This window comes from Ranitomeya imitator, chromosome 7 (genome assembly GCF_032444005.1).
Source record: "Ranitomeya imitator isolate aRanImi1 chromosome 7, aRanImi1.pri, whole genome shotgun sequence".
In the NCBI taxonomy this organism is placed as follows: domain Eukaryota; kingdom Metazoa; phylum Chordata; class Amphibia; order Anura; family Dendrobatidae; genus Ranitomeya; species Ranitomeya imitator.
The window spans coordinates 155,922,377-156,210,734 of record NC_091288.1 but is presented as its reverse complement, the minus strand read 5'-3'; the positions used below and the strand labels follow the sequence as shown (position 1 = coordinate 156,210,734).

The window sequence follows — 288,358 nt, the reverse complement described above, 5'->3', positions numbered from 1 at the left end:
CGAAGCCAAGAGCGTCTCACAGGTATGGTGATGCACCACACACTAGACATGGCTATAACATACCGGCTCGTACCAACACTGATCAAGCCACCATAGACTTGGCAAAGTTCTTTGCCCGCCGAGAACTGGTAACAAAAGGACTTGTAAAGTTCACTGACAAAGCCGAAAACTACAGGTCATGGCGAGCTTCGTTCCAGAACGCCATTCAGGGACTGGACCTTTCTAGTAGTGAGGAGTTAGATCTCCTGGTAAAGTGGCTTGGAACTGAATCGGTCGAGCATGCTAAAAGACTAAGAGACATTAACATAGAATACCCACACATAGGTTTACGTAAAGTGTGGGAAAGACTTGACGAATGCTATGGGTCCGTAGAAGTAATAGAGAATGCTTTATTCAAAAGAATTGATGATTTCCCTAAGATAGGGCCCAAGGGTTATCAAAGACTTAGAGAATTGAGTGATTTATTGATAGAGTTACAGGTCGCCCAGAAGGAAGGTCACTTGGCTGGATTGGCATTCTTAGACACTGCTAGGGGTGTCAATCCAATAGTACAAAAACTTCCTTACAATCTTCAAGAAAGGTGGATTATACATGGTTCACGGTATAAACAAATTCATAACGTACCATTCCCTCCTTTTACTGTATTTGTTGAGTTTGTCACCCAGCAAGCCAAGATCAGAAATGACCCTAGTTTTGATTTCACTCTGTCATGTTCCACTACCCCTGGTGTCAAACCCAGTAAGACACCCGTGGCAGTCCATAAAACTGATATTGATTCCACAGGTCCTCCACACAAGACAACTAAGCCCCCTACGGAAGAGAGCAAACCTCAGGATGTCAGTAAGCAGTGTCCTCTACACAGGAAACCACATCCTCTACTAAAGTGCAGAGCCTTCAGGGAGAAGACTTTAGAGGATCGCAAAGGTTTCCTCAAGGAAAACAACATCTGCTTCAAATGCTGTGCTACGACCTCTCACTTCGCCAGGAACTGTGGAGCTAGCGTGAAATGTGCAGAATGCAGCAGCACGGATCACAATACAGCCTTGCATCCTGGACCACCTCCAGGAGTGTTGTCACAAGCAGAGGAGCACGATGAGAAACAGAAGAACACCGTCGAAGACACCCCTGCGGTCACCTCTCAATGTACGGAGATCTGTAAGGGACTCAAGAGAGGAAGATCCTGCTCAAAAATCTGCCTTGTCCGAGTCTACCCAACAGGCCACAGAGACAAAGCGCTCAAGATATATGCAATCCTAGATGACCAAAGTAATAGGTCTTTAGCCGGGTCCATCTTCTTTGACAACTTCAGCATTGTAGGCCCCAGTTCTCCCTACTCCCTTAGGACATGTTCAGGTACCGTCGAGACGGCGGGGAGGAAAGCAACCGGATACAAAGTGGAGTCCATGGATGGCCAGACCTGTCTGTCACTACCGACCATCCTGGAGTGCAACCAGATTCCTGACAACAGGTCTGAGATACCTTCACCAGAGGTGGCAACGTATCACCCCCACCTGAAGCGTATAGCCCACCTGATACCTAAGTTGGAACCAGAAGCGCCAATAGCTTTACTTCTGGGAAGAGATATACTACGAGTCCACAAGACTAGAGAATATATCAACGGCTCACTGAATGCTCCATACGCGCAGAGGCAAGACCTTGGATGGGTCATTGTAGGAGATGTCTGTCTAGGAGGAGCACACAAGCCGGTCTCAGTCAACAGTATGCTTACCAGCACACTAGAAAATGGACGTCCATCTCTCTTCCAGCCGTGTCACAATAGTCTGCTGGTAAAGGAACTACCGAGCAGCACTCCCCTACCTTGCCCTTTCTCAGTTCCTATCAACGAAGACCACGCCTGTGAAGGTGAACAAGACCACATAGGATGTACAGTCTTCCACAGGACGAAGGAAGACAACAAGGTAGCGATGTCTATAGAAGACAAGATATTCCTGGACATCATGGACGAACAAATAGTCAAGGATACGGCGAATAGTTGGGTCGCACCTCTACCATTTCGACCTCAGAGGAGACGCCTACCCAACAACAAGGAATTGGTCTACAGCAGATTCATCTCCCTAAGACACAAGCTTCAGAAGTCACCTGAGACGAAGGAACATTTCTTTACCTTCATGGGAAAGATATTCCAGAACAACCATGCAGAGATTGCACCTGCACTTCGACACGGAGAGGAGTGTTGGTACCTGCCCATCTTCGGAGTGTACCATCCTAAGAAGCCAGGTCAAATTAGAGTGATATTCGACTCAAGTGCCAAATGCGAAGACGTGTCATTGAATGATGTCTTACTGTCGGGCCCAGACCTCAACAACAGACTTCTGGAAGTATTACTCTGTTTCCGTAGAGATTCAGTGGCATTTATGGCCGACATACAACAGATGTTCCACTGTTTCTCGTCAAAGAGGAACACAGAAACTACCTGAGGTTCTTCTGGTACCGTGACAACGACCCGGACGAAGACATCGCAGAGTACCGGATGCGGGTACACATCTTTGGGAACAGTCCTTCCCCAGCGGTCGCAATCTACGGCCTCCGACATTCTGCCAAAAAGGGTGAAGAAGAGTATGGCTCGGACGTCAGGTCCTTTGTGGAAAAGGATTTTTACGTGGATGACTGTTTGAAGTCCACACCGACAAGTGACGCCGCAATCAGTCTACTAAAGAGGACTCGTGACATGCTCGCTCAGTCTAACCTAAGGTTACACAAGATTTCTTCCAACAGCCGAGAGTTGATGGAAGCCTTTCCCTCTGAAGACTATTCCAGCGATCTAAAGGATTTAGACCTCAGCATCGACCCCCTTCCTATGCAGCGGAGCCTTGGATTGCTGTGGGACCTGAAGACAGATACCTTCACCTTTCAGATCAGCAAGGATGAGAAACCCTTCACGCGCAGAGGAGTTCTTTCCTTCGTGAATAGTTTATACGACCCCTTGGGGTTCGTAGCTCCAGTAACCATCCAAGGATAGCTGATGCTCAGGGACTTCACCCAAGACACTACTGATTGGGATGATCCACTTCCAGCGGGAAAGGCTGACTTGTGGGCAGAGTGGAGGAAGTCTCTTGAAGCCCTGACCAACCTTCGTGTGAAACGACCGTATGCTCCTGTGCCATCCACAGAGGTCAAAATGCAAACACTTTGTATTTTCTGTGATGCATCAGTCAAAGCGATTGCAGCAGTAGCGTACCTCAAATCCAAAGACGTAAGCGGACAATGCCATATCGGGTTCGTTATGAGCCGGACGAAATTGGCGCCACTTCGTGAACACACGATACCCAGACTGGAACTCTGTGCTGCTGTCCTCGCAGTTGAGTTGGCCGAGCTGGTCTCAGATGCGATGGGCCTGAAGATCGAGGATGCAGAGTTCTACACCGATAGCAAGGTGGTACTGGGGTACATCTGTAACGAGACACGACGCTTCTACGTCTACGTCAGCAACCGGGTACTTCGGATAAGAAGATCCACCGACCCTAATCAGTGGCACTACGTACCTACTAACCACAATCCTGCGGACCACGCGACTAGATCCGTTGCACCCAGTCATCTGAAGGACACTTCATGGTTCACAGGTCCTACCTCTTTGTACCGTTCGATGTCCCACATCAGCAGGCCTGAAACTTTCGAACTAGTGGGTCCAGACGCAGACGAAGAGATCCGACCTCAAGTGTCTGCTCTACATACAGAGATTTCAAGCTGCCACCTCGAATCTCACCGGTTCAGCAGGTTCTCCACCTGGAAGTCACTTGTTCGAGCTATAGCTTGTCTATTTCTTGTAACCCAGTCCTACAAGACAGCACTTTCTAGTGATTCTGGAGATCCATCCATCCTTACTCCTGCAATGTTACTCACACAGAAAACCTGTCTCCCGAAAGCTCCACTCGGAGAATTCAATGACAAAGACCTCTACAGACGACAATGGAGGCAGGTACAAAGCGTGTCCAACATCTTCTGGAATAGATGGAGGAAACAGTATCTTTCCACTCTGCAAAGCAGGACAAAGTGGCAGAAAGACCGCCCAAACATTCAATCTGGCGATGTTGTACTCGTCAAAGACAGTCAGTCACATCGGAATGAGTGGCCACTCGGCCTAGTCATTAAGACCCTGCCCAGTAAAGATGGGAAAGTGCGGAAAGTAGAGGTCAGAGTGTGCAAGCTTGGAGAAAACAAACTGTTCCTCAGACCCGTTACCGAGCTTGTATTATTATTTTCCCCAAAAGAACCTAATTGTGGCATCTGTTGACGCCAAGCGGGGAGTGTTCTACCCATCTTAATGTGCAGAGAGTTAATTATCATGTTATTCAAGTTGTGGCCACTGGAGGTCATCAGTTGCCTACTTTTCATGTTGTTTACCAACCTTTCCCTCCTAAGAGCAATGTCTTATGGATTAGTTCCGCCCACATTCTTCTTGTGAAGACAAGCTTCAGTAGCCATTTTTCCTGAGATCTGCAGAGAGGCACACGTGCTCCTGTCTCGCTTACTTTCTTACCCCTGTCCTAACGGATCTCGGTACATTTATAAAAGTTTAATGCATCTTATGTTTGTGTTAGTATTTAAGCCTTATGCAGCTCCTATAGTCAGATATAGTTAGTTAAAAAAACACAGTGAACACCACTAAAAACCATAAATCAAACCCAATTTAAGAAAAAATCGTAATGTATCTCATAAGGTTAAGGTGCACTGTGAGGGTTACAGTGAATAAACACTGAGAAAAGGGAGCCAAACCACCTAACCACCACAGGATAGGAAATCGCCAGAGAGTACCACAGTGTTATGATCAATAATATGCCTTTATTAAATATATTGGCAATTCATATATTAAAAGAGTTTTTCATACATACATATATATAGTATATGAATAGAAAATATATAATACAAAAAACGCAGGTACTATTGTATGGTACCCAGAGGTCCCTAAATACTGACGATAGCAACCCACCAAGGAAAAAATTACCTTTACTTGCTGTACTAACAAAAAACAAAAAGAATTATATTTGGAAAAATAATTGCTAAACAAAGAATTATATATGACACAAAAATAAAAAGAGGTCAATAATAGACCAAGAAAAATATTGTATTTAGAGTGAAACCAGACAAAATAAGGCTATATATCCACTAGATAAGGTAATTATACAAAAATCTAAAAGACAGTGCAAAAACCTCATAAAAATAACATATATAATTTATCTAGACAAAAAATAGTGCTGAAAAAAGTAATAATACACCGAAAAAATGTCTATATAGCAGCGATATGAATATCAAACAAAGTGACAAAAGTGCATAAGAAGATGATGATACCACGAGGTAGAAGAAAATATTATCAATGAGGTAATTGACGCCCGACGCGCGTTTCGAATGTGTTTCTTCGTCAGGGGGGCGCGCGCAGGACTCAGTCTCCCTCTGAAGGCAGCTCACCTGCGGTAATTATTAACCAAGCAGTGTTTATGTAAGCTTATCTGCGGCGATGGTTTGACCGCTGAAATCATTAAGGAGCTATCATACATTGCATGTGGGTACCTGCTCATATAGCAAGTCAAGTAAATGCAAGGTTTTTAACCCACGGTTTTCCACTGCAACGGGACACATATTTTATGCGGTGAGCTGGTATCATTTCCATCTACCCTGCTGTACTACAATCACTTGTCTGCACTTTGTCACTTTATGTACATTGAGTGAATATAATCTTTAATTACCTCATTGATAATATTTTCTTCTACCTCGTGGTGTCATCATCTTCTTATGCACTTTTGTCACTTTGTTTGATATTCATATCGCTGCTATATAGACATTTTTTCGGTGTATTATTACTTTTTTCAGCACTATTTTTTGTCTAGATAAATTATATATGTTATTTTTATGAGGTTTTTGCACTGTCTTTTAGATTTTTGTATAATTACCTTATCTAGTGGATATATAGCCTTATTTTGTCTGGTTTCACTCTAAATACAATATTTTTCTTGGTCTATTATTGACCTCTTTTTATTTTTGTGTCATATATAATTCTTTGTTTAGCAATTATTTTTCCAAATATAATTCTTTTTGTTTTTTGTTAGTACAGCAAGTAAAGGTAATTTTTTCCTTGGTGGGTTGCTATCGTCAGTATTTAGGGACCTCTGGGTACCATACAATAGTACCTGCGTTTTTTGTATTATATATTTTCTATTCATATACTATATATATGTATGTATGAAAAACTCTTTTAATATATGAATTGCCAATATATTTAATAAAGGCATATTATTGATCATAACACTGTGGTACTCTCTGGCGATTTCCTATCCTGTGGTGGTTAGGTGGTTTGGCTCAGATATAGTTAGGCAGATGTGCTTTGCAGCTTGCAGTTAGGTTCAGGTGTACTCTGCATGTAGATAGATGCATTCTTGTATAGAATAGGGCAGTGCTGTTAGAATTACTGTGTAATGCACTCTGTATAATTCTTGCTGTAATGTCCCAGTTATTTATGTGATTGCACCCTGTATGTGCATATACTGAAATGCTGTTATTCTTTACAGTTTTTCACCAGTCATCCACTATGATCAGTCATCCACTATGATCAGTCATCCACTATGATCAGTCATCCACTATGATTATTCACTGAACATCCACTTTGTACATCAACATCATTCACTATTCGATCATCTACTATGAATACTGTCCACCATTGTTGTTCAACGTTATAGTTTTGGTTATCATCACCCTAATAAATAAGACTTAAGCATCAACACAGTCTGTTTACTGGGATGTGGATGAAGGTTTAGCCGTATGTTGGAATCCACACAGCATCCTACGTGGAGGAAGACAGAACATGACTCACAAACATTACGGATTGTCATGAATGTGACTGCAGAGGTTCCTTCTCCTGGACTTCGAAATGTTAATGTTTTCCCACTGCAATCCAGGAGCTGAGATTTTAGACGTAAGGACCGTTTACACTAAGTTAATCGTGACCTCATATGCAGTCTCGCTGACTGCACCTGTGCGGCCGCCCTGCTTGTGAATCCCAGCCCCGCAGTGTCTTATGATTTATTCACACTGCGGGGCTGAGATTCCTGGGCATGCGCACTGCGTGTCTAAGCCACTCACCCAGGTCCAGCTGACGATACACACGCTGTAGAAGGCGGGGGGACCTGGGTGAGTGGTGCCGCACAGGCGCAGTCAGCGAGACTGCATATGAGGTCAGACGGGCAGCGCTCACTGCACCTGCCCAAGCATGACAAAAGAGCTCAGGCAGCGGACGATTTGAAAACAGCACCGAGGAGGCGGCGCCCGGTGCCGAGAAGACTTGAGTGACAGCTGTGTGGCGTGTGCAGCAGGGGGGGAAAGACCTGCCTCCAGGACTGAACGACAGGTATTTTGGACAAATTACAAAACGCTTTATTTCTGCATTTACAGCACCAATAACTAAAAGAGCCACCTTGTCAGAATGCAGCATTACTGCTGCACAAAGTGGCTCTTTTAGTTTCAAACGCCTGGAGGCAATGATTTTGTTTTTAAAGATCGAGATCTCATTTAACGATCAATCACTTTACAGGATTAGTAGAATATGGCTACTTTATTCCAGAAGAAGAAAAAAAAATCACTCCGGTCGACAGACTATGGCACTGGATCTCACTCTAAAATGTCAGTCGGCAGTAATGTGTGTGAATTCTAGCATCAGTATTGAAACTGCAAGTCCCGATCTGTCGGTGGGTTTCATAGCCCCCAATTAACAGTACCATAGGGATCTATGATGAGGTTAGTTGGGATCAGTAGATCCATAGTGTCGGGCCGAGATTTGAGGCCATAATACGGGTGATAAAATGCATCTGCAGGACAGCTGTCTGAATGAGTCCCTATTCACATCAAAAGGAGCTGAACTGAAATACTAGACAGCTCTTCACCTGGGCATGAGTTGTGGTTTTGGAAAAAAGCAGGCATCATTTTCTAATCCTGTACAACCCCTTTAACGGGCATATCCATAGGATAGGCCATCAATAGGAAGGCGTCCAACATTTGCAACTCCACCGATGCCTTTTTTTCATGGTTTTACACGGCTCCAAAATGCACAACAGCAATTTTAGAACCGTCTGAGCTCGGTATCGCAGCTTTGTCAAATATAAGGCCTCACCAAAAATTGGATAAACCCTTTAAATAACAAAATCAGTCCATAAAATGGCTGACTCTGCAGTGTGTAGGTGTCAGGTGCACTTTAATGAAGAAACCCCTTTTCTGAGAAAGAAAAAAAAAGATAACAGAGCTGCTTATAGCAGAAAAAGGATTAATAGATCAGTAGGAAATTTACTGCAAAATGGAGGCACGGGCTCTAAGTTAGAAGCGTCACCTATACTCTAAGGGTTTTGTCTTCCAGCTTTGGCAGGAAATGGAGCCAAGCCAAATGGGTCTGCACCTGCGATCTCTGAAGTTCTATAAGTCACAGGGGTGATGGGAACAGACCCAGCTCCTGAGACTTTTGCAGAATGAGACACTACTTTGTGAGCAGCAATGGGCTGTGCATCCACAGCCGGCCCTTCCCGAGGGCTATAGTGCCGGGAATACTTAGACAAAGACTGAGGGCGGAATGGCTTGGTTACCACAGTCGCAAACACAGTCTCTTGGGATGTCTCGTGGCCAGGGGTCCTATGGTTTTCAGCATTGTGTGGCTCCTTGGATGCGTTTAGATACAGAGAAGCTTCATCCATTTCATTGCTTCTGCTGGAAGGTTTCCAGTAGTGTACGACGTCTTCATGGAACTGCCTCCCACCTTCAAGTCACTATTTCGGAATGTAGAATTTCCCACGGCCGCAGCTTTTTTTTACAGAATGATGAGCTTGAGGCGAAGTGGGGTCTTCAACACTAATCTGTCTTGTAAAAGGCGCCCAGAGGAACACATCAGGTTCCTCAAGCTGGTTTAAAGAAGAAGAAGACTTAGCCAAAAATGGTGCATTGGTAAATATATCGGAATCATCCTTTGAAATTATAGAACTCTTGAACGGCGCTGTAAAAAAGACGTCGACATCTGTACTGAAGCCTCCTGCAGGCATCTGGGCCCTTTTCTCAGATGGAGTGTAGATAGGGGTGTTCTGCATGGAAACTGGCTCCTCAGAATTGGGAAATTTCACATTCTTGACTTTCTTACAACCTTCCTCTATATCTGACTCCATTAAGCGAGGTCTAGAATCGCTGCAATCCAAAAGGTCTGGCTCATGGTCAGTGCCTTCTCCTTCACTGCTATGAAAGGAACTACAACTAGATGAACCTTTGGATGGACTCTCCAGCTTTAATTCTAATTCAGATGATAAGGGGCATGTTTCAGAACTAGGACCTTTAAAAATCCCATCATCACCGCTAATCTACTCCAGACCCCAATTTAGATGACATTTTCTAATTCCCTGAATCCCTTGAATATTGGCTTCTTCCATTAGAAGACCACCCCTACAGAAGACCATTTTCTACTGCTTTTTTCTGGATGGCTTCACTGTATATAGTAAACAGTGTGGAATTTCCAGAAACTTTTAAAGACAAAATCATAATACCCATTTCGTATGTTTGCAGAACTTCATGTACATTACACTGGAACCAACATATATGACACCTACATAACGGAGCTTACCTGGACGACATGGAAGAAATGATTAGAAATGACTATGAAAAGTTGATGTCAGAGAGAAGTGGTCTGAAGTCTCCAGGGAAGTGCACACAAGGTGGAAGCTCATCGTAAATGAAGTCTCAGCTTTGTCTAATGATATTTATGCCATTGGTGTAAATTCACCTTTATCCAAATGTGTCTCAATATCACTCTGGTGAATTGTAGAAGCTGTCAGCAGATTTTTGCTATGCAACCTGAGAGCAACATAATGTAAGGACAGAGATCCTGATTCCAGCGATGTGTCACTTACTGGGTTATGGGTTCCAATAAAAATAGAATTAATCTTACCGGTAATTCGGTTTCTAGGAACCTTCCATGACAGCAGGATCAAATTAGTGCTGTCGTGGAAGGTAACTGGAGAAATCAGTGTTTTATCAGCAGCAGATTATCACTGCAGGACTCTCATGCCTCCTAGTCAACTATGTGTTACCCCATTCCCACCATTGATTGTCAGCTGTGTACACTGCACATTGACAGAAAGTTGTCAGTCAGTAGTGTGTGTGGGGGGGCGACGTTATACAGGGCTCAGCATCTGCCGAGGTTGTCCACGACTTTTGCATTAATGACCTATCCTTAGGATAGGTCATCATCGGGGTCCCACACCCGACACCCTCTCCAATCAGCTATTATCAGTGTTGGCGTCAGTTGCCTCCGGCTAGAAATACTCATCAGCGGAGCTGCTCGGCCTTCTGATTGTGCAGTACCCTGCGGCAGCCATTATCACCTCCTATTGATTTGATTAGGAGGCAGATATGTGGCTGAGGCTCGGTACTTCTAGAGGGAGACTGCCAAATCCGCAAGTGAGGACTTCTGACCGGACACCCATAGCAGCTGATCAGTGGTGGTGCCAATCAGACATTGATGACCAATCCTCAGGATAGGTCATCAATGCTAAAATACTTTACAACTTCTTTAAGCCCTGATAGATCGGGAGCAGAGAACACGGGGATTGTAACAATTCTTCCGCCAAGCAAGCGGCATCGCTGAAATCAGGGTCTTCGCCCCTCCATTATGCTGCTCTCAGATTACATAGCTGACCCGTTCCTTAATTATCTAAATGATCCTAAATCCTCTGTAGGTTCACCCTGGTGGGACAGTCCATCTGCATTTCCATGCTCCCTGCCTGTTTTGTGTTCAATGGTGAAGTCAAACTGCTGAAGGGTAAGGCTCTGGCGTAGCAACCTGCCGTTGGTTCCACACATGGCGTTTAGGCAGTGCAGAGGGTGGTGGTCGGTCACCACAGTGAAGGTGCGACCGTACAAGTAGGGCTGTGTTGAGTCCTCTTCCGTCCCTGGCTTCCTGGATTGAGGAATCCAAGTAAATGACACGCAGCACAAAGGTTGTGTGTTCATAAACAGGGGTAGCCCCGGAGCACGCCTGCCTCACTGGGCGCTGCCCCTTCTTTATATAGTAAGAAGTTAGGCATTTACAGACATGCGCACAAGCGCTCATATTTCATAATCACTTACAAAGCAAATCTATACTAGTGAAAAGTTACAATATCTGGTATGTGGGTGAAAGGCTACAATATCAAGGAGAAATGCGCGCGTGATTACTTCTATAAAAGGAAATGTCAAGTTTGCTGTGCAGAAGCAGATTTCATCTGGGAGACAAAATGGATCCTTTGGTTCAGTCTGGTCTCCACAATTCCCCCCTTTGACATATTCTTTTATAATTTGTCATAAATTTTTGCATGAAGCTTGTGCATTTTCTTCTTTATGCGGCAGTATACTAAAATATAAAAGAAAATTAGTACGGCAATAATAAACTTTATACTCTTGCATCTATTACACAAAATTTATTTGTGCATACTGAGATACCCTTGAGTACAATCTTGAATAACACATATATGATTACAATAATCATAACTATATGTATTATGCTTTGCATAATTCCGGTAACCCACCCACCGATCCCTCTGAACCAATTGGCCGGGTTAAGAAAAGAAAAGGTATCTGACCACCAGCTATCCTTATTTTGGTCATTGTCTTTGTCATACTGATCCCTGAGTCGTTGTACGTCCTTTAATTTAAATATCATACTCATAGTACTATTAGGGTCTATATAATGACAGCAGGTGGGTCCGATGATTTGACACATACCCCCTTGTGAGGCAGTTAGGTAATCCAATACCAGGGTATGTTGGTTAGTGACTATTATAAGCTGATTCTGTACAGCTATACTGGTATTTAACCCCTTAGTGACGGAGCCAAACTTTTGAAATCTGACCAGTGTCACTTTATGTGGTAATAACTCTGCAACGCTTCAACAAATCCCAGTGATTTTGAGACTGTTTTTTCATGACATATTATACTTTATGAAAATGGTAAATTTAGGTCAATATGTTTTGTGTTTATTTATAAAAAATATCAAAAATTTGAGAAAAATGTTAAAAAATTAGCAATTTTTAAAATTTGAATGATTATCCCTTTAATCCAGATAGTCATACCACAGCAAAACATTAATAAATAACATTTCCCACATGTCAGCTTTACATCGGCATCATTTGTAAAATGTTATTTTATTTTTTTAGCCTTTTAGGAGGTTTAAAATTGTAGCAGCAATTTTTCATTTTTTCAAGGAAATTTACTAAATTTATTTTTTTAGGGACTTATCCATGTTTGAAGTGACTTTAGGGGTCTCATATATTGGGAAACCCCCAAACGTGATACCATTTTAAAAACAGCACCCCCTGACATATCAAAAACTGCTGTCAGGTAGTTTATTAACCCTTCAGGTGCTTTACAGGAATTAATGCAAAGTGGTATGACAGAAATGAAAATGTGTATTTTTACCACCTAAATGCCTCTAACTTCTGAACAGATTACTACAGCCGTCAGACTCTAAGGCCGCTATTTGGTCATGAATTGCCATGGCAAACATCAGGACCACACAATCATGATCTGAGGGCACCAATTTGGATAAAGAGGAAGCCCCCACACTCTGTTAACCATATATAATGATGTAGTCACTATTTACAGCAGCATCTATTGGGTTAAACAGATTTGGACGGTGCAAACACTGATCGTGGCTGATGCAGAAAGTTGTCAGCTATAGTGCACAACCGACAGATGCTGGATTGTTACCTGTATGGGGAGGCTATTCTCTTATATGTAAGGTCAGTTAAAAGGCGTATTGGCTGTCATTAAGGGGTTAATATGTCCAATATGTCCCAAATCTGATCATCTAGATAATCCGTGGCTCTAACTAATTTATCCCACATTTGTGTTAACATAGGATAAATAAAAATGGTACTAGCAATTTTGTTGGGAATTCCCATTTGTACTATATGTGGCCTCCCCGAGGGACGTGGTGAGTTATCTGCAGCTCTTTTATATAGTGTGTGCTTGGGTACGGCTTGCATATTCACTTGTTTATTTGAAATTATGAAAGTAGCCGGGGTTAGGCGTCCTAATGTACAAGTACCCTTTATACCTACGGGAAGCCATTTATATGCTCCTTCTCCGCATATCCAAAATGTACCCTCAGGCAGATCCCACAAAGCTGAGTGCTGCAATACCAATCTGTGAGCCAAATCCACAAAACTAGATACATTCTGAAGCATACACCAAGAGGGTTTTTGTCCCAAGGGGCTACAGTACCCGGCTGCGGGATTCCCACATACATGCATTCCGTTGACATACTCATTGGATTCATTACAAACCAGGTTCCCTGGCTTACTTGTACAACTGTCTGCATCACCTTGGGGGAACAACTCAGAATGTTCCCATTTTCTATTATGTATGTATCTTTCCAATACTACAGGTTTGAAAGCATCAGAGGGAGGGGCGGTTGTACTGAAACTGAGCTGTAGATTTTCTGTGGGGACCTGTCCTAAATTAGTTAATCCAGTCTTATTCCTAGGGACCCAGGCTCCACCCTTATAGGCCAAATATTGTAGATGTGTACTACTCCCTGAGAGATTACCCTGCCACCAAGGAAATTCTACCCATCCCACAATTGGTATGGCGATTGTAGTATTCCATAGCCTAGTATTACCAGTTTGGTTGTTGGCCAGGTTGTCTGAACAATTAGGCCAAGCGAATATTTCTTCTGCTGATACGGGAACTGCTAGAAAAGGTATACTTGTGGCTGATACCGGCGAATGGGTACAGATCCAACAATCTGTCAGGGTTTGTGTATTGTTTAACAAGTCGTGCACTAATTTTCTATGATGTTGTACGAATCTATTGTTCAAAGGGGCTAAAGAATTTAGTCTTTCCCATGCCGTCGTTGTGGTTAACATTATTAACATCAATATCATGAGTTTTATACTGCTTTTTTGCAATGGCTTGCATGTATCCATGATGCCTTTCCTTCAAGCTTGACTGATGTAGGTGTTGTCAACAGGACTTGGAAGGGTCCGTCAAATCTTGGTTCAAGAGCCTTTCTGGTGTGTCTTTTTATATAGACTTGATCACCTGGTTCCAACTTGTGACTTCCTTCAGTGTTGTCAGGATCTGGAAGGGAAGCAAAAACTTGTGCATGCACCTTAGTTAATTATTTCTGAAGATTTTGCACATAGGAAGTCAGTGATTCAATATTTAACACAAGTTGCTGTGGAAAATAACATCCTAAATTGGCAGTCCTGCCAAACAAAATTTCATATGGAGACAGTTTAGTCTTACCCCTTGGGGTATTGCGTATTGAGTAAAGGGCCAGTGGAAGGCATTCTGTCCAAGGCTTTCCTGTTTCAGCCATGGCTTTCTGTATTTTTAATTTTAAAGTTCCATTCATGCGTTCTACCTTACCAGAACTTTGAGGATGATACGGAGTGTGTAACTGACTTTCAACACCCAACATTTTCAGTACATTTTGAAATATTTCTCCAGTGAAATGAGTACCCCTATCTGACTCGATCACTTCAGGGAGACCATAACGGGGCACCAGTTCGGCAACTAGCTTTACAGCAGTGTTTTTAGCTGAAGCCTTCCGAACTGGATAGGCCTCTGGCCACCCCGAGAACATGTCCACACACACCAACACATACTCATACCCATTACTCTTTGGCAGCTGGATAAAGTCTATCTGCAACCGTTGAAACGGGTAGAGAGGTCGGACGTGGTGCTTCATAGGGGTCTTTGCTGTCTGTCCGGGATTATGTGTCAGGCATATAGCGCATGCAGCACAATAGTCTCTTGCGTAGTTGCCAAAACCTGGAGCCAACCAGACTTGCTTTGCCAGTAGTGTCATTGCATTTGCAGACACATGCGTAGGGTGGTGCAATCCACCAACTACAATCGGGTACCAAGCTCTAGGTAGACATATTAGTCCATCTTTCTTCCAAATTCCCGCTTGTTCTTCTGCCCCTTCCTTTTTCCACCTGTCCCTCTCCTCTTCTCCTGCATCTTCCTGTGCTTGTCTCAGTCTATCTTCAGTATTTTCCGTGGGATTTACAGTATGGACCTGTTGTAAGGGTTTGACTGCTGCTGCTTTGGCTGCTTTATCAGCCCTATCATTTCCCCTAGATTCCCTAGTGTCGAGTCTCACATGTGCAGCTACCTTGATTACTGCTACTTCTTTTGTTTCTTGTGCAGCCTCTAAGATCTGTTTGATCAGAGAAGCATGTTTTACAGGTTGTCCTGACGCTGTCATGTAACCTCTAGCTCTCCAGATTACTCCAAAATCAAACACAATACCATGTGCATACCTAGAATCAGTGTATATATTAGCTGTCTGATTCTCAGCTATTTTTAGAGCTTCAATCAATGCTGTTAGTTCTGCTTCTTGTGCAGATTGTTTCGGTGGAAGCGGTTCTGCTTTGAGAGTTTCAGATTCTGACACAACTGCATACCCTGTATGGAAGTTACCTGTGTCATCTGCAAACCTACTACCATCTATAAACAGCTCTAAATCTGGATTTTGAAGTGGTGTTTCGGATACATTGGGTAAGCCTACCGTTTCTTGTAAAATGAGCTCTGTACAATCATGTGTATCTGTAGGGAAAAAATTTGCGTGTGGATCAGTGTCCTTATTCCCCCCTTTAGACTCGAGAGGTAGCAGTGTAGCTAAATTGAGAGTCTGAAGCCTAGCAAATGTGATAGTAGAGGGGAGCAGCAAAGAACACTGCAGCCGCAAATGTCTGGCCATGGAAATGTGTTTTGGTTGAACCTGGTTTAATATCCCATAAACATCATGTGTAGTTTGAACTGTGAGTGGATGCTCTAGGACAATTTCTGATGCTTTGTCCAACAATAATGAGACAGCAACAACTACACGTACACAGGTTGGCGCTGCTCTAGCTACGGGATCTAACCTTGCTGAAAGATATGCAATTGGTCCTTGTTTCCCTGCATGCTTCTGGGTAAGAACTCCTGTAGCATGGGAATCAACTTCTGCAGCCATAAGCTGAAATGGTTTGGTGTAGTCTGGTAGCCCTAACGCTGGAGCTGAAACAAGGGCATCTTTTAATTGTTGGAACGAAATCTGACCTTCTTTTGTCAACATGTAAGGTTCACTTTTTACACAGTCATACAGTGGTTGCATTATTTGACTGGCATGTATAATCCATTGTCTACAATGAGACACTATTCCTAAAAATGCTCGTAGCTGTTTATGATTTCTAGGCTCATTCATCTGTCTTATTGCTTCAGTTCTTTGAGGTGTAAGATGCTTTTTACCTTGAGAAATGCAATGACCTAGAAAGACCACTTTGGTCTGACAAACTTGTAGCTTTTGTCTATTCACTTTACACCCTTCTTTTTCTAGAAAACATAGTAAACTCACAGTGGACCTTTCTGCAGTTTCTAGATCTGGGCAGCAAAGTAGTAGGTCATCCACATACTGCAAAATTACTACCTGTGGTTCGGGTTCAAACCTCTGGAGGACTGTTTGTAGGGCATTTGAATAAAGAGTAGGGGAGTGTATCATTCCCTGTGGAAGGCGTGTCCACGCCAACTGTTTGCCCTTAAATGTAAATGCAAACAAATGCCAACTGTCTTGGTGTAAAGGAACCGAGAAAAATGCATTTGAAAGATCTATTACAGTAAACACTTGAGAACTGGCTGGTATCTGTGATAGTAACGTATGAGGATTGGGTACAACTGGGGTGATTGGATCTAGAACTTTGTTTATTTCTCTTAGATCATGTACCATACGATATTTGGGCATAGAACCTTTATCAAGAGTTCTCTTCTTGACTGGATACAGAGGAGTGTTAGCAGGTGATTGTATCTCTACCAAAACCCCTTTCTCTCTATATCCCTCTATCTGTTTTGTAATCGCTAGTTCCTGCTGGGCACTCACAGGGTATTGTCTGAGCTGTGGGAGAACAGTTCCTGGTTGCACAGATAGTTTTACAGGAGAGATATGCAATAGTCCCACATCGGTGTCACCCTGTGCCCACAGTGTTTCTGGGACCGTTGAGAGGTCTAGATCTGTGGTGTACTCTTTTTCTTCAGTATAATCCTCAAAAGCCTGAATTCTGACATATTGTTCTAATATTTCTGCATCATCAGGGATAGTCAGCATGACTGTGCCATCTTCCCAAAAATTGATGTTAGCTTCTAATTTCTTCAAGACATCAGTTCCCAACAAACATGTTGGGGCACCTCTGGCATACAAAAATCTGGATGCAAAACATTTAGGTCCTAATGAGACCTCTAGGGGCACAGTGTATGGTAGTGTTTGAATTACCCCATCATAACCCTCAGCAAAAGTTGTTTGTTGTGAAATATCTTCCTTGTTTGGAAGAAAATCTTGATTCAAAATTGAGGAAGTTGCACCTGTATCTATCAAAAATGGAATCTCTCTTCCCCCCACATTCACCTGTATTATAGGTCTTCTAGCTGGTAGGGAAGTTTGTAACACATTGAGTCAATCTGAGTCTGGTATGGGACCATCCACTATGGATGTCTGTTGGATGTCTGGGGGCTTATTCTTTGGTACAAATTTTCCTGATTTTATGTCTGCCTGCTTCTTTCTACATTCTCTCTGGAAATGTCCTGGTTTCTTGCAGTAATGACAGGGAAAATTATGTCTTGCCCTTCCACCTGTTGTGTTTGCTTGCGCTATTCTGACAGGCTTATGATTTTCTCTTAAATCCAACTCTATCCCTACGGCTTTTTGCCTGGCCAAGTGTGGGTCTTCCAAGGTTCTCCAATCAGGAGTTGCAGCCTTAAGTTTTTCCTTTACTTTTGGAGACAATCCATCTATAAAGGTTTTTGTAATTAACCTCATCATTCCTGGAGCGGTTAGATCTATTCCTTCATCTCTAAAATTATTCTCTACCCCTAGATAATATTCATCTACCGATTGTCCAGGTCTCTGAGCCACCACTCCCGTTGTTCCTCTCTGCCTCTGTTTCTGCCTCATGAAAACTATTAAATGGTCTACAAATTGTGTACCTGATTCTATCGTTTGTAAGGCACCTTGTCCCGCTTGTCCCTCTTGTAGCTCCTGTCCCACCTGTGGCCTGTGTCCCTGTAGATGTGTTAGCAGTTCCTGGAAGAGACCAGGAGTCATTTTCATTCTACATAATTCCTCTCCATCTGCCCAGACTCCTGCATGAGTCTGCATAATTTGCTGTATATACTGTGCGAATCTAACTGGGTACTGGGTAGGATCTGGTGCATTATGTAGAAGAGACATTCCTTCAGCGGGGGACCAAGGGAAGTATTGTCGGGTTTGGTGATATCTAGTTGCCATTGCTCCATCTACACCAGTTTCTCTGAAGGGTTTCGGTACTATCCTAACAGGAGCTAACAATTGATGACCTCTGGGGGCCCCACAGGCAGAACATTCAGTTCTCCAGTCTGGATTCTGCTGGCCACAATTTTTGCACACCCATCCTTCCACCCCATTTAACCCAGGATATAAATTTGGTTTGGTTTGTCCTCCTTCAGAAGGTACAAATGGTTGAACATTCGGATCTAGGTAAGGAGGAGGAACTGAATGAGTCGTGGCACAACATTTTCCCGTACCCATACTCCATTTGGAAGTGTCTGGATCATACTTCCAATTCTCCTCTTTAGCTGTTTTTGAGACCTTTATCATACAGTGTATGATTTCTTCCCACCCATTGTCTTTGATAATTCCACCTCGTTCTTTACTCAGTCTTTCCCATTCAGTGCTAAACATAAGTGCTTCTGAAATTCCCAATTTTTCTCTTACCCTTCTGATCTGCCTTCTGACTGTCTTTCCACATCTTTCCTGTATGATATCTTTTGCTTCTACTTGTCCTAAGACGGATTTTGTCTGTTTATTTCCCATTTTTCTTTTCAATAATAGCTGTATCTACCCTAGGTGACGTTTGGACAACCACCTCTCTGGAGTGATGTCTCGTTGCCTTCTCTCCTAGGGAGCTAAGATATTGAAGGGCTGATTTGCTCCGTTCTTTCTAATGTGCAGAATAAACTTGATTCCTACAATGCACGCAAACAGGATCAGCAACACCAAACAGATCACCAAACTCTCCGTCTCTGTTATCATACTTGTCCCAGGCTCATGGACTCGTGTCCTGGGCTCATTCTATCAAACTCTTATCCAAAAAATGAAGGAACAAGTTTCTCAAAGAGAGTCAAGCATGGGCGGAGGTCTCCCCGAAAGGACGCAACCACATGACCCAGTTAGGCTGACTTCACTAATAAGACTTGTCCTAACAATTTCGGCTTATTGTTTTACGTACTTTTATCCTTCTTTCATAACATGCCACAACCTTCACACTTGTTCACACACTGCCAGGGACAGGACTCATAAATCTATACAATATGGTAACCCGAGTTTTATAGGTATCTACTCACTACTTAGACTAACCCAGCGTGACACGGCTCGTAGAGATCTTTCGGATAATACAGGGCAGATAAAAGAGAACTAATAATGTCTCTTACCTGGCCAGGTTTTTCAATTCATTTGCCGTCCATTATCCCAGATCTCCGTTGTCCGTATCCGTAGGTGAATCTCGAGTAGACACTCTCGCCTCGGGTCCCTGTTTCGGGCGGCAAGAAATGTTGAGTCCTCTTCCGTCCCTGGCTTCCTGGATTGAGGAATCCAAGTAAATGACACGCAGCACAAAGGTTGTGTGTTCATAAACAGGGGTAGCCCCGGAGCACGCCTGCCTCACTGGGCGCTGCCCCTTCTTTATATAGTAAGAAGTTAGGCATTTACAGACATGCGCACAAGCGCTCATATTTCATAATCACTTACAAAGCAAATCTATACTAGTGAAAAGTTACAATATCTGGTATGTGGGTGAAAGGCTACAATATCAAGGAGAAATGCGCGCGTGATTACTTCTATAAAAGGAAATGTCAAGTTTGCTGTGCAGAAGCAGATTTCATCTGGGAGACAAAATGGATCCTTTGGTTCAGTCTGGTCTCCACAGCTGCAAGCGCTGCAGGGCCCAGACTATGGCCAGGCACTCCTTCTCGATGGTGGAGTAGGCCACTTCCCTCGGCAAAAGTTTCCAGCTCAGGTATAACACGGGGTGCTCTTGGTCCTCCGAGTTTACCTGGCTGAGCACAGCACCAAGGCCAAACTCGCTGGCTTCGGTCTGCACCAAGAACAGTCGACTGCTGTCGACTGCTTTCAACACAGGGGCATTGCACAGTGCTGTTTTCAACGCCTGGAAGGCCCCCTCACAGCCATCGGTCCAGTTGATGATGTGGGGTTACTTCTTCCTGGTGTGGTCCGTCAAAGGTTTTGCCATGCTACTATAGTGCTGTACGAAGCGCCTATAGTACCCTGCAGTGCCCAGGAAGGACATCACCTGTTTCTTGGTCGTGGGGGTGGGCCAGTTCACGATCACTCCCACTTTCTCAGGCTCTGGCTTTAGGGTGCCCCCGCCTACCCGGTGCCCCAGGTAGTGGACCTCACTCATGCCCATCTGGCACTTTCCCGGCTTGATAGTCAGTCCAGCTCGGTGAATTCGCCTGAGCACCTCCTCGAGATGCTGCAGGTGTTCATCCCAGGAGGAACTGAAGATGGCAATGTCATCCAAGTACGCCACAACGTACTTCTCCAGTCCCTGAAGCAGGAGGTTGATCATCCGCTGGAAAGTGGCAGGGGCATTCTTCATGCCGAAGGGCATGACCGTGGACCAGAGGTGTAGCTAGGGGTTCAGCTCAGGGGGGTCAAAACATGTGAGTGTGCCCCTAATAGGCGGACATATCATTAATGCAAACTATGCGGCAGCACATGGGCCCAAGAGTTAAGGGGGCCCATTTCTACCTCTAAATAAGATGCAATTTTGCATTTTTAGAAGTTCTTGGGCTGCAAAGGGCCCATATATTGTTCTTGCACATGGGCCCTTTTCTGTCTGTGTCCCCCTGTGGGTTAGTGAGTGGTTATTTTACTATTATTTTGAACCTGTTATGCAGTTGTGTCTGGATAAGGTATTGCAAGTATGTGTATATTTTTTTCTATGATGTCTTTTATTAATTATTGCCCTTTTTTCAATGAATCGTTGAGTAAGGTCATAATATGGAAGCTTTTTCATACAATGAAAAACATCCAAGCACGGCTATATTTTCCCAAATCATGATTCAAATCTACCATGCCAAAAGCATGTAGGAAAACTTGTTATAGTCTTATGAAACCAAGGTTAAACTTTTTAGTCATAATTCCAAATGGCATATTTGGTGCAAAGCCAACAGTGCATCACCAAAGGAACACCATACCCACAGTGAAACATGGTGGAGACAGCATTTTGCTTTGGGGCTGTTTTTTGGCAGCTGAAAATGGGGCTTTAGTCAAGGTGGAGGGAATTATAAACAGTCCCAAACATCAGTCAATCTTGCAACAAAACCCTCAGACCACTGCTATAAAGTTGAAGAGGAATTTCACCTTTCAGCACAAAAGTGACCATAGGCATACCTTCAAATCAACCAAAAAATGACTTCAACAGAAGAAGAGTAAAGTTTTTGAATGGCCCACCAAAACGCAGAACTGAATTCAATAGAAAATGCGTGAGTAACCTAAAGAGGGCACTGTACATAGACGATGACCTAGAAATCGGAAAGATTTCGAGAGCTACTTCAAGGAATAGTGGGCAAATATCGACAAATCTAGATGTACCATGCTGATAGACTCCTACTCAAAAAAGAGCAAATGTCTTCATAAATTCAAAGGGTACTTCAACAAAGCATTAGGTTTTAAGGGTGTGCTTATTTATGCCACCACATTATTTTTTTTCTTCACTCACCTGAAAAGGTAGCCATTTATTTTTCAATTTATTTTTTTAGAATATGGATGACATTACAGTTGGAAAACATTCTGAAATGATTCTTATGTTACAGTTTTTTACATGACAAAAACCTTTTACTTTAACAGGGGTGTGTATATTTTTACATTCCCAGTGTATATTCTATACACAGAGGGTGAAATAATTATTGAACATGTCACCAATTTTTTAAGTAAATATATTTCTAAGGCATGGTGGGGGTAGGGGAGGGGGAGGTTTGGAGCTAATAGGATTTAGGCTATGTGCCCAAGTTGCAGAAATGCTGCGGAAATGTCCGCAGCATTTCCGCAACTCCTTGCCATGGGATGCCATTTCAAGCATCGCTTGTAAAAGTGATTGACAGGTTGGTCACACTTGTCAAGCATAGTGCTTGACAAGTGTGACCAACTTTTTACTATTGATGCTGCCTATGCATCATCAGTAGTAAAAGATAGAGTGTTAAAAATAATCAAAAAAATAAAAAAATATGGTTATTCTCACCTTCCGACAGCCCCCGATCTCCTCAGCGGCGCTCCCGATACGTTCCATTCCCAGGGATGCTTTGCACGAATGACCTTTGTGACGTTACGGTCAAGTGACCGCGACATCATCCCAGGTGATTCTCGCAATGCATCCCTGGGAACAGAAGCCGCAGCGTGCACCGCTGAGAGGCAGAAGGACTCCGGGGGCTATCAGAAGGCAAGTATATCCCTATTTTTTATTTTAATTCTTTTTTTACAGGGATATTGTACCTAGGGCCTAGTCTCCTCTGCTCCAGACCCGGGTACGATCCACACATGAAACGCTCACTTTACGCATGATGGGCATAGCCACATACGTAAATTGAGCGTTTCAATGCAATCCTATGGCTGTGGAATCGCCGCAATTCCGCAGTAATAATGAACATGCTGCGAATTTTACCGCTATGCAATTCCGCAGTGGGAAAATCTGCAGCATGGGCACAGCAACTCCAGAATCCCATAGGATTGCAAGGGAATGCGTTTTTTAAGAGTTTTTTAGTCTTTCCGCTGCTGTAAAAAACGCTGCAGAAAATCATTAAAAAATGCAACGTGGGCACACAGCCTAAGGCCGGCGTCACACACAGCGTAAAACAATACGGTCCGTATATTATGGCTGTAATACGCTGAAAAGTCCCGAAAATAGTGGTCCGTAGCTCCTCCGTAGGCAGGGTGTGTCAGCGTTTTTTGCGCATGGCATCCTCCGTATGTAATCCGTATGGCATCCGTACTGCGTAGTTTTCTCGCAGGCTTGCAAAACCAACATACCGCTATAGAAGTGATCCATATGTCCCAAAAAAAAATATATATATATATACTGTCTATATATATATATATATATATATATATATATGTCAGTAGACACATATATGTATATATATTAATATTTATTCCAGCGCTAGACAGCTTGGAAGCCGGTAATTCAATTACCGGCTTTTTCTTTCTCCTTCCTAAACCCGACATGATTTGAGACATGGTTTACATACAGTAAACCATGTCTTCTCTCCATTTTTTTGCAGATTCCACACTACTAATGTTAGTAGTGTGTATCTGCAAAATTTGGCCATTCTATCTACTAAATTAAAGGGTTAAATTGCGGAAAAAATTGGCGTGGGCTCCCGCGCAATTTTCTCCGCCAGAGTAGTAAAGCCAGTGACTGAGGGCAGATATTAATAGCCTGGAGAGGGTCCATGGTTATTGGCCCCCCCCTGGCTAAAAACATCTGCCCCCAGCCACCCCAGAAAAGGCACATCTGGAAGATGCGCCTATTCTGGCACTTGGCCACTCTCTTCCCATTCCCGTGTAGCGGTGGGATATGGGGTAATGAAGGGTTAATGCCACCTTGCTATTGTAAGGTGACATTAAGCCTAATAAATAATGGAGAGGCGTCAATTATGACACCTATCCATTATTAATCCAATTGTAGTAAAGGGTTAAATAAAACACAAACACATTATTTAAAATTATTTTAATGAAATAAAAACAATGGTTGTTGGAGTATTTTATTCTACGCCCAATCCAGTCACTGAAGACCCTCGTTCTGTACCAAAAAAAACATAATAAACCAACAATATCCTTACCCTCCGCAGATCTGTAACGTCCAACGATGTAAATCCATCTGAAGGGGTTAAAATAATTTGCATCCACGAGCTTTGCTAATGCAATGATGCTCATGGCTGCAAAAACCCCGGAAGATGAAGGTAAAGTAGGTCAATGACCTATATTTACCTTCATTTGCGGTGAGTCGCCCTCTGCTGGTTGTTCCTAGATCGTGGGAACTTTCCTAGAAAGCTCCCAGGCTCGAGTTCATATGAAGACAACCAGCAGGGGGCGCCTCTTATGAACTCGAGCCTGGGAGCTTTCTAGGAAAGTTCCCACGATCTAGAAACATCCAGCAGAGGGCGCCTCACCGCAAATGAAGGTAAATATAGGTCATTGACCTACTTTACCTTCATTTTCCGGGGTTTTTGCAGCCATGAGCATCATTGCATTAGCAAAGCTCGTGGATGCAAATTATTCTAACCCCTTCAGATGGATTTACATCGTTGGACGTTACAGATCTGCGGAGGGTAAGGATATTGTTGGTTTATTATGTTTTTTTTGGTACAGAACGAGGGTCTTCAGTGACTGGATTGGGCGTAGAATTAAATACTCCAACAACCATTGTTTTTATTTCATTAAAATATTTTTAAATAATGTGTTTGTGTTTTATTTAACCCTTTACTACAATTGGATTAATAATGGATAGGTGTCATAATTGACGCCTCTCCATTATTAATTTGGCTTAATGTCACCTTACAATAGCAAGGTGGCATTAACCCTTCATTACCCCATATCCCACCGCTACACGGGAATGGGAAGAGAGTGGCCAAGTGCCAGAATAGGCGCATCTTCCAGATGTGCCTTTTCTGGGGTGGCTGGGGGCAGATGTTTTTAGCCGGGGGGGCAATAACCGTGGACCCTCTCCAGGCTATTAATATCTGCCCTCAGTCACTGGCTTTACTACTCTGGCAGAGAAAATTGCGCGGGAGCCCACGCCAATTTTTTCCGCAATTTAACCCTTTAATTTAGTAGATAGAACGGCCAAATTTTGCAGATACACACTACTGACAATAGTAGTGTGGAATCTGCAAAAAAAATGGAGAGAAGACATGGTTTACTGTATGTAAACCATGTCTCAAATCATGTCGGGTTTAGGAAGGAGAAAGAAAAAGCCGGTAATTGAATTACCGGCTTTCAAGCTGTCTAGCGCTGGAATAAATATTAATATATATACATATATGTGTCTCACTGACATATATACAGTGGGGCAAAAAAGTATTTAGTCAGTCAGCAATAGTGCAAGTTCCACCACTTAAAAAGATGAGAGGCGTCTGTAATTTACATCATAGGTAGACCTCAACTATGGGAGACAAACTGAGAAAAAAAAATCCAGAAAATCACATTGTCTGATTTTTTAACATTTTATTTGCATATTATGGTGGAAAATAAGTATTTGGTCAGAAACAAACAATCCAGATTTCTGGCTCTCACAGACCTGTAACTTCTTCTTTAAGAGTCTCCTCTTTCCTCCACTCATTACCTGTAGTAATGGCACCTGTTTAAACTTGTTATCAGTATAAAAAGACACCTGTGCACACCCTCAAACAGTCTGACTCCAAACTCCACTATGGTGAAGACCAAAGAGCTGTCAAAGGACACCAGAAACAAAATTGTAGCCCTGCACCAGGCTGGGAAGACTGAATCTGCCATAGCCAACCAGCTTGGAGTGAAGAAATCAACAGTGGGAGCAATAATTAGAAAATGGAAGACATACAAGACCACTGATAATCTCCCTCGATCTGGGGCTCCACGCAAAATCCCACCCCGTGGGGTCAGAATGATCACAAGAACGGTGAGCAAAAATCCCAGAACCACGCGGGGGGACCTAGTGAATGAACTGCAGAGAGCTGGGACCAATGTAACAAGGCCTACCATAAGTAACACACTACGCCACCATGGACTCAGATCCTGCAGTGCCAGACGTGTCCCACTGCTTAAGCCAGTACATGTCCGGGCCCGTCTGAAGTTTGCTAGAGAGCATTTGGATGATCCAGAGGAGTTTTGGGAGAATGTCCTATGGTCTGATGAAACCAAACTGGAACTGTTTGGTAGAAACACAACTTGTCGTGTTTGGAGGAAAAAGAATACTGAGTTGCATCCATCAAACACCATACCTACTGTAAAGCATGGTGGTGGAAACATCATGCTTTTGGGGCTGTTTCTCTGCAAAGGGGCCAGGACGACTGATCCGGGTACATGAAAGAATGAATGGGGCCATGTATCGTGAGATTTTGAGTGCAAACCTCCTTCCATCAGCAAGGGCATTGAAGATGAAACGTGGCTGGGTCTTTCAACATGACAATGATCCAAAGCACACCGCCAGGGCAACGAAGGAGTGGCTTCGTAAGAAGCATTTCAAGGTCCTGGAGTGGCCTAGCCAGTCTCCAGATCTCAACCCTATAGAAAATCTTTGGAGGGAGTTTAAAGTCCATGTTGCCAAGCGAAAAGCCAAAAACATCACTGCTCTAGAGGAGATCTGCATGGAGGAATGGGCCAACATACCAACAACAGTGTGTGGCAACCTTGTGAAGACTTAAAGAAAATGTTTGACCTCTGTCATTGCCAACAAAGGATATATTACAAAGTATTGAGATGAAATTTTGTTTCTGACCAAATACTTATTTTCCACCATAATATGCAAATAAAATGTTAAAAAAACAGACAATGTGATTTTCTGGATTTTTTTTCTCAGTTTGTCTCCCATAGTTGAGGTCTACCTATGATGTAAATTACAGACGCCTCTCATCTTTTTAAGTGGTGGAACTTGCACTATTGCTGACTGACTAAATACTTTTTTGCCCCACTGTATATATATATACCTATTCTATGTGTAGACATTAATTCTACCTATTGGACTGTAAGCTGTCAGTGTGATTTTACTGTACACCGCACTGAATTGCCGGCTTTTCTCTCTAACACCGTATTTCTCGCAAGTCACACTGCTTGTCCGTGTGTAATCCGTATTTTTCACGCTTCCATAGACTTTCATTGGCGTATTTCTTGCGCAGTACGGTGACAAACGCAGCATGCTGCGATTTTGTACGGCCGTAGAAAGCCGTATAATACTGATCAGTTTAATACGGCAGATAGGAGCAGGGGCATAGAGAATAATTGTGCCGTATGTTTTGCGAGTTTTACGGACGTAGTTTCTGCGCTCTTACGTCCGTAAAACTCGCAAGTGTGATGCCGGCCTAAAGAGGTAAATGTGAATGCTACTATGTACAACAGCCTTCATATACCAATTAAATCAATTAGGGTAATTAGAGATAGTCATCTGTGCCTGTCTGGTGAAAAAAAAAGTCAAGTGAAATCCAACCAAACGTGCTAAACAAAAACTAAACAGATATACAGTATCTAAAATAGAAAAAAACAAACATATACAGACAAAAACCTATGAAGATAAATAAACAATTAGATTCAATAGATATACAGGTCCTTCTCAAAAAATTAGCATATAGTGTTAAATTTCATTATTTACCATAATGTAATGATTACAATTAAACTTTCATATATTATAGATTCATTATCCACCAACTGAAATTTGTCAGGTCTTTTATTGTTTTAATACTGATGATTTTGGCATACAACTCCTGATAACCCAAAAAACCTGTCTCAATAAATTAGCATATCAAGAAAAGGTTCTCTAAACGACCTATTACCCTAATCTTCTGAATCAACTAATTAACTCTAAACACATGCAAAAGATACCTGAGGCTTTTATAAACTCCCTGCCTGGTTCATTACTCAAAACCCCCATCATGGGTAAGACTAGCGACCTGACAGATGTCAAGAAGGCCATCATTGACACCCTCAAGCAAGAGGGTAAGACCCAGAAAGAAATTTCTCAACAAATAGGCTGTTCCCAGAGTGCTGTATCAAGGCACCTCAATGGTAAGTCTGTTGGAAGGAAACAATGTGGCAGAAAACGCTGTACAACGAGAAGAGGAGACCGGACCCTGAGGAAGATTGTGGAGAAGGACCGATTCCAGACCTTGGGGAACCTGAGGAAGCAGTGGACTGAGTCTGGTGTGGAAACATCCAGAGCCACCGTGCACAGGCGTGTGCAGGAAATGGGCTACAGGTGCCGCATTCCCCAGGTAAAGCCACTTTTGAACCATAAACAGCGGCAGAGGCGCCTGACCTGGGCTACAGAGAAGCAGCACTGGACTGTTGCTAAGTGGTCCCAAGTACTTTTTTCTGATGAAAGCAAATTTTGCATGTCATTCGGAAATCAAGGTGCCAGAGTCTGGAGGAAGACTGGGGAGAAGGAAATGCCAAAATGCCTGAAGTCCAGTGTCAAGTACCCACAGTCAGTGATGGTGTGGGGTGCCATGTCAGCTGCTGGTGTTGGTCCACTGTGTTTCATCAAGGGCAGGGTCAATGCAGCTAGCTATCAGGAGATTTTGGAGCACTTCATGCTTCCATCGGCTGAAATGCTTTATGGAGATGAAGATTTCATTTTTCAGCACGACCTGGCACCTGCTCACAGTGCCAAAACCACTGGTAAATGGTTTACTGACCATGGTATTACTGTGCTCAATTGGCCTGCCAACTCTCCTGACCTGAACCCCATAGAGAATCTGTGGGATATTGTGAAGAGAAAGTTGAGAGACGCAAGACCCAACACTCTGGATGAGCTTAAGGCCGCTATTGAAGCATCCTGGGCCTCCATAACATCTCAGCAGTGTCACAGGCTGATTGCCTCCATGCCACGCCGCATTGAAGCAGTCATTTCTGCCAAAGGATTCCCGACCAAGTATTGAGTGCATAACTGAACATTATTATTTGATGGTTTTTTTGTTTGTTATTAAAAAACCCTTTTATTTGATTGGATGGGTGAAATATGCTAATTTATTGAGACAGGTTTTTTGGGTTATCAGGAGTTGTATGCCAAAATCATCAGTATTAATACAATAAAAGACCTGACAAATTTCAGTTGGTGGATAATGAATCTATAATATATGAAAGTTTAATTGTAATCATTACATTATGGTAAATAATGAAATTTAACACTATATGCTAATTTTTTGAGAAGGACCTGTAAAATACCGGTAAGTTATTTCTAGAGTTCAGACTTTGAGGAAACTTGGTATCTAGTTGTAATATCCAACAAGCCTCACATAGTGCCAACTTTATGATAGACACCTCTCCATTACTAACCCCAGAGCTTTATGCCAGCTGTGATTTTTGATACATCACAGCTGTCATCAACCACAACTACCATTACCCCAATTGCCTCCGCATTAGGGTAATCGTGAATAGAAGGGCAAAGGCTCAGAATTGGCACCTCTCACATGATGCGTAAATTCTGGGGTGGCTGCTGGCTTGCATTTTTAGGCTACAAAGGGCACAATGACCAGGGACCTTCCCAGTCTGATAATATAAGCCCGCAGCTGTTTGCTTTACCATGGCTGGTGATTATCAAAGAATGGGTGGGGGACCCCACATCATTATTTTAAGTTATTTCTTTATTTATTAGGTTAAACCAGGCTAAAAACATCTGTGTAAAAGCACTTGCAACCCATGTGCGGCAGCGAGCCCACATCAAAGCCGGGGCAAGTCAGCTGTTTTAAACAGCTAACATGTGCCCACAATAGCGGTGGGTGGATGTTGTGAATTCTGTGGCAGAGCTTCCTCCTGTGGTCACAAGTGGTACTTCGGCTGATTCTCTCTGTGAGCTTCCGTTGGTGGAGGAAAGTGGTACTGCGGCTTCTGAGTTTCCTTCCTCAGGTGATGTGGTGAAGTCGTTAGGTGCTGCTCTATTTAACTCCACCTAGTGCTTTGATCCTGGCCTCCAGTCAATGTTCTAGTATTGGACCTGTTTCCTCCTGGATCGTTCCTGTGGCCTGCTGCTCTGCATAGCTAAGTTCCGCTTTGCTATTTTGTTTGGTGTTTTTTTCTGTCCAGCTTGTCTATTTGTTTTTTCCTGCTTGCTGGTAGCTCTGGGACGCAGAGGGTGTACCTCTGTGCCGTTAGTTCGGTACGGAGGGTCTTTTTGCCCCCTTTGCGTGGTTTTTGTAGGGTTTTGTGTTGACCGCAAAGTTACCTTTCCGATCCTCGCTCTGTTCAGAAAGTCGGGCCTCACTTTGCTAAATCTATTTCATCTCTACGTTTGTCATTTCATCTTAACTCACAGTCATTATATGTGGGGGCTGCCTTTTCCTTTGGGGTATTTCTCTGAGGCAAGGTAGGCTTATTTTCTATCTTCAGGCTAGCTAGTTTCTCAGGCTGTGCCGAGTTGCATAGGGAGCGTTAGGCGCAATACACGGCTGCCTCTAGTGTGGTTGGAGAGGATTAGGGCTTGCGGTCAGCAGAGTTCCCACGTCTCAGAGCTCGTTCTATGTTTTGGGGTTATTGTCAGGTCACTGTATGTGCTCTGACCTCTATGTCCATTGTGGTACTGAATTACCTTATCATAACAGTACTGGAGGCCCAAAGTACTAATGATTTTCAATAGAGGGAAAAAAGAAGTTCTGAGACCATTTTTTTTTCTCTGCACTGTGTTTTGCCTTTTTTTCCCCTAGACATTTGGGTGGTTCAGGACACAGGTGTAGCAATGTACATTAAAGGTCTGTCTTCATGTGTGGATCAGCTCACGGCAAGAGTACAAAATATTCAAGACTTTGTGGTTCAGAATTCTATGTTAGAACCGAGAATTCCTATTCCTGATTTGTTTTTTGGAGATAGAACTAAATTTCTGAGTTTCAAAAATAATTGTAAACTATTTCTGGCGTTGAAACCTCGCTCCTCTGGTGACCCAGTTCAACAAGTTAGGATCATTATTTCTTTTTTACGTGGCGACCCTCAGGACTGGGCATTTTCTCTTGCGTCAGGAGATCCTGCATTAAGTAATATCGATGCGTTTTTCCTGGCGCTCGGATTGCTGTACGATGAACCTAATTCAGTGGATCAGGCAGAGAAAAATTTGCTGGCTCTGTATCAGGGTCAGGATGAGATAGAGGTATATTGTCAGAAATTTAGAAAGTGGTCCGTACTCACTCAATGGAATGAAGGTGCGCTCGCAGCTATTTTCAGAAAAGGTCTCTCTGAAGCCCTTAAGGATGTCATGGTGGGATTTCCTATGCCTGCTGGTCTGAATGAGTCTATGTCTTTGGCCATTCAGATCGGTCGACGCTTGCGTGAGCGTAAATCTGTGCACCATTTGGCGGTATTACCTGAGCTTAAACCTGAGCCTATGCAGTGCGATAGGACTTTGACCAGAGTTGAACGGCAAGAACACAGACGTCTGAATGGGCTGTGTTTCTACTGTGGTGATTCCACTCATGCTATCTCTGATTGTCCTAAGCGCACTAAGCGGTTCGCTAGGTCTGCCACCATTGGTACAGTACAGTCAAAATTTCTTCTGTCCGTTACCTTGATCTGCTCTTTGTCATCGTATTCTGTCATGGCATTCGTGGATTCAGGCGCTGCCCTGAATTTGATGGACTTGGAGTATGCTAGGCGTTGTGGGTTTTTCTTGGAGCCCTTGCAGTGTCCTATTCCATTGAGAGGAATTGATGCTACGCCTTTGGCCAAGAATAAGCCTCAGTACTGGACCCAGCTGACCATGTGCATGGCTCCTGCACATCAGGAGGTTATTCGCTTTCTGGTGTTGCATAATCTGCATGATGTGGTCGTGTTGGAGTTGCCATGGCTACAAGTCCATAATCCAGTATTAGATTGGAAATCCATGTCTGTGTCCAGCTGGGGTTGTCAAGGGGTACATGGTGATGTCCCATTTCTGACTATTTCGTCATCCACCCCTTCTGAGGTTCCAGAGTTCTTGTCTGATTACCGGGATGTATTTGATGAGCCCAAGTCCAATACCCTACCTCCGCATAGGGATTGTGATTGTGCTATCGATTTGATTCCTGGTAGTAAATTCCCAAAAGGTCGACTGTTTAATTTATCTGTGCCTGAGCACGCCGCTATGCGGAGTTATGTGAAGGAGTCCTTGGAGAAGGGGCATATTCGCCCGTCATCGTCGCCATTAGGAGCAGGGTTCTTTTTTGTAGCCAAGAAGGATGGTTCACTGAGACCTTGTATAGATTACCGCCTTCTAAATAAGATCACGGTTAAATTTCAGTACCCCTTGCCGTTGTTATCTGATTTGTTTGCTCGGATTAAGGGGGCTAGTTGGTTCACCAAGATAGATCTTCGTGGTGCGTATAATCTTGAGCGTATTAAGCGAGGCGATGAATGGAAAACTGCATTTAATACGCCCGAGGGCCATTTTGAGTATCTAGTAATGCCATTCGGACTTGCCAATCCTCCATCAGTGTTTCAGTCCTTTATGCATGACATCTTCCGAGAGTACCTGGATAAATTCCTGATTGTGTACTTGGATGACATTTTGATCTTCTCGGATGATTGGGAATCTCATGTGAAACAGGTCAGAACGGTGTTTCAGGTCCTGCGTGCTAATTCTTTGTTTGTGAAGGGATCAAAGTGTCTCTTTGGTGTTCAGAAGGTTTCATTTTTGGGTTTCATCTTTTCCCCTTCTACTATCGAGATGGACCCTGTTAAGGTCCAAGCCATCCATGATTGGACTCAGCCGACATCTCTGAAAAGTCTGCAAAAGTTCCTGGGCTTTGCTAATTTTTATCGTCGCTTCATCTGCAATTTTTCTAGTATTGCTAAACCATTGACCGATTTGACCAAGAAGGGTGCTGATGTGGTCAATTGGTCTTCTGCTGCTGTGGAAGCTTTTCAAGAGTTGAAGCGTCGTTTTTCTTCTGCCCCTGTGTTGTGTCAACCAGATGTTTCGCTTCCGTTCCAGGTCGAGGTTGATGCTTCTGAGATTGGAGCAGGGGCTGTTTTGTCGCAGAGAAGTTCTGATTGCTCGGTTATGAAACCATGCGCCTTCTTTTCCAGGAAGTTTTCGCCTGCTGAGCGAAATTATGATGTGGGCAATCGAGAGTTGCTGGCCATGAAGTGGGCATTCGAGGAGTGGCGTCATTGGCTTTAAGGAGCTGAGCATCGCGTGGTGGTCTTGACTGATCATAAGAACTTGACTTATCTCGAGTCTGCCAAGCGGTTGAATCCTAGACAGGCTCGTTGGTCGCTGTTTTTTGCCCATTTTGACTTTGTGATTTCGTACCTTCCGGGCTCTAAAAATGTGAAGGCGGATGCTCTGTCTAGGAGTTTTGTGCCCGACTCTCCGGGTTTATCTGAGCCGGCGGGTATCCTCAAAGAGGGAGTAATTGTGTCTGCCATCTCCCCTGATTTGCGGCGGGTGCTGCAAAAATTTCAGGCTAATAAACCTGATCGTTGCCCAGCGGAGAAACTGTTTGTCCCTGATAGGTGGACGAATAAAGTTATCTCTGAGGTTCATTGTTCGGTGTTGGCTGGTCATCCTGGAATCTTTGGTACCAGAGAGTTAGTGGCTATCTCTGTCGCGGGATGTGCGTACTTTTGTGCAGTCCTGTGGGATTTGTGCTCGGGCTAAGCCCTGCTGTTCTCGTGCCAGTGGGTTGCTTTTGCCCTTGCCGGTCGCGAAGAGGCCTTGGACACATATCTCTATGGATTTTATTTCAGATCTTCCCGTCTCTCAAAAGATGTCAGTCATTTGGGTGGTCTGTGATCGCTTCTCTAAGATGGTTCATTTGGTTCCCTTGTTTAAATTACCTTCCTCCTCTGATTTGGTGCCATTGTTCTTCCAGCATGTGGTTCGTTTACATGGCATTCCAGAGAATATCGTTTCTGACAGAGGTTCCCAGTTTGTTTCGAGGTTTTGGCGAGCCTTTTGTGGTAGGATGGGCATTGACTTGTCTTTTTCCTCGGCTTTCCATCCACAGACTAATGGCCAGACCGAACGAACCAATCAGACCTTGGAAACATATCTGAGATGCTTTGTTTCTGCTGATCAGGATGACTGGGTGTCCTTTTTGCCTTTGGCTGAGATCGCCCTTAATAATCGGGCCAGCTCGGCTACCTTGGTTTCGCCGTTCTTCTGCAACTCTGGGTTCCATCCTCGTTTCTCTTCAGGGCAGGTTGAGTCTTCGGACTGTCCTGGTGTGGATACTGTGGTGGACAGGTTGCAGCAGATTTGGACTCATGTAGTGGACAATTTGACCTTGTCCCAGGAGAAGGCTCAACGTTTCGCTAATCGCAGACGCTGTGTAGGTCCCCGACTTCGTGTTGGGGATTTGGTTTAGTTATCTTCTCGTCATATTCCTATGAAGGTTTCCTCTCCTAAGTTTAAACCTCGTTTCATTGGTCCGTATAGGATTTCTGAGGTTCTTAATCCTGTGTCTTTTCGTCTGACCCTTCCAGATTCTTTTTCCATACATAACGTATTCCATAGGTCATTGTTGCGGAGATACGTGGCACCTATGGTTCCATCTGTTGATCCTCCTGCCCCGGTTTTGGTGGAGGGGGAGTTGGAGTATATTGTGGAGAAGATTTTGGATTCTCGTGTTTCAAGACGGAAATTCCAGTATCTGGTTAAGTGGAAGAGTTATGCTCAGGAAGATAATTCCTGGGTCTTTGCCTCTGATGTCCATGCTCCCGATCTTGTTCGTGCCTTTCATGTGGCTCATCCTGGTCGTCCTGGGGGCTCTGGTGAGGGTTCGGTGACCCCTCCTCAAGGGGGGGTACTGTTGTGAATTCTGTGGCAGAGCTCCCTCCTGTGGTCACAAGTGGTACTTCGGCTGATTCTCTCTGTGAGCTTCCGTTGGTGGAGGAAAGTGGTACTGCGGCTTCTGAGTTTCCTTCCTCAGGTGATGTGGTGAAGTCGTTAGGTGCTGCTCTATTTAACTCCACCTAGTGCTTTGATCCTGGCCTCCAGTCAATGTTCTAGTATTGGACCTGTTTCCTCCTGGATCGTTCCTGTGGCCTGCTGCTCTGCATAGCTAAGTTCCGCTTTGCTATTTTGTTTGGTGTTTTTTTCTGTCCAGCTTGTCTATTTGTTTTTTCCTGCTTGCTGGTAGCTCTGGGACGCAGAGGGTGTACCTCCGTGCCGTTAGTTCGGTACGGAGGGTCTTTTTGCCCCCTTTGCGTGGTTTTTGTAGGGTTTTGTGTTGACCGCAAAGTTACCTTTCCTATCCTCGCTCTGTTCAGAAAGTCGGGCCTCACTTTGCTAAATCTATTTCATCTCTACGTTTGTCTTTTCATCTTAACTCACAGTCATTATATGTGGGGGCTGTCTTTTCCTTTGGGGTATTTCTCTGAGGCAAGGTAGGCTTATTTTCTATCTTCAGGCTAGCTAGTTTCTCAGGCTGTGCCGAGTTGCATAGCGAGCGTTAGGCGCAATCCACGGCTGCCTCTAGTGTGGTTGGAGAGGATTAGGGATTGCGGTCAGCAGAGTTCCCACGTCTCAGAGCTCGTTCTATGTTTTTGGGTTATTGTCAGGTCACTGTATGTGCTCTGACCTCTATGTCCATTGTGGTACTGAATTACCTTATCATAACAGGTGGAATCGCGATCCACCCGCCGCTATTAACTAGTTAAATGCTGCTGTCAAACGCTGACAGCGGCATTTAACAAGCGCTTCCACTCATTGGGCCGGAAATGCGTGCACTGGTGACCCCTGTCACGTGATTGGGGGTCATCGGTGCGTTGGCATACCAACCAGAGGTCTTCTGAAAACCTCTATGGTTGTTGATGCCAGATTGCTGTGGTTGGCGCTCATAGCAATGCAGTAAATCTGCTACATAGGAGCAATCTAAGCATCGCTCCTATATAGCAGAGCCGACAAGGCTATGCCAGCTTCTAGCCTCCCATGAAGGCTATTGGTGCATGGCAAAAGTAAAAAAATATGTTTTAAAAATATGAAATTTTTTTTTGTATGGATACATTTAAATAAAATGGGAATGGTTGGTGATATCAACTTACTGTTTGTGGCACATTGGTATATGGGAGGGGGAAAACTTTTCAAGATGGATGGTGACCATGGCTGCCATTTTGAAGTTGGCCATTTTGGATCCAGCTTTATTTTTTTCAATGGGAAGAAGGTCATGTGACACATCAAACTTATTGAGAATTTCACAAGAAAAATAATGGTGTACTTAGTTTTAATGTAACTTTATTCTTTTTTACAAGTTTGTGAACACTTATAAAATGTGTTCAAAGTGCTGCCCATTGTGTTGGATTGTCAATGCAACCCTCTTCTCCCACTCTTGACACACTGATAGCAACACCACAGAAGAAATGCTAGCACAGGTTTCCAGTATCCATTGTTTCAGATGCTGCACATCTCGTATCTTCACAGCATAGACAATTGCCTTCAGATGACCCCAAAGTAAAATGTTTAAGGGGGTCAGATCAGGAGACCTTGGTGGCCATTTAACTGGCCCACGACGACCAATCCACTTTCCAGGGATCTGTTCATGTAGGAATGCTCGGACCTGACACCCATATTGTGGTGGTGCACCATCTTGCTGGAAAAACTCAGGGAACGTGCCATCTTCAGTGCATAAAAAGGCAACACATCATCATGTAGCAATTTCAGATATCCAGTGGCATTGAGGTTTCCACTGATGAAGAATCAGCGCCGGGCAGCCGGAAAGCAGAGCGGTGACGTCACCGCTCTGCTTTCCGGCCGCTGTGCTCACAGCCAGAGCAGAGAAGCAGAGCGCCGGAGACAGACAGCGGAAGGTAAGTATGAAGTGTTTGTTTTTTTTACTTTAACGATGGTAACCAGGGTAAACATCGGGTTACTAAGCGCGGCCCTGCGCTTAGTAACCCGATGTTTACCCTGGTTACCAGTGAAGACATCGCTGAATCGGCGTCACACACGCCGATTCAGCGATGTCAGCGGGACGTCCAGCGACGAAACAAAGTTCTGGACTTTCTGCCCCGACCAGCGATATCACAGCAGGAGCCTGATCGCTGCTGCCTGTCACACTGGACGATATCGCTAACCAGGACGCTGCAACGTCACGGATCGCTAGCGATATCGTCCAGTGTGACGGTACCTTAAGGTAAAAGCGCTTTTCTTAATGGACAACAGACTAATCTTAGATGTAATGACTGTTGTTTGTTACCAGTAACATTTACAAGGGCTCATGAAATAAAGGGGAATCTTGTAGCCTGGAGGCGTATGGTTTGGCCTAGGCTATTTTACACCCCCCCCCCCCCTCCTGGGTATAGTTTGGCTTAGGACAGTTTATCCCCCTGATTATACTATGGCTTGGGCCAAACTATACCTGGGTTTAATCTGGACAGAGGTTAATTTGGCACGCTGCTGACGTCATCATACTGCTGCTGGCGCTGGGACCGCACAGGCAGAGGACGCATGGGCACTGATAAGCTCTCCATGGAGGAACTCAAGAGTAAATGTCATGTTATTTTAGATGAGGGGCCAGGAGAGGGAAGGGTAGTGTTACTACAAGGACACATAATGTGACAATTTGGTACATTATGGGCAATTTGGGACATTATAGGGGAATTTTAGACATTATGGGGCAATTTGGGACATTATTGCTCCGTAGAGGGAACCTATCATGTTGCATAACGCTATTGATCTGGCCACATGATGGCTGTTGCTTTGCAGAACTGGGGTCCTGGCTTTGTATCCCACCATGGACAACATCTACAAGGAGTTTGTATGTTCTCCCCGTTCTTGTGTGGGTTTCCTACGGGTGCTCCGGTTTCCTCTCACATTCCAAAGACATACTGATAGGGAATTTAGATGGTGAGCCCCAATGGGGACAACAATGATGATGTCTGTTAAGTTTATGTATATGATGGTGCTATATAAGCAAAGCATAATAAGCAAATCTGTTCATAAGGGGGAAATCCGCAGGCCAATATAGTTAGGAAGGTGCCTGGCTGCTGTAAAAGAATTTGTTCCTCCTGGTAAACACAGGCGGTCAGTCCTACAGCTGTGCGTGCCCAGCTACAGTCACTGTAAGCGTGCCCTGGCACTTTGACAGCCGCCTCAGCACTGCGCCGTGACCTATCAGTCAGTGCTGGGGCGTGCTTACAGTGCTGTTAGCAATGACTGTAGCCATGACAGCACACCTGTATAACTGAAAGTCAGCGGCTCCCAGGAGAAATAAAGTTAATTTTCTCCAAGGTGCCACACTTTCACATATGACGGCTGGACACCTTCCGAACACTACTATCCTGCAGATTAACCCTATATCTGAAGGTTAATAACTACTGATGAGTGGATGTGCTGGGATAAGGTGTTATCCAAGCATGCTCGGGTGCTAACTGAGTGACTTCAGCGTGCTCGGATAATATGTTCACGTCCTCCCACCTGCATATCTCGTTTTCCCTCTATCTCCCCCTTTCTCTTGCTCTATGAGCCAGAGATGTCAATCAAATAAGATAGATGGAAACAAGCAGGTGGGAAGGTGTATATACAGGTCCTTCTCAAAAAATTAGCATATAGTGTTAAATTTCATTATTTACCATAATGTAATGATTACAATTAAACTTTCATATATTATAGATTCATTATCCACCAACTGAAATTTGTCAGGTCTTTTATTGTTTTAATACTGATGATTTTGGCATACAACTCCTGATAACCCAAAAAACCTGTCTCAATAAAGTAGCATATTTCACCCATCCAATCAAATAAAAGGGTTTTTTAATAACAAACAAAAAAACCATCAAATAATAATGTTCAGTTATGCACTCAATACTTGGTCGGGAATCCTTTGGCAGAAATGACTGCTTCAATGCGGCGTGACATGGAGGCAATCAGCCTGTGACACTGCTGAGATGTTATGGAGGCCCAGGATGCTTCAATAGCGGCCTTAAGCTCATCCAGAGTGTTGGGTCTTGCGTCTCTCAACTTTCTCTTCACAATATCCCACAGATTCTCTATGGGGTTCAGGTCAGGAGAGTTGGCAGGCCAATTGAGCACAGTAATACCATGGTCAGTAAACCATTTACCAGTGGTTTTGGCACTGTGAGCAGGTGCCAGGTCAAGCTGAAAAATGAAATCTTCATCTCCATAAAGCATTTCAGCCGATGGAAGCATGAAGTGCTACAAAATCTCCTGATAGCTAGCTGCATTGACCCTGCCCTTGATGAAACACAGTGGACCAACACCAGCAGCTGACATGGCACCCCACACCATCACTGACTGTGGGTACTTGACACTGGACTTCAGGCATTTTGGCATTTCCTTCTCCCCAGTCTTCCTCCAGACTCTGGCACCTTGATTTCCGAATGACATGCAAAATTTGCTTTCATCAGAAAAAAGTACTTGGGACCACTTAGCAACAGTCCAGTGCTGCTTCTCTGTAGCCCAGGTCAGGCGCCTCTGCCGCTGTTTATGGTTCAAAAGTGGCTTTACCTGGGGAATGCGGCACCTGTAGCCCATTTCCTGCACACCAGACTCAGTCCACTGCTTCCTCAGGTTCCCCCAATGTCTGGAATCGGTCCTTCTCCACAATCTTCCTCAGGGTCCGGTCTCCTCTTCTCGTTGTACAGCGTTTTCTGCCACATTGTTTCCTTCCAACAGACTTACCATTGAGGTGCCTTGATACAGCACTCTGGGAACAGCCTATTTGTTGAGAAATTTCTTTCTGGGTCTTACCCTCTTGCTTGAGGGTGTCAATGATGGCCTTCTTGACATCTGTCAGGTCGCTAGTCTTACCCATGATGGGGGTTTTGAGTAATGAACCAGGCAGGGAGTTTATAAAAGCCTCAGGTATCTTTTGCATGTGTTTAGAGTTAATTAGTTGATTCAGAAGATTAGGGTAATAGGTCGTTTAGAGAACCTTTTCTTGATATGCTAATTTATTGAGACAGGTTTTTTGGGTTATCAGGAGTTGTATGCCAAAATCATCAGTATTAAAACAATAAAAGACCTGACAAATTTCAGTTGGTGGATAATGAATCTATAATATATGAAAGTTTAATTGTAATCATTACATTATGGTAAATAATGAAATTTAACACTATATGCTAATTTTTTGAGAAGGACCTGTAAATGATTGGTCCCGCCATGACGCATCAAGCAGCGAGACTTAGTTTGAACAGTTATCCTGTGCTGACAGAGTCCCTTTAACTAATACAGATCTAAACTCAACCCCCTAAAATGATACAGACAATAGATACCATCCAAACGAATACAATCTCTTGAACTCCTTAAAGGGAATTTGTCAGTAGGATCAACCCTCGTAAGCTGTCTATATGGGCATGTGGGTAGGAAGGCAGATTCTCATGCAGATCAGTGTCCGGCCCATAGCCCTGAACGGCTCATTTACATGTAAGAAAAAAGTGGATTTCTCTGAAATAAAACATAGGATGACAGATATCAATGTTTCATGTTATTCTGCTTCCTATGACGTACATGCCCATATAGACGGCTTAGGAGGATTCATCCTACTGACAGATTTCCTTTAAAATACACTCTATAGAGGGCCTTAATAAATACAGATCCCACACCAATTTCTTTACATAAGTACAGACCCCAGACCTGACCCAGCTCCCACTCCAAACACATACAGACCTCAAAAAAACTAAAACATGACCATGACTACCCAAATACCGTTATGCCAAGACCAGACCTCATAAACAAGTGCAGATTCAAATCAGACTCCATAAATAAATACAGACACTAGACCCTTAAAATAATAATAGACCCCAGATGTCCTAAACACACCCCTCAATTAAATACAGACCCAAAACCAAAGTTGTAACAAGCTAGTTGGTATGACCCATGGAGTCCAAGCATAGAAGATAAGGATGGTGCATACTAATGGAGAATGGTCTAAAAATACAAATATGTGTCAAAAAGGGAACAATGTCACCGGATTATGGAGGCCCATTTGTGGTGGATCCATAAAGGAACCTTCATATGCAGGTACAGGAGGGAGTCTTCAAGCCCACAATCTACAGGTAGCCAAGAATTCAAACGAATCGTCGGGCGCATTTCTTCTTTAAAAGATTCCTCAGGGGAGTGCAGGATACTGTCTGGTCCTACACAGCATGAATGTTGCAAATAGACTCCATAACAAGGTGAGATCGTTCCTTATTTGACACATATTTGTATTTTTAAACCATTCTCCATTATTATACACCATCCTAATCTTCTATGCTTGGACACCATGGGTCATACCAACTATCTTGTTACAACTTTGGGGTGTTGCATAGCAGGAGGTATGTCTATGCTGTAGTTGCAGAAGTTAGAAATGGATGGCTAAGGATACTGGCGTGCTGGTTTTATATCACTTCTACATGCTAGTTTTGTCACTTGTGTATCAGTTATTGGTGGGTTTCCCATTTATCTTGCTACAATTTAATAATATCTCTTAAATGAATGCATAGCCAGACTCTCTATGAAGAGGAGGAATGCAGGAGTGAGGAGAAGTGAGCAGATCGGAGGCAGCACCCAGGGCCCTCGGCAGTTCCACTAGCGTGGGCACGTGTGAAATAGGAATAGTGATATAGTTATTTCTAATTCTTACAAATGCAATCAGAACAGAAACCATGAATGATTCAATCAATCATCTTTATTGAACTGGTCAAGACATGTTAAAAACCAGTTATCCCACTGAGGTCCAGTTTATCTGTACTTGGACACCAGGACAGAGGACACAGCAGACAGGAACTTGTCCCAAGCAGCCTGAGCGACAGCATTGAATTCTCCGGGGAAGTGGGCAGCTAGGGCCACCTGAATGGAGTGGGACAGCAGCTACAAGAGAAAGAAATTGGCATTAGGAATCAAAGTAGCATCAAATGAATATTAGTTGCATATTTTAACTGCTTTAATTTAGGTCTAGTTATTACAATTTATAACCATTAAAATAAAGTGCTACTTTTTTATAATATGCTATGTGACATTATTAGTCATTTACACAAAAATGATAAAAAAACTTAACTTTTTTAAATTACCGTATGTATCTCAAACCTTACACCTATTATTTATGGTCATGGAATTAAGTAAATTTTTATTTTTTATTACTTAGATTTTATTTTAATTTATGAAAATACATTAGTGTTTACCCATAAATTAGTTTTTACTAATCTTCCCCATAGTATTTTGAATGAATGACTTACTCTGAAGTTGCCAGGATCCACCCTGAGCTTCTGGGCATGCAGGTCACTGAGGGAGGACAGAGCATGGTCAAGGTCGTCCACGTGCTGGGCAGCATTGCCAATGGCCTTCACAATTTTTCCTCCATGGCTGCGCAGATCCTTGGAGCCGGCGCTCAGGTCGAAGTGGCTAAAGTAGGTTTTGGTCTGAGGGTAGCTCAAGAACATCCTGCGGGGAAAGCAACATATACAACTGATTGACTGCACAGGTAGATGGATGGCGATCGCAATGCAACGGTGATGGTGACAAAAGTATTCTAGGAGTGATACCTTTACTGGCTAACCAGAAAAATTATATATGTATATAGAAAACATCATAATGCAAAATAGATAACATAAAGAATAGCAATTGCCATATACATCGGAAGTCTAGAGATGCTCTTCATTATGTAAGCTATGTTACCTATCCAAGGCTTCTGCTCCAAAGTCATCAGCATGGGGAGAGATCTTGGCTGCCAGGGAGGAGATGGCAGCTTTTTCAGCCTCGGAGAAAGTCATGGTTGCTTCTGGTAAGTACAGATGAGCTGGACAGTCCCTGACACAGAGCTTCCGTCAAGCACTTTTTAAAGGGAACGGGACATGGTCAACAATAAGCAAAGGCATTGTCATTGGCTTCCCGCGAGTTACACCCTCACACTTATCTGTGAAAGAAAAAAACAACAAAAAAACAAGTTATGGATCTATACTGCCTGATATAATGTATATCTCTTTATCTCCCCATACAGTGACCATACGATGCACCATACAGCACGTAGCTTGTTGTGACAAGGTCTGATAACAGCTTACTCGATGTGTACTTGTTTGGACCCTTTTTTCTTTCCTTTCATATGAAATATTCAATTTTGGCACCATATATGCAACAGACATACAGTATATACAGAAGGAAATAACGACAGCTTTAATCACAGATTCTATTTGTATAAATACATAGCTATCTAACAAACACATCACCAGATTAATAGTGTAAAGACACTGAGTTCTGTAGTGTTTCTCTGTTAGCGCTGTAAATATCATGGCCGCAGCACGCGGGGCCCACAACATTGTGCATGAAAGTAAGCAGCGGCACATGCCTGCATATAGGACAAAATCTATTTCTACATTTTCAAAGCATTAAAACCAGTTTAATGAAATATGCCTCTCAAGTTATGGACAGACCTTTCGGTAATTTAAAGGGGTTGTTCACTATGTTTTCTGTTCATGAAAACACCTCAATATTATTCACAAGTAACAAACAGTTCCCAGACAAAGACATCAGTGTGAGAAGAGTAGCCGGGGGTCAGTAGAGGAGTAGACACTATTTGCTACTTTAAGACAATGCTGGAGGGATTCTTTTAAAATGAAAAAGTAGTGACCAACCCCTTTAAGGAGAATGAATAAGTATAGCACACTGCACTATTCTGGTATGTAGATTATGTGTCTTTCTCCAAATTCTTTTCACCCAGAAAATCCCTTTAAGGCCATGTTCACACGTTCCTGATTTCCCAGCTGTTTTTTCTGCACTAAAAACCGCAGCTCTTGGCAGAAAACGCAGGTCCTTTTTTTGGTGCTTTTTTGATGCGTTTTTTAGTGCGTTTTTTTATGCAGTTTTCTATGCAGAGTCTGTGTGTTTTCTAGGAAGTTTTTTAGGGTTAAAATGGCTGAAAATACCCTAACCCTACCCCTAACCCTACCCCTAACCCTAACCCTAACCCTACCCCTACCCCTAACCCTACCCCTAGCCCTACCCCTACCCCTAACCCTAACCCTATTCTAACCTTAGTGGGAAAAAAAAAAATTCTTTATTTTTTTTTATTGTCCCTACCTATGGGGGTGACAAAGGGGGGGGGGGGTCATTTACTATTTTTTTTATTTTGATCACTGAGATAGATTATATCTCAGTGATCAAAATGCACTTTGGAACGAATCTGCCGGCCGGCAGATTCGGCGGGCGCACTGCGCATGCGCCCGCCATTTTGCAAGATGGCGGCGCCCAGGGAGAAGACGGACGGACGGACACCGGGAGGCCGGGTAAGTATAAGGGGGGGAGATGAGGGCACGGGGGGGCGTCGGAGCACGGGGTGGTGGCATCGGAGCATGGGGGGGTGGGATTGGGGCACGGGGGGGGGGGGCAGCCACACTGCAGCGGTTCTGCACCACAAACCGCAGAAAACCCGCAGATATTTTTTTCATCTGCGGGTTTTCCTGCGGGTTTGACCTCACAATGGAGGACTATGGGTGCAGAACCGCTGCAGTTCCGCAAAAAGAAGTGACATGGTACTTCTTTTTTACCGCGGCTATTCAGCGCGGCTTTTTTCGCGATTTTCCGCAATGTGGGCACAGCAGTTCCTGTTTTCCATAGGGTACATTGTAATGTACCCTGCATGGAAAACAGCTGCGGACCCGCAGCGGGAAAATCGCAGCGGTTCCGCATTAAAAAAAGGATGGTGTGAACATGGCCTAAATGTCAATTTTATGTACAATCTATAATAGTAGCAGAAATCAGTTATGTTATGTTCTGGGGCTGCTTTGCTGCATCTGGCACAGGGTGTCTAGAATCTGTACAGGTACAATGAAATCTCAAGACTATCAAGGGATTCTACAGAGAAATGTGCTGTCCAGTGTCAGAAAGCTCGGTCTCAGTCTCAGGTCATGGGTTTTGCAACAGGATAATGACCCAAAACACACAGCTAAAAACACCCAAGAATGGCTAAGAGGAAAACATTGGATTATTCTCAAGTGGCCTTCTATGAGCCTGGACCTAAATCCTATTGAGCATCTTTGGAAAGAGCTGAAACATGGCGTCTGGAAAAGGCAACCTTCAAACACGAGACAACAGTGTGCTCTTGAGGAGTGGGACAAAATATCTGTTGAGAGGTGCAGAAGTCTCATTTACAGTTACAGGAATCTTTTGATTGTAGTGATTGCCTCAAAAGGTTGTGCAACAAAATATTAAGTTGAGGGTACCATCATTTCTGTCCACGCCTATTTTATGAGTTTCATTTTTAAAAAATTCTGTGGAAACATAGTTGAAAAGCAATGTCTGACTTTCATTTGTTCATTACCATATTTTTTTTTATTTGTTATTACTTTTGTCAGACTCAAGTTATTTCTGTGACCATTGTGGGTTTTTCTGTCATTAAAGGAGGGGTACCAACAATTTTGACCACGTGTGTATATCCATACTGGCCCCTCCATAAATCCATCCTGGCACCCCATATATTCATCCTGGTCCCTTTCCCTGGCCCCCCATATATTCATCCTGGCCCCCATAAATCCATCCTGCCCCCCATATATACATCCTGCCCCCTCATATATCCATCCTGGTCCTTTGTCCTCGCCCCCATATATCCATCCTTCCCCACCCCCATATATATGACCTTCCCCCATAAATCCATCCTGGGCCCCCCCCATATATCCATCCTGGCCGCCTACATATATCCATCCCGCACCCCCATATATCCATCCTGGCCGCCTACATATATCCATCCCGCACCCCCATATATCCATCCTGACCCCCCACATATCCATCCTGGGCCCCTCATATATCTATCCAGGCCCCTCCATATATCCATCCTGGCTCCCCATATATTCATCCTGGCTCCCCATATATCCATCCTGCCCCCTCAATATCCATCCTGGCTCCCCCATAAATCCATTCTGGCCCCTCCATATATCCATCTTGGCTCCCCCATATATCCATCCTGGCCTCTCCATATATCCATTCTGGCTCCCCAATATATCCATCCTGACCCCCATATATCCATCCTAGCCCCCCATATATCCATTCTGACCCCTCAATATATCTATTCTGCCCCCCACACCGCATATATCCATCCTGGTGCCTTGTCCTGGCCTCTCCATACATACCTCCCGGCCCCTCCATATATCCATCCTGGCCCCTCTATATATCAATCCTGCCTCCCCCCCATAAATCCATCCTGGCCTATCCATATATCCTTACTGGCCCCCCATAAATCCATCCTGGCCTATCCATATATCCTTACTGGCCCCCCATAAATCCATCCTGGCCCTTCCACATGTTCATTCTGGCCCCTCCATATATACATCCTGCCCCCATATATCTATCCTAGCCCCTCTATATGTCAATCCTGGCTCCCTCATATATCCAGCCTGTCCCCTCCATATATCCATCTTGGCTCACCCATAAATCCATCCTGGCCTCTCCAGATATCCATACTTCCCCCTTATATATCCATCCTGGCCCTTCCACATGTTCATACTGGCCCCTCCATATATCCATCCTGCCCTGCTATATATCTATCCTAGCCCCTCTATATATCCTTCCTGGCCCCTCTATATATCATTCCTGGCTCCTCCATATATCCATCCTGGCTCAACCATAAATCCATCCTGGCCTGTCCATATATCCATTCTGGCTCTTCAAAATGTCCATTCTGACCCCTCAATATATCTATTCTGCCCCCCACACCGCAAATATCCATCCTGGTGCCTTGTCCTGGCCTCTCCATACATCCATCCCGGCCCTTCCATATTTCCATCCTGGCCCCCAATATATCAATCCTGGCCGCCCTATATATGCATCCTGGCCCCTTCATATTTCCATTCTAGCTCCCCCATACATCCATCCTGGCCCCTCCATATATCCACCCTGGCCCCCCATATATCCATCCTGGCTCTCCCTCATATATCCATCCTGGCCCCTCTATATATCCATCCTGGCTCTCCCTCATATATCCATCCTGGCCTCTCCATATATCCACCCTGGCCCCCCATATATCCATCCTGGCTCTCCCTCATATATCCATCCTGGCCCCTCTATATATCCATCCTGGCTCCCCTCATATATTCAACTTGGTCTCTACATATATCCATCCTGGCCCCCAATATATCCATCCTGGCCTATCCATCCTACTTCCCCCATATACAGTATCTTGCGAAAGTATTCGGCTCCCTGGAACTTTTCAACCTTTTCCCACATATCATACTTCAAACATAAAGATACCAAATGTACATTTTTGGTGACAAATCAACAATAAGTGGAACACAATTGTGAAGTTGAACGAAATTTATTGCTTATTTTAAATTTTTGTGGAAATTCAAAAACTGAAAAGTGGGGTGTGCAATATTATAGGGCCCCTTTACTTTCAGTGCAGCAAACTCACTCCAGAAGTTCATTGTGGATCTCTGAATGATCCAATGTTTGCCAAGGAAGAATGGGCAAAAATTTCAGTCTCTCGATGTACAAAACTGATAGAGACATACCCCAAGCAACTCGCAGCTGTAATCGCAGCAAAAGGTGGCGCAACAAAGTCTCAGGCTGCCGTCACACTATCAGTATTTGGTCAGTATTTTACATCAGTATTTGTAGCCAAAACCAGGAGTGGGTGATAAATGCAGAAGTTGTGCATGTGTTTCTATTATACTTTTCCTCTAATTGTTCCACTCCTGGTTTTGACTGCAAATACTGATGTAAATTACTGACCAAATACTGCTAGTGTGACGGCAGCCTTAAGTTAAAAGGGGCCGAATAATATTGCACGCCCCACTTTTCAGTTTTTGAATTTCCACAAAAATTTAAAATAACCAATAAATTTCGTTCAACTTCACAATTGTGTTCCACTTGTTGTTGATTCTGCACCAAAAATTTACATTTGGTATCTTTATGTTTGAAGCAGATATGTGGGAAAAGGTCAAAAAGTTCCAGGGAGCCGAATACTTTCACAAGGCACTGCATCCATCCTGGCTCCCCCCCATATATCCATCCTGGCCCCCCATATATCCATCCTGGCCCCTTCATATATCCATAAGACACCATATTGTTGTATTGCATTTGCCTTTGGCACATAACTGGGTTGCTGTGTGATTGGTTGTTTTCTGGTTTTTACTACACATTAGGTTAGTGGTGTACTAGGGGAATCAGGGCTAGCCGTTGACGAGTGGGGGCGCCATTCTCCACTGTTAGGTAGGACATCTGCCAGGGAATTCTAGGGCATAATAGCCCATACATTTCATTAGTTTCAATCGCTCCTCTCGTGGTGTGCCCCTCCATCTACTCCTCCCACTTCTCCCCTTTATATTAATCTTCACATTCATATTGTATTGTTTTTAAGACATGCAAGTTTTTTTTAAACTTTCTATTAAAAGTTATGTTTTAGGGTCTTTTTCCCTTGTTCTTTGCTTTAATTGTGGACGTTATTCTATAGTTTTTCGGTTTAAATCGGACTAGGTTCCCTCAGCGCATGCAATAGGTCAAGGCGACATTTAATTTCCATTTGGATCCATTATACAGTATATTTGATCTGGCCCCACCTAAATGTCATTTTTCTGTTACTAGAATAAACATTGAAACTGAATTACCCGGCAGAGATGAGAGGAGAGCTTGGGGGGTAGAGATAAAAGATGAAATGATCGCATGAAGAATTAATAAAGGGAACTGAAACAATTTTTGGAGGAAGGAAGAAGTATCGGAACTTTGAGAAAGGAAAAAACAGTGTGTGTATGGGAAGAATATTTCTCCCTAAGAGATTATTCACACATCAGCATATGGTCAGTATTTTGCATCAGCATTTGTATGCCAAAACAAGGAGTGGAAATTACAGGGAAAATCTATAATTGAAAGATTGACTCCTGTTCTGTATTTTGGAGACACTCCTGGTTTTGTCATAAAAATACTGATGAAATAATTCTGATGTATGAATAAAAATAAGGTCACCCACCTCCATCCTTATCTGCACTATTGCATTTTTCACCAACTATTTAAGAAGCATATCTGGACCAATTTAACCCATATGTAAGGGATTCCACTGCGATGATGTGAAAGCCGAGAAGTATTAATTGGACAAATTACATGTTTTCGTGTGCATTAAATTCATTGTGGATTCTGACTTTTTTGGCGGGGTGAACACTACTTTTTCGATTTAATTGAAATTGCAAAAGGGTGAAATTTGCTGATGCGAAACCTGAACTTTTTCTACTAGAAAATTGTACATGATCGGCAAGAAAGCCAAGACCATACAGATTAGATAAAAATGTGCTGCCTATGACATGATGGAACTGTATGTGAGCAATGAAAATAAAATCCTGCCTAACGGCATTAGCAATCACATTAAACAGCAAATGGAAAGTTAAAGAACGTGAGCTACAGTCATGATCTCATGATTAATAGGCTCTACCTGTTAGATGCTGGCTATACAGAAAGAACATTAGAGACGAGAATATGAGCATATCAAAAGTATCAAGATTGGTCTCTATACATTTTATTTGATATCATCAATAGGGCCCATAAGCTTTAAAAGTTATAGGGGCTGAACAAAAGTAATGAATCCAAGCTCATGGTACAGTCTACGGACTTCTAAAGGACTCAAAGGGGTCTTCTGGTAGAGGTTGTCCCCCATCCACAAAGTAAGTAATAACATCTAGATAATTGGCGGGTCTGACCTTTAATACATCATCAAAATGGGAAACTTCTGTGCATGCTTGACTACTGTTCACATTCGATGGGATGACTGCTACATAGAAGCTTCCAGTCCTGCTGATTGGTGGGGTGATCAGTGGTCAGACCCGAACCGACAAGTAAATATTAAATACTCATCTGCTCCCGGCGTCCCTGGCTCCTTCTCCCGGACTGTGGACAGATGGTCTCCGCAGACTTCGGGCACGGCAGCTTCTTCACCAGCGGTTACTGGTACCGCTCATTACAGGATCCATACAGTGTATCACAACAATGCCGTGTATGTCCGTCGGGGGCCCCCTCCCGCTCTGGGCCCCGATGCAGTTGCACCGGTTGAACCGGCGGTATGTCCGCCTATGGATCTAGAAGTTAGTAACTATCATGTGGATTGATTATAACTTTTTCTTACCACTTTAACTGAGAAATATGAGGACTCTACTTAGTCACCCAAAGTGAAATACCGTAAGCAGCACACAGATTACCCACATGGTAAGAAGGTGGCTGACACCACAAGTGCTGCCCAGACTAGCTTAGTATCCTATTATTATATACAGCGTCCTTCTCATCATTAGAGACCTCACTCTTTATTTACTGAGTTGTCTTATACTATTATGTACAGTGGCCTCTCTTAATACTACACAGGAAGAGTCTCAAACATGCACCCCTGAGGCTGCATTCTGCGGAACGCTGTACAACGGCGCTCCCGAGACCCAGACCAGGGAGGAAGTGGGTCCATCAACACCAGCACTCTTTTCTAGTCCTCAGATGCACGTTCAATAGAAATATATCACCATCGCCCTGCACCACATTTCCTACACCAATCACCGACCTATCAGAGGCTGGCAGTTGACGTTGTTGTGAACGCTATGAATGGCACATGACGTCACTGCCATGCGTCACCCCTCTGTCCCGGCCGTAGAAGGGTATGCTGTTCACCATGGGAGAGAGGAAAAGTTCAAAGAATCGTTAATGACAATCCAAAACCAGCTGACCAGTAGAATAATGGATCCTACATGTATTTGGTGAAAAACTTAAAAATCTTTAGTAAACTTGATAAATGTGACCCAGTACCAAGAAATGAGTTGATTTTAGGGAAGCTACTAATAAGTAGAAATTAACCAGGTTTGGACGTTTTGCTCCAAATGTATGTGGTACCAATTGTTCTACTGGTCACCTGAATTTGGTTGCCAATGTGAACCCCATTATTTATCAGCATCCAAGGTGGCACCACCAGCCCTGGGGATCGGAGTGCCCTACAGCATCTTTCCTCTGAGCATTACATATATAGCACGACCTGGTAAGGTGAGCTCTTATTCCCAACCCCCTTCAACATTGTCTCCCAGGAACCAAACATACTAACCCGATGTACCTCCTATATTTTGCTCTTTTTCTTGCCTTTTCCATTCCAAAAAGTCCCAATTCAGGAAAGACCTGTTAGGCTACTTTCACACTTCCGTCGGCCCGATGTACCGACGGACGTTGTGCTAAATTTAGCACAACGGGGGCAGTGGATGCAGTCTTACAACGCATCCACTGCCCATTGTGATGAGCCGGGAGGAGGGGGCGGAGTTTATGCCGCGCATGCGCGGTTGAAAATGGCGGACATGACGCACAAAAAAACGTTACATTGAACTTTTTTGTGCCGACGGTCCCCCAAAACACGACGCATCCGTCTCACGACGGATGCGACGTGTGGCCATACGTTGCAATGCGCCGCAAATGCAAGTCTATGGAGAAAATACGCATCCTGCGGGCAACTTTGCAGGATGAGTTTTTTCTCCAAATTGACGCATTGCGACGTAGCCCAAATGACGGAAGTGTGAAAGTAGCCCAAGTCTAGGGCCTGGAGACCCCACAGGAATCTGCCTCCAACTTGTTACTTGAGGCGAATAATCTACAGTCGTTCTTTCAGATTATGTTGTTTTCTCTGCAACGTTTCAGAGTAACACATACCCGGCTGCAGAAACGCAGCCAGACTCTGATTCATGCCCGTGGGTCAGGCAACATGAATCACAATGAGAAAATGCAATGCTACACACTTCACTAACATCTAAACAAGGAAACAATATGCAACAAAAATTATATTTCTAGTCCCAGGATATGAAAAGATTCCAGAAAAATATATTAAAAATATATTTTTATGAAACAAATCCATAAAATAACATAGTGGGTAAAATGACAGGGAAAAGGAACCTCCAAATATAGACACAGAATATCCTTCGAAATATACCATATAGATCCATCAGGGAACAAAGGGCATTAAGGACTAAAGTGTAAGTGCTATACTATTAGAAGGGTATACTTCATTTAAGCATGAATGAAATGACAGGATCCCGTTAACGAGAAATGTCTGCAGTTGTATTTGGTGTTACTTCTTCAGGATTCAGTAGAACATCTTGGTGTGGATAAGGCTTATAAGGTTGATCTTCTCTGCCAAGTTAGAAGTGTGATGTTCCTCGACAACAAAATAGTATTACGGTAATTATACAGGCTCGTGCAGACGACCGTATTATCGGTCCGAGTGCAATCCGACAAAACATCAGATTGAATTCGGACCAATGTTAGTCTGTCCAAGAAAAAAAAATTGCAGCATCGCAAAGTTTGATCCAATATTTGGATTGCACTCAGCCATGCAAGCGCAAGGAAAACATCGGGCTGCACACGGATGACATTTGAGTGCAGTCCTATTTCTGCAGCCTCACAGAATGGAGAAGACGGAGATTTTTTTTTCTCCGTCTTCTCCTCATCGGAAACAATTGTATGTAGCACTCTGTGGTCATTCTCTGATTAGCGTTTGATCAGTGTAATTTACATAATTAGGCTGATTCTCTAGGATGAGTGAATCTATGGCCGCCTGCACATGTCCTACCAGTGACAGCAGTAGGAAGCATGGCTTCCCTGTGTATAGGATTGCAACCAGCAGTAGCTGCAATTGTAAAATTGTCCCATGTGACATCCATGATGGGTAGTAAAAGAGTAAAAGATATATTATTAGACGTAAATATTAGCAAACATAATAAACTAAATAAAGAAGAACAAATATGTCACGTTTACCCATAATAAATGTGCACATAGATGCATCCTTCCACTGATGCTGACATCCCATAAAGAGGCCTAAACCGCCCATCTCCACCCAAACCACACAGGCTCGGGGTCATCACTTTCCCAGGGCCGCAGGGCAGTATTTGTTATCAGTGCGTTACCAATGTCTAGGAAATGTCGGCAGATTACTGCTGAGCTGCTCTGTGAACTGCAAGCAATCTTTTTGTCAATGAAGATAATGCATTTTTTTACTTAATACTGCTCACTGCTAATGTTATGTGTAAAAAAAAATAAAAAACTGTCTAACTGCACGAGGAGGTAAATAAACTGATTTACACATAATAACGGCTTTAACTAGTGATCTAGAAGTTATCCTATAAGAGATACCTAGAAGGCTTTACTTTGTGAATAGTGGGAAATGAAACCCAATAACGGCCTATGTTGTGTGTCTGTGTCATGTCTACTTGCCTTCCACCCCAATTGGCTATAGTGGAAGGACAAATCCACAGAATCCATGTAGAACTGGAATCAGTATATCAGTTTCCCATTGAGTGGAGATAAATGGTTCCAGCATCATAGGAGACTATACGGCCCCTTACCAGGGAGTCATCGGCCACAGCGCAGTGCCATACAGGCTTTCCTGCACACAGCCCATATGGATTAGTAAAGATCTTAGCTGCTGACAGTTGCCTCCACTTGGGTGACGTATATAGCTCATAGTGAAAGGAATAGAAGTGAGACGTTGCCATCATAGCGGCATTCACAGGCCACTAAGACGTGATCATGATTGTGTGTATGTAGGAGAACAGGTAGAGTAGCGTACAATGGCTCCGAGGACGGCACTCTTTGCACACTCGACCTCAGGATCTCCACCTTCTTCTCACGCTCTTAGATCATACACATTGGTTGATGTACTCCCGATAAAATGGTCCCTAGCGTGAGATTATATGGCGTCCCCATCTGGGGCAGGGGCTGATGGGAATAATGTCCATTGCTGGATATGTAATATGTATGAATAAATGAACAATACTAAAAAAAAAAAAAAAGAGATCGGTCCATTCAAATGCCGGAGTCCGCGATTGATAGCCGCATCTGAATGTTTACACAGCAGTGATCGAAGCAAGATCCAGCATCTGCATGGTACGGAGAGCTCCATAGACCCCCGCATATGTAATGTGGGACGTTGGTGGTCGCTTAGACTAGAGGTTAAATGGGTTGTCCATTGATGGACAATTCCTTATTTATGGGCCCATGAAAGAAAAAAAAAGCACCATGCTAACCTCCAAGAATGGCGCCACTCCTTTGTCTAACTGTATTGCATGTTTAATGTTTAACCCCTTGTCGCTATTTGTCCATTTGTGAATTTTTCACCGAATTTTTTTCATCTTGCTCTTCCAAAAGCCATAATGTATATATTTTGGCATTGTTTTGTATAACACCATTGCTTCTTCATATAATGTACTATTAAGTAAAAATTAAAGTTAGACTTGTGCATACAACGGGTTATATTGGACGAGCGCTATCCATGGTTTTCACGGTTAGCTCTCGCACCCATCACATTATATGGGGCTGTGCACGTGTCTGATTTGTTTCCTCAGACCAAGTGGTCCAAGGAAAAAATCAGGAGCATATCCGATTTTGATCTGAGCGTTGTATTAAAATTGGCAGTATAAGCCTATGTGTGTGAAAAACATCAGACTGCACTAGGATGACATTCGAGTGCAGTCAGATTGTCAGGCACTAACAGAATGGAGAGGGTGTACAAACTTTTTTTTTGTCCGCTTTTGAGAAATACTGATGCCATAATCAGAGTCGGATCAGAATAATTGGACCTTCTTTGGTTGAGAGAAAATGGCCGTGTGCACTTACTCTAATTGTGTGGTTCACTAAGGTTACACAGGTCCATATTTAAATATTTTTTATGTTTTACTACTTTTTTTATAAATTTTTCTTCATTGTTCGCAGGGGCATACACTTCAGTACTCATGTAATGAAGGTATATTGTAAGTCTAGGGATCTCCTACAATGCCCAGCCTGTGGCACAGCTACTGGGGCGTACAGTATGCCCATCATGTATCTTAGACAGCGACATATCTGTCGAGTTTCCCAATTGGTGTTGTTCCTGAAACATCTTTTTTTGGCATCTTATTGGTCATTTTTTTTCTCAATTGTATTAATAACATACCCTAAAGAAGGGTCAGGTCACATATTTTAACGCTTCTCGACTTTGGAAACCTGAAGTGGTTAATAGAACCTCAAAAGTCCAAATATATGTGCAGCAAGATGTTTTTAGACAGAAATGTACGGTATACTGTATGTTTGTTTTTTTTCCTTGTTTATTTAGCGCTATTTCACGAGGGTTGTGGTGCGAATCCACCTGAAAAAGTCGTGCACATACTCTAAGGGTATGTTCACACGTTCCTGATTTCCATCCTTTTTTTTTCAGGACTGAAACCGCAGCTCTTTGCAGAAAACGCAGGTCCTTTTTTTGGTGCTTTTTTGGTGCGTTTTTTGATGCGTTTTTTTATGCGTTTTTTCATGCGTTTTTTATGCAGTTTTCTATGCAGAGTCTGTGTGTTTTCTAGGAAGTTTTTTAGGGTTAAAATGGCTGAAAATACCCTACCCCTACCCCTAACCCTACCCCTACCCCTACCCCTAACCCTAACCCTACCCTTACCCCTAACCCTAACCCTACCCCTAACCCTACCCCTAACCCTACCCCTAACCCTAACCCTATTCTAACCTTAGTGGAAAAAAAAAAATTCTTAATTTTTTTATTGTCCCTACCTATGGGGGTGACAAAGGGGGGGGGGGTCATTTACTATTTTTTTTATTTTGATCACTGAGATAGGTTTTATCTCAGTGATCAAAATGCACTTTGGAACGAATCTGCCGGCCGGCAGATTCGGCGGGCGCACTGCGCATGCGCCCGCCATTTTGCAAGATGGCGGCGCCCAGGGAGAAGACGGCCGGACGGACACCGGGAGTCCGGGTAAGTATAAGGGGGGGAGATTAGGGCACGGGGGGGGGGCATCGGAGCACGGGGGGCCATCGGAGCACGGGGGGGCATCGGAGCATGGGGGGGTGGGATCGGGGCAGCCACACTTCGCCCACGCACTTCCGCCCGCTTCCCCGCACTTCCTGCTGCAGCGGTTCGGCACCACAAACCGCAATAAAACCCGCAGATATATTTTTGATCTGCGGGTTTTACTGCGGGTTTGACCTCACAATGGAGGTCTATGGGGGCAGAACCGCTGCGGCTCCAAAAAAAGAAGTGACATGGTACTTCTTTTTTACCGCGGCTATTCAGCGCGGCTTTTTTTCCCGATTCCCGCATCATGTGCACAGTGGTTCCTGTTTTCCATAGGGTACAGTGTACTGTACCCTGCATGGAAAACAGCTGCGGAACCGCAGCGGCAAAAACGCTGCGGTTCCGCAGAAAAAAACGCACTGTGTGAACATGGCCTAAGGAGTAGCAAGAGGGCAACCCCAGGGTTTCCACTAGGTCCCTGGCTGGCATAGCAATTTAGTAGATCCCTGCACTTGAACTGGTGCCCGCCTTTCTCTTTAACTACTTATATACTGTTGTCATTATTGACGGGCATTTAATGGATATGCTGCAAATTCTCTATTTCGAGTGGGCATTAAAAGCTATAAAAAAGACAAACTACAGCTTCCCATATATTTTGCTGTCATCTCAATAAATCTTTTAGAACATAAGAAAGCAGTAATTCAGCAACCTATAAGCGTTGCCATCCTGTATATTTGCCTGGCTGGGAGTAACTTACTATAGGGCTGTGATGTCTATAAGGGGACGTATACACACACACACGCACACACTCACACATATTATTAGCCCATGTAAGAACCTGACCTCACTTGAAGAGCACTTGGACCACTGTTTTTAAATTGGGCTGTTCAAATTAAAATGTATTCAAATATCAAAAGACTGACCATGACTTCCAAACTGAAATCAGGTGCGTACAGGTGCTTACTAAGAGTAGTCATCTCCATATATAAGCAACAAATAAAGTAGCACTCTGTAGTGCTATAGCATGCAAACATTAAATATATGAAATTTAAACTGCATTCCTGCTCTAGAATTCACATTAGGTAGGTTCCCAGCCACAAGAATCGCCTTATCGTGGCTGCTGGGACCTATAAATTGGCCAATTTTGCGCTAAATATTAACAATGTTTCCTATTTCTAGAGCAGTAAGGCAATTCAAATTTCATCTATTTCATGTTTTCATGCTATAACACTACAGAATGCTACTTTATTTGTTTGGTCAAATTACCGCTTTTTCACACAGACAAATATGTCGATGTGAAAAAAAAATTGCACCATGCACTATTCTCGTCTATTCAAGTCTATAGGTGCGCCAAAAAATCATATCCCATAACAATCAATAGCATCAGATATTTATGGGGATATTGCAACTATTAACCTATGAAACTGTAGTCGGTCCTGTAAGTTTTATTAACAGCTCATATAACAATGGATGATAAGTTACACAGTTATAGAAAGGTTGTAAAAGTCCAAGATCCATCAAGTTCAACCCTTCTCCATATGTGGATACCATACTGGTGTAAAAACAGCCACATGAGTAGCATACGGATGACAATACCTAAGATAGGAATTGCAATGTTTCTGTAAAAATCCGATGCTAGACGGTTGGTCTGCATAGTATCCGATATTTGTATTTGGCGCGCCAATAGACTTAAAGGTAAGTCTCATCCGAATTACAGAAGAGACTAGAGCATGCTGCAATTTTTTTTTTTCGCACAGACATTTGTTCCGTGTGAAGAATTTCTCATCTGAATAGTTCATTTGAATAACACTGAAGTCTATGGGTGCGAGAAGAAAAAAATCGGATCACACAGTGGGGACGAGTGGCATCCGGTTTTATGGATACATTTCTATTTGAAACCTAGAAAACTGCATGTGACCATTTTTTATATAGTTGTATGAAAACTAATCGTACATGGACGTAAAAAACGGACACACGGATGGCACATGGATGAAAATCTGATGAAAATTAGAAAAAAAAAATCATACAATTTTTCTGGCTGAATCTCGGGCAATTTGTCCTAGGCTCGTCTGCAGCCCTATGGGTGAGCGTAAACAGGTCTCATACAGGTTACTTCTCTATTTCATGCATTTTTAATGTTTCCATTACAATTATTAAGACAGGAGACTGTATTTGGCCTTTTATTATTTATTCGATTGTTCACGTAAAAAAGGATGGCATACGTACAAAATGGACACATGGATTTCATACAGATAAAGCATTGTCAATTTTTTTCTCTGGATCAAAACCAAATGATTTTGCGTATGCTCATCTTAACCCGACCCTATGTCAGGAGGAAAAAGTTATTCTTTTATTTTAGAATGAAATGCACTTTAGCTGTAGAACAAACACAGCGACATAGATACACATATACTTGTTCATCAAAAATGAAAAGTAAAAGCCTTGCACATATTTATTCATAGGCAGCATTTTTCTGGCTGAAACATGTAAAAAAAACCATGGGTTTGGGTGTAACTCCTCAATGGCCAGTGATAGTGGATGAGTGACCACTTCTATAGTCCCTTCCCCTATAAATTCACAGCGTCCTGACACAGAGCACAAACCTTCTGTGTCTTACCCTACAGCTCAGAACGACCACACACAAGAAACATGACTTTCTCTGAGGCTGAGAAGGCTGCCATCGTGTCCATCCTGGGCAAAGCCTCCGGAAACGTGAGCGCTCTCGGTGCTGAAGCTTTGGAAAGGTAACAATTACCGTATATTGTATTTTTATTCTTATAAATAAGCATTAGCATTGAAAATATACATTGTTTTTATTTCTACATTTAAAAGTTATGTTTATATTTCATTTTAGACATAAAACCGTCTGGCGGAGTGTGATATGTGATGGACTCTAGGGTAGATACGAGTACACAGCCCCATCACGGCGATCAGTAATCTGACCGCCGTCCACTTCTGACCTAGCTATAAAAGCCAGGAGAACCTGTCTGCACGTCGGATGTCTGCTTTACCGAATATTTGTACTCACAATGAAATAGAAAAGAGAAATGAATGAATGAATAAATTGGCAAGTGGGCGTTACCATTCTCCTTGATGTGTTTCTATACGGGCTAACACTGTCAGCCCTTATTGGATAATGTCAGGTTGTGTATAGGACGCCCTCTGATTGTGACATTCAATTATCAATTTATTCATACATTTCTAGAGGAATGGGACAACTTAGACCACCAAGAAGAGATGCTCCAGAATTGTGGGAAATACAGTCACTTATTAACACCGAAACGTCAAGACAATTGTTTGGGTCTCTATAACGCTGCCAGCAATAAATGACAGTATTTCACACAATTTACTAATTCTGGTGCATCTTTTCTTAGTGGTATAAGTTGCCCCATTCCCGCAATGCTCTGCTCTCTGATAACAGGAATCAAGAAAGATGAACTTAAACCATGTAGGCAATACATATTTAATAAAAAATATGTGTATTTATATTACACTATGCTGAAATTACAGTAATAGCAGTTCCTCTATTAGGAAACTTGTGCAGTGGGATCTGATTCGATTTCTCTTTAATCCTAGGATGTTCCTGGGCTTCCCCCAGACCAAGACTTACTTCGCCCACTTTGACCTCAGCCACGGATCCACTGATCTCCAGACACATGGAGGAAAGGTCTTGGGGGCTCTTGCAGAGGCGGCCAAACACCTGGACAACTTGGAGGGATCCCTGTCCCAACTGAGTGACCTGCATGCCTACAACCTGAGAGTGGACCCAGGAAACTTCAATGTAAGACATATAACAGGCTGTAAATATGATTAAACCCTATCATGATAATTACATCCTTATCTATTACTCCATTGTATTCCATAACTGTCCTGCTATTCTAATATTACAGATATATGGCTGTGCGTGTGTGAGCAGAGTCACACAATCCAAGTTCCAATATTTCTTTCTAATTGATTGATACATATCTACATATATCTAATATTATATATATAATATTACATATCAATCAATTATAAGGAAATATTATTTCTATATATTTAACAGCAGAGCTTTAAAGAGGGCCTGTCACCAGTGGCCAGTTTCTGCTCTTGGTAATGCCTGCTGCTCCTTTCAGTAAGCCTTTTTTAATTCCACTATATGGTTTTAGAGATATAGGCATTTTTATTTAGAGCTAATTTTGAAGGCTGTCAGTATGGGGGTGTGGCTTGTAGGATGCTCTGGGGTGTGGCTTGTAGATGTTCTAGGGGTGTGGCTCATAGGATGCTCTGGGGTGTGGCTTGTAGATGTTCTGGGGGCGTGGCTCGTAGGATGCTCTGGGGTGTGGCTTGTAGATGTTCTGGGGGCGTAGCTCGTAGGATGCTCTGGGGTGTGGCTTGTAGATGTTCTGGGGGCGTGGCTCATAGGATGCTCTGGGGTGTGGCTTGTAGATGTTCTGGGGGCGTGGCTCGTAGGATGCACTGGGATGTGGCTTGTAGATGTTCTGGGGGCGTGGCTCATAGGATGCTCTGGGGTGTGGCTTGTAGATGTTCTGGGGGCATGGCTCGTAGGATGCTCTGGGGTGTGGCTTGTAGATGTTCTGGGGGCGTGGCTCATAGGATACTCTGGGGTGTGGCTTGTAGATATTCTGGGGGCGTGGCTAGTAGGATGCTCTGGAGTGTGGCTTGTAGATATTCTGGGGGTGTGGCTCGTAGGATGCTCTGGAGTGTGGCTTGTAGATATTCTGGGGGCGTGGCTCGTAGGATGCTCTGGGGTGTGGCTTGTAGATGTTCTGGGGGCGTGGCTCATAGGATGCTCTGGGGTGTGGCTTGTAGATATTCTGGGGGCGTGGCTTGTAGGATGCTCTGGAGTGTGGCTTGTAGATATTCTGGGGGCGTGGCTCAAAGAATGCTCTGGGGTGTGGCTTGTAGATGTTCTGGGGGCGTGGCTTGTAGGATGCTCTGGGGTGTGGCTTATAGATATTATGGGGGCGTGGCTCATAGAATGCTCTGGGGTGTGGCTTTTAGATGTTCTGGGGGCATGGCTCGTAGGATGCTCTGGGTTGTGGCTTGTAGATGTTCTGGGGGCATGGCTCATAGGATGCTCTGGGGTGTGGCTTGTAGATGTTCTGGGGGCATGGCTTGTAGGATGCTCTGGGGTGTGGCTTGTAGATGTTCTGGGGGCATGGCTCGTAGGATGCTCTGCATTGTTACCCTGTGAGCTTTACCCCCTTGGTGAAAACCATAAAAATAAAACAAGCAAAAAAAACAGAAAGCACAGTACGCAAGGGAGCAAAAACTGGTAACTTTTGACAAGGTGAAAAAAAAACAAAGAAAAGTATTGCAATTCTGTGATTTCACTCATACAGCACAGCCAAGAATATAATATACGTCATCTGCAATATTGACCACCATAAAATATTGCTGCAAATCTAAGCCCCCTGCCCCCAGTCTTATACGACTATATGTCATATACTCGTAATCACTCTCCAACGTCTTTACCGTTTTTCGGTGCCACTCTGGTCCCGCAGCTCCATTTTGTGACAGTAGCTTCTGGGTGGCTGGAAGAGAGAAACTATGTCACGGGCCCTCAATGCAAGTCTATGAGAGCCAGAACGAGGCCAGAACTAGGCTCTCATAGACTTGTATTGTAAAGGGACCTTCGCGCAGCCCCATGAAACACTGGAGCTGCCAGCAGGTCACTTTTCACCAGAGATCGATAGGAGCAGCAGCAAAAACAGGTGAAAACTCTGGAAGGTGAGTATGAGACAGGGGACTTACATTTAAAGCACCACTCCCGAGGTGCAATACCAGAAAATGCTGGAGTGGTGCTTTAAATTAGTATAGAAAATGGCTGTTTTTTAAGTTTGTCAAATAATAGTGACCTAATAGTGATTGTCCTGTCTTTGTGTTCCAGCTGCTGTCTCACTGCATCCTGGTCACCCTGGCTGCTCACTACTCCGCTCACTTTGATGCCGTCACCCATGCTGCTTTTGATAAGTTCATTTCAGTGGTGTCTCAAATCCTCACCTCCAAATACAGATAAAGGCATCAATCGCTCACTCTATTATGTTTAAATAAAATATTTAAGTAAACATAAGTTCTGGACTTGTATTTTGTATTAGTACTTTAGATATTTTATAGATTCTATAAAGCACAAAGTTCAAGATCTTCACCCATGAGTTGTCGGGAATCTATCAGTAGGATTAGCCCTCCTAAGCCATCTATATGGGCATGTAGGTCATAGGAAGCAGAATAACATGAGACCTTAATATCTGTGATCCGATGTCTTTATTCCAAAGAAATCCACATTTTCTTAAATGTAAATGAGCTTTAAAGATCTATGGGCCGGATACTGATCTGCATGAGAATCTGCCTCCAGAGATTATTTTAAATAAAAGGGCCATTACCAGTGTGAGACAAGTAATGACTGACAGTCTGCTGTCCGGATCTACATCGTTCACACTGGTAACTCCACTTTTATTTAAAATAAGCTTTGGAGGCAGATTCTCAGAGATATCTATGTCCGGCCCATAGATTTTGATATTCTCATGGTGCACAAATTTGCAATTGTGTCCATGCTGGGCAAATGCCTTTGGAAGTGTGAGAGATCTTGGCAGGAACTACCGCCAGTGGCCCAAGACTCCAGGTGGACCCATGGCGAGACTGCCATCATTATAATCTTATAATAACTTTTATTGCAACCATTAAAAGTGTGCATTGCCAGGCAGGTGTATATAGATGTATACTGATTGGGTTAATACACTTAATATTTTGATAGAGTATGCTTTGCAAAAAAGAAAAAAAAAAAAAAAAAAAGAAAAAAAAGAGCATGAACCGCACATCCCAAAATCATACGTTGATCTAAAGCCGCTAGGCAAAAATTAATATAACTGAATATGAGGTTTTCAGTTTAACATTCTGATCAGACTGTATGAAGCCCACTGCCCCTTCACGGCAAACCTCGTAGTGGGTCCTATCGCCCTAACGGAGCGGAGCCATGCGGCGCCCACCGCCACAGCGGCCATGCACCAGCAGGGCGGACGGCCTGTTGCCCCACAGCACCCATGCTGCAAGACTGAGTCCCCAAGACTCCAGACCGGCGCCGCTCCACCAGCACAAAGCCACAGCAACAATGGCCGCCACACAGCACCAACACCAAAATGAAAGGAGCACTTAAACTCACCTTCCTCCAGCTCTTCAGTGAGAGCCAAAATGGGCTAGACCCCTTACTTTGCAGTCTCCTGCTAATTAAAATCACCTGAGCCAAATGGGAGGAGTGCTGGTCCAAGAAGAAGACTAGAACATGCTTTGCAAAAAAGAAAAAAAAGAGCATGAACCGCACATCCCAAAATCATACGTTGATCTAAAGCCGCTAGGCAAAAATTAATATAACTGAATATGAGGTTTTCAGTTTAACATTCTGATCAGACTGTATGAAGCCCACTGCCCCTTCACGGCAAACCTCGTAATGACTGACAGTCTGCTGTCCGGATCTACATCTCTCACACTGGTAACTCCACTTTTATTTAAAATAAGCTTTGGAGGCAGATTCTCAGAGATATCTATGTCCGGCCCATAGATTTTGATATTCTCATGGTGCACAAATTTGCAATTGTGTCCATGCTGGGCAAATGCCTTTGGAAGTGTGAGAGATCTTGGCAGGAACTACCGCCAGTGGCCCAAGACTCCAGGTGGACCCATGGCGAGACTGCCATCATTATAATCTTATAATAACTTTTATTGCAACCATTAAAAGTGTGCATTGCCAGGCAGGTGTATATAGATGTATACTGATTGGGTTAATACATTTAATATTTTGATAGAGTAGACTTTTATGAAAACGGCAATACCATATATGTTTAATTGTCTACTTTTATTTTTTTGTTTTTAATGAGGTGCCAGAGTGATTAAAATTTTTAGATATTTTTTTATTTTCTTATTTTTTTAAACTTTTTCTTACCTTATTGTTTGTCCTCTTAGTGGACTTAAACCTGCATCATTTTATCACATGCTGTATGGTAGTAAAAATCAGTCTCCAATGAAGTCCACCCACAGGCTGGGTTTCAATAGCGCACCATAATGATAAGCACGAAGATCTTCAGGAGACCCCCACCTGCCATGGCAACCCATCAACAACCCACGATCTGCAGAGACAAGTTGTGAATGGAAGTTGTCAAGCTAAAGTTCTGATCAGATGGAGAAGAAATAAAAGAAAATTACCGTAATCAAATAGGTCTCCAGATCTTGACTACAATTATTGAGTACCTATTATGCTTAGCGCCATCGCTTATTATATAGTGTCCTCTCTTGTTGTCATGATCCAGACCGGGTTTTGAGTCCTGTCTTCCCTTTTCCCGGTCTGATCATATCAGGGGTTATCTTTTCTCAGCCTCAGTCTGGTCTCAGGTTTGCTATTTAGCCCTGCTGTGTGCTGCAGATCATGTCAGTTATAGTTTCTGCACATGGAAAGAAAAATGCAGCTCCAGGAATAAAAAGTATCAAAAATTTATTTAAACATATTAAAATATGGAAAACTGCTGACAAGCGAAAAATTACATCATTTGAATGGAAGCTACCATGTAGTCGCTGGACGCGTTTCGAGCACAAACGGCGCTCTTAGACTTCAGCATAAGACTAAACAGACGAATCCAATATATAACCACTGAAAACAGGTGAAAATAATTCAGCTAAGTACTTTGGGTCACTACCATGCCGACTTTGCGTCAGGGAGAGAACCAAAGCAAAAACTGCAATAACAACAAGGCATACAAAATATTCATGAAAGAAAAAACACATAACAGGCAAAATGGAAAAAAATATATATTAGTGGTTACATATTGGGTTCGTCTGTTTAGTCTTATGCTGAAGTCTAAGAGCGCTGTTTGTGCTCGAAACGCGTCCAGCGACTACATGGTAGCTTCCATTCAAATGATGTAATTTTTCACTTGTCAGCAGTTTTCCATTTTTTAAAATGTTTAAATAAATTTTTGATACTTTTTATTCTTGGAGCTGGATTTTTCTTTCCATGTGCATAAGTTTCAACGTCAGACAGAGATGTTTTTTCCTTGCTCGGACATTATGTGGACTACAGACGAATGTTTCTACTGGGTGAGCAGAAAAGTTTTTCAGTTTTAGTTTCTGACTAGTGCTGCTGTAGCTGACTCTGATTGCTCCGATTTGTCCTGCTGCGTTTGCTGTCTGAACCCGTGTCTCTGTTTTCCCCTGTTCCCGTCTTGACTCAGTGTTTCCCTTTAGTGTGCAGACTCCCTGGTGTGACTTGGCGTGTATCCTGACCTGTTTCTGTCCTTTGTCTTTTGGCTTATCCGATCCTGACCATTACTGACCCCCTAGCTTGTCCCTGACCGTGAGTTTGCTTATTCCTTTGGCACTGCGCTACAGTCTAGGATTTGACCCGGCTTGTTTTGACTATTCAGCTGTCACCTGTGGTAGCCTCACTGTTGCACTGAGGTTAGCTCTGTTTAGATGCAGACCTGCTTCCTCTCTACTGCCATCTAGTGAAGCCTACACCTACCTGCACTGCAGCAGCATGACACTTGTTATGTATAGCACTGACACATTATTAGTCCTCTCTTTATGTACGGTACTATCCGCTATTACATAACATTCTCTTTTGTTATGTATAATACCTTCCCTTATAGCATAGCGCACTGCACCTTATAACATAGCATCCTACCAAATTATATATATATATATAGTGACTACTCGTAATACTTAGCGTTATCTCTTATATAGAACTCTTATTCTTATTTAAGCTTGCGAGCAGGGCCCTCACTCCTCCTGGTATCTGTTTTGAACTGTGATTTCTGTTATGCTGTAATGTCTATTGTCTGTACAAGTCCCCTCTATAATTTGTAAAGCGCTGCGGAATATGTTGGCGCTATATAAATAAAATTATTATTATTATTATTATTATTATTTAATAATGCCCTCTTTAATTTTGTATAGGACCTATCTTAATACATAGTGACCTCTCTTATATTATCTAGCACTTTTCCTTATTACAAGGTGTTGTCTCTTATTATGTATAGTGCCATCCCTTTTTACAGTGTCCTTCCTTAATATGTATTGCGGCCTCCCATGTAGCATAGTGTCCTCTCTTATCATGTTCAGCGCTGTCAAGATATTACAGTGTCCTCTCTTGTTATATATAGTGCCTTCCCTCATTGTATAGTGCTGGGGCTGTCATGATCCCAATGGCAGGGGATCACCAAAGGACAAGCACAGATACAAACAAGCTCTAGGGCGATGGAACCTGAGCTGACCACGACCCTGAACCTAACACACAAATAAAAGTAGCCGGGGAACGTGCCTACGATGATCCTAGACGTCTCGCTCCAGCCGAAGATCTAACTTCCCCTATTAGTAGAAACACAGACCTCTCTTGCCTCCAGAGAAATCCCCCACAGAAATAGCAGCCCCCCACATATAATGACGGTGAAATGAGAGGAAAGCACATACGCAGTATGAAAACAGTTTCAGCAAAATGAGGCCCGCTAAAGCTAGATAGCAGAGGATACAAAAGTGAACTGCGCGGTCAGCGAAAAACCCTTCAAAAAACCATCCTGAAATTACTTGAACTCATGTGCCAACTCATGGTACATGAGGAGCAATTTCAGCCCACTAGAGCAACCAGCAGCAAGAATCACATATCTGCAGGCTGGACTAAAAACCAAATAAAGCAAAACACCAAAACAGGAAAATCCAAACTTAGCTTGACCAGAAGGTTCTAGGAGCAGGGAGCAGAGGTAACAAGACACACTGGATACATTGATAACCGGCGAGGAAATGCCAGCAAAGCCAGGTTAAATAGGAAACTCCCATATGCTGATGGATCAGGTGGAACCCAGAAACCCAGGAAAGACAAGTCACCCAGTACCATCAGTAACCACCAGAGGGAGCCCAAAAACAGAACTCACAACAGTACCCCCCCCTTGAGGAGGGGTCACCGAACCCTCACGAGAACCACCAGGGCGACCAGGATGAGCCCTATGAAAAGCGCGAACCAAATCATCAGCATGAACATCCGAGGCAACCACCCAAGAATTATCCTCCTGACCATAACCCTTCCACTTGACCAAATACTGGAGTTTCCGTCTGGAAACACGAGAATCCAAGATCTTCTCCACAACATACTCCAATTCTCCCTCCACCAGCACTGGAGCAGGAGGCTCAAGCGAAGGAACAACAGGTACCTCATACTTCCGCAACAACGACCGATGGAACACATTATGAATAGCAAACGATGCCGGGAGATCCAAACGAAACGACACAGGGTTAAGAATTTCCAAGATCCTATAGGGACCGATGAACCGAGGCTTGAACTTAGGAGAAGAGACCTTCATAGGAACAAAACGAGAAGACAACCACACCAAGTCACCAACAAGAAGTCGAGGACCCACGCGGCGACGGCGATTAGCAAACTGCTGAGCCTTCTCCTGGGACAACTTCAAATTGTCCACCACATGACTCCAAATCCGGTGCAACCTATCCACCACCATGTCCACTCCAGGACAATCAGAAGGTTCCACCTGACCAGAGGAAAAACGAGGATGAAACCCCGAATTACAAAAGAAAGGAGAAACCAAGGTAGCAGAACTAGCCCGATTATTAAGGGCAAACTCGGCCAGCGGCAAAAAGGTAACCCAGTCATCCTGATCAGCAGAAACAAAACACCTTAAATAAGTTTCCAAGGTCTGATTAGTTCGTTCAGTCTGGCCATTCGTCTGAGGATGGAATGCAGACGAAAAGGACAAATCAATGCCCATCTTAGCACAGAACGTCCGCCAAAATCTAGACACAAACTGGGATCCCCTGTCAGAAACGATGTTCTCAGGAATCCCATGCAAACGAACCACATTCTGAAAAAACAGAGGGACCAACTCGGAGGAAGGAGGCAACTTAGGCAAGGGTACCAGATGAACCATTTTAGAAAAGCGATCACACACAACCCAGATGACGGACATTTTTTGAGAGACAGGGAGATCCGAAATAAAGTCCATGGAAATGTGCGTCCAAGGCCTCTTCGGGATAGGCAAAGGTGACAACAATCCACTGGCCCGAGAACAGCAAGGCTTAGCCCGAGCACAAACCTCACAAGACTGCACAAAAGAACGCACATCCCTCGACAAGGAAGGCCACCAAAAAGACCTGGCCACCAAGTCTCTAGTACCAAATATTCCAGGATGACCTGCCAACGCAGAAGAATGGACCTCGGAGATGACTCTACTGGTCCAATTATCCGGAACAAACAGTCTCTCAGGCGGACAACGATCAGGTTTACCCGCCTGAAACTCCTGCAAAGCACGTCGCAAGTCTGGGGAGACAGCAGACACAATCACCCCATCCCTAAGGATACCAGAGGGCTCAGAATTTCCAAGGGAGTCAGGCACAAAACTCCTAGAAAGAGCATCCGCCTTCACATTCTTTGAACCTGGCAGGTATGAAACCACAAAATTGAAACGAGAGAAAAACAGTGACCAACGAGCCTGTCTAGGATTCAGACGCCTGGCAGACTCAAGGTAAATCAAATTTTTGTGATCAGTCAAGACCACCACACGATGTCTAGCACCCTCTAGCCAATGACGCCACTCCTCAAATGCCCACTTCATGGCCAAAAGTTCCCGATTACCAACATCATAATTCCGCTCAGCCGGCGAAAACTTTCTAGAAAAAAACGCGCATGGCTTCATCACTGAGCCATCGGAGCTTCTCTGTGACAAAACCGCCCCCGCTCCAATCTCGGAAGCATCAACCTCAACCTGAAAAGGGAGCGAAACATCCGGCTGACGCAACACAGGAGCAGAAGAAAACCGGCGCTTAAGTTCCTGAAAGGCCTCCACAGCCGCAGGAGACCAATTAGCAACATCAGCACCCTTCTTAGTCAAATCCGTCAAAGGCTTAACAACACTAGAAAAATTAGTTATAAAACGACGATAGAAATTAGCAAAGCCCAAGAACTTCTGTAGACTCTTAAGAGATGTAGGCTGCGTCCAGTCACAAATAGCCTGAACCTTGACGGGATCCATCTCAATAGTAGAAGGGGAAAAAATATACCCCAAGAAAGAAATCTTCTGGACTCCAAAGAGACACTTTGAGCCTTTTACAAACAAGGAATTGGCCCGCAGGACCTGAAACACCTTCCTGACCTGCTGAACATGAGACTCCCAGTCATCAGAAAAAACCAAAATATCATCCAAATACACAATCATAAATTTATCCAGATATTCACGGAAAATATCGTGCATAAAGGACTGGAAGACTGAAGGAGCATTAGAAAGTCCAAAAGGCATTACCAAATACTCAAAATGGCCCTCAGGCGTATTAAATGCGGTTTTCCACTCATCACCTTGCTTTATTCGTATAAGATTATACGCACCCCGAAGATCAATCTTAGTGAACCATTTAGCCCCCTTAATGCGAGCAAACAAATCAGTCAACAATGGCAAAGGATACTGATATTTTACGGTAATCTTATTCAAAAGACGATAATCTATTGAAGGCCTCAAGGAACCATCTTTTTTGGCCACGAAAAAAAAACCTGCTCCCAAAGGGGACAAAGATGGACGAATATGTCCCTTTTCCAAGGACTCCTTAACATAATCCCGCATAGCAGTATGCTCTGGCACTGACAGATTGAACAAACGACCTTTAGGAAATTTACTGCCTGGAATTAAATTTATAGCACAATCGCAATCCCTGTGAGGAGGAAGCGAACTGAGCTTAGGCTCCTCAAAAACATCCCGATAGTCAGACAAAAACACAGGAATCTCAGAAGGAGTAGATGAAGCGATAGAAATCGGAGGTGCATCATCATGAACCCCCTGACAACCCCAGCTTAACACAGACATTTTTTTCCAGTCAAGGACTGGATTATGAGTTTGTAACCATGGCAGACCAAGTACTAGAACATCATGCAAATTATACAGTACCAGGAAGCGAATCACCTCCTACGCATACGCATGGTCACTTGTGTCCAGTACTGAGGTTTATTCATAGCCAAAGGTGTAGAGTCAATTCCCTTCAAAGGAATAGGGACTTCCAGAGGCTCCAGACTAAACCCACAGCGATTGGCAAATGACCAATCCATAAGACTCAGGGCAGCGCCTGAATCCACATAGGCATCGACGGAAATGGATGATAATGAACAAATCAGAGTCACAGACAGAATGAACTTAGACTGTAAAGTACTAATGGCAACAGACTTATCAACCTTTTTTGTGCGTTTAGAGCATGCTGATATAACATGAGCTGAATCACCACAATAAAAGCACAACCCTTTTTTCCGCCTATACTTTTGCCGTTCACTTCTGGACTGAATTCTATCACATTGCATTATCTCAGGTGACGGTTCAGACGACACCGCCAAATGATGCACAGATTTGCGCTCCCGTAAACGCCGATCAATCTGAACAGCCATAGTCATAGACTCATTCAGACCAGCAGGCGCAGGGAACCCCACCATAACATCTTTAATGGCCTCAGAAAGGCCATCTCTGAACTTTGCAGCCAGAGCGCACTCATTCCACTGAGTAAGCACCGACCACTTCCGAAATTTTTGACAATAAATTTCTGCTTCATCTTGCCCCTGAGAGAGGGCCAACAAAGCTTTTTCAGCCTGAATCTCTTGGTTAGGTTCCTCATAGAGCAAACCCAATGCCAGAAAAAACGCATCCGCATTAAGCAACGCAGGGTCCCCTGGTGCCAATGCAAATGCCCAATCCTGAGGGTCACCCCGCAGGAAAGATATAATTATCTTGACTTGCTGAGCAGGGTCTCCAGAGGAGCGAGATTTCAGAGAAAGAAACAACTTGCAATTGTTCCTAAAATTCAGAAAACGAGATCTATCTCCAGAAAAAAACTCTGGGACAGGAATTCTAGGTTCAGACATAGGAGCATGTACAACAAAATCCTGTATATTTTGAACCTTAGTGGCAAGATTATTCAGGCTGGAAGCCAAACTCTGGACGTCCATGATAAACAGCTGGGATCAGAGCCATTCAAAGATTAAGAGGAGGAGGAAGTAGCCAGGCTGCAATAAGGCTAGGCAGCAAACTCTGAGGGAAAGAGAAGGAGAAAAAAAAAAAAAAAAAAAAAAACTTCCTCAGACTACTTATCCTCCTACTTCAGCCAATACAATTAACACTTTGTGGGCCGGTTATACTGTCATGATCCCAATGGCAGGGGATCACCAAAGGACAAGCACAGATACAAACAAGCTCTAGGGCGATGGAACCTGAGCTGACCGCGACCCTGAACCTAACACACAAATAAAAGTAGCCGGGGAATGTGCCTACGATGATCCTAGACGTCTCGCTCCAGCCGAAGATCTAACTTCCCCTATTAGTAGAAACACAGACCTCTCTTGCCTCCAGAGAAATCCCCCACAGAAATAGCAGCCCCCCACATATAATGACGGTGAAATGAGAGGAAAGCACATACGCAGTATGAAAACAGTTTCAGCAAAATGAGGCCCGCTAAAGCTAGATAGCAGAGGATACAAAAGTGAACTGCGCGGTCAGCGAAAAACCCTTCAAAAAACCATCCTGAAATTACTTGAACTCATGTGCCAACTCATGGTACATGAGGAGCAATTTCAGCCCACTAGAGCAACCAGCAGCAAGAATCACATATCTGCAGGCTGGACTAAAAACCAAATAAAGCAAAACACCAAAACAGGAAAATCCAAACTTAGCTTGACCAGAAGGTTCTAGGAGCAGGGAGCAGAGGTAACAAGACACACTGGATACATTGATAACCGGCGAGGAAATGCCAGCAAAGCCAGGTTAAATAGGAAACTCCCATATGCTGATGGATCAGGTGGAACCCAGAAACCCAGGAAAGACAAGTCACCCAGTACCATCAGTAACCACCAGAGGGAGCCCAAAAACAGAACTCACAACATGGGGCATGTTCAGACAACCATAGATTCTCCCATCTAGGGAATTGGTCACATATGCAATTCTCTCAGATGAGGAGAAGATGGAGAAAAAAATGTTTCCATCTTCTCCATTCTGTCAGTCCATGGAAATCGGATCAAACTTGGGCATGCTGACATATTTTCTGTGAACAGACTCTTTTGAAGAAGAAATCAGACATGTGCATCGTCCCATAAAATAGCATTGGTCCGGATGTGATACGATAGTTTGCTGTCTCACACTCGGACCAAAATACTCTAGTCTGCACCTGCCCATATATGAGTTGACAGAAACTTGTCCTAGAATGTTATTAAGTAAGGAGCACTGTTGTACCACCAATGGCGGCAGGCCATGCCACTACTATGAGGCTGTGAGCTGGGGGGCTCAGTGTCAGCGGCTGGACAGGCCCGCCCTCTGCCCGTCAGCTCAGAATGATAGGGGTTGTTGAAGCATCTGCCGATGCTCCCTCCTCCATCATCATTGCTCCTGTTGACGGCTGGAGGGAGGGCCCGTACGTAAGCGCGACCAATGAAGATGGAGGATGGAGCATCAGAAGCATCCAGCCCCATCATTCTTCTTCGGCATCTGACGTGTCAGAGCAGAGGGCGCGATAACGTCATTACAGCGCACCCATGGTTCTGACATGTCCACACCACAGACTCAGCAGACCCAAACATTGGGTGGAATGAGGAGAGGTGAGTATTGTATTTATTTTTTAAAATCAGTGACTGGTGGCCATAATAGCGTATTGAGGACCTTGGGGGGGGGGGGGGGGGTGAATTATATTACATGGAGGACCACGGTGGGGGGGCTGCATTTTATTGTATGAGGGACCATGGGGGAGTGCATTTTATTCTATGGAGAACGATGGGGGTGCATTATATTCTATGGAGCAAAATGGGGAGTGAATTATATTCTACGGAAGACCATGGTGGGGAATGGGTTGCATTTTATTCTATGGTGGAACATGGGTGGTGCATTACATTGTATGGAGGACCATGGTGGGGGTTGCATTTTATTGTATGGGGGTGCACTCTATTGTATAGAGGACTATGGGGAGTGCATTATATTGTGTGGAGTACCATGGGGGGTGCATTATATTGTATGGAGAACCATGGGGTGCATTATTTTGTATGGAGGACCATGGGGAGTGCCTTAAATTGTATGGTGGACTATGGGGGTGCATTATATTCCATGGAGGACCATGGGGGTGCATTATATTCTATGGGGGACCATGGGAGGTGCATTATATTCTATGGGGGGCCATGGTGAATGCATTATATTATATGGAGGATCATGGGGTGTGCATTATATTCTAAGGAGGACCAGGGGGTGTTTTATGGAGGACCATTGGGGTGCATTCTACTGTATGAAGGACTATGGGGAGTTTATTATACTGTATAGAGGACAATGGGGGGTGCATTATTTTCTATGAAGGTCCATGGGGAGTGCATTATATTCTATGGACTATGGAAAGAGATTTATATTCTATGAAGGACCATGAGGTGCATTATATTTTATGGAGTACCATGGGAGTGCATTATATTCTATGGAGGACAACGGGGGTGCATTATATTCTATGAATGACTATGTGGGGTGCATTATATTGTATGGAGGACCACAGAGGTGCATTATATTCTATGGAGGACCATGGGGGTGCATTGTATTTTATGGAAGACCATGAGGGGTGCATTATTTTCCATGAAGGACCATGGAGGTGCATTATATTGTATGGAGGACCATGGGGAGTGCATTATAATTTATGAAGGACCATGTGGGGTGCACTATATTCTCTGGAGGACCATGGAGGGTACATTATATTCTATGGAACACCATGGGGGATGCATTATATTCTATGCATGACCATGGAGGGTGCATTATATTCTATAGAGGACCATGGGGGGTGGATTATATTTTATGGAGGACCATGAGGGGTGCGTTATATTCTATGGAGGACAATGGGGGTGCATTATTTTCCATGAAGGACCATGGAGGTGCATTATATTGTATGGAGGACCATGGGAAATGCATTATAATTTATAAAGGACCATGTGGGGTGCACTATATTCTTTGGAGGACCATGGAGGGTACATTATATTCTATGGAGCACCATGGGGGATGCATTATATTCTATGCATGACTATGGAGGGTGCATTATATTTTATGGAGGACCATGAGGGGTGCATTATATTCTATGGAGGACAATGGGGGTGCATTATATTGTATGGAGGACCATGAAGGGTGCATTATTTTCCATGAAAGACCATGGAGGGCAGCACGGTGGGCAGCACGGTGGCTTAGTGGTTAGCACTGCAGCCTTGCAGCGCTGGAGTCCTGGGTTCGAATCCCACCAAGGACAACATCTGCAAAGAGTTTGTATGTTCTCTCCGTGTTTGCGTGGGTTTCCTCCGGGCACTCCGGTTTCCTCCCACATTCCAAAGACATACTGATAGGGAATTTAGATTGTGAGCCCTAACGGGGACAGCGATGATAATGTGTGCAAAACTGTAAAGCGCTGCGTAATATGTTAGCGCTATATAAAAATAAAGATTATTATTATTATTTATTATATTGTATGGAGGACCATGGGGAGTGCATTATAATTTATGAAGGACCATGTGGGGTGCACTATATTCTGTGGAGAACCATGGAGGGTACATTATATTCTATGGAGCACCATGGGGGATGCATTATATTCTATGCATGACCATGGAGGGTGCATTATATTCTATAGAGGACCATGGGGGGTGCATTATATTCTATGCAGGACCATGGAGGGTGCATTAGATTATATGGAGGACCATGGGGTGTGCATTATATTCTATGGAGGACCATGGGGGGGGGGTTCATTATATTCTATGAAGGACCATGGGTGGTGCATTATATTCTACAGAGGACCAATGAGGTGTGTATTATATTCTAGTGTGTATTATATTCTATGAAAGACCATGGGGGTGCATTATATTCTATGGAGGACCATGGGGGTGCATTATATTGTGTAGAGAACCATGGGGGTGCATTATATTCTATGGAGGACCATGGGGGTGTATTACATTGTACAGAAGACCATGGGGTGGTGCATTATACTGTATGAAAGGGCATTGTGGTGCATTATATTGTATAGACGACCATGTTAGGGTGCATTATGCTGTATGGAGGATAATGGGGAGTGTATTATATTGTACAGAGGTCCATGAGGGCTGCATTATACAGTATGGAGGATGATGGGGAGTGCACTATATTATATAGAGTGCAGTGCCCCAGGGTCCTGGTCATTGTAGTAATATCATTCTCCTCTAAGGGGAAGTGGTGTTACGTTTGGAGGCAAAGAAGGACAACTGAATCCAGGTATCACAAACATGCAACACATTTTATACTCCAGGCCGCCAGGGGGAGCTCTGCTCCTATTTATTAGGGCACTCCTCACACTTAGGTAAAACTGGTTGCTTGGGGAAGAAGTTAGTTAGTTGCTGGCTGAGCTTCGTTAGGTAGTTGGTCCCTAACAGGGGTGGGATCCTATATAATATCAGAAAACACAGCATTCTGTAGAACTGGGTGTTGGTGGTGCTCAAGTAGGGTGTCCAACCCGTAGATCGAAGATGAATAAACTTGGCACTCAATGTAAATCAAAAGCTTCTTGCTTATTAATGCATCCAGACAAAAAACTGCTAAACGTTTTCAGTCCAGCACAGGACCTTCGTCAGAGCTTCTTTAACATAAACTGGATGTAGAAGCAAGTAAAATGCGTAAATGAATGAGCGTCCAAATGAAAGGAAACTGCTGTGGTAGGTATAGGCTGAAGGATTGGAGGACATTGCACATGGAGAACAAGCGCCATGATAAGGAGCAAATACTTGCAAGGAGTACTGCGCTGACGGTCCGGATCCTGAGGAGCAACGCAGGAGGGGTGGGATCCTGTCAGAGATCGAGACAGGAGGACACGGAGCTGTGCATGCCCTGAGAGCTGCAGCTTCTAGAAAGAGACACTGAAGGAGAACTGTATTGTAGAGAGGGTGAAGAAGTCATAGCAATGAAGGGCGTGGCCTATCTGCTGATGGAGTAGGTCGCACAGAGTGGGAGCTCCTCAGCCAGGAACCTCAAAGCGGCACACTTCTACCTCTCAGGTGTCCTCTTCTGCCTTCACGACATTGGTGCTGGCTCCCGGAGCGTCGGTGAGTGCATGGGGAAATCCAGAGCGTCCAACCGCGATCCCCCTAGGAGAATTCCCGACTTCTTTGCAGCCACCCCGCAGCCACCGCCGGAATCCAAGATGGTGCCGTCCTCCCCCAGGGCTTCCCGCTCTTCACAACGCAACGCTCAGGCGTCGCGGTCCGGCGCTGCGGCGTCGCATCCAGATGGAACAGCGCTACATTCGGACGCAGCAGCGTCGCATTTTGGCGGAGCAGCGTTAAATTCAGGCGGCTCGGCGTCTGACGCAGCTGATGGCCCGGTGACCGCATCTCTCCTTAGAGGACTGCTTGGGGACCTTAGATCCTCCATCCAAGAGGACTTGCGTTCTATGCTGGCTGAGCTAAGAGGAGAGGTGGCAGAGCTGGGCAACCGCACGGACCGCCTGGAGCGCAAGATGGCGGAACTGGTCTCCTCTCATAATGAGCTCTGGGACGCACATGAATCCCTGCAAACCCTAGCTGCTAAAACCCACGCTAAAGCCCTGGACCTGGAAGATAGGTCCAGGAGAAATAACGTTAAACTGAGAGGCATCGAGGAATCTGTCCTGGCAGGGGATTTGAAGTCATTCCTGCAGGACTTTATGGCGGCAGCCTTACCGCAGTTCGCGCCAAAGGACTTCATAATAGACCGCGTGCATAGGATCCCTAAACCCTCTGGCCTGGGGCCCTCCATCCCCAGAGATGTGCTGGCGCGCATACATTTTTTTGAGATAAAGGAGGACTTCCTACAGGCCCTAAGGAGAACCCCAGCGCTTCCTGAACGATTTGCAAACATCTCAGTCTTTCCGGATCTCTCTCCGGGCACTTTGGCTCTGCGGAGGACCTTCGCCCCCTACACTGCCATCCTCAGAGAGAAAGGCATCCTGTATCGCTGTGGATTTCCGATGAAGCTGCTCATTCGCAAAGATGGATCAATCACTACCTGCCTAACTCCGTCCCACGCGGCTTCGGCTCTCGCTAAATGGGGACTCCCGACTCCGGACTCCTCGAGTGCCGTGAACATTCCTAAGCATGGGTCTGACGGAGGTCCCAGGGCCCGTATCACACCGGACTGGGAGGAGGCCTGAGTCTACTGTATCTTTGGTTCCTGGCTATTTTCCCGCACGGATTTACTTGGTTTTTCTTTTTTTTTCCTTTTTTAAGCTGCGTTGGTTTCTCGCTTGAGAGCTCCAGCAGCATTTGTTTGCCCCATAGGTGAACTGTTTTTTTGATTCTCACCTTCTGGACTCAGGATATTCCTGAATGGACCTTGGTCCGCTGGTTTTTTTGTTGTATGTCCTGTTTGTTTCCCTATGTTCTTTCTCTCCTGTTTCTGTTTTGCCCTTTCTTATGTCCTGCTATATTGACCACATGTTTTCTTTGCCTTTGCTCAGGTTATCAGTGTTTGAGGACTGTAAAACTGTTCTTATGCCTTTTCAATGAGTATCTCACTGCATTCAGTTAACGTTAATGGCCTCAACTCGCCGGGTAAGAGGTCTGTGGTTTGGCGTCAGTTGAGCAAATCCCGTCATGATATTTTATGTCTCCAGGAAACGCACTTGCTGGAATGTGATAACTCCAGAATGCAATCAGGTCTGTACCCGCATCAGTTTTTTGCCAATGGCCCATCAAAAAAGGTGGGTGTAGCCATTTTCTTCAGCAGGTCCAACTCCTTCCAACTGGTTCGCTCTATAGCGGATCCATTGGGTAGATTCATTGTGGTGTTGTGTCTCATTAATAATGCTCCATATACTATTGCCTCGATATATGCCCCTAATGTAGGCCAACTTAAGTTTTTAGAGGGTGTATTCAAAACTCTTAATGATATTCAACATGGGCACAAGCTGATAGCTGGTGACTTCAATGCCCCAATGTCCAAAGTCCTTGACTGCTCTGCCTCCTCACTGTCTAGATGTGAAGTCGGGCCTCTAGCTGACTCTTTCCACTTGCATGATGTCTGGCGGTACCTGCACTGCGGTGAGAGAGACTACACATTTTTGTCTCCCAGACACGGTTCTTATAGCAGGATCGATTTTGTGCTGGTGAATGACGTGGCTCTCCCTCACTGCATCGCAGCAGATATTGGCAGTATCACCTGGTCGGATCATGCCCCGGTGTCCCTTACCCTGAAGGACCCATTGGCCATCAGACCCCCTGCGCGTTGGCGCCTTAATGCCCACCTCCTGGCTGACCAATCCAATTCCCAATGTATAGAGGAGGCCTTGGGAGAATTTTTTGCCTCCAACGACACTCCTGACATTGGTGACGATACCCTCTGGTTCGCCCACAAGGCGGTGATTAGGGGTCACTTCATCAAGCTAGCGGCAAAGGCTAAGAGGAAATACAATGCGGCACTTCAGGTAGCCTTAGACGAATTATCTCGCCTGGAATCTGCTCATAAACTTTCTCCTACTCCAGCGCTTCTCTCTGACCTTTCTAAAGCCCGCATACATGTTCGCAATCTCCTCCTCCATAAGGCTGAGAAGGCCCTGAGGAAAACCAGAGCCAAATTCTACACAATGGGGGATCGAGCGGGTGCTGTTCTGGCTAGACGTGTTAGGAAGAGAGAGGCCCAATCCAAGATCCCATTCTTGCTCCGGTCTGACGGCTCCCAGGTTCGCAACCCGATTCAGATTGCGGAGGAGTTTGCTTCTTATTATTCCTCGCTCTATGACCTCGGGTCTGACCTGGGGATTCCTCAACCTACGCGGGAGTCAATTTTGGCGTTCTTGGAGAGGGCTAATCTCCCCTCGGTCACTCAGGAGCAGCTCTCCTTCCTAAATTCCCCCATTGTCGAGTCTGAACTCTCGCAGATTATCAGAGAGGCCAATAAGGGTTCTTCCCCGGGGCCTGATGGCTTTCCCTTCTCCTACTATGCTCAGTTTCTTCCTGTCCTTGCCCCCTTTCTGTTGCGTCTTTTTAATAATTGGCTGGCGGTTGGTAGTATTAGGGCTGAGGGGTTGGAGGCAGCCATTGCGACTCTCCCCAAACAAGGGAAACCCACAACATCTCCGGGGAACTTCCGCCCGATAGCACTCTTAAACTGCGACGTTAAGATTTACGCAAAAATCTGGGCCAATAGATTGTTCTCAGTCCTTCCTGATCTCATTCACCCCGACCAAGTTGGGTTTGTTCCTGGCAGACAGACGAGGGATGGTACCAGACGATTGATAGATCTCTTGGATGTGGTGGAGAGGGGGAGTCTCCCCAGTGTATTCCTGTCGCTCGATGCCGAGAAGGCGTTCGACAGAGTGCACTGGGGCTATATCGAGCTCACATTGGAGAAATTTGGGCTTACCGGGCAGATTAGCAAAGCGGTTATGGCATTGTATTCCAACCCATGCGCGTCGGTTCGATCGGCGGGATTCGGGTCTCGAACGTTTCCTATTAAGAACGGTACTCGTCAAGGCTGCCCCCTCTCCCCTATCATCTTTGCTCTGATCATGGAGCCCTTGGCCGCCATGGTCAGGCAGTGCGCGGACATAAGGGGAATTGCGGTGGGGGGAACTGAACATAAAATTGGTCTTTATGCAGACGACGTGGTCCTGACCTGCACCTCTCCCTTAACTTCATTGACTGCAATCACCACCATCCTATCTGAGTTCTCGGCGGTTTCATATTATAAACTTAATCTCACCAAATCCACAATTTTCCCCCTCTTCCTCCCCCTCCCCCCCCCTTCAGATTCAAATTCAATCTCAATATGCTTTTATTTGGGCTCCCTTGGGCTTTACATATCTGGGCATCAAGATTACTAGGCTAGATAACATAGTCCGAGTAAATTGCGAAGAAACTCTTTCGGAGGTCAGGAGGGGCATGGAGCAAATATCAAGCGCGTCTCTCTCGTGGATGGCCCGCATACAAACGGCGAAAATGCTATTCCTCCCCAAAATAATGTACCTCTTTCGGTGCCTTCCCCTTTTTATCTCCTCGAAGTTTATTTCGGCTTTTCAATCTTTGATAGACCGATTTATCTGGAATAAGAAGCCCCATAGGGTCAGGCGTCGGATTATGTCCCTTCCGTACTCTGCGGGGGGGTTGGGAGCTCCTGCGGTCCAGGCGTATTACAGGGCGGCGATCCTTGAGCCCCTTAAAATATGGTGTGAGGGGAACTCATGTTTGCCCTGGTTTCTGATTGAATCCCATTTTGCTCCCCAAAACTCGCTTAGATTGCTTTTGGAGCTCCAACTACTTCAAGTTCCTCCTGTGGGCCCCTGTCTCCGTTCTATTAGGAACGCATCTAAACTGTGGGCGCTCCTTAGCACTTCTCTCCTAACATTCATGTTTGACTATGTCTCTTTGCAGGCTGTGGAGTGTGCCATTGTCCACATTTCTCTTGCCTCCTGGACGAGGCGTGGGGTGCACCGGGTGGCGGACCTTTTCGGCTCGGACGGTCTCTTGTCGTTTGAGGACCTTGCAGGGAGATTTTCCCTCACTGGGTCTGACTTCTTTCAATACCTGCAGATTCGCAGCTTCCTCAGACCGTGGCGGTCATTCGGTGCACCCCCGCCTCTGACAGAGGACCCGGCCCATAGATTTTTCAGACCATCCACCATTGTGCCACATGGCATCTCCATAATTTATAAAGCCCTCATTTCATTTGGTTCTACTGACAAACTGCCTTTTATGTCTTCCTGGGAGTCAGCGTTGGGCTTTGAGGCTTCCTTGGAGGATTGGCAATTTGCTATGGTACACCCTTCTAGGTTCTCGTCTTGTTTGGGCCACTTGGAGCAGGTGAAAAAAATTCAGCTCCACTGGTACCTCACCCCCGCCCGATTGGCGAGGGTTTTCCCGGCTACCTCTCCGCGCTGCTGGAAGGGATGTGGCGCCCTTGGGTCCTCCTCTCATGTCTGGTGGTCGTGTCCGCAGGTCCGGGTCTTCTGGCGTGAGGTGGAGACTTTGATTGAGGATCTGATCCGTATGCCCCTTGTTCTGAGTGGCCAACTCGCTGTCCTGGGCATCTCCCTCATCGATCTCCCTGCCCCCCTGCGCCCCATAGTTTCTAATATCCTAGTGGCCGCTAGGCAATGTATCGCGAAGCATTGGAAGACCTCCGTTTCCCCCTCCAGAGCAGAGCTGATCTCCAGGATTGATTTACATTTTTGTTATGAGGTCATAATGGCAGGGGGTCTTTCGAAAAGAGCTAGGGTCCTATCGTGGTGGGACCCTTGGACGTCCTCGCCATTTGTATCTCAGTCTGCCCTTTCCCTTATTTAAACTGTTTGCTCCTACAATTCTGCTCTTGTTTTTTGGTTTTCTGTTTATTTCTTCTATCCTCTATGTGACACTGTATTTATGTATTTTGTATTGATTACATTGTGGTCCTTAATACGGTATACATTGGATTTTTCCCCTGATCCCCCCTTCCTTCCCCCCCACCTTCCCTTTTCATTCTGATATGTTGTTTATTGTGAAAAATGTTCAATAAATACTGATTGGTTAAAAAGAAGTCATAGCAAAGGAGTGGATATCAGAGGAGAACAGCCCTACACAGGCTTCCTTCTTCTGAGGCGCAGGATCCCAGTAGCCGGAACACCGAGGGAGCAACGATTCTTTATGCCTTGCTCCAGAGACCGGCAGGACAACTAATTTCATGTTACCTGTCCGCCCCTACACCCAGGAGGCACGGTGGCACCCCTTAGAGGCTGGGGCATGATAGAGTCCCTGTAAAACGCCTCAAGCCACCGGTCATACGGGTTTGTCCTATCCATCTGGGGGACAGAGAGAGAGACATAACATCTACAACATCTGTGAGGACCTTATGAGAAGCTTAGCAGTAAGGGACTACAACACCACGGCGCTAGAGGAAGGCTACTGATTTCTACATGGACAAGGGGACTCTGGATTTGCCTCCAAACCGGCCGGACTCTGCCTGCCCTGTGGTCTAGTGCTCTGGACTGTGGATGCTGAAACCTTCAGTAAAAGGTAAAGAGACGGCAACCTTGTGTCCTCGTTCAAATGATTTAAAGCAAGAAAAACCGAGATGGTCTCATAGAAGGGGATCACCACACATAAGGATAAGGCACTAGTAAAGACACAACTTTATTAAGACACCACATATAAGTAGCAAAACACAGACAGTTTAAAAACATTTAAAAACATATACTTTACACAAAAGGCCCATAATAAGGCTACAACCCACACACAGGACTAAACAATTACTACTAAATACTCTCATAGACAAAGATGGCTAATACCACCATGCCTACATAGACAGCTCTGCCCCACTCCCAAGAGTATAATAATGATGTCAAAATGTGCTATAACAAACTTGAGGTGACAGAGCCCTATTAGTACTTAACCCCTTAGCGACCGCCGATACGCCTTTTAACGGCGGCCGCTAAGGGTACTTAAACCACAGCGCCGTTAATTAACGGCGCTGTGGAAAAAGTCCATAGCGCCCCCCAGAGGCCGATTTTCTCCGGGGTCTCGGCTGCCGAGGGTAGCCGAGACCCCAGAGAACATGATTCGGGGGGGTTTTAACCCACCCCGCATTTGCGATCGCCGGTAATTAACCGTTTACCGGCGATCGCAAAAAAAAAAAAAAAAAAGCGATCTCTTTTTAATTTCTCTGTCCTCCGATGTGATCGCACATCGGAGGACAGAGAAAAGGGGTCCCAGGTGGCCCCCCAATACTCACCTAGCTCCCCCGATGCTCCTCGTGTCTCCCGGTGGGCGCCGCCATCTTCAAAATGGCGGGCGCATGCGCAGTGCACCCGCCGGCCGGCACCGGGAGAATCTTTGGGGTCTCGGCTGCCGGGGGTAGCCGAGACCCCAAAGAGCACGATCGGGGTCGGTATTACCGACCCCTGTTTTGCGATCGCCGGTAATTAACTGTTTACCGGCGACCGCAAAAAAAAAAAAAAAAAAAAGTAAAGTGTAATTCTCTGTCCTCTGATGTGATCGCACATCAGAGGACAGAGAAATAGGGGGATTCGGGGACCCTAGCATACTCACCTAGGTCCCTAGATCCTCTTGCTGCTCCTCCTGGCCGCCGGCAGCAGAACATGGCGGACGCATGCCCAGTGCGCCCGCCATCTGTCTCCATCTGCCGGCCGGCAGGAGAACAGCAGTTGGGGCTAAAATTAGGGTTAGGGGTAGGGTTAGGGGTAGGGTTAGGGTTAGGGGTAGGGTTAGGGTTAGGGGTAGGGTTAGGTTAGGGGTAGGGTTAGGGTTAGGGGTAGGGGTAGGGTTAGGGGTAGGGTTAGGGGTAGGGTTAGGGGTAGGGTTAGGGGTAGGGTTAGGGGTAGGGTTAGGTTAGGGTTAGGGTTAGGTTAGGGGTAGGGGTAGGGTTAGGGGTAGGGTTAGGGGTAGGGTTAGGGGTAGGGTTAGGGGTAGGGTTAGGTTAGGGGTAGGGTTAGGGGTAGGGTTAGGTTAGGGTTAGGGGTAGGGTTAGGTTAGGGTTGGGTTAGGGGTAGGGGTAGGGTTAGGTTAGGGTTAGGGGTAGGGTTAGGGGTAGGGTTAGGTTAGGGGTAGGGCTAGGGTTAGGGCTAGGGTTGGGGCTAAATTTAGGGTTAGGGTTGGGGCTAAATTTAGGGTTAGGGTTGGGGCTAAATTTAGGGTTAGGGTTGGGGCTAAACTTAGGGTTAGGCTTCTTTCACACTTACGTCGGTACGGGGCCGTCGCAATGCGTCGGCCCGACATACCGACGCACGTTGTGAAAATTGTGCACAACGTGGGCAGCAGCTGTAGTTTTTCAACACATCCGCTGCCCAATCTATGTCCTGGGGAGGAGGGGGCGGAGTTACGGCCACGCATGCGCGGTCAGAAATGGCGGATGCGACGTACAAAAAAACGTTTCATTGAACTTTTTTTGTGCCGACGCTCCGCCAAAACACAACTGATCCAGTGCACGACGGACGCGACGTGTGGCCATCCGTCACGATCCGTCGGCAATACAAGTCTATGGGCAAAAAACGCATCCTGCGGGCACATTTGCAGGATCCGTTTCTTGTCCAAAACGACGGATTGCGACGGAATGCCAAACGACGCAAGTGTGAAAGTAGCCCTAGGGCTAGGGTTAGGGTTGGGGCTAAAGTTAGGGCTAGGGTTGGGGCTAAAGTTAGGGTTAGAGCTGGGATTAGGGTTAGGGTTTGGATTAGGGTTCGTATTAGGGTTAGGGTTTGGATTAGGGTTGGCATTAGGGTTACGCTTGGGATTAGGGTTAGGTTTGGGATTAGGGTTAAGGTTAGGGTTGTGATTAGGGGTGTATTGGGATTAGGGTTAGGTTTGAGGTTAGGGTTGAGATTAGGATTAGGGGTGTGTTGGATTTAGGGTTTTGATTAGGGTTATGGTTAGGGTTGACATTAGGGTTGTTTTGGGGTAAGGGTTGTGATTATGGTTAGGGTTAGTGATTAGGATTATGGATGAGGTTGGGATTAGGGTTAGGGGTGTGTTGGGGTTAGGGTTGGAGCTAGAATTGGGGGGTTTCCACTGTTTAGGTACATCAGGGGGTCTCCAAATACGACAGCCAATTTTGCGCTTAAAAAGTCAAATGGTGCTCCCTCCCTTCTGAGCTCTGCCGTGCGCCCAAACAGTGGGTTACCCCCACATATGGGGCATCAGCGTACTCGGGATAAATTGGACAACAACTTCTGGGGTCCAATTTCTCTTGTTCCCCTTGTGAAAATAAAAACTTGGGGGCTACAAAATCTTTTTTGTGAAAAAAATAATATTTTTTATTTTCACGACTCTGCATTCTAAACTTCTGTGAAGCACTTGGGCATTCAAAGTTCTCACCACACATCTAGATAAGTTCCTTGGGGGGTCTAGTTTCCAAAATGGGGTCACTTGTGGGGGGTTACTACAGTTTAGGTACATCAGGGGCTCTGCAATCGCAACATAATGCCCACAGACCATTCTATCAAAGTCTGCATTCCAAAAAGGCGCTCCTTCCCTTCCGAGCTCTGCCGTGCGCCCAAACAGTGGTTTACCCCCACATATGGCGCATCAGCGTACTCGGGATAAATTGGACAACAACTATTGCAGTCCAATTTCTCCTGTTACCCTTGTGAAAATAAAAACTTGGGGGCTACAATATCTTTTTTGTGGAAAAAAATAATATTTTTTATTTTCACGACTCTGCATTCTAAACTTCTGTGAAGCACTTGGGCATTCAAAGTTCTCACCACACATCTAGATAAGTTCCTTGGGGGGTCTAGTTTCCAAAATGGGGTCACTTGTGGGGGGTTACTACAGTTTAGGTACATCAGGGGCTCTGCAATCGCAACATAATGCCCACAGACCATTCTATCAAAGTCTGCATTCCAAAAAGGCGCTCCTTCCCTTCCGAGCTCTGCCGTGCGCCCAAACAGTGGTTTACCCCCACATATGGCGCATCAGCGTACTCGGGATAAATTGGACAACAACTATTGCAGTCCAATTTCTCCTGTTACCCTTGTGAAAATAAAAACTTGGGGGCTACAATATCTTTTTTGTGGAAAAAAATAATATTTTTTATTTTCACGACTCTGCATTCTAAACTTCTGTGAAGCACTTGGGCATTCAAAGTTCTCACCACACATCTAGATAAGTTCCTTGGGGGGTCTAGTTTCCAAAATGGGGTCACTTGTGGGGGGTTACTACAGTTTAGGTACATCAGGGGCTCTGCAATCGCAACATAATGCCCACAGACCATTCTATCAAAGTCTGCATTCCAAAAAGGCGCTCCTTCCCTTCCGAGCTCTGCCGTGCGCCCAAACAGTGGTTTACCCCCACATATGGGGTACCAGCATACTCAGGACAAATTGGACAACAACTTTTGGGGTCCAATTTCTCTTGTTACCCTTGTGAAAATAAAAATTTGGTGGCTAAAAAATCTTTTTTGTGAAAAAAAAAAATATTTTTTATTTTCACGGCTCTGCATTATAAACTTCTGTGAAGCACTTGGGCATTCAAGGTTCTCACCACACATCTAGATAAGTTCCATGGGGGGTCTAGTTTCCAAAATGGGGTCACTTGTGGGGGATTTCTACTGTTTAGGCACATCAGGGGCTCTCCAAACGCGACATGGCGTCCGATCTCAATTCCAGCGAATTCTACATTGAAAAAGTAAAACGGCACTCTTTCTCTTCCAAGCACTGCGGTGCGCCCAAACAGTGGTTTACCCCCACATATTGGGTATCGACGTACTCAGGAGAAATTGCACAACAACTTTAGTGGTCTAATTTCTCCTGTTACCCTTGTGAAAATAAAAATTTGTGGGCAAAAAGATCATTTTTGTAGAAAAAATGCAATTTATTTTTTCACGGCTCTACGTTATAAACTTCTGTGAAGCACATGGGGGTTCAAAGTGCTCGCCACACATCTAGATAAGTTCCTTAAGGGGTCTAGTTTCCAAAATGGTGTCACTTGTGGGGGGTTTCCACTGTTTAGGCACATCAGGGGCTCTCCAAACGCGACATGGCGTCCAATCTCAATTCCAGTCAATTCTACATTGAAAAAGTAAAACGGCACTCCTTCTCTTCCAAGCTCTGCGGTGCGCCCTAACAGTTGTTTACCCCCACATATTGGGTATCAGCGTACTCAGGAGAAATTGCTCAACAACTTTTGTGGTCTAATTTCTCCTGTTACCCTTGTGAAAATAAGAATTTGTGGGCGAAAAGATCATTTTTGTGTAAACAAAAGCGATTTTTTATTTTCACGGCTCTACGTTATAAACTTCTGTGAAGCACTTGGGGGTTCAAAGTACTCACCACACATCTAGATAAGTTCCTTAAGGGGTCTAGTTCCAAAATGGTGTCACTTGTGGGGAGTTTCCACTGTTTAGGTACATCAGGGGCTCTCTAAATGTGACATGGTGTCCGATCTCAATTCCAGCCAATTCTGCATTGAAAAAGTCAAACGGTGCTCCTTCACTTCTAAGTTCTGCGGTGCGCCCTAACAGTGGTTTACCCCCACATATGGGGTATTGGCGTATTCAGGAGAAATTGCATAACAAAATTTATGGTTACATTTCTGTTTTTACACTTGTGAAAATAAAAAAAATGGTTCTGAATTAAGATGTTTGCAAAAAAAAGTTAAATGTTCATTTTTTCCTTCCACATTGTTTCAGTTCCTGTGAAGCACGTAAAGGGTTAATAAACTTCTTGAATGTGGTTTTGAGAACCTTGAGGGGTGTAGTTTTTAGAATGGTGTCACACTTCATTATTTTCTATCATATAGACCCCTCAAAATGACTTCAAATGTGATGTGGTCCCTAAAGAAAAATGGTGTTGTAAAAATGAGAAATTGCTGGTCAACTTTTAACCCTTATAACTCCCTAACAAAAAAAAAATTTTGTTTCCAAAATTGTGCTGATGTAAAGTAGACATGTGGGAAATGTTATTTATTAACTATTTTTCATGACATATCTCTCTGATTTAAGGGCATAAAAATACAAAGTTTGAAAATTGCAAAATTTTAAAAATTTTCACCATATTTCCGTTTTTTTTATAAATAATTGCAAGTAATATCGAAGAAATGTTACCACTAACATGAAGTACAATATGTCACGAAAAAACAATCTCAGAATCAGCGGGATCCGTTGAAGCGTTCCAGAGTTATAACCTCATAAAGTGACAGTGGTCAGAATTGCAAAAATTGGCCTGGTCATTAAGTACCAAATTGGCTCTGTCACTAAGGGGTTAAAATGTCCGCATATAAACACCCAAACAGAAGAGTGACGAACTATACTTAGTCCTGAAGGGACACACACACAGGCACACCTTACAATCAGTAAAAACTAATATATATAGGCTGGAAGGCTGTAAATAGTGTGAAGTGATCACAGTCCCAAAGCCATCACAGCACTGAATAAAGGTACCAAGGCTGCACATACGCCTAACAAACTGAGCATACCAAAGGCACGGTATCCAATGAAACCCAGATAAGATGTGCAGAGCGGGTGTGCAAGCAGACAAAGTCCTGGTTTGGGCTGTGCAAAAGCTGTGATGGCTTTGGGACTGTGATCACTTCACACTATTTACAGCCTTCCAGCCTATATATATCAGTTTTTACTGATTGTAAGGTGTGCCTGTGTATGTGTCCCTTCAGGACTAAGTATAGTTCGTCACTCTTCTGTTTGGGTGTTTATATGCGGACATTTTAAGTACTAATAGGGCTCTGTTACCTCAAGTTTGTTATAGCACATTTTGACATCATTATTATACTCTTGGGAGTGGGGCAGAGCTGTCTATGTAGGCATGGTGGTATTAGCCATCTTTGTCTATGAGAGTATTTAGTAGTAATTGTTTAGTCCTGTGTGTGGGTTGTAGCCTTATTATGGGCCTTTTGTATAAAGTATATGTTTTTAAATGTTTTTAAACTGTCTGTGTTTTGCTACTTATATATGGTGTCTTAATAAAGTTGTGTCTTTACTAGTGCCTTATCCTTATGTGTGGTGATCCCCTTCTATGAGACCGTCTCTGTTTTTCTTGCTTTAAATCATTGGTTCATATGTAGGTCTCGGTGTGATCCCACTGACCGTGGTGCCCCCTCATAGCTTTTTTCAATCTTGTGTCCTCGTTCTTCTCTGCGCCTCTCACCATTCTACCATCTACACACCGGGAAGCCCTGGGGACATACTTCACCTGTGGGAAGGTATACCATCTAGCTGCCATAACATCACCCCAGCAGACCAATTAAAGCAGCGTCGGTCCCCCTGACCGAATACCACAGGTGGCGTCACGAACACAAACTTTATCCCTTTAAAGACCTTTCACTTTTACAACAGACGTCCCAGGGCCACGGACCGGGTCAGCCACAGTGACATCCCCCCGTGAACAGAAGGACCCGGTACCGAGTACCCCACTGCCCTTGGGGGCGCTCCAGGACCATGTGGGGTGCATTCTACAGTATGGAGGACCATGAGGAGTGCATTATATTGTATAGAGGACCATGGGGAATATATTATATTGTTTAGAGGATCATGGGAGTGCATTATACAGTATGGAGGACCATGGGGGTACACTATATTGTATAGAGAACCATAAGATGTTCATTATATTATATGGAGGGCCATGGGCAGTGCATTATATTCTATGGAGGACCATGGTGAATGCATTATATGCTATGGAGGACCATGAAGAGTGCATTATACTATATGGAGGATTATGGGGGGCGAATTATAGTATGTGGAAGGTTATGTGGGGCCATTAAATATTCGGAGGGCAATGTGGGTGACCATTATACTATATGCAAGCAATCATACAATGTGAAGGTTTGTGTGCGGTTCATCATAGTGTGTGGAGGGTAGGGGGGGGCAATTATACAGTGTGGGGCTATTATACTGTATGTAGGCCCATTATACTGCATGAAGGGCTGCTTAGAGGTCACAGTTTGGGGATCATACTGTGTTGGGGTCACCATACTTTGCCTTGGGAGTACAGTAGGATCATTATAGTGGATAGCACTGCAGCCTTGCAGCGCTGGGGTCCTGGGTTCAAATTCCACCAAGACAACATCTGCAAGGAGTTTGTATGTTCTCCCCGTGTTTGCGTGGGTTTCCTCGGGTACTCCGGTTTCCTCCCACATTCCAAAGACATACTGATAGGGAATGTAGATTGTGAGCCCCAACGGGGACAGCTGTGATAATGTGTACAACCTGCAAAGCACTGGGGAATATGTTAGCGCTAAATAAATATTATTATTATTTTATTATTTATTAATATGCTGTGCATATAGAGGCTAATATGGAGAACTTCACCATAGGGGTATCATGCTGTGTTTGGGTGAACTTTTGTTGGCATAATACTTTATTAGGGCAATGAAAGAGGAATCTAGGACTTCAGCAGGAGGAAAATTACTGTGCAAAGGCTGAGAAGTTGTAAGATATACTCTTCTGTGACCCCAACATTTTTTTTTTTTCGGAGAGGCAATTAGATCTTCTGCTATAGGGCTCCATGATTTCTATGTAAGCCCCTGGACAGGAGCCTGTGAGCATGTGCAGTAGGCACCCCACTGCAGTGACCCGGATATTGTTTGGAAATATGTGGTATAGGTTATATGTAGCTTACAGTGGCGGTGCTTCCTGCTGCTCATGCTCAAAGGCATCTGTCTAGTACAGTTTTCTGTCAGTGGCCATTTTAATTTTAGAATGATTACCTCTCTAAATAAAACAAGCATGATTTACTAATTAACCCCTTCCCAACTGAGGATGCAATTGTACATCCTACATTGGGTTGCCATATATGGAGTATGTACTGTATATGGGAATTAAGCTCCTGTATAAGAACTGTATATGGGTCCCTCTTATAGAATCAATCATTGGGTGGGAAAAGTTTACAGGATATAATAAAATACACCTGATCAAAATTATTTTACCGCCTATCTAAAGGACTTTGACTAGTGTAAAAGGCGTTCACCAGTCCTGCCCATTCTGCCAATAGCATGCCCACTGAGGCATGACAGTGATCACTGATCCAGCCTCACTCTCTCCTTCCATCCTGTGGCTACTTGTGAAGACCGCACCTTCGGCCATGCATAGTGTGGCCTCAAACCACACAGTTGTATGCACAGGTCCACTGGACATGCGTCCACAAGCAGCCACAGGATCCAAAGTTTTGGGGAGTGAGATAGTAAGGCTGGATCAGGAATCACAGTCATGATTCCGTGAGTGTGCTATCGACTTATAGATGTTGATCCAGCTGTCAGGTTTGTTTTAACCTATAACTATAACTTTATCCCCTTTGCCCCCAAGGTGGTTTCCATGTTCATGACCGGGCCAATTTTTACAATTCTGACCACTGTCACTTTATATGGATATAACTCTAGAACGCTCCAACGGATCCCACGTATTGTGAGACTGTGTTTTCGTGACATATTGTACTTCATGATAGTGGTAAAATTTCTTTGATATAACTTGCGTTTATTTGCGAAAAAAATGGAAATTTGGCGAAAATTTGAAAAATTTGGCAATTTTCAACCTTTGAATTCTTATGCTTTTAAATTAGAGAGATGTGTCACACAAAATAGTTAGTAAATAACATTTCCCACATGTCTACTTTGCATCAATGCAATTTTTGAAACAACATTTTTTTTCATTAGGAAGTTATAACGTTAAAATTTGACCAGCGATTTCTCCTTTTTCCAACAAAAGTTACAAAACCATTTTTTTCAGGGACTGCCTCACATTTGAAGTGATTTTGAGGGGTCTATATTATAAAAAATACCCAAACGTGACACCAGTCTAAAAACTGCACCCCTCAAAAATGTTTTTTAGCCCCAAATTTTGCATTTTCATAAGGGTAACAGGAGAAATTGCTCAATAAAATTTGTTGTGCAACTTCTCCTGAGTGCACCGATACCTCATATGTGGGAGAAAACTACTGTTTGGCTACAGGGCAGGGCTCAGAAGAGAAGGCGCGTCATTTGACTTTTTGAATGTAAAATTTGCTGGAATTGTTAGTGGATGCCATGTCCCATTTGGAGAGCTCCTGATGTGCCTAAACAATGGAAATCCCCCACAAGTGACCCCATTTTGGAGACTAGACCCCTCAAGGAAAGTATTTAGATGTGTGGTGAGCACCTTGAACTGGTAGATGGTTCACCGAAGTTTATAACGTTGAGACGTGAAAATAAAAAAATCACATTTTCCCCACAAAAATGTTATTTAAGCCCCAAATTTTGCATTTTCATGAGGGTAACAGGATAAAATGCACCATACCGTATGTTGTGCAATTTTTCCAGAGTACGCCGATACCCCATATGTGGGGGAATACTACTTTTGAGGCACAGTGCAAAACTCAGAAGGGAAGAGGCACCACATTGGAGTTCAGATTTTGCTAGAATGATTTGAAGGTTCCATGTCACGTTGGCAGAAAATCCCATATGTGAACTCATTTTACAAACTACACTCCACAATGAATTCATTTAGACATGCAGTGATCATATTGCCACCACATGTGCCTCACAAAATTTTTTACCATTAGTCGGTGAAGAAAGAATAAATTACATTTTTACCACTAAAATGTTGTTTTACCCTCAAGTTTTTAATTTTTCTAAGGGCCCCATAGGAAATTTTTTTACAACAAAGTGAGGTCCATTTTTTTCTGAATGTGCCATACCCTACATATAATGAGCCCCTGAGTTGCCAGAACAGTAGAACCCCATAAGTGATACCATTTTACAAACTACACCTCTCAACGAATTCATCTAAGGTTGCAGTGATCATATTAACACCACGAGTGTGTCACAGAATGTTATACCTTTGGGCTGTGAAGAAAAAATAACTGCAGTTTTACCACCAAAATTTTGTTCTAGCCCCAGATTTTACATTTTCACACACAAGAAGTGGGTAAAATGGCACCATAATTTGTCCTACAATTTCTAATCAACATGGCGATACCCCATATGTTGCTGTATAGTACTGCTTAGTCATACGGCGAGACTCAGGAGGGATAGAGTGCTATTTGTCTCTTGGAGTGCAGATTTTCATAGAATAGTTTGTGGACTCCATATACAGAGCCCCGAATTGCTAGAAGAGGTGAATCCCCCCTTAAGAGACCCCATTTTGGAAATTATACCCCTTGTGGAATTTATCTACAGGTGTAGGGATTATTTTGACTCCATGGGTGTTTTCCAGAAACAAGCAACAATGGATGTTGCTGAGAGAAAATTGTAAACTGCTGTTGAAGTGACCAGTACGCTATAGTGACGAGTACATGATATAAATGTTCGTCAAGCCTTACTGCAATCTTTGGGAGGCAGAATGAACAAAACGGCAGGTGAAGAATAGGTTTTATTTATTTTTTATGCCGTTCCTCGAGCAGTATAAGTGATATGATGACTTTATTCTTTGGGTTGATGTGATTACAGCGATACAAGATTTATATGGGGTTTTTATGTTTGGCAACTGTGACACACTAAAAAATGCTTTTTACTGCAAAAACTAGTTTTTGTGCAGCGCCCCAGAGATCTGGTCGTTGCAGTATGACGCTCTGCCACTAAGGGGAGTGATGGTACGTCTGATGGCACTAAAGGAGTTCTCTTGACCAGGTATCACCAGAACACTTTACACTCCGGCCACTAGGGGGAGCAAAAGGCTTTATTTATTGGGCCACTCCTCACACTGGTAAAACTAGGGGTTGGGGAGGAAGTTAGTCAGAAGCTGATTGGGTTGGATTCAGGCAACATCCCGTGGCAGGGGGTGTTGCAGGGAGAAGACACAGGGGGGTCCCTGTCAGGCATGGGAACCTGGCAGGTGCCTAGCGAACAGAACAGAACATAACGGAACCGCGCCTGCACTACCTTGCGGCGGTATCCTAAGAAAGAGACACGAAGGGAAGGACATGGTGGAACAGTGTAAACGAGATCAAGTACAAAGGAGAGCCAGTAGGAGTCGTGCCGTGAGACCGAGGCAACATCCTACTGAGGCGCGTAGCCGGTGGCCGGTACACCGCGGAAGTAACTGACTCTAGGCCTTACTTCGAACTCCGCAGGACAGTTAATTATAGGTTGGCTGTCTACCTTAAATTTCCTAAGAAGACATAGGGGGCAACAGTGGGAGAGGGGCGTCTCTATGGTTCCGGAAGACCTCCAGGCCTTCCCGTCATACGGGTGCGTCCTAGCCAAAACATACTGGGGGACGAGAAACTAGCAACATCTGGAACTAAAGAGAGAGAGCTGTAGAGAACGACAAACGAGAGCAGCAGTTGTGAGGACTATTCCGAATGCTCAGCAGGGTAGGACTACAACACACAGGCGCTATTGGTAGGCAACGATTTCCATCTGCGAAGGAAACTCTGGAAGTGCCCATCGGACCGGCCGGTCTCTGATAGCCCTGTTAAACGTGCTCTGGATTGAGGATCCTGAAGTCTTCAGTAAAGAGGTAAAGAGACTGCAACCTGGTGTCCTCGTTATTGACAGCACCTCCCACCATCACCATCCACCTTACTGGGAAGCCCTGGGGACATACTTCACCTGTGGGAAGGTATACCATCCAGCTGCCATTCCATCACCCCAGTGGACCCCACAGCAGCGTCGGTCAACCTGACCGAACACCACAGGTGGCGTCACGAACCCCTGACAGACTGCACCACCTTTATTGGACGCCCCTTAGCAGGGTCGCGGACCAGGTCTAGCCACCGTGACAGCCTCAGAACCGAACCAGAGAGGCCCGGTACCGAGAACTCGTGGCCCTGTTTCTGGGGGCGATCCATTTGCATCACCATATTTTGAGAGTTATATTATTTCCATATTTCGGCCGACATAGTCATGTGAAGGCTTGTTTTTGCGGGACAAGTTGGCGTTTTTATTGGTAGCATTTTCAGACACATGACATTTTTTGATCTCTTTATATTCCAATTTTTGTGAGACAGAATGAACAAACATTAGCAATTCAGGATTGTTTTTTTGTGGGAGGATTTATGTCGTTCTGCGTGTGGTAAAATTGATAAGGCAGCTTTATTCTTCAGGTCAGCATGATTAGTTATACCACCTTTATATTGTTTTTATGTTATTTTATAGTGTAAGTAATTATTTTTGCATCTCTTTATTCTGAGAGCTATAACTTTTTTATTTTTCCACTGACAGAGCTGTATGATGGCTTGTTTTTGTGGGAAAGATTATGTTTTCAGCAGTACCATTTTTATTTATATTCGTCTTTTTTATCACATTTTATTCCACTTTTTCTTCTGCGGTATGATGATAAAGCATTGTTTTTTATTTACTTTTTGTATGGTGCTCACTAAAGGGGATAACTAGTGGGATAGTTTCATAGGTTAGGTTGTCGCACAAGCGGCAATACCAAATATTATTGTTTATATTTTTTTCATAAAAATATCTATTTATGGGTACAATATATATTTTTTCAATTATATTTTTATTTTTTTAATATTTTTACAATTTTCGTAAAACTTTTTTTTTTAAAACTTTTTTACTTTGTTCCACTATGGGTCTATCATTTCTTGCAGGCTGATCGTAGCAGCATCCCTATGCTATGCAAACTGTTAGCTCTGCACTGACAGGGTAAGTTGCTAATCATGCCCTGAGCATGATCAATAAACTTTCCTATCTCTGGTGACCCGGATGTCTTCTTGACAACATCGGGTCACCATGGCAATGACCAGGACCCTGCGTGACGGGCTGTCATCCCTCTGCCAGCTCCCGAAATGCTGCAATCGGGAGCGGAGCAGGACCCGTGTGCACAAAAAATCTCCAGGTTTTATCCATATGTCACAGGTTAATAAGACCCAGGTTGCAGGGAGGTATGGATATGTTTAAGGTGGGAAAGGGGATTAAAGGAGCTCTCCTCCCATCAAAGTTTTTATCCTCTTAAAATATCGCAGTCATCATATTATATAGCACTGTGTACTTACAATTGCTCATTTTGCTTTTCTACCCAGTTAATTCTTCTCTTTTCTATTAGGTCTATGACATCACGTGATCAAAAACTGAATTGCTCAATCCTTCTAAGCTCTATGAAGAAAAAGGAAATTTATTTTCCCTGCATGAGTCATCACTGCAAAAGGGGGTGAGGAATGGTGGAGCAGCTGGGTTAGGAGTTGAAGAGGGGGTTCTGTTGTGAATTCTGTTGTCAAGCTCCCTCCTGTGGTCATGAATGGTACTTCGGCTGGTTCTGTCCATGGGCTTCCTCTGGTGGTTGTGAGTGGGGCTGCGGCTTCTGAGTTTCCTTCCACAGGTGACGAGGTTAATTCGTTAGCTGGCTGCTCTATTTAACTCCACTTAGATCATTGCTCCATGCCACCTGTCAATGTTCCAGTATTGGTCTGTTCGCTCCTGGATCGTTCTTGTGACCTGTCTTCTCCAGCAGAAGCTAAGTTCCTGCTTGTTTTTCTCTTGTTTGCTATTTTTCTGTCCAGCTTGCTATTTTGTTTTTTGTCTTGCTTGCTGGAAGCTCTGGGACGCAGAGGGAGCGCCTCCGCACCGTGAGTCGGTGCGGAGGGTCTTTTGCGCCCTCTGCGTGGTTTTTTTTGTAGTTTTTGTGCTGACCGCAAAGTCACCTTTCCTATCCTCTGTCTGTTCAGTAAATCGGGCCTCTCTTTGCTAAATCTATTTCATCTCTGTGTTTGTGATTTTCATCTTAACTCACAGTCATTATATGTGGGGGGCTGCCTTTTCCTTTGGGGAATTTCTCTGAGGCAAGGTAGGCTTATTTTTCTATCTTTAGGGCTAGCTAGTTCCTTAGGCTGTGACGAGTTGCATAGGGAGCGTTAGGAGCAATCCACGGCTATTTCTAGTGTGTGTGATAGGATTAGGGATTGCGGTCAGCAGAGTTCCCACGTCCCAGAGCTTGTCCTGTATTATTATTAACTATCAGGTCTTTCCGTGTGCTCTTTACCACCTGGTCCATTATTGTCCTAACCACCAGGTCACAACAGTACAGGTGGCCCAAAGTATTAATGCATCTCAATAGAGGGATAAGAGAAGTTCTGAGACCATTTTTTTTTCTTTGCACTGTGTTTTGCCTTTCTTTTCCCCTAGACCTCTGGGTGGTTCAGGAAACAGGTGTGGATATGGACATTCAAGGTCTGTCCTCTTGGATGGATAATATCACTGCAACGGTACAAAACATTCAAGATTTTGTGGTTCAGAATCCGATGTCAGAGCCTAGGATTCCAATTCCTGATTTGTTTTTGGGGATAGATCTAAGTTTCTGAATTTCAAAAATAATTGTAAATTGTTTCTTGCTTTGAAACCTCGCTCCTCAGGTGACCCTGTTCAACAAGTGAAAATCATTATTTCTTTGTTACGTGGCGACCCTCAAGACAGGGCATTTTCCCTTGCGCCGGGAGATCCGGCATTGCGTGATGTTGATGCGTTTTTTCTGGTGCTTGGATTGCTTTATGATGAACCTAATTCAGTGGATCAGGCAGAGAAAATCTTGCTGGCTCTGTGTCAGGGTCAGGATGAGGTAGAGATATATTGTCAGAGGTTTAGGAAGTGGTCTGTACTCACTCAGTGGAATGAATGTGCCCTGGCAGCAATTTTCAGAAAGGGTCTCTCTGAAGCCCTTAAGGATGTCATGGTGGGATTTCCCATGCCTGCTGGTCTGAATGAGTCTATGTCTTTGGCCATTCAGATCGATCGATGCTTGCGTGAGCGTAAAGCTGTGCACCATTTGGCGGTATTTTCTGAGCATGGACCTGAGCCTATGCAATGTGATAGGACTTTGAACAAAGCTGAACGGCAAGAACACAGACGTCGGAATGGGCTGTGTTTTTACTGTGGTGATTCCACTCATGCTATCTCCGATTGTCCTAAGCGCACTAAGCGGTTTGCTAGGTCTGCCACCATTGGTACGGTACAGTCGAAATTTCTTTTGTCTGTTACTCTGATTTGCTCTTTGTCATCCTATTCTGTTATGGCATTTGTGGATTCAGGCGCTGCCCTGAATTTGATGGACTTGGAGTTTGCTAGGCGCTGTGGTTTTTCCTTGGAGCCCTTGCAGTATCCTATTCCATTGAGAGGAATTGATGCTACGCCTTTGGCCAAGAATAAGCCTCAGTACTGGACCCAATTGACCATGTGCATGGCTCCTGCACATCAGGAGGATATTCGCTTTTTGGTGTTGCATAATCTGCATGATGTGGTCGTTTTGGGGTTGCCATGGCTACAGGCCAATAATCCAGTATTGGATTGGAAATCTATGTCTGTGTCCAGCTGGGGTTGTCAGGGGGTACATGGTGATGTTCCATTTTTGTCTATTTCGTCATCCACCCCTTCTGAAGTCCCGGAGTTTTTTTCGGATTACCGGGATGTATTTGATGAGCCCAAATCCAGTGCCCTACCTCCTCATAGGGATTGCAATTGTGCTATTAATTTGATTCCTGGTAGTAAGTTTCCTAAGGGCCGACTGTTCGATTTATCTGTGCCAGAACACGCCGCTATGCCGAGTTATATAAAGGAATCCTTGGAGAAAGGTCATATTCGCCCGTCGTCATCACCGTTAGGAGCAGGGTTCTTTTTTGTGGCCAAGAAGGATGGTTCTTTGAGACCTTGTATTGATTACCGCCTTCTTAATAAAATTACAGTCAGGTTTCAGTATCCTTTGCCGCTGCTGTCTGATTTGTTTGCTCGTATTAAAGGGGCTAGTTGGTTCACCAAGATAGATCTTCGAGGGGCGTATAATCTTGTGCGTATTAAACAGGGCGATGAATGGAAAACAGCATTTAATACGCCCGAGGGCCATTTTGAGTACCTGGTTATGCCATTCGGGCTTTCCAATGCTCCATCAGTATTTCAGTCCTTTATGCATGACATCTTCCGAGAGTACCTGGATAAATTCCTGATTGTATATTTGGATGATATTTTGGTCTTCTCGGATGATTGGGAGTCTCACGTGAAGCAGGTCAGAATGGAGTTCCAGGTCCTTCGTGCTAATTCTTTGTTTGTGAAGGGGTCAAAGTGTCTCTTTGGAGTTCAGAAGGTTTCATTTTTGGGTTTCATTTTTTCCCCTTCTACTATCGAGATGGACCCTGTTAAAGTCCAGGCCATTTATGATTGGACTCAGCCGACATCTGTGAAGAGTCTGCAAAAGTTCCTGGGCTTTGCTAATTTTTATCGTCGCTTCATCAGTAATTTTTCTAGTGTTGCTAAATCGTTGACTGATTTGACCAAGAAGGGTGCTGATGTGGTCAATTGGTCTTCTGCGGCTGTGGAAGCTTTTCAGGAGTTGAAGCGTCGTTTTTCTTCTGCCCCTGTGTTGTGCCAGCCAGATGTTTCGCTCCCGTTTCAGGTCGAGGTTGATGCTTCTGAGATTGGAGCAGGGGCTGTTTTGTCGCAAAGAAGTTCTGATGGCTCAGGGATGAAACCATGTGCCTTCTTTTCTAGAAAGTTTTCGCCTGCTGAGCGCAATTATGATGTTGGCAATCGAGAGTTGTTGGCCATGAAGTGGGCATTCGAGGAGTGGCGTCATTGGCTTGAAGGAGCCAAGCACCGCGTGGTGGTCTTGACGGATCACAAGAATTTGACTTATCTCGATTCTGCCAAACGGTTGAATCCTAGACAGGCTCGTTGGTCGCTATTTTTCTCCCGTTTTGATTTTGTGGTTTCGTACCTTCCGGGCTCTAAGAATGTGAAGGCTGATGCCCTGTCAAGGAGTTTTGTGCCCGACTCTCCGGGTGTTCCTGAGCCAGCAGGTATTCTCAGAGAAGGGGTAATTTTGTCTGCCATCTCCCCTGATTTGCGGCGGGTGCTGCAAAAATTTCAGGCTGATATACCTGACCATTGCCCAGGGGAGAAACTGTTTGTCCCTGATAAATGGACTAGTAGAGTTATCTCTGAGGTTCATTGTTCGGTGTTGGCTGGTCATCCTGGAATCTTTGGTACCAGAGATTTGGTGGCTAGATCCTTTTGGTGGCCGTCTTTGTCACGTGATGTGCGTTCTTTTGTGCAGTCCTGTGGGACTTGTGCTCGGGCTAAGCCCTGCTGTTCTCGTGCCAGTGGGTTGCTTTTGCCCTTGCCGGTCCCGAAGAGGCCCTGGACGCATATTTCTATTGATTTTATTTCGGATCTCCCTGTCTCTCAAAAGATGTCGGTCATTTGGGTGGTTTGTGATCGCTTCTCTAAGATGGTCCATTTGGTACCCTTGTCTAAATTGCCTTCCTCCTCTGATTTGGTGCCATTGTTTTTCCAGCATGTGGTTCGTTTACATGGCATTCCGGAGAACATCGTTTCGGACAGAGGTTCCCAGTTTGTTTCGAGGTTTTGGCGATCCTTTTGTGCTAGGATGGGCATTGATTTGTCTTTTTCCTCGGCTTTCCATCCTCAGACTAATGGCCAAACCGAACGAACTAATCAGACTTTGGAAACATATCTGAGATGCTTTGTTTCTGATCAGGATGATTGGGTGTCCTTTTTGCCTTTGGCTGAGTTCGCCCTTAATAATCGGGCCAGCTCGGCTACTTTGGTTTCGCCGTTTTTCTGCAATTCTGGTTTCCATCCTCGTTTCTCTTCAGGGCAGGTTGAGTCTTCGGACTGTCCTGGTGTGGATACTGTGGTGGATAGGTTGCAGCAGATCTGGACTCATGTGGTGGACAATTTGACATTGTCCCAGGAGAAGGCTCAACGTTTCGCTAACCGCCGGCGCTGTGTGGGTCCCCGACTTCGCGTTGGGGATTTGGTTTGGTTGTCGTCTCGTTATGTTCCTATGAAGGTTTCCTCTCCTAAGTTTAAGCCTCGTTTCATTGGTCCGTATAAGATTTCTGAGGTTCTCAATCCTGTGTCATTTCGTTTGACCCTTCCAGCTTCTTTTGCCATCCATAATGTATTCCATAGGTCGTTGTTGCGGAGATACGTGGCGCCTGTGGTTCCATCCGTTGATCCTCCTGCCCCGGTGTTGGTTGAGGGGGAGTTGGAGTATGTGGTGGAGAAGATTTTGGATTCTCGTATTTCGAGACGGAAACTCCAGTACCTGGTCAAGTGGAAGGGTTATGGTCAGGAAGATAATTCCTGGGTCTTTGCCTCTGATGTTCATGCTGCCGATCTGGTTCGTGCCTTTCATTTGGCTCGTCCTGGTCGTCCTGGGGGCTCTAGTGAGGGTTCGGTGACTCCTCCTCAAGGGGGGGGGGTACTGTTGTGAATTCTGTTGCCAAGCTCCCTCCTGTGGTCATGAATGGTACTTTGGCTGGTTCTGTCCATGGGCTTCCTCTGGTGGTTGTGAGTGGGGCTGCGGCTTCTGAGTTTCCTTCCACAGGTGACGAGGTTAATTCGTTAGCTGGCTGCTCTATTTAACTCCACTTAGATCATTGCTCCATGCCACCTGTCAGTGTTCCAGTATTGGTCTGTTCGCTCCTGGATAGTTCTTGTGACCTTCTCCAGCAGAAGCTAAGTTCCTGCTTGTTTTTCTCTTGTTTGCTATTTTTCTGTCCAGCTTGCTATTTTGTTTTTTGTCTTGCTTGCTGGAAGCTCTGGGACGCAGAGGGAGCGCCTCCGCACCGTGAGTCGGTGCGGAGGGTCTTTTGCGCCCTCTGCGTGTTTTTTTTTTGTAGTTTTTGTGCTGACCGCAAAGTCACCTTTCCTATCCTCTGTCTGTTCAGTAAGTCGGGCCTTTCTTTGCTAAATCTATTTCATCTCTGTGTTTGTGATTTTCATCTTAACTCACAGTCATTATATGTGGGGGGCTGCCTTTTCCTTTGGGGAATTTCTCTGAGGCAAGGTAGGCTTATTTTTCTATCTTTAGGGCTAGCTAGTTCCTTAGGCTGTGACGAGTTGCATAGGGAGCGTTAGGAGCAATCCACGGCTATTTCTAGTGTGTGTGATAGGATTAGGGATTGCGGTCAGCAGAGTTCCCACGTCCCAGAGCTTGTCCTGTATTATTATTAACTATCAGGTCTTTCCGTGTGCTCTTTACCACCTGGTCCATTATTGTCCTAACCACCAGGTCATAACAGGGTTCTTAAGAAAGCCAACATGTGGAGATGTAACTCCAATATTTTCCATGATACCTTTCACAAGCAAAATATAGAAAAGGCTATCTCCCAATTCTTTCTAGACAACAAATCCTCTTCAACCAACCCTTTTAACAATTGGTGCACCCACAAAGCCATACTCAGAGGCACTCTCATCAATTTTTCTTCAAAAATCAAAAAAGAGAATAGAAGGAAAATCTTAGAAATCCAAACCCAAATCCATAATAAAGAATCTGAATTACTAGCCCACCATCCCCAATCTTCCTCTCTCCAATCTGAACTCTTAAATCTGGGACAAAAACTCAAATCACTCATCAGCATTCCCTATGATGCTGAAGTTAAATCCTCAAAATATAAGTACTACTCCGCACTAAATAAACCGACTTCTTTTATGTCAAACTAGATGGCAGCCCGATTCTAAAGAATCGGGAGTCTAGAATCCATATATACTTTATTTATTCAAATGTAAGAATAATACAATTAATAAATAATAGTAAGAAAGAACAAAAAATGGCTGCACTCACCAGCTCTTGACAATTCTTGTTATTTAAGGTACAGTTACACAGGATCCATGAACATGCTTATGAGGGGAGGGATGAAAGACATCAGACGACAACTTTGCGTGTTGTGGCAAATGCCACAACAACGGTTCTTTGCTTAAGAACAATGTCAGGTAGTAGGATAATAGCCAGTTAATAATAGGCAATAGTTCTTTGCAGGAATGCAGATATTAATAAATAGGCAGTTTATATTGCAGAGAAATTGCTGGGCAATAATGGACAATGTCCTTATGTGGCAAATAATAGAGCAATATACCCAATGTGGCAAAGAAGAGGTTAATAAACGGCAGTCTCTCAGTATAACAGTCAGTGAATAATAGGCAGTATATGGAGAAAACACCAAACAAAAGTTCAAAATTGGTGTGAAAATGTCACTGAACCACTTCACAACTAAATATATATAGTTTTGGTAAATGGTATTATCATTTTTTTGACGAAATTCGGCAGGAGCTTGAAGAGCAACGTCACTGGGCCCGCCTCCACGCAGTAGAAACTTGCTGTGAGGTAAAAATTCAAAAATCACACCAAAATGGCGGGCGGAGTGTGTCACAGTACGGCACGTTTCTGATTGGTCGCTCGCAGCAGGCGGCAACCAATCAGACACTGGACACTGTTGACGTCACTTATCTCCGGACATTATCTCCGGACATTATCTCCGGACATTAGCTCCGGACAGGAAGTTGGCACAAATTGCAGGAAGTAGTATTCTAGGCAATTATATATTAGATAGGGTAAAGAACAAAAGAATTCACAATAGAATCAACAGAATAGTAGCTACCTCTAAAAACGATATTTTAACACACCCTCAAGATATAGTTAACGAATTTGCAAAATTTAACCAAAAATTATATAACCTCAAACAAACCTCCCCCCTTCCACAACCCAATCTTCCAGCCATTAATGAATACCTCAATTCTATTAATCTCCCCTCTCTATCAACCGACGATCTAGCTTATATGTCTGCCCCATTCTCCCCTATCGAAATAGAAGATACTATTAACAAGTTACCTCTGCACAAATCCCCAGGCCCAGACGGATTTAATAACTCATACTATAAAACCTTCAGTAAACTTTTATCTCCTCACCTTGTCACCTTGCAGAGGTATTTAACTTCGCTTCAGACCGGGGATTATTTCCAAAGGAAATGCTCGAGGCCTCGATTGTCCTTGAAAGAACAAAAAATGGCTGCACTCACCAGCTCTTGACAATTCTTGTTATTTAAGGTACAGTTACACAGGATCCATGAACATGCTTATGAGGGGAGGGATGAAAGACATCAGACGACAACTTTGCGTGTTGTGGCAAATGCCACAACAACGGTTCTTTGCTTAAGAACAATGTCAGGTAGTAGGATAATAGCCAGTTAATAATAGGCAATAGTTCTTTGCAGGAATGCAGATATTAATAAATAGGCAGTTTATATTGCAGAGAAATTGCTGGGCAATAATGGACAATGTCCTTATGTGGCAAATAATAGAGCAATATACCCAATGTGGCAAAGAAGAGGTTAATAAACGGCAGTCTCTCAGTATAACAGTCAGTGAATAATAGGCAGTATATGGAGAAAACACCAAACAAAAGTTCAAAATTGGTGTGAAAATGTCACTGAACCACTTCACAACTAAATATATATAGTTTTGGTAAATGGTATTATCATTTTTTTGACGAAATTCGGCAGGAGCTTGAAGAGCAACGTCACTGGGCCCGCCTCCACGCAGTAGAAACTTGCTGTGAGGTAAAAATTCAAAAATCACACCAAAATGGCGGGCGGAGTGTGTCACAGTACGGCACGTTTCTGATTGGTCGCTCGCAGCAGGCGGCAACCAATCAGACACTGGACACTGTTGACGTCACTTATCTCCGGACATTATCTCCGGACATTATCTCCGGACATTAGCTCCGGACAGGAAGTTGGCACAAATTGCAGGAAGTAGTATTCTAGGCAATTATATATTAGATAGGGTAAAGAACAAAAGAATTCACAATAGAATCAACAGAATAGTAGCTACCTCTAAAAACGATATTTTAACACACCCTCAAGATATAGTTAACGAATTTGCAAAATTTAACCAAAAATTATATAACCTCAAACAAACCTCCCCCCTTCCACAACCCAATCTTCCAGCCATTAATGAATACCTCAATTCTATTAATCTCCCCTCTCTATCAACCGACGATCTAGCTTATATGTCTGCCCCATTCTCCCCTATCGAAATAGAAGATACTATTAACAAGTTACCTCTGCACAAATCCCCAGGCCCAGACGGATTTAATAACTCATACTATAAAACCTTCAGTAAACTTTTATCTCCTCACCTTGTCACCTTGCAGAGGTATTTAACTTCGCTTCAGACCGGGGATTATTTCCAAAGGAAATGCTCGAGGCCTCGATTGTCCTGATCCCGAAACCTAAAGGTAACCCTGAACATATGACCAATTATCGCCCCATCTCCCTCATTAACACAGACATAAAACTGTTCTCCAAAATAATAGCTAATAGATTGAGTAACTTTCTCCCGTATTTCCTGGTCAACGATCAAACAGGATTCATACGTGGGAGACAACCCTCAGACGCCACAAGGAGATTAATGAACACTATTAGGTACGCTAACTCAACAAAAACTCCAACAGCTCTAATTTCACTAGATGCCGAGAAGGCCTTTGATCGCATAGATTGGGACTTCCTTAGACACACTCTTTTCAAATTCGGTTTCAACCAAAAACTTGTGACCATCATTATGGCACTTTATTCAAACCCAAGCGCGAAAATAATCTCCAATAATCATACCTCGAACCCCTTTTCTATCACAAACGGCACTAGGCAGGGGTGCCCTCTGTCACCCTTACTTTTCAACCTAGCCCTTGAACCCCTTGCCCAACACATCCGCAACAACGACAATATCAATGGTATCCACACCCAACACAAGAAACACAAAATCAGCTTATTTGCAGATGACATAATATTGACTCTAACTGACCCTCAAAAATCTTCACTTGAGGTCTTCAACGAATTGGACAAATTCTCAGATTTCTCGAACTACAAAATAAACCAGCAAAAATCGAACATCCTCCCCCTTAATCTTGATACTAAACAAATAAATACAATAAAGGAAAAAACATCTCTTAACTGGTGTGACAGAGAGATTCCCTATCTAGGCATTACTCTCTATAATAATCTCCATCATATGGTGAAGATAAATCTGAGAAACTTGACAGATTCAATAAGTAAGGATTGCTTAATCTTTAAAGAGAAAAATATTTCTTGGTGGGGAAAAAATTACATTCTTAAAACACATATCCTTCCAAAAATTTTATACGTTCTCCGATGCCTGCCCTTGCCCATTCCGGTCATTCTTCTGACAAATATCCAAATCCTGTTTAACACCTTCTTGTGGGGAGGTAAAAAAGCTAGGACCTCTTCCTCATCATTACACAGGAAAAAAGGGAATGGGGGGATAGGCCTTCCCAACATTATTGTCCACTACCAAACTCTGCTGATTAAACAAAGTGCTCACTGGATTTCTCAATGTGAACCTCCGGCCTGGTTCGACTTAGAATTATTTTTAAATAATGGTAAACAGCTAAATAACATCATTACTAAAGCAATCTCAAATCATCTCCCTAACTTTAATGCCCACCCTTTATTCCTTGCCATTGCCCAAGCCTGGTGTAAACTCTCCAAACCAAGTAGACGGGTACACAAATTCTCTATTCTTAAAAGCATACCCCTCACCCTTATTTTTAGCCTCACTAACGCAACTCTCCCTGCTATTTGGCCAGATTTAAAAATCACAAAATTGGGAGATATCTACAACGGCTCAATTTTTTTTGACTTTGCATCGCTGAAGAAAAACTTGAACGTCCCCCATTCCTTATTTACAGAGTTCATTCTCTTAAAAGTCAATGTCCTCACATTTCTGAACTTAAAAATGAATTTCACTCACGCTTCCATAAAAGTCTTATTCAACCCGCACCATAAAATCTTCTGGAGTCATGGCTTTCTCTACGACTCCTTCAACAATGACGATAGTTTGTCAAAAAGCTCTTATATGGTTACCTGGGAAAAAACCCTGAAATCCACCTTTTCCCCAGAACAATGGGAAGAGGCTCTGTCCAAAACGTACAACTCCACAATCTCATTTCCACTCCAAGAGACATACTTTAAAACTATCAGCAGATGGTATTTTACTCCGGCATAATTAGCACACTTCGGTCCATCAAACTCAACTTCACCCCTTTGCTGGAGAGACTGCGGCTTTAAGGGAGACCTACTGCATATGTTTTGGGAATGTCCCAGAGTCAAAACAATCTGGTCTTGGGTCTCTACCACTCTCAATAAAATCTCAAACAAAACCTTAACCCTTACCCCTCAAATGGCCCTTTTATCCCTTAACCTGGACGAATTAGACTTGGCACTTCAACCTATATTTATTCACCTATGCCTTGTAGCAAAAAATATCATCGCTTTCCACTGGAAAAAAACAAAACACTCCCGAATCCAGATCTTATCTTCCATCTATCCCAGCAACATAGATCACATGAACTGAACTTCGCTCTGATCAATAATCAGTTTGGAAAATTCTACAACAAATGGAACAAATGGGACAAGGCCTTTCCATCCCCTATAACTTAATATCTTTCACCACTAACTTCTAGGTGCAATACCATTTATCTGTATACTTTGACTACTATTTAACTGTTTAATCCTGTTAAATCCTTGTTCACATATGATTGGCCTTAATTGGCTTGCAATCTTTTGTGTGTTTGCTTGTCTGTTTGTTTGTTCGTCTGTTTGTTCGTTTATACCTCAAATATCCTTAGAGCACTGGGCACTATGTATTCTTACTTACTCCATAATGCAAATTACTACGCTTGTTACATTGTTACATTGATGTATTTCCCTATGCCCCCCCCTTCCCCTCCCCTCCCTATCCTCCTCCCCCCTTCCTCTCCCGCCTCCATTCCCTATTCCCTATTTATCTCAAAATAAAATCTTTGGAAAAAGGAGTTGAAGAGGGCGATGACTCATGCTGGGTAGTACATTAAAATGAGTAATTGTACATACACAGTGCTATATAATATGATGATTGTAATATATTAAGAAGATACAAACTTTGATGGGAGGAGTGCTTCTTTACCTATTGGACATATGTGCAGCTGCACAGGTTAAGTCAGTGGTATGTCCACCCCGCCGGCTATACATCTTGAATTTGCCTATATTATACAGCTGGCATAGAATAGCTACTTAGATCTAAATCAGATCACTTTAGTTTCAACATGTTTTTATTTTTTCAAAGAAAAAACAAGAAAGTTTCACAACAAAATCCCACGCAGGGGAATATACACGAATATAATCAAATTCTAGATTAACCTTGATGGTATTTAAACAATACAGTTAAACACGCAGACAAAGACAGGTGGTTGAAAAAGACAAGAGGAGATGGGGGGGGGGGTTGAGAGATCCATTACTGCTTCAGAGTACTATCAATGGTCGGGTATAAGGAGCGAGTCCAAGGAAGACTATCGGGCATTAAATTGGCCTCATAGTGATAGTGTTAAGACTTGGTCAAGATTGCTGCTAGAGTTGCTTTCAATCCACGGTCTCCATATTTGATAGTAAGGCTCCCATGAGTCTTCTCTTGTAGCTTGCATTCGCTCATACAGCATAATAGTGTTCATTTTGTCAATTACTGAGGAAAGAGATAGAGTAGTTGTTTTCCATTTCGTTGCAATGTGCAGTTTAGTGGCGAGGAGCAGCTGATTGACTAAATTATGGAGTTTGTTGTAGAAGCCCGGGTATCTTGCTCCCAATAGGAACACCGTTGCATCTAATTGAATCGCCCCACCATATACTGTAGCTCCTCCACAATAGATTTGATCCTTGACCAAAGAGCGGATACAACCAGACAGTCCCACCACGTGTGCTTCAAATCGCCCAGGGCTCCACATCCCCTGAAACACCGATCCGATAAATTTGGGTAGATGGCATGTAATTTGCTCGGAACCAAATATGTCCTATGTAGGAGCTTGATGGATGTCTCAACTAAAGAGGTTTGGAGACTACCCTTAGAGAGAGCAGCAACATTTTTGCCACTCCAATGGAGACATTATCTTATTAAAGTCTCTTTCCCATTGTATCATATATGTGAGTTTTACATCCTCTGATATTGCGTTCAGGTTTGAGTATATTAGAGAGATAGCTCCCCTGCCCAGTGGGTCATTCAAACATATTTGCTCATAACCTGTTGGGCGGTGGGTGACACCATGTCCTAAGATTTGTTCAGCAAAGTGAAAAATTTGGATGATACGCAATATTTCAGAGTTTGGTGGGGAGTACTTTAGGATGAACTCTTGTTTGGTGAGTAGAATGTTAAATGGCGAAGTAAGATGTTTAAGGGTAATTAAACCTCTAGATACCCACCAATGGAAAGGGCGAGGCTCCAACCCTGGTGGAAAAGCTGGATTATGAAAAATATGCATCATTAATGAAGTTTTGGATTGTAGGGAATGTTTAACTCTTTCCTTCCTCCATAACATCAGGGAGTGTGCTGTGAAAGGGGCTGATGTATGAATCCCTTTTGGGAGATTCTGCAACGACCACATGAGGCCCGGTAGGGTGAATGGGGTCAGGAAGTGAGATTCGAGATTCACCCATCTGGGCGAGCTATGTTTGTCCGCGTTAGCACTTATTAGCTGGGCTAGTTGGGCCGCTCTATAGTATAAAGTGAAGTTGGGCAGAGACATACCTCCTCGTCTTCTACTAAAAAACATGGTTTTAAGTCTTATCCTAGGTCTTTTTACCTGCCATATAAATCGATCGGAAAACATACAGAAATCGTGGTAAGAAAACCATCTTAATGGCGTGTAGTCTACTTAACCAGGATAAGGACATAGATGACCATTTGGTAAGGTCCGATTTGAGATTTCTAATTAAGGGGGCAGAGTTCCATTTAAATAAAGTCGACCTATGGGAGGTTAGATTGATGCCGAGATAGGTTAAGTACTGCTCATTTCTGGTAAACTTAAATTGTGCTGTTATGTTGTTTTGCGTTTCCCTGAGGGTGTTAATGAACAAGGCTTCAGATTTGTCAACGTTAATCTTGAGGCCAGAGACCAGTTCAAATTTATGGAGGGCAACGAAGAGGTTTGGGAGTGTAATAGTGGGATTGACTATGGATAATAGAAGATCATCCGCAAAAAGGCTAGCCTTGTATTGATCATCTCTGATTATAGGTCCATTAATGTTGGGGTTGGCTCTAATAGCTTCCGCCAGGGGCTCCATGGCTAGGGCGAATAAGGCTGGGGAAAGCGGACACCCCTGCCTGGTACCACGTTGTATGTTAATAGGGGTGGGCTGGTTTGAGGGTAATTTTAAATCAGATCACTTTAAATGCTGCTGTCCATCACTGAATGGCAAGTAAAAGACATGATTGCCAATGTATGCATCTTCAACATACAATCCTGAAACATAATGATGGGTTCTCAACTAGTCCTTCGGTGAAGCTCAGCTTTTGGGCTCATTCCCACTTGCGATAAAATCAGACCAATGCAATCCGATAAAAAATCAGATTGAATTCGGACCAGTGTTATTCTATGATTGTGTCTTCATCTGCATTTTTTTATTCCAGCTCGGATCGGATCACGATCGGACTGGGAAAAAGTCGCAGCATGCTGCGACTGTAATCGGAATTCGGATCGCATTCCGCAATAGAAGTCAAGGGGTGCGAGAAAAAAATCACACAGCACTAGGACCATGCGAGTGCTGTCCAATTTTTACACACCGATCTCCTTGTAAAAGCCGGCAATTCATATTCAGGTACAGTAAAATCACACTGACAGGTTAGATTAGAATAGATAGAATAGATAGATACATATATATATATAGATGTCAGTGACACACATATATATATGTATTTATATTACATACAGTACAGACCAAAAGTTTGGACACACCTTCTCATTTAAAGATTTTTCTGTATTTTCATGACTATGAAAATCGTACATTCACACTGAAGGCATCAAAACTATGAATTAACACAAGTGGAGTTATATACTTAACAAAAAAGTGAGAAACTGAAATTATGTCTTACTAGATGGTGGCAAGATTCTAACGCATCGGGTATTCTAGAATATGTATGTAGTTTATTTATGAAGATTTTAGAATAATACAATGAATACACAGGATTTGGCTGGCCGGGCGTGACCAATTAGCAAAGCGTGGTTCAAATCCCGCGCCAATTCATGGCCGGAGTGCGCCTATGGCTGATTGTTCGCGGCCAACCACGTAGTAAATAGCACAGTCACGTAGTATATAACAGCCCATGGAGCATATAACACAGCCCATGTAGTATATAGCACAGCCACATAGTATATAGCACAGCCACGAAGTATATAGCACAGCCACGTAGTATATTGCACAGCCACGTAGTAAATTGCACAGCCACGTAGTATATTGCATAGCACACGTAGTATATAGCACAGCCCACATATTATATAACACAGCCCACGTAGTATATAGCACAGCCCACGCAGTATATAGCATAGCCCACGGGCTTTATAGCACAGCCACATAGTATATAGCACAGCCACGTAGTATATAGCACAGCCACGTAGTATATAACAGCCCACATAGCATAGCACAGCCACGTAGTATATAACAGCCCATGTCGCATATAACACAGCTCACGTACCATATAACAGCCCACACAGTATATAACACAGCCCATGTAGTGTATAACACAGCCCACGTAGTGTATAACACAGCCCACGTAGTATGTAGCATAGTCCACGTAGTATATTGCACAGCATTGTAGTATATTGTACAACCACGTAGTATGTAGCACAGCCCACGTAGTATGTAGCACAGCCCACGTAGTATATTGCACAGCCACGTAGTATATTGCACAGCCCACGCAGTATATTGCACAGCCACGTAGTATATTGCACAGCCACGTAGTATATTGCACAGCCACATAGTATACTGCATAGCCACGTAGTATATAGCACAGCCACGTTGTATATAGCACAGCCCACGCAGTATATAGCATAGCCCACGGACTTTATAGTACAGCCACGTAGTATATAGCACAGCCATGTAGTATGTAGCACAGCCACGTATATAACAGCCCTCATAGCATAGCACAGCCACGTAGTATATAACAGCCCACGTAGCATATAACACAGCCCACGTAGCATATAACACAGCTCACGTGCCATATAACAGCCCACGCAGTATATAATACAGCCCACGTAGTGTATAACACAGCCCACATAGTGTATAACACTGCCCACGTAGTATGTAGCACAGTCCACGTAGTATATTGCACAGCGATGTAGTATATTGCACAACCACATAGTATGCAGCACAGCCCACGTAGTATGTAGCACAGCCCACGTAGTATATTGCACAACCACGTAGTATATTGCACAGTCCACGTAGTATATTTCACAGCCCACGTAGTATATTTCACAGCCACGTAGTATATTGCACAGCCACGTAGTATATTGCATAGGCCACGTAGTATATTGCACAGCCACGTAGTATATTGCACAGCCCACGTAGTACATTGCACAGCCCATGTAGTATATTGCACAGCCACGTAGTATATTGCACAGCCCATGTAGTATATTGCACATCCACGTAGTATATTGCACAGCCCACGTAGTATATCACACAGTCCACATAGTATATTACACAGCCACGTAGTATATTGCCCAGCCATGTAGTATATTGCACAGCCTAGGTAGTATATTGCTCAACCACGTAGTATATTGCATAGCCACGTAGTATAAAACACAGCCCACGTAGTATATAGCAATGTGGGCACCATATCCCTGTTAAAAAAATAAGAATTAAAATAAAAAATAGTTATATACTCACCCTCCGGCGGCCCCCGGATCCAGCCCTTTCCCGCTCCTCGCGCGCTGCTCCAGTCCCAAGAATGCATTGCGGTAATAACACTTGATGATGTAGCGGTCTCGCGAGACCGCTACGTCATCTCCGGTTATTGCCGCATTGCATTCTGGGGACCGGAGCAGTGCGCGAGGAGCCTGAAAGGCCTGGACTGGATCCGGGGACCGCTGAATGGTGAGTATATAATGATTTTTTATTATTTTTAACATTATATGTCTTTACTATTGATGCTGTATAAGTATCAAATTTGGACTCATCAGACCAATGCACAGATTTCCACTGGTCTAATGTCCATTCCTCGTGTTCTTTAGCCCAAACAAGTCTCTTCTGCTTGTTGCCTGTCCTTAGCAGTGGTTTCCTAGCAGCTATTTTACCATGAAGGCCTGCTGCACAAAGTCTCCTCTTAACAGTTGTTGTAGAGATGTGTCTGCTGCTAGAACTCTGTGTGGCATTGACCTAGTCTCTAATATGAGCTGCTGTTATCCTGCGATTTCTGAGGCTGGTGCCTCGGATAAACTTATCCTGAGAAGCAGAGGTGACTCTTGGTCTTCCTTTCCTGGGGCGTTCCTTATGTGAGCCAGTTTCTTTGTAGCGCTTGATGGTTTTTGCCGCTGCACTTGGGGACACTGTCAAATTTTGCCCAATTTTTCGGACTGACTGACCTTCATTTCTTAAAGTAATGATGGCCACTCATTTTTCTTTACTTAGCTGCTTTTTTCTTGCCATAATACAAATTCTAACAGTCTGTTCAGTAGGACTATCAGCTGTGTATCCACCAGACTTCTGCATAACACAACTGATGGTCCCAATCCCATTTATAAGGCAAGAAATCCCACTTATTAAACCTGACAGGGCACAACTGTGAATTAAAAACCATTCCTGGTGACTACCTCTTGAAGCTCCTCAAGAGAATGCCAAGAGTGTGCAAAGCAGTCATCAAAGCAAAAGGTGGCTACTTTGAAGTACCTAGAATATAAGACATAATTTCAGTTGTTTCACACTTTTTTGTTAAGTATATAATTCCACATGTGTTAATTCATAGTTTTGATGCCTTCAGTGTGAATGTACAATTTTCATAGTCATGAAAATACAGAAAAATCTTTAAATGAGAAAGTGTGTCCAAACTTTTGGTCTGTGCTGTAGATAGATAGATAGATAGATAGATAGATAGATAGATAGATAGATAGATAGATAGATACATAGAAAAAAAGGCCAGCAATTCAGCACCCGAGGTAGTATAAAATCACAGCAGGAGCCAACAGAATAGAAGAGATGGATTACATACAGTAAACACATATAGAATAGGTAGATATATAGATGTCTGTGACAAATACAATTAGTACAGTGTGTGTGCAAATTACTGGACATGTATTTAATTAATAAAAGATTATTTTTCGGGAAAAGATAGCATGGGCTCCCACGTAAATTTCGTCACCAGCAGAGGGAAAGCCAGTGACTGGGGGCAGAAGTTTATAGCATGAGAAGTGTTGTGAATTCTGTGGCTGAATTCACTCCTGTGGTCACAAGTGGTACTGCAGCTTCTGAGCTTCCTCCCTCAGGTGTTCTGGTGAGCTCGTTAACTGCTTCATTACTTAACTCCGCCTGATGCTGCTATCCTTGCTCCTTGTCAATGTTTCAGTGTTGGATCTGAGCTTCTCCTGATTGTTCCTGTGACCTGCTGCTCTGTATAGCTAAGTGCTTTTTGCTTTTTTGTTGCTTTTTTTCTGTCCAGCTTGTCTTTTGTTTTGCTGGAAGCTCTGAGACGCAAAGGGTGTACCGCCGTGCCGTTAGTTCGGCACGGTGGGTTTTGTTTTGCCCCCTTTGCGTGGTTTTGCTTTAGGGTTTTTTGTAGACTGCAAAGTTCGCTTTACTGTCCTCGCTCTGTCCTAGAATATCGGGCCCCACTTTGCTGAATCTATTTCATCCCTACGTTTTGTCTTTTCATCTTACTCACAGTCATTATATGTGGGGGGCTGCCTTTTCCTTTGGGGAATTTCTCTGGGGCAAGTCAGGCCTATTTTTCTATCTTCAGGCTAGCTAGTTTCTTAGGCTGTGCCGAGTTGCCTAGGTAGTTGTTAGGCGCAATCCACAGCCGCTTTTAGTTGTGTTTAGGATAGGATCAGGTGTGCAGTCTACAGAGTTTCCACGTCTCAGAGCTCGTTCTTGTATTTTTGGGTATTTGTCAGATCACTGTGTGCGCTCTGATCGCTAAGCACACTGTGTCTCTGGATTGCCTTCATAACACCTGTCATTAGCAAACATAACAGTACAAGGAGCCTAACTAATGATTCTCAATAGAGGGAAAGAAAAAGTTCTGACATCATTTTTTTTTTTTTTCTGCTCTGTGTTCACTTTTTTTTTTTCCCCTAGACATTTGGGTGATTCTGGACACAGGTGTGGACATGGATATTCAGGGTCTGTGCTCTTCAATGGATAATCTCGTTATAAATGTACAAAAAATTCAAGATACTATTGATCAGAAATCTATGTTAGAACCAAGAATTCCTATTCCTGATTTGTTTTTTGGAGATAGAACTAAGTTTCTAAGTTTCAAAAATAATTGTAAGCTATTTCTGGCCTTGAAACCTCATTCTTCTGGTAATCCTATTCAACAGGTTTTGATTATTATTTCTTTTTTGCGCGGCGACCCTCAAGACTGGGCATTTTCTCTTGCGCCAGGAGACCCTGCATTGAGTAGTGTCGATGCGTTTTTCCTGGCGCTCGGATTGCTGTACGATGAGCCTAATTCAGTGGATCAGGCTGAGAAAAATTTGCTGGCTTTGTGCCAGGGTCAGGATGATATAGAAGTATATTGTCAGAAATTTAGGAAATGGTCAGTACTCACTCAGTGGAATGAATCTGCGCTGGCAGCTTTGTTCAGAAAGGGTCTCTCTGAGGCTCTTAAGGATGTCATGGTGGGATTTCCTATGCCTGCTGGTTTGAATGAGTCTTTGTCTTTGGCCATTCAGATCGGTCGACGCTTGCGCGAGCGTAAATCTGTGCACCATTTGGCGGTACTGCCTGAGGTTAAACCTGAGCCTATGCAGTGCGATAGGACTATGACTAGAGTTGAACGGCAGGAATACAGACGTCTGAATGGTCTGTGTTTCTACTGTGGTGATTCCACTCATGCTATTTCTGATTGTCCTAAGCGCACTAAGCGGTCCGCTAGGTCTGCCATTATTGGTACTGTACAGTCCAAATTCCTTCTGTCCATTACCTTGATATGCTCTTTGTCGTCGTTTTCTGTCATGGCGTTTGTGGATTCGGGCGCTGCCCTGAATCTGATGGATTTGGATTATGCTAAACGTTGTGGGTTTTTCTTGGAGCCTTTGCGGTGTCCTATTCCATTGAGAGGAATTGATGCTACACCTTTGGCCAAGAATAAACCTCAATACTGGGCCCAGCTGACCATGTGCATGGCTCCTGCACATCAGGAAGTTATTCGCTTTCTGGTGTTGCATAATCTGCATGATGTGGTCGTGTTGGGGTTGCCATGGCTACAAACCCATAATCCAGTATTGGATTGGAATTCCATGTCGGTATCCAGCTGGGGTTGTCAGGGGGTACATGGTGATGTTCCATTTTTGTCGATTTCGTCATCCACCCCTTCTGAGGTCCCAGAGTTCTTGTCTGATTATCAGGATGTATTTGAAGAGCCCAAGTCCGATGCTCTACCTCCGCATAGGGATTGTGATTGTGCTATCAATTTGATTCCTGGTAGTAAATTCCCTAAAGGTCGATTATTTAATTTATCCGTGCTCGAACACGCCGCTATGCGCAGTTATGTGAAGGAATCCCTGGAGAAGGGACATATTCGCCCATCGTCATCACCACTGGGAGCAGGGTTCTTCTTTGTAGCCAAGAAGGATGGTTCGCTGAGACCGTGTATTGATTACCGCCTTCTTAATAAGATCACTGTTAAATTTCAGTATCCCTTGCCATTGTTATCTGACTTGTTTGCTCGGATTAAGGGGGCTAGTTGGTTCACTAAGATAGATCTTCGTGGTGCGTATAATCTGGTGAGAATCAGGCAAGGAGATGAATGGAAAACTGCATTCAATACGCCCGAGGGTCATTTTGAGTATCTAGTGATGCCGTTCGGACTTGCCAATGCTCCATCTGTGTTTCAGTCTTTTATGCATGACATCTTCCGTGAGTATCTGGATAAATTCCTGATTGTTTACTTGGATGACATTTTGATCTTCTCAGATGATTGGGAGTCTCATGTGAAGCAGGTCAGAATGGTTTTTCAGGTCCTGCGTGCTAACTCTTTGTTTGTGAAGGGATCAAAGTGTCTCTTCGGTGTGCAGAAAGTTTCATTTTTGGGGTTCATCTTTACCCCTTCTACTATCGAGATGGATCCAGTTAAGGTCCAAGCCATCCAGGATTGGATTCAGCCGACATCTCTGAAAAGTCTGCAAAAGTTCCTGGGCTTTGCTAATTTTTATCGTCGCTTCATCTGTAATTTTTCTAGCATTGCCAAACCATTGACCGATTTGACCAAGAAGGGTGCTGATTTGGTTAATTGGTCTTCTGCTGCTGTGGAAGCTTTTCAGGAGTTGAAGCGTCGTTTTTGTTCTGCCCCTGTGTTGTGTCAGCCAGATGTTTCTCTTCCGTTCCAGGTCGAGGTTGATGCTTCTGAGATTGGAGCAGGGGCGGTTTTGTCACAGAGAGGTTCTGATTGCTCAGTGATGAAACCATGTGCTTTCTTTTCCAGGAAGTTTTCGCCCGCTGAGCGTAATTATGATGTGGGCAATCGAGAGTTGCTGGCCATGAAGTGGGCATTCGAGGAGTGGCGTCATTGGCTTGAAGGAGCTAAGCATCGCGTGGTGGTATTGACTGATCATAAGAACTTGACTTATCTCGAGTCTGCCAAGCGCTTGAATCCTAGACAGGCCCGTTGGTCGTTATTTTTTGCCCGCTTCGACTTTGTGATTTCGTACCTTCCGGGCTCTAAAAATGTGAAGGCGGATGCTCTGTCTAGGAGTTTTGTGCCCGACTCTCCGGGTTTATCTGAGCCAGCGGGTATCCTCAAGGAAGGAGTCATTGTGTCTGCCATCTCCCCTGATTTGCGGCGGGTGCTGCAAAAATTTCAGGCGAATAAACCTGATCGTTGTCCAGCAGAGAAACTGTTCGTCCCTGATAGGTGGACTAATAAACTTATCTCTGAACTTCATTGTTCGGTGTTGGCTGGTCATCCTGGAATCTTTGGTACCAGAGAGTTAGTGGCTAGATCCTTCTGGTGGCCATCTCTGTCACGGGATGTACGTACTTTTGTGCAGTCCTGTGGGATTTGTGCTAGGGCTAAGCCCTGCTGTTCTCGTGCCAGTGGGTTGCTTTTGCCCTTGCCGGTCCCAAAGAGGCCTTGGACACATATTTCGATGGATTTCATTTCTGACCTTCCCGTTTCTCAAAAGATGTCAGTCATTTGGGTGGTCTGTGATCGCTTTTCTAAAATGGTCCATCTGGTGCCCTTGGCTAAATTGCCTTCCTCCTCTGATTTGGTACCTTTGTTCTTTCAGCATGTGGTTCGGTTGCATGGCATTCCTGAGAATATTGTTTCTGACAGAGGTTCCCAGTTTGTTTCAAGGTTTTGGCGAGCCTTTTGTGGTAGGATGGGCATTGACCTATCCTTTTCCTCGGCTTTCCATCCTCAGACTAATGGCCAGACCGAACGAACCAATCAGACCTTGGAAACATATCTGAGATGTTTTGTTTCTGCAGACCAGGATGATTGGGTGTCCTTTTTGCCGTTGGCTGAGTTCGCCCTTAATAATCGGGCCAGCTCGGCTACCTTGGTTTCTCCATTTTTTTGCAATTCTGGGTTCCATCCTCGTTTCTCTTCAGGACAGGTTGAGTCTTCGGACTGTCCTGGTGTGGATTCTGTGGTGGATAGGTTGCAGCAGATCTGGACTCAGGTAGTGGACAATTTGATCTTGTCCCAGGAGAAAGCTCAACTTTTCGCTAATCGCAGACGCCGTGTGGGTCCCCGACTTCGTGTTGGGGATCTGGTTTTGTTATCTTCTCGTCATATTCCTATGAAGGTTTCCTCTCCTAAATTTAAACCTCGTTTTATTGGTCCGTATAGGATTTCTGAGGTTCTCAATCCTGTGTCTTTTCGTTTGACCCTCCCAGACTCCTTTTCCATACATAATGTATTCCATAGGTCGTTGTTGCGGAGATACGTGGCACCTATGGTTCCATCTGTTGAGCCTCCTGCCCCGGTTTTGGTGGAGGGGGAATTGGAGTATATTGTGGAGAAGATTTTGGATTCTCGTGTTTCTAGACGGAAACTCCAGTATCTGGTTAAATGGAAGGGTTATGCTCAGGAAGATAATTCCTGGGTTTTTGCCTCTGATGTTCATGCTTCCGATCTTGTTCGTGCCTTTCATGCGGCTCATCCTGGTCGGCCTGGGGGCTCTGGTGAGGGTTCGGTGACCCCTCCTCAAGGGGGGGGTACTGTTGTGAATTCTGTGGCTGAACTCACTCCTGTGGTCACAAGTGGTACTGCAGCTTCTGAGCTTCCTCCCTCAGGTGTTCTGGTGAGCTCGTTAACTGCTTCATTACTTAACTCCGCCTGATGCTGCTATCCTTGCTCCTTGTCAATGTTTCAGTGTTGGATCTGAGCTTCTCCTGATTGTTCCTGTGACCTGCTGCTCTGTATAGCTAAGTGCTTTTTGCTTTTTTGTTGCTTTTTTTCTGTCCAGCTTGCCTTTTGTTTTGCTGGAAGCTCTGAGACGCAAAAGGTGTACCGCCGTGCCGTTAGTTCGGCACGGTGGTTTTTTTTTGCCCCCTTTGCGTGGTTTTGCTTTAGGGTTTTTTGTAGACTGCAAAGTTCGCTTTACTGTCCTCGCTCTGTCCTAGAATATCGGGCCCCACTTTGCTGAATCTATTTCATCCCTACGTTTTGTCTTTTCATCTTACTCACAGTCATTATATGTGGGGGGCTGCCTTTTCCTTTGGGGAATTTCTCTGGGGCAAGTCAGGCCTATTTTTCTATCTTCAGGCTAGCTAGTTTCTTAGGCTGTGCCGAGTTGCCTAGGTAGTTGTTAGGCGCAATCCACAGCCGCTTTTAGTTGTGTTTAGGATAGGATCAGGTGTGCAGTCTACAGAGTTTCCACGTCTCAGAGCTCGTTCTTGTATTTTTGGGTATTTGTCAGATCACTGTGTGCGCTCTGATCGCTAAGCACACTGTGTCTCTGGATTGCCTTCATAACACCTGTCATTAGCAAACATAACAGAGAAGGGGGTAATACCCATGGAGCTTCCCAGGCTATTAACATCAGCTCACAACTGTATACTTACCCTTTACTGGCTATTAAAATCAGGGACCTTCCAAAAAATGACGTGGGGTTCCCCCATAATTAATAACCAGCAAAGGCTATGCAGACAGATGCGGGCTGATATTAATAGCCTAGGAAGGGGCCATGGATACTGGCCCCCCTGGATAGAAACATCAGCTCTCAGCTGCCCCAGAAAAGGGGCATCTATAAGATGTGACAATTCTGGCACTTAGTCTCGCTCTTCCCACTTACTTTGTAGTGGTGGCAAGTGGGGTAATAGTTGGGGGGTTGATGTCAACGTCAGGTGAAATCAAGCCCCGAGGTTAGTAATAGAGAGGCATCAATAAGATGCTCCCATTACTAACCCCATAGTCACATTGTAAGAAAACACAGACACCGAGAAAAAAGTCCTTTAATTGAAAGAAAGACAGACTCCATTAATATTGTTAATTAAACCATACTTGCGACCTCACATAATTCCACGAAGCCTTCGATCTCCTCTAATAAAAGTAAAATAAAAAAGCAACAATATACCATGCCTGTCGGTCGTCCTGTCACACGCCGTAATCCATGTCTGGGGAATAATTAGTTTTCAACCAGGACAGTGCCAATATGCGACCATCGCGGCTGAAGACCACTGGTGAATGAGCTGATGGGAGCGGAGCTTCAGTGACGTCACTGAGGTTGCGCTCCCAGCCGTGCTGAACTATGTTGATCTCTGGACCGTGGGAAAATGCCAGTGATGAGGTCACCACAGTTCAAGCACAGTGTCTTCACAGCAGATCACTGTGAAAATTTTTGTATTTACTGTATGTAATTCATCTCTTCCATCCTGTCGGCTCTTGCAGTGACTTTACAGAACACGGCAGTTGATTTACCGGCTTTTCTTCTATCTATCTCTCTGAGCAATATAAATACATATATATATGCGTGTCAGTGACATATATATATACATCTACAGTATTCTATGTGTATATATCTATTCTATCTTTTCTATTCTAACTTGTCAATCACACTGCATTCGGATGTAAATCGGATGCTGGGTGGGAAAAATCGGATTATACTCGCATAAAAAACGCATGACACTTGCATGACACTCATCCAAATCTCCTGCATCAAAATCAGATCGATTTTGACATCATTAGTGTGTCTCCAGCTTTTGCCTGAACATCACTTACTCCAGTATTGCAGTATATGGAACTGTGATCAAATGATTGCGATCAGAAGTTCAAGTCCCTTAAGAGGACTATAAAATAATAAGTAAAAAAAATAAAATCGCCCTCCTTCTGTGTTCCTGAAAGTTCTACTGTATAAATGTACATATAATGCTGAATAAATATACGGTACACTTCATAGAGAGAAAAACATTAAAATGACAATGACAGGATCAGAACACCTCCATAAAAATTGCAATAATTTGAGGAATTATATGTAGAACAATGGTATCAATAAAATATCAGAATACCACAAAAATATAACAAGACCTCACACAGATCCATCCATTGAAAAATAAAAACTTTATAGATCTCAGAAATTAGCACAAAACTATTTTTATTTACAACATTTTCCACCATTTAAGTAAAAATAAATAAATATATATATACAGTATATATGTATGTATGTGTATATATATATATATATATATTTATATATATATAGTGAAAAAATTGGAACAGCATCATATTACTACCTTACAAGGCATGCAGAGCTCTTCCGACCAGCAATCCAATGGTCAAAAAGTAATAAACTCAAAAAAAGGAAAAGCAGCACAAAATAATTGAAAAAAAGTGGACTTTAATGCCTGAATGGCGTGGCAACGTTTCGGATGTGTTATCCTTTGCTTGACAAAGGATAACACATCCGAAACGTTGCCACGCCGTTCAGGCATTAAAGTCCACTTTTTTTCAATTATTTTGTGCTGCTTTTCCTTTTTTTGAGTTTACATATATATATATATACACACACACACACACACAGGTTTGGTATTGCGACAACCATGCTGACCTGTGATACTTTGTCAGGTCATTTTTACTGCACAATGAGCACCATAAAAACAAGACCAAATAAATATGGTAGAATTCTATTCTTTCCTCACAATTCACCTACTTGGATTTTGTTCTCCCTTTTCATTGCATTGTTTGGTATAATGGTTGGTGTCATTCATAACTGTAACTTGTCCAAAAAACAACCCTCATATGGAAAAATAAAAAAAAAGTTATGGCTTTTAGAAGAAGGGGAGAAAGAAAACCAAAGTACATAAGAGAACTGGCTGCAGTGGGAAGAGGCTACGGTATTTTAGAGTTTATTTTTAGTGATATTTCCCTTTGTTATTTATTTTTTCTATGATCCTTTATAGGGAATGAATCCCAATGACACAGCCTTTACTGAGAACACACAATATAACTTGTCCTTTTCCTTCCTGTTATCTGTCTGCAAACATCAAAGACTGAAGATTTGTGCAAAATGCACAGTATTGACTATTGAATGTCTGCTCAGCAGGACAGCTGTGCTCCTGAAATGATGAGCAGTGTGAATTGTTACCTATGTCACAGGACAGATTGTTGAAGCTTTGAACTCCCCAAACTGTTGCCATGATGAATACTACTATGGACAAGCGTGCATTATACGCTTATACAGTATTTGGGTCAGGTTGTGACTTACTTTCTAAGTCATTTTTTACCATTTTACAATTATTATGTTTGATCTCGTGTTTAGAGAAAAAACAAGAACGCAATAGGGTCTTATCTATATACATAATTGTCTAAGGGGTGCTTCCGTCTGTCTGACTGTCCTTCTGTCACGGATATTCATTGGTCCTGGCCTCTGTCTATCATGGGAATCCAAGTCGCTGATTGGCACAGTCCGGAAGAAAATGGCCACTCCATACTCCCCGCAGTCAGTGGCCAGCGCCCGCTCCCCGCAGTCACTGTCCCCGGCGCTCCGCTAGCCGCACTGTGTCCCCGGCGCTCCCCTCCCCGCACTGTGTCCCCGGCGCTCCGCTCCCCGCACTGTGTCCCCGGCGCTCCGCTCCCCCCACTGTGTCCCCGGCGCTCCGCTTCCCGCACTGTGTCCCCGGCGCTCCGCTCCCCGCACTGGGTCCCCGGCGCTCCGCTCCCCGCACTGTGTCCCCGGCGCTCCGCTCCCCGCACTGTGTCCCCGGCGCTCCGCTCCCCGCACTGTGTCCCCGGCGCTCCGCTCCCCGCACTGTGTCCCCGGCGCTCCCCTCCCCCCACTGTGTCCCCGCCCCTCGCTCCCCGCACTGTGTCCCCGGCGCTCCGCTCCCCGCACTGTGTCCCCGGCGCTCTGCTCCCCGCACTGTGTCCCCGGCGCTCTGCTCCCCGCACTGTGTCCCCGGCGCTCCGCTCCCCCCACTGTGTCCCCGGCGCTCCGCTCCCTGCACTGTGTCCCCGGCGCTCCGCTCCCGCACTGTGTCCCCGGCGCTCCGCTCCCCACACTGTGTCCCCGGCGCTCCGCTCCCCGCACTGTGTCCCCGGCCCTCGCTCCCCGCACTGTGTCCCCGGCGCTCCGCTCCCCGCACTGTGTCCCCGGCGCTCCGCTCCCCGCACTGTGTCCCTGGCGCTCCGCTCCCCCCACTGTGTCCCCGGCGCTCCGCTCCCTGCACTGTGTCCCCGGCGCTCCGCTCCCGCACTGTGTCCCCGGCGCTCCGCTCCCCGCACTGTGTCCCTGGCGCTCCGCTCCCCGCACTGTGTCCCCGGCGCTCCAATCCCCCAACTGTGTCCCCGGCGCTCCGCTCCCTGCACTGTGTCCCCGGCGCTCCGCTCCCGCACTGTGTCCTCGGCGCTCCGCTCCCCGCACTGTGTCCCCGGCGCTCCGCTCCCCGCACTGTGTCCCCTGCGCTCCGCTCCCCTCACTGTGTCCACGGCGCTCCGCTCCCCGCACGCTCCATACTCCCCTCTGGTCACCGCTAACACAGGGTTAATGCCGCCTTTCTCACTCCTCTCCACGCTCCCGGCACCTCTCCATTGCTAGTGGCAGGTTCCGCTCCCGTCCCAGGGCTGGTGTGGGACAAGGACCTGCCGTGACGTCACGGTCGGTCATGTGACCGCGACGTCATCATAGGTCCTGCTCACACCAGCCCTGGGACGGGACCGCAAGCTGCCGCTTGCAATGGAGCGATCCCGGGAGCGTGGAGAGGAGCGAGAAGAAAGGCGGCGGAAGGGTAAGTATAGCAGGACTTCAACGGGCTATAGGTGAGTATATGTTTTTTTTTTTTAAGTCTCTATACTACGTGGCTCTGTGCTGGGCAATATACTACGTGACTGGGCAATATACTACGGGGCCCTGCTATATACTATGTGGCTGGGCAATACGTCTCTGGGCAATATACTACGACGCTGGGAAATATACTACGTGGCTGGTCAATATACTACGTGGTTGGGCAATATACTACGTGGCTGGGCAATATACTACGTGGCTGGGCAATATACTACGTGGTTGGGCAATATACTACGTGGCTGGGCAATATACTACGTGGTTGGGCAATATACTACGTGGCTGGGCAATATACTACGTGGCTGGGCAATATACTACGTGGTTGGGCAATATACTACGTGGTTGGGCAATATACTAAGTGGCTGGGCAATATACTATGTGGCTGGGCAATATACTACGTGACTGGGCAATATACTATGTGGGCTGGGCAATATACTACGTGGCTGGGCAATATACTACGTGGCTGGGCAATATACTATGTGGCTGGGCAATATACTACGTGGCTGGGCAATATACTACGTGACTGGGCAATATACTACGTGACTGGGCAATATACTACGTGGCTGGGCAATATACTACGTGGCTGGGCAATATACTACGTGGCTGGGCAATATACTACGTGACTGGGCAATATACTACGTGGCTGGGCAATATACTACGTGACTGGGCAATATACTACGTGGCTCTGTGCTGGGCAATATACTACGTGACTGGGCAATATACTACGTGGACATGCATATTCTAGAATACCCGATGCGTTAGAATCGGGCCACCATCTAGTCTTATATATAACGGGGAATGCGTCCTTCTCTCCAAAGCTGGGATGGGCGGCACTGTTTAGTGTGGCACCATAGTGCGTGCTCATACCGCAGTGTCTTCACAAAAATGGCGCTGGATAGCGAGGTATGCACATGCGCTGACTCTTATGTCATTTTATTGAAGAATTCTGCTACAATGTCAACATAGCAGTGCACATACGCCAGTCATCGCCATGATGCCTATAGCCAGTGCTTGCACATTGCTATGTTGACATAGTAGTACATTACTTCAATAAAATGGCACCAGAGATGGCAGTATGTGCATGTGCTGACTCCAGCACCACTTTATTTAAGTAATGTGCTACAACAGTTTATATTGACGTTGTAGTACATTACTTCAATAAAATGGCGCCGGAGTCAGCATGTACACATACCGCAAACTCTGGCAATATTTTATTAAAGACACTGTATAAATGTAGTAATAAAAATGCTAGCCACCCAGGCGTAGAACGGGTTCAATAGCTTGTCCTAATATAACCAAAAACAAGCATGGTTAAGATCTGCTCACCTTACACGGTTGTGTGTGACGCAACCACTGAAAAAACAGCAGCTTCCATAGAAATGAGATTGCCAGGGAAATGGAAGAGGCTTTTATGTCTGGGTGTCCTGAAGAAGGACTCAGTGTGACTCTGAAACCATATAAACCATCAGACTATATCAAAGTGTGGACGTCATTCTTCCAGCAAGAGCAGATTACATCCATTTTGCTGGCAATCTCATTTCTGATCTCATGTTCAGCAGACTAAGGCTACTTTCACACTAGCGTCGGTACGGGCCCGTCGCAATGCGTCGGGCCGATGTACCGACGCATACTGTGAAGTAAAATCACAACGGGGGCAGCGGATGCAGTTTTTCAACGCATCCGCTGCCCCATTGTAAGGTCCGGGGAGGAGGGGGCGGAGTTCCGGCCGCGCATGCGCGGTCGGAAAAAGCAGAACCGACGGACAAAAAAAGTTGCATGCAACTTTTTTTGTCCCGACGGACTGCAAAAACACGACGCATCCGTCGCACGACGGATGCGACGTGTGGCAATCCATCGCAATGCGTCGCTAATGAAAGTCTATGGAGAAAAAACGCATCCTGCGGGCAACTTTGCAGGATGCGTTTTTTCTCCAAAACGGCGCATTGCAACGGAGGCCAAACGACGCTAGTGTGAAAGTAGCCTAAAGTGTATGAGGTTTGTATGCCTAGAGGTTTGTACACGCAGAGTTTTGTATGCCGAGAGATTTGTACGCAAAGAGCCTTGTCCACCAAGCCTGCATCCTGACTGGAAACTATTTAAGACAAAAATAAAAAGAAGTATGCGAGAATGAAAGGGATCTCCATAAGTAAAAATAATTTTATTGTACAAATGTACAAAAAGGACAGAGATAAAAACACTTAAAATCAAATTGGCAGCAATCAGTACAATGATTGTAGAAGACTGGATGAAGATGTCTGTGAACAGCAATTTTCAAGTCTTGACACAGATTCTCAATGGGATTTAGATCTGGACGGTGACTGGGCCATTCACACACATGAATATGGATTGATTGAAACCATTCCATTGTAGCTCTAGCGGTATGTTTAGGGTCATTGTCCTGCTGGGATGAGAACCACCGTCCCGGTCTCAAGTCTTTTGCAGCCTCTAATAGGTTTTACGCCAGAATTCTCCTTTATTTAGCTCCATTCATGCATCAACTCTGACCAGCATCCCATACAGTATGATGCTGATACCCCCATGTTTGACAGTAGGGATGGTGTTTTCAGGTGCAATGTTACGATCGTTTTCTGACACACATAGCATTCTGCATTTAGCATCAAATTTTTACTTTGGTCTCATGTGACCAGAGCTGCTTCTTCCGCATGCTAGCTGTGTCCCCTATATGGCATGTGGAAGAAGGTGCTTTGGAAAAGCTCACAGAGTATGAATACTTTATCAAGGCACTGTATGTAGCATACATTATTTAATAGAAAAAAAAAACAGATCTACTGAATGCAGGCTACAGGAAGGTATTGATTTCAAAGGGGTTGTCCAGTATTTTTATATTGATAGCTTATCCTTAGGATAGGTCAGTGATATCAAATTGGTGGGGTGCAACACTCGGCACCCTCACCGGTCGCTGTTCCTGATGCCGAATGTGCAGCGACACAAAACAACTCTTTGAGCTGCATAGTGGTAGCAGCGTGGTACTGTGGATCCCTGCCTATCCATTGAAATAGGGACAGGTGCGGATGGACCACAAACAGCTGCCAGGTATCACACCCTCACCAATTTGGTATTATGACCTTTCCTAAGGATAAGCCATCAAGATTAACGTAACAGACAACCCTTTAAGCCTGAGACAGTGGCCTCACATCATATCAGCATTCTGACTGTTATCTATAATGGTAAGTACACCGCTCTGCTTCATCCTCTGCATCAATGGATATCAAAGCTGCCAAATGATCCATATTGATTTGCAATATTGTTCCTCCAGAACCTTGCTGGTGTTCTTATGGAAATACCTGCATTGCGTGTAACGATATCTTATCTGCGTAATATGATGTAATTTGCCATGGAGGCTTGTGTTGGAGAATTTGACATAGTTATAAAGAAAACCTAAAAGCCCAATAGATGTAAACAAATAAAATCGTCTTGAATAACTCTGTTAAATCTTAATTAGAAAAAAAAACTCTGATACCTGGAGATAAGATATAAGGTATATAATAGTGGAATCTCCTCTGAAATACTGGTATAACTACACGGAAACACTTCAATGCAAGAATTATTTGGATAGCCTAAGAAAATATATCCTATAGCGATCCAACCTACATAATGGTCAGTTGTGTCTGATCAGTGATTAATAACCTGGTCAAAAACTGTTTCACTCCTGAGGCGTATTTAGTGTGGCTGATAATTGAGGAAAATTCGTTCCTGATAATCGGTCTGCCCAAACAGACTGACGTACACCAGACAAACAAGCAAAACAGGCTTCAAAATCATCATTTTGGGCAACACGTTGTCCTGTGTAAACAGGTGATGTGCTGCCAACATTAGAACACAGAAAACAGAACAATCGTGTTACTGATTGTTCTGTGCATATTACAGGGAGCTCAGCAAATCTAAGCAGGCGATTAAACTTCTGTCAATCGTATAACGGAGGCAATCGTGTCCTGTAGGGACAGCCTTACCCAATCATTTCTTAAGATGTCCAAAAATAAAGTTAATTTATTTTAAATAAAGAGGAAAAAATAAATTGCAATGAATCCCAAGTTCCAAGCCAATACCAGATGCTTACCACTGCACATGGTTCTACACAGGCAGCACTTTCTCACAATCTATAGGGTGTATCTTCAAAATAACCAATGGCCGTGGACAAGTATACATTTCTGCTGACCCTTCCTCTATAAATTCCCAGTGTCCTGACACAGAGCACAAACCTTCTGTGTCTTACCCTACAGCTCAGACCGACCACACACAAGAAACATGACTTTCTCTGAGGTTGAGAAGGCTGCCATCGTGTCCATCCTGGGCAAAGCCTCCGGAAACGTGAGCGCTCTCGGTGCTGAAGCTTTAGAAAGGTAACGAGTTCATTAATTGGTATCAGTTATGTTTTACACTAAGAGAAAATAACAGGATATTAGAAGTGTTATAGATGTAAAGGGGATGTCAGCACTGGTATCTTTGGAATAAGTCATTAATATCAGATCTCTTTGCAGCAATGGCTGGATGTACAGTGTGAAGAGCTGGAAGAACACTGTACTGGCCGTGCTCAGGTGCTGCAGCTCAGCTCGCATCGACATTAATGGCAGCTGAGCGGCTGTACCCAAGAACAGTCAGCAATCTGATATTGGTAACCTTTATTTAGTATAGGTTATCAATGTTTAGGTCCTGGGCAAACTTTTGAAAGATTACCCTGTTCTATGTGTAAACCTTGCGTCTTTCCTTTTAGGATGTTCCTGGGCTTCCCCCAGACCAAGACTTACTTCGCCCACTTTGACCGCAGCCACGGATCCACTGATCTCCAGACACATGGAGGAAAGGTCTTGGGGGCTCTTGCAGAGGCGGCCAAACACCTGGACAACTTGGAGGGATCCCTGTCCCAACTGAGTGACCTGCATGCCTACAACCTGAGAGTGGACCCAGGAAACTTCAGTGTAAGACTCCTATTAACATTCACTAAAGCAGTCTCTATACCACACAGCAGAAGGCCACATTCATACGTTCAGTGTTTGGTCAGTTTTTTACCTCAGTATGTGTCAGCCAAAACCAGGAGTGGGTGATAAATACAGAAGAGGTGACCTGTTTCCATTATACTTTACCTCTGTTTGTTCCTCTCCTGGTTTTCACTTACAAATACTGAGGTAAAATACTGACTAAATACTGAACGTGTGAACATGGCCTAATACTAAGGTTTTCTTCCCTTGCTTCATACTGCAGCACATAGGATGCTTAAAAAACACAGACCTGTTCCGTGTTCTTCCCACCGGGGTCTGTGCCCAGCATTAGCATATCAGCTTCTGTATTAATGTCCAGTAAATAACATTATTGCCTAGTTTAACAATGGGGTCTTGCCTGTTGTGTTAGGGGAGAGGGCCACATGTAGGTTTGGCTTGTAAGAATAGATTTTATTAATGTTCTCCTTTGTGTTCCAGCTGCTGTCTCACTGCATCCTGGTCACCCTGGCCGCTCACTTCTCCGCTCACTTTGATGCCGTCACCCATGCTGCTTTTGACAAGTTTCTTGCAGTCGTGTCTAACATCCTCACCTCCAAGTACAGATAATAAGACCGTTCATTAAATGTATCTGAAAAAACCCAAATAAAACAAAGTATTTTCTATTGACACCTCGTCTCTGTATATATATAATTTAGTATATTTTATGCATGATTCATTATACTCTTGTAAGTGACTTATCAAGGTTTTTGTGGCACGGCCTTTAATAGGTAGTGGGATGATGCTTTTCTAGGATTTTGCCTACACAGTTTAGAAAACTGCACAGAGAGGAGATCGGCGAGGCTGATGTGTCCTGTCACCTGTGCAGAGGTATATAACTGCACGTCTGGATAGGATATATCCTAGGAAAACACTATGAAAAGTTACAACATTTTTGAACAATGCAAAGTTGTGGGAAAATGTTGCAACGGTTGACATTTTCACACCAGACCTGCCCAACACCAACAAAATGGGTGGAGCTGGGGTAAGGCAGGAGCATGGCAATGCCCACCTGTCTGATCCTCTACCAGACGTGGATTAGCTTACGCCAGGAATCTTACTTCAGTCCATGACTGGAGTAAGATTTCTAGCTAGGCGCATAACACTTTTAAGACACACCTGAGTCATTAAGTGGAGTGTGCCTCTTAATGAATCACGCATCTCTTATTCCACCGTGCCCTTTCATTAAGACGTGGTGTGCACAATGCCAGTCTTCATCAACTGGGCCCAAAATCTTTTACAATGGTTGCCAGCCATTACAGTGAAGATTCTCTAATTCAGGGTATATTTTGGGTCTAGGTAAAAATTAAAATGAGTCCCTCAGGTACTGGTCCATACTACTTGCCTAACCCCAATGGGAAGGAGGAATGAGTGCACCACTTTTATGCACACCTTCTTATATATAAACTATTAAGGGGATTCTTCAATTTAGGAAAATTAATTTTAAAATATCCTACAAGAGAATTTTTGGATTCAGAGTATATTTTTTGCTCAGGATGTGATATCTTGGCCAAAAAAGACAGTGGTTAAAAAATGACATTGCTATAGAGAATTGTTAGGCTCACTTTGTGAAGTGGACCTACTAAGCCCTAGTGCCGGGTAGGTAAATGGTACACAGGAGTCAGTGCAGCCAGCAGGATAGCGTGCGGGGAGAGAGGACGTGGTGCAATCAGGAGTCTTGGGAGCAACAGGACGGGTGCAATAAAGTCAGCAAGGAAAAGGCAGGTGGGCACAATGTGCACAGGAGGTGGTAAAAACTAAGCAAGAGTCTTAAAACACAATCTGAAGACACAGGTGTGTGTGAGTCAGTCAGCCTTAAATAGGGAGATAATAATAATAATAATTTTTATTTATATAGCGCCAACATATTCCGCAGCGCTTTACAAATTATGGAGGGGACTTGTACAGACAATAGACATTACAGCATAACAGAAATCACAGTTCAAAACAGATACCAGGAGGAATGAGGTCCCTGCTCGCAAGCTTACAAACTATGAGGAAAAGGGGAGACACGAGAGGTGGATGGGAACAATTGCTTTAGTTAGTCAGACCAGCCATAGTGTAAGGCTCGGGTGTTCATGTAAAGCTGCATGAACCAGTTAACTGCCTAAGTATGTAACAGTACAGACACAGAGGTGTTATGTTTGCTAATGACAGGTGTTATGAAGGCAATCCAGAAACACAGTGTGCTTAGCGATCGGAGCGCACACAGTGATCTGACAAATACCCAAAAATACAAGAACGAGCTCTGAGACGTGGAAACTCTGTAGACTGCACACCTAATCCTATCCTAAACACAACTAAAAGCGGCTGTGGATTGCGCCTAACAACTACCTAGGCAACTCGGCACAGCCTAAGAAACTAGCTAGCCTGAAGATAGAAAAATAGGCCTGACTTGCCCCAGAGAAATTCCCCAAAGGAAAAGGCAGCCCCCCACATATAATGACTGTGAGTAAGATGAAAAGACAAAACGTAGGGATGAAATAGATTCAGCAAAGTGGGGCCCGATATTCTAGGACAGAGCGAGGACAGTAAAGCGAACTTTGCAGTCTACAAAAAACCCTAAAGCAAAACCACGCAAAGGGGGCAAAAAAAAACCCACCGTGCCGAACTAACGGCACGGCGGTACACCCTTTGCGTCTCAGAGCTTCCAGCAAAACAAAAGACAAGCTGGACAGAAAAAAAGCAACAAAAAAGCAAAAAGCACTTAGCTATACAGAGCAGCAGGTCACAGGAACAATCAGGAGATGCTCAGATCCAACACTGAAACATTGACAAGGAGCAAGGATAGCAGCATCAGGCGGAGTTAAGTAATGAAGCAGTTAACGAGCTCACCAGAACACCTGAGGGAGGAAGCTCAGAAGCTGCAGTACCACTTGTGACCACAGGAGTGAATTCAGCCACAGAATTCACAACAGTACCCCCCCCCCCTTGAGGAGGGGTCACCGAACCCTCACCAGAGCCCCCAGGCCGACCAGGATGAGCCGCATGAAAGGCACGAACAAGATCGGAAGCATGAACATCAGAGGCAAAAACCCAGGAATTATCTTCCTGAGCATAACCCTTCCATTTAACCAGATACTGGAGTTTCCGTCTAGAAACACGAGAATCCAAAATCTTCTCCACAATATACTCCAATTCCCCCTCCACCAAAACCGGGGCAGGAGGCTCAACAGATGGAACCATAGGTGCCACGTATCTCCGCAACAACGACCTATGGAATACATTATGTATGGAAAAGGAGTCTGGGAGGGTCAAACGAAAAGACACAGGATTGAGAACCTCAGAAATCCTATACGGACCAATAAAACGAGGTTTAAATTTAGGAGAGGAAACCTTCATAGGAATATGACGAGAAGATAACAAAACCAGATCCCCAACACGAAGTCGGGGACCCACACGGCGTCTGCGATTAGCGAAAAGTTGAGCTTTCTCCTGGGACAAGATCAAATTGTCCACTACCTGAGTCCAGATCTGCTGCAACCTATCCACCACAGAATCCACACCAGGACAGTCCGAAGACTCAACCTGTCCTGAAGAGAAACGAGGATGGAACCCAGAATTGCAAAAAAATGGAGAAACCAAGGTAGCCGAGCTGGCCCGATTATTAAGGGCGAACTCAGCCAACGGCAAAAAGGACACCCAATCATCCTGGTCTGCAGAAACAAAACATCTCAGATATGTTTCCAAGGTCTGATTGGTTCGTTCGGTCTGGCCATTAGTCTGAGGATGGAAAGCCGAGGAAAAGGATAGGTCAATGCCCATCCTACCACAAAAGGCTCGCCAAAACCTTGAAACAAACTGGGAACCTCTGTCAGAAACAATATTCTCAGGAATGCCATGCAACCGAACCACATGCTGAAAGAACAAAGGTACCAAATCAGAGGAGGAAGGCAATTTAGCCAAGGGCACCAGATGGACCATTTTAGAAAAGCGATCACAGACCACCCAAATGACTGACATCTTTTGAGAAATGGGAAGGTCAGAAATGAAATCCATCGAAATATGTGTCCAAGGCCTCTTTGGGACCGGCAAGGGCAAAAGCAACCCACTGGCACGAGAACAGCAGGGCTTAGCCCTAGCACAAATCCCACAGGACTGCACAAAAGTACGTACATCCCGTGACAGAGATGGCCACCAGAAGGATCTAGCCACTAACTCTCTGGTACCAAAGATTCCAGGATGACCAGCCAACACCGAACAATAAAGTTCAGAGATAAGTTTAATAGTCCACCTATCAGGGACGAACAGTTTCTCTGCTGGACAACGATCAGGTTTATTCGCCTGAAATTTTTGCAGCACCCGCCGCAAATCAGGGGAGATGGCAGACACAATGACTCCTTCCTTGAGGATACCCGCTGGCTCAGATAAACCCGGAGAGTCGGGCACAAAACTCCTAGACAGAGCATCCGCCTTCACATTTTTAGAGCCCGGAAGGTACGAAATCACAAAGTCGAAGCGGGTAAAAAATAACGACCAACGGGCCTGTCTAGGATTCAAGCGCTTGGCAGACTCGAGATAAGTCAAGTTCTTATGATCAGTCAATACCACCACGCGATGCTTAGCTCCTTCAAGCCAATGACGCCACTCCTCGAATGCCCACTTCATGGCCAGCAACTCTCGATTGCCCACATCATAATTACGCTCAGCGGGCGAAAACTTCCTGGAAAAGAAAGCACATGGTTTCATCACTGAGCAATCAGAACCTCTCTGTGACAAAACCGCCCCTGCTCCAATCTCAGAAGCATCAACCTCGACCTGGAACGGAAGAGAAACATCTGGCTGACACAACACAGGGGCAGAACAAAAACGACGCTTCAACTCCTGAAAAGCTTCCACAGCAGCAGAAGACCAATTAACCAAATCAGCACCCTTCTTGGTCAAATCGGTCAATGGTTTGGCAATGCTAGAAAAATTACAGATGAAGCGACGATAAAAATTAGCAAAGCCCAGGAACTTTTGCAGACTTTTCAGAGATGTCGGCTGAATCCAATCCTGGATGGCTTGGACCTTAACTGGATCCATCTCGATAGTAGAAGGGGTAAAGATGAACCCCAAAAATGAAACTTTCTGCACACCGAAGAGACACTTTGATCCCTTCACAAACAAAGAGTTAGCACGCAGGACCTGAAAAACCATTCTGACCTGCTTCACATGAGACTCCCAATCATCTGAGAAGATCAAAATGTCATCCAAGTAAACAATCAGGAATTTATCCAGATACTCACGGAAGATGTCATGCATAAAAGACTGAAACACAGATGGAGCATTGGCAAGTCCGAACGGCATCACTAGATACTCAAAATGACCCTCGGGCGTATTGAATGCAGTTTTCCATTCATCTCCTTGCCTGATTCTCACCAGATTATACGCACCACGAAGATCTATCTTAGTGAACCAACTAGCCCCCTTAATCCGAGCAAACAAGTCAGATAACAATGGCAAGGGATACTGAAATTTAACAGTGATCTTATTAAGAAGGCGGTAATCAATACACGGTCTCAGCGAACCATCCTTCTTGGCTACAAAGAAGAACCCTGCTCCCAGTGGTGATGACGATGGGCGAATATGTCCCTTCTCCAGGGATTCCTTCACATAACTGCGCATAGCGGCGTGTTCGGGCACGGATAAATTAAATAATCGACCTTTAGGGCATTTACTACCAGGAATCAAATTGATAGCACAATCACAATCCCTATGCGGAGGTAGAGCATCGGACTTGGGCTCTTCAAATACATCCTGATAATCAGACAAGAACTCTGGGACCTCAGAAGGGGTGGATGACGAAATCGACAAAAATGGAACATCACCATGTACCCCCTGACAACCCCAGCTGGATACTGACATGGAATTCCAATCCAATACTGGATTATGGGTTTGTAGCCATGGCAACCCCAACACGACCACATCATGCAGATTATGCAACACCAGAAAGCGAATAACTTCCTGATGTGCAGGAGCCATGCACATGGTCAGCTGGGCCCAGTATTGAGGTTTATTCTTGGCCAAAGGTGTAGCATCAATTCCTCTCAATGGAATAGGACACCGCAAAGGCTCCAAGAAAAACCCACAACGTTTAGCATAATCCAAATCCATCAGATTCAGGGCAGCGCCCGAATCCACAAACGCCATGACAGAAAACGACGACAAAGAGCATATCAAGGTAATGGACAGAAGGAATTTGGACTGTACAGTACCAATGACGGCAGACCTAGCGGACCGCTTAGTGCGCTTAGGACAATCAGAAATAGCATGAGTGGAATCACCACAGTAGAAACACAGACCATTCAGACGTCTGTATTCCTGCCGTTCAACTCTAGTCATAGTCCTATCGCACTGCATAGGCTCAGGTTTAACCTCAGGCAGTACCGCCAAATGGTGCACAGATTTACGCTCGCGCAAGCGTCGACCGATCTGAATGGCCAAAGACAAAGACTCATTCAAACCAACAGGCATAGGAAATCCCACCATGACATCCTTAAGAGCCTCAGAGAGACCCTTTCTGAACAAAGCTGCCAGCGCAGATTCATTCCACTGAGTGAGTACTGACCATTTCCTAAATTTCTGACAATATACTTCTATATCATCCTGACCCTGGCACAAAGCCAGCAAATTTTTCTCAGCCTGATCCACTGAATTAGGCTCATCGTACAGCAATCCGAGCGCCAGGAAAAACGCATCGACACTACTCAATGCAGGGTCTCCTGGCGCAAGAGAAAATGCCCAGTCTTGAGGGTCGCCGCGCAAAAAAGAAATAATAATCAAAACCTGTTGAATAGGATTACCAGAAGAATGAGGTTTCAAGGCCAGAAATAGCTTACAATTATTTTTGAAACTTAGAAACTTAGTTCTATCTCCAAAAAACAAATCAGGAATAGGAATTCTTGGTTCTAACATAGATTTCTGATCAATAGTATCTTGAATTTTTTGTACATTTATAACGAGATTATCCATTGAAGAGCACAGACCCTGAATATCCATGTCCACACCTGTGTCCAGAATCACCCAAATGTCTAGGGGAAAAAAAAAAGTGAACACAGAGCAGAAAAAAAAAAAAAAATGATGTCAGAACTTTTTCTTTCCCTCTATTGAGAATCATTAGTTTGGCTCCTTGTACTGTTATGTTTGCTAATGACAGGTGTTATGAAGGCAATCCAGAAACACAGTGTGCTTAGCGATCGGAGCGCACACAGTGATCTGACAAATACCCAAAAATACAAGAACGAGCTCTGAGACGTGGAAACTCTGTAGACTGCACACCTGATCCTATCCTAAACACAACTAAAAGCGGCTGTGGATTGCGCCTAACAACTACCTAGGCAACTCGGCACAGCCTAAGAAACTAGCTAGCCTGAAGATAGAAAAATAGGCCTGACTTGCCCCAGAGAAATTCCCCAAAGGAAAAGGCAGCCCCCCACATATAATGACTGTGAGTAAGATGAAAAGACAAAACGTAGGGATGAAATAGATTCAGCAAAGTGGGGCCCGATATTCTAGGACAGAGCGAGGACAGTAAAGCGAACTTTGCAGTCTACAAAAAACCCTAAAGCAAAACCACGCAAAGGGGGCAAAAAAAAACCCACCGTGCCGAACTAACGGCACGGCGGTACACCCTTTGCGTCTCAGAGCTTCCAGCAAAACAAAAGACAAGCTGGACAGAAAAAAAGCAACAAAAAAGCAAAAAGCACTTAGCTATACAGAGCAGCAGGTCACAGGAACAATCAGGAGAAGCTCAGATCCAACACTGAAACATTGACAAGGAGCAAGGATAGCAGCATCAGGCGGAGTTAAGTAATGAAGCAGTTAACGAGCTCACCAGAACACCTGAGGGAGGAAGCTCAGAAGCTGCAGTACCACTTGTGACCACAGGAGTGAATTCAGCCACAGAATTCACAACACAGAGGGCTATTAACTGCATAAAGTGAATGAGAACATGATGCGAGGAACCTGATTATGTTTTTTTTTGTTTTTGTTTTTTTAAATAGGCCACACAGGCATCGTTAGGTTAATGCATTGAGGCGTTAGGCCAATCTGAACAAATGAGTTTTTAGGGTACGCTTAAAACTGTGGGGATTGGGGATTAATCGTATTACCCTGGGTAGTGCATTCCAAAGAATCGGCGCAGCACGTGTAAAGTCTTGGAATGGGAGGTTCTGATTATTGAGGATGCTAACCTGAGGTCCTTAGTGGAGCGGACGGCACGGGTAGGGTGGTAGACTGAGACCAGGGAGGAGATGTAGGGTGGTGCTGAGCCATGGAGCACTTTGTGGATGAGGGTAATAGTTTTGTACTGGAATCTGGAGTGGATGGGTAGCCAGTGTAATGACTGGCACAAGGTAGAGGCATCGGTGTAACGGTTGGTGAGGAATATGATCCTGGCAGCAGTATTCAGGACAGATTGGAGCGGGGAGAGTTTGGTAAGAGGGAGGCCGATTAGTAGAGAGTTACAATAGTCCAGATGAGAATGAATAAGTGAGACAGTAAGAGTTTCGAAAGTAAGAAAAGGGCGAATTCTAAAAATGTTTTTGAGATGCAGATAAGAATAGCGAGCCAGTGATCGGATGTGGGGGGTGAATGAAAGCTCGGAATCAAGTATGACCCCAAGGCAGCGGGCATGTTGCTGGGGAGTAATGGTGGAACCGCACACGGAGATGGCAATGTCAGGCAAAGGTAGGTTAGTAGAGGGAGAAAACACGAGGAGTTCAGTTTTTGACAGGTTTAGTTTCAGATAGAGGGAGGACATGATGATAGAGACAGCGGTAAGACAATCACTGGTGTTCCTGCTTGCTAGTCTGCGCCTATCTCCAGCCTGATGTAGACGAGGGTAGATAATCATTCATTCGGTTTTCCCTCCGGGTCACCATGTGTTGGAGGAAAGTGATAAACAGCTCAATAATACTGGAACCACATTACGGCGTGACATGGCAAATCATGCCGTCAACCCAAAGCGAAAGAGCCGCTTTATTATAGTGTGGAGCTCCGCACTGGGGGCGCTTTACAGAACGTTCATAGATGGCAAAAATATCAATCTCCTAATATAAGGAAGGTATCAGTAATGCAACCGCAGCATATGTAGATTCAAATGAATATCTAATTCTACCCATGTAGGTATTAGGACAGTAAAGTATACTCCCGATAATCTAGACAACAACAAAAGATGTCATTGATCCAGAGGGCAGTGGGCCCAGGGGAAGGAAGCGTGGCCCAGAATACTGGGACAGGTATGTAACAAGAATCTTTTGTCCTGCACTATGCAGAAACCCATTAAAGAAATAGTCCAATGCTGGATAACCCGTTCTTATATGCTATAATACCCCATACAAAATAAAAAACAAATCTTATTTAATTCAGACTACCAGCAACATAGCGATGTCGCTTCTGTGTCACCTGGCGCTCACATGACATTCACAAATATATAATTTCATATCAGAAGATATCGGGGTTCAGCTTTTTGAAGGTGTCCCTGGTGCAGCCTCAATAATTACACTCGGTCTACATGCTTACTTATTATCAGCGGTGCAGGGTGCCGCTGCAGTGTCATATTGAGTGAATAAGAAAGCACCGCACAATGTAAATACTAACGAGGCTGCAGCACTCACATGAGCACCCTGGTCATCAATAATCAGATCCCTGAAAAGCCCTTTATCTGGGACATAATGAATGAAAATGACACATGTCAAAGAGGCAGTCAACCTGCATCATTGTATCTACTAGTTTAGCTGGATTCTACAGAGTATTCCCATTTATCAGCAATTTCTGGCTGATGTTTTTTAAAGCAGTTGTCCGGTCAAAAATGAAAAAGTCAGAAGTCACTATGTGCAACTGGAGACTTTTGAATCCTCCCAGCGCACACACTGTGTTGCAAGGATTTGCCGGTGTCTGCCCCATGTATGAAATATACAGGGTGGGCCATTTATATTGATACACCTGGATGAGTGTCACGGCGCCACCTGCCGCCGCGCCTGCCGCTCACTCTGTGCGCCGACATACTTCCCCATCCCGGCGCGCTCCAGCGGTGTGCGCGCCTTCCGATCTCTTTTCCTGACTCGCTGCCGGTCCCTGACTCTTGTCCGGTGCGCGCCTCTCACTTCGCACGCGCACTTCCTCTCTCTTGTCTGCATATGCTCCGTTCCTCCAATCTATTATTCTGGAGGATCTTGACCCGGAAGTTCTGCAGCACTCGGTCTATTTAAGGTAACTCCTTCCTCTGCTCCATGCCTGATTGTCATTTGTCCTCATTTGACCCAGGTCCCTCTGTGCCTTGCTTTGTCCTGTGCATCCGCCATACTTTGCTCTGTCCTGTGGGTCCGCCATACCTTGCTCTGTCCTGTGCGTCCGCCATACCTTGCTCTGTCCTGTGCGTCCGCCATACCTTGCTCTGTCCTGTGCGTCCGCCATACCTTGCTCTGTCCTGTGCGTCCATCATACCTTGCCTGTCCTGTGTTTCCACCATACCCTGCTTGTCCTGTGTTTCCGCCATACTGTCACGCTCGCTGCGCATACTCACCCGGCTTCATCCATCCCTCGGCGCCCTCGCGATCCTGTCCCTCGCCGCTCTGCGTCCTCCTTTGCCGGCTCTCGGCGTCCGGTCTCTCTGCGCATGCGCGGTCGCGTCTCCTCCATCGCTGGGCCTTCTGGGAGGTCGCGACCCGATGGCTCCGCCCCAACATGGCGGCGCCCATCGGCTATTTCTTCTCGGCGTCTTTCCAGGCAAGACGCCTTTGCCTTGTAGGTGCACTGTCTGCTGTCAGTGTCCCTATGCCCTAGGCTCCCCTATACCAGTATCTTTTCCTGCTTAGTGTTCGCTTTGTTTCAGTGTTGTGTCTTGCCTAGTCCCGTGTTCCTGTTGTGCCCTGCCAAGCTCCGTGTTCCTGCTGTGTCCTGCCAAGTTCCGTGTTCCTGCTGTGTCCTGCCAAGTTCCGTGTTCCTGCTGTGTCCTACCAAGTTCCGTGTACCTGCTGTGTCCTGCCAAGTTCCGTGTTCCTGCTGTCTCCTGCCAAGTTCCGTGTTCCTGCTGTGTCCTACCAAGTTCCGTGTACCTGCTGTGTCCTGCCAAGTTCCGTGTTCCTGCTGTCTCCTACCAAGTTCCGTGTACCTGCCGTCTCCTGCCAAGTCCTGTGGTCCTGCTGTGTCCTACATCGTCTGTGTTCCTGTCTTTATCAGTTAAGTCCTGTTTTCCTATTATTCCCCGCCATTCTAATAGCTCTGTGGTCTCCTTCTTTATCTTGGGTCGTCCCTTTGGCTCTAGCTGTTGTGTCTCCATTCCCCCGAGGTCCTGCTCCTAACACTCCCTGTATAGGGGGTGATTCCATCTGGTCCGCTCGACCCCGGGGGCTCTAGAGTCACGACCCAGAGGGTCCACTCTCGGATTTCTGTCCGAATCCCTACACATAGCCTGCCTGTCCTGTGTTTCCACCATACCCTGCCTGTCCCGTGTTTCTGCCATACCCTGCCTGTCCTGTGTTTCCACCATATCCAGTCCGTCCTGGGTGTCTGCCATATCCAGTCTGTCCTGGGCATTCGCCATACCCTGCCTGTCTTGTGTTTCTGCCATACCCTGCCTGTCCTGTGTTTCCGCCATATCCAGTCTGTCCTGGGCGTCCGCCATATCCTGCCTATTCTTAGTCTCAGTCATTGCCAGTCTGTCCTGTGTCTCTGCTATAGCCATTTCTGCGTCTTTTCCGCTCCTACTTCCTGTCCCCGGGTATCACCTTCTGCGGCAATAGTCTCCCTCGGGCCTGCCCCTAACGCTCCCTGTATTGGGGGTGGTCCACCAGGCCAGCTCACCCTTGGGAGGTTCGTTGTCGTGGTTCTGCGGGTTCACTTTAGGAGTTCCAAAAGATCTGACAGTGAGTCATGTATATGGATACACCTAAATAAAATGGGAATGATTGGTGATATCAACCTCCTGTTTGTGGCACATTAGTATATGGGAGGGGGAAAACTTTTCAAGATGGGTGGTGACCATGGCTGAGCAGGTTCAGAACCTTAATAACCTGCATGATTAACTTCATGTCTGCAGGTTAATAGTGTTCTTCACGTGACAGGTGCCCTTTAAATGCCTGGACTTAAAAAATCCCTCCTCACCACTTGTCTTCCTGATCCAACCCTCCGAGCCGCTCCCATGTCTTACCATTCCCTGCCTGCCCCACAGTCTGTGTCCGCCCCACTATACGGTCTGGCCACCGCAAGTGTCTGTAAATAATGACTACTTCCATACCTTTATAAATTTGTGTCTCCATGGTCTCGTAATCCATTGGCAAATTCTTATGCAAATGATCTTGTAAGTGCGGAGACCCTCTCGATTGGGAGTACTTTGTTGCAGTGGGATGGCTATTATAGTTTTTTTTTTTAATTAAAAAACTAACAAGTATCCTATTTTTTATATGTGGTGCTAATTATATGCCTACTGTAGGGTTCCTACTCAATGTTATTATTCTAGGTTAATGGCCACATTGTGTTCGTGGGCACCTGGACATTAAACTGGTAGGAACAGGTGAGCTGGGCCTGGTTTTGGTTTGGCTTCACTGTCTTGTACACAGCCCATTTGGGGGGTGTCCGCCCCTTGGGCTGTGCACCTTATCTACTCAGCTTTCCCCAGACAGGCATGGAGGGGTGAGATATGAGATGGGATCCATTATGATTGGGTACACCTTGGTGTCGTATCATGGTTTTTATGCCTTTTTATTAACAAAATTGCCAACAAAGTACCCCATGTGTCACTTTTTATTTACTTATTGCAGTGTTTCCAGCCATTACTTTAGTTCTAGACTATTAATGGCCCAGTGTATATATGTGCACCTTCACAATATACCAACAGGTGAGCGAGACCTTGTATTTGGCTCCACTCTGGCAATGCATTTACAAAACATTTGAAAGAATATTTCTATTTATTTCTATGTAAAAACATCTTGCTGTTCACATGTTCAGCCTTTTAACCGCTTCCGGTTTCCAAAGCCGCCAAGCAGTTAACACAAGCGACCGGCTAATTCTTCAGGCATCCGCTGCTAGGAAGATGCTCCATACAACAGAAGGAAATGAAAAGGCTGAAAAAAATCCGGAAGATACGTGGATTTTATTTGTGTGTGTTTTCTAAGTATTTTTGCCACAAAAAAACACTAATGTTTTCTTCAGTGCCTAATAAATGTCGAAAAACCACCTAAAACTGCTAAAATAAACCTGTTAAAAAAACACACCAAAAAAAACAAACAGAAATCAATACAAAAACTTCAGAATAAACAGTGCAGGAAATTCCTGAGGCTGCTTGAAAACGTTGTTTTTACCCACCTAAAAAAACAACAAAAAAAACACTGTGTGAACATACCCTAATAGATCGAGCTTTTTTGATCAATTACAGATCCTAGGCATCTGGTTTCAATAGCAACCATTGGTTGTGGGACGATGAGGGAGTGACAGAGGGAGAGGTCTTCTGCTGTCACTCCTTACATGCCATGGCACACACTGACACTGCTTCCTCCCAAAGGCTGTGTCAGTAATAGCCACAGCGAGTAATTAGTGACAGATAGTGGCAGCCCCACTCTTATGATGGACTGACTTTTCACATCCATCCACTTGTGGTTAATACCTGACCCAATTAACAAGCCTTGCAATATGATTAGGCTATGTGCACACGTTGCGGATTAGGCTTAGGAATTCCTGGTGCGGATTCTGCCTCTCCTGGCAGAAAACGCACCTGCGGATTTGTCGCAGTTTTTTGTGCAGTTCCGCAGTGTTTTTTGTGCGTTTTTGCTGCGGTTTTCTTGCGGATTTGCTGCGTTTTTTACCCCTGCGGTTTTCTATAATGGAATGGGTACAAAAACGCTGCAGATTCACAAAAAAGAAGTGACATGCTACTTCTTTTAAACCGCAGCGTTTCCGCAGCGGATTTTCCGCAAAGTGTGCACAGCATTTTTTTTTCTCATTGATTTACATTGTACTGTAAATCAATTGCGGCTCTGCAGCGTTTCTGCACCTCAAAAAACACTGCGGATCCGCAGAGAATCCGTAATGTGTGCACATACCCCTCAAGGCCTGTTTAGATGAGCAGATAATCGTGGACGAGCTTTCATTAGAACGTTTGACTAATATTGACTTGTGTAAGAATGCTGCCAATCACCCGACAAATAAAGGTACCGTCACACTCAGCGACGCTGCAGCGACATAGACAACGAGCCGATCGCTGGAGCGTCGCTGTTAGGTCGCTGTAGAGACGTCAAACACAGCAACTCCAGAACGATGCAGGAGTGATCCAGTGACGTACTTATCGTTCTCGCTGGTTGTTAGCTCCATGTAAAAACATTGCAGGCATCGTTGCTTTTGTTGTCAAACATGACGAATCACGCCGACCTGACGACCAAATAAAGTTCTGGACTTCTAGCTCCAACCAGCGATGGCACAGCGGGATCCAGTTCGCTGCTGCGTGTCAAACACAACGAGATCGCTATCCAGGACGCTGCAACGTCACGGATCGTTGTCGTTCTCGTTGTAAAGTTGCTCAGTGTGAAGGTACCTTAAGCAAACACTTGTTAGTCAGGTGACCGGATCATTAATGTGCATACATCCTGTGCCACTAATAACGTTGATGTTCTTTGTGTATGTAATTACTCCTTAGTTAAACAACTGCCGACCAGCCTGTGTAATAGCCTAATGGCCGATCGGCAGTCATTTAACAGCTGCCGTTGACTTGTCTAAATGGACCAGAGTGCCGAAAACCTCAAAACAGCTTTCTGCAGAAGGATCATGTTGGTTTGGTAAATGGATTGTCTGTTGCCTCTCAATCCCACATCAGACGTAAGCAGTGCCAATGATATTACAGCTCCACATACCTACTGAGATGCAGGAACAATCACCATGTATTGTGCATGATGCCTGCCAATCATGTACTTTTTTCGGTATGTTATGTGGGGCCGTAATGCTACCGGCACTGATCACCTAAAATATTTGAGAGGTACAAGACAACTCCTTTAACCCCTTCAGTACATATGACGCACGTATATGCCATATGTCGGGTTGAAAAATATGAAAACATTTAAAAAATGCAAACATTCACATCACCCCCCATTTGCCCCATTAAAAATAAAACAACAAAAAAAAACAACACATTTGTTATTGTTGTGTTCATAAAAGTCTGATCTGTCAAAATATAAAATGAATTAATCTGATCGGTAAACGGCGTAGATAGGAAAAAAATGAAATGCCAGAATTACATTTTTGGACGCCACATTACAATAAAATGCAATCAAAACATCGTACCTACTCCAAAATATTATAATTAAAAACGTCAGCTCAGGGCACAAAAAATAAGCCCTCACCCAGCCCCATATCCTGAAAATAGAAAATGTTACGGGTCTCGAAAAATGGTGACACCAGCAACATTTTTTTTTTCTTTTTACAAACTTCTAAAAAAATGTATAACTATAATATTAGACTGTACTGATACTACTCACTTTTTGAAAAATCTTCCCATTAAATCCTACATGGAATTTCAGCGGAAATATTTTAATTTTTGATAAAAAAAAACTCATAAAGTCGGGTTTTCGATGTAATTCAGATTTTTATTGTAACATCAGACCCTTTCCATTTTGAAATGAAGTATTTCTCAGACTGATATCGACCCGCTTGTTCATCTGTACTTGGAGCACAGAGTAACAGAGACGGAAGCCAGGAACTTATCAAATGCAGCATGGGCAGCTGGAGTGAATTCACCGGGGAAGTGAATGGCCAGGACAACCAGGATGTTGTGACAGAGGAGCTAAAAGAGAACACACAATATTAAAGTTAATATTTAGAAATAAAAAAAACCCTCTATTTTTGTGAATAGACCATTTGGAATAGTACAACTCCGTATACTATACAGCTCTGGCAAAAATGATGAGACCACCACATCAAAACCCTGTCATGGGCAGCCCAATCTCCAGACCTGAACCCCATTGAAAACCTCTGGAATGTAATCAAGAGGATGATGGATAGTCACAAGCCATCAAACAAAGAAGAACGGCTTACATTTTTGAGCCAGAAGCAGTGTGACAGACTGGTGGAAAGCATGCCAAGACGCATGAAAGCTGTGATTAAAATCATGGTTATTCCACAAAATATTGATTTCTGAACGCTTCCTGAGTTAAAACATTAGTATTGTTGTTTCTAAATGAGCAGTAACTTGTTTTCTTTGCATTATTTGAGGTCTGAAAGCAATGTGTTTTTTTATTTTGACCATTTTTCTTTGTCAGAAAAAAATACAAAATGTATTGCTTGGAAATTCGGAGACATGTTGTCAGAAGTTTATAGACTAAAAGAACAATTTACATTTTACTCAAAAATATACCCATAATGAGAAAACTCAGACAAACTGAACATTTTGCTGTGGTGTCTTAATTTTTGCCAGAGCTGTATATTCTAGTATGAAATATACCTCTCAATATCTCACATGTGGTGGTGTATAAATCATTAGATGACACAGAAGTTACATACAAGCGTAATGCTGAGATATAAGGCACAGCCATCACTAATTTTTCACCCAGAAAAATCAGTACAATAATATCTCACGTCAAAGTTTCCGGGATCCACTCTCAGATGGAATGCATGCAGGTCACTCAGGTCGCTGAGGGCATTATCCATGTCATCCAGATGATGGCTAGCTAAACCAATGGCATTAAGGATCTTGGTTCCCTGTTGCTTAAGATCAGCAGATCCAGCTTCCAGGTTCATCTTGCTAAAGTACGTCTTAGTCGAGGGGCAACTCTTGAACAGTCTGTAAAATACAAAAAGTTGTTATGCTAATGATGAGTCGTAGAATAATCACTTTATATAGTGTCATTTGTAAAAGGCAAACCTATATTAATGGGTTGCGCCAAAAAAAATCAAGTTATTACTTATCCAAAGGAAGCGGGACCAGTTCTGATCACTGGGAATCAAGCCACTAGCACCTCCAGCAATCAAGAGATCAGGGCTTTCCAGACATTCTGAATGGAATGGAGGTGCACATGTTCACCTTCCAATCCATCGATTGTCTATGGGACTGCCAGAAATAGCTGAGCGCTGTACTCAGCAGTCCCATAGACAATAAATGGACTGTAGGGCGAGCATGCGTACCTCCATTCCATTCAGGATCAATCTCAGGATCGCTGGGGGTCTCAGCAGTTGTACTCCCCCTAGCAATTTCTCCACGATCCTTGGGTTGGGGATAACTTTATTTTTTTTTTAGAATGATCCTTTATGTATATAAACTAAATTTCTAAGTTAGTAGAAGCTTCCATAAAACTTGGCATTTACAAAAACTACTAAAATGTAATAAAAGTCTACGTGTGCCCACCACACAAAACTGGCTCTGAATCAGATTCTTACAGTAAATAGGGGATTGATCATACATGGCAGACAAGGTGAGCAGCCTAACCCCACCATGATATTACCAACAAATGTGGCAACTACATTGACTTGTTCTCTTGTAAGTAGATACATAGAGCCGCTAAAGAAAAGACTTACGTCCCTAAAATTCAGCGAGATGATGGGAGACATCACAGACATAGACAACAAAAACTTGGTAAGTAAGCACTAATTCCTCACTAAAGCTGGATGCACACATCCTTAAGGTCCATAATCGAACCCCAATACCCAGCCCTGGCGAGGGTCTCCTGACCTGAACTACCAAGCATCAAACAAGTAGTTTAGGTCTCGCTTGGATATGGACCATATATGAGTAAAGTGTAAATCCATCCTTTTAGGGGACAGTCGGACGGCTGTATAACTCAGAAGATGATCGCAACGCAATGCTCGGACTGACCATCAGCTCTCCTGACCCGAGCATGACAGCTGCATATAAATACATGGCGTCACGCTCCTGTCAGGAGATCCACCAGCCAGTCCAAGCATTGCGTTGCGATCATCGTCCGAGTAATACGGCCGTCTGACTATCCTCTTATAAACATAATGGCATAAGCCATTAAATGTATAAAAGAGCAAACTGCCCCTTTATCTAAAAGGATGAGCGGCTTCAATAATAATCACCTATTCCAAAATTACTGTATGGAACGGTTACTGCTAGCAATAAAAGGTTTTTCTGCATATATGGTATATGCAGAGGAAAAACTACCGTAAACCTTTTACTTGACATTGCTGTTGTGTGTATGTATACTCTGCATTTTTAAGTCACTTGGAAAACAAAAAAGAATCAAAGAGCCCACCTGTTCAAGGCTTCAGCCCCCAGAGCTTCAACATGGCCAGAAGCTTTCCCCCAGAGAGTGGCAATGCATTCCCTCTCTTTAGCGTTGAAATGCATCGTTCCTGGATCCCCCGGGTGCGGTCAATATAAAACACTGATGTTTGAAAGTTAATGAAATCCTAGTTTCTTGGGGTTTAAATATGTATGGGCAGGTCCCTTGTGCCATCACTGGTCACTAAACGTCTCCACCCAATTTATTAACATCTGCTTATCAAATGTTCTTAAAATAATCATTACTGGGTGTGCTGGTGATCCAGACTTCACAACATGATGACATTTCATCTTCAATTGCCATATTACTGCTCATAAGACTAATCGCAGCTAAAATCATAATGTGCGCTCGGAAACCTAAATTACATTAACGCTATGTTATAGGTTTTCTAGTAATATATTGAGCCATCCGGCGCTAAACACATTTTATGCAAAGTGTTGTAAAACATTTTAAGGGGCAAGTTAAATGTCTAAGATTTGTATATACGGTAATAATATTTTAGGACATAGAATAGGGGTAAAAGGGGTATAGTTAGTAAATAACATTTAGCTTTACATCAGCATAATTTTTTAAATAAACTTTTTTGAAAGGATGTTAGAAGGGTTAAACGTTTACCTGCAATTTTTCATTTTTTTTCAACAAAATTGACAAAACCTGTATTTTTATGGACCACTTCACTTTTGAAGTCACTTTTAAGGGCCTATACGTTAGTAAATAAGTAAATATAAAAAAATACCCCAATCTATAATCTGCACCCCTCAACATATTCAAAATTATATTTAGAAAAATTGCATTGTGAAGCAACTAAAGGATTAACAAACTGGAAGAATAAAATGAAATGAAAATAACTTTATTTTTTTACTAAAATGTTGTTGTATCCCAAAATTTTTCTTTTTCACGAGGGTAAAAGGAGAAGATGGACAACAGAATTTGTTCTGCAGTTTCTCCTGAGATGATTATACCCCTTAGGTTGTGGAAACTACTGTTTGGGCGCACGGCAGTGCTCAGAAGGTAAAGAGCACCCTTTGATTTTTGGAGTATAAATTTGGCTGGAATAGATTGCAGACACCATGTCACATTTGCAGAGCCCCAAAGGGCCTAAACAATAAAAATACCCCCAAAAAATGATGCCATTTTAGAAACTATAACCCTCAAGGAATTTATGATGAGAATCTTAAATTCACTGTTGCTGCACTAAATTTTAGAATTTTGAAAATGAATTATTACATTTTTTTTCCATGAAAATGTAGCTTTAGACCAAAATTTTTCATTTTGACAAGGTGACAGAAAAAAATGAACCCCATGATGAGTTGCGACCTCTTGACTACGCCAATATCTCATATGTGGTCACAAACGGAAGGACTTGGAAGGGAAGGAGCACTATTCAACTTTTGGAGAGCAATTCTTGCTATAAAAAAAATGTGAACTTCATGTCAAAATAAGAGAACTCCTAAAGTGACAAAACAGCAGCAGAACTTTCCTCTCCAAGTGACCCCAATTTAAGAAACTACACCTCTCGAGGAATTCATTCATTTAGGGAAGCGGTGAGCATGTTAACCCCACAAGTGATTGATGGAATTATATAACATTGGTCTGCGGAAATGATAAATTACATTTTCTCAACTAAAATGTTGTTTTAGCCCCAAGTTTTTAATTTTCAAAAGAGATAACAGGAGAATATAGACCACAAAATGTGTTACATAATTACTTCGGAGTTCTCCAATACCCCACATGTGGCCAGAAACTACTTTTCAGGTACAGTGAAATTCTCAGAAGAGGAGCGCATAATAAATAATAATAATAACCTCATATTTTCTTACACAGTTTCTCCTGATGGTGGCAATACCTCATCTGTGGCTCTACACTACTGGTAGAGCTCGGGAGGGAAAAATTACAATTTGACTTTTGTAGAGCAAATTTTCCTAGAATAGTTTGAAGAAGCCCTTAAATGCCAGAACAGCAACCCCTCCACATCCAGCCAAGTGACCTCTTTATGGAAATTATACCCCTGTGGGAATTCATCAACAGATGTAGTGAAGATTTTTACTCCATATTTGTTTTCGAGATACAAACCAAAGATTGTATGTTGCTCAGTGAAAATTGCAAATATGCCATTGTAGTGCTCGTACACGGTAGTGCCCGTACATTGTGCATGGCTTGTGCTACTGAAGACACGCACCCTGTAAATCAAGTGGGCTCTCCTCGGTAGAGTAATGCCAGACGTGGTTTAGACATGTCGGGGCTCAGCAGGAGGGAGATAATAGGATTTAGAAGCGCATAATTTGCTTCCTGAATGAAACTTAGCTTTTGGACTAATTGCTGCAACATCTATACTAAGGGGTAGAATGGAAACGTTACTAGAAGGATGATAGGGCGCTATAAGGCTATGTTTACACAGATTTTTAAAGCAGAAATTGTTTCAAGAAACTCTTATTTTCTGGAGTATTTGGAGTTTTCTTTTCCTTAAGAGGTTTTGAAAGAATTTTGAAAATTTTTTTTGTTCCCTGAACAGATTTTTTGCAGCCTTTGGATTGGACAATGGCTAGTTTGGAGAGGTTGTCTTCAGTATCCGCTTCAAAGTAGTGAAGAACTTTCTCCCCCATCCACCCACCCTGGAGCTCTTCAAACTCTCTGTGGGAGGGGAAAGAAAAAAACTTGATGGGGTTTGTTCCCACAACATTTCTGCTCTGCCGTTGCAGCAGTTTTTTTCTGGGTAAAGCCGCTGTAAGAAAATGCTGGCAGTGTTTTTCCTGAAGCAGCATCACTGTTTTTCCCTACTGTCCTTTATATTTGACCCTATAGCTGCACAAAGATTGAACACGTCACCAAACTCTGAAGTGGTCAAAAGTAGCCCCAGCTTATTCCTGACACGGCTCTGCCGGCGATGTGACTGCTTTCTGCAGCGCCTCTTTACTATGTCACGTGTTAGGAGGGCAAACGCCGCCCAAACAATGAACTCCTGGATTCCCTATACTGAAGCAGATAAGTAACTAAAGCCAGAAAATGCACAGAGTAATGTCGCTTTGACATTGTGGCGCGTTACGTCCATATTTTGAGGCAGATTCTGTATAAAAAAGACGCAGTGTGCACAAGGCTCCAAAAACTAGTCAGAAAAAAACCTCTTCATGGCTATATTCATGTTCACACCAAGATTTTTGAGGAGTTCATAAACCAACAGTTTTCCCCATAGAAATCACTATAAGGAAATGCTCCTTTTTGGGGAGTTATTCGCCACATTATCTTGTGGACCCCTAAATAAAAATGATTATGTGGCCTCATTTTTCCAATTCCATGATGGAAAAGATAGAAAATAATAATATCCTCATCATAAAATAGTAAGATATGAGGATTCAAGTTGAAAAGCTGCAGGCATCGCTCTCCCATCGCCCTCAGAGTGAGTTGGCGGCCTTTTTCTTGGAGCCCACGCGCGAGTACAGTAATACCAGAACTACAACTCTCCCTCTAGCGCTCACTAGAAGGGGAGACAAGAGACAGGATTGGCAGCAGAGTGAGCCAATCGCACCTCTTCTATCATATTGTAGTCAATCTGTGTGGAGAGCTGTCATTAGCTGGAAAGTGCACAGGTAGGCGTGGCTACAATCTGTGTTTCGTGAGCTTTCCGTGTGTTTCCGAGCCCGGTGCTCGCCGTGTGCAGCCGGTCAGTGTAATAGCGGGCAGGACGGTACCGACACCAGTGTGCAGCACGCCCCCACACTGCAGGAGGAGGGACGTTTCCTATAAGCCTGGGGTTATGGTCTATATGTAATTTCTGCTGGTAGGAGCCAGTGCTGGGGCTACAGCTCAGGTGGGCGACAAACATGGCCGCTCTGGGACATGAGTGATTAGATAATTGCAAATAAACTACCATTTACCTGAAAGCTAACAGGCGGTGTGTCCTGCAGTCACTTCTAGTGGGTGTCATAGGAAACCCACATTCCGCAGGTAAAACGCACTGCAGATTTCCTGCGGTTTTTGTGCTGATTCCACCTGCGGATTCCTATTATGGAGCAGGTGTAAACCGCTGCGGAATCCGCACAAAGCATTGACATGCTGCGGAATACACAGCGCTACGTTTCCGCGCGTTTTTTTTCTGCAGCATGTGCACTGCGGATTTGGTTTTCCATAGGTTTACATGGTACTGTACAATTCATGGAAAACTGCTGCAGATCCGCAGTAAAATCCGCAACGTGTGCACATACCCTTAGTAAGCTGGTGTGCAGACATCCTCCTGAGGCTATGTTCACACGAAGCGTCGGGTCCCTGCGGGTTCTCCCGCAGCGGATTTGATAAATCTGCAGGGCAAACCCGCTGCGGTTATCCCTGCAGATTTATCACGTTTTGTCCTGCGGTTTCCGCTGCGGGATTTACTCCTACTATTGATGCTGCATATGCAGCAATATACAGCATCAATAGTAATGTTAAAAATAATAAAAATCATGATATACTCACCCTCTGACGTCCCGATCTCCTCGGCGCTGCACGCGGCGGTCCGGTTCCAAAGATGCTGTGCGAGAAGGACCTTCGTGATGTCACGGTCATGTGACCGCAGGTCCTGGTCGCATACCAAACCTGAGACCGGATGGCCGCATACAGCGCTGAGACTTCAGAGGGTGAGTATATCATTATTCTTTATTTTAATTCTTTTTTTTTTTTTACACAAATATGGTTCCCAGGGCCTGGAGGAGAGTCTCCTCTCCTCCACCCCGGGTACCACCCGCACATTACCCGCAGATCAATGCATTTGTATGGGTGCAGAATCGCTGCGATTCTGCACAAAGAAGTGACATGCTGCGGGTTGTAAACCGCTGCGTTTCTGCGTAGTTTTTCCTGCAGCATGTGCACAGCAGTTTGCGGTTTCCATAGGGTTTACAAGTTACTGTAAACGCAATGGAAACTGCAGCGGACCCGCAGCTGCAAAATCGCCGCGGTTCCGCAGTAAAAACCGCAAAGTGTGAACATGGCCTTATGGTGTTACCCATGGCAACTAATTGTGCTCCTGGGAGCAACTGCAACTGGCTTAGTACATGAGGGCGTCTCAGGATAAATAGGAGGCCCTGCAGCCGTCTCCCATTCTGTGCGCTCGCTGTCACCCTTCTCCCTTCTGGGCGACATTTCTGCTATACGCTCGCCGTCACCCATCTCCCTTCTGGGTGACATTTCTGCTGTGCGCTCGCCGTCACCCTTCTCCCTTCTGGACGACATTTCTGCTGTGCGCTCACCATCACCCTTCTGGCTGACATTTCTGCTATACGCTCGCCGTCACCCATCTCCCTTCTGGGCGACATTTCTGCTGTGTGCTCGCCGTCACTCATCTCCCTTCTGGGCGACATTTCTGCTATACGCTCGCCGTCACCCATCTCCCTTCTGGGTGACATTTCTGCTATACGCTCGCCGTCACCCATCTCCTTTCTGGGTGACATTTCTGCTATACGCTCGCCGTCACCCATCTCCCTTCTGGGCGACATTTCTGCTGTGCGCTCGCCGTCACCCATCTCCCTTCTGGGCGACATTTCTGCTGTGCGCTCGCTGTCACCCATCTCCCTTCTGGCTGACATTTCTGCTATACGCTCGCCGTCACCCATCTCCCTTCTGGGTGACATTTCTGCTGTGCGCTCGCTGTCACCCTTCTCCCTTCTGGGTGACATTTCTGCTATACGCTCGCCGTCACCCATCTCCCTTCTGGGTGACATTTCTGCTATACGCTCGCCGTCACCCACCTCCCTTCTGGGTGACATTTCTGCTGTGCGCTCGCTGTCACCCTTCTCCCTTCTGGGCGACATTTCTGCTGTGCGCTCGCCGCCACCCTTCTGGGCGGCATTTCTGCTGTGCACTAGCTGTCGCCCTTCTCCCTTTTGGGTGACATTTCTGCTGTGCGCTCGCCGTCACCCTTCTGGGCGACATTTCTGCTGTGCGCTTGCTGTTGCCCTTCTGGGCGACATTTCTGCTGTGCGCTCACCGTCACCCTTCTAGGCGACATTTCTGCTGTGCTCTCACCGTCACCCTTCTAGGCGACATTTCTGCTGTGCGCTCACCGTCACCCTTCTGGGCGACAGTTCTGCAGTGCGCTCACCGTCACCCTTCTGGGCGACATTTCTGCTGTGCGCTCACCGTCACCCTTCTGGGCGACATTTCTGCTGTGCGCTCACCGTCACCCTTCTGGGCGACATTTCTGCTGTGCGCTCACCGTCACCCTTCTGGGCGACATTTCTGCTGTGCGCTCGCTGTCACCCTTCTGGGCGACATTTCTGCTGTGCGCTTGCTGTCACCCTTCTCCCTTCTGGGCGATATTTCTGCTGTGCGCTCGCTGTCACCCTTGTCCCTTTTGGGCGGTATTTCTGCTAAGATCTCTGTTGTTACCGTGCACTGACGATTGCTTGTACTTTGCAGGATTCAGAGACGATGGGCGAGAACACAAGCCCTATAAGTGTCATTCTGGTGAGTTCAGGAAGCCGTGGAAATAAGCTGCTCTTCCGCTATCCTTTCCAGAGAGCTCCAGAGACACAATCCTTACAGACAAGTGAGTGCATCTCCTACAGTAAAGTCTGTGCACACAGTTTGTTTTATTGTTCATTTGCTCCCAAAATGCAAACTTATGCAACTTTCTAAATACAGCCTAAGGAAAGGATACAAAGTATCCAAAACACACCGCTCAAATGAGGTAAATATGAAAATGAAATACATTTTATTCAAAATAGATACATATCAAAATAAAACATCAATCAATATGATTCATGTAAGATTGATCAAAAAAAGGAGGAAAAATACTCCAAGTAAGAATTGGTGGCAGAGCGGAGTAATATCAGGCTGTGGGTAATGAAGGAACAGAGTAAGTGAGCTCTAAGTACCAGGGATGGCAAAATGGTAAGCAAATATACATATAATGTAAACCATAAATAACCATTTAGTCAAACCACATGGAAAGGGATGTGAAATAAAACTTACGCATAGTGCAGCTTAACGCCCGTCCACAGTACCACAGACATCAACCAGATAATAAAGATACAATTGATAATACTCAATGGGGTTTGCATGGATACATGGCAAATACTTGCTGGATATATGGCAGATAATTGCTGGATATATGGAAAATACTTGCTGGATATATGGCAGATACTTGATGGATATATGGCAGATAATACTTGCTGGATATATGGCAGATAATACTTGCTGGGTTTATGGCAAATACTTGCTGGATATATGGCAGATAATACTTGCTGGATATATGGCAAATACTTGCTGGATATATGGCAGATAATAGTTGCTGGGTATATGGCAGATACTTGCTGGATATATGGCAGATACTTGCTGGATATATGGCAGATAATACTTGCTGGATATATGGCAGATACTTGCTGGATATATGGCAGATAATACTTGCTGAATATATGGCAGATAATTGCTGGATATAGCAGATAATTGCTGGATATATGGCAGATAATACTTGCTGGATATATGGCAGATAATTGCTGGATATATGGCAGATAATACTTGCTGGATATATGGCAGATAATACTTGCTGGATATATGTCAGATAATACTTGCTGGATATATGGCAGATACTTGCTGGGTATATGGCAGATAATACTTGCTGGATATATGTCAGATAATACTTGCTGGATATATGGCAGATAATTGCTGGATATATGGCAGATAATACTTGCTGGATATATGGCAGATAATACTTGCTGGATATATGGCAAATACTTGCTGGATATATGGCAGATAATAGTTGCTGGGTATATGGCAGATACTTGCTGGATATATGGCAGATACTTGCTGGATATATGGCAGATAATACTTGCTGGATATATGGCAGATACTTGCTGGATATATGGCAGATAATACTTGCTGAATATATGGCAGATAATTGCTGGATATAGCAGATAATTGCTGGATATATGGCAGATAATACTTGCTGGATATATGGCAGATAATTGCTGGATATATGGCAGATAATACTTGCTGGATATATGGCAGATAATACTTGCTGGATATATGTCAGATAATACTTGCTGGATATATGGCAGATACTTGCTGGGTATATGGCAGATAATACTTGCTGGATATATGTCAGATAATACTTGCTGGATATATGGCAGATAATACTTACTGGATATATGGCAGATAATTGCTGGATATATGGCAGATAATACTTGCTGGATATATGGCAGATACTTGCTGGGTATATGGCAGATAATACTTGCTGGATATATGGCAGATAATACTTGCTGGATATATGGCAGATACTTGCTGGGTATATGGCAGATAATACTTGCTGGATATATGGCAGATACTTGCTGGATATATGGCAGATAATACTTGCTGGATATATGGCAGATACTTGCTGGATATATGGAAAATACTTGCTGGATATATGGCAGATACTTGCTGGGTATATGGCAGATAATACTTGCTGGATATATGGCAAATACTTCCTGGATATATGGCAGATACTTGCTGGATATATGGCAGATACTTGCTGGATATATGGCAGATAATACTTGCTGGATATATGGCAGATAATACTTGCTGGATATATGGCAGATGATACTTGCTGGATATATGGCAGATGATACTTGCTGGATATATGGCAGATGATACTTGCTGGATATATGGCAGATGATACTTGCTGGATATATGGCAGATAATACTTGCTGGATATATGGCAGATAATACTTGCTGGATATATGGCAGATAATACTTGCTGGATATATGGCAAATACTTGCTGGATATATGGCAAATACTTGCTGGATATATGGCAGATAATAATTGCTGGATATATGGCAGATACTTGCTGGATATATGGCAAATACTTGCTGGATATATGGCAGATAATACTTGCTGGGTATATGGCAGATAATTGCTGGATATATGGCAGATAATACTTGCTGGATATATGGCAGATAATTGCTGGATATATGGCAGATAATTGTTGGATATATGGCAGATAATACTTGCTGGATATATGGCAGATAATAATTGCTGGATATATGGCAGATAATACTTGCTGGATATATGGCAGATAATACTTGCTGGATATATGGCAGATACTTGCTGGATATACGGCAGATAATACTTGCTGGATATGTGGCAGATACTTGCTGGATATATGGCAGATACTTGCTGGATATATGGCAGATAATACTTGCTGGATAGGGTTGAGCGAAACGGATCGTTCATTTTCAAAAGTCGCCGACTTTTGCCAAAGTCGGGTTTCATGAAACCCGACCCGATCCCTGTGTGGGGTCGGCCATGCGGTACGCGACTTTCGCGCCAAAGTCGCGTTTTGTAAGATGCGCTTGGCGCCATTTTTTCAGCCAATGAAGGAGCGTGGGCAGAGTGATGACATAGGTCTTAGGGGCGTGGACGCCTATCGTCATCTTGTCGCTTGTGCGCTGTAGCGATTTGAAATGTGTAACACCAGCTTTTCTGTTCAGGGACGGAGGAGAGAGAGAGAGAAAAAAAAAAAAAAATATCCCATTGACTTTGCATTGGGTTTCGTGTTTCGGTCGATCCTCGACTTTTCGCCATAATCGGCTGATTTCACTCGACTCGACTTTAGAGATAGTCGAGTTTAGCGAAACCTGACTCGACCCTAAAAAAGTAAAAGTCGCTCAACCCTATTGCTGGATATATGGCAAATACCTGCTGGATATATGGCAGATACTTGCTGGGTATATGGCAGATAATTGCTGGATATATGGCAGATAATTGCTGGATATATGGAAAATACTTGCTGGATATATGGCAGATACTTGCTGGATATATGGCAGATAATACTTACTGGATATATGGCAGATAATTGCTGGATATATGGCAGATACTTGCTGGGTATATGGCAGATAATACTTGCTGGATATATGGCAGATAATACTTGCTGGATATATGGCAGATACTTGCTGGGTATATGGCAGATAATACTTGCTGGATATATGGCAGATACTTGCTGGATATATGGCAGATAATACTTGCTGGATATATGGCAGATACTTGCTGGATATATGGAAAATACTTGCTGGATATATGGCAGATACTTGCTGGGTATATGGCAGATAATACTTGCTGGATATATGGCAAATACTTCCTGGATATATGGCAGATACTTGCTGGATATATGGCAGATAATTGCTGGATATATGGCAGATAATACTTGCTGGATATATGGCAGATACTTGCTGGATATATGGCAGATAATTGCTGGATATATGGCAGATAATACTTGCTGGATATATGGCAGATACTTGCTGGGTATATGGCAGATAATACTTGCTGGATATATGGCAAATACTTCCTGGATATATGGCAGATACTTGCTGGATATATGGCAGATAATTGCTGGATATATGGCAGATAATACTTGCTGGATATATGGCAGATAATACTTGCTGGATATGTGGCAGATACTTGCTGGATATATGGCAGATAATACTTGCTGGATATATGGCAGATAATACTTGCTGGATATATGGCAGATAATACTTGCTGGATATATGGCAGATAATACTTGCTGGATATGTGGCAGATACTTGCTGGATATATGGCAGATAATACTTGCTGGGTATATGGCAGATACTTGCTGGATATATGGCAGATAATACTTGCTGGATATATGGCAGATACTTGCTGGATATATGGCAGATAATACTTGCTGGATATATGGCAGATAATACTTGCTGGATATATGGCAGATAATACTTGCTGGGTATATGGCAGATACTTGCTGGATATATGGCTTTCTGGACTGGTTCCACCAGTAAGTCCTGTAAGACCATCCAGGAGAAGATAATGTCTAATCCATGAAGAGAGATACATACAGTACGCTGTAGGCACGCCAGCATTTCATGGAGACCTCATGGACAGACAATTGGCATGCAGATACACATATCCTGCAACGTTTTGGGTGCAGACCGTTTTCTAGCTTTCAAAATCTCGCTGTGATGAAGGGGTTAAGCAATAGTTAGTTTTCTGATGACATCCCCTATACTAGTTGGTAAATGATATGCCTTTTGCCAGCTCCCCTGTTGTATCACACTGCTCTAATTTTCGAATAAGACCCTTGCATGATCCAATGCCATTCTGTTATCGTGCCTTTCCTGAAGGTTACCATTTACTTTACCTAGAGTCACATTTGTTCCAAACTGTTGTATTTCACAAAGACTAACTGAAGACTTGTTCTAGGTAATCCAAGAAGCTGCTATGCCTTAAATAACACTGGGGACATTGCTGAAGATCCCGATGGAGACTCCAAGTACGATATTAATGCTACATTAAGTATACATGCAGTGTTACATTCTACCGTATCCTACATGTAAAGCACGGCACAGACGCATTATCTGCCAAATTAGATTGTGGTGACGGCTCCTAAGCCCGTTTTATTTGAGCCTCTCTTGATCCACCATCGATAGTTATTGAAAAAGTTGGTGGCTGTGTGCCACAGTGCCAGCTGCGATGCCCATGACCACTGGCATTGACTGTTAGTGGCCGTGCGATGCTTTCAGTAAAGCTGCTGTCTACCTGAAAAAAAAAACTGTGTGGCCATTAGCATTCGATTTAAAGGAGCCGTCCCATGAAGTTTTTTTTTTTTTTTTTTGCTTAATCTGTGCATAGTGTAAAGTGTGTGTTAATATACTACTACTACCACTTTCTCCAGGATTCAGCGCTGATCTGCTTCTATTCCCTAACATCACCGCTCTGCAGACTCTCCGGGTCATACTCTCAGAACCAGAAGTGATTTTCACAATGTAAGTCTGTGGAGCGTCAGAACGAGCCCCCATAGACTAACATGGTAAAAGAGGCTTCCGGCTCACACACAGGGCATAGAGGGACTCGGACAGGCTGACGTGCGGTGACGTCACTGAGAAGATCAGCAGAACGGTGCTGGACCGCGGAGAAGGCAGTGGTAGGCAACTATATTGACACACACTATGCTCCATGCTCATGCACACAGATTTAGTAAAAAAAACTTCATGGGAGGGCTTCTTTAGTTTGGCAGTTTTACATTTGCATAACTGGTTTTTATAAATTCAGCAACTTAATCAGTTAGGAAAAGTCTGCTTATTGGATTCTAGCTGCCCCCCTCTGTGACCGGATACACGCCAATAGAGGGGCTGTGTAAGAATCCTATGCTCCTGATTCACTATGAGGCACACGCTCCTGAATCCGGAGTATCTGACAAGTGGCGTGCACCTCCATGCGCAAAACGTAGAGCTCATGCAGATGTCGGTGCGCATCGGTCTGACCACGGACCCCTAATGCACAGACTGGTTGCAGTTTTTCCATCTGAGCATGACGGCCTCAAAGACATGTATGAAGCTGTGATCCTGGGACCGAGTGAGCTGAGTCCGTGCGTTGCAGCCTGGGAGCGGACTGGTCTGCACAGACGTCTTCATGAGCCTTTACTCCAATCAGGAACTGGAGTAAGATTTCCATCGGAGGGAACATGAATTAGATGAGTGGTGGCGTCCCGCCTCAGTGCCACCCCAGCTCCGGCCATTTTGACCAAGTCGCAAAATTTCTGCGTAAATCAGCATTGTCCAAAAATGTTGCGACTTTTTCTAAACGATTTAAACAGACTTGCTTTCGTGAATCAGGGCCATAGTTTTATCACTTAATTTGTTAAATCAAATATTATCTTTCAAAAAGAAAGCGTGTGACAGGCAGACATGTCTACAGAAGCAAAGGTATCAGTCCAAAGATACAGTCATAAAATGTTTAATGTCCTCGCTGGTGAGAGGTGCCGGCGGATTAGAGAATATAGTCTGTCACATGGATGGACTTCTTTGGTATTACAAAACTGGAAAAAGTACAGCAGATTTTTTTTTTTTTGTTAGTTTTTTTGTTTTAATGGTGACAAAAAAGCAACATTATTGCTTATGTCATGTGTAAATCGTAACATAAGGTGTGATGACTATAAGGTGAACTGAATAGCATGGAGGGTGCTAGAGTACAATACTCACTGCTAAGCCATATACTGCTGGGTTATGTGTCTTCTACATGTCATAAGGATTTAGTATTAACACAATTGTTAAGGAAAAATAAGCTTGTGCGAGTGTAAAAGAGAAGCAGGGAGTGGCTGAACGTGCACCTGACATAACAGGAGGTGATCTCTGAGCTTATAACATTAAACCAAACCCTCTTGGCTGGTCAGTGATCCTGATTTACTGGAAGTCCTTTCTATTGGTTCAGATTACATAAATTCCTCTGGACTGCAGGTATTAGTGGGTTAGGTAGTGGTATAGTGGACCTTTGTACTGAGTGTGGGGACCACGGTGCTTAAATAGGTATTCCCATCTTCTAGATCCTTTCCCAATATGTAGTAGGTGTAATAATATTAGCAAATTCCTCCGATTAGAAATGTAGGATAGTTCTTCCCTTTCCCCATGTGCAGGCATTGCAGGACCCTAGGTATCCATGGTTACGACCACGGATATAGTGACAGTTAGCTAATTCCTAGTGGTCGTAACCGTGGATAACTAAGGTCCTGCAATATCTGCACATGAGGAAAGAGACATAGCAAATCAGAAGAACTATTCTACGTTTCTAATTGGAGGTATTTGCTAATATTATTATTATTACATCTACTACATATGGGGATAAGATGTTGGAGATGGGAATACCCCTTTAAATCGGTGAATATCCCGCAAGGGTTTTTAGCAGTCTGAGATATTCTGAAGCCTTTCTACACCAGTTGGGTTACTTGCTTCTTTTTTTTTTCCATTACGTTTTTTCAGTGCGTTTTTTACGTGCATCTTTATTGTGTTTTTGACACTGCGGTTTTGTCTCTTTGGTATGTCATGTTTTTTTTTTTTTTAGATTCTTCCTGTTGTTTCACGCACACTAGCAGCAATAAACAGACTCTTGTAATGAAGCAATTGAGGAGTGTGTACGAAGGTCATCGTAACGGGAGGGGAGCAGGGTGATTGGTAGATCCTGTGTTAGCAGCTGTGTACATAGGCCTTTCCTGTCTCTGATAAGGCGCCTGCTGAAAACTCTTCCTGAAAAGACCAGAAGTAGAAGTGCCAGTGGCCAGTCTGAAAATTGAAGGATTATACATTTTGTCTTTCATAAAACATCATGATATAAAAACAAATTAGGAAACATTTTTTAACAAATACATGTAGAGCAAAAACCTCAGTTAAGCAATAGGTCATTGTCTATTGATGGCTTCTCTGCAAGGAACTCTGCACCTCGAGAACTTGTGACCCTTCACCACCCGATATACCATAAGATTTAGCTTCCATTTTTCCTTACAGAAGCGCTCCCACTAACATTTTATGATGTGTGTGTATATAATGTAGTGTGAGTGCGCTAATAATGTACTCACTACTGCCGCGTTCTCTGGTGTCCAGCCCTGTCCTTCTGCTCTTCTACATGGCGTCACTGCTCTGCGTGACCCGGAGGTGACTACTATACTGTAAGTCTATCACAGTCTTTCAGTACAACAGAGACTTTAGTCTCCCACAGGTCTCCTTACAGTGACGTCACTGAGAAGAGCAGCAGATCGGCACTGGCCACCAGAGAAACCAGCGGTAGGTGAGTACAATAATCACAGCACACTCTCACATTTCAGCAATATAAATGGTAGAGGGTGTACTTATTTATTTGCCATGTACAGCCAACAAATGTGGATGGGGCAGAAGAGAATGAGGCCTCCAGCTTAATAAGGGATCAGGCTGTGGATTCCTTGTAGATCCAGGTCACTGACCGTCTTCGTTCTCCCACTGCTGATAAGCGGATAGTAATATTTCACACGTCAGTGTGTGACTGCTGTGGGTAAGCCTCTAATTTAAGGATAACCCCACTTTTGTCCCTGTTACTACTCGCTGTACACATGACTGCCCGATATCTTCACGGACGCTGATCGCTGGGACAAAGAAAACCAGCTTACGACAATCCAGCCTGGATAGAGAATGATTCCAAGAACACACAGGTGACAAATTGCTGAAAAAACTATTGTAATGTGTGAAGGTGTCCATGTCTATAAGCTCAGAGGTCACCAGCGCCTGTAGGTTGGCTGTGAAGATCCTCCGCACGGAAAGTAAGATGCAAAGCACATGCAGGGAGCCATCCGTATAGATATACAACGTCACCGATTTATTAGTCTGGCTACAATCATAATTATTGCATCAAGGCCGAACTGCTGTGTCCCGGACAGGCCTAGCTGTAACCTGTCCCTGTATGTATCAGCTATTGGCCGCCTTCTGGCTGCTGTGCACTCATTGTAGAAATGTCACTGTCTGCTATGTGTGGGAATAACATCTTGTTTTTGCTTGCGGATGCTTTATGGTAAACCGTGAACATTTCCTGCAAGGTGAGCCAGTGTCCAGTAAGTTTGTATTGTCTAATGCTGCAGATCAGACGGGCGCTGCACACAGACTTTTGGGGCAGCGGCCACGTTTCTACATCTCATTGTAGCATTAAAGGGATCCCGACGGCTGATGCATGCATTGGCTCTGGTGATATCGGCTCGGCCGGGTGTGTTTTACCCCGAAACGCTGCGACGTTTCAGAGAAAGGAAAAAAAGGTTTGGTACCGTGTTACTTTATAAAAGATTGGGAAAAACAAGACCATAATCTTGCAGTGATGATACTAGGATAGCGAACAAAGACCCAATATTATAAAGCAAGCTTCCATGCCTGATGAGACCTAAGAAGTCCCGAAATCTTGCTTTGTAAAATCATTTATTTTAATTTTTGTTATCCATTAAAAGGGATTATAACAACAAGATTATTGCTCTCAGTTGGAAAATGACAATCTTGTTTCAGAGAAAGATGCTGTAAAAGCCGCCCCTTCCCATCACTGCCCGCTCCCTTTGAGTGACAGGTCTCCTGCCGCATGTATAGGAAGAGACCTCCAGGGGAGCTGGCAGGGAGACGCGGCTATGGATCTGACTATTCCACTGCTCTCCCGTCCGGCTCGGTAATGTATGTTTTTTTTTTTCTCTGAAACGTAGCTACACTTGAGTCATACATGCATGGCAGAAATCATATAGCCATACACTAAGCCAAGTACATTCTGTGCTCGGATCGGGCGCCATGTATCCGCTGTCTGGATTCATTAATACATTTTGGCTTCCTGTTTGTTGCACCATACAGCCCAATGTATGGGTAGCACAGCAAATTCTATATATTGGGGGAAATGGCTTGAAATGGGAGATGGCTGTAACCGGCCTTCATGCTGCACCATGTCTTCTGCCATCCCGTGGCCGTAGCCTACAAGGCTGTGTGCACCGTGCCGCTGTAGTGGCGCAGCTCTTACTGTTGTGCTGTCTCGTTTCTTTGTTGATGGCTCCCTCCCGTTCCTATTCCAGAGAGCCATGTCCTGTAAGCGACGAGCAGTTGGTTGCAGGGTAAGACTAGTTCTCCTACACGGTGCTGACGTCCCCTGTGTCTATCTGAGCTCCTCCTATGTGTGCTGGTCTATGGATCACTTTGTGAATAACTACATTTATTAATGGACTTGCAATCGACTACTAACACTTTTTTGGCTCAGATTTCTGCTTTCCCGAATCCTGAGAAATTCTTATTTTACATTTATGTTATGAATCGTTCCAAGTCCTAAATGAAACCACACTGTGAATACGTAACGCAATCGTGGTAAGGGGTTAATGGCGATAACGTAGCACTGCAAGAAAGCGCCATCACTCGGTTATTTCTTTAATAGTCTTCTCCCTTCTGTAGCTCCACACGACCTGCAACATCTGCAAGTAGGTAGAAAAGGTTGGGGACCGCTGCTGTACGCCATCGGTGGGCGGCATTGGGGGCTTTTGCTTCCGGCTGCAGGATAAAAGATGATGTTATGAAGAAGTGACCAATACTTACACATTGAGTCAGTCCTGCAACATTTACTTTCCTGCAACTCTCTAGAAAACCTCTTAAAAAGGCCATTCCTAAAAGAAGCTTGCACATGTATCACTAAAAGAGGACCTTGCCTCATGTTCCGTCTGGTTTGGTAGCCTCTTAAAGGCAGAGACCGAATGGAAAAGTGTTCGAGAGTTTGCACATTTCTCTCCATTCTCTATTGTGGGAATCATGGAAAGATCTGACCCAGCACAACTCCCGTAGGAGTGAACAGAGAGAGCCACACATTTGAGCTGCCACTGCTCCACTTTTTTGCATGCATAGAAGCGTGGCCACCCCACCAGTTGGGATGGGGTGAGGGTACCAATGGTGTGACCCCTCGTATCATGCAGTGCATGAGATGGGAACGAGATTTTGAAGTGAATATTACAGCATATATCAAGAACTTAATGTACACTATTAATGAAGTACAGAATCAGTTCCCAGCTTCTTTCCTGCATACTGTTGTATAAGGTTGATAAAGGCTACATTCACACCGTGTACACAGTGTCGCCATATATACACCTGGAAAGCAGTCTAGGGCGCCATTTATGAGATTTCCGGCCTGTAACCTATGGGTGACACATAGTACTGTATACCTGTACAGAGACAAACATTGGAGGCACTGGTGTAGGTCAGGAAATCTGTGTGGTGTATACCACCATGGTACACTGCAAACATAATGTGACGTGATCTTCAGTGCAGTCTGTCTCCAGTGACCTGGGCGGAATACAGACTGTCCTAAATGGCCGCCAGTGGCAGTGAATATCCCATGGTTATTTTCTGCACTTTCATCAGATCACTCCCGCTAATAAATGGAGCACTTGGTATAATATTCATGTATTGGGGAATTGTACTATGTGCAGGACACATGTTTGGTGTATATATATATATATATATATATATACACACATATATGTATATACACACACACACACACACACACACACATATATATATATATATATATATATATATATATAATATCAAAAAAAGAAAAGCAGCACAAAAAATGATACAAAAAGTGGACTTTATTGCCTGAGCAGGCGTGGCAACGTTTCGGATATAAGAATCCTTTTTCAAGCAGTGAACATGTGAGTGAGACCTCTCTTTATACAGATACTAAACATATCCAATTAAAGCATTCATTATATTCAATATCATAAATGCTGAATCAGTGTAAATACCAATATTACAAAAATCAGTGCAGTAGTGTAATCAGTGCTTCACCTAAAACATTCATTATTCATAAATACAATGCATTACACATCCTGTGATTAATCTTAAAATTCTGCTCAATGAGCAATTAATACTCATAAAATCCAGGTGCTCCATTCCCCAGAATCATGGTTTTATCAAACTTACAGCGTTGTTTTCATATATGCCCCCATGTCTTCGGCGTCCTAGCGCACTCACTGCGCATGTCTATGACATCACTGCCAGCGTACCCATAGTACACAGGCACGCAGCTGCGCAGTACCGCCAAGAAGACTGCGGCGCCATCTTATACAAGGGAAAGACCGCTGTATGGAGTGCTGAATCACTACAATAAATGTAGTACGCTGGCAGTGATGTCATAGACATGCGCAGTGAGTGCGCTAGGACGCCGAAGACATGGGGGCATATATGAAAACAACGCTGTAAGTTTGATAAAACCATGATTCTGGGGAATGGTCTGGAGTTGGAATGATGCTCAAAATCACTGTGGAAAATGAAGTTACAGGCTGATCCAACTTTAGTGGAAATGCCTCAAGACAAGGAAATGATGCTCAATAGTGTGTGTGGCCTCCACGTGCCTGTATGACCTCCCTACAACGCCTGGGCATGCTCCTGATGAGTCAGCAGATGGTCTCCTGAGGGATCTCCTCCCAGACCTGGGCTAAAGTATCCGCCAACTCCTGGACAGTCTGTGGTGCAACGTGACGTTGGTGGATGGTGCGAGACATGATGTCCCAGATGTGTTCATTCGGATTCAGGTCTGGGGAATGGGCGGGCCAGTCCATAGCTTCAATGCCTTCATCTTGCAGGAACTGCTGACACACTCCAGCCACATGAGGTCTGGCATTGTCCTGCATTAGGAGGAACCCAGGGCCAACTGCACCAGCATATGGTCTCACAAGGGGTCTGAGGATTTCATCTCTACCTAATGGCAGTCAGGCTACCTCTGGCGAGCACATGGAGGGCCCTCCAAAGAAATGCCACCCCACACCATTACTGACCCACTGCCAAACCGGTCATGCTGAAAGATGTAGCAGGCAGCAGATCGCTTTCCACGGCGTCTCCAGACTCTGTCATGTCTGTCACATTTGCTCAGTCTGAACCTGCTTTCATCTGTGAAGAGCACATGGCGCCAGTGCCAAATTTGCCAATCCTGGTGTTCTGTTGCAAATGCTAAGCGTGCTGCATAGTTTTGGGCTGTGAGCACAACCCCATCTGTGGACGTCGGGCACTCAGACCATCCTCATGAAGTCGGTTTCTAACCGTTTGTGCAGACACATGCACCTGTGTGGCCTGCTGGAGGTCATTTTGAAGGGCTCTAGCAATGCTCCTCCCTGCACAAAGGCTGAAGTAGCGGTCCTGCTGCTGGGTTGTTGCCCTCCTACGGCCCCATCCATGTCTCCTGGTGTACTGGCTTGTCTCCTGGTAGCGCCTCCAGCCTCTGGACACTACGCTGACAGACACCGCAAACCTTCTTGCCACAGCTTGCATTGATGTGCCATCCTGGATGAGCTGCACTATCTGAGCCACTTGTGTGGGTTGTAGAGTCCGTCTCATGCTGCCACGAGTGTGAAAGCACAACCAAAATTCAAAAGTGACCAAAACATCAGCCGGAAAGCATTGGTACTGAGATGTGGTCTGTGGTCCCCACCTGCAGAACCACTCCTTTATTGAGTGTGTCTTGATATTTGCCAATAATTTCCATCTGTTGTCTATCCTATTTGCACAACAGCATGTGACTTTGATTGTCAAACAGTGTTGCTTCCTAAGTGGACAGTTTGATGTACTTGGAGTTATATTCTGTTGTTTAAGTGTCCCCTTTACTTCTTTGAGCAGTCTATATGTGTGTGTGTGTGTGTGTATATACATATATATATATATATGTGTATATATATGTATATATATATATATATATGTGTGTGTGTATATATATATATATATATATATATATATATATATATATATATATAAAAAACAGGAACAGCATCTAGTACTACCTCAATGGTGTGCAAAGCTCTCCCAACCAGCAGTCCAAACGGCCTCCAGTAATAATATCAAAAAAAGAAAAGCAGCACAAAAAATGATACAAAAAGTGGACTTTATTGCCTGAGCAGGCGTGGCAACGTTTCGGATATAAGAATCCTTTTTCAAGCAGTGAACATGTGAGTGAGACCTCTCTTTATACAGATACTAAACATATCCAATTAAAGCATTCATTATATTCAATATCATAAATGCTGAATCAGTGTAAATACCAATATTACAAAAATCAGTGCAGTAGTGTAATCAGTGCTTCACCTAAAACATTCATTATTCATAAATACAATGCATTACACATCCTGTGATTAATCTTAAAATTCTGCTCAATGAGCAATTAATACTCATAAAATCCAGGTGCTCCATTCCCCAGAATCATGGTTTTATCAAACTTACAGCGTTGTTTTCATATATGCCCCCATGTCTTCGGCGTCCTAGCGCACTCACTGCGCATGTCTATGACATCACTGCCAGCGTACCCATAGTACACAGGCACGCAGCTGCGCAGTACCGCCAAGAAGACTGCGGCGCCATCTTATACAAGGGAAAGACCGCTGTATGGAGTGCTGAATCACTACAATAAATGTAGTACGCTGGCAGTGATGTCATAGACATGCGCAGTGAGTGCGCTAGGACGCCGAAGACATGGGGGCATATATGAAAACAACGCTGTAAGTTTGATAAAACCATGATTCTGGGGAATGGAGCACCTGGATTTTATGAGTATTAATTGCTCATTGAGCAGAATTTTAAGATTAATCACAGGATGTGTAATGCATTGTATTTATGAATAATGAATGTTTTAGGTGAAGCACTGATTACACTACTGCACTGATTTTTGTAATATTGGTATTTACACTGATTCAGCATTTATGATATTGAATATAATGAATGCTTTAATTGGATATGTTTAGTATCTGTATAAAGAGAGGTCTCACTCACATGTTCACTGCTTGAAAAAGGATTCTTATATCCGAAACGTTGCCACGCCTGCTCAGGCAATAAAGTCCACTTTTTGTATTATTTTTTGTGCTGCTTTTCTTTTTTTGATATTATTACTGGAGGCCGTTTGGACTGCTGGTTGGGAGAGTTTTGCACACCATTGAGGTAGTACTAGATGCTGTTCCTGTTTTTTTATATTATAATTATATATATATATATATATATGTATATATACACACATATATATATATATATATATATATATATATATATACACACATATACATATATATATGTATATACACACACACACACACACATATAGACTGCTCAAAGAAGTAAAGGGGACACTTAAACAACAGAATATAACTCCAAGTACATCAAACTGTCCACTTAGGAAGCAACACTGTTTGACAATCAAAGTCACATGCTGTTGTGCAAATAGGATAGACAACAGATGGAAATTATTGGCAAATATCAAGACACACTCAATAAAGGAGTGGTTCTGCAGGTGGGGACCACAGACCACATCTCAGTACCAATGCTTTCCGGCTGATGTTTTGGTCACTTTTGAATTTTGGTTGTGCTTTCACACTCGTGGCAGCATGAGACGGACTCTACAACCCACACAAGTGGCTCAGATAGTGCAGCTCATCCAGGATGGCACATCAATGCAAGCTGTGGCAAGAAGGTTTGCGGTGTCTGTCAGCGTAGTGTCCAGAGGCTGGAGGCGCTACCAGGAGACAAGCCAGTACACCAGGAGACATGGATGGGGCCGTAGGAGGGCAACAACCCAGCAGCAGGACCGCTACTTCAGCCTTTGTGCAGGGAGGAGCATTGCTAGAGCCCTTCAAAATGACCTCCAGCAGGCCACACAGGTGCATGTGTCTGCACATACGGTTAGAAACCGACTTCATGAGGATGGTCTGAGTGCCCGACGTCCACAGATGGGGTTGTGCTCACAGCCCAAAACTATGCAGCACGCTTAGCATTTGCAACAGAACACCAGGATTGGCAAATTTGGCACTGGCGCCATGTGCTCTTCACAGATGAAAGCAGGTTCAGACTGAGCAAATGTGACAGACATGACAGAGTCTGGAGACGCCGTGGAAAGCGATCTGCTGCCTGCTACATCTTTCAGCATGACCGGTTTGGCAGTGGGTCAGTAATGGTGTGGGGTGGCATTTCTTTGGAGGGCCCTCCATGTGCTCGCCAGAGGTAGCCTGACTGCCATTTGGTACCGAGATGAGATCCTCAGACCCCTTGTGAGACCATATGCTGGTGCAGTTGGCCCTGGGTTCCTCCTAATGCAGGACAATGCCAGACCTCATGTGGCTGGAGTGTGTCAGCAGTTCCTGCAAGATGAAGGCATTGAAGCTATGGACTGGCTTGCCCATTCCCCAGACCTGAATCCGAATGAACACATCTGGGACATCATGTCTCGCACCATCCACCAACGTCACGTTGCACCACAGACTGTCCAGGAGTTGGCGGATACTTTAGCCCAGGTCTGGGAGGAGATCCCTCAGGAGACCATCTGCTGACTCATCAGGAGCATGCCCAGGCGTTGTAGGGAGGTCATACAGGCACGTGGAGGCCACACACACTATTGAGCATCATTTCCTTGTCTTGAGGCATTTCCACTAAAGTTGGATCAGCCTGTAACTTCGTTTTCCACAGTGATTTTGAGCATCATTCCAACTCCAGACCTCCGTGGGATATTGTTTGTGACATACATTGATCATTTGTTAGGTTTTATTCTCAACACATTCCACTATGTAATGAACAAAGATGTACAACTGGAATATTTCATTCAGTGATATCTAGGATGTGGGATTTTAGTGTTCCCTTTATTTTTTTGAGCAGTGTTCTTGTATATGTGTATATATATATATATATATATATATATATATATATATATATATATATATATATATATATATATAGCACACTGAATTCATTCAGACTTGCATTAATGCCAGTATACGCGTATGCATTTGCAGTCAGGAAGATATGTGACTTTGAGCACAGAGATAAGTGGCTAGTGCCGGCTACACCCTCCAAGGGATTCCTAGATATGTACTTTTGAAGCTTTATCTCCCAAAAAGCAGCTTCACTGTGTGTTTTTTGTGCTATCTCGGACACACGGCTATATCACCTTTCACATATACACACTGTATATTTTATAAACCATTGATTATATACTAAGAATCTTATAAGTGTTTTCTGTAGCCTATGCCCACTGTTATAGCAATAGTCATCCTGTAGGTAATGGACATTCATCTTGTTACTAAGTCAAAGATGAATATAATAATAATAATAATATTCTTTATTATGAATATGTTGGATACAGTCATAGGTATGCACAATACAATGGGTGAAAAGCAGGATGTCACCATTTGTGACTTACACTTGGACTTCTAGTTCCTTCTAGAACATATCTGTAAATGCTTTGTCTCCCTGTCTTTAAATGGACTGTGGAAATTCTGACTCTTTAGCAGGCACACTGCTGTCCATACAAATATTTCTGGGTTTACACGGTACAGTCACAGCTGTGCTACATGCAAGTCGATCACTGGACATTTAGTGGCCTGTTTAGGCCGGATGACCAAAATCCTACATGCACCGAGTGATTGCTTTAACAAAGGTTCTGTGCACATTGGCCGTTCTCTGCAGCACATGTCCTGCTTATCAAGGGCGATGTGCTGTAAGTAACAATAATTTTTAGATCTGCTTAAAAATTATCACACCCAACAAATAAATGTTTTGCTTGTTTTCTGAGTGTTTACCTGTCTCTGATTTCTAGCTTGTCTAAGGCCATGTTCACCCGTTCAGTATTTGGTCAATATTTATATCCGTATTTTTAATTCAAAATCAGGAGTGGAACATTCGGCGGAAAAGTATTATAAAAACGCAAACTCCTGGTTTTGGCTTACAAATACTGATATAAACGTGTGATTGTGGCCTTAGACGGGCTAGTGTAGGCCTTTAGATAGCTGTTTGACAACCATATATGTTCACTCATTAGGTGAGAGAGAAACTAAAGGATGCCCATACACCGTAGATAGCTGTCGGCCAAATGCACAGCTGGTCTGAGAGTTCATTTGTCATGAAAGTCGCTGTCAGCTTCTGGTGGCGGCTTATCTCCCAGGAGAAAAAAAAGGGATTAGGTACCGTATTTATATACATACTGCACAATCCTCCTGTCCCTCCACACATCTAGAGAGTTGGTCGGCCCATACCTATCGGCTGGTTGGCCCGTACCTGTGGGCTGGTCGGCCCATACCTGTGGGCTGGTCGGCCCATACCTGTGGGCTGGTCGGCCCATACCTGTGGGCTGGTCGGCCCATACCTGTGGGCTGGTCGGCCCATACCTGTGGGCTGGTCGGCCCATACCTGTGTGCTGGTCGGCCCATACCTGTGTGCTGGTCGGCCCATACCTGTGTGCTGGTCGGCCCATACCTGTGTGCTGGTCGGCCCATACCTGTGGGCTGGTCGGCCCATACCTGTGTGCTGGTCGGCCCATACCTGTGTGCTGGTCGGCCCATACCTGTGTGCTGGTCGGCCCATACCTATCGGCTGGTTGGCCCGTACCTGTGGGCTGGTCGGCCCATACCTGTGGTCAGGTCGGCCCATACCTGTGTGCTGGTCGGCCCATACCTGTGTGCTGGTCGGCCCATACCTGTGTGCTGGTCGGGCCATACCTGTGTGCTGGTCGGCCCATACCTGTGTGCTGGTCGGCCCATACCTGTGTGCTGGTCGGCCCATACCTGTGGGCTGGTGGGTCCATACCTGTGGGCTGGTGGGCCCATACCTGTCGGCTGGTGGGCCCATACCTGTCGGCTGGTGGGCCCATACCTGTCGGCTGGTGAAAATGTTCAGTCTCAACATACAACGCTTTTTGAGACTTTTGGATCTCATTGCAGAATATTTCTGTTCTCAATTCAACAATGCATCAGCTATGTTGATAACCTGTATGCCAGACATTACATGGTTAAACATTACCAATTTATCTAATATCAATATTAATAAAGTTAATAATGTTTAAAATGGAAGCATAGTGGAGTGAGATAGTATCTTGGGAGTTTGTGTCTATTTTAGACAATTGTGTCGACGTTGATAGGTGACACACACCTTTTAGGCATTATGGGATGCCCTTAACATTTCCCAGTACTCGTCTAACCTAGAGGAGTTGTCCCATTAAACACGTGATTCACTTATCCACCAGATTGCAAATTTTGGATGTCAAACTATTACAGAGAACGGGGATTGTAAAGTTCCCTGTGTGAATGGATCGTTGGTGTACATGTGTGACCTCTGCTCCATTCATTTCTATAGGAGTAATGGTAGATAGCCGGTCTGTCGGTCATATAGAAATGAATGGAAAAATCACTTTTTTTTCGTAGAGGTATTTACAAATCCCTCAGTTGTCTGTAATCCCTGTGGGTCCCAGCGATCGCACAGTTATCATCTCCTGTGGGTAGGTGATAGATGTATTTAAGGGGGACAAACCCTTCAGGTGGCCTTGTCCGCCATGGCTGTGTAATGTCGTAATGGCTGCATTGCAATAATGAACTCTGGATGCAGTTATGTGTATGAGAAGGCACCAAACGTATAGGGAAAGGCAGCGCTGGTGACGTGAAGCTGAAGACGCAGGTGACATGGTCTTTGGTTGAAATGTTGCTGACACCATCGAGCGGACGCAGTAGTGAATGTGACTTTGTATCACACTTTCTCCTTATTTCCTGAGATCCGTTCCCACAGATGTGTAATTGTTGTGTACCGTGGTGCAGTCATTGGCTGTGATTAACCAGCGCTCCTTCTCTCTTCAGTCTGCGCCACCTGGCAGAGCATGGAATTAATTCGCATGCCGTCACTACCTGTCATCTCTTCCATTGTTTGATCTCATGTAATTGCCTCACATCCAAAACAATGATAGTTCTTGAAATGATCTTTCTCACAAGTGTCGGGCCACTGCGGAGAAATGAGCTGCTGCTAATAATTCTTATCCTTTTGAAGATTTTCGGACGTCATACTTGCCACCATATTGGCTACGAAATCTGATATGTGCGGTAAGAAGTTTGAGCTGAAGATTGACAATGTGCGTTTTGTGGGACACCCGACACTGCTCCAGCATGCACTGTGCCAGGTAAAGTGCCCATACCCATTCACCATGTGCTGATGGACCATGCACAGAAAAGTCTCCAATATGTATTCATGTGGGGAAGATGGCTTTCTATAGAGATGCACACCGGCACCGATGATCACAGCAGAGATAGGGAGGTACCTAGAGGGATATAATGATTTTTTAAATTCTGAATTGTTTTAATTTGTAATAGCCGGGAAAAAGAAATGTGGATTATGATAAATACCCACTAGTTCACAGCTGTGGGAAAGCACAACATGACAGCCCCTCACCATGTCAAGCATTTATTGAAAGTTTCCTGTCACTTTGAGAAATGCTATTTACCTGCAGATATACGGTAAATGTGCTGGTAAATACTGTTTAAACTCTGTGCAGCCGGCTGATTGGATCAGTGGCTGCAGGGAGAAGATGAAGTTAGATTCTCCCTGCAGCCGCTCTCTTCCATTCATTGTTACAGTGCAGGGGCTGTAACAGTCACTGCTACTACACAGTGAGCTCACTGTAGTCTTCCCCTGGCATACTGATTGACAGCCTGCTCTACAGCATGTGTGTCACATATATGTGCACTGAAGGCTGTCACTCAATGTGGCGGGGAGTGATAACTAGCGTTGAGCAAATTTTTCAATATTTGGTTCTGATTATGATAGGCGGTTAATATTGTTTTTGCAATATTTGCCGAACATCATTGGAGTCATTGGAAGTGGATATGAAGGAATATGTTTGGGACTGATCATCAAACATAAATTTGGTGCAAATAGGGTAACAATATGGCACAAATATGGCAAATTCAGATTCGGCAACTGATTCCGAACATATTAGCTCAACTCTAGTGATAACAGTGCAATCGCTGTGTAGTGAGCGATGATTGTTACTGCTCCCTGCACCCCGATGACTGGAAGCGAGCAGCTACAGGGAGAATATAACTTTATTTTCTCCCTGTAGCCTATGTTCCAATAAGTTAGCTATATGGGTTTTAAACTACCGTAGTTACCTACAGATTAACCTTATACCTGCAGGTAAATAGTATTTCCCAGGTTACCTTTGAGGCCCCCATACACATAAGAATAACGTTGGGTGGGACCTGCCGAATATCTAATTTTGGGGGACCTTTTATCTATGGCCGGTGCATGGCAATGCATGATATTTACAATTCCAAGGTGCTACTATTGTCAGCAAAACAAGAACCACTTGGAAAGAAAATCACCAGTTCCTTTAAAACTGTTGAAACACATTGGGTGCATCTACATCGCCTCTTCTGCACAGTGATACTGAGGAAAGTGGACCTTCATCTCTATCGGAAATGTGATCCTACGGCGCGAATATGGAGGATAGGAGGCAGAGCAGGAGCCTCAGACAGCCGGCTGCACACATCTCACCTGCTCCGTGTAGTTCAGGCTGCAGCACTTCTGGACGGAGAAGTGGAAGGAAACTTTCTCCTCTCTCGTTCTAGTGACTATAATGTGCTAAGAATGGATAACACAGGAAAGTAAAAGATACATTACTCTCCATTTTGCATTGAGATATTGGGATTGACATCACCTCCAGCTGCTTCTGACTTTAGCCAGAGGCACGGAGACCTTTTTCCATTTAGATTCCCTACTGGTCAGATGCTGGATGTACAGGGGACGTCTAGATGATGACATTATAGAGTGGTGGTGTACACATGGCGGCCGTATATAGGTCACTGCTGGGTGTACGAGTCCTTATACCGATCGATTACTATAACAAAAGAGAAAGATATGTGTTTTGCTTGGTGTCAGGATCAGGATCTTGCTCACTGATCCAGTAGTGAGCAGGTTTAGAAGTCAGAAGACATATATAGGTACATACATGGCATTTAATAGTTTTTCCCGGGTCCAGCGACTGCTCCCCCTGGTGGTAATAAGTTGCTCAGGAATAGTGACAGCATTAGTGTAATATAACCATAATGGAGATATCACTAATAAATGGCTATTAGGGTGGTCTAGATTTATCTGCATGGCGCACATGTAATTTCCCTACTATTGAACTGTGAACCCAGACATTGTAAAATAAATGACTTCTGTTTCTATTTGTGTTTCAGGTATCAAAAACAGACCCTTCTCCAAAAAGAGAAATGCCCACAATGATCCTCTTTAATGTCGTCTTTGCTTTGAGGGTAAGAGATGAACATTTATGGGTTTTGTTCATTAAAGATAAATGGAGTAAGATCAACATTGATCTAAAGGCAGCTTTTATTTTTTTTTAACTTCTTACCAGGTAATCCAAACCTGCCGCCCCCTGTATGTGTGGGGAGGCCACCAAATATTCGGGTTTAGCTAGTAGAAATGTAAGGGTTTTACATGTCCAGTGTTTTCAGTTTCCTTTAGGTAGCGCAAGAGAAAATGACATGTGGATGTGAAGCACCACAGAAAAAGCACCGTCCTCGGGCATGAGACTTCTATCAATCCCATCCACTTTGCTGGGACTGTGAGACGTAGCTGTTTTAACACGGCCAAAACACACGGCATCGAATACTCATCTTTGGCACGCAGCGTTAGGTTATGGTCATTCGACGGTGTGCAAAAGTGGTCCGAATTTCATTCAGAAAAGTAGGACTATTTTTTTTCCCACTTGTCATTTTTTGTGCAGTCTATATACCATCCGTTTTTGTACAGTAGCAGCTGTTAATCATCTACAAGAACATTTACAGCTTCTTATGTTCTAGAATTGCAATGTATCCGGAAAATTGGATGCAAGAAAAAAAAATCAGTTGCCCCAGTATGGCATCCAGTTTTTCCCAATACATTACAGTTCTAGAAACTGTAAGTGGTCCTGCAAGTGATTAATAACTGCTACAGTAAAAGAAGTGGATTGTTTATGGACTGCACAAGGACAGCAAGAGAGAACAAAATCCGGATGAAATTCAGACTACTGTCGTGTGGCCGTAGCCTAAGGCTGTGTGCCCACTATGAGTTGTTTTGTGTTTCGGGTGAGTTTTTGATTCTGTATATGTTGGCAGTGTCAACAACAAGGCATTCTATAGTCCCAGCAATGTGGATGGGATTTATAGAAATCTCACGCCCATTCTGCTTCTTTGTACTCAGCGTAAATTGATCTGCTGTGCGGGTTTCCAATCTGCAACAAGTCGTTTTCTCTGAGTTTTATGTGCAGATTCATCCTACAGACTTGTATTAAATGTTGGAATTCTGCAAGTAAGAAAACAAATGCTTTTTTACTGGATTTCTGTGATGGGAACACATCAAAAACTGAATGTAAGTCACCCATGACCACATCCTTTGTTAAAAGCATGACAGACCAAAAACGGACAAAAAATGCGATAAAAATGTAATAATAAATGCAGTGAAAAAGTGCAAGTACCTTTAATTCACTTTATAGGTGCAGAAAATCTCCGAAATTAAAAACTCCCCAGGCTCATCATGGGAACGAAGCCTAAAGGACGGTCTCCATTATTTAACAAATGAAATGTTGCTAAGATGAAATGTTAGTAGTAGCTTTTTGCTGCAGCTTATCTGCGGTGTTCATATTTCTGCATGTCCTAAAACCCACAATGGAAATATCTGATACATGAAGATACTTTAGAGAAGATGTTTGGTGTCCAGCTGCACCAAATCCGTAAAAAAGAGTTTTCTTTATTCACAAACTTTGAGCATAGAGGATACAGACTTCAGCACAACCATATGGGTAAGAATCTCAACGCGTTTCTGGAGACTAAGCTCCCTTAATCATGACCATGATTGTCATTGACTTTATACGCCAGGACACAGCGGGTCCGTGCTCCCGAAGATTGCTTTATGCTTCACGGGTGAGCTGACTTATGTTCCAACTTCTTATATACTTATATTCTTTTGTGGTCTTATTAAAGCCTCTGCTTGCAGTCTTTGAATGGAGTCCGTAATTATTTGCTTTCAGAGAATAATATTCTGCTTTGGTCATACGACAGAGACCCCTAGTAACTGTTCTATAACTTCACAAATAAGGGTATGTGCACACGTAGAATGATCCTCTGTGGATTTTTCCACAGCGGATTTGATAAATCCGCAGGGCAAAAACACCACGTTTTTCCAGCGGATTTCCTGCGGTTTTTGTGCGGATTCCACTGCAGTTTTCTATTATGGAGCAGGTGTAAAACCGCTGCGTTTCCGCACAAAGAATTGACATGCCGCAGAATGTAAACCGCTGCGTTTCCGCGAGTTTTTTTCCGCAGCATGGGCACAGCGTTTTCAGTTTCCCATAGGTTTACATTCTACTGTAAACTCATGGGAAACTGCTGCGGATCCGCAGCAAAATCCGCACCATGTGCACAGAGCCTAAGGGCTCCATTCATTGGCTGCACGCAGAGAATTTTTTTGTAATACAAGAAGTTTCACGCCCCTTTAAGTATTTTTAACGTATGATGGCTCTATTGTGCATCTGTAGCCAGCCATGTCACTGGTATCGCCTTGAAAATACTGCTGAAAATGACATTGTAGGTTGAGAATACGATAAGGGGTTTGTGGAGTTTATATTCATCACGAAGAAATGATGTAGAAATCGTCTCGTCTGTGATCCCAGTGACCGACTATGTCCAGTACACGGACACGTGGAGTACAACCAGTGCAATACAGACATGAGACTCTCCGGCATCCAGATCCTTTATTGTAACATAATCATAAAGCCTCAATACACATGATACCGAAACATTAAACATGAGAGGCTGCATAGCTTTATCCCCCAGTATTAATGCCTGGTTCTAGGGATCCTCCGTCCCTGTCTGCCATTCATTATTCGGATATATTTTGCACATATCTGTACTGATCGGTGACCTGAGTATCTGACGCTGTACATTGTATGATTTCTTTCCCGCTGTCTGTGGTAAGATGTTCTGAGTTTCTGCAGACATTGAGGCGTGCCGTCCTGCTCTTGCAGATGCAATATGGCTTTTTTTAATCTATAGCGTTCCTGTGGTAAACAGATTAGTCAGCAGTCTGCGCAGAGGACACCCTATGGTGATAAGGCAGAATTAGGACTGTACATATCTTATCTCTATACCTCCTCCCTGTAATCCAGACCATCCCTTCAAATCAGCCCCTACAGAACAGTGACACATCAGAAATGCCGGCTTCAGGGAATGCCGAGTCACAAGTGGCCATATCTGTGATCATAGCCCGTCATGTCAGGCTGCTCTGTGGCAATTACTATGACAGATCTGACAGCCCTGATAATATGGCCGTCTTGTGCGGAGATCCCTGAGCAGCGCAACAATAATCACATCCTATCTGCGCCATTGTAAGTGTTGGTGCCATTTCTGCCAGGCGGAGGTTACTCTGTCTACATTACCAGCAGTGAAGTGTCCGTGCCTCCCATTAACCTCCTCTAGTGTGGCCGTGCATGTCCGTGTGCCTGTAATTAGTATGGACGATCCAGGTCATCTGCAGAGAACACTTTAGTAATAGTTAGTGGGAGGTTGTCCACCTCTGGTAAGGGCTTGTTCACATGAGCGTATTATACGGACGTGAGTTACCATCAGACATTGCACGGGCCGATGTTATTCAATGTCTTCTCTGCTCTGTCTGTCCATGACCACAATCCCAGTATGCACCAGTCTCTCTTGGATTTCGGATGAGACTTGCTCATTCACGTCTATGGGTGCACACCAAAATACGGATCATCTGAATTTCACACAACCTTTACTGATACTTTGCCATTATTAACCTAGAAAACTGTATTTGGACTCGTAAATGTTGTTAATTGCTGATGTATGAATACTGACGCTAATAACAGGCCCATGGGTGGCACACTGATAAAGATTGGACAGGTTTTCACACTTTCGTCTGAACCCGTCCTAATTGGTGTAGCCTGAGCCACTAGGACAGAAGTACAGCGAGCGCTTGTATGATGGCGTCTTCTGGATTAGTGGACTTCAGTGCCGAAAAACTTTCATAATGGTGGATGCAGTGTAAGCCTGTGTACACATTCAGCCGTCTGCTGGTGATGAGTGTTATGACGCATCCCCTATACAGTGGTATAAAATGTAGGATTTTAATGGGCAACTTTTGTTTTTACCCCAGTTCCAGCCAGTGCACCCAACTTCTGAAAAAAATGTGCAGTGTATAGCCAGGAGGGGGCTGGCCGAATGTGTCCTCATAGTTTACACTGCAGAAGTAGCGTAGATCTCGTCAGGAATGTGCGCCTTTCCCTGGAGGACACTTTGGCTGTGGTGCGCAGCACCTGAAGGATGAGACGTCTCTATGAGCCTGGCGCATGTACTCTGAGCCTGAGGCGCAAAGCATAAGTCGTGATAAACTGCGGCCAAAGAACCATTAACCCCTTAAGCCCCAAGGGTGGTTTGCACGTTAATGAACGGGCCAATTTTTACAATTCTGACCACTGTCCCTTTATGAGGTTATAACTCTGGAACGCTTCAACGGATCCTGATGATTCTGACGTTGTTTTCTCGTGACATATTGTACTTCATGATAGTGGTAACATTTCTTCGATAAGGCTTGCGTTTATTTGTGAAAAAACGGAAATTTGGCAAAAATTTTGAAAATTTCGCAATTTTCCAACTTTTAATTTTTATGCCCTTAAATTACAGAGATATGTCACACAAAATACTTAATAAGTAACATTTCCCACATGTCTACTTTACATCAGCCCAATTTTGGAACCAACATTTTTTTTTGTCAGGGAGTTATAAAGGTTAAAAGTTGACCAGCAATTTCTCATTTTTACAACACCATTTTTTTGGGGGGGAACCACATCTCATTTGAAGTCATTTTGAGGGGTCTAAATGATGGAAAATACCCAAGTGTGACACCATTCTAAAAACTGCACCCCTCAAGGTTCTCAAAACCACATCGAGAAGTTTATTAACCCTTCAGGTGTTTCACAGGAATGTTTAAGTATAAATGATCATTTAACTTTTTTTCACACAAAATTTACTTCAGCTTCAATTTGTTTTCCTTTCTCAAGGGTAAGAGAAGAAATTGGACCCCAAAAGTTGTTGTGCAATTTGTCCTGAGTACGCTGATACCCCATATGTGGGGGTAAACCACTGGGCGCATGGCAGAGCTCGGAAGCGAAGGAGCTCCATTTGACTTTTCAATGCAAAATTGACAGGAATTGAGATGGGACGCCATGTTGCGTTTGGAGAGCCACTGATGTGCCCAAACATTGAAACCCCCCAAAAGTGACACCATTTTGGAAAGTAGGCCCCCTAAGGAACTTATCTAGATGTGTTGTGAGAGCTTTGAACCCCCAAGTGTTTCACTACAGTTTTATAACGCAGAGCCGTGAAAATAAAATGTATTTTTTGTTCCCACAAAAATTATTTTTAGCCTCCAGTTTTGTATTTTCCCAAGGGTGGGTAACAGAAAAAAATTGGACTCAAAAGTTGTTGTCCAATTTGTCCTGAGTATGCTGATACCCCATATGTGGGGGTGAACCACCGTTTGGGCGCATGGCAGAGCTCGGAAGGGAAGGAGCGCCATCTGGAATGCAGACTTTAGATGGAATGGTCTGCAGGCATCACATTGCGTTTGCAGAGCCCCTAATGTAGAAAACCCCCACAAGTGACCCCATAATGGAAACTAAACCCCCCAAGGAACTTATCTAGATGTGTTGAGAACTTTGAACCCCCAAGTGTTTCACTACAGTTTATAACGCAGAGCCGTGAAAATAAAAAATCATTTTTTTCCCACAAAAATTATTTTTTAGCTCCCAGTTTTGTATTTTCCCAAGGGTAACAGGAGAAATTGGACACCAAAAGTTGTTGTCCAATTTGTCCTGAGTACGCTGATACCCCATATGTTGGGGTAAACACCTGTTTGGGCGCATGGCAGAGCCCGGAAGGGAAGGAGCACGGTTTTACTTTTTTAACGCAGAATTGGTTGGAATTGAGATCGGACACCATGTCGCGTTTGGAGAGCTCCTGATGTGCCTAAACAGTGGAAACCCCCTATTCTAACTGAAACCTAAAGGTACCTTCACACTGAGCAACTTGCCAACGAAAACGACAGCGATCCGTGACGTTGCAGCGTCCTAGATAGCGATCTCGTTGTGTTTCACACGCAGCAGCGATCAGGATCCCGCTGTGCCATCGCTGGTCGGAGCTAGAAGGCCAGAACTTTATTTGGTCGTCAGGTCGGCGTGATTCGTCATGTTTGACAGCAGAAGCAACGATGCCAGCAATGGTTTTTCATGGCGCTAACAACCAGCGAGAACGATAAGTACGTCACTGGATCGCTCCTGCATCGTTCTGGTGTTGCCGGTGTTTGACGTCTCCTAGCGACCTAAACTACGCTGCAGCGATCGGCTCTTGTCTATATCGCTGCAGCGTCGCTTAATGTGACGGTACCTTTAGCCCCTAACCCTAGCCTTAACCCTAATGGGAAAATGGAAATAAATACATTTTTTTAGTTTTATTATTTTTCCCTAACTAAGGGGGTGATGAAGGGGGGTTTGATTTACTTTTATAGCGGGTTTTTTAGCGGATTTTTATGATTGGCAGCCGTCACACATTAAGACGCTTTTTATTGCAAAAAATAGTTTTTGGGTCTCCACATTTTGAGAGCTTTAATTTTTTACCTATTTGGGTCCACAGAGTCATGTGAGGTCTTGTTTTTTGCGGGACAAGTTGATGTTTTTATCGGTTACATTTTCGGGCACGTTACCTTTTTTGATCGCTTTTTATTCTGATTTTTGGGAGGCAGAATGACCAAAAACCAGCTATTCATGAATTTCTTTTGGGGGAGGCGTTTATACCGTTCTGCGTTTGGTAAAATTGATAAAGCAGTTTTATTCTTCGGGTCAGAACGATTACAGCGACACCTCATTTATATCATTTTTTATGTTCTGGCGCTTTTATACAATAAAAACTATTTTATAGAAAAAATAATTATTTTTGCATCACTTTATTCTGAGGACTATAACTTTTTTATTTTTTCGCTGATGATGCTATATGGCGGCACGTTTTTTGCGGGACAAGATGACGTTTTCAGAGGTGCCATAGTTATTTATATCCGTCTTTTTGATCACGTGTTATTCCACTTTTTGTTCGGCGATATGATAATAAAGCGTTGTTTTTTCCCTCGGTTTTTTTTTTTTTCTTACACCGCGTTCACTGAAGGGGTTAACTAGCGGGACAGTTTTATAGGTGGCGTCGATACTAAATATGTGTACTTTTATTGTTTTTTATTATTATTTAGATAAAGAAATGTATTTATAGGAACAATATATATATATATATATATATATATATATATATATAGAAACCAAAATTGGAACAGCACAATTGCTCACCAGTCGGGTGCCAAGCCTCCTAAGTAGAGTAGTCCAATCCTCTACCCAAAATTACACAAAAAAAAGCAAAAGGAGGCAGCACTCCAAGTCCTTGTCAGGGTGAAAACAGTGAGGTTTATTCAGTCCACATCTCTGTGCGACGTTTCGGCTCACACTGAGCCTTTTTCAAGCCACTTTTTCAAGCTTTTTCAAGGCTTGAAAAAGGCTCAGTGTGAGCCGAAACGTCGCACAGAGATGTGGACTGAATAAACCTCACTGTTTTCACCCTGACAAGGACTTGGAGTGCTGCCTCCTTTTGCTTTTTATATATATATATATATATATATATATATATATATATATATATATATATATATTTTTTTTTTTTTTTTTTTTTTTCTTTTATTTAGGAATTTTTTTTTTTTTTTTTGCTTTATAACATTGCCCCAGGGGAAGCATCATGTTATAGGGTCAGATTGCTGATCTGACACTTTGCAGAGAACTGTCTCAGATTAGGCTTCTTTCACACTAGCGTCGGCCCGACGTACCGACGCAGACTGCGAACAAAAAGAACAATGGGGGCAGCAGATACAGTTTTACAACGCATCCGCTGCCCCATTGTAATGTCCGGGGAGGAGGGGGCGGAGTTCCGGCCGCGCATGCGTGGTCGGAAATGGCAGACTCGACGCACAAAAAAGTTACATGTAACTTTTTTAGTGCCGACGGTGCGCCAAAACACGACGCATCCGTCGCACGACGGATACGACGTGTGGCAATGCGTCGCTAATGCAAGTCTATGGAGAAAAAACGCATCCTGCGGGCACATTTGCAGGATGCGTTTTTTCTCCAAAACGACGCATTGCGACGTACAGCAAACAACGCTAGTGTGAAAGTAGCCTTAGCGATCTGACATGCAGGGCTGCAGGCTTACCAGCGCTTGCTCTGAGCAGGCGCTGGTAAGCCACCTCCCTGCAGGACCCGGATGTAGCCCCGTGGCCATAGTGCCGGATGTCAGCTGCGATAGTCAGCTGACACCCGGCCACGATTGGCCGTGCTCCCCCCGTGAGCGCGGCCGATCGCATATGACGTACTATCCCGTCGGTGGTTATACAGGCCCACCCCACCTTGACTGGATAGTACGTCATATGGGCTTAAGGGGTTAAAAAGATGGCCAGGCTGGCACTAAGACAGTATATAGATCTCCTGCTACAAAGCACTCAGGATAAGGGCTCTTTCAGGCGTCCATGATCATCGGTCTGATATTGGATCACAATGTACGGCCTGCTTTCACGTCCTGACCCGAGCGTCATAGCCCCACAGAAATCTATGAAGCGGTCACTCTCTGGTCAGGACACGCACGGCCAGATCAGGGCAGACCAATTATGAAGAATGTCTCCAAGAAGTGTAATGTCCTGTATTGTAATAATGGCCAGTTACCCAGCCGGTCCCAGTACTGCACCCACATATACAGTACAGACCAAACCACCACATAGCATGCAGGGCCTCAGGTATGATTACAGTACAGACCACAAGTTTGGACACACCTTCTCATTTAAAGATTTTTCTGTATTTTCATGACTATGAAAATTGTACATTCACACTGAAGGCATCAAAACAATGAATTAACACATGTGGAATTATATACTTAACAAAAAAGTGTGAAACAACTGAAATTATGTCTTATATTCTAGGTTCTTCAAAGTAGCCACCTTTTGCTTTGATGACTGCTTTGCACACTCTTGGCATTCTCTTGATGAGATTCAAGAGGTAGTCACCGGGAATGGTCTTCCAATAATCTTGAAGGAGTTCCCAGAGATGCTTAGCACTTGTTGGCCCTTTTGCCTTCACTCTGCGTCCAGCTCACCCCAAACCATCTGGCGTAGCACCCCATCACCCTCCTCCTTGGTCACATAGCCCTTACACAGCCTGGAAGTGTGTTTGGGGTCATTGTCCTGTTGAAAAATAAATGATGGTCCAACTAAACGCAAACCGGATGGAATAGCATGCCTCTGCAAGATGCTGTGGTAGCCATGCTGGTTCAGTATGCCTTCAATTTTGAATAAATCCCCAACAGTGTCACCAGCAAAGCACCCCCACACCATCACACCTCCTCCTCCATGCTTCACGGTGGGAACCAGGCATGTAGAGTCCATCCGTTCACCTTTTCTGCGTCACACAAAGACACGGTGGTTGGAACCAAAGATCTCAAATTTGGACTCATCAGACCAAAGCACAGATTTCTACTGGTCTAATGTCCATTCCTTTTGTTCTTTAGCCCAAACAAGTCTCTTCTGCTTGTTGCCTGTCCTTAGCAGTGGTTTCCTAGCAGCTATTTTACCATGAAGGCCTGCTGCACAAAGTCTCCTCTTAACAGTTGTTGTAGAGATGTGTCTGCTGCTAGACCTCTGTGTGACATTGACCTGGTCTCTAATCTGAGCTGCTGTTAACCTACGATTTCTGAGGCTGGTGACTTGGATAAACTTATCCTCAGAAGCAGAGGTGACTCTTGGTCTTCCTGTCCTGGGGCGGTCCTCATGTGAGCCAGTTTCTTTGTAGCGCTTGATGTTTTTTGCCACTGCACTTGGGGGACACTTTCAAAGTTTTCCCAATTTTTCGGACTGACTGACCTTCATTTCTTAAAGTAATGATGGCCACTCGTTTTTCTTTACTTAGCTGCTTTTTTCTTGCCATAATACAAATTAGTCTAATCAGTAGGACTATCAGCTGTGTATCCACCAGACTTCTGCACAACACAACTGATGGTCCCAACCCCATTTATAAGGCAAGAAATTCCACTTATTAAACCTAACAGAGCACACCTGTGAAGTGAAAACCATTTCTGGTGACTACCTCTTGAAGCTCATCAAGAGAATGCCAAGAGTGTGCAAAGCAGTGATCAAAGCAAAAGGTGGCTACTTTGAAGAACCTAGAATATAAGACATAATTTCAGTTGTTTTACACTTTTTTGTTAAGTATATAATTCCACATGTGTTAGTTCATAGTTTTGATGCCTTCAGTGTGAATGTACAATTTTCATAGTCATGAAAATACAGAAAAATCTTTAAAAGAGAAGGTGTGTCCAAACTTTTGGTCTGTACTGTAATCATACCTGAGGCCCTGCATGCTATGTGGTGGTGGTATCAGCGGAGATCACCCAGCGCTGGTGCCCTCTCAGTAGTGTCCGGTTAATATCTGCAGACCATACTTGTGGACCATTAGAATGAAATGCTGGTGATCGGTGAGGACTGGCCGTTAACACGATTGAGCCACGTGGTGATGACTTGTGGTGTTGGATCTGCACTGGACACTTACAAGTCATGGCTGTCTCTCCCCTTGTGTTCTCCAGGCTAACGCGGACCCTTCTGTGATAAACTGCCTGCACAATCTGTCCAGGAGGATCGCCATCGTCCTGCAGCACGAGGAGCGCCGCTGCCAGTACCTCACTAGAGAGGCCAAGCTTATCCTGGCCATACAGGACGAGGTGTCCGCCATGTCTGAGAGTGAGTACAGGGAAGGACTCAGGGGTTGTATTCCTATAGATTGCTTGCGCCCAATGAATGGAAACTTTCTTTCTTTTAAACCCCCCTTAAAGGGTCATTCTAGTGTTTTGAGGTGGTGGTATGTCGCCAGGATCTGCCATCACTCTCTGATCTGGGTGTGCCGACCTCTGGGACAGGCACATGTATTGTGACCATGAGGGGGGCATGCTGAGCCTTCTTCCTGCACAGTGGGGTCCCAGGCCACCATTCTTCTGGATATGTCTGGGTACAGCCAGGTGACTGCCGCCGCTGTGTAGGGACCTCTAGCTATATGCCATCACTTTATCACATAATGATATTTAATAACTCTTCTATAGATGCAGGTAGCAGATGATATCCTTTTTACAGCCTAGTTAAAACCTGACCTAGCTGTACAGTCAATATTACTAAATGAGATGACTTTTTTACCAACATTACAATGTACCTTGCAATGTTGCAGCGACCCTGTGACAATGTAAGGAGGTAACTGGCTAGATTGCTAGTAGTACTGGTGGAGCAGTCTGCATGTCTGTCTGTTCATTGTCTGGGACCCCAGAACTTTGCACAGATTTGTTCCTCACTGCTTACATAAGGCTGGAAGTATTTTTCGTGTGTGGACGGGCACCAGCATCACTACATTACACGCAGCAGCGCTCATTTCATTGCATTGTTAATTAAGCCCCAAACTTAGGCTACTTTCACACTAGCGTCGTGTGACGGATGTCGCAATGCGTCGTTTTGGAGAAAAAACGCATCCTGCAAAGTTGCCTGCAGGATGCGTTTTTTTTCTCCATAGACTTGCATTAGCGACGTATCACCACACGTCGGACCGTCGGCACAAAAAAACGTTCCATGCAGCGTTATTTTGTGCGTCAAGTCCGCCATTTCCGACCGCGCATGCGTGGCCGGAACTCCGCCCCCTCCATCCCAGACCTTACAATGGGGCAGCAGATCCATTGTAAAACTGCATCCGCTGCCCCCGTTGTTCATTTTTTTCGCAGTTTGCGTCGGTACGTCAAGCCGACGCTAGTGTGGATGGAGCCTTAGACTCTAAGGCTTAGAGGGATCCTAGAAAACCTGGTAGAGCTCCTTCATGTGGTATGCTCTCTCATAGCTCACATCGCCACCTAGTGGCTGACTTCCATTATTACATATGCGGTGCACAATAATAGAGAATTGCAGGTAGTCACCAACAGATATGTCTCCTGCTACCAAAAATCTAAACATTTGGCTGTGACTACAGGATACCCTAATATCACTTAGTTTACACTCACATGGGTCCGCTTTATTAATTTATTTTTTAATAAAGACAAATTATGTATCTACCATATCAGTAGCATTATCGCCCTGCATCGGCATTTCACATTTGGATACACAATTCTGTTTCTTGGTCACTATTAATCAGATATTTGTGCTTTTACAGCAGAGGACGGTCCACAGTCACCATTTCACCATATTTTACCAAAGTGTAAGCTAGCAAGAGACCTAAAGGAAACATATGACAGGTATGTGTTGTCCATCTCTTCTGTGTAGTTTTCTTCAGCACATTTTATTGTTCTCAATGATGTGCTATATAGTAAGTTATGTTTCATTTTTTGTGGGTAAAACTTTGTTTTATTAATATCCCTCATAACTAATATGGTAATTACCACTCTGCAGCCCCCCTAGTGGCACATGTACAGTATGTTTACCTATTCACAATACTATAGTATAGATAACATCGCCACCTAGTGGCTCACTGGCAGAACTGCACACTGACTTGAATCACAAAATGTTACTACACCCAATGGAGCTCCTGATAAGCAAATGTTACAGAAGAAATATTGAGAGCCACGCTCCAGTCATACATCTGGGTGCCGAGTCTGTGATTCAGAGCATGTCTTACTCTGATCCCTGTTCAACTCTGTGGATCTGTGAAGCACAGATGAGAGTTGGACAGCTTCCTTTACACCTCCATGCCTCACAGATGTGTTGCTTTAATGATAATCTTGAATGAAAACATGATCTTCCCTGGGTCTTTTTATTGACATCAGTTAATAAATCTGGAGAGAAGAAAAATGAAAGAATTCGGATGTGTGAATATAGCCAAAGTCTCCGTTCACACCTTTATGTTAAATGCGGATTCTATATTCACATCCAGGCAGAATCTGACGTCATTCTGCCAGCAATACATGTGAATGGGGTTTTTAATTTCCCTTTTTAAATACTATGGGAAAATTTAGCATTGATTAGTAGACATGCCATGGATTTTATCATCTTGAAAAGATATGTCTGAACTCAATTCAACCTTACTAGAGCTAATTTGGGTGCACATCTACATGTATCTGTTGCAGATCACTGCAGGAAGGAATCCTGAGCCCTAACACACGATTTCACTCAATATCTGAAGCATTGCTCATCCTCGCCTTGTGACCATAACCTCTAGTCACACCGACATACCCAGACATGTACGCTATGCCGAAGGATTCTTTTTGGTATACATTCAGTAACAATTTATCTGTGTACTTTTTTTCCCCTCAAGTAAATTTTATAATTGTCGGCTTTGTAATATAAAGTTAATGCAGGAGTATTTACATTTATCATTGTTATAAGTACATTTATCAGACTCTACTTCTACAAAGACCGGCCTCAGTCCATACTGCAGGCTGCTCATGTACTAGGAGCCATACAGCCTGCTCCTGGTCTTGGGCTCCTGTATACAGATTATATATTAGGAGACATGGCGGCCTTCTCCCGGTCCTGGGCTCCTGTATACAGATTATATACTAGGAGATATGGCGGCCTGCTCCTGGTCCTGGGCTCCTGTATACAGATTATATATTAGGAGACATGGCGGCCTTCTCCCGGTCCTGGGCTCCTGTATACAGATTATATACTAGGAGATATGGCGGCCTTCTCCCGGTCCTGGGCTCTTGTATACAGATTATATACTAGGAGACATGGCGGCCTTCTCCCGGTCCTGGGCTCCTGTATACAGATTATATACTAGGAGATATGGCGGCCTTCTCCCGGTCCTGGGCTCCTGTATACAGATTATATACTAGGAGACATGGCGGCCTTCTCCCGGTCCTGGGCTCCTGTATACAGATTATATACTAGGAGACATGGCGGCCTGCTCCCGGTCCTGGGCTCCTGTATACAGATTATATACTAGGAGACATGGCGGCCTTCTCCCGATCCTGGGCTCCTGTATACAGATTATATACTAGGAGACATGGCGGCCTTCTCCCGGTCCTGGGCTCCTGTATACAGATTATATACTAGGAGACATGGCGGCCTTCTCCCGGTCCTGGGCTCCTGTATACAGATTATATACTAGGAGACATGGCGGCCTTCTCCCGGTCCTGGGCTCCTGTATACAGATTATATACTAGGAGACATGGCGGCCTGCTCCCGGTCCTGGGCTCCTGTATACAGATTATATACTAGGAGACATGGCGGCCTTCTCCCGATCCTGGGCTCCTGTATACAGATTATATACTAGGAGACATGGCGGCCTTCTCCCGGTCCTGGGCTCCTGTATACAGATTATATACTAGGAGACATGGCGGCCTTCTCCCGGTCCTGGGCTTCTGTATACAGATTATATACTGGGAGACATGGTGGCCTGCTCCTGGTCCTGGGCTCCTGTATACAGATTATATACTAGGAGACATGGCGGCCTGCTCCCGGTCCTGGGCTCCTGTATACAGATTATATACTAGGAGACATGGCGGCCTTCTCCCGGTCCTGGGCTCCTGTATACAGATTATATACTAGGAGACATGGCGGCCTTCTCCCGGTCCTGGGTTCCTGTATACAGATTATATACTAGGAGACATGGTGGCCTGCTCCTGGTCTTGGGCTCCTGTATACAGATTATATACTAGGAGACATGGTGGCCTGCTCCTGGTCCTGGGCTCCTGTATACAGATTGTATACTAGGAGACATGGTGGCCTGCTCCTGGTCTTGGGCTCCTGTATACAGATTATATACTAGGAGACATGGCGGCCTGCTCCTGATCCTGGGCTCCTGTATACAGATTATATACTGGGAGACATGGCGGCCTTCTCCCGGTCCTGGGCTCCTGTATACAGATTATATACTGGGAGACATGGCGGCCTGCTCCCGATCCTGGGCTCCTGTATACAGATTATATACTAGGAGACATGGCGGCCTGCTCCCGGTCCTGGGCTCCTGTATACAGATTATATACTAGGAGACATGGCGGCCTTCTCCCGGTCCTGGGCTCCTGTATACAGATTATATACTGGGAGACATGGTGGCCTGCTCCTGGTCCTGGGCTCCTGTATACAGATTATATACTAGGAGACATGGCGGCCTGCTCCCGGTCCTGGGCTCCTGTATACAGATTATATACTAGGAGACATGGCGGCCTTCTCCTGGTCCTGGGCTCCTGTATACAGATTATATACTAGGAGACATGGCGGCCTTCTCCCGGTCCTGGGCTCCTGTATACAGATTATATACTAGGAGACATGGTGGCCTGCTCCCGGTCTTGGGCTCCTGTATACAGATTATATACTAGGAGACATGGTGGCCTTCTCCCGGTCCTGGGCTCCTGTATACAGATTATATACTAGGAGACATGGTGGCCTGCTTCCGGTCCTGGGCTCCTGTATACAGATTATATACTAGGAGACATGGCGGCCTTCTCCCGGTCCTGGGCTCCTGTATACAGATTATATACTAGGAGACATGGCGGCCTGCTCCCGGTCCTGGGCTCCTGTGTACAGATTATATACTAGGAGACATGGCGGCCTTCTCCCGGTCCTGGGCTCCTGTATACAGATTATATACTGGGAGACATGGCGGCCTTCTCCCGGTCTTGGGCTCCTGTATACAGATTATATACTGGGAGACATGGCGGCCTTCTCCCGGTCCTGGGCTCCTGTATACAGATTATATACTGGGAGACATGGCGGCCTTCTCCCGGTCCTGGGCTCCTGTATACAGATTATATACTCGGAGACATGGCGGCCTTCTCCCGGTCCTGGGCTCCTGTATACAGATTATATACTAGGAGACACGGTGGCCTGCTCCTGGTCCTGGGCTCCTGTATACAGATTATATACTGGGAGACATGGCGGCCTTCTCCCGATCCTGGGCTCCTGTATACAGATTATATACTAGGAGACATGGCGGCCTGCTCCCGGTCCTGGGCTCCTGTATACAGATTATATACTAGGAGACATGGCGGCCTTCTCCCGGTCCTGGGCTCCTGTATACAGATTATATACTAGGAGACATGGCGGCCTTCTCCTGGTCCTGGGCTCCTGTATACAGATTATATACTAGGAGACATGGCGGCCTTCTCCAGGTCCTGGGCTCCTGTATACAGATTGTATACTAGGAGACATCGCGGTCTGCTCCCAGTCCTGGGCTCCTGTATAGAGATTGTATACTAGGAGACATTGCGGTCTGCTCCCAGTCCTGGGCTCCTGTATAGAGATTGTATACTAGGAGACATCGCGGTCTGCTCCCAGTCCTGGGCTCCTGTATAGAGATTGTATACTAGGAGACATAGCGGTCTGGTCCTGGGCTCCTGTATACAGATTGTATACTAGGAGACATAGCGGTCTGGTCCTGGGCTCCTGTATACAGATTATATACTAGGAGACATAGCGGCCTGCTCCCAGTCCTGGGCTCCTGTATAGAGATTGTATACTAGGAGACATAGCGGTCTGGTCCTGGGCTCCTGTATACAGATTGTATACTAGGAGACATAGCGGTCTGGTCCTGGGCTCCTGTATACAGATTGTATACTAGGAGACATAGCGGCCTGCTCCCAGTCCTGGGCTCCTGTATACAGATTGTATACTAGGAGACATCGCGGTCTGCTCCCAGTCCTGGGCTCCTGTATACAGATTGTATACTAGGAGACTTAGCGGTCTGCTCCCAGTCCTGGGCTCCTGTACTGGAGGTACAGGGCTGTAGAACTCTAGAATTCTACAACGCTGGGTACCGAGGACAACGTAGGACGCCATGCCCCTCAGCCTGTGGTCTCTACTGCAAAGTCTGTAAATGCCATCTACTATATAATTGTCTAAGGGTCACTTCCGTCTGTCTGTCCTTCTTTTTGTCACGGATATTCATTGGTCGAGGCCTCTGTCTGTCATGGAATCCAAGTCGCTGATTGGTCGCGCCAGCTGCCTGTCATGGCTGCCGCGACCAATCAGCGACGGCCACAGTCCGGAAGAAAATGTCCGCCCCTTCCTCCCCGCAGTCAGTGCCCAGCGCCCGCATACACCCCTCCAGTCAGCGCTCAGACAGGGTTAATGGCAGCGTTGACCGCGGTGTAACGCACTCGGTTAACGCTGCTGTTAACCCTGTGTGACCAACTTTTTACTATTCATGCTGCCTATGCAGCATGAATAGTAAAAAGATCTAATGTTAAAAATAATTTTTAAAAAATAAAAAATAGTTATATACTCACCCTCCGGTGGCCCCCCGGATCAAAGCAGTTACCGACTCTCCTAGCGACGCCCCGGTGACTGCTCCATGCATTGCGGTCTCGCGAGATGATGACGTGCGGTCTCGCGAGACCGCTACGTCATCATCTCGCAAGACCGCAATGCACTCTTCAGACCGGAGCGCGCGAGGAGCGTCGGTAACCGCTTCGATCCAGGGGGCCACCGGAGGGTGAGTATATAACTATTTTTTATTTTAATTCTTTTTTTAAGAGCGATATGATGCCCACATTGCTATAGACTGCATGGGCTGTGCAATATACAACATGGACTGTGCATATACAACGAGGGCTGCGCAATGTACAACGTGGGCTGCGCAATGTACTACGTGGGCTGGGCAATATACTACGTGGGCTGTGCAATATACAGTGTGTACTGCGTGGGCTGCGCAATGTACTGCGTGGGCTGCGCAATGTACTGCGTGGGCTGCGCAATGTTCTACGTGGGCTGCGCAATGTACTACGTGGGCTGGGCAATGTACTACGTGGGCTGGGCAATGTACTACGTGGGCTGGGCAATGTACTACGTGGGCTGGGCAATGTACTACGTGGGCTGGGCAATGTACTACGTGGGCTGGGCAATGTACTACGTGGGCTGGGCAATGTACTACGTGGGCTGGGCAATGTACTACGTGGGCTGGGCAATGTACTACGTGGGCTGGGCAATGTACTACGTGGGCTGGGCAATGTACTACGTGGGCTGGGCAATGTACTACGTGGGCTGGGCAATGTACTACGTGGGCTGGGCAATGTACTACGTGGGCTGGGCAATGTACTACGTGGGCTGGGCAATGTACTACGTGGGCTGGGCAATATACAATGTGTACTGCGTGGGCTGCGCAATGTACTGCGTGGGCTGGGCAATATACTACGTGGGCTGTGCAATATACAATGTGTACTGCGTGGGCTGGGCAATGTACTGCGTGGGCTGGGCAATGTACTGCGTGGGCTGGGCAATGCACTACGTGGGCTGGGCAATGTACTACGTGGGCTGGGCAATATACAATGTGTACTGCATGGGCTGCGCAATGTACTGCATGGGCTGGGCAATATACTACGTGGGCTGTGCAATATACAATGTGTACTGCGTGGGCTGCACAATGTACTATGTGGGCTGGGCAATGTACTACGTGGGCTGGGCAATGTACTACGTGGGCTGGGCAATGTACTACGTGGGCTGGGCAATATACAATGTGTACTGCGTGGGCTGCGCAATGTACTGCGTGGGCTGGGCAATATACTACTTGGGCTGTGCAATATACAATGTGTACTGCGTGGGCTGCACAATGTACTACGTGGGCTGGGCAATATACTACGTGGGCTGGGCAATATACTACGTGGGCTGGGCAATATACTACGTGGGCTGTGCAATATACTACGTGGGCTGTGCAATATACTACGTGGGCTGTGCAATATACTACGTGGGCTGTGCAATATACTACGTGGGCTGTGCAATATACTACGTGGGCTGCGCAATGTACTACGTGGGCTGGGCAATATACTACGTGGGCTGTGCAATATACAATGTGTACTACGTGGGCTGGGCAATGTACTACGTGGGCTGGGCAATGTACTACGTGGGCTGGGCAATGTACTACGTGGGCTGGGCAATGTACTACGTGGGCTGGGCAATGTACTACGTAGGCTGGGCAATGTACTACGTGGGCTGGGCAATGTACTACGTGGGCTGGGCAATGTACTACGTGGGCTGGGCAATGTACTACGTGGGCTGGGCAATGTACTACGTGGGCTGTGCAATATACTACGTGGGCTGTGCAATATACAATGTGTACTGCGTGGGCTGCGCAATGTACTGCGTGGGCTGCGCAATGTACTGCGTGGGCTGCGCAATGTACTGCGTGGGCTGCGCAATGTACTGCGTGGGCTGCGCAATGTACTGCGTGGGCTGCGCAATGTACTGCGTGGGCTGCGCAATGTACTGCGTGGGCTGCGCAATGTACTGCGTGGGCTGGGCAATATACTACGGGGGCTGTGCAATATACTACGTGGGCTGTGCAATATACTACGTGGGCTGTGCAATATACTACGTGGGCTGTGCAATATACTACGTGGGCTGTGCAATATACTACGTGGGCTGTGCAATATACTACGTGGGCTGTGCAATATACTACGTGGGCTGTGCAATATACAATGTGTACTGCGTGGGCTGCGCAATGTACTACGTGGGCTGGGCAATATACTACGTGGGCTGTGCAATATACAATGTGTACTGTGTGGGCTGCGCAATGTACTGCGTGGGCTGCGCAATGTACTGAGTGGGCTGCGCAATGTACTGAGTGGGCTGCGCAATGTACAACGTGGGCTGCGCAATGTACTACGTGGGCTGCGCAATGTACTACGTGGGCTGGGCAATATACTACGTGGGCTGGGCAATGTACTACGTGGGCTGTGCAATATACAATGTGTACTGCGTGGGCTGCGCAATGTACTGCGTGGGCTGCGGAATGTACAACGTGGGCTGCGCAATGTACAACGTGGGCTGCGCAATGTACTACGTGGGCTGGGCAATATACTACGTGGGCTGCGCAATGTACTGAGTGGGCTGCGCAATGTACTACGTGGGCTGGGCAATATACTACGTGGGCTGGGCAATGTACTACGTGGGCTGGGCAATGTACTACGTGGGCTGGGCAATGTACTACGTGGGCTGGGCAATGTACTACGTGGGCTGGGCAATGTACTACGTGGGCTGGGCAATGTACTACGTGGGCTGGGCAATGTACTACGTGGGCTGGGCAATGTACTACGTGGGCTGGGCAATGTACTACGTAGGCTGGGCAATGTACTACGTGGGCTGGGCAATGTACTACGTGGGCTGGGCAATGTACTACGTGGGCTGGGCAATGTACTACGTGGGCTGTGCAATATACTACGTGGGCTGTGCAATATACAATGTGTACTGCGTGGGCTGCGCAATGTACTGCGTGGGCTGCGCAATGTACTGCGTGGGCTGCGCAATGTACTGCGTGGGCTGCGCAATGTACTGCGTGGGCTGCGCAATGTACTGCGTGGGCTGGGCAATATACTACGTGGGCTGGGCAATGTACTACGTGGGCTGTGCAATATACTACGTGGGCTGTGCAATATACAATGTGTACTGCGTGGGCTGCGCAATGTACTGCGTGGGCTGCGCAATGTACTGCGTGGGCTGCGCAATGTACTGCGTGGGCTGGGCAATGTACTACGTGGGCTGCGCAATGTACTGCGTGGGCTGCGCAATGTACTGCGTGGGCTGCGCAATGTACTGCGTGGGCTGTGCAATGTACTGTGTGGGCTGTGCAATATACTACGTGGGCTGTGCAATATACAATGTGTACTGCGTGGGCTGCGCAATGTACTGCGTGGGCTGCGCAATGTACTGCGTGGGCTGCGCAATGTACTGCGTGGGCTGGGCAATGTACTACGTGGGCTGCGCAATGTACTGCGTGGGCTGCGCAATGTACTGCGTGGGCTGCGCAATGTACTGTGTGGGCTGTGCTATGCCTTAGAAGGCCTCGTCCACACCAGGGTTTACATCCCTGCTTATTATACCTGCATTGTATTTATACAGGGGGTTATCTGCAGGGATGCTGGCTGTCCAGCTGGTACATGTTCCAGGCCCATGTGCACTGTATCTCATGAGTCTTGCTCTCTTCCAGCCTCTGTACTACCGGTGTGGTCCGTCTTCACATAAACAATTGGCTGGAAGTAAGTTTCTGCTTACCGCATAAAATTCACTGTGTTGGAGCAAGTTTCATTCCTCCAGAGGCAATAGAAAGAAGTTTAAAGTCTATCCGGTAAGATAATGGCGTTGTCCACTTTTGAGGACATTGTTTTTAATTACCGTAAATTTATGTAATTGAGACAGTGAAAAAAAAAATCATTTTTGCAATTTGGTTTCATTAAAACATTTTGCTCACTTTGCCTTCTATAGCCTGCATTTTGCATTGTCTTTTGCTGTGTACAGAATGAGTTAACTTAGAATCCATCAGCGAGCTCATTCTGATGCGGAGCTTCTAGTAACTCTGGTATCTGTGCTCCCCTCAGCTGATTTATGACCACTGACCACATCAAAATTGAATGTGCCGGGAAAAAGAGAATCTATAAAACCCAAATCCAAAAATAATGTTTAGTCCTAAATGCAAACATATACGTGATAGTGATGAGTGACCATGCTCTGATGAGGGTCATCCCAGCATGCCCGAGTGACTCCCGCCAGCTGCAAGTCTCGCCTATTTGACAGCTGTCACACATATAGGGATTACCTGTTTGCTGGCAATCCCTGCATGTGTTGCAGCTGTCGAACAGCCACGCGAGACTTACAGATGTGGGGACTTGGACATATTGTTAAAGCACACCGAAGACACCTGGCACATGAGCATGCTGAGATAACACCTTATCTGAGCACGAACACTCATCACTAATAAGTTACTAAACATGGCCGACCCCTATAACACCATGACGTCTAGGAAGGTTGTACAGTGGGCTGATCCCCTGTGTCTCCCATGGAGGGTGTTGGATTTGAGCCCTGGGTCACAGGACCCTCGCATTCTGAGCAGTGTGAAGGGGTGTTATGGTTGCAGGACTGAACACTTACAGAGCAGGTATCACAGCGGGGTCTTGTGACACCGTGAGTATTGGTGTTCTCCTCACCGGTTTTAGCCACGGGAAATAAACTGTGAAGGTTCCTATTAGGTGTTATGAATGGTGCTGACCCCATACCCAGGATGCCCTGCGAGCTTCTCATTACACAGTGATGACGCTCGCGGATGGTAGACTCCTAGTCACCGGGAGTTTGACTGCTCCACCAGAATCCAGGATCAGGTTGGCCAGGAGAAGGGTCTCTGTAAAATACTTTAACCCCTGTGTACCTGTCTTCTTCTACAGATCTACAGAGAAAATAGTCCCTCATTATTACGTGGTGTCAGATCACTCCTCACCACAATCGGGGACAGAGCAGGGAAGCTACTGAGCATGTGCGGCCACCGGGGAAACAACTTGGGGGACTATTACTGATGAATGTCACATTGTTACCAAACGGCACACTATTTTATGTTACAAATGCACCTCTATACAATCTCTATAAAGACAATATTGTTCATGAGACAACACCTTCAGCTCAGTCTGTACCGCCCCTGTCACAGAGAAGGCAGACCCGGTTTATTCTCATGTCTGCCTTCCTGATCACTGTACATACAATGCTTAACCAGCGCTTGTGTATACAGATTAGGAAGCGGTGTGATGCTCCATCCTCCCGACCAGTGATCTGTGTGATCGCTGGATCCAGGGAGGCAGCAGGAGGCTGAATTTCCCTTGTAACTGGGTCTGATAAACTGGCCTCAGTTACATGGGAGATTGGCAAATAAGAAAGAATAATATGTAAAAAATGTCCCCCAAAGATCTTTTAAGACTTTACGGGGGAACACGGTGTGTAAAATAAATGATCGACTAAGTAACACCAAGGAAAAAAAGAAAACAATACTTAAATACTTAAAACGTAAAAATTACACTACAATATATCATGAAAAAAAGAGTCAAAATGTGTTAAATTATCTGAACAAGAAATTAATTTAATTCAGAATAAAACCCCAAAATGTGCTTGGTCAATGATCGGGAAAATGTTCCTGTCCTGAATTGGTTAATAATAATTTTATGAAGATAAAGGACAGTTCCGCCAAAATAGGCGCAGTGGGACGGGGCGACGAGCTGTGGCGTCCACCACACGTCTTGCTTCAGTCCATGTCTACAGATCTGTTGGAGGCGCACCTCATTTTTAAGATGCGCTTGATTCATTACAAGGCACCATAATGAATCCTCTGACTCCAACATGCCCCCTGATCAAGAGCTGTGTGAACTACGCCATTGTTGATGAATTGGGGCCATAGACTGAGCTCTGAACAGGCCGCTCTATAGGATAATACCGCAATAACTCGGATTTTGGAATGACGAGGATATTTTCCCTGACCTGCGATCATTCGGACACACAGCTGCACCTTTCTCCTCCTAGGCCCTACCATGCTCTCCTACTCCTTAAGGATGAGAAGTGTTTGCTGATTGACCTCCCCCTGGATTGCTCTCCGGCTCTAGTGAGAATGATCAAGTCTGCCAGTGCTGTAAAGAACCTGCAGCAGCTGGCCCAGGATGCCGACCTCGCCTTGTTACAGGTACTGCCGCGCGCCAGGGCTCATCAGGCTCTGCTAACTAGTCATAGGTCACAGGGTTATTTTGGAAATGTCAGCCACTGAAAAACTCATTCCATACAGTAAATGGGGCCGTTATTGCAGCAGGTGCATGGATTTCTGCAATCCCCACTTCTGTGCATGGAATAGTCACAGCTATTTCTGTAACTCGTCTGCCACCGGTGAATATACAAAATAGCTCCTGTGTGTTGTCCGTACTACAGCCACATGTAGTAAAGGCCGCCTGGGGTGGAGCATGACGGTAATGGTGACATGGTTCCCTCCAGAGGTCAGCAGGAGGTATTAGGCTATGTGCACACATTGTGGATTAGTTTTAGGAATTTTTGGTGCGGATTCTGCATCTCTTGGCAGAAAACGTAGGTGCGGATTTGTTGCGTTTTTTGCACGGATTTTGTGCTGATTTACTCCTGCAGATTTCTACAATGGAATAGGTACAAAAACGCTGCAGATCCGCAAAAATGAAGTGACATGCTACTTTCAATCCGCAGCATTTCCGCATGGAATTTTCTGCACCATTAGCACAGCGTTTTTTTCCCCTATTGATTTACATTGTACTGTAAATCACTTGCAGATCTGCGGCGTTTCTGCACGGTAAAAAACGCTGCGGATTCGCAGGAAATCCGCAACGTGTGCACATACCCTAAGGGTATGTGCACACGGTGCGGATTTGCTCCGGATTCGCAGCGGATTTTACCGTGCAGAAACGCTGCAGATCCGCACTGTGATGTACAGTACAATGTTAGTTAATGAGAAAAAAAAAGCTGTGCAGAAAAATCAGTGCGGAATTGCTGCGGATTTCACTTCTTTTGTGCGGATTTGCAGCTTTTCTGCACCCCTCCATGTTAAAAATCCGCAGTGGCAAAATCCGCAGCAATTCCGCATAAAAACCGCACAAAATCCGCATAAAAACCGCGGCAATTCCGTGGCTGCAGATTCTGCCAGGAGCTGCGGATTTTGTGCAGAAAATTCTGCAACTCTTTTCTTACGTGTGCACATAGCCTAACACTTATTATATCGTTAAAGGGAACCTGTCAGCAGGATTCTGCACAGTAACCTACAGACAGTGTCAGGTCATAGTTACATAGTTATTAAGGTTGAAGGAAGACTTTAAGTCCATCTAGTTCAACCCATAGTCTAACCTAACATGCCCTAACATGTTGATCCAGAGGAAGGCAAAAAAAACCCATGTGGCAAAGAGTAAGCTCCACTTTGGGGAAAAAAATTCCTTCCCGACTCCACATACGGCAATCAGACTAGTTCCCTGGATCAACGCCCTATCAAGGAATCTAGTATATATACCCTGTAACATTATACTTTTCCAGAAAGGTATCCAGTCCCCTCTTAAATTTAAGTAATGAATCACTCATTACAACATCATACAGCAGAGTGTTCCATAGTCTCACTGCTCTTACAGTAAAGAATCCGCGTCTGTTATTATGCTTAAACCTTTTTTCCTCCAGACGTAGAGGATGCCCCCTTGTCCCGGTTTCAGGTCTATGATTAAAAAGATCATCAGATAGGTCTTTGTACTGTCCCCTCATATATTTATACATTAACATAAGATCACCCCTTAGTCTTCGTTTTTCCAAACTAAATAGCCCCAAATGTAATAACCTATCTTGGTATTGCAGACCCCCCAGTCCTCTAATAACCTTGGTCGCTCTTCTCTGCACCCGCTCCAGTTCAGCTATGTCTTTCTTATACACCGGAGACCAGAACTGTGCACAGTATTCTAAGTGTGGTCGAACTAGTGACTTGTATAGAGGTAAAATTATGTTCTCCTCATGAGCATCTATGCCTCTTTTAATGCATCCCATTATTTTATTTGCCCTAGTAGCAGCTGCCTGACACTGACCACTGAATATGAGTTTGTCATCCACCCATACACCCAGGTCTTTTTCATTGACGGTTTTGCCCAGAGTTTTAGAATTAAGCACATCGTTATACATCTTATTACTTCTACCCAAGTGCATGACCTTACATTTATCCCCATTAAAGCTCATTTGCCATTTATCAGCCCAAGCTTCTAGTTTACATAAATCATCCTGTAATATAAAATTGTCCTCCTCTGTATTGATTACCCTGCAGAGTTTAGTGTCATCTGCAAATATTTAAATTCTGCTCTGGATGCCCGCTACTAGGTCATTAATAAATATGTTAAAAAGAAGAGGGCCCAATACTGTCCCCTGTGGTACCCCACTGCTAACCGCGACCCAGTCCGAGTGTGTTCCATTAATAACCACCCTTTGTTTCCTATCCCTGAGCCAGCTCTCAACACACTTAAGGTACCTTCACACTAAGCGATGCTGCAGCGATACCGACAACGATGTCGATCGCTGCAGCGTCGCTGTTTGGTCGCTGGAGAGCTGTCACACAGACAGCTCTCCAGCGACCAACAATGCCGGTAACCAGGTTAAACATCGGGTTACTAATCGCAGGGCCGCTTAGTAAATAAAATATGTAGACTAGGACTGCCCCATTATGAGAATGCCGTGAAGTGGCGGGGTAGCTCAAAGAATTGATCAATTGTTTACTAAATGTCTCATATTTGAAATACAGTTAGAATTTATGTGCAATTGCACTTCAGTTATTGCGTTCTGACCATAAGCAGTGCTGGCTTCTTCCCTTTTTTTTTGCTTTGCATTGGTATGAGGTCAGATCCCCTGCCGGAGCCCACATCGAAGCCGTGACATGTCAGCTGTTTTAAACAGCTGACATGTGTGCACAATAGTGGCGAGTGGAATTGCGATCCACCCGCCGCTAATAACTAGTTAAATGCCGCTGTCAAATGCTGACAGCGGCATTTAACTACCGCTTCCAGCCGCGCGGCGGAGGGAATGCGCTCATCGCCGACCCTCGTCACATGTTCGGGGGTCAGCGATGCGTTGGCATAGTAACCAGAGGTCTCCTTGAGACCTCTATGGTTGCTGATGCTGGCTTGCTGTGAGCGCCACCCTGTGGTCGGCGCTCATAGCAAGCCTGTAATAAGGCTACATAGAAGCGATCTGATGATTGCTGCTATGTAGCAGAGCCGATCAGGCTATGCCAGTTTAAAAAAAAAATGAAATAAAAAAAAATATAAAAGTTTAAATCACCCCCCTTTCGCCCCATTCAAAATAAAACAATAAAAATAAAATAAAATCTACACATATTTGCTATTGCCGCGTTCAGAATTGCTCGATCTGTCAATAACAAAAAGGATTAACCTGATCGCTAAATGGCGTAGCGAGAAAAAAATTAGAAACACCAAATTTACGTTTTTTTGGTCGCCACGACATTGCATTAAAATGCAATAACGGGCGATCAAAAGAACGTATCTGCACCAAAATGGTATCATTAAAAAGTCGACTCGGTGCGCAAAAAATAAGCTCTCACCCGACCCCAGATCACGAAAAATGGAGACACTAAGGCTATCAGAAAATGGCACAATTTTTTTTTTTAGCAAAGTTTGGAATTTTTTTTCACCACTTAGATAAAAAAAGAACCTAGACATGTTTGGTGTCTATGAACTCGTAATGACCTGGAGAATCATAATGGCAGGTCAGTTTTAGCATTTAGTGAACCTAGCAAAAAAGCCAAACAAAAAACACGCATGGGATTGCACTTTTTTGCAATTTCACCACACTTGAATTTTTTTTCCCATTTTCTAGTACACGACATGCTAAAACCAATGATGTCATTCAAAAGTACAACTCGTCCCACAAAAAATAACATCGCGATATTGATGGAAACATAAAAAAGTTATGGCTCTGGGAATGAGGGGAGTGAAAAACGAACATGGATAAACGGAAAATCGTGTTAATCATTATAACAGTGCTGACCTGACACTGTGTGTAGGTTACTGGGCACAATCCTGCTGACAGGTTCCCTTTAAATATGGTTTGTTATGATGGGTATGATTATTAGCTGCCTGAATCGCCTTGTGTAATTCATGTTTCTATGTGTTACTCTGTGTAGGTATTTCAGCTGGCCGCACACTTGGTTTACTGGGGTAAAGCCATTATCATTTATCCGCTGTGTGAAAACAATGTCTACATGTTATCCCCAAATGCAAATGTTGGGCTGTAAGTATAGTGTGTGTTCGCAAATTGAAAAGTGAATTTTTATAACATATAATTAGACTTATCAGGCCATGTAAGGCCAGTATTGAGCTATTTCTGAAGGAGGTGTAGTAGATACTATGTGTCCTGCTTCTTCTCGTTCCTTCTTAAGAAAGACCAATTTGCCAGCTTTTGTATAAGGGGTGAAGTAGGAGGTGCAGGTCTAGGCTATAATCTAGCTCTGGACCGTACCTTACAGTATTATGTACATCTGATGTACAGGTCCTTCTCAAAAAATTAGCATATAGTGTTAAATTTCATTATTTACCATAATGTAATGATTACAATTAAACTTTCATATATTATAGATTCATTATCCACCAACTGAAATTTGTCAGGTCTTTTATTGTTTTAATACTGATGATTTTGGCATACAACTCCTGATAACCCAAAAAACCTGTCTCAATAAATTAGCATATTTCACCCATCCAATCAAATAAAAGTGTTTTTTAATAACAAACAAAAAAACCATCAAATAATAATGTTCAGTTATGCACTCAATACTTGGTCGGGAATCCTTTGGCAGAAATGACTGCTTCAATGCGGCGTGGCATGGAGGGAATCAGCCTGTGACACTGCTGAGATGTTATGGAGGCCCAGGATGCTTCAATAGCGGCCTTAAGCTCATCCAGAGTGTTGGGTCTTGCGTCTCTCAACTTTCTCTTCACAATATCCCACATATTCTCTATGGGGTTCAGGTCAGGAGAGTTGGCAGGCCAATTGAGCACAGTAATACCATGGTCAGTAAACCATTTACCAGTGGTTTTGGCACTGTGAGCAGGTGCCAGGTCGTGCTGAAAAATGAAATCTTCATCTCCATAAAGCATTTCAGCCGATGGAAGCATGAAGTGCTCCAAAATCTCCTGATAGCTAGCTGCATTGCCCCTGCCCTTGATGAAACACAGTGGACAAACACCAGCAGCTGACATGGCACCCCACACCATCACTGACTGTGGGTACTTGACACTGGACTTCAGGCATTTTGGAATTTCCTTCTCCCCAGTCTTCCTCCAGACTCTGGCACCTTGATTTCCGAATGACATGCAAAATTTGCTTTCATCAGAAAAAAGTACTTGGGACCACTTAGCAACAGTCCAGTGCTGCTTCTCTGTAGCTCAAAAGTGGCTTTACCTGGGGAATGCGGCACCTGTAGCCCATTTCCTGCACACGCCTGTGCACGGTGGCTCTGGATGTTTCCACACCAGACTCCAGTCCACTGCTTCCTCAGGTTCCCCAAGGTCTGGAATCGGTCCTTCTCCACAATCTTCCTCAGGGTCCGGTCTCCTCTTCTCGTTGTACAGCGTTTTCTGCCACATTGTTTCCTTCCAACAGACTTACCATTGAGGTGCCTTGATACAGCACTGTGGGAACAGCCTATTTGTTGAGAAATTTCTTTCTGGGTCTTACCCTCTTGCTTGAGGGTGTCAATGATGGCCTTCTTGACATCTGTCAGGTCGCTAGTCTTACCCATGATGGGGGTTTTGAGTAATGAACCAGGCAGTGAGTTTATAAAAGCCTCAGGTATCTTTTGCATGTGTTTAGAGTTAATTAGTTGATTCAGAAGATTAGGGTAATAGGTCGTTTAGAGAACCTTTTCTTGATATGCTAATTTATTGAGACAGGTTTTTTGGGTTATCAGGAGTTGTATGCCAAAATCATCAGTATTAAAACAATAAAAGACCTGACAAATTTCAGTTGGTGGATAATGAATCTATAATATATGAAAGTTTAATTGTAATCATTACATTATGGTAAATAATGAAATTTAACACTATATGCTAATTTTTTGAGAAGGACCTGTATAGTGGCTTGTTCTGTCCCCTTACCTACAACACCCAGCCAAGAAAACTGAGACTTGCAGATTCACAAACTGTAAATTAGAACTATGTGCAGAATATGTATGTGTAAATCTATCCATATATGCAGTATTTCTTGGACTGTAAGGCTGTGTGCACACGTTCTTGATTTTTCGTGTTTTTTCGCTATAAAAACGCGATAAAACCGCCAAAAAACGCTCACATTAAGCAATTAAAAGAATGCAATCCGCATTTTGTATGCACATGCTGCGTTTTTTTTCCTGAGTGGAATCGCATTCCGGAAAAAAATGCAGCATGTTCATTAATTTGCGGAACCGCGGGGATTCCGCACACATAGGAATGCATTGATCTGCTTACTTCCTGCATGGGGCTATGCCCACCATGCGGGAAGTAAGCGGATCATGTGTGGATGGTACCCAGGGTGGAGGAGAGGAGACTCAGACTGGGCACCATATCACTGTAAAAAAAAAAAAAAGAATTAAAATTAAAAATAGTGATATGCTCCCCTTCTGATGGCCCCCGGAGTCTTCCCGCATGCTGCGCCTTCCGTTCCCAGGGATGCTTTGTGTGAAGGACCTGCGAAGACGTCGCGGTCACATGACCATGACGTCATCCCAGGTCCTTCGCACACAGTATCCCTGGGAACGGAAGCCGCCGAGTGCACCGCTGAGGAGATCGGGGGCCGTCGGAGAGTAGGAATAACCATTTTTTAAATTATTTTTAACATTCTATCTTTTTACTATTGATGCTGCAAAAAGTTGTAGTAAAAAGTTGGTCACACTTGTCAAACACTCTGCCTGATGTTGGTGTGACCAACCTGTCAATCAGTTTTCCAAGCGATGCTACAGATCGCTTGGAAAACGCTAGCATTCTGCAAGCTAATTACGCTTGCAAAACGCTAGTGTTTAGCGGGAATACGCATGCCAATTCCGCATGCGATATACCCGTGGCAGGAGTTGCGGAATTGCCGCTGAAATTTCCGTGCCAATTCTGCAACGTGTTCACTTAGCCTAAGAAAAAGCGTCCCTGTGAAACACTGAAAGCACAATGCAGCAGCACAGCTCTCTACTACAGCTGACACTGATCAGTCTGATCGCTGCAGGGCAGGAGAACCTACCAGGGTCTGCACATCACTAAACTTACAGGGATGATAAGCGAAAGGACCTTTTAGGTCATGTGATCTGACACATGCCTAGAGGGAAATTCACAATGTGGCTGTGTGAGTTGATGTAGCAGAGCTGTGTATGGCAGAGTTGGGTGTACATACAGCAGTGTAGTGTATATGTGTGCACTGCAGAGTGTACGTAATGTTCACACTATAAAGATCTATATGTATAATACACATGCCTCAGAGACACTAAAGGCACCGTTACACTAAACGACTTACCAACGATCACGACCAGCTATATGACCTGGCCGTGATCGTTGGGAAGTCGTTGTGTGGTCGCTGGGGAGCTGTCACACAGACAGCTCTCTCCAGCGGCCAACGATCAGGTGAACGACTTGGGTATCGTTGAAACTGTCTTCAACGATGCCGAAGTCCCCGGGTAACCAGGGTAAACATTGGGTTACTAAGTGCAGGGCCGCGCTTAGTAACCCGATATTTACCCTGGTTACCATTGTAAAAGTTAAAAAAAAACAAAACAAAAAAAAACACTACATACTCACATTCCGATGTCTGTCACGTCCCCCGCTGTCGGTTTCCCTACACTGACTGTGTCAGCGCCGGCCGGCCGTAAAGCAGAGCACAGCGGTGACGTCACCGATGTGCTCTGCTTTACGGCCGGCGCTGACAGTCAGTGCAGGGAAGCTGACGGCGGGGGACGTGACAGATATCAGAATGTGATTATGTACTGTTTTTTTTTTTTTTTTTTTAACTTTTACAATGGTAACCAGGGTAAATATCGGGTTACTAAGCACGGCCCTGCGCTTAGTAACCCGATATTTACCCTGGTTACAAGTGAACACATCGCTGGATCGGCGTGTGTGACGCCGATCCAGCGATGACAGCGGGTGATCAGTGACCAAAAAAGGTCCTGATCATTCCCCAACAACCAACGATCTCCCAGCAGGGGCCTGATCGTTGGTCGCTGTCACACATAACGAGATCGTTAGCAAGATCGTTGCTACGTCACAAAAAGCGTGACGTTGCAACGATATCGTTAACGAAATAGTTACGTGTGAAGGTACCTTAACAATAGGTCTGTTACCTCCCTATTCTGCCCATTGTACTAAGATTAGTGTTAGTGACCCCTGCACTTCACACCTCCAAGGAAGCTTTAATTAGAAGGACATCTATTCTTCAAATTGTTTTGCTTTCTAAACTAGGGGTGCGTCTTCTATTTCTGTAGTCCGATAATTTACTCATAGGACTGCATGGCACATGTTCATGAAATTAGGAATCTCTCCGTTGTACGGATGTTTTTTTAATCAGAAGCTAGAGTAAAGTATACGATGTTAGCTTTGTCAGATGAGGCGTATACGGTATCACTCACTGCCGTCCGTTCTGTCTTCCAGCTACTCGCGTCTGGCAGAGCAGTTTTCACATCAGTTTCCTACACACGACCTCCCCTCTGTTCTTTCTAAGTTTTCTCTACCTGTTTCTTTATCAGAGTTCAAAAACCCATTATCACCACCGAGGCAAGAGGTAAGGGGATAACATGTCCTATATTGCAGGGGTCCCCAACTCCAGTCCTCAAGGCCCACCAACAGGTCATGTTTTCAGGATTTCCTTTGCATTGCACAGGTGATGCAATTATTACCTGGGCAAGACTAAGGAAATCCTGAAAACATGACATGTTGGTGGGCCTTGAGGACTGGAGTTGGGGACCCCTGCTATATTGTATTTTATCATCACTGCTGCACCAAAGGTGCTCAAACATCTAGCACAGCTTGTAAGTGTAGTGACAAAGCTTACATCATAAATATGCCTTGAAATAGCAGTCATTCCCTGTGAACTTTTCTACACTTTTCACCTACAAACGTAAATGTTTATTTGCATTTTTGTGATATACCAACACAAAGTAGCAAATATTTGTAAAGCGTAAAGGAAATGATACATGGTTTTCTAATTATTAAAAAAAAAATATAAATCTGAAAATCCAGATAGCAGCATACATACCGTATAAGTTCGTGGGTGTAAAGTTAAAAATTGTGGAAAAGTTCACAGTTTATTAATACTTTTTCAAGGCACTGTATACTTATACTGTAAACTAATAAATATAGCTATGAAAAAAGGACAGCTATTTGTCTTTAACTTAACTAGAGTTGTTATTATATGATACCCCTACAATTTTCCCTGTCTACCTAATCTCTAAATGTTTGTTTACTGCACTTTCTGTAACGTTTTGTTTGAAAGGAGTCTCTAACGTGACGGGATGCTGGGGCTGCACTCGCTCCCCACAGTGTCCATCGCCCCTTCTGGAACAGGACATCACAGAGGGCAGCGCTGCATTTAGTCACTTGTTTCTTGCATCACTGCCTTCAGAAGATTTCCTGGATTCTGGGTGACGGACGCCGTAGCAGATCTCTTCTTTTGTCTCCACCACCACCATAGCGTCTAACTGAAAGATGATGTTGTTAAGGTGTGGAGATAGAAGCAGTGAGTGACACCAGTGGTTCCCCACAACTTCTAGCACCGCTTTCAAATGAGTAATCATCAGAGGGCAGTGATAGAAGTAGTAAGTGACACCAGCGCCGGACCTTGATGACAATTCGTTTGAGTGCGGTGTTAGAAACTGTGGTGTTTCGCTGGTGTAATTCACTGTTTCTTTCTCTGTGTCCTGATGAAGTCTTTCACTGTTAGAAAATGTGGCAGCAGAGGAGCTATAGATGCTACAGGGTATTGAGTGCAGCGCCAGCATCCTGTGATGTCCTGTGTGAGACTCCTCTCAAATGAAACATCACAGGAAGTGAAGGAAGTAACAAATTTAAGGATTAGATAGGTAGGCAGAAGTGTATGGTATTGTATAATAAAGGTAATTACAAAAGTGTTTAGGTTGGGAAGACAGATATTTAGAAAGGGCGTTTTAGATACCTTACCACCCCTACAAGCCTGTCATACACATTAGATGGCTGTTGGCTGAAGAAGTATTTGGCATCGTTCGGCCAAGAGCCATCTCGGCAGACTCTCCCATTCACGAGTGCTCATTCATCTGTATTCTCTATATGAAAGCCTCCAACTGACATGTCAGCCAGGCTAATCCCTGGGAGAGCAATGTGATCAGCAGTCCAAAATTGGGCATGTCCAATCGGCAACTCTCCCAACACCCCCATACACCTCAGACTGTCAGCCGAACCCGTCAATAATCGGTGGGTTTAGCTCACATTAGTCTAATGTGTAAGGAAGCCTTTAGGAGTGATTTAGCAAAACTGGTGCAAGGGAAAAGTGTAATATCTGATTTACATTTTGACTTTTGACTCTGGTAAATGAGAGGAGGAGTCTGACTGGTTAATATGGGGAATTACTGCGCTTTTCTTTTGCACCAGTTTTGATAACTTTCCCTGTGATGTCCAAACTGGTAATTATAATTATTGGGACTCCCCGTCTAGTGATTGAAGAGGCTTCCAGCAATTGGACTCCCAGCATTCCTACATTCTCACCTTTCCTGGGTAGATGACATATGACCACCGATCGACCAAACCGCTGCATGACCAGCTCTATCCTCACCTACTGTATTCTTACCCATCCCTTGTAGATTGTGAGCCTTCGTGGGCAGGGTCCTCTCTCCTCCTGTACCAGTTATGTCTTGTATTGTTTAAGATTATTGTGCTTGTTTTTACTATGTATACCCCTCCTCACATGTAAAGCGCCATGGAATAAATGGCGCTATAATAATAAATAATAATAATAAATAATAATAATATGATGTTTACGGGACAACCCATTTAATATTAAATTTGTTTCTTGGTCTAAGTCATAGAGTAATTGTTGATAAGGATATTCTGTTTGCCCCATGATTTGTTCAGTGTTCTCCCTAATGTCTGTGTTGGACTCTGCAGCCCCACCTCATCCAAATGGTCATTTGGATGCTTCAGCGGCAACTTCTAATCCAGATCCACACATTTGTCTGCCTCCTGGTGCCCCCCAAAGAAGATGCCGCTTTGTCAAAAGAAGAAGATACACCTTTTGCTGCCAGAGTTGGTGGTCGCAGTCTGAGCACACCAAATGCACTAAGCTTCGGCTCACCAAGTAATGTGTATTATTACTACTACTATGGTTCTGTATTGGTGTGACCATATGTCTGATAATTCACCGTTGTTGGTTCCAGAGGAACCTGCTGGTGGCCACACATGAGATAAGCCATTAATGTATGGTCTGTGCAGTCTCCAGCCCCCATAAATCAGTTAGCAGAGTGGTCCCATCATTGCAGTATGGGTGATGTGACTCCTGTGCTCAGGCGGCCGTGTCCGCTCAGGCGGCAGTGTCCGCTCAGGCGGCAGTGTCCGCTCAGGCCGCAGTGTCCGCTCAGGCGGCAGTGTCCGCTCAGGCGGCAGTGTCCGCTCAGGCCGCAGTGTCCGCTCAGGCCGCAGTGTCCGCTCAGGCGGCAGTGTCCGCTCAGGCGGCAGTGTCCGCTCAGGCGGCAGTGTCCGCTCAGGCGGCAGTGTCCGCTCAGGCGGCAGTGTCCGCTCAGGCGGCAGTGTCCGCTCAGGCGGCAGTGTCCGCTCCTGCATTTCACTGTTGTTCACTTCATTGATCTGACCTGCAATACCACAGACACAAGTGAGGTCCACCACAATCCCAGTTGCTTGTAGTTGTGCAGATCAGTGAGGGGCCCAGCCTGGATTTTAAATGCATTAAACATTTTGGCCATCTGTTTTTTTTTTTTTGGTGAACTATTCACTTGAATAGGGAATTTTGATCCAGTAAAAGGATGTTTTTTAATGCACATTGTCACAACATAAGCATACCTGGTCATGTGACTAGCCCCATTGAATTTGCTGCTGAGTGGCCCCATTTCTGCCACCTTGGTGTATATACGAATCCCAGTTATAGTGTGGGTTTCATGGGAGATTATATACTATATAATGCAATGCGCTGTATATTACCATACTGCAATGTACTAGTGTGTAGTACAAGTGATCAAGCTCGGGGGTCTCAAGAATAACATGAAAATAAGAGTTAAAATAAATATTAAAGTGTGAATCAAACTTTAACCTTTTGAAAATAAACTGAACAAAGCAATAAGCAAATTTAGTGTCACTTTTGTAATAGTCCAATCTATCAATCAAAATCCAAAAAATTCTGTAACCCATTAGGTGAAAGCCAAGATAAGGAATAAAAACTGAAAAGCTAAAATTCACAGTTTAAAAATGCAATACAACGCCGTCAAAATGTTCTATGTACCCCAAAATGTTTTCAATAAAAAAGCTCCTCACCCACATCCATAAAACATAAATAAAAGTATGTCTCTTGGAAGAAAAGGGGAAAAAAAGAAATGTTTGCATCCTTGAGGGCTTAATATATTTTACCTTGTGGGCGGCATTTCTATCTGCAAAACATGAGAAACCTGCTGTAAATGTCATGTACCTCCTCGCATCCAGTGTTACTAAGATATCTGTGTAATGTTCCTCCTCAGCCAGCAGCGATGACATGACACTCACCAGTCCCAGCATGGACAACTCCAGTGCCGAGCTGCTCCCAGGAGGAGACTCTCCAGTCAATAAGAGAGCAACGGAAAACCTTCTTGCAAGTCTGACTCAGGCCGAGAGGGAAGCCATTCTCAATGTGCCTGCAGCTCAAAACCAGGAGGACCTCAAAATGTTTGCCAGGTAAGGATGATACAAATTGAGTATCCAAAGAAATGACTGCTTTAATGAGATCCATTAAAGGGGTTGTCTACTAGATAGATTAGCGAAATTAGGATTATTTAGTCTAGAAAAAAGACGACTGAGGGGCGATCTAATAACCATGTATAAGTATATAAGGGGACAATACAAATATCTCGCTGAGGATCTGTTTATACCAAGGAAGGTGACGGGCACAAGGGGGCATTCTTTGCATCTGGAGGAGAGAAGGTTTTTCCACCAACATAGAAGAGGATTCTTTACTGTTAGGGCAGTGAGAATCTGGAATTGCTTGCCTGAGGAGGTGGTGATGGCGAACTCAGTCGAGGGGTTCAAGAGAGGCCTGGATGTCTTCCTGGAGCAGAACAATATTGTATCATACAATTAGGTTCTGTAGAAGGACGTAGATCTGGGGATTTATTATGATGGAATATAGGCTGAACTGGATGGACAAATGTCTTTTTTCGGCCTTACTAACTATGTTACTATGTTACTAGTCGTTCAACTCCTTAATTGTTTCCCCCAAGTAAAACAATAACTCCTATACTCCTTGCCGGTGCTGGAGACGTGACTGACATCCGGAGGAAGTGAGGGCTGCGGCTGCTCTCTCGCTTCCTCCAGATGTCTGATTTGTCCGAATTGTTTGCAGGGATCATGTGACATAAGAATGTCACAGGAGATCCTTTGCTGTCTCCGCTGGAACAGAGGCAGCGCCAACTCCGCTGGAACAGCGCTGGAGGAGAGTATAGGTGTTTTACTTGGGGAACAGGGGTTGTCCAAGTAGTGAACAACCCCCTTAACTAGAACACACCCATGTCTCCCAAGAGCTACTGTATGAAAGTCATTCTAAAAGCGTACACATATACAGTGGGGCAAAAAAGTATTTAGTCAGTCAGCAATAGTGCAAGTTCCACCACTTAAAAAGATGAGAGGCGTCTGTAATTTACATCATAGGTAGACCTCAACTATGGGAGACAAACTGAGAAAAAAAAATCCAGAAAATCACATTGTCTGTTTTTTTAACATTTTATTTGCATATTATGGTGGAAAATAAGTATTTGGTCAGAAACAAAATTTCATCTCAATACTTTGTAATATATCCTTTGTTGGCAATGACAGAGGTCAAACGTTTTCTGTAAGTCTTCACAAGGTTGCCACACACTGTTGTTGGTATGTTGGCCCATTCCTCCATGCAGATCTCCTCTAGAGCAGTGATGTTTTTGGCTTTTCGCTTGGCAACACGGACTTTCAACTCCCTCCAAAGGTTTTCTATAGGGTTGAGATCTGGAGACTGGCTAGGCCACTCCAGGACCTTGAAATGCTTCTTACGAAGCCACTCCTTCGTTGCCCTGGCGGTGTGCTTTGGATCATTGTCATGTTGAAAGACCCAGCCACGTTTCATCTTCAATGCCCTTGCTGATGGAAGGAGGTTTGCACTCAAAATCTCACGATACATGGCCCCATTCATTCTTTCATGTACCCGGTTCAGTCATCCTGGCCCCTTTGCAGAGAAATAGCCCCAAAGCATGATGTTTCCACCACTATGCTTTACACTAGGTATGGTGTTTGATGGATGCAACTCAGTATTCTTTTTCCTCCAAACACGACAAGTTGTGTTTCTACCAAACAGTTCCAGTTTGGTTTCATCAGACCATAGGACATTCTCCCAAAACTCCTCTGGATCATCCAAATGCTCTCTAGCAAACTTCAGACGGGCCCGGACATGTACTGGCTTAAGCAGTGGGACACGTCTGGCACTGCAGGATCTGAGTCCATGGTGGCATAGTGTGTTACTTATGGTAGGCCTTGTTACATTGGTCCCAGCTCTCTGCAGTTCATTCACTAGGTCCCCCCGCGTGGTTCTGGGATTTTTGCTCACAGTTCTTGTGATCATTCTGACCCCACGGGGTGGGATTTTGCGTGGAGCCCCAGATCGAGGGAGATTATCAGTGGTCTTGTATGTCTTCCATTTTCTAATTATTGCTCCCACTGTTGATTTCTTCACTCCAAGCTGGTTGGCTATTGCAGATTCAGTCTTCCCAGCCTGGTGCAGGGCTACAATTTTGTTTCTGGTGTCCTTTGACAGCTCTGTGGTCTTCACCATAGTGGAGTTTGGAGTCAGACTGTTTGAGGGTGTGCACAGGTGTCTTTTTATACTGATAACAAGTTTAAACAGGTGCCATTACTACAGGTAATGAGTGGAGGAAAGAGGAGACTCTTAAAGAAGAAGTTACAGGTCTGTGCGAGCCAGAAATCTTGATTGTTTGTTTCTGACCAAATACTTATTTTCCACCATAATATGCAAATAAAATGATAAAAAAACAGACAATGTGATTTTCTGGATTTTTTTTTTCTCAGTTTGTCTCCCATAGTTGAGGTCTACCTATGATGTAAATTACAGACGCCTCTCATCTTTTTAAGTGGTGGAACTTGCACTATTGCTGACTGACTAAATACTTTTTTGCCCCACTGTAGATGAGTTCTTTACCAAGCTGATTTTGGAGCTTTTGTTTAAAGCACGAGCTGCACTATGGCAGGTGTAAATATAATTTCTCAGCAGAAAACCAATTTCTCAGAGTGCTGGGAGATGTATGTTAAAAGTATTGTATACAGTAGTATGGTAACATTTGGTGGGAGAGGAAGGAGATGCAGCTTGTTTTTGTCTTTGTGTAAAGTTGTGTTCTGTGTTCACTGCAGAAGTGGAAATCGCCCAGTGATCAGGATGCCATGCATAGCATATTAGGTGTATGGCAGGATGAAACCGCACGGAGCGAGAACAATCATCACCCCCGAGAGACCTATGCCGTACTAGGAAATTTAATACCTAGAATCTGGTGTGCGCCTCGCCACAAATCTTTCTCCAGTCAGTCATTAATTTGACAAGTGGGGGTTGCCATGCCCCTGTCCCAGCTCTGCCCACTCTGTTGGAGCTAGGAAAAATGGAATGGAAAGAGCTGTACATTTTTAACACCACTGTCCCTTGTGACAAAATATAGCACATTCTCAAAGCTTTTTACACAAGAATTCTATTGGAAAAGCTATGATGAATTGGGGTCGTAGTTTTTGTGAAAACAGTTTCAGTGTAATCATGCTTTAATCATGACCTCTGCACTCTGTGGTTTTCAGTCCAGTGGGTGGTCCCACAGCTTTCTTTGTAGAAGCATGCACACAGATAGCCATCAATCACTGATGGGACCGCCCGCTGGACTGAAAATCCTAGAATGAGCAGAGGTATAACTAAAGGCCCCTTCACATTAAGCGACGCTGCAGCGATACCGACAACGATCCGGATCGCTGCAGCGTCGCTGTTTGGTCGCTGGAGAGCTGTCACACAGACAGCTCTCCAGCGATCAACGATCCCGAAGTCCCCGGGTAACCAGGGTAAACATCGGGTTACTAAGCGCAGGGCCGCGCTTAGTAACCCGATGTTTACCCTGGTTACCAGCGTAAAAGTAAAAAAAAAAAAAACAGTACATACTTACCTATCGCTGTCTGTCCCCGGCGCTGTGCTCTGCACTCCTCCTGTACTGGCTGTGAGCACAGCGGCCGGAAAGCAGAGCGGTGACGTCAGCGCTCTGCTTTCCGGCTGACCGACGCTCACAGCCAGTACAGGAGGAGTGCAGAGAAGCAGAGCGCCGGGGACAGACAGCGGTAGGTAAGTATGTACTGTTTTTTTTTTTTTACTTTTACGCTGGTAACCAGGGTAAACATCGGGTTACTAAGCGCGGCCCTGCGCTTATTAACCCGATGTTTACCCTGGTTACCAGTGAAGACATCACTGGATCGGTGTCACACACGCCGATCCAGCGATGTCCACGGGAGATCCAGCGACGAAATAAAGTTCTGGACTTTGTTCAGCGACCAACGATCTCCCAGCAGGGGCCTGATCGTTGGTCGCTGTCACACATAACGATTCCTTAACGATATCGTTGCTACGTCACAAAAAGCAACGATATCGTTAACGATATCGTTATGTGTGAAGGTACCTTAAGGAAAATCCGAATTACACTTCATTTTTTCTCACAAAACTGTATATATGTGTATTCAGCTCCCCCTGCTCTATTACAGGGTCCTAGTAAAGGACCCACCATAAAGAATACATTTAACTAGGCAAAAAAAGGTGGAAATAAATGGTTTTGTAAGTTACAGTTATTAAAAATGATGCTCCATTAAAAAAATAACAAACTTTCATCTACTGACATTTGCTACCTGGCGTTATTCCTGCTGAAAGCTTTATCCGTCCTCCGAGTGGCCGATCAGCTGGCCGAGCATGCACAGTACCTGTCATCATAAGAGTCCCCCCCAACTCCCCACCCCCAGTGTGCACAACGAATGCTCCCTACACTCGCCTCGCATTGGTCTGACAGCGAGCATGGAAGCAAGCTAGTGATTCTCCCCCCCTGTGCTCATAAGTGTGACCTCCGAGTGGGGGCGGCTGCGTTATGCTCCTTTGGGGGCGGCTGCGTTATGCTCCTGTGGGGGCGGCTGCGTTATGCTCCTGTGGGGGCGGCTGCGTTATGCTCCTGTGGGGGCGGCTGCGTTATGCTTCTGTGGGGGCGGCTGCGTTATGCTCCTGTGGGGGCGGCTGCGTTATGCTCCTGTGGGGGCGGCTGCGTTATGCTCCTGTGGGGGCGGCTGCGTTATGCTCCTGTGGGGGCGGCTGCGTTATGCTCCTGTGGGGGCGGCTGCGTTATGCTCCTGTGGGGGCGGCTGCGTTATGCTCCTGTGGGGGCGGCTGCGTTATGCTCCTGTGGGGGCGGCTGCGTTATGCTCCTTTGGGGGCGGCTGCGTTATGCTCCTGTGGGGGCGGCTGCGTTATGCTCCTGTGGGGGCGGCTGCGTTATGCTCCTGTGGGGGCGGCTGCGTTATGCTCCTTTGGGGGCGGCTGCGTTATGCTTCTGTGGGGGCGGCTGCGTTATGCTTCTGTGGGGGCGGCTGCGTTATGCTCCTGTGGGGGCGGCTGCGTTATGCTCCTGTGGGGGCGGCTGCGTTATGCTCCTGTGGGGGCGGCTGCGTTATGCTCCTGTGGGGGCGGCTGCGTTATGCTCCTGTGGGGGCGGCTGCGTTATGCTCCTGTGGGGGCGGCTGCGTTATGCTCCTGTGGGGGCGGCTGCGTTATGCTCCTGTGGGGGCGGCTGCGTTATGCTCCTGTGGGGGCGGCTGCGTTATGCTCCTGTGGGGGCGGCTGCGTTATGCTCCTGTGGGGGCGGCTGCGTTATGCTCCTGTGTGGGGCGGCCGCGTTATGCTCCTGTGGGGGCGGCCGCGTTATCCTCCTGTGGGGGCGGCTGCATTATCCTCCTATGGGGGCGGCTGCATTATCCTCCTATGGGGGGCTGCATTATCCTCCTATGGGGGGCTGCATTATCCTCCTATGGGGGGCTGCATTATCCTCCTATGGGGGGCTGCATTATACTCCTATGATGCTGCATTATACTCCTATGGGGGCTGCATTATACTCCTATGATGCTGCATTATACTCCTATGATGCTGCATTATACTCCTATGATGCTGCATTATACTCCTTTGATGCTGCATTATACTCTTAGGGAGGTGTTATGGCTGGCAATCAGGCAACACAGCGTGCAGTAATCAGCGCACATACAGAGATCTGGCAATAACCAAAAACAATAGGACGAGCTCTGAGACGTGGAATCTCTGTAGACTGCAGTACCTGATCTATCCTCACACAACTGGAAGCAGCAGTGGATTGCGCCTATCAACTACCTATGCAACTCGGCACTGCCTGAGGAGCTGACTAGCCTGAAGATAGAAATACAAGCCTGACTTACCTCAGAGAAATACCCCAAAGGAATAGGCAGCCCCCACATATAATGACTGTTAGCAAGATGAAAAGACAAACGTAGGAATGAAATAGATTCAGCAAAGTGAGGCCCGATATTCTAGACAGAGCGAGGATAGCAAAGAGAACTATGCAGTCTACAAAAAACCCTAAAACGAAAACCACGCAAAGGGGCAAAAAGACCCACCGTGCCGAACTAACAGCACGGCGGTGCACCCCTTTGCTTCTCAGAGCTTCCAGCAAAAGATAATAACAAGCTGGACAGAAAAAACAGAAAACAAACTAGAAGCACTTATCTAGCAGAGCAGCAAGCCCAAGGAAAGATGCAGTAGCTCAGATCCAACACTGGAACATTGACAAGGAGCAAGGAAGACAGACTCAGGTGGAGCTAAATAGCAAGGCAGCCAACGAGCTCACCAAAACACCTGAGGGAGGAAGCCCAGAGACTGCAATACCACTTGTGACCACAGAAGTGAACTCAGCCACAGAATTCACAACAGTACCCCCCCCTTGAGGAGGGGTCACCGAACCCTCACCAGAACCCCCAGGCCGACCAGGATGAGCCACATGAAAGGCACGAACAAGATCTGGGGCATGGACATCAGAGGCAAAAACCCAGGAATTATCTTCCTGAGCATAACCCTTCCATTTGACCAGATACTGGAGTTTCCGTCTAGAGACACGAGAATCCAAAATCTTCTCCACAATATACTCCAATTCCCCCTCCACCAAAACAGGGGCAGGAGGCTCCACAGATGGAACCATAGGTGCCACGTATCTCCTCAACAACGACCTATGGAATACATTATGTATGGAAAAGGAGTCTGGGAGGGTCAGACGAAAAGACACCGGATTGAGAATCTCAGAAATCCTATACGGACCAATAAAACGAGGTTTAAATTTAGGAGTGGAAACCTTCATAGGTATATGACGAGAAGATAACCAAACCAGATCCCCAACACGAAGTCGGGGTCCCACACGGCGTCTGCGATTAGCGAAAAGCTGAGCCTTCTCCTGGGACAAGGTCAAATTGTCCACTACCTGAGTCCAGATCTGCTGCAACCTGTCCACCACATAATCCACACCAGGACAGTCCGAAGACTCAACCTGTCCTGAAGAGAAACGAGGATGGAACCCAGAATTGCAGAAAAATGGAGAGACCAAGGTAGCCGAGCTGGCCCGATTATTAAGGGCGAACTCAGCCAACGGCAAAAATGACACCCAATCATCCTGGTCAGCGGAAACAAAACATCTCAGATATGTTTCCAAGGTCTGATTGGTTCGTTCAGTCTGGCCATTAGTCTGAGGATGGAAGGTCGAGGAAAAAGATAGGTCAATGCCCATCCTACCACAAAAGGCTCGCCAGAACCTCGAGACAAACTGGGAACCTCTGTCAGAAACAATATTCTCAGGAATGCCATGTAAACGAACCACATGCTGGAAGAACAAAGGCACCAAATCAGAGGAGGAAGGCAATTTAACCAAGGGCACCAGATGGACCATTTTAGAAAAGCGATCACAGACCACCCAAATGACAGACATCTTTTGAGAAACGGGAAGGTCAGAAATGAAATCCATCGAAATATGTGTCCAAGGCCTCTTCGGGACCGGCAAGGGCAAAAGCAACCCACTGGCACGTGAACAGCAGGGCTTAGCCCTAGCACAAATTCCACAGGACTGCACAAAAGCACGCACATCCCGTGACAGAGATGGCCACCAGAAGGATCTAGCAACCAACTCCCTGGTACCAAAGATTCCTGGATGACCGGCCAGCACCGAACAATGAAGTTCAGAGATAACTTTACTAGTCCACCTATCAGGGACGAACAGTTTCTCGGCCGGACAACGATCAGGTTTATTAGCCTGAAATTTCTGCAACACTCTCCGCAAATCAGGGGAGATGGCAGACACAATGACTCCTTCCTTGAGGATACTCGCCGGCTCAGATAACCCCGGAGAGTCGGGCACAAAACTCCTAGACAGAGCATCCGCCTTCACATTTTTAGAGCCCGGAAGGTATGAAATCACAAAATCAAAACGAGCAAAAAATAACGACCAACGGGCCTGTCTAGGATTCAAGCGCTTGGCAGACTCAAGATAAGTAAGGTTCTTATGATCAGTCAAAACCACCACGCGATGCTTAGCACCCTCAAGCCAATGACGCCACTCCTCGAATGCCCACTTCATGGCCAGCAACTCTCGGTTGCCCACATCATAATTACGCTCAGCAGCAGAAAATTTCCTGGAAAAGAAAGCACATGGTTTGAACACTGAGCAACCAGAACCTCTCTGTGACAAAACCGCCCCTGCACCAATCTCAGAAGCATCAACCTCGACCTGGAACGGAAGAGAAACATCAGGTTGACACAACACAGGGGCACAGCAAAAACGACGCTTCAACTCCTGAAAAGCTTCCACGGCAGCAGAAGACCAATTAACCAAATCAGCACCCTTCTTGGTCAAATCGGTCAATGGTCTGGCAATGCTAGAAAAATTACAGATGAAGCGACGATAAAAATTAGCAAAGCCCAGGAATTTCTGCAAACTTTTTAGAGATGTCGGCTGAGTCCAATCCTGGATGGCCTGAACCTTAACCGGATCCATCTCGATAGTAGAAGGGGAAAAGATGAACCCCAAAAATGAAACTTTCTGCACACCGAAGAGACACTTTGATCCCTTCACGAACAAGGAATTAGCACGCAGTACCTGGAAAACCATTCTGACTTGCTTCACATGAGACTCCCAATCATCTGAGAAGATCAAAATGTCATCCAAGTAAACAATCAAGAATTTATCCAGATACTCACGGAAAATGTCATGCATAAAAGACTGAAAAACAGATGGAGCATTGGCAAGTCCGAACGGCATCACCAGATACTCAAAATGACCCTCGGGCGTATTAAATGCCGTTTTCCATTCATCTCCCTGCCTGATTCTCACCAGATTATACGCACCACGAAGATCAATCTTAGTAAACCAACTAGCCCCCTTAATCCGAGCAAACAAGTCAGAAATCAATGGCAAGGGATACTGAAACTTAACAGTGATCTTATTAAGAAGGCGGTAATCAATACACGGTCTTAGCGAACCATCCTTCTTGGCTACAAAAAAGAACCCTGCTCCCAATGGTGACGACGATGGGCGAATATGTCCCTTCTCCAGGGACTCCTTCACATAACTGCGCATAGCGGTGTGTTCAGGTACGGACAAATTAAATAAACGACCCTTAGGGAATTTACTACCAGGAATCAAATCGATAGCACAATCACAATTCCTATGCGGAGGAAGGGCATCAGACCTGGACTCCTCAAATACATCCTGAAAGTCCGACAAGAACTCTGGGATGTCAGAAGGAATGGATGACGAAATAGACAAAAATGGAACATCACCATGTACTCCCTGACAACCCCAGCTGGTACCGACATAGAGTTCCAATCCAATACTGGATTATGGGTTTGTAGCCATGGCAACCCCAACACGACCACATCATGCAAATTATGCAGTACCAAAAAGCGAATAACTTCCTGATGTGCAGGAGCCATGCACATGGTCAGCTGGGCCCAGTACTGAGGCTTATTCTTGGCCAGAGGTGTAGCATCAATTCCTCTCAACGGAATAGGACACCGCAAAGGCTCCAAGAAAAATCCACAACGTTTAGCATAATCCAAATCCATCAGATTCAGGGCAGCGCCTGAATCCACAAACGCCATGACAGAATATGATGACAAAGAGCACATTAAGGTAATAGACAAAAGGAATTTGGACTGTACAGTACCAATAACGGCAGAGCTATCGAACCGCCTAGTGCGTTTAGGACAATTAGAAATAGCATGAGTAGAATCACCACAATAGAAACACAGTCTGTTCAGACGTCTGTGTTCGTGCCGTTCTACTTTAGTCATAGTCCTGTCGCACTGCATAGGCTCAGGCTTACTCTCAGACAATACCGCCAGATGGTGCACAGATTTACGCTCGCGCAAGCGACGACCGATCTGAATGGCCAAGGACATAGACTCATTCAAACCAGCAGGCATAGGAAATCCCACCATTACATCCTTAAGAGCTTCAGAGAGACCCTTTCTGAACAAAGCCGCTAGTGCAGATTCATTCCACAGAGTGAGTACTGACCATTTTCTAAATTTCTGACAATATACTTCTACATCATCCTGACCCTGGCATAAAGCCAGCAGATTTTTCTCAGCTTGATCCACTGAATTAGGCTCATCGTAAAGCAATCCCAGCGCCTGGAAAAATGCATCAACATTACTCAATGCAGAATCTCCTGGTGCAAGAGAAAACGCCCAGTCCTGTGGGTCGCCGCGCAAAAAAGAAATAATAATCAAAACCTGTTGAATAGGATTACCAGAAGAATGAGGTTTCAAGGCCAAAAATAGCTTACAATTATTTCTGAAGCTCAGGAACTTAGTTCTGTCACCAAAAAACAAATCAGGAATCGGAATTCTTGGTTCTAGCATCGATTTCTGATCAATAGTATCTTGAATCTTTTGTACATTTACAACGAGATTATCCATTGAGGAGCACAGAGCCTGAATATCCATGTCCACAGCTGTGTCCTGAAGCACTCTAATGTCTAGGGGAAAAAAAAGACTGAAGACAGAGCTAAGAAAAAAAAATGATGTCAGGATTTCTTTTTTCCCTCTATTGGAAATCATTGAATGGCTCCTTGTACTGTTATGGCTGGCAATCAGGCAACACAGCGTGCAGTAATCAGCGCACATACAGAGATCTGGCAATAACCAAAAACAATAGGACGAGCTCTGAGACGTGGAATCTCTGTAGACTGCAGTACCTGATCTATCCTCACACAACTGGAAGCAGCAGTGGATTGCGCCTATCAACTACCTATGCAACTCGGCACTGCCTGAGGAGCTGACTAGCCTGAAGATAGAAATACAAGCCTGACTTACCTCAGAGAAATACCCCAAAGGAATAGGCAGCCCCCACATATAATGACTGTTAGCAAGATGAAAAGACAAACGTAGGAATGAAATAGATTCAGCAAAGTGAGGCCCGATATTCTAGACAGAGCGAGGATAGCAAAGAGAACTATGCAGTCTACAAAAAACCCTAAAACGAAAACCACGCAAAGGGGCAAAAAGACCCACCGTGCCGAACTAACAGCACGGCGGTGCACCCCTTTGCTTCTCAGAGCTTCCAGCAAAAGATAATAACAAGCTGGACAGAAAAAACAGAAAACAAACTAGAAGCACTTATCTAGCAGAGCAGCAAGCCCAAGGAAAGATGCAGTAGCTCAGATCCAACACTGGAACATTGACAAGGAGCAAGGAAGACAGACTCAGGTGGAGCTAAATAGCAAGGCAGCCAACGAGCTCACCAAAACACCTGAGGGAGGAAGCCCAGAGACTGCAATACCACTTGTGACCACAGAAGTGAACTCAGCCACAGAATTCACAACAGGGAGGCCTGCGTTATACTCTTATGGGGAAGCTGCGTTATACTATATGGAGAACTAGCTGAAGAGCCCGGCGTTGCCTGGGCATAGTAAATATCTGTGGTTAGTTAGAGCACCTCAATTCTCTTATTTTCCCATCACGCCTCTCATTTTCCCAATCACATCTTTCATTTTCCCCCTTACATCTCTCATTTTCTCCCTCACACCTCTAATTTTCTCCCTCACTCCTCTCATTCCCGCCTAACACTTGTCATTTCGACCTCACATCTGTCATTTTCCGATCACTACACTATTTTCCCTCACTCCTCTCATTTTGCACTCACACCTTTTTATTTTCACCTCACACCTCTCATTTTCACCTCAGTATATACATGTTTGTCATCTCCCTTATATATAGTATACACCTGCATGTCATCTCCTGTATATAGTATATACCTATATGTCATCTCCCCTGTATATAGTATATACCTGCTGTGTGTCATCTCCCCTGTATATAGTATATACCTGTATGTCATCTCCTCCTATATATAGTATATACCTGTATGTCATCTCCTATATATAGTATATACCTGTATGTCATCTCCTCCTATATATGGTATATACCTGTATGTCATCTCCTCCTATATATGGTATATACCTGTATGTCATCTCCTTCTATATATAGTATATACCTGTATGTCATCTCCTCCTGTATATAGTATATACCTGTGTGTCATCTCCCCTGTATATAGTATATATCTGTGTGTCATCTCCTCCTGTATATAGTATTTACCTGTATGTCATCTTCTATATATAGCATATACCTGTATGTCATCTCCTCCTGTATATAGTATATACCTGTAGGTAATCTGCTCCTGTATATAGTATATACCTGTGTGTCATCTCCTCCTGTATATAGTATATACCTGTATGTCATCTCCTGTATATAGTATGTACCTGTATGTCATCTCCTCCTCTATATAGTATATACCTGTGTGTCATCTCTCCTGTATATAGTATATATCTGTGTGTCATCTCCCCTGTATATAGTATATACCTGTGTGATCTCCTGTATTAGACCTCGTTAACACGTTATTTGCTCAGTATTTTTACCTCAGTATTTGTAAGATAAATTGGCAGCCTGATAAATCCCCAGCCAACAGGAAGCCCTCCCCCTGGCAGTATATATTAGCTCCCACATACACATAATAGACAGGTCATGTGACTGACAGCTGCTGTATTTCCTATATGGTACATTTGTTGCTCTTGTAGTTTGTCTGCTTATTAATCTAATTTTTATTTTTGAAGGCTAATACCAGACTTGTGTGTGTTTTAGGGCGAGTTTCGTTTGTCAAGTTGTGTGTGTTGAGTTGTGTGTGGCGACATGCATGTAGCGACTTTTGTGAGATGAGTTTTGTGTGGCAACATGCGTGTAGCAACTTTTTGTGTGTCGAGTTGCATGTGACAGGTTAGTGTAGCAAGTTGTGTGCAGCAAGTTTTGCGCATGGTGAGTTTTGCGCGTGGTGAGTTTTATGTCTGGTGCCTTTTGAGTATGTGCAAGTTTTGTGTGAGGCAACTTTTGCATGTGTTGCAAATTTTGTGCATGTGGCAATTTTTCCACGTGTGCAAGTTTTGCGTGTGGCGAGTTTTCCACGAGGTGAGTTTTGCACTTGTGACGAGTTTTGCGTGAGCCTAGTTTTTGCATGTGGCGAGTTTTGCGCGTGGTGAGTTTTGAGCGGCGACTTTTGTGTTTCGACTTTTATGTGGCGAGGTTGGTGTATGTGTGGTGAAATGTGTGCTGAGGGTGGTATATGTGTTCAAGCACGTGGTAGTGTGTGGCGCATTTTGTGTGTGTGTTCATATCCCCGTGTGTGGTGAGTATCCCATGTCGGGGTCCCACCTTAGCAACTGATCGGTATATACTCTTTGGCGCCATCGCTCTCATTCTTTAAGTCCCTTTTGTTCACATCTGGCAGCTGTCAATTTGCCTCCCAACACTTTTCCTTTCACTTTTCCCCATTATGTAGATAGGGGAAAAATAGTTTGGTGAATTGGAAAGCGCGGAGTTAAAATTTCACTTCACAACATAGCCTATGACGCTCTCAGGGTCCAGACGTGTGACTGTGCAAAATTTTGTGGCTGTAGCTGCGACGCCTCCAACACTTTTCATTTCACTTTTTCCCCATTATGTAGATAGGGGCAAAATTGTTTGGTGAATTGGAAAGCGCGGGGTTAAAATTTCACCTCACAACATAGCCTATGACGCTCTCAGGGTCCAGACGGGTGACTGTGCAAAATTTTGTTGCTGTAGCTGCGACGCTTCCAACACTTTTCCTTTCACTTTTTTCCCCATTATGTAGATAGGGGCAAAATTGTTTGGTGAATTGGAACGCGCGGGGTTAAAATTTCGCCTCACAATATAGCCTATGACGCTCTCGGGGTCCAGACGTGTGACTGTGCAAAATTTTGTGGCTGTAGCTGCGACGGTGCAGATGCCAATCCCGGACATACACACACACACACACACACACACACACACATTCAGCTTTATATAGTAGACTATGGTGAGCATTGTACTGTTAATACTGTATGGAGGACTATGGTGTGCATTGTACTGTATGGAGCACTGTGGGGTGTGTATTATACTATATGGAGGACAATGGGGTGCATTATACTATGTGTTGGACTACGGGGTTCACTATATTATGTGGAAGAGTATGATGTGCATTATACTGTATAGAAGACTATGGGGTGCACTATATTATGTGGAGGACTTTGGGGTGCATTATAGTAAACAAGCAAAATGCTACCTATTCATCGAGTGATTGGATTGTTATTACTGGAACAATAATTATCCCCAGCACATCACGTGTAGCATATGTGCTGCTGATAACATGATACTGTATGGGGACAGATTGATCTACTAGTGATTGTTCTGTGCCCATCATTCTTCCTCAGCCGGTGTAAAGAGGCCGAGAAAGAAGCACCGTCTGCGAATTGAGATAATGTGTGCAACCTGTAAAGCGCTGCGGAATATGTTAGCGCTATATAAAAATAAAAGATTATTTATATACTGATTTGGCTTTTATTCCAACTCATATTGCAAGACTCGTTAAAGGGATGATTGTGACTTGTAGGATCACTACTTCCAACAGGTGGCGCTATAGAGTTCAAGTCCTCTTTTTCTCTGAAGAGGCAATTTGCATATTAAATTTCCCAGAGGAGCATTGCACGGCGAATAAGCCTCCTTACCTCGACAAGCCAGAGCTGGTATGTCACTCTCCACAAGGAGAAACCTTACCCCAATATTGTTGATCACACTCATTTAACGGCCTGAACTCGGCACATGTAAACACAGCTGAAATGTTTCTGTGTCATTGTGCAATATGTCAGCATTTGGGGCCCCACTTTGTCTAAAACTGTCCCTGTATGAAATGTATAATGATTAAAAGTGGAATTCTTTTACAATGAGAGGTATATTGCTGTATAGTGCCACAGCTTAGTTACTATAGCTGGCACTGATCCCTTCATTGGAGACGAGGCCGACCGACAGATCTTTACACTTCTGACTCCAGTTTGTGGGCGCAGTACCATGGCCCCGAGCACCTGCTGTTCTCAGTACCTGCCTCATAGCACCAGTACACACTTCTGAGGAACTGCTATGGAACACAGATAATGCCACACATAGGTGCCATTGTGCTTTCTGCTGCTTCTCTTGGCTCCCACCTCTTTATAGCAAGCACTGGATTACTCTCTGTAGAAGGAGATAACATAGAGACCATGAAAGGCTGTGGATAACATCTCTGGTAAAAGCTCAATCCGGTGTATGTTCTGGAAACTGTAGAGGTGCGATGTTCTGTCTAGCATCAGTGTGTGACAGTGCAATGTGCTGCTGCTGGGTGTTGTCTGCCTCTCATAATGGAAAGTAATTGTACAGCCGCAGGAAAACACGATAATGAAAACAGTTCTGTCAGATAAAGCCTGCTGTAAAAACCAAGCGTCTGCTATGTGGAAAGTATTTTCCATTTCATCTTGTGGACAGTTCTATCAGTGAGTCTGAGTTGTGTATATAGTCAGGCAGTGATCCTAGGATGATCTTATAATCAGGCAATGACCCTAGGATGATCTTATAATCAGGCAATGACCCCAGGATGATCTTATAATCAGGCAATGACCATAGGATGATCATATAATCAGGCACTGACCCTAGGAGGATCATATAATCAGGCAATGACCCTAGGATGATCATATAGTCAGGAATGACCCTAGGATGATCATATAGTCAGGCGGTGACCCTAGGATGATCATATAGTCAGGCACTGACACTGGGATAATCATATAATCAGGCAATGACCCCAGGATAATCTTATAATCAGGCAATGACCCTAGGATGATCATATAGTCAGGCGGTGACACTAGGATGATCATATAATCAGGCAATGACCCCAGGATGATCTTATAATCAGGCAATGACCCTAGGATGATCATATAGTCAGGCACTCACCCTAGGATGATCATATAGTCAGGCAATGACCCTAGAATGATCATATAGTCAGGCAATGACCCTAGGATGATCATATAGTCAGGCAGTGACCCTAGGATGATCATATAGTCAGTCACTGACACTAGGATGATCATATAATCAGGCAGTGATCCTAGGATGATCAAATAGTCAGGCACTGACACTGGGATGATCATATAGTCAGGCACTGACCCTAGGATGATGATATAGTCGGGCAGTGATCCTAGGATGATCATATAGTCAGGCAGCAACCCTAGGATGATCATATAGTCAGGCAGTGACCCTAGGATGATCATATAGTCAGGCAGTGACCCTAGGATGATCAAATAGTCAGGCACTGACACTGGGATGATCATATAGTCAGGCACTGACCCTAGGATGATGATATAGTCGGGCAGTGATCCTAGGATGATCATATAGTCAGGCAGTGACCCTGGGATGATCATATAGTCAGGCAGCAACCCTAGGATGATCATATAGTCAGGCAGTGACCCTAGGATGATCATATAGTCAGGCACTGACACTGGGATGATCATATAGTCAGGCACTGACCCTAGGATGATGATATAGTCGGGCAGTGATCCTAGGATGATCATATAGTCAGGCAGTGATCCTGGGATGATCATATAGTCAGGCAGCAACCCTAGGATGATCATATAGTCAGGCAGTGACCCTAGGATGATCATATAGTCAGGCACTGACACTGGGATGATCATATAGTCAGGCAATGACCCTAGGATGATCATTTAATCAGGCAGTGACCCTAGAATGATCATATGGTCAGGCTGGATGATCATATAATCAGGCAATGACCCTAGGATGATCATATAATCAGACAGTGACCCTAGGATGATCATATAGTCAGGCAGTGACCCTAGGATGATCATATAGTCAGGCACTGACACTGGGATGATCATATAGTCAGGCTGGATGATCATATAATCAGGCAATGACCCTAGGATCATCATATAGTCAGGCAGTAACCCTGGGATGATCATATAATCAGGCAGTGACCCTAGGATGATGATATAGTCAGGCGGTGACCCTAGGATGATGATATAGTCGGGCAGTGATCTCAGGATGATCATATAGTCGGGCAGTGATCCTAGGATGATCATATAGTCAGGCAGTGACCCTGGGATGATCATATAGTCAGGCAGCGACCCTAGGATGATCATATAGTCAGGCACTGACCCTAGGATGATGATATATTCAGGCGGTGACCCTAGGAAGATGATATAGTCGGGCAGTGATCTTAGGATGATCATATAGTCGGGCAGTGATCTCAGGATGATAATATAGTCGGGCAGTGATCCTAGGATGATCATATAGTCAGGCGGTGACCCTAGGATGATCAAATAGTCAGGCGGTGACCCTAGGATGATCATATAGTCGGGCAGTGATCTTAGGATGATCATATAGTCAGGCAGTGATCCTAGGATGATCATATAGTCAGGCAGTGATTCTGACTCCTTACCCTCCTGTATCCATCCTCTGTTCTTCCACATGGCTGTCTACTCCTACATACAGGAAAGATATATATCTTGGTACCATGTTAGCCAGTAGATAGAAACATATTTAGAATTGAGAGTCCTCAGTGGTTGATATCAGGTAATGGCTAACTGAAAAGATGGTAACAAATTGAATGTAAGTCAGCAAGGACAGGGTCCTCTCCCCTCTGTACCAGTCTGTCACTGTAAACCTGTTTACTGTAAACGATATCTATAACCCTGTAGGTAACCCCTTTCTCATGTACAGCACCATGGAATTAATGGTGCTATATAAATAGTAATAATAATAATACATTATAAGCTTTCGAGACTACTCAGGTCTCTTCATCAGGCATGGACTAAAAGAAATTCTGGAGAATCACATATTTATGCACAACACATCACAGAAAAAAAAAAACATAGATAAGACAGGTGACATGAAGCAGAATTACCATGAGTGATAAACAGTTATGTCCATAAATATTGGACCAGATTTATTGTCCTCTGATTGGGGTCTGGTTCTATTGTGATGACCCCACTTGGTCTGAGGGGTAAATTCTTTAGTTCATTAGTTGATGTAAAAAGACATAAATCCATGTGACACATTCATTCCTGCACTACGAGCAAAGGTCATCATCAGCTTATATTCCCAAACGCTTCTGTCTCTTTGAGATTTGAAGCTACCTTTTAACACAAGTAATTTCATGTCCATAATGTTATGATTTGGGAGACAAAAATGTATTGCCACAGGTAGATCCATTCTTTTTTCTCTTATGGTGTGGCGATGAGAGTTCATCCTTGTTCTCAGCTTTTGCCCTGTCTCCCCCACATACAGACCCACAGTTGGACATTTAGTATAAATAATTAGGTACACCACATTAGAAGTGACGCAGCTGAAAGTACCTGGTATCTTGTAGTCCTGATGTGAATTGGGGATCTTTATCTTGTCCATGGTCATTATAAATGGACAGGTTTTACATTTTTTCTGATTGCAAGGAAAGGTTCCTGCAGCTGTTGGAGAGGACAGGGAGCTCTTGTCAATGATGCTTCTTAGATTTGGGGGCTGCTTAAAACATAGTAGTGGGGGGTCTGGAAAAATGGATTGTAGTCGGGCATCTTTTTGTAGTAAAGGTTGTAATTTCCGTGAAGCTCCCCTTAGCACCTCCAAATTTGGATTGTAGGTGACTACTAGAGGTACCCGGTTATTTTCTTCTTTAGCTTTGTAATGTAGCAGGTGATTCCTTGATATTCTGGTGGCTCTTGTGATCTGGTTTTCAATTGTTCTTGGATGGTAGCCGATTCAAAAAGGTCTTTCTGAGGCGACCAAGGTGTTCATCTCTATCCATGGGGTTGTCTCAAAGAGACAGAAGAGTTTGGGAATATAAGCTGATGATGACCTTTGACAGTCTTAGTGCAGGAATGAATGTGTAATGTGTCGCATGGATTTATGTCTTTTTACATCAACTAAGGAATTTGTCCCTCAGACCATGTGGGGTCATCACAACAGAACCAGACCCCAATCAGAGGACAATAAAACATTCCTTATGTAAGAACTGGCCCAATATTTATGGACATAACTGTTTATCACTCAAGGTAATTCTGCTCCATGTCACTTGTCTTATCTGTTTTTGTGTTTGTTTGTTTTTTCTGTGATGTGTTGTGCATAAATGTGATTCTCCAGAACTTCTTTTAGTCTATGCCTGATGAAGAGACCTGAGTAGTCTCGAAAGTTTGCAATGTGTTACCATCTTTTCAGTTAGCCATTAAAAGGTATCATTCACTGAGGACTCTCAATCCTAAATATTTTTCTACTCTCACATAATCTTGCATAGAGAGGCTGACTTCTGATCCAAACAGTATTTGCAGCAGGATTTGGGGAGCAGCCGGAGTATAAAATAAAGATTGATAATACAGAGTGTCACCGCTAAGAATCCTGGCTGTCACCTATCCATGAAACTTGGAGCACACAGAAACTGTTCGGCTAGCCAAAACACAATCCAGCACAAAACCGGTAACTTGTTATTAATATCCAAGTATAAAATGCATCCAGAGAAGTGAGTGACAGGACGGCCGGGCAGCGCTGCGATAACACTCATGTTAACGCATTTTATGTGATTTAATCGAATAAAGGAAGATATCAGTACTAAGAAGTGCTGTGTGGTGTTTTGGCTATTCTCCTGTGATTACGCAGTCACATGGTATGTATCAAGACCAGAACCAAGCCTCTTAACCCCTTTATCCCTGGACAATTTTTCATCTTTACTGTTTTCCTACTCTTCCAAGAGCCATTACTTTGTTCATTTTTCCATCCACATGGCCGCATGAGGGCTTGTTCTTTGCTTGACGAGTTATGCTTTTAACTGACATAATTCATTGTACTATTATGCAGGTACTGCATAGATGTTGTTTTTTTTAAATTTATTTAGGTGGTGCAAAAAAATGTGTACATTTGTTTAAACAAAAAAACACTCGTATCACTTTAATTTTCTGGGGGGGGGTTGGGCTTATTTTTGGGGCGCTGAGCTGACATTTTTAGTTATATCATTTTGGGGCAGATACGATGTTTTGATCGCCCGTTATTGCTTTTTATTGCAATGTTGTAGCGGCCCAAAAGACGTAATTCTGGCATTTGATTCCTTTTCTTGTTTCCAATTTACATTTACCAATCTGATTAGTATACTTTATATTTTGATCAGACTTTTACAAACGCAACAATACAAAATATGTGTATTTAATCTGTTTTTAATGGGGCAAAAGGGGAAGTGATTTAATATTTTGTTTTTTTGTTGTATGGCTTACTGTATTTGCTAGTCCCCTTAGGGGACTTGTAGCTGCGATAATTCCGATTGCTTGAACAATGTCTGATCGCTTTGTATAGTGAAAGTGCCAATCTCATATGAATGTCAGCTACTGGTTGGCTTGCACAGGAAGATTGTAATGACACACAGGGGTCTTCAGCAGACCTCCATCTATCATGGCAACCTATCGGTGCCTCGAGATCACGACATAGGCGCTACGATGAGTGCAAGGAATGATGTTCCCCACTGTGAGCTTGTGTTAAAGGGTGCTATCCGAGAGTGACAGCAGCATTTAACGGGTTTACAGCCGTGGGTAGAGCGCCACACCACTCGCGATCGTTAAAGGCACGTGATGGCTGATTAAATCAGCCATCAGCTGCCAGGAAAGATGTGGATTCGACGTGCGAGCCAGCATCAAAGGCAGTCATTCGACATATGATGTACATGTTATATCGTGAAGGGATTAAACAATAAGTAAAGTGATCAGGAATATAATTACCATTGCTACCTTTTATCTAATGTACTTTACAAGTGGAGGACATAATAGAAATAAATCCTGGAGTGTTCCTTCAGTAAATGTTGCTCCATCAGTACAAGGATTGAGAACTTAGAAAACGGCCCACACCCCATCTCTGCTGCTGGACTCCCATCCGATCTTTTCCCTTCATTTCTTAAAAATTTGCCATCCCTTTCCAAAAACTATTATTTGGCGAAAATACTAGGCCTATCAGATGTTCCCGGGGCTAAGCCCATGGCTGTTACTCCCAGGCCGGCTACAGTGACTTCACCATGTGGGTTGTTTCTGACATGTCGGTGATCACACTGCTCGCAGTATTAATATCCAAGCCCCGTCCTCAGTAATGGAGGTTCATAGAGGAAATAAACCAAACTGTCTGCGTATTTTTAGCTGCAGGATGTAGCTGCGCAGTGTCAGTTGTGTTACACATCTGTTCTGTCCCGGGGCCATGGAAAATCCCATAAACTAAAATCTTCAATTTGTTTATTATTTAAACAAGCGTATTCCCCGAGGACGAGCGCTGGCAGGGGATCCGACATTGAAAGCTAAGCAGATATTACATTTCCCACAACAATCTTTCCACCCAGCAATTATGAGTGTGCAACGGTTTGGCTGCTGGAAGTGCTGCGAAAAGACAGCGTGCAGCTGTGGAGGACACGGGGGTCGCGTATCCAAAACTAGCGCAAATGGTGTCAGTGGCCAACAATCAGGTTATAACAGCCGGCACATGATCGGTCCCAGAGGGTTACTACTGATTATGTTACCAATGAGCGGCAAATGCTTACATTAAAATGCCACAAAAACGGAGATGGATTTCTAAGTCCAAATATAATGCTTTGCTATCTGCCATGTTTCTGAGAACCTTTAAACCAAGCATTCAGTATTTTAATCCGGTATCATATCTTAAATACCAGATTTTCTTATTTTTTTGACCACTGGATGACATTCTGTTCTGGTGGTCATCAGTCTTTTCAACAGAGAACCACAAGCATTAACATTGACGATTCAGCAGAAATGTTTTCCCCTAATCCCTCCAAAATAAGTATGTAATCTAGTGTATAAAAATACTTGCCAACCACCACCTTCCTTGGTTTCAGCCCAAATCCGACCCTCGTGATTGCAGATCAGACTGGCCGAATCTCATTGGGGTTTGTGAGTGGACCAGAAGTCCCAATGTAAGTCTATGGAGTGTACTTGTGAGTCTCCTAGAAAAGCGCACAGCAGGCTGGGTGGGCCAGGAGAGGACCTGAGCGGTGCTGGAAACCGAGGCAGGAGGTGATCGGTAAGAATTTTAACACACTTTTAATACACAACTAACCTATTTAGAAGGGGAAACAATTGCTGAGCCTTCTTACTATTGGTAGACGGCCATGGTTTTTGGAGGATCTTGTCGCCTGCAATAGAGACATTGCCATCTATGTTGCGCTCAGCAGCATCTTCTGGGCACTGGGCTTGGCTGGGCATGTACAATAATGAGATGTCTTGCCAGGTTGGGAACATAATCGTTTTCCCTCTGACGCAATTGCCTTTAATGAACTCCCCTTCCAATCCAGTTGTACATATGTAGTGATTGTAACGAGAATCAGCCTGATTATTTCATCCGTTATATCCTCTCGTAAAATTGATCCTCATGTATTGTTCTTGTACATATTATTTCCCTGTCCAATCTGTAAATATTCCAGTCCAGGAACATGACGTTATGGAGCCAGGCAATGAATTATTTAGTGTCTCGGTCATGAATGTGTTCATTCTTTTGTCTTTTCACTTAGGCTTTTGCACTATTTCCGAGGTCGACATCATCTTGAAGAGATCATGTACAATGAAAACATGCGCCGGTCGCAACTACTAATGCTTTTCGATAAATTTCGGAGTGTCCTGGTAGTCACCAACCATGAGGATCCCGTTATATCTGTCTTTCAGTCTGTGTTTCCTTGACTGATTTTCCAAACGCTGTAAATATTTTACTTTTGTATATATTTTAATGTATTAAAGTACTGGTGTAAAAAATGCATATGGCCTGCCTTTGTCTATATCTTACACTTTAGTATATTATAGGATGCCCGTCAGAAAAATAAGTGGTAAGATTTGTCTTATGTTCCTGTTACAATACCACTATACTGGGCACCACATTTGAAAAAAGACATTGAAAAACTGGAGCAAGTTCAGAGAAGAGCTGCCAGGATGGTGAGCGGACAGCAATGTACAGTGGGGCAAAAAAGTATTTAGTCAGTCAGCAATAGTGCAAGTTCCACCACTTAAAAAGATGAGAGGCGTCTGTAATTTACATCATAGGTAGACCTCAACTATGGGAGACAAACTGAGAAAAAAAAATCCAGAAAATCACATTGTCTGTTTTTTTAACATTTTATTTGCATATTATGGTGGAAAATAAGTATTTGGTCAGAAACAAACAATCAAGATTTCTGGCTCTCACAGACCTGTAACTTCTTCTTTAAGAGTCTCCTCTTTCCTCCACTCATTACCTGTAGTAATGGCACCTGTTTAAACTTGTTATCAGTATAAAAAGACACCTGTACACACCCTCAAACAGTCTGACTCCAAACTCCACTATGGTGAAGACCAAAGAGCTGTCAAAGGAGACCAGAAACAAAATTGTAGCCCTGCACCAGGCTGGGAAGACTGAATCTGCAATAGCCAACCAGCTTGGAGTGAAGAAATCAACATGGGAGCAATAATTAGAAAATGGAAGACATACAAGACCACTGATAATCTCCCTCGATCTGGGGCTCCATGCAAAATCCCAACCTGTGGGGTCAGAATGATCACAAGAACGGTGAGCAAAAATCCCAGAACCACGCGGGGGGACCTAGTGAATGAACTGCAGAGAGCTGGGACCAATGTAACAAGGCCTACCATAAGTAACACACTACGCCACCATGGACTCAGATCCTGCAGTGCCAGACATGTCCCCCACTGCTTAAGCCAGTACATGTCCGGGCCCGTCTGAAGTTTGCTAGACAGCATTTGGATGATCCAGAGGAGTTTAGGGAGAATGTCCTATGGTCTGATGAAACCAAACTGGAACTGTTTGGTAGAAACACAACTTGTCGTGTTTGGAGGAAAAAGAATACTGAGTTGCATCCATCAAACACCATACCTACTGTAAAGCATGGTGGTGGAAACATCATGCTTTGGGGCTGTTTCTCTGCAAAGGGGCCAGGACGACTGATCCGGGTACATGAAAGAATGAATGGGGCCATGTATCGTGAGATTGAGTGCAAACCTCCTTCCATCAGCAAGGGCATTGAAGATGAAACGTGGCTGGGTCTTTCAACATGACAATGATCCAAAGCACACCGCCAGGGCAACGAAGGAGTGGCTTCGTAAGAAGCATTTCAAGGTCCTGGAGTGGCCTAGCCAGTCTCCAGATCTCAACCCTATAGAAAACCTTTGGAGGGAGTTGAAAGTCCGTGTTGCCAAGCGAAAAGCCAAAAACATCACTGCTCTAGAGGAGATCTGCATGGAGGAATGGGCCAACATACCAACAACAGTGTGTGGCAACCTTGTGAAGACTTACAGAAAACGTTTGACCTCTGTCATTGCCAACAAAGGATATATTACAAAGTATTGAGATGAAATTTTGTTTCTGACCAAATACTTATTTTCCACCATAATATGCAAATACAATGTTAAAAAAACAGATAATGTGATTTTCTGGATTTTTTTTTCTCAGTTTGTCTCCCATAGTTGAGGTCTACCTATGATGTAAATTACAGACGCCTCTCATCTTTTTAAGTGGTGGAACTTGCACTATTGCTGACTGACTAAATACTTTTTTGCCCCACTGTATGTCCTACGAGGAAAGGTTAAAGGATCTGGGAATGTATAACTTGCAAAAATGAAGGCTGAGAGGAGACTTAATAACTCTCTACAAATATCTGAATGGATGTCACCGTGTAGAGCAGGGGTCTCAAACACACCTTGACATCCCTGCCCGGTTCAGGGGGCTGCCAACTACAGCGTTTTCTTTCAGCTGAATGTGCGTCCTTAGGCTCACACTTGCGTTTGGCTGGTCTGCGTACTTCTTCCCTTCCCTTAAGCTCCTCCTACTTCCTACATCCCTATCTTTAACATTGGATATGCAGGGACTTGCGTTGTATGCGCATGCGTCGTTTTCACGTGCCCGCCGACCGCACAGGAACGCAGAAAGTGAATGAAAAAAAGGAGCTCAACCAAAAAGTTGCGTTCCCCGTGCGTTCGGCAGGCACGTCAAAACGACGCATCCGCATACAACGCAAGTCCCTGCATACCCAATGTTAAAGATAGGTACGCAGGACGCATATGGAAGTAGGCGGAGCTTAAGGGAAGAAGTACGCAGACAAGCCAAACGCAAGTGTGAACCTGGCCTAAACCAGGTTGTGACTCTCATGTCAACTGGCCTTGTATAGACTCAATGGACGATCCCTGGTTCATGTGGTTCCGGCTAGCGGACCCTGGGGCGCTCGCTGACGCTGGTGTCTTTATATCGTTATCTAACTTTAATAAAATTTACCATTTTATCTATCTGATCTATGTCCCTACTTGTTTTTTTTTTGTTTACTATTATAATATTTGGAAGGGATCACCGTTTTATTAATGAGGATTTTTTTGAGATATATGGGAAATGTTTATTAATGTTTTTGCGTGGTATTACTATCTAGGTTAACTGAATCATTCAATGTTTGAAAATGGCTATTTTTTTCAATTATTATTAAATTTCTGATATTTTTTATAAATAAAACATCTAATGATGAGTGAATGTTCTGGGATAAGGTGTTATCTGAGCATGCTCAGGTGACAACAGGGTCTTTGGCGTGCTTGAATAATATGTTTGGGTCCTCATGGCTGCATGTCTAGCAGCTGTCTACCAGCCACGAAATGTGCATTCGCAGGACCCAAATATGTCACTTGTGCATCCTTGGCAAACTGCGTAATGGGCACTTGCACTCATCACTAATCTTAAGTCCCTGACTATATGATGTTTTTTTACAGCCTCAGCTTGTCTCTGCAGACTTCCTTCTTCTCTGGTCTTCTGCAGTATATCCCGACATGGTACCATTAAAAGTAACATTGTCACTACAATGCTCCTGAAATAAAATCACCTATACTGTGCCCCTAAATAAATGCCCACTGCACAAAAAATGACCCTACACTATCAAATGACCTCCGTACTATTCTCCCATAAATTACTCCAACCACACCTTGGGCACTATGACCACTGTCCAACCTTGTGTACTATCATCGTCACACTTACCCTTTATAAGCTTACACACCACATTGTGATCCTTTAGGAATTATACCCACCACATTTTCCTCAGTTATGAATTACTGCCAGCCACCCCCCCCCCCCCCCATTGTTAATATCATGTTTCAGGGACTTGTTGTCCTGTGTCTTTGGCTTACAAATGCTGATAGTGTGACCCGAGTGTAACTGCCTATATCAGAAAGTGGTTCCTTTTTACTTGCCCTAGCCCCCTCCCAATCCGGGCTAGTCCAAAACATTTAACTCTATGTTGCCCTAATATATCTACTGTCACTGTGTACTGAACCAAGCACTGACCTATATGTTATCCTGTGCTTACCCTATACTTTCTCTACACCTGAGCTGAGTACGTTACTTACAATAGGCATTACCTTTACAGTATTTACACAGCAGCATCGGCACCTACTAAACTATACATTAGTTACATTACTAAAAAAAAATGCATGACACAGTACATACTTCACATGGCACAATAAAACGCAGAAAAACCCCACAACACTATTCTTATAATTCAATGCTGTCTTCAGGGGCAGGGCGAGGGCAGTCCACACCCATACAAGTACACAGTACGAGTAGTATGGAATTAATGAATTATGTGTCAGGCATCCAAAAACAGTGAAAAATGAGAGGTCTGGGAAGAATTCCTCCAACAGCACGGCTGGTTACTGCCGCTATGCATTCTTACGTTGGGAGCGAGAATAGCACTTCATGCATTTGTATGTTAATGGTGTGAATCACAAGGTGGCCGGCTTCTCTATACTGGCCACTACATTCAATATTACATTTGATTACCCAATATTCGATAATCATTACGTCTTCCATCCACCTAGATTACTGTACGGTTAATAAAAACAGCAGCTGCACAGAGAACCCACCACATGGTGCCAAAAAATGCAACTGTGTCATTTATCCCCCTCCCGGATTCCCTGCCAATGTGCTCATTTCACAACATGTGGGTGTGGAGTATGTGACATCAGACTAATGAAATCCGCAAAGATGGGAGAGAATAGCAGGTTTATTGTGTCCTGTATTTCAGCAGAGGAATGGCAGAACGTCAGACCTTCAGTGTTATCTATAGAAGACTGCAGTAAACTGAATGCAAAGAATAGTTCAGAAGAGGAGTTGTGTTCTGTCCTTTAATATCACACACCCTTTACAGAAATCTGTGGACAGGGTGAAAGGGGAGAACATGAAATTAGGGTGTGGTAACAAATATGTCTCCAACAGACCGTGATTAGGGGTGTGACCCTCAGAGGTGCCAAGATACTTTGAGTAGGAAGTTGTGGGAGACTTCTGGCAATCTAATATTTCTTAATGGATTGTTCTCTTCAGACTCAAGACGAGAAATGCAACAAAGATGACAATGAAAAATAGTAATAGTCGCCAATAACCAGCAATACCAGAAAAACAGATTAGATTACAGATCTTCTTTCCTTTGCGGTTAGTAGCACATGAGTATGTATGGCTGCGGGAACACGTCCGATTATTAAGCACAGAGACGTTGGGAACCACAGTCTTAACCATAAAATATCTTTACAAGCTCCTATCAAACAAAGCACATTAGCCCCAGAGAATAATAATATTTAATAGTCGTAGTGTATAGAGTTGTGCTCAAAAGTTTACATACCCTGGCAGAATTTTTGCTTTCTTGGCTTTTTTTTCAGAGAATATGAATGGTAACACAAAACATTTTCTCCACTCATGGTTAGTGGTTGGGTGAAGCCATTTATTGTCAATCTACTGTGTTTTTGCTTTTTAAATCACAATGACAACCTAAAACATCCAAATGACACTAATCAAAAGTTCACATACCCTGGTGATTTTGGCCTGATAACATGCACAGAAGTTGACACAAATGGGTTTGAATGGCTACTAAAGTAACATCCTCACCTGTGACCTGTTTGCTTGTAATCAGTGTGTGCGCATAAAACCTGAGTGAGTTTCTGGGATCCAGACAGACTCTTGCATCTTTCATCCAGCCACTGACGTTTCTGGATTGTGAGTTATGGGGAAAGCAAAAGAATTGTCAACGGATCTATGGGAAAAGATAGTTGAACTGCATAAAACAGGAAAGGGATACAAAAAGACTATCCAAGAAATTGATAATGCCAGTCAGCAGCGTTCAAACTGTGATTAACAAATGGAAAATCAGGGGCGCTGTAAAAACAAAACCATGGTCAGGCAGACCAACAAAAATGTCATCCACAACTGCCAGGAAAATTCTTCGGGACGCAAAGAAAAATCCACAAATAACATCAGCTGAAATACCTGACTCTCTGAAAACTAGGGTGTGGCTGTTTCAAGATGCACAATAATGAGCCACTTGAAGAAAAATGGGCTGCATGGTCCCATGGCTGCATTGATGAGACCAAAATTGAACTTTGACCACAAGCATAAATGTTACATTTGGAGCGGGGGTCAACAAGGGCTATGATGAAAGGAACACCATTCCTACTGTAAAGCACGGAGATGGACCGCTGATGTTTTGGGGATGTGTGAGCTACAAAGGCACAGAAAACTTGGTCAAAGTTGAAGGAAAGATGAATGCAGAAAGTTATCAGCAAATACTGGAGGCAAATTTGCAACCATCAGCCTGGAAGCTGCGCATGGGAAGTACTTGTATGTTCCAACATAACAACGATCCAAAACACAAGGACAAGTCGACCTGTCATTGGCTAGAGCAGCATAAAGTGAAGGTTCTGGAGTAGCCATCTCAGTCTCCTGAACTCAATATCATTGAGCCACTCTGGGCAGATCTCAAGTGCGCAGTTCACACTAGACAGCCGAGGAATTTACAGGAACTGGAGGCTTTTCACCAAGAAGAGTGGGCAGCTTTACCATCTGAGAAAATAATGAACTTCATCCACAACAACCACAAAAACCTTCAAGCTGTCATTGATGTTAGAGGGGGCAATACAGGGTATTAAGAAATGGGGTATGTGAACATTTGATCAGGGCCATTTGGATGTTTTGGGTTGTCATTATGATTTAAAAAGAGAAAACACAGTAGTTTGACAATAAATGGCTTCACCCAACCACTAAACATGAGTGGAGAAAAAGTTTTGGTATTATCATTCATATATTCTGAAAAAAGGCCAAGAAAGCAAAATTCTGCCTGGGTATGTAAACTTATGGGCACAACTGTACAGACCCTTGGAGGCCCATGGCACAGATGCATCTTCTGAAGAAACGCTAAAAGTGACGCCCCCCGGAAGAAGCTGGCGCCGAAACGCGCATGAGGGTGAGGGGACGCCGAGCAGACTACTGCGGCCACCATTTACCGGTAATATAACCTTCATCAGCACATAATTAAATTTACAGCTATTATAGCATTATCATTACTTTCGGTTCTTAGGCTCTATGAATTGTGATTAGCCTGTCCCTTATATTTACTGATTCCCCGGTTTCTGGTTGTGTCCGCAATTGAGGTGGTGATTACATAGGGTGTTGTTTATATGTCTTCTATTTTGGAGTTTTTTCTGCCACCTTATAGGGGGAGCTATTTGCACATTTTACCCCCATTATTGTGGTCGCCATTATCAATATTTTTGTGCAATACTTCCCTCTTGTTCTGCTTTGTGTCCCTTGACTGCATTTTGCTTTTTTAAACCTTGTTTTTAATATTATACATTCAATAAAGTCGATTTTTTAATAGTATCTGTATGTGGATCTCTCCCATTTGGACCTCACATATGGGAGTTTTTGTTGTTGATCTTTGCATTAGTGCCTTCTTTATTTTGGAAGATTTTGATTATTTCTTAAAGGGGTGAGGGTCTGGCTCTTCTACTTTTTTTTTACAGAGCCACCGTTATGCTGTACTGGGTGTATAGCACCTTATGTGGATGGATTATTACAGCCATTACCCCTTCTTCCTAAGAAAGTACCTATCGATCTGAAATATCAGTCGAGTATGATTTTTTTTTTACCCTATTGCACAGAGCAACCACCATCAAGGCAACAAAAGCAATGTGTGAGCCCAGCAGAAAATAGTGTAAAAAATGAAACTCACAAACTTTATTGATAGTGTATGTAAACATCATGTAACATACACATTTTAATTTGTGCTATTTCTATACATTTCCTATATACTAATTGAGTTTTGCTGAGATTACCAGTATGGGCAGCACGGTGGCTCAGTAGTTAGCACTCTGTGCAGCATTGGGGGTCCTAGGTTCACCAAGGACGACATCTGCAAGGAGTTTGTATGTTCTTCCTGGGTTTCCGCACACACTCCAAAGACATACTGTTAGGGAATTTAGATGGTGAGCCCCAATGGGGACAGTGATGAGGTCTGTAAAGTGCTGTAGAGTGTATTGGCACCATACTGTATAAGTAAAATAATTAAATACCTTTATTAAGATTGTGGTTCTTTCTCCTGTAGGTTTACTTTAGTACCCGTGATTCCCCCATGATTACCTTGTCATTTGTGCCCATCCCTACAGGTTATTTTCTAGTATAGCCACAGTGTGAATATGTAGTGCAGTCTTGTGTATTAAACCCAAGTAAATGATTGTGGCTCCCTAGAATAACATCAATATGTGAACATTTACAGCCGTGCAGGGATGGATGTAATTCCAGGACGTACTCTTGTACAGACAAGTAAATATACCTATATTAATCTGCACGGCTCTAACCACTGAGCGGATGTCAATCACTATAACTTCTGGATACAATGGAGGAATGCATTTTAGTTATTCTTGGATCTTGTGGATCTCCTGTTTTCCCCAAACCTAATATCTTACATTAAAACTTGAACTGAGCAAAACTGTTTTCTCCTCTTTAGCATCTGTTCACATAGACATAGGTACAACTGTAGCTAAACCCAATTTTTGACCAGACATAGAACAGAATATTTTTGGGGAGTCTGTGATAGAGTCTGAGTGTTAAGGACATGTAATGAGAACTGTATTGTGATGTGCGTTCGATATGTGTAGTTTGACTGTAGGAACGTTTACAGTTAATGTTTGGGATTAGCCCACAGTGAGAGCGGGTAGTTAGGGAAAGTGACTGCTTCCTGCTAGGAAGACAGATAAGGTCTGGAGCGCACAGTGAGCCAGATAAAAAGATCCAAAGTGATCAGTGCCACATTGAAGTGTGACCCAGAATGAGAGGAGACTGAAGAGAAGGGATAGCGATATCCTGAGGATAAGGGGGAGAGAGAGAGTTCCCATAAGAGGACACCTAGCAATCATACCTTGAGCTTGTCACACTTAAAATGTAACGGACCTAAACATGACAGAGACTGGGACCAGTGAAGGGTCACCAGTAGTAGAAGAAATACGATGTGGAACCGCTGAACAAAGTAGGGAGAAACAGCGGATACAGAAAGCCCTGGCGTATCATACTGAAGGAGGACACTGTGTGTAAAATGCTTCATACTGTAAAGGAAACGTTCACAAGACTGTGTACCCGCCATCACTTGTATATAACCTGATCAAGTTGCCATTCGGTAAAGAGTATTTTTGAATGGTGGTCTCTCTCATTGAACTCTAAAACATCTGGTCCTGGCAAACCATCAACATGTTACAGCCAGCCTGTGCGGGTGCAATGCCCTCACAGCACAAGTCCACTCACCCAGTCAGGATTTCCATTTCCATGTTTTGCGCCGGAGAGCAGTCTCACCCGCACCTGCCACCTCGCTTCACGTTACACAGGCTTACCACAAATTTCCCCATACCACTGCAGTGGACATCGTGGATGCTTGTACTGAGTATCTTGAGATCTCAGCAGCAAGAGGAAGAAAGGACATTGAGGCTCTGTAATGAGACCAGGTGGATCAAGAGGACTATACAGCCGTTCTGACATGGATTTTCCAGTAAATGCAGTATCCTTATTAGTTGAAAGATCTATTTAGTAACAGATCTCATTTAATTTTTGAGATACAAGCTAGTATTCTTGTACAAAACCCAGGGCTTATTGATATTTTGGCAATGAGTCTGAAATATGCATTCACCTGTTGCCATCATTGCACTGCCTTCTTACATCCCACCTTCTATAAGTGCATCTTCATCCCAAAATCCCTCTCCACCGGCTTAATCAACTCTTTACATGTCACAGTCAGTAGTGATAGCAATGTGCAAGGAGATTACTACATTGTCTACCCTCAAAGCAATAGTGGGAGGCCGATGGGTGTTATGGGGTCTACTGTAGATCAAAGCCTCATCAGATGTGTCCAGGCTTTTTGAGACGAGCGTATAATCAGTATGTGTGCTGTCCATATGCCAAACCGATGGTCCACGAGTTTAATATTAAAAAAAAAAAAAAAAGCAGCATGCAATACTGTGATCCGCATTTCGGATTGGACTCGCCAAAGTCAAAAAGGTGCATACAAAACAGCTTACATAGGGGTTTACATCCATATACAGCATCATGAAATTTCATGGAACTGTTAGTTTTCCATCCACGGTAAATATTGTATTTGACCTTTAGTTGTTTATTCAAATTTTTATGTTAAAAACCAATGATATACAAAAAAAATGGACATACCAATAGGAAAAGGATGAAACATTGTTTTTTTTCTGGCTGAAAAACAGACAATTTTGCATACTGTCGACTGAACCTGACCTAACTGCCAGGCTGAGCTAATGTTATTGCACTACATAAATAGTGCAGTGTATAATCTTATCAGTCAAAACATCCTAAGTTCAAGCTCTCTTGTAGGACTACTAAATATTGTAAAAACGCAAATTGATTTTTCCTTCGGATTTTCTGCATTTAATGCAATTCAATGGGGAAAATCCTCACATAAAACTCAGCGGCTTCTTAGCCTAGGACTACACGGAGACATTTGTCGCACAACACTGAAATCACAGTGCCGCTTTGTAGGTAATTTCTTACAGTGTCACACTACGACCTGCAAGGCGAAAATGTTTCTATAGGAGTTGGATTTTCTGCGATAGTTTTTTTTCTTAAAAGTCCCATGTTCCTTGTCGCAACTTGGCTTTTTTATTTTACAGCAAAATCAGAGCTCTAACATAGTCGTGCAACAGAAAGTCGCAAAGAAATAGCACAGATCTTTTTGTCAAGCGACAAATGTCACCGTCTAGCCACATCCTTATCCTAAGTCATGTGGCAAGGCTTGCAAAAGGGTCCATATTGACTTCTACGATTGCCACACCCAAGAGGTGGAACTGGAGTTCTAGTCCTCTTTCTCTCTAAAGAGGCTTTTTTCATAAGTGTTTAAAAAAAATCCTATTTTTCCAAATAAAAACTGGTTTTAATCTAACAAAAGACAAAACAGCCATTTCTCCAAAGTGACCTAGGAGCCATTATTCAACATAAGTAAGCTGGGTCACATAGTGCGGGTGCTACTGTGAGCAGCCTGCGTGGTCTATACGTGCTACAATGACCTGCAGAGTCTTGTCTCCTCCTATTGTGCACATCTAGGACGTCATTGGTCCGTAAAATGTAAAGAGAGCTGCCAGCAGCGGATTTTGATGATTTTCTTTCCAGACTCTGCACTTGCACCAACATGATGTTCGTCACCCCCTGGGGACACAGCAGGTCAGCTTGGCACAGTTTACACAGATACTCCCTGGGCCCATGTGGACAGGGGGTAAGAGGATGTGGCACAGTTCCTGACGTGGTACTACACTCACAACCCTGACAGGCTGAGAGACCACTTTCACTAGCAGCAGTGAAATAGCACCTGGTCAACCCGATAGGACTGCTACCAGTTCCTCATTAGATGTAAGACAGATCAGTTAAGTGGATTACGTAGGGCAAGAAACCAGCCCCGGTAGCATGAAAAGCTAAGCCGAGAACACGAACATGTAGATTTGTAGATAGAGATAAAAAAGCAGCCCAAGGGCACACTAAAGGCACACTAGACAAAACACTATATACACAATGGTTATACATATAGACATGTGGTCAAAATTGTTGGTACCCCTCGTTTAATGACAGAAAAACCCACAATGGTCACAGAAATAACTTGAATCTGATAAAATAATAAATAAAAGATCTATGAAAATGAACAAATGAAAGTCAGCCATTGCTTTTCAACCATGCTTCCACAGAATTTTTTTTTAAAATAAAATGGTAATATATGCAAATACAAAAGTCTACTACCACTAAGTATGCAGAAGATAAGAGTCAGTTACCAGTCAGATAAAAGGCCTGGCTTGTGGGGGAGAGGCTGCTGCATGAGAGGCTGGTGGTCTCCTCTGTTCTTTCACTTCTCCCCACACGATGACCTACCCGGGAAAAAAAGCAATAGCCAATGCTTTACCTGAACATTTAACCCCTTGGGGTCACTCCCCTCCTGACCCAGACTCAAATCCCCTCCCCTTTCAACTAGCAGCTAAAAAATCCAAAACCTAAGATGGCTATAACTCCTTAATGAACTGTCCTAGGGAAACAGTTTTGGCACCATAGGATCTGGCCGGGCCCCTGCTACGCGTTGAGACCAAACATGGCTTTGCTACCAGGCACCTGCTAGCCATTCTACATATTTCCCCATCCTGGGGTGCTAGAATGGATCGAGACCCGGGAAGACGTTCAGACTGTTCTAGAGATGTCAAAAATGTAACTGCTGTGTTAGCCACAATAAGCTAATTGCAATAAGTCCATATTCTCCTTATGAAATCCTAGCTGAATAAACAAAGCAGCTACACCACATGGGCTCCACAGGAGGTCTTCCTGTAAGAGCTTGGATACTAGTGTGGCTGGACCACCTGCTGAGCCAGGTGTCCTGTTACAGCTACACATGCTTTCTGGAAGATTGTAAGCTCCCATTAAATCCCCCCATGGCTCACGCATACATTTATACTTTTTGTATAAGACGACACTGAAAGTGAAAACTGCCTTTTGATTGCAGTTTATTCTTGTTTTACGCTGCCAGTCTATACTTCCAACAGAAAAGCAGAATCCAAATTTAGAATTTATTAAAGTTTTATGTTTCACAGTAACGCTATACCTATAGGTGATGCTGGGTGATAAGTGACTACAGAAAAGAAAATCTTCATAAAAATACAATAAACTGATTTCACATGATAATTAGATACGGTACTTACACAGTTATGGTGGTGAAAAGAGGAAAGGGAGATGGACCCTGGTGTCAAAGGGGCACCCAATTGTTTTTTGCTATATACTGCAGAGACCAGTGAGTGGCTGCAGCTGTCAAGTAGGGTCTCCCAGACATCGTTGCTGCAGCCAGGTAAACACAAGCCCAGAGATGAGGATGGAATATGCAGTACTGAATTATTGTGGAGTTTAAATGGGTGAATAAAGGTTCAGCAATTTTATCGGAATTACTTTGAGCATATTTTACATAACCTTCAGGGAATGTTCACATTTTGCCTCAAAAATGCTAAGAAGAATGAATGTAAGTACTGCAATGTCAAAACGACTTGCTGTGTATATAGTCCATCATGAGTTTTTTTAACCGTTCAGGCTTTGAAAGCTGTGAAGCAGTTAAAAGAAGTGACCTGTTACTTCTTCAGATGGCTTTGATTTAAGAGCTGATCACACACAATTAAAAAAACAACGCTGTTAGGCTACGTTCACATTTGCGTTGTGCGGTGCTGCGTCGGCGACGCAACGCAAACCAAAACGCATTGTTTTGTGACGCATGCGTCCTTTTTTGGCCTGATTTTGGACGCAAAAAAAATGCAACTTGCTGCGTCCACTGCGCCCTGACGCGTGCGCCAAAAAAGACGCATGCGTCACAAAACGCAATGCAACGCATGTCCATGCGCCCCCATGTTAAATATAGGGGCGCATGACGCATGCGTCGCCGCGGCTGTGCCCGACGCAGCCCGGCAGAACGCAAATGTGAACGTAGCCTTAGAAACCGCAAAAACTAACAAATAGACGCCAGAGAAGAGAATTCAGGAAAATAAACTTTTCCTGGAGCATCTTTTGCTTCCAAAACTCAGCAGGTGCACCAGCATCTAAAATACATTGTGCGCATATACACTTAGCGTTTAGTTGATGGGTGGAGTATAAAACCTGAGACAATCCGAGAACCCAGAGATAGTAAAGCATAAGCCAATGACTAACCATACTTCTGCTCTGAGCCATCAATATTCATTTTGAATACAAACGTAAAGACGACCCGTCACTGGATTTTTTAATATAGACTGCATCTCTTCACTAAATAACAATACTACACTGATTATGGAACAGTTTTTTGTGCTATTCTGTGTAATTAAGATGCAAACTTTCCTTTAATAATGGAGAAGATAACACAGAACAAAGTGGGCATCTGCTTTTGCTCCTGTACGATGCTGGCCAATAAAAGCATAGAGGTGACACAGAGGGGAAAAAGCAAACGTCCACAGGGAAGGCCACTGCTGCAGAACATATTGCTTTTCTCCTGTACCCCAATAGCAGGAAGCAATGCAGCAATTGCATAGTTCTCAGCAAATCTTGTCTCAGGAGAGCATCAAGTGGTGACTTTCTGTGTGACCAATTGCTTTTTCCCCTCTATGATGCGGGGTGCTGTGAATGGCCAACACTTTAGAGGAGAAAGGCCAATGTCCCCAGAGAAGTTCTGTTATAAACAGTCAGATGGTTGAAGAGAAAATGTGCCTATTTGTTACCGGGGCTAGCATAACTTTGGAATGGAAGGGCATAGGAAAAAAGAAAAACTGTTTAGGATCGGTGGAGAAGCACCAATTGGAGTACGTACTCTGTTTAAATGAAATAAATACATTGAAAAGTCATCTCCAATTCATATGAAAACTGTACAACATAAAATCAATCATGTATACATATCAGAACTTGTGTAGCACTGATTCTCCCGTTGGCCAGTATATTGTGGCCTTACTCTTCTGTGTATTACACAATATATTTATTCCTTCCAATCACTCTTCTCCTACAGATTAAGTATTTACAGCAGTTTCTGCCGTTTTGTCCCGCACACTGACAAACTTGTTGCCTTTAATATAAAAACGTAGAGGCTTCCGAGTCCATTCTCCGGCATTACCAATTCCTATCCGTGCACAAGACACAATGTCCTCTTCCAGAATTTCTGGCCCATCTTCCAGCCATGTGCTCAGGTTGTTTCCAAGGTCTTGTCGGTCAAAACTCTTTTCAATGGCAAATGCCTGACAAAGTTTTGAGGGTCCGTTACAAAGCTCTTTATCTTTTAGCGGCTTCTGGACATTTCTCTTCACATTTCGAAACTTTCTCATTGTATCAAGGCCTTCAATTGGTTCTAAGGAGCGCAGAAGGACAGCCGCTCCATCTCCTGCAGGCACAAAAAATCATCACACAATTACATTAAGAGGAAGATGTGCATGGCTTTTCCAGACAGACAAGGAAATCATGTGAACTGTCAATAAACTCTCAAGAAAAAGGGTTCTGTATTTTATAACCTTGGCTTGAAGGCCAGCTGCTTACTGCACAATGGTCGGATTCATTATTGTCTTTGCGCCTTTTTTCTGGGAAAAAAAAAATTCTAATATTGACTTTTATGTTTGAGCTTTATTTAATCTGCTGATTAGTTAACTTTACTTTCATGTTTTTTTTGTATTTGGCATTACCAGCGTGGTTTTGGTTAGTCAGATCGTTTAGCTTAATTCATTACTTGCAACATTTCACAACATTTTTTAGCGCAATTTTTTAGCACAAAATTTGTTCAATTTTATTTTTGCACAGTTGAAGACTAATGTGCAATATTTTAAAGGACTATGTGACTTTTTTGTTCTAAAAAAGTGCGATAACAGTAAGAGACGCAAAATAAAAAAATGTTAATTTTGCGCAAACTTTATCAACCCGCAAAAGCTATTTTGAAGAATTTAGCTAAAACAAATTGCAAATAAGACAAGAAAAAAAGAAGTGTAATTAAAAATCCCCCCCCCTCACACACACACAAATGGTGAATCGTAACCAAAAGGTTCACTCTTATCGGCCACCTACTCTTAGGAGGTAAATGCTCATTTAAAAAAATATATATACTACACAGTATACATTATTTTACAGTGACCTTCTGTATATTAATGCGCAGTCTGCAGCATTTTGCTTTCCAGACAATGAAAGGTATGCAGGCGCCTGGTGACCAGATGGAACCCGAAGTTCTGATTGTTGAATGGAAGCCTAAGGGTATGTTCACACGTTCAGGATTTCCATCCTTTTTTTTTCCTGACTGTTTTTTAAAAAACTGCAGCTCTTGGCAGAAAACGCAGGTCCTTTTTTTGGTCCTTTTTTGGTCCGTTTTTGATGCGTTTTTTGATGCGTTTTTTTGATGCAGTTTTCTAGCCAGAGTCTGTGTGTTTTCTAGGAATTTTTTTAGGGTTAAAATGGCTGAAAATACCCTAACCCTACCCCTAACCCTACCCCTAACCCTACCCCTAACCCTACCCCTAACCCTAACCCTACCCCTAACCCTAACCCTACCCCTACCCCTAACCCTAACCCTACCCCTACCCCTAACCCTACCCCTAACCCTAACCCTACCCCTAACCCTACCCCTAACCCTACCCCTACCCCTATTCTAACCTTAGTGAAAAAAAAAAAAAAAAAAATTCTTTATTTTTTTTATTGTCCCTACCTATGGGGGTGACAAAGGGGGGGGGGTGTCATTTACTATTTTTTTATTTTGATCACTGAGATAGGTTATATCTCAGTGATCAAAATGCACTTTGGAACGAATCTGCCGGCCGGCAGATTCGGCGGGCGCACTGCGCATGCGCCCGCCATTTTGCAAGATGGCGGCGCCCAGGGAGAAGACGGCCGGACGGACACCGGGACGCCGGGTGAGTATAAGGGGGGGAGATTAGGGCACGGGGGGGGCATCAGAGCACTGGGGGGGGGCATCGGAGCACTGGGGGGGGGCATCGGAGCACGGGGGGGCGGGATCGGAACACGGGGGGGGCAGCCACACTCCGCCCACGCACTTCCGCCCGCTCCCCGCACTTCCTGCTGCAGCGGTTCTGCACATCAAACCGCAGTAAAACCCGCAGATATATTTTTGATCTGCGGGTTTTACTGCGGTTTGGACCTCACAATGGAGGTCTATGGGTGCAGAACCGCTGCGGCTCCGGAAAAAGAATTGACATGCTCCTTCTTTTTTCCGGGAGCTATTCAGCGCGTCTTTTTTTTTACAATTTCCGGACCATGTGCACAGTGTGTCCTGTTTTCCATAGGGTACAGTGTACTGTACCCTGCATGGAAAACAGCTGCGGAACCGCAGCGGCAAAACCGCCGCGGTTCCGCGGTAAAAAACGCACTGTGTGAACATGGCCTAAGAGTATATGCTTGTATAAGATCCTGGGGTATAACGTATTTTTAACCCCTTAAACCCCGGAGCCTTTTTCGGTTTTGCGTTTTCGTTTTTTTCACTCCCCTTCTTCCCAGAGCCATAACTTTTTTAATTCTCCATCAATATAGCAACGTGAGGGCTTGTTTTTTGCAGGACGAGTTGTACTTTTGAACAACACCATTGTTTTTACCATGTCATGTACTAGAAAACGGGAAAAAAATTCCAAGGGCGGTGGAATTGCAAAAAAGTGCAATCCCATGCGTTTTTTTTGTTTGGCGGTTTTACTAAGTTCACTAAATGCTAAAACTTACCTGCCATTATGATTCTCCTTTTCATTACAAGTTCATAGACACCAAACATATCGAAGATCTTTTTTAACTAAATGGTGGGAAAAAAAATAGCGCCATTTTTTCCAATACCCGTAGCGTCTCCATGTTTTGTGTTCTGGGGTCAGGTGAGGGCTTATTTTTTGCGTGCCAAGCTGACATTTTTAATGATACCATTTTGGTGCAGATACAATTTTTAGATCACCCGTTATTGCATTTTAATGCAATGTCGCGGAGACCAAAAAAACGTAATTCTGGCGTTTTGAACTTTTTTCTCGCTACGCCGTTTAGCGATCAGGTTAATCCTTTTTTTTTCAATTGATAGGGCGATTCTGAACGCGGCAATACCAAATATGTGTATGTTTCTGTTTTATTATTATTGGTTTATTTTGAATGGGGCAAAAGGGGGGTGATTTGAACTTTTATATATATATTTTTTTATTTATTTATTTATTTTTACTTCTGGCATGCTTCAATAGTCTCCATAGGAGACTAGAAGCTGCCATAGCCCAATCAGCTCTGCTACATAGAGGCAATGTTCAGATCACCACTATATAGCAGATTTACTGACTTGCTATGAGCACCGACCACTGGGTGGCGCTCACAGCAAGCCCACACTGACAACCATAGAGGTCTCCAGGAGACCTCAGGTTGTCATGCCAATACACCAGTGACCCATGATCATGTGACGGGGTCACTGGTGTGCGTATTTCTGGCCCGATGGCCAGAAGCGCTTGTTAAATGCCGCTGTCAGAGTTAACCAGCGGCATTTAACTGGTTAATAGCCGCGGGTGGATTGCGATTCCACCCACAGCTATTACGGGCACATGTCAGCTGTTCAAAACAGCTGACATGTCCCTGGAAAGATGTGGGCTCACCGCCGGAGCCCAGATCAAAGAGAGGGAGACAGACATCGGTGTAAATGTATGCCCAATGTCGGTAAGGGGTTAAAGGGAATCTGAGGCCACCGCCATCAGGGCTTATCTACAGAATTCTGTAAGGCTGTAGATAAGCCCCTGATGTAACCTGAAAGATAAGAAAAACAAGTTAGATTATACTCACCCAGGGACACTCCGGTCCGATGGGCGTCGTGGTCCGGGTCTGGTGCCTCCCATCTTCATGCGATGTCGTCCTCTTCTTTGCTTCCTGTTGCGGCTCCGGCGCAGGCGTACTTTATCTGCCCTGTTGAGGGCACAGCAAAGTACTGCTGTGCGCAGGCGCCGGGAAAGGTCAGAGAGGCCCGACACCTGCACACTGCAGTACTTTACGCTGCCCTCAACATGGCAGATAAAAGTACGCCTGCGCAGGAGCCACAACAGAAGAAAGGAGGATGACGACATCATATGAAGATGGGAGGCGCCGGACCGGGACCGCCCTGGGTGAGTATAATATAACTTGCTTTTCTTATCTTTCAGGTTACATTGGGGGCTTATCTACAGCATTACAGAATGCTCTAGATAAGCCCCTGATGGTGGTGGCCTCAGTTTATAGGGACAAAATGAGGTGACCGATTCCTTTTAAGCTATAGGACGCACTATTTAGCAAGAAAAAAATCTTGCTAAAAAGTGTGTGCGTCTTACAGTCCAGAGTCCAACTTCCTATGATCAAAGAGAACACTGACACCGCATCGTTCCTGATCGCTGAGAGAACTACTTTCTCCTCTCCTGACCATCACTGATCTAACGTGACCCATGCAGAGTAGGAGAGGAACCTACCAGGTCCTGCACAGATATAACACATCCTGAGAAGCTGAAGAACCTTTCATTTGAGTAGCTTAGAGAGCTTTCAAGCCATGCGATCGGTCACATGCCTAGAAGGAACTTTAGGCCGTGGTAATGTATAGTTTATGTGAATGTTTGTATTGTTTTGATGATTTAGCTGAGCTGTGTGTTAGGCTTATGTGGCTGAGCTGAATGTGTTATAGTTGAGCAGTGTGAGTGTTTTGATCAAGTAGCTGAGCTGTGTGTTGATGTAGCTGGGCTGTTTATGTGCAACATAGCTGTGTGGGTGGCTGTTGCAGAAGTGTGTAAGTATGTGTACACCTCTTCATGAATCATAGGCATTGGATGAGTGGCGTGCAGCTTTACATACACCTCACAACAATTCCTTCTCCAGTCCCTGCTGGAGTAAAATTTATGGAGTAGCTAACGCCACCACTTGTCATGAATTTGACAAGCAGCGGTTTCCACACCCCCGTCCTGCTACCGCTGTGCCCACTTTATCAAAGCTTGGCGAAAGATTCCAAAAAGTAATATAATAAAGTCACAATTTGATAAAATGTGCTCTCCCTCCCTGACATACCTGCAGTTACTGTAAACTTGCTGACGTCACACCCCCATGACCTCACCATTCAGAGCTCAGTGCAGAGCTGCTGGCCGAGCCATTCAGAGCTGCTGGCCGAGCCATTCAGAGCTGCTGGCCGAGCCATTCAGAGCTGCTGGCCGAGCCATTCAGAGCTGCTGGCCGAGCCATTCAGAGCTGCTGGCAGAGCCATTCAGAGCTGCTGGCCGAGCCATTCAGAGCTGCTGGCCGAGCCATTCAGAGCTAACTGTAGAGGTGCTGGCCGAGCCATTCAGAGCTCACTGTAGAACTGCTGGCCGAGCCATTCAGAGCTCACTGTAGAACTGCTGGCCGAGCCATTCAGAGCTCACTGTAGAGCTGCTGTCCGAGCCATTCAGAGCTCACTGTAGAGCTGCTGGCCGAGCCATTCAGAGCTCACTGTAGAGCTGCTGTCCGAGCCATTCAGAGCTCACTGTAGAGCTGCTGGCCGAGCCATTCAGAGCTAACTGTAGAGGTGCTGGCCGAGCCATTCAGAGCTCACTGTAGAGCTGCTGTCCGAGCCATTCAGAGCTCACTGTAGAGCTGCTGGCCGAGCCATTCAGAGCTGCTGGCCGAGCCATTCAGAGCTGCTGGCCGAGCCATTCAGAGCTGCTGGCCGAGCCATTCAGAGCTGCTGGCCGAGCCATTCAGAGCTAACTGTAGAGGTGCTGGCCGAGCCATTCAGAGCTGCTGGCCGAGCCATTCAGAGCTAACTGTAGAGCTGCTGGCCGAGCCATTCAGAGCTCACTGTAGAGCTGCTGTCCGAGCCATTCAGAGCTAACTGTAGAGCTGCTGGCCGAGCCATTCAGAGCTCACTGTAGAGCTGCTGGCCGAGCCATTCAGAGCTCACTGTAGAGCTGCTGGCCGAGCCATTCAGAGCTCACTGTAGAGCTGCTGGCTGAGCTATTCAGAGCACAGACATGAAATCTCATTTACACATCAAGTCCATTATGAAGTTTCTTCATTTGTGATAGCTTTGACAATGCTTTAATAATCTGTGTGCCCTTTACCCCACGGTAATTTTGCGTTCTTTTGAATGACACCATTCATTTTATCATCTGATTAATTTATTTTATATTTTGATACATCAGACTTCTACAGACGCAGCGATACTAAATGTGTATTTTTAGTTATTGTTTGATTTTTAATGGGGCAAAAGGGAGTGATTTGAACTTGTTTTTGTTTTATATATATTTTTAAAGACACTTTTTCTTCATTTTTTACTGTATCTGTTAGTCCCCTTAGGGGACTTGAAGCTACCATCATCTGATCATTTGTGCTATACATGCACTGCTATGTATACAGAAAATGAAGATCTCTTAAGAACATCAGCTAAACACTGGTTTTCACAGGAGGATCATCATGACAAGCAGGAGAATCATTAGCAGACCCTTGACCATCATGGCAACCCATCAGTGCCCCACGATCACATCACAGGCGAGATGATGGGTATGTGAAATGACACACCCCCTTGCCGATGCAGGTAACCCTTTAACGTCTAATGACGGACATTGCACGTCATGAGTTCCCACACCATGACGTGCTATGTCCATCATGACTTTGAACTGTCAGTGCGTGTAAACATGCTGTGACAGTTGAGTGTCGACAGCTGTCATAGACAGCTGAGAGGCACGGAAAGAGGTGCTGTCGGTTCCCGCTCTCAGATTGCTGGGATCACACAGATGTTGAAATATCAGTACTTCCTGCCCAATCGTGTAGCAGCTCAGCCAGTGGCCGAGCATCTGCACTAACATCCAGGAGAGTTGTGAGCGCCGCCCCAGGCTGTTAAACCCCCTAAATGCTGTGAACGCGCGATCGCAACATTCAGGAGGCAGGCAGATTGACGCCCCTGTGACGTCATCGCGGGGGCCAAATCGTTGCCATGGTGACCCAGGTTCGACATGACGACCCCCGGGTCACCAGCTTCTAAGACCATGCTCACAACATGGTGTCAGAACCTTTCAGTATAGCTATAATGCACGTACCCCGGCAGAATTTTTGCTTTCTTGGCCTTTTTTCAGAGAATATGAATGATAACACCAAAACTTTTTCTCCACTCATGGTTAGTGGTTGGGTGAAGCCATTTATTGTCAAACTACTGTGTTTTCTCTTTTTAAATCATAATGACCACACAAAACATCCAAACGACTCTGATCAAAATTTCACATACCCCATTTCTTAATACCGTGTATTGCCCCTCTGACAGAAAAGTCTTTTGTGGTAGTTGTGGATGAGGTTCTTTATTTTCTCAGATGGTAAAGCTGCCCACCCTTCTTGTCAAAAAGCCTCCAGTTCCTGTACATTTCTGGGCTGTCTAGCATGAGCTGCGCGCTTGATATCTCCCCAAAGTGGCTCAATGATACTGAGGTCAGGAGTGTTGTGAATTCTGTGGTCAAGCTCCCTCCTGTGGTCATGAGTGGTACTTCGGCTGGTTCTGTCTATGAGCTTCCTCTGGTGGATGTGAGTGGGGCTGCGGCTTCTGAGTTTCCTTCCTCAGGTGATGTGGTGAAGTCGTTAGGTGCTGCTCTATTTAACTCCACCTAGTTCTTTGTTCCTGGCCTCCAAGCAATGTTCCAGTATTGGTCTTGCTCTCTCCTGGATCGTTCTTGTGGCCTGTCTGCCCTGCATAAGCTAAGTTTTGCTTGTGTTACTTTTGTTTTGCTATATTTTCTGTCCAGCTTGCTATATTGGTTTTTCTTGCTTGCTGGAAGCTCTGAGACGCAGAGGGAGCACCTCCGTACCGTTAGTCGGTGCGGAGGGTCTTTTTGCCCCCTCTGCGTGGTTTTTTGTAGGTTTTTGTGCTGACCGCAAAGCTATCTTTCCTATCCTCGGTCTATTCAGTAAGTCGGGCCTCACTTTGCTAAAATCTATTTCATCTCTATGTTTGTATTTTCATCTTTACTCACAGTCATTATATGTGGGGGCTGCCTTTTCCTTTGGGGAATTTCTCTGAGGCAAGGTAGGCTTATTTTTCTATCTCAGGGCTAGCTAGTTTCTCAGGCTGTGCCCGAGGCGCCTAGGTCTGGTCAGGAGCGCTCCACGGCTACCTTTAGTGTGGTTTGATAGGATTAGGGATTGCGGTCAGCAGAGTTCCCACGTCTCAGAGCTCGTCCTATGTTATAGTAACTATCAGGTCACTTTGTGTGCTCTTAACCACTAGGTCCATTGTGGCTCTGAATCACCAGTTCATAACAGTACTGGAGGCCAAAAGTACTAATGCTTCTCAATAGAAGGAAAAGAGAAGTTCTGAGACCATTTTTTTTTCTCTGTACTGTGTTTTGTCTTTCTTTTCCCCTAGACATTTGGGTGGTTCAGGACACAGGTGTAGTGATGGACATTAAAGCTCTGTCTTCTTGAGTGGATCATCTCACTGCAAGAGTACAAAATATTCAAGACTTTGTGGTTCAGAATTCTATGTTAGAACCAAGAATTCCTATTCCTGATTTGTTTTCTGGAGATAGAGCTAAGTTTCTGAGTTTTAAGAATAATTGTAAACTGTTTCTGGCTTTGAAACCTCGCTCCTCTGGTGACCCAGTTCAACAAGTTAAGATCATTATTTCTTTATTACGTGGCGACCCTCAAGACTGGGCATTTTCCCTTGCGCCAGGAGATCCTGCATTATGTAATATTGATGCGTTTTTTCTGGCGCTCGGATTGCTGTATGATGAACCTAATTCAGTGGATCAGGCAGAGAAAAATTTGCTGGCTCTGTGTCAGGGTCAGGATGAGGTAGAGATATATTGTCAGAAGTTTAGGAAGTGGTCTGTGCTCACTCAATGGAATGAATGTGCGTTGGCAGCAATTTTCAGAAAGGGTCTCTCTGAAGCCCTTAAGGATGTCACGGTGGGATTTCCTATGCCTGCTGGTCTGAATGAGCCTATGTCTTTGGCCATTCAGATCGGTCGACGCTTGCGTGAGCGTAAATCTGTGCACCATTTGGCGGTATTATCTGAACATGGACCTGAGCCTATGCAGTGTGATAGGACTTTGACCAGAGCTGAACGGCAAGAACACAGACGTCAGAATGGGCTGTGTTTCTACTGTGGTGATTCCACTCATGCTATCTCCGATTGTCCTAACCGCACTAAGCGGTTCGCTAGGTCTGCCACCATTGGTACGGTACAGTCGAAATTTCTTTTGTCCGTTACTTTGATCTGCTCTTTGTCATCCTATTCTGTCATGGCATTTGTGGATTCAGGCGCTGCCCTGAATTTGATGGACTTGGAGTATGCTAGGCGCTGTGGGTTTTTCTTGGAGCCCTTGCAGTATCCTATTCCATTGAGAGGAATTGATGCTACGCCTTTGGCCAAGAATAAGCCTCAGTACTGGACCCAGCTGACCATGTGCATGGCTCCTGCGCATCAGGAGGATATTCGCTTTTTGGTGTTACATAATCTGCATGATGTGGTCGTGTTGGGGTTGCCATGGCTACAAGTCCATAACCCAGTATTGGATTGGAAATCAATGTCTGTGTCCAGCTGGGGTTGTCAGGGGGTACATGGTGATGTTCCATTTCTGTCTATTTCATCATCCACCCCTTCTGAGGTCCCAGAATTCTTGTCGGATTACCGGGATGTATTTGATGAGCCCAAGTCCAGTGCCCTACCTCCGCATAGGGATTGTGATTGTGCTATCGATTTGATTCCTGGTAGTAAGTTTCCCAAAGGTCGACTGTTTAATTTGTCTGTGCCTGAGCACGCTGCTATGCGGAGTTACGTAAAGGAATCCTTGGAGAAGGGTCATATTCGCCCGTCATCGTCGCCATTGGGAGCAGGGTTCTTTTTTGTGGCCAAGAAGGATGGTTCGCTGAGACCTTGTATTGATTACCGCCTTCTAAATAAAATCACAGTCAAATTTCAGTACCCCTTGCCGCTGCTGTCTGATTTGTTTGCTCGGATTAAGGGGGCTAGTTGCTTCACCAAGATAGATCTTCGTGGTGCGTATAATCTTGTGCGTATTAAACAGGGCGATGAATGGAAAACAGCATTTAATACGCCCGAGGGCCATTTTGAGTACCTGTTTATGCCATTCGGGCTTTCTAATGCTCCATCAGTGTTTCAGTCCTTTATGCATGACATCTTCCGAGAGTACCTGGATAAATTCCTGATTGTATACTTAGATGATATTTTGGTCTTCCCGGATGATTGGGAGTCTCACGTGAAGCAGGTCAGAATGGTGTTCCAGGTCCTGCGTGCGAATTCTTTGTTTGTGAAGGGGTCAAAGTGTCTCTTTGGTGTTCAGAAGGTTTCATTTTTGGGTTTCATTTTTTCCCCTTCTACTATCGAGATGGACCCTGTTAAAGTTCAGGCCATTTATGATTGGACTCAGCCGACATCTCTGAAGAGTCTGCAAAAGTTCCTGGGCTTTGCTAATTTTTATCGTCGCTTCATCAATATTTTTTCTAGTATTGCTAAACCGTTGACTGATTTAACTAAGAAGGGTGCTGATGTGGTCAATTGGTCTTCTGCTGCTGTGGAAGCTTTTCAAGAGTTGAAGCGTCGTTTTTCTTCTGCCCCTGTGTTGTGCCAACCAGATGTTTCGCTCCCGTTCCAGGTCGAGGTTGATGCTTCTGAGATTGGAGCAGGGGCTGTTTTGTCGCAGAGAAGTTCTGATGGCTCGGTGATGAAACCATGCGCCTTCTTTTCCAGGAAGTTTTCGCCTGCTGAGCGTAATTATGATGTTGGCAATCGAGAGTTGCTGGCCATGAAGTGGGCATTCGAGGAGTGGCGTCATTGGCTTGAAGGAGCTAAGCATCGCGTGGTGGTCTTGACTGATCACAAGAACTTGACTTATCTCGAGTCTGCCAAACGGTTGAATCCTAGACAGGCTCGTTGGTCGCTGTTTTTCTCCCGTTTTGACTTTGTGGTTTCGTACCTTCCGGGCTCTAAAAATGTGAAGGCGGATGCCCTGTCTAGGAGTTTTGTGCCCGACTCTCCGGGTTTGCCTGAGCCGGCGGGTATTCTGAAAGAGGGGGTAATTTTGTCTGCCATCTCCCCTGATTTGCGGCGGGTGCTGCAAAAATTTCAGGCTAATAGACCTGACCGTTGCCCAGCGGAGAAACTGTTTGTCCCTGATAAATGGACGAGTAGAGTTATCTCTGAGGTTCATTGTTCGGTGTTGGCTGGTCATCCTGGAATCTTTGGTACCAGAGATTTGGTGGCTAGATCCTTTTGGTGTCCGTCTCTGTCGCGGGATGTGCGTTCGTTTGTGCAGTCCTGTGGGATTTGTGCTCGGGCTAAGCCCTGCTGTTCTCGTGCCAGTGGGTTGCTTTTGCCCTTGCCAGTCCCGAAGAGGCCCTGGACACATATCTCTATGGATTTTATTTCGGATCTCCCCGTCTCTCAAAAAACGTCGGTCATTTGGGTGGTTTGTGATCGCTTTTCTAAGATGGTCCATTTGGTACCCTTGTCTAAATTGCCTTCCTCCTCTGATTTGGTGCCATTGTTCTTCCAGCATGTGGTTCGTTTACATGGCATTCCGGAGAACATCGTTTCTGACAGAGGTTCCCAGTTTGTTTTGAGGTTTTGGCGAGCCTTTTGTGCTAGGATGGGCATTGATTTGTCTTTTTCCTCGGCTTTCCATCCTCAGACAAATGGTCAGACTGAACGAACCAATCAGACCTTGGAAACATATCTGAGATGTTTTGTTTCTGCTGATCAGGATGATTGGGTGTCCTTCTTGCCTTTGGCTGAGTTCGCCCTTAATAATCGGGCCAGCTCGGCTACTTTGGTTTCGCTGTTTTTCTGCAATTCTGGTTTCCATCCTCGTTTCTCTTCAGGGCAGGTTGAGTCTTCAGACTGTCCTGGTGTGGATACTGTGGTGGATAGGTTGCAGCAGATTTGGACTCATGTAGTGGACAATTTGACATTGTCCCAGGAGAAGGCTCAACGTTTCGCTAACCGCAGGCGCTGTGTGGGTCCCCGACTTCGTGTTGGGGATTTGGTTTGGTTGTCATCTCGTTATATTCCTATGAAAGTTTCCTCTCCTAAGTTTAAGCCTCGTTTCATTGGTCCATATAGGATTTCTGAGGATCTTAATCCTGTGTCTTTTCGTTTGACCCTTCCAGCTTCTTTTTCCATCCATAACGTATTCCATAGGTCATTGTTGCGGAGATACGTGGCACCTGTGGTTCCATCCGTTGATCCTCCTGCCCCGGTTTTGGTTGAGGGGGAGTTGGAGTATATAGTGGAGAAGATTTTGGATTCTCGTATTTCGAGACGGAAACTCCAGTACCTGGTTAAGTGGAAGGGTTATGGTCAGGAAGATAATTCCTGGGTCTTTGCCTCTGATGTTCATGCTGCCGATCTGGTTCATGCCTTTCATTTGGCTCATCCTGGTCGGCCTGGGGGCTCTGGTGAGGGTTCGGTGACCCCTCCTCAAGGGGGGGGGGTACTGTTGTGAATTCTGTGGTCAAGCTCCCTCCTGTGGTCATGAGTGGTACTTCGGCTGGTTCTGTCTATGAGCTTCCTCTGGTGGATGTGAGTGGGGCTGCGGCTTCTGAGTTTCCTTCTTCAGGTGATGTGGTGAAGTCGTTAGGTGCTGCTCTATTTAACTCCACCTAGTTCTTTGTTCCTGGCCTCCAAGCAATGTTCCAGTATTGGTCTTGCTCTCTCCTGGATCGTTCTTGTGGCCTGTCTGCCCTGCATAAGCTAAGTTTTGCTTGTGTTAGTTTTGTTTTGCTATATTTTCTGTCCAGCTTGCTATATTGGTTTTTCTTGCTTGCTGGAAGCTCTGAGACGCAGAGGGAGCACCTCCGTACCGTTAGTCGGTGCGGAGGGTCTTTTTGCCCCCTCTGCGTGGTTTTTTGTAGGTTTTTGTGCTGACCGCAAAGCTATCTTTCCTATCCTCGGTCTATTCAGTAAGTCGGGCCTCACTTTGCTAAAATCTATTTCATCTCTATGTTTGTATTTTCATCTTTACTCACAGTCATTATATGTGGGGGCTGCCTTTTCCTTTGGGGAATTTCTCTGAGGCAAGGTAGGCTTATTTTTCTATCTCAGGGCTAGCTAGTTTCTCAGGCTGTGCCCGAGGCGCCTAGGTCTGGTCAGGAGCGCTCCACGGCTACCTTTAGTGTGGTTTGATAGGATTAGGGATTGCGGTCAGCAGAGTTCCCACGTCTCAGAGCTCGTCCTATGTTATAGTAACTATCAGGTCACTTTGTGTGCTCTTAACCACTAGGTCCATTGTGGTTCTGAATCACCAGTTCATAACACAGGAGACTGAGATGACCATTCCAGATCTTTCACTTTGTTCAGCTGCAGCCAATGACAGGTCGACTTTGCTTTGTGTTTTGGATCGTTGTCATGTTGGAACGTCCAAGTACATCCCATGTGCAGTTTCCGGGCTGATAATTGAAAATTTGCCTCCACTGTTTGCTGATAACGTGCTGCATTCATCTTTCCTTCAACATTGACCAAGTTTCCTGTGGCTTTATAGCACACACGTCCTCAAAACATCACCGATCCAACTCAGTGCTTTACAGTAGGAATGGTGTTCCTTTCATCATAGCCCTTGTTGACCTTTATCCAAATGTAACGTTTATGGTTTTGGCCAAAAAGTTCAATTTTGGTCTCATCACTCCAAATTACCTTGTTCCAGAAGTTTTGAGGCTTGTCTCTTTGCTGTTTTGCGTATTGTAGGAGAGATACTTTGTGGCATTGGCGCAGTAATGGCTTCCTTCTGGCGACTTGTCCATGCAGCCCATTTTTCTTCAAGTGCCTCCTTATTGTGCATCTTGAAACAGCCTCACCGCTAGTTTTCAGAGAGTCATGTATTTCAGCTGATGTTATTTGTGGGTTTTTCTTTGCATCCCGAACAATTTTCCTGGCAGTTGTGGATGACATTTTTGTTGATATACCTGACGGTGGTTTTGTTTTTACAGCGCCCCATGATTTTCCATTTGGTGCTTACAGGGGGCCCCAGCGATCACACATTTATCACCTATACTATGGATACCATACTGACAGTACATTGCACCTTTTCAAACTGAATGATCTCTATTTTTTTTGCTAAATGTTGAATAATAAACTTTATGAAGAAGTAAAAATAACCTTCAACTCATGTGTCCATTTAAGTTTTCTTGTCTGTAAAAAGCTAAAAGGCCTTTACTCACCCTGGCTGGAAATATTCATACAGAAATACATGCCGTAAATCTGGTAGACGTATATGGTCCCAGGCTTCATGTACATCGCTACATTTCTTTCTGTCCTCTTTCCTCCCCTCGAATGTGACGCTTCATCCTCCCCTCCTAAATAAGATTCTGTTTCTACGATCCTCCCACGAAGTTCTGTCCCATCGGGGAGCCTGCGAACCAAAATCTGAGGGGAAACCACACAATCACCATTCTGTTTGCAGTTAATATTTTACAGTCACGAAAATGAGAAAAACAGAAGGATCAATGTAGAAATCTGACCACCTAGAAGTGGAGGAAACATGGCCCGCGATCACGTGGAGAACTCAAGCCCACAATAATAAGTAGACAGAACACAGGGATCCGTGGTGTTTTGGTAAAAATATCCCATGATTTCAATAGCTTTACCCGATACCCCCCAACCATTGAGATCAGGGATGAATTGGGGGAAAGGTCCCCAAAATGTTATCATATAACACTGTCAGTATTGGGTCTCTGCTTTCTGTAGAGCTGTATCTAGTTTCCATGGAAGAAACAAACAAGAGAATATTTCGCAAGTGACAGGACCTTTATTACCGAAGAGAAGAAGGCTACACAAATGCCCCAGGATTATTATTATAGCGCCAATATTACCTGCCCCAGGGAAGACTTAGCCAGGTGGGTGCAGGGCTTGTTGTAGAAGTCAGATACCAGGCGCTTCTTCATGCTCTGGAAGTATGGGCTTGAGACGGAATCATTTTCCCTCTGATCTCCAGATACCTTCTTCTCACTAATCTCTGGATCACCCGTATCTTGCACTCTTCTTCTTTTTGTAGGCATTCTGAAAAATATCAGACCATAAGAAAAATGTGATTACAAAGATTTCAGAACGAGCACACAAAACAAGAATCTTCTCATTTTACACTCAAACATCTGTCACCAGGTTTTTGCCACCTAATCTCAGATTAGCATAATGTAGGGGCAGATACCCGGATTCCAATGATGTGTCACGTACTGGGCTGTTTGCTGTAGTTTTGATAAAATCAGTATTATCAGCAGGAGATTATCATTATGTGAATATTAAACCTGCTGCCATGTAGTCCTCCGTATTCATGAGCTGTGTATAACTCCACCACCATTTGGTAGCTTTCTGCCTATGCACAGACAGCTACAAATCAGTAATGTGGACAACGCTATACAGGGCTCATCATTCAGAGAACTGACACTGAGAAAATTGTGATTCTATCCAAACTGCAGCAAGCTATACATCACTGGAATCAGGGTCTCTGCCCCTACATCATGCAGATCTCAGATTAAGTAGGACAAACCTAGTGACATATACCATTTACTAAAGCCTTGTACACATGTGCGTATTTTAATCCTTGCAGCAAGCCCCATGCCAAATAGTAAATGTAAGCAGAGTAGATTCCCCGCACACTCTCGAACATGAACATTGCAAGTCATTTTATTAAGTGCAAAGCTGACTGTCAAGATAATGTATAAATGGAGCAGGATTTTTCATATTCCCTGCTAGCACACAACTGTGGGCTCCGACCCCCCCCCCCCCTCTTCTCTCTATGCTTCTGCTGTGTGTGAAGCTATTCCTCTATGCTCTGCCCTTCCTCCTTGCCAGGAATTTTTATTGCGCTTGTGGCTGCACAAATCTCCCTCCAGATGAAACTGGTCTAATATCCCTCTCAAGACATGAGGTCCTTTGTTCTATTATAGTAAGATATTGGGCCACCGATTTGGGCTAGAAAAATAATAAGTATATATTGCTAACTTCCATCGGTAGATCTGTCCAACACTGTAAGCGCAACTAGTATAGTGGGATACAACACAGTCCCCCACATAATCACCATCAAAATACTGACATATACGGTGTAATGGGACTAAATGAGAACCAAATAGGACACAACTGCATAATATATGAAAGACACACTAGAGAAACCACAGTCAAAAAGTCCAATATACAAAATATAAATTTTATTGAATAAAAGCATAATAAAGATAGAAATAAGGTGCTAAACAACAGCGAAAAAACGATCACCGTGCACATCCACAGCACGAAACATGGGACGGGGGAAGGCAGCCCTATGTCACAACACCCATATCATATATAGATAAATAACCCCGCATAGTATGTATCACAATATGGAGTATGCATGAATGAACATCAAAACAGTTCCTACGTCTGTAATCAGGGGCACTAAGTCCCAACAAGTGTAAGGTACGAGAACCGCTGAAATAAACATATACATACCGTGTTGAATTATAGCCTGGGATAGAAGGACATACCACCCCCGTCCCCCCCGACGCGCGTTTCGGCAGATGCCTTTCTCAAGGCGCGAGCAGCTAAACACAACAAGTACAAAGTGCAGATTTCTCCGGAACTGTGTGGAACAACTAGCACGAATTTGGTACCAATAGAGAGCTAATTTTAATACAAGATAGATGACGTGTGTGTTATGACTCTGCCAGATTCTCGAGCGAAGATATGAGAGTTATAAGTATTGTTGGAAAAAACTGTACAGCTGAGGAGAGGGGAGGGCGATGGTAACTCAACCCCTTTAGTGATGTCACAAGGCTGCAGTTTCTAAGTTTCTGCACTTCACCCAGCATTCAGTCTTGCCTGAGGAGCTGTTCCTATCCAGACCACCTGATGCACTGGGATATTTGGCTCCGCCTACCAGCATGGTTTTGCCTGCAATGATCTGAGCACATGTGAGTTTTATCTTTCTTCTTTAATCCATGTTATTTTCTAAATGCTTTGTACATACATACTTTGTCTCGTATTGTAACATCTTTATATACCTTTTTCTAAACACTGCCTGATCTTAATGGAGTAAAATATTTAAAATACTAGCTTCGTTTTCCTGCTCTAAAACGTACCCCAAGTCTTCTGAAGGGAATTACGCTACTGTTTTGGGTTAGCTTCGGACCAGTTAATCGAAGCTGGTGGCGGCATACCTTGTCCTGCACTTTTGGGAGTCGTTGTAGCGACGGCGGCGTTGATAATTATTGTCCCTGCCTGAGTGGGAGTAGTTATATCGCCCTTGCTGCAGCATGCCCAATAGCAAGTACAGTACATAGCAGGCAGCCTTTCTGGCGACTAATTACCCTAGGTGCAGTACCTAATCTGACCTGAGGGTAAAGGGGGCGCCAGAGAGCTGCAAGTTTTCAAGCAGAACTGTAAAGCGGGATATACATAAATCCCTGCGGTAAGTTGAGAGGTCAATAGCCTTGTTTGTGTTTTCATCACATTGGAGCAGTGGAGGGATAACTAAGATAAGCCCCCTGCACAAGTGATAGCCGTGGGCTGGCCAAAGGTCACCCCGATCTTGACGTACTGTTGACAGTCACGGTGTGAATCGTGACACTGACATGTATTAATCATCAATGGTGCTGGGACGTGAGGGACAGACTCAGACGTTTCAACCCTTTCTGGGTCTTTGTCACAATAGTCTCTTTTAGTTGCAGTAGAAAAGAGGAGCTCCCGGGCCTACCGCCTACCTTAGTGAGTGCGCTTACGATTCTGGGGTATACCTGTCACGGAGTTACCGCGACAGAGCAGCACCAGAAGACAACGGCGTCTGACGGCTTCTGCTTCTTCACTGAGAAGAAGCACTTCTCCTGTGTATTAAAGGTGTTTTGTTTTCTTTCAGCAGGACAGGGGTTAATAGGCCATGTGGAAATTCCTGCTTTCAGCTGTGCTTGGTTAGCCACTCCTTTCTCCTATAAAAGCTAGGCCTTCTGGTCAGATCTTTGTCTGAGATAGCACTTGCTTGATAGACCTGGAGTAGTGAGGAGCTGGTTTTTGGAGAGCTGGAGGAATTTATTGTGTGACAGTTGTATGGTTTGTATGCTTGGAAAATTCCTCATCCTTACCTACTTTATTTACCTTCCCCGTCCTTCACACCCTGGTGGATACCTTTGTTATTTGTGAGAGCATATTTTGTGTGAGTGGAGTTTTCTTTTTACCCTTGTCTTTGTTCCCGTTTGTCGGGTTGGTGTACTGTTGTACACGGTAGCGCCTCTCTTCCCCGGGTGATAGGGCCAGGAAAGGTGCCCCTGGTCCCAGTTTACCCGCCAGTCCAATCGTGACAATACCCCTGTTCCACCAGGACCTTGACCAAGTGCACACCAAATTTCCTTAATCATAGTAAATGTGGCATAAGTCATACTTAGTTCCCTCCGCTCTGGTGCCGCTCCTTCCAGATCTCTGATTGGTGCCCTATGTTCAAAATGGCCATGATGCCAGAAGTACAGTACGTCAAGTGACCACTGCAGCCACTGACTGGATGCAGCGGTCGCATGCCGCTTTGTAAATAAACAAAAACCGGAAGCGCTGCTGGAGAGTGGGCAGTAGATCGCTGGGGGGGCATTTTAGTCAAGTACAGATGATTTTGGTAGTTTACAATAGCGGCGGCCAGGCTTACATAATGTCTACATGTTGCATAACCCCTTTAAAGGGCCCAGTCACCAGGTTTTTCCCATATAAAGTAGGGCCAGCACCTGTAAGCCCTCATATACAGCGCTGTAGACTATCGGCAGAGCCTGGCTGTGCGACTGCTGCCAGGTATGGTTTACTGAGTGGTCACGGCATTTCAGAGGAAAAAGCTTGACCAAACGCCCGGAGTCTACAGGCAGGAACCTCACTAGCCTGCCCAGCCACCTACCCTCAGATCATTCCACATGGGAGACCTACCTGTTAGTGAGGAGTGCGAGTGTGCCTAGGGTGCTCGGGTATGCACCAAATATCGCGGGTGATCGAGTGACATGTTTGAGTCCCCGCGGCCGCATGGATTCAAAACTGAAGCGCTGACCAGACTTCGAAGATCACAAGGAACAGATTCACAGACAAGACACAATACGGAACATTCTGATTTCCTGAAACCAACCGCAAACAAATGGAAGTAAATTATACTAATTACTGGCACATGTTCCTCCAGATGAAGCAGAGGAAAAATTATCAAACCAACAAAATAAATCTTTTATTTCACTGGAGAATAAATTATAAGAGTTTTTCCCATTTTTTTTTTTACTCCATTTGGTTTCCTGTACTCGCCCACTGCCACCTCCATTCTTTATAGATATGGCTGCAGCAGTGATGTTTCTCAACATCTTGTGACCACTGCAGCCAGTCACTAGCAGAGGTTATGAGCGATGTGAGGCAGTGACTGTTGTCACAGGTATGGGTCGCAGTTTGTTCTCCCCAGGATGAGCACGGAGGCGTAGTGAGGACATGAGGGGGCATTGCAGTCGCAGGTGTAGCTGTGATTGCAATGGTGAAGCAGTGACTGGTGTCACAGGTAGGGGTCGCTGTTTATTCTCCACAGGATGTGCACGGGGGCGTAGTGAGGCCATGAGGGGGCATTGCAGTCGCAGGTGTAGCTGTGATAGCAATGGGGAAGCAGTGACTGGTGTCACATGTAGGGGTCGCTGTTTGTTCTCCCCAGGATGAGCACGGAGGCGTAGTGAGGCCATAGAGTGCATGGCAGTAATGGGTGTAGCGGTGAAATATTAAAAGTAAGTGTTAGTCATGGACATGCTAGTGTCCAAAGCGGATGTAGGGGAAACCTGCTCTGGGATGTTGTGTTGTGAAACAGACTGCAGGATGCTAGTCGTGCAGTCCGTTTCATTCCAGGCCCAGGTTTTCCACAAGACTAAAAGCCTCAGGTTTCTTTGTTAAAAGCCCTGCAGTAAAGGGTTTGGGTGTGTCAGGGCCAGTGTCCGTTTTGGCATAGGTGAGAGTGCAGAGCAGAGGTTCTGCAGAGCTTTGTCTGTGTGAAAAGACACAGGACACTGGAGCAGAGCCAATAGGCCTGGCATCTGCAGCGTACACAGCGGTGCTGCCATCCACGGTAACTGGTCTCAGAGGTGGACTGTCTTGTGCCCGGAGGTAGACTGTCCTATGCCCGAAGGAGGCCTGGCGTGTGTAAGGACGGCAAACAGGAGGATATCAAGGACTGTGTACGGCTGTGAGTAAGAGACATTGATAATGTGGTGCAGGTCGCCCACAGCTATTGGTCAAAGGGAAGGCCAGCGTGTTTAGTGAATGTAAATGGAAGGATGTAGTGATGAGCGAGTATACTCGTTGCTCGGGTTTTCCCGAGCACGCTTGGATGATCTCCGAGCATTTGTAAGTGTTTGGAGATTTAGTTTTTGTCACCTCAGCTGAATAATTTACAGCTGATAGACAGGCTGAACACATGTGGGAATTCCCTAGCAACCAGGCAACCGCCACATGAACTCAGACTGGCTAGTAGCCGTAAATTATTCAGCTGAGGTGACAAAAACTAAAATCTCCGAACACTAAAGGCCCCTTCACATTAAGCGACGCTGCAGCGATACCGACAACGATCCGGATCGCTGCAGCGTCGCTGTTTGGTCGCTGGAGAGCTGTCACACAGACCACTCTCCAGCGACCAACGATGCCGGTAACCAAGGTAAACATCGGGTAACTAAGCGCAGGGCCGCGCTTAGTAACCCGATGTTTACCCTGGTTACCATGCTAAAAGTAAAAAAAAACAAACACTAGATACTTACCTACAGCTGTCTGTCCTCCAGCGCTGCGCTCTGCTTCTCTGCACTCCTCCTGTACTGTCTGTGAGCCGGAAAGCAGAGCGGTGAAGTCACCGCTCTGCTTGCCGGCTCACAGCCAGTACAGGAGGAGTGCAGAGCACAGCGCTGGAGGACAGACGGCTGTAGGTAAGTATCTAGTGTTTGTTTTTTTTTACTTTTAGCATGGTAACCAGGGTAAACATCGGGATACTAAGCGCGGCCCTGCGCTTAGTTACCCGATGTTTACCCTGGTTACCAGTGAAGACATCGCTGGATCGGTGTCACACACGCCGATCCAGCGATGTCAGCAGGAGTCCAGCGACGAAATAAAGTTCTGGACTTTATTCAGCGACCAACGATCTCCCAGCAGGGGCCTGATCGTTGGTCGCTGTCACACATAACGATTTCATTAACGATATCGTTGCTACGTCACAAATAGCAATGATATCGTTAACAATATCGTTATGTGTGAAGGTACCTTTAGGCTGACGTCACACGTTCAGTATTTTACCTCAGTATTTGTAAGCCAAAACCAGAAGTGGAGCAATTAGAAAAAAAGAACAATAGAAACATGTCACCACTTATGGATTTATCACCCACTACTGGTTTTGGCTTACAAATACTGATGTAAAATACTGACCAAATACCGATAGTGTGATGGCAGCCTTACAAATACTCGGAGATCACTCGAGCGTGCTCTGGAAAACCCAAGCAACGAGTATACTCACTCATCACTAGAAGGATGCTGTGTAGTATGTAGTGAGGTGAAATGGACACTAATACTATGCATTGAGATTATATGCACTTGTGTGAATTGGGACATTTAATGCTGTGAAGAAACACATTAAAGGAGTTGTGTTTGAACTTTGTGGGTCACTACCTCCTCACTGCATTAGTGTGCTACCGCGGCACTACAGCGAGTACATCTGTCTTTGTTATTTATAAAGAGATTGTCCACTTCCAGGAAACTGTAAAGTACCTAAAATAAGAAAACTCAGCATATTCTCCCCCTCAGAGTCCAGCTCTCGCTCCTTGCTCCCGCCTTGGTGTTCAGACTACAGCAGCGGGCCACCGCTTCAGCCAATCACAGGATGACAACATGCAACTCAATGACTGGCTGATGCGGTGACCCGCTGCTGTAGTCAGCATACCAGGACGTGTTTTGGAACGCTGTGTCAGGGAACAGCGGACCCAGGCAGGGGGGAGTACCTGTTGAGTTTATTATTTAAGGTATTTTACACAGTTTGGGGTCACTCACCAGAAAAATAGACAACAATTTAAGTACAAAAAAAAAAAAACACAGTAAAAAAAAATTAAACAACCCTATAAAAATCCAACAAGCTGGACACAGGAAAAAAACACTGTTATAAAGGATAGTATAGACGATCGTGTGTTTGGTGCCAGTGCGATCTAACAAAACATCTTGGACCAATGTTTTTCTATGGGGCCCGACACTTGTCAGATTTTTTCCTTGTGCAGCGCCAGTCTGAGCAAAATAATCGCAGCATGCCTGAGTTTGATCAAATGTCCAGATCACACTTGGCAATGCAAGTCAATGAGTCCATAGAAAACATCAGACTGCACTCGGAAGTCATCCGAGTGAACTATACACTAAGCCGCCTTGTCTACCCCATAGTGTAATATAACAGGACACTATACACTATGCCACCCCGTCTCCCCCATAATATAACAGGACACTATACACTATGCCGCCCCGTCTCCCCCATAGAATAACAGGACACTATACACTATGCCGCCCCATCTCTCCCATAGTATAATATAACAGGACACTATACACTATACCACCCCGTCTCCCAAATAATATAACAGGACACTGTACACTATGCCGCCCCGCCTCCCCCATAGTGTAATATAACAGGACACTGTACACTATGCCGCCCCGCCTCCCCCATATTGTAATATAACAGGACACTGTACACTATGCCGCCCCGCCTCCCCCATAGTATAATATAACAGGACACTGTACACTATGCCGCCCCGCCTCCCCCATAGTGTAATATAACAGGACACTGTACACTATGCTGCCCCATCTCCCCCATAGTGTAATATAACAGGACACTGTACACTATGCCGCCCCGCCTCCCCCATAGTGTAATATAACAGGACACTGTACACTATGCCGCCCCGCCTCCCCCATAGTGTAATATAACAGGACACTGTACACTATGCCGCCCCGCCTCCCCCATAATGTAATATAACAGGACACTGTACACTATGCCGCCCCACCTCCCCCATATTGTAATATAACAGGACACTGTACACTATGCCGCCCCGCCTCCCCCATAGTATAATATAACAGGACACTGTACACTATGCCACCCCGCCTCTCCCATAGTATAACAGGACACTATACCGCCCCGTCTCCCACATAGTATAATATAACCGGACACTATACACTATACCTCCCCGTCTCGCCCATAGGATAATATAACAGGACACTATACAGGTCCTTCTCAAAAAATTAACATATAGTGTTAAATTTCATTATTTACCATAATGTAATGATTACAATTAAACTTTCATATATTATAGATTCATTATCCACCAACTGAAATTTGTCAGGTCTTTTATTGTTTTAATACTGATGATTTTGGCATACAACTCCTGATAACCCAAAAAACCTGTCTCAATAAATTAGCATATTTCACCCATCCAATCAAATAAAAGTGTTTTTTAATAACAAACAAAAAAACCATCAAATAATAATGTTCAGTTATGCACTCAATACTTGGTCGGGAATCCTTTGGCAGAAATGACTGCTTCAATGCGGCGTGGCATGGAGGCAATCAGCCTGTGACACTGCTGAGATGTTATGGAGGCCCAGGATGCTTCAATAGCGGCCTTAAGCTCATCCAGAGTGTTGGGTCTTGCGTCTCTCAACTTTCTCTTCACAATATCCCACAGATTCTCTATGGGGTTCAGGTCAGGAGAGTTGGCAGGCCAATTGAGCACAGTAATACCACGGTCAGTAAACCATTTACCAGTGGTTTTGGCACTGTGAGCAGGTGCCAGGTCGTGCTGAAAAATGAAATCTTCATCTCCATAAAGCATTTCAGCCGATGGAAGCATGAAGTGCTCCAAAATCTCCTGATAGCTAGCTGCATTGACCCTGCCCTTGATGAAACACAGTGGACCAACACCAGCAGCTGACATGGCACCCCACACCATCACTGACTGTGGGTACTTGACACTGGACTTCAGGCATTTTGGCATTTCCTTCTCCCCAGTCTTCCTCCAGACTCTGGCACCTTGATTTCCGAATGACATGCAAAATTTGCTTTCATCAGAAAAAAGTACTTGGGACCACTTAGCAACAGTCCAGTGCTGCTTCTCTGTAGCCCAGGTCAGGCGCCTCTGCCGCTGTTTATGGTTCAAAAGTGGCTTTACCTGGGGAATGCGGCACCTGTAGCCCATTTCCTGCACACGCCTGTGCACGGTGGCTCTGGATGTTTCCACACCAGACTCAGTCCACTGCTTCCTCAGGTTCCCCAAGGTCTGGAATCGGTCCTTCTCCACAATCTTCCTCAGGGTCCGGTCTCCTCTTCTCGTTGTACAGCGTTTTCTGCCACATTGTTTCCTTCCAACAGACTTACCATTGAGGTGCCTTGATACAGCACTCTGGGAACAGCCTATTTGTTGAGAAATTTCTTTCTGGGTCTTACCCTCTTGCTTGAGGGTGTCATTGATGGCCTTCTTGACATCTGTCAGGTCGCTAGTCTTACCCATGATGGGGGTTTTGAGTAATGAACCAGGCAGGGAGTTTATAAAAGCCTCAGGTATCTTTTGCATGTGTTTAGAGTTAATTAGTTGATTCAGAAGATTAGGGTAATAGGTCGTTTAGAGAACCTTTTCTTGATATGCTAATTTATTGAGACAGGTTTTTTGGGTTATCAGGAGTTGTATGCCAAAATCATGAGTATTAAAACAATAAAAGACCTGACAAATTTCAGTTGGTGGATAATGAATCTATAATATATGAAAGTTTAATTGTAATCATTACATTATGGTAAATAATGAAATTTAACACTATATGCTAATTTTTTGAGAAGGACCTGTACACTATGCCGCCCCGTCTCCCCCATAGTAGTATAATATAACAGGACACTATACACTATGTTGCCCCGCCTCCCCCATAGTATAATATAACAGGACACTATACACTGTTGCCCCGCCTCCCCCATAGTATAATATAACAGGACACTATACACTATGCCGCCCCGTCTCCCCCATAGTATAATATAACAGGACACTATACACTATGCCACCCCGCCACCCCCATAGTATAATATAACAGGACACTATACACTATGCCGCCCCGTCTCCCCCATAGTAGTATAATATAACAGGACACTATACACTATGCCACCCCGCCTCCCCCATAGTTTAATATAACAGGACACTATACACTATGCCTCCCCCATAGTATAATATAATAATAATAATAATAATCTTTATTTTTATATAGCGCTAACATATTACGCAGCGCTTTACAGTTTGCACACATTATCATCACTGTCCCCAATAGGGCTCACAATCTAAATTCCCTATCAGTATGTCTTTGGAATGTGGGAGGAAACCGGAGTGCCCGGAGGAAACCCACGCAAACACGGAGAGAACATACAAACTCTTTGCAGATGTTGTCCTTGGTGGGGTTTGAACCCAGGACTCCAGCGCTGCAAGGCTGCTGTGCTAACCACTGCGCCACCGTGCCGCCCATAACAGGACACTATACACTATGCCGCCCCGTCTCCCCCATAGTATAATATAACAGGACACTATACACTATGCCGCCCCGCCTCCCCCATAGTATAATATAACAGGACACTATACACTATGCCACCCCGCCTCCCCCATAGTATAATATAACAGGACACTATACACTATGCCACCCCGCCTCACCCATAGTATAATATAACAGGACACTATACACTATGCCGCCCCGTGTCCCCCATAGTATAATATAACAGGACACTATACACTATGTTGCCCCGCCTCCCCCACAGTATAATATAACAGGACACTATACACTATACCGCCCCCATAGTATAATATAACAGGACACTATACACTATGCTGCCCCGTCTCCCCCATAGTATAATATAACAGGACACTATACACTGTTGCCCCGCCTCCCCCACAGTATAACATAACAGGACACTATACTCTATGCCTCCCCCATAGTATAATATAACAGGACACTATACACTATGCCGCCCCGTCTCCCCCATAGTATAATATAACAGGACACTATACACTATGCCTCCCCCATAGTACAGTATAATATAACAGGACACTATACACTATGCCGCCCCGTCTCCCCCATAGTATAATATAACAGGACACTATACACTGTTGCCCCACCTCCCCCATAGTATAATATAACAGGACACTATACACTATGCCGCCCCGCCTCCCCCATAGTATAATATAACAGGACACTATACACTATGCCGCCCCGTCTCCCCATAGTATAATATAACAGGACACTATATACTATGCCGCCCCGCCTCCCCCATAGTATAATATAACAGGACACTAAACACTATGCCACCCCGCCTCCCCCATAGTATAATATAACAGGACACTATACACTATGCCGCCCCGTGTCCCCCATAGTATAATATAACAGGACACCATACTCTGTGCCTCCCCCATAGTATAATATAACATGACACTATACTCTATGCCTCCCCCATAGTATAATATAACAGGACACTATACACTATGCCGCCCCGTCTCCCCCATAGTATAATATAACAGGACACTATACACTGTTGCCCCGCCTCCCCCATAGTATAATATAACAGGACACTATACACTATGCCGCCCCGCCTCCCCCATAGTATAATATAACAGGACACTATACACTATGCCGCCCCGTCTCCCCCATAGTATAATATAACAGGACACTATACACTGTTGCCTCGCCTCCCCCACAGTATAATATAACAGGACACTATACACTATGCCTCCCCCATAGTACAGTATAATATAACAGGACACTATACACTATGCCGCCCTGTCTCCCCCATAGTATAATATAACAGGACACTATACACTATGCCACCCCGCCTCCCCCATAGTATAATATAACAGGACACTATACACTATGCCGCCCCGTCTCCCCCATAGTATAATATAACAGGACACTATACACTATGCCACCCCGCCTCCCCCATAGTATAATATAACAGGACACTATACACTATGCCGCCCCGTCTCCCCCATAGTATAATATAACAGGACACTATACACTATGCCGCCCCGCCTCCCCCATAGTATAATATAACAGGACACTATACACTATGCCGCCCCGTCTCCCCATAGTATAATATAACAGGACACTATATACTATGCCGCCCCGCCTCCCCCATAGTATAATATAACAGGACACTAAACACTATGCCACCCCGCCTCCCCCATAGTATAATATAACAGGACACTATACACTATGCCGCCCCGTGTCCCCCATAGTATAATATAACAGGACACAATACTCTGTGCCTCCCCCATAGTATAATATAACAGGACACTATACACTATGCCTCCCCAATAGTACAGTATAATATAACAGGACACTATACACTATGCCGCCCCGTCTCCCCCATAGTATAATATAACAGGACACTATACACTGTTGCCCCGCCTCCCCCATAGTATAATATAACAGGACACTATACACTATGCCGCCCCGCCTCCCCCATAGTATAATATAACAGGACACTATACACTATGCCGCCCCGTCTCCCCCAAAGTATAATATAACAGGACACTATACACTGTTGCCCCGCCTCCCCCACAGTATAATATAACAGGACACTATACACTATGCCTCCCCCATAGTACAGTATAATATAACAGGACACTATACACTATGCCGCCCCGTCTCCCCATAGTATAATATAACAGGACACTATACACTATGCCACCCCGCCTCCCCCATAGTATAATATAACAGGACACTATACACTATGCCGCCCCGTCTCCCCCATAGTATAATATAACAGGACACTATACACTATGCCACCCCGCCTCCCCCAAAGTATAATATAACAGGACACTATATACTATGCCGCCCCGTCTCCCCCATAGTATAATATAACAGGACACTAAACACTATGCCACCCCGCCTCCCCCATAGTATAATATAACAGGACACTATACACTATGCCGCCCCGTGTCCCCCATAGTATAATATAACAGGACACCATACTCTGTGCCTCCCCCATAGTATAATATAACAGGACACTATACTCTATGCCTCCCCCATAGTATAATATAACAGGACACTATACACTATGCCGCCCCGTCTCCACCATAGTATAATATAACAGGACACTATACACTATGCCACCCCGCCTCCCCCATAGTATAATATAACAGGACACTATACACTATGCCGCCCCGTCTCCCCCACAGTATAATATAACAGGACACTATACACTATGCCTCCCCAATAGTACAGTATAATATAACAGGACACTATACACTATGCCGCCCCGTCTCCCCCATAGTATAATATAACAGGACACTATACACTGTTGCCCCGCCTCCCCCATAGTATAATATAACAGGACACTATACACTATGCCGCCCCGTCTCCCCCATAGTATAATATAACAGGACACTATACACTGTTGCCCCGCCTCCCCCACAGTATAATATAACAGGACACTATACACTATGCCTCCCCCATAGTACAGTATAATATAACAGGACACTATACACTATGCCGCCCCGTCTCCCCCATAGTATAATATAACAGGACACTATACACTATGCCACCCCGCCTCCCCCATAGTATAATATAACAGGACACTATACACTATGCCGCCCCGTCTCCCCCATAGTATAACAGGACAGTATACACTATGCCACCCCGCCTCCCCCATAGTATAATATAACAGGACACTATACACTATGCCGCCCCGTCTCCCCCATAGTATAATATAACAGGACACTATACACTATGCCGCCCCGCCTCCCCCATAGTATAATATAACAGGACACTATACACTATGCCTCCCCCATAGTACAGTATAATATAACAGGACACTATACACTATGCCGCCCCGTCTCCCCCATAGTATAATATAACAGGACACTATACACTGTTGCCCCACCTCCCCCATAGTATAGTATAACAGGACACTATACACTATGCCGCCCCGCCTCCCCCATAGTATAATATAACAGGACACTATACACTATGCCTCCCCGTCTCCCCATAGTATAATATAACAGGACACTATATACTATGCCGCCCCGCCTCCCCCATAGTATAATATAACAGGACACTAAACACTATGCCACCCCGCCTCCCCCATAGTATAATATAACAGGACACTATACACTATGCCGCCCCGTGTCCCCCATAGTATAATATAACAGGACACCATACTCTGTGCCTCCCCCATAGTATAATATAACAGGACACTATACTCTATGCCTCCCCCATAGTATAATATAACAGGACACTATACACTATGCCGCCCCGTCTCCCCCATAGTATAATATAACAGGACACTATACACTATGCCACCCCGCCTCCCCCATAGTATAATATAACAGGACACTATACACTATGCCGCCCCGTCTCCCCCACAGTATAATATAACAGGACACTATACACTATGCCTCCCCAATAGTACAGTATAATATAACAGGACACTATATACTATGCCGCCCCGTCTCCCCCATAGTATAATATAACAGGACACTATACACTGTTGCCCCGCCTCCCCCATAGTATAATATAACAGGATACTATACACTATGCCGCCCCGCCTCCCCCATAGTATAATATAACAGGACACTATACACTATGCCGCCCCGTCTACCCCATAGTATAATATAACAGGACACTATACACTGTTGCCCCGCCTCCCCCACAGTATAATATAACAGGACACTATACACTATGCCGCCCCGTCTCCCCCATAGTATAATATAACAGGACACTATACACTATGCTGCCCCGCCTCCCCCATAGTATAATATAACAGGACACTATACACTATGCCGCCCCGTCTCCCCCATAGTAGTATAATATAACAGGACACTATACTTATGCCGCCCCGCCTCCCCCATAATATAATATAACAGGACACTATACACTATGCCGCCCCGCCTCCCCCATAGTATAATATAACAGGACACTATACACTATGCCGCCCCGTCTCCCCATAGTATAATATAACAGGACACTATAAACTATGCCACCCCGCCTCCCCCATAGTATAATATAACAGGACACTATACACTATGCCGCCCCGTCTCCCCCATAGTATAATATAACAGGACACTATACACTATGCCGCCCCGCCTCCCCCATAGTATAATATAACAGGACACTATACACTATGCCACCCCGCCTCCCCCATAGTATAATATAACAGGACACTATACACTATGCCACCCCGCCTCCCCCATAGTATAATATAACAGGACACTATACACTATGCCTCCCCCATAATATAATATAACAGGACACTATAAACTATGCCGCCCCGTCTCCCCCATAGTATAATATAACAGGACACTATACACTATGCCGCCCCGCCTCCCCCATAGTATAATATAACAGGACACTATACACTATGCCACCCCGCCTCCCCCATAGTATAATATAACAGGACACTATACACTATGCCACCCCGCCTCCCCCATAGTATAATATAACAGGACACTATACACTATGCCACCCCGCCTCCCCCATAGTATAATATAACAGGACACTATACACTATGCCGCCCCATCTCCCCCATAGTATAATATAACAGGACACTATATACTATGCCGCCCCGCCTCCCCCATAGTATAATATAACAGGACACTATACACTATGCCACCCCGCCTCCCCCATAGTATAATATAACAGGACACTATACACTATGCCGCCCCGTGTCCCCATAGTATAATATAACAGGACTCTATACTCTATGCCTCCCCCATACTATAATATAACAGGACACTATACACTATGCCGCCCCGCCTCCCCCATAGTATAATATAACAGGACACCATACTCTATGCATCCCCCATAGTATAATATAACAGGACACTATACACTATGCCGCCCCGTCTCCCCATAGTATAATATAACAGGACACTATACACTATGCCGCCCCGCCTCCCCCATAGTATAATATAACAGGACACTATACACTATGCCGCCCCGTCTCCCCATAGTATAATATAACAGGACACTATACACTATGCTGCCCCGACTCCCCATAGTATAATATAACAGGACACTATACACTATGTTGCCCCGCCTCCCCCATAGTATAATATAACAGGACACTATACACTATGCTGCCCCGCCTCCCCATAGTATAATATAACAGGACACTATACACTATGTTGCCCCGCCTCCCCCATAGTAGTATAATATAACAGGACACTATACACTATGCCGCCCCGCCTCCCCCATAGTATAATATAACAGGACACTATACACTATGCCGCCCCGTGTCCCCCATAGTATAATATAACAGGACACTATACACTATGTTGCCCCGCCTCCCCCACAGTATAATATAACAGGACACTATACATTATACCGCCCCCATAGTATAATATAACAGGACACTATACACTATGCTGCCCCGTCTCCCCCCATAGCCGCCCCGTCTCCCCCATAGTATAATATAACAGGACACTATACACTGTTGCCCCGCCTCCCCCACAGTATAATATAACAGGACACTATACACTATGCCGCCCCGCCTCCCCCATAGTATAATATAACAGGACACTATACACTATGCTGCCCCGTCTCACCATAGTATAATATAACAGGACACTATACTCTATGCCTCCCCCATAGTATAATATAACAGGACACCATACTCTATGCCTCCCCCATAGTAGAATATAACAGGACACCATACTCTATGCCTCCCCCATAGTATAATATAACAGGACACTATACTCTATGCCTCCCCCATAGTATAATATAACAGGACACTATACACTATGCCGCCCCATCTCCCCCATAGTAGTATAATATAACAAGACACTATACACTATGCCGCCCCGCCTCCCCCATAGTATAATATAACAGGACACTATACACTATGCCGCCCCGTCTCCCCATAGTATAATATAACAGGACACTATACACTATGCTGCCCCGACTCCCCATAGTATAATATAACAGGACACTATACACTATGTTGCCCCGCCTCCCCCATAGTATAATATAACAGGACACTATACACTATGCCGCCCCGCCTCCCCCATAGTATAATATAACAGGACACTATACACTATGTTGCCCCGCCTCCCCCATAGTATAATATAACAGGACACTATACACTATGCCGCCCCGTCTCCCCCATAGTATAATATAACAGGACACTATACACTATGCCGCCCCGCCTCCCCCATAGTATAATATAACAGGACACTATACACTATGCCGCCCCGTCTCCCCCATAGTATAATATAACAGGACACTATACACTGTTGCCCCGCCTCCCCCACAGTATAATATAACAGGACACTATACACTATGCCTCCCCCATAGTACAGTATAATATAACAGGACACTATACACTATGCCGCCCCGTCTCCCCCATAGTATAATATAACAGGACACTATACACTATGCCACCCCGCCTCCCCCATAGTATAATATAACAGGACACTATACACTATGCCACCCCGCCTCCCCCATAGTATAATATAACAGGACACTATACACTATGCTGCCCCGTCTCCCCATAGTAGTATAATATAACAGGACACTATACACTATGCCGCCCCGTCTCCCCCATAGTATAATATAACAGGACACTATATACTATGCCGCCCCGCCTCCCCCATAGTATAATATAACAGGACACTATACACTATGCCACCCCGCCTCCCCCATAGTATAATATAACAGGACACTATACACTATGCCGCCCCATCTCCCCCATAGTAGTATAATATAACAGGACACTATACACTATGCCGCCCCGCCTCCCCCATAGTATAATATAACAAGACACTATACACTATGCCGCCCCGTGTCCCCCATAGTATAATATAACAGGACACTATACACTATGTTGCCCCGCCTCCCCCACAGTATAATATAACAGGACACTATACCGCCCCCATAGTATAATATGACAGGACACTATACACTATGCCGCCCCGTGTCCCCCATAGTATAATATAACAGGACACTATACACTATGTTGCCCCGCCTCCGCCACAATATAATATAACAGGACACTATACACTATACCGCCCCCATAGTATAATATGACAGGACACTATACACTATGCCGCCCCGTGTCCCCCATAGTATAATATAACAGGACAGTATACACTGTTGCCCTGCCTCCCCCACAGTATAATATAACAGGACACTATACACTATGCCGCCCCGCCTCCCCCATAGTATAATATAACAGGACACTATACACTGTTGCCCCGCCTCCCCCACAGTATAATATAACAGGACACTATACACTATGCCACCCCGCCTCCCCCATAGTATAATATAACAGGACACTATACACTATGCCGCCCCGCCTCCCCCACAGTATAATATAACAGGACACTATACACTATGCCGCCCCGCCTCCCCCACAGTATAATATAACAGGACACTATACACTATGCCACCCCGCCTCCCCCATAGTATAATATAACAGGACACTATACACTATGCCGCCCCGCCTCCCCCACAGTATAATATAACAGGACACTATACACTATGCCACCCCGTCTCCCCCATAGTATAATATAACAGGACACTATACACTGTTGCCCCGCCTCCCTCACAGTATAATATAACAGGACACTATACACTATACCGCCCCCATAGTATAATATAACAGGACACTATACACTATGCTGCCCCGTCTCCCCCATAGCCGCCCCGTCTCCCCATAGTATAATATAACAGGACACTATACACTGTTGCCCCGCCTCCCCCACAGTATAATATAACAGGACACTATACACTATGCCGCCACGCCTCCCCCATAGTATAATATAACAGGACACTAAACACTATGCTGCCCCGTCTCACCATAGTATAATATAACAGGACACTATACTCTATGCCTCCCCCATAGTATAATATAACAGGACACTATACACTATGCCGCCCCGCCTCCCCCTTAGTATAACAGGACACTATACACTATGCCGCCCCGTCTCCCCATAGTATAATATAACAGGACACTATACACTATGCTGCCCCGACTCCCCATAGTATAATATAACAGGACACTATGTTGCCCCGCCTCCCCCATAGTATAATATAACAGGACACTATACACTATGCCGCCCCGCCTCCCCCATAGTATAATATAACAGGACACTATACACTATGTTGCCCCGCCTCCCCCATAGTATAATACAACAGGACACTATACACTATGCCGCCCCCGTCTCCCCCATAGTAGTATAATATAACAGGACACTATACTTATGCCGCCCCGCCTCCCCCATAATATAATATAACAGGACACTATACACTATGCCGCCCCGCCTCCCCCATAGTATAATATAACAGGACACTATACACTATGCCGCCCCGTCTCCCCATAGTATAATATAACAGGACACTATAAACTATGCCACCCCGCCTCCCCCATAGTATAATATAACAGGACACTATACACTATGCCTCCCCGTCTCCCCCATAGTATAATATAACAGGACACTATACACTATGCCGCCCCGCCTCTCCCATAGTATAATATAACAGGACACTATACACTATGCCTCCCCCATAGTACAGTATAATATAACAGGACACTATACACTATGCCTCCCCGTCTCCCCCATAATATAATATAACAGGACACTATACACTATGCCACCCCGCCTCCCCCATAGTATAATATAACAGGACACTATACACTATGCCGCCCCGTCTCCCCCATAGTAGTATAATATAACAGGACACTATACTTATGCCGCCCCGCCTCCCCCATAATATAACAGGACACTATACACTATGCCGCCCCGCCTCCCCCATAGTATAATATAACAGGACACTATACACTATGCCGCCCCGTCTCCCCCATAGTATAATATAACAGGACACTATACACTATGCCACCCCGCCTCCCACATAGTATAATATAACAGGACACTATACACTATGCCGCCCCGTCTCCCCCATAGTATAATATAACAGGACACTATATACTATGCCGCCCCGCCTCCCCCATAGTATAATATAACAGGACACTATACACTATGCCACCCCGCCTCCCCCATAGTATAATATAACAGGACACTATACACTATGCCGCCCCGTGTCCCCCATAGTATAATATAACAGGACACCATACTCTATGCCTCCCCCATAGTATAATATAACAGGACACTATACACTATGCCGCCCCGCCTCCCCCATAGTATGATATAACAGGACACCATACTCTATGCCTCCCCCATAGTATAATCTAACAGGACACTATACTCTATGCCTCCCCCATAGTATAATATAACAGGACACTATACACTATGCCGCCCCGTCTCCCCATAGTATAATATAACAGGACACTATACACTATGCTGCCCCGACTCCCCATAGTATAATATAACAGGACACTATACACTATGCCACCCCGCCTCCCCCATAGTATAATATAGCAGGACACTATACACTATGCCGCCCCGTCTCCCCCATAGTATAATATAACAGGACACTATACACTATGCCACCCCGCCTCCCACATAGTATAATATAACAGGACACTATACACTATGCCGCCCCGTGTCCCCCATAGTATAATATAACAGGACACCATACTCTATGCCTCCCCCATAGTATAATATAACAGGACACTATACACTATGCCGCCCCGCCTCCCCCATAGTATGATATAACAGGACACCATACTCTATGCCTCCCCCATAGTATAATATAACAGGACACTATACTCTATGCCTCCCCCATAGTATAATATAACAGGACACTATACACTATGCCGCCCCGTCTCCCCATAGTATAATATAACAGGACACTATACACTATGCCGCCCCGCCTCCCCCATAGTATAATATAACAGGACACTATACACTATGCCGCCCCGTCTCCCCATAGTATAATATAACAGGACACTATACACTATGCTGCCCCGACTCCCCATAGTATAATATAACAGGACACTATACACTATGTTGCCCCGCCTCCCCCATAGTATAATATAACAGGACACTATACACTATGCCGCCCCGCCTCCCCCATAGTATAATATAACAGGACACTATACACTATGTTGCCCCGCCTCCCCCATAGTAGTATAATATAACAGGACACTATACACTATGCCGCCCCGCCTCCCCCATAGTATAATATAACAGGACACTATACACTATGCCGCCCCGTGTCCCCCATAGTATAATATAACAGGACACTATACACTATGTTGCCCCGCCTCCCCCACAGTATAATATAACAGGACACTATACACTATACCGCCCCCATAGTATAATATAACAGGACACTATACACTATGCTGCCCCGTCTCCCCCATAGCCGCCCCGTCTCCCCCATAGTATAATATAACAGGACACTATACACTGTTGCCCCGCCTCCCCCACAGTATAATATAACAGGACACTATACACTATGCCGCCCTGCCTCCTCCATAGTATAATATAACAGGACACTATACACTATGCTGCCCCGTCTCCCCATAGTATAATATAACAGGACACTATACTCTATGCCTCCCCCATAGTATAATATAACAGGACACCATACTCTATGCCTCCCCCATAGTAGAATATAACAGGACACCATACTCTATGCCTCCCCCATAGTAGAATATAACAGGACACCATACTCTATGCCTCCCCCATAGTATAATATAACAGGACACTATACTCTATGCCTCCCCCATAGTATAATATAACAGGACACTATACACTATGCCGCCCCGTCTCCCCATAGTATAATATAACAGGACACTATACACTATGCCGCCCCGTCTCCCCATAGTATAATATAACAGGACACTATACACTATGTTGCCCCGCCTCCCCCATAGTATAATATAACAGGACACTATACACTATGCCGCCCCGCCTCCCCCATAGTATAATATAACAGGACACTATACACTATGTTGCCCCGCCTCCCCAATAGTATAATATAACAGGACACTATACACTATGCCGCCCCGTCTCCCCCATAGTATAATATAACAGGACACTATACACTATGCCGCCCCGTCTCCCCCATAGTATAATATAACAGGACACTATACACTATGCCGCCCCGTCTCCCCATAGTATAATATAACAGGACACTATACACTATGCTGCCCCGACTCCCCATAGTATAATATAACAGGACACTATACACTATGTTGCCCCGCCTCCCCCATAGTATAATATAACAGGACACTATACACTATGCCGCCCCGCCTCCCCCATAGTATAATATAACAGGACACTATACACTATGTTGCCCCGCCTCCCCCATAGTAGTATAATATAACAGGACACTATACACTATGCCGCCCCGCCTCCCCCATAGTATAATATAACAGGACACTATACACTATGCCGCCCCGTGTCCCCCATAGTATAATATAACAGGACACTATACACTATGTTGCCCCGCCTCCCCCACAGTATAATATAACAGGACACTATACACTATGCCGCCCCGTCTCCCCCATAGTAGTATAATATAACAGGACACTATACTTATGCCGCCCCGCCTCCCCCATAATATAATATAACAGGACACTATACACTATGCCGCCCCGCCTCCCCCATAGTATAATATAACAGGACACTATACACTATGCCGCCCCGTCTCCCCCATAGTATAATATAACAGGACACTATACACTATGTTGCCCCGCCTCCCCCACAGTATAATATAACAGGACACTATACACTATGCCTCCCCCATAGTATAATATAACAGGACACTATACACTATGCCGCCCCGTCTCCCCCATAGTATAATATAACAGGACACTATACACTATGCCACCCCGCCTCCCCCATAGTATAATATAACAGGACACTATACACTATGCCACCCCGCCTCCCCCATAGTATAATATAACAGGACACTATACACTATGCTGCCCCGTCTCCCCCATAGTAGTATAATATAACAGGACACTATACACTATGCCGCCCCGTCTCCCCCATAGTATAATATAACAGGACACTATATACTATGCCGCCCCGCCTCCCCCATAGTATAATATAACAGGACACTATACACTATGCCACCCCACCTCCCCCATAGTATAATATAACAGGACACTATACACTATGCCGCCCCGTCTCCCCCATAGTAGTATAATATAACAGGACACTATACACTATGCCGCCCTGCCTCCCCCATAGTATAATATAACAGGACACTATACACTATGCCGCCCCGTGTCCCCCATAGTATAATATAACAGGACACTATACACTATGTTGCCCCGCCTCCCCCACAGTATAATATAACAGGACACTATACCGCCCCCATAGTATAATATAACAGGACACTATACACTATGCCGCCCCGTGTCCCCCATAGTATAATATAACAGGACACTATACACTATGTTGCCCCGCCTCCCCCACAGTATAATATAACAGGACACTATACACTATACCGCCCCCATAGTATAATATAACAGGACACTATACACTGTTGCCCCGCCTCCCCCACAGTATAATATAACAGGACACTATACACTATGCCGCCCCGCCTCCCCCATAGTATAATATAACAGGACACTATACACTGTTGCCCCGCCTCCCCCACAGTATAATATAACAGGACACTATACACTATGCCGCCCCGCCTCCCCCACAGTATAATATAACAGGACACTATACACTATGCCGCCCCGCCTCCCCCACAGTATAATATAACAGGACACTATATACTATGCCGCCCCGTCTCCCCCATAGTATAATATAACAGGACACTATACACTATGTTGCCCCGCCTCCCCCACAGTATAATATAACAGGACACTATACACTATGCCGCCCCGTCTCCCCCATAGTATAATATAACAGGACACTATACACTATGCCGCCCGCCTCCTCCATAGTATAATATAACAGGACACTATACACTATGCCGCCCCGCCTCCCCCACAGTATAATATAACAGGACACTATACACTATGCCGCCCCGCCTCCCCCACAGTATAATATAACAGGACACTATACACTATGCCGCCCCGCCTCCCCCACAGTATAATATAACAGGACACTATATACTATGCCGCCCCGCCTCCCCCATAGTATAATATAACAGGACACTATACACTATGCCGCCCCGTCTCCCCCATAGTATAATATAACAGGACACTATACACTATGCCGCTCGCCTCCTCCATAGTATAATATAACACTATACACTATGCCGCCCCCATAGTATAATATAACAGGACACTATACACTATGCCGCCCCGCCTCCCCCACAGTATAATATAACAGGACACTATACACTATGCCGCCCCGCCTCCCCCACAGTATAATATAACAGGACACTATACACTATGCCGCCCCGCCTCCCCCACAGTATAATATAACAGGACACTATACACTATGCCTCCCCCATAGTATAATATAACAGGACACTATACACTATGCCGCCCCGTCTCCCCCATAGTATAATATAACAGGACACTATACACTATGTTGCCCCGCCTCCCCCACAGTATAATATAACAGGACACTATACACTATGCCTCCCCCATAGTATAATATAACAGGACACTATACACTATGCCGCCCCGTCTCCCCCATAGTATAATATAACAGGACACTATACACTATGCCGCCCGCCTCCTCCATAGTATAATATAACACTATACACTATGCCGCCACCATAGTATAATATAACAGGACACTATACACTATGCCGCCCCCATAGTATAATATAACAGGACACTATACACTATGCTGCCCCGTCTCCCCCATAGCCGCCCCGTCTCCCCCATAGTATAATATAACAGGACACTATACACTGTTGCCCCGCCTCCCCCACAGTATAATATAACAGGACACTATACACTATGCCGCCCCGCCTTCCCCATAGTATAATATAACAGGACACTATACACTGTTGCCCCGCCTCCCCCACAGTATAATATAACAGGACACTATACACTATGCCGCCCCGCCTCCCCCATAGTATAATATAACAGGACACTATACACTGTTGCCCCGCCTCCCCCACAGTATAATATAACAGGACACTATACACTATGCCGCCCCGCCTCCCCCACAGTATAATATAACAGGACACTATACACTATGCCTCCCCCATAGTATAATATAACAGGACACTATACACTATGCCGCCCCGTCTCCCCCATAGTATAATATAACAGGACACTATACACTATGCCACCCCGCCTCCCCCATAGTATAATATAACAGGACACTATACATTATGCTGCCCCGTCTCCCCCATAGTATAATATAACAGGACACTATACACTATGCCACCCCGCCTCCCCCACAGTATAATATAACAGGACACTATACACTGTTGCCCCGCCTCCCCCATAGTATAATATAACAGGACACTATACACTATGCTGCCCCGTCTCCCCCATAGTATAATATAACAGGACACTATACACTGTTGCCCCGCCTCCCCCACAGTATAATATAACAGGACACTATACATTATGCTGCCCCGTCTCCCCCATAGTATAATATAACAGGACACTATACACTGTTGCCCCGCCTCCCCCATAGTATAATATAACAGGACACTATACATTATGCTGCCCCGTCTCCCCCATAGTATAATATAACAGGACACTATACACTATGCCACCCCGCCTCCCCCACAGTATAATATAACAGGACACTATACACTGTTGCCCCGCCTCCCCCATAGTATAATATAACAGGACACTATACACTATGCTGCCCCGTCTCCCCCACAGTATAATATAACAGGACACTATACACTGTTGCCCCGCCTCCCCCATAGTATAATATAACAGGACACTATACACTATGCTGCCCCGTCTCCCCCATAGTATAATATAACAGGACACTATACACTGTTGCCCCGCCTCCCCCACAGTATAATATAACAGGACACTATACACTACGCTGCCCCGTCTCCCCGTCTCCCCCATAGTATAATATGACAGGACACTATACACCATGCTCCCCCCCCGTGTACAGTCGTCTAGTCTGCGCTCACCTGCACCACACACCGTACACACTGATTCCCGGAAGAAGCCTGCAGGACGCGCTCATTCTCAGAGGGGGGGGCGCTGCAGGACTCACTTGTGGAAGATACAGTCTGGTTTCCACATTCTCCTACAATGCTTTGTATGGACTCGTCCTCAGCGCTTCACTGTTGCTCCCGTGTTGTGGTCTCCCGCCGTGTTCCGGGGCGCAGTGTGAGCGCAGAGCTGTTACCGCTCACGGCGGCGGCTCCATACACTGTCTGCAGCCACATGTCTGAGTGTAGCGCAGTCCCTGGGAGCCACACGTGTCACTATGTGACATCCTCACTCAGAGGGGCTGATAGTGACCGTGGGGGTCTCACGCCCTGTCTGTATGTGCCATCAGGTAACCATGTGTTGAGCGTTTCTGCAAAGCCGATTTCCTGGTAGTGAGTGGGCTGTGTGTGGGGAAATACACGGGTTTCTCCAGCTAATTCAGATGCATGGGACTGCTGGAGAGATCTGTAAGGCT

General features: G+C 44.6%; 6 protein-coding genes across 11 annotated transcripts; 3 read left to right on the top strand and 3 right to left on the bottom strand.

Moving 5' to 3' along the window:
- Positions 1-41,311: 41,311 nt before the first annotated feature.
- On the bottom strand, positions 41,312-42,474 carry LOC138644987 (hemoglobin subunit alpha-5-like). Its single transcript, XM_069733947.1, has 3 exons — positions 42,318-42,474; positions 41,879-42,083; positions 41,312-41,513 (listed from the first exon to the last, which is right to left on the bottom strand). Exons 1-3 carry the CDS (start codon positions 42,410-42,412, stop codon positions 41,385-41,387), a joined length of 429 nt encoding a protein of 142 aa, XP_069590048.1. The 5' UTR covers positions 42,413-42,474; the 3' UTR covers positions 41,312-41,384.
- Positions 42,475-57,996: 15,522 nt separating this feature from the next.
- Positions 57,997-61,464, top strand: LOC138645911 (hemoglobin subunit alpha-3-like). The gene is made up of 3 exons (XM_069735397.1): positions 57,997-58,142; positions 58,975-59,179; positions 61,292-61,464. The coding sequence occupies exons 1-3, from the start codon at positions 58,048-58,050 to the stop codon at positions 61,418-61,420; spliced, it is 429 nt and encodes a 142-aa protein (XP_069591498.1). The 5' UTR covers positions 57,997-58,047; the 3' UTR covers positions 61,421-61,464.
- A 65,593-nt stretch (positions 61,465-127,057) lies between these two features.
- On the top strand, positions 127,058-128,444 carry LOC138645909 (hemoglobin subunit alpha-4-like). Its single transcript, XM_069735396.1, has 3 exons — positions 127,058-127,183; positions 127,555-127,759; positions 128,258-128,444. The coding sequence occupies exons 1-3, from the start codon at positions 127,089-127,091 to the stop codon at positions 128,384-128,386; spliced, it is 429 nt and encodes a 142-aa protein (XP_069591497.1). The 5' UTR covers positions 127,058-127,088; the 3' UTR covers positions 128,387-128,444.
- A 14,905-nt stretch (positions 128,445-143,349) lies between these two features.
- LOC138644986 (hemoglobin subunit alpha-B-like) lies at positions 143,350-146,151 on the bottom strand. Its single transcript, XM_069733946.1, has 3 exons — positions 145,993-146,151; positions 144,359-144,563; positions 143,350-143,567 (listed from the first exon to the last, which is right to left on the bottom strand). The coding sequence occupies exons 1-3, from the start codon at positions 146,085-146,087 to the stop codon at positions 143,439-143,441; spliced, it is 429 nt and encodes a 142-aa protein (XP_069590047.1). The 5' UTR covers positions 146,088-146,151; the 3' UTR covers positions 143,350-143,438.
- A 3,449-nt stretch (positions 146,152-149,600) lies between these two features.
- NPRL3 (NPR3 like, GATOR1 complex subunit) lies at positions 149,601-232,887 on the top strand. Of its 5 annotated transcripts, XM_069733945.1 has the most exons (15): positions 149,601-149,827; positions 152,410-152,539; positions 157,202-157,271; positions 162,333-162,371; positions 172,078-172,207; positions 174,267-174,341; positions 184,791-184,944; positions 186,386-186,467; positions 195,092-195,229; positions 197,440-197,596; positions 201,590-201,696; positions 206,067-206,196; positions 208,551-208,740; positions 210,128-210,320; positions 232,646-232,887. In XM_069733945.1, the coding sequence occupies exons 2-15, from the start codon at positions 152,422-152,424 to the stop codon at positions 232,809-232,811; spliced, it is 1,749 nt and encodes a 582-aa protein (XP_069590046.1). In that variant the 5' UTR covers positions 149,601-149,827; positions 152,410-152,421; the 3' UTR covers positions 232,812-232,887. The 5 variants fall into 5 exon arrangements, with proteins under 5 accessions (XP_069590046.1, XP_069590043.1, XP_069590041.1 ...); XM_069733942.1 differs by lacking the exon at positions 162,333-162,371 and having other exon boundaries at positions 186,389-186,467; XM_069733940.1 differs by lacking the exon at positions 162,333-162,371.
- A 12,120-nt stretch (positions 232,888-245,007) lies between these two features.
- MPG (N-methylpurine DNA glycosylase) lies at positions 245,008-288,123 on the bottom strand. Of its 2 annotated transcripts, XM_069733938.1 has the most exons (5): positions 287,859-287,953; positions 265,809-265,990; positions 261,755-261,941; positions 261,104-261,308; positions 245,008-247,333 (listed from the first exon to the last, which is right to left on the bottom strand). In XM_069733938.1, the coding sequence occupies exons 2-5, from the start codon at positions 265,901-265,903 to the stop codon at positions 246,966-246,968; spliced, it is 855 nt and encodes a 284-aa protein (XP_069590039.1). In that variant the 5' UTR covers positions 265,904-265,990; positions 287,859-287,953; the 3' UTR covers positions 245,008-246,965. The 2 variants fall into 2 exon arrangements, with proteins under 2 accessions (XP_069590039.1, XP_069590040.1); XM_069733939.1 differs by lacking the exon at positions 265,809-265,990 and having other exon boundaries at positions 287,859-288,123.
- Between the last annotated feature and the right edge of the window lie 235 nt (positions 288,124-288,358).

Excerpts from the sequence above, each read along its gene's own strand:
- LOC138644987 (XM_069733947.1), bottom strand. The coding sequence starts at position 42,412 with ATGACTTTCTCCGAGGCTGAAAAAGCTGCCATCTCCTCCCTGGCAGCC. Across the intron at positions 42,084-42,317 it reads GGAGCAGAAGCCTTGGATAG|GATGTTCTTGAGCTACCCTC; the intron begins GTAACATAGCTT and ends CTTTCCCCGCAG. Across the intron at positions 41,514-41,878 it reads TGGATCCTGGCAACTTCAGA|CTGCTGTCCCACTCCATTCA; the intron begins GTAAGTCATTCA and ends TTTCTCTTGTAG.
- LOC138645911 (XM_069735397.1), top strand. The coding sequence starts at position 58,048 with ATGACTTTCTCTGAGGCTGAGAAGGCTGCCATCGTGTCCATCCTGGGC. Across the intron at positions 58,143-58,974 it reads GGTGCTGAAGCTTTGGAAAG|GATGTTCCTGGGCTTCCCCC; the intron begins GTAACAATTACC and ends CTTTAATCCTAG. Across the intron at positions 59,180-61,291 it reads TGGACCCAGGAAACTTCAAT|CTGCTGTCTCACTGCATCCT; the intron begins GTAAGACATATA and ends TTTGTGTTCCAG.
- LOC138645909 (XM_069735396.1), top strand. The coding sequence starts at position 127,089 with ATGACTTTCTCTGAGGTTGAGAAGGCTGCCATCGTGTCCATCCTGGGC. Across the intron at positions 127,184-127,554 it reads GGTGCTGAAGCTTTAGAAAG|GATGTTCCTGGGCTTCCCCC; the intron begins GTAACGAGTTCA and ends CTTTCCTTTTAG. Across the intron at positions 127,760-128,257 it reads TGGACCCAGGAAACTTCAGT|CTGCTGTCTCACTGCATCCT; the intron begins GTAAGACTCCTA and ends TTTGTGTTCCAG.
- LOC138644986 (XM_069733946.1), bottom strand. The coding sequence starts at position 146,087 with ATGCATTTCAACGCTAAAGAGAGGGAATGCATTGCCACTCTCTGGGGG. Across the intron at positions 144,564-145,992 it reads GGGGCTGAAGCCTTGAACAG|ACTGTTCAAGAGTTGCCCCT; the intron begins GTGGGCTCTTTG and ends TGTATTTTACAG. Across the intron at positions 143,568-144,358 it reads TGGATCCCGGAAACTTTGAC|CTCCTCTGTCACAACATCCT; the intron begins GTGAGATATTAT and ends GTTCTCTTTTAG.
- NPRL3 (XM_069733945.1), top strand. The coding sequence starts at position 152,422 with ATGGGCGAGAACACAAGCCCTATAAGTGTCATTCTGGTGAGTTCAGGA. Across the intron at positions 172,208-174,266 it reads TCCAGCATGCACTGTGCCAG|GTATCAAAAACAGACCCTTC; the intron begins GTAAAGTGCCCA and ends TTTGTGTTTCAG. Across the intron at positions 208,741-210,127 it reads ACTAAGCTTCGGCTCACCAA|CCAGCAGCGATGACATGACA; the intron begins GTAATGTGTATT and ends GTTCCTCCTCAG.
- MPG (XM_069733938.1), bottom strand. The coding sequence starts at position 265,903 with ATGCGGCCGCGGGGACTCAAACATGTCACTCGATCACCCGCGATATTT. Across the intron at positions 261,309-261,754 it reads CTAAGTCTTCCCTGGGGCAG|ATTTTGGTTCGCAGGCTCCC; the intron begins GTAATATTGGCG and ends GTTTCCCCTCAG. Across the intron at positions 247,334-261,103 it reads TATGAATATTTCCAGCCAGG|GAGATGGAGCGGCTGTCCTT; the intron begins GTGAGTAAAGGC and ends TTGTGCCTGCAG.